We start from the raw sequence: 243,793 nt of genomic DNA on the forward strand, positions 1-243,793 counted from the left end.
AGAAGTGCAATTAATTTATTTGTTTAATTGAGAGAGAGCAAGAAGAACAAGGAGATATTTCATAAAAACCACTACAAAATTACATAAATTACAGACATTTAAGAAGCACTCTAAAATTTAGTTAGGAACTTCTCATTCAGACCTGGAAATAAACTTTTCAACCCGTGTCAAGATCCAAAATGCTTCTTTCTTTTTTCTTAGAAAAGTGACATTACCACTTCTGTGGCTGGAATTTAATCCCTCCTATGCCTAGTAAACATAGAGATGATCTTTGATGTTACTTTTCACAGAAATGCTTCGCAACAGGACTGGTTACATCTTTCATCTTAATGAAGCTCCTATGTTTAGTGACACTGTGAGGGAACAGATATATATATATATATTTTACCACATTGCCACTGTATGTATGATTCAATGTGTTTCTATGTTTTAGAAGTATGTTCTTGATTATCTTAGCTTTAGTGATGAATGTACTGTAGGCTTAGGTTTGGAGAGTTTTTTGACCTTGCAAATAAGCATCTCAGCTCTTTTAATCCACTTTGTTTTCTACACATACAGTACAAGCCTTGGTCATTTATTTCTTTTAATTTGGAGAAACATCTTTCTCAATTGTTCTGGAAGATCACAATTTCCAGATTCAATAATAATGACATCAATAATAACTATAGCAAGTATATCAATGATAATGGACTTTCTGATTTGCATATGGCTAACTTTATTAGGCGGCCACTTTATTGAGCTGCGTATTACTGCTTGCAGTCAGTGTATATCATCGCTGTCATAAACATAATGACATTGTCCTCCATAGTCGTGATAAAACAAATGTGATGGCTGGTCAAGTATCACCATCACATACATAGACCTACAGTATGGGTTTGTGGTATTGCAATAAATAGAAGACATTTTGTAAAGGTCATCATACCTGATCATTAGAGCTACTGTACTGTTATTATATAAAAGAGTAGCTCATCAAAGTAACAGAAGTGTTGACCCTAAAACTGATGGTATATACAGTAGGTGAATAGCAGCAATGAAACATGAGGATGTTCAGACAGGCCAAGTGCTTGTTGTGGTCGTTTTTATTTATCTATCTATTTTATTTATTTATTTTCTATGTGTAATTTAGATTCACTGTTCTATTTAAGAGTAGGAGAACAGACTTTAAGTGAACTTTAGGGAAAATGAGACACATCATGATGACTTGTTTGGTGTGCCTTTGGGAGGAGTTTACTGTGTGTGTGTGTGTGTGTGTGTGTGTGTGTGTATGAGCCTGCATTTGTGTGTGCACGCACAAAGAGTTATTGGGAGGTTGGGCTAAAAATGCAAGGAGACTGGTAGTGTATTACTCAAGGGAATCTGAACCAATTTCACCTTATGTAATATGACTCTGGGGAAATCAGCGCTGTCACACAGTGTTTATAAAAAAGATATCATGACGGATACATTTGCGAAAGTGAAGAGAAAAATATTGCAGAGGCAGCATACATGCCAGTTTAGGAGTGGTAGAAATCAGGAAAGGTGTCTGGGGAGTTGTGTTGAATACAAAATATAAAAAAAACAGTGAACATGGAGCCGTAAATAGGATGTCTGTTTCCCAATCCAATAAATATTGTGTAGAATATTGCCCTCTGAAGACCTCAGATGTATGAATACCCAGAGCAGCAGGTTATGGCTGTATGTATAGTAGCTGAAACTGGACCAAAGAGTCAACCTTTTTGGTTTTTACCATGCAGAAAAAAACATTTGCAGGTTTATGTCAGACAGGCTCTTCCCTCATCATGACTGATGAAAACGCTTCCGTTTGTTAAGTGTGACTTCTATTGCTGTTTGAGCTGTTCGCATTGCGTGATACATTTTGTCTATGAAAATGTACAGCTTGTTTAAAGTTAATTTCACTTTTGTTCTTTTGCATCTTGTGTTTCATAGCGATGATGATTATTAATGTGCAGCAACACAGAACAGCTGAGCAAATCACAGTGATGCATGGCGACAGCTCAGCGTCGTTGTCCCGATGATGTTAATACATTAACGATAAAAACAAATAACAATAAAAAAATTGTTTGTTGATGCAGGTTATATATTTGTATTTCACTTTGTACATGGTGACATCTCATCTTGAAATGTGACACAGCATCAATACCTTCCTAATGATTTTTTTTGTTGGACAGTAGACATATTAATTCTCAGATAAAATCAGACTGATTTACTGACATTCTGGCTTTATCCGCATCAAACGTTATTTCCTGATAGTGATTTGTGACGGCTCTGGTATGTCTGATCTCGGCACAGCATCTGAGACACACCAACAACTCTCTTTGCCTCATTAGAATGAAGCTTCCACCTGTTTGCAACGCTCCTCCCGTCATACACTCAAATTCCAAGGTCAGGAAAATAGCGCTGCCTCTGCTGGTTGTTGTGCTGCTATTAAATAGGACCCTAAAAACTACATTTCAAGCAACATTTAAAATTTGGTGAATGCTGGCTCACAAGCTGCTGGAGCTGCACACTGATAAAAGTAAGTGACTGAATAGGCAGGATGCACAGTTCCAATTTCATGGTCACATTTAATATTTATTAGGCCAGATGATTTTTAGTACAACTGTGCAGCGCTTGGAAATGGTGTGGGAGTAATCCATTATTTTTCATACCAGTGGTTTGTGTTAGAGGCTTCCGTCATTTGAGGCAAATCGCATCAGCTCCATTATCACTTCTAAAGCAGAGCCCTCCCCACCATGGTGTACTGACAACTTGGTAATGGAATCCAGTCTGGCCTCCCACACCGGGACATGCAGAGTCAAGTTAGGATGCAAATATAAGCAACCTCAAATTAACTTTAAAGGGAATGATGTCTCTTTTTAAAGCACATTTCTAGAGATAATGAATATCTGGTCGCCGTGATTTGTGTGCAGGTTTGTGTCCTACCAGTTTACCTCCATTCAGGTCACCTGTCTGGATTCATGGAGTTTATTTGCAGAATTATTTTGGAAGGTTTACATGCTTATAACCTGGTGGCGTAGGAATTCAATCACATGGGCATGTCCTCTGCAATGCAATTATCCAATTAAGGTTCTTAATGAGATTATTAATTATTTTGCCTTCACACTGAAACAATTAAGGCTCCCAGTGGAGGGTTAGCTTTTATGGCCTTTATGGCCCCACTTCTCAAACTTTACTGTTGGAAACATTCAGTCAGAGCAGTGGGCAGAGGAAGTAGTTGGCCTTTGCTTGTCTCCCATTTGGTTGCGCTCTTTACACAGATGCAGCTACCGAGAATTGCCAGCGTATCTTGTAAACTTCATATAATGTTATTGCAACATTATAGTTTCAGTAATTCCTTGATTCTTTCAATAATCAGACAGTTCTGACTGTTTCAGCATTCATTGTAAGATTAGATAGCTGGCTAGCTGCAGTATTATGCTTTAACCTTATATGGTCTGCTGCATACCATGGCATCCTTGAGCAAAAAATCTTAAAGGGCAAGCACAGCCTGCAATGAATTATGAAATAACCAATTCAATTACTTGCAAGCAACACGACTTCATACAATACATATATTAACTGAACTCAAATTACAGAATAGTATCATTATTAAGGTGACTCTGTCAGTTCTAAGGAATAAACAGGCTATTTTCAGACTGACGTCAGGTCTGTCTGAAAACAGTACATTCATTTGAATGGAGATTGTCTGTTGGCACAACAGGGATGCACAATGCAAGGTCAGCCAGGAGGGCTCTGCTTCGACCAATCAAATTAACGTAAGTGCACATTAGAATTTGTGATGTGAATGCTGCATTCATACCGTTTAAGTCATGGTCATCCAAAAGATCAAATAATTTCTGCCATGATCAGTAAAATCCTGCCTGTGACCATCACAAACCATTATTCATTGTTTTGGTCTAATAAGCCTTTAAACACATTAATCTGTTACTCTACCTGGATTTCCTGGATCATATTCATTGTCTCATCTAACCAACATGCCCCCACTACACAGCCTCCTGCATGGCTTCAGCACAGAGTGGTCGCTCATCATTTTAAATGACAATACAGTAAAGCTTGATTTGAGACTGGGACGGTGGCATTACTGACTTGGGCAGTTTCAGAATGTTAAAGCCACCTGTGCAAATTGCATGAAGACATTGTATTTAACAGGACAGGGTATAGTAGGGGGGAGTAATGCGTTTGATCACCACAGGTAGATTTTTCACCATTTTATTTAGCACCATGTCACTGGTTAATGCGGCTGCCCCTCGCAAGCAGAAGACTGAGATAGTGTTTACACCTCACTGGTCATACAGGGTGTATGATATATAATACTGCAGAGCTCCTGAGGTAAAGGCCTTAAAGCAAAAACCTGCAAATCGCCTGGGCTATAATAAACGTGGCCAAAACACTGAATTTAGTCGAGTACAGTTGTCAGCTGCAGTCGTCCCTCAATGATGCTTTTATCATTTTGTAAGAATTAACTTCAAAATACTTAGTTATATGTTATACTACTATACTATACTATAGAAACTAATAGTTATATTAGTTTCTTTGTTTTGTCCATTGTATGCTTCATGGGTAGACTTACCTTACTTACAAGGACATAGTGCTTTGCATTACTAAAATTCTATAATCAGTCTTATCTTTCCCCCAGCAATCATTTTTTAATGAGAGTGTCACTGTGGCACGAAAGGGTGGGAGTGAGTGATGCTGGAGAGGAAGGCAGAGACAATGAGCTGCCGTAGGAGCAGACAAGCGGCACCTGAGACTTGTTAACCCTCTCCAAGGTTTACTCATTTTTTTTAGCAGAGGAGACAAAGACATATGAGGGCGCTCCTTGAAAATCCACCCACCCACACAGATTGGTTTTCAGTCACCCACAGCAGTGGGATTTTCTCCTTATTATTTGTACACCAATGCTGGTTCACCTTTTAAAGTGAAGTACTAACTACCAGTCTGGATGCAGGTGTGCTGGATCACACTGTATACAGGCACTAACATACAGAACAGAGAAAAGGATTGGCAGCATCCATAAGGTCCAATTGCAGTCTGGGACAACACAGAACATAAACAGATCAGGTTCAGAAATGTGCTGCATGAATTGCTCTTAGTAATTGAATTTGCCTATGTGGGTTCATTCAGCTGATGATGTAGAATGAAATCACCAAAGCTGTCCAATCAGACCTGTCGGTCTGTAACACCTCATACTTCGAGCTCTTACTCAGTTTGTAATACGCCAACTTAAACAAGAAACAGATCAGATTTAAAAGGCAACAATAGACCATTTTCCCCTTGGTCTGGACCAAATGAACCACAGTAACGGGGTGAAAGTGACCTTAAATGCATGCTCAGCTTGCGTGATGACATTTTTCTGTTGTGCTCACCAAAAGATTTGTATTTTTTTTTCTGTAAATCTCTGCGCTCAGACATATTGTGTTCACAGTCGTGTAGATGGCTTTCTGACCATTTTCAGAGCTGGTTTTCATAATTGGAACTTCAGTGAACATTTGTAGAATACAATATGTATCCTTTCGTATTTCCCGATTCACCATGTGGCCATGTAGCAGGAAATATCCACCTAAATGTTTTTTATTTCTACTGCGCTTTATAGCTCAGGTTTAACTTCGAAATGTTTTAGAAGACAGTGACTTTAGTGATGATTCCATCCTGTGATGAATCCCAGAGTCTCTTCACCGACAGTAAATAATGAGACCACTCCTGTGACACTGTGACAGCACCCATGGTGACTTTACAGGCATATGGGCACATTCTCTGAATCACAGCTCAAAGTTTTACATAACGCAGACAAAAACTCCAGGAGCCAAAGCCACTAATTCAATGTCACTGGACTAACTAAGTCCAACAAGTGGCACGTGATTACATTAAAGCTTAGAGCATGGTCTGATTTCCAGTTTAGGGAGACACTTGTCTGTCTTTGAAGATATGACTCCCTGCTCAAAATTAGTGGAACAGCGGAGTGGAAATTCATAGTTAAGAAGTTTAATGCCATGTGTTATAGAGGTCTTTATCTCCTTGATGGAGCGATGTTTCAATTCAGTCTGATGGTTTGGAGCATCCTCTGCTCTGAACCATCTGTGTGTCAGTGGGGAGGCAGACGGCCGGGCAGGTGGGCACCAGTGCTCAGGGACCCAGGTGCCCTTGGAGCCAAGATCCTAGAGTGAGCCTGCAGATTACAGCCACTAATTAGTCAGCAGGCCAGAGTGCAAGCAAACTCCTGTGCCAAGCTCTGGTGCATTTATACACACACACACACAAACTGAGCCAGACAATTACATGAGAATGAGAAAAAGTGCATACATACCATACAACATGTGATGACTCAGTCACGAAGGGGCCAGACTGAAAATTCTACATAATCATGTCTGCCAGATGAATATATAATACCTAAAACCTCTGTATTCTGCTGAGGTCACCAGCATAATTGCTCATTTTGTTTATCCATCTCACTCATGCATAATTTTTATAAGAATTATGATTTTATCAGCTTATCACAGGCTTAAATAATGTGTTTCACAGATTGTATACATTGCATTTTAATTGGATTTTAATTGAAGGAACAGCCTGAAGCAGTTTGCAGGTAAATAAGATGAGAATCAGAAAACACATAATAGATAGTGACACATAAAAGATGTCTTCAGCACTGGTTTCATTATTTCAGTTCCGCTACATTGCAGATGATCTGATATAGATATACTGTGAACTTCCTGTTCTGTAATATGTTGTAGGAAATAAAATGATTTTTGCTATTTGAGTTTGATGGAGTTCACAAAATAGCACATGTACTTTTATTTACTTACGTTTATTTAATGCGTTGGTCACAGTGCATCATCTGAACTCTTTCTTTGGTTCGTTCTCTGGGCCCTTAGGGGGTTCCTAAATGTTTAAAGAATACTAGCTTGTTAGGAGTTTGCTAACACTTTGTGAAGTTTCTTCGTGGCTGCCTTATATGTCCTCAGGTTTCTGTTCGGTTGCTATGGTGTGAATGGGTTGTTGTTATGGTTGTCCACTTGCTTTGGCTATTATTACGACATTCAGGGGAACAGTGCCAACTTTAACTTAGGTGCTGTCCTAGGGAAGATCTGGGAGGCCAAAATATTCAGTACCCCCAATACTGATGTAGCCTATATCAGCAGTATATTAATGTGTTCTATTAATATACCAACTTTACTCAGTAATATACAGCTACTCAAATATATTGCTTTACAAATACTTTTGTATGAACTTGTAAAGTGTAAAATGGCTCATAACTGTGCAGAAAAAGCAGAGAACATCAATTATTGTTACACTGTGGTAACATGCCAGAAAAAAAATGATGCACCATACATGAACTCTTGAGACTGCAGGTGCAGCACACATATTCCTGCTTTTCATGACAACCACTGAAAAATTACGGTATAGTGTGTCATTAGTAGTAGTGGTATTAGTCATTAATAGTGTGCGCCTCAGTCAACAAGCTATGAATTTTTCTAGGTTGTCTGAGCAAATAAAAAATAAATAAAATACTTACAAATAAAAGTCCTGTCTTCAGAATCTTAATTGAATAAAAAGTACACATGTGTTGGCATGAAAACATACTTCAAAGAGCTAAAATACTCTCAGCAAAGGCCCATAACTTCTCACATGAGCTCACAGTAAATGTTTCAGAACAAAGTCATGAACTTTCTCTTCAGAGCGCAGCCTGGATGCCAAGACACACACAGCTGAGACTCAGCATGACCTCCTATATCTCGTCTGAACAGAGTAGGAGTATACAAAGTGGATACACTTTATTAAAATAGTCAGCATACACTACTATGGTGTAATTCTTTCCATCCTTTATCACCCATGTTTAGTGTGCCCCACTGTTCACATCTATCCCGTTTCACTGATCTAGAAGAATCCCAAAAAATACAAGATCATCATCCGTCCACCTTAAACCAGTCGTGCTCTCATCTGTTGACACTGGTAACCATCATTTCTATTTTATTGACGTTTCTAGGGATATTTCTCCTGCACAAAAAGTACACAGCCACGCTTCCTGGTGCCTAATGCCTTACAGAGACTCTGCACTCTTGCACCATCGACCCTTAAGTTGATCTTAAAGCGACAGCATTGACTCAACTAAAGCAGCTCCTACTGTGGCAAATTATACCACATTATCTGCACTGCTATAGTCAGGTTTATGCTCAACACAACATGGTTAGAGATTAAAAGTGGTTCAAATAAACCAGTGCTGGTGGTTGGTAGGCAGTGAACAGTAGGTGACTCAAGACATTTTGTTGAGCCTCCCAAATGCCACCGACAGCCTCATCTGCTGTGTCACAGCAAAACCACACACCGTGTGAACGCAGTGCAGATAGAAGCAAAGTGGATGGGGTGATGGTGACGTGTGGAGAGAGACACAATGACAGACTGAGTCTACATTTCTATTGAATTTAAACAACATTGATGTGTAATATTCATGCTGCAAAATGCAGCAGAAAGTACAATTAGTTTATAAATTTAAAGAAATGAAGTTCCCAAGCTTCAGAAAGAGATGGCAGTCAGGAATTAGAGGTGTCTGAACTAAAAATCTTTATTTTCTAAGTGGCACAAATTGTCTCTTGTTGTCTGTGTTTAATCAGGAAATAAGATGATGGTTTAAGAATACATACCTTACATAGCTAGGTATTGCTCACAACAGCAACAGTGGGAGAACTTGTAAACGCACCACGGTGAACCAGGCCATCTGGTGCAGAGGTAGAACAGAAAATGCTTTGGACTGAGCCGTGCACATTGTGAAGAAAACTGAAAGAAAGTAAGCTGAAAAAACCTGCAAGATACATTTAGCACAGTGGGAAATAAAGTGTGCTATCCCAGCCTGGCTTTCCCAGTGTCTCCGTTCTGCATGAGTGCCAGGCAGGAGCAGTGGCGGACTGTGTCAAATGCGGCAGACAGGTCAAACAGGATGAGGGCAGAGGATGGCGAGGCAGCCTACAGAGTGAGGAGCTTCTGGAACAGCGAGGAGTCCAGTCTCGGTTCAGTGTGCTAACATGTTTTGGCAGTTTATTTTTGTGGTGCAGATTTCCATTTCTTCATATGCATGTCAGGCTGCTGACGGTCAGCAGAGTGCAGTGTAATGAACTGACTGAACACGGACAATGTAAAACAACAGCTATAATCATGACATTGGCTTGACTTGATAGGTGATATAGTTTCAGCAGTTTTCATATCTGCAGAAGTGCAGCACTTAATGTGACCAGCATTTAATTTACAAGTGCATGAATAGCAGCTCAGATTGCTCTCCTGGAGGGAGCTCGTACTTTATATCTCTGACACAAGAGAGGGGTAACTTAATGTTAACGCTGCCCTTTAATGGCTGGAATTTGATAAGCTCCACATTTACTTTGACACAAGGACACATTGAGTACACACTTCACACAGAGCTCAGTTTGACAGTTGGATGTTTTAATATCCAACAATGTAGCAATGTGAGCCGCAGCAATTTATTTTCAATGCATAACTGTTTGAGCAGAAACAGAACACCATACATTAAGGAACAGAAGCATCTCTTGCGGAGTCAGTAGCAGCTCTGTGACCAAAATATTCAATTTGCATCATTGTGGACTTGAGGCATAACATTTATTAAATTTAGCTGGCCTCAGTTACAGAAGAAACCCCACTCCATAATTGAAAATGGCTTCTTCGTCAGAATATTAATTCCCAAACAGCAGAACCCCCCCCCCCCCCCCCCCAAAATAAGAGATGGAGAGAATAGGAGCAGGCTTGAGTTGGGGTTGTACTTTCATTTATATTCCTTTACAGTTCAGCAGGTCTGGTTAAAGTGGCTTTTAACGCCCCAAGAAGGAATGGGATGTCAATTGTGGGAGGAATTTGCAGGTGACAGCCCTTGACCACCAGTTCACTCACTGGTGGTACTAATGCCTCGAAGTGATTGTGGAGCAGCGGTATGTGCGGTTCTGCTATTTCATCATTAGAATTCTGGCAAGGGGCGACTGGAAATAACAGCTTGAAGCAAGTGAAGAATAATGGAGCACAAGAGGCTTGGGGAACTGTGCCTACATGAGCGTAATCAGTATGCAAAACATCTTCCGCAGGAGAGAAAATGCTCAAATATTTGTACACACATCAAGCTGTGAACGTGAAATACTTTATCATGTGTGTGTCCTAATATGATTACAGGCCTGCTTAATAACCAGGCTTCCAATCAGGTTTATTTCATCTCGCTTTGTTTCATTGCTATTAGATGATCTTATGGTCTTTTTCATTATTGCATCAGTGCCCACAGTCCAAGCAGAGATTTACTGCCACAGCTCTATAATTTACATCACACTGAGGTGAGTCTCTTCTTACCTTGTTCTCTTTTTTGAATTTCATTTTCAATTTCCTAAATGTCACCAGACAGACTGAATGGGACAAAGTTGAATAAAAGAAAATGAGGGGCATTATGATTACCATATGAAAAAATCTGTTAGAATATTGGATGGAAAGGTGGTATCATCTAGGTGCTAACTAAAATCCCCTAAATACTGTCAGCAAAGAAAGCAGTGGAGGACAGCTTGTGTCTATACATGTTTATACTGAATTACATGGCGTAAAATGGCAGAAAATTATATATATATATATACACATATATACAGTAGGTTTCTTAAATCTTTAAATGCTTGTGGAGCTCAGCAGAGCAGTGTTCAGGACTCACTTTAAAGTTTCATGTTAATTTCAGTGAGATCCCTAAAAAAGAAGGTATTCAGAAAGTCTACTGATTGAAAAAAAGCCGGTCTATAGGGGAGGCCTGAAGCAATTTCTTTTTTTTTTTCGCATATTGATTGGACGCTCTTATACAAGTAAGGACTTTTTTCATTGTCAGTTAATGAAACATCAATGGTGGTAGACAAGACACTTCAACCTTTGCCGGTACAAACTGCTACTAAATCCTCGTTGGCAAGTTCTAGTACTTCCAGTGAACTATGAACTGTGTAGCCAAAGCTGATAATGACTTGCAACTTGCAACTGGGCTAAAGTCAGACAGTGTAAATTGGCTTTTACTGTGGTAGTGAGGCTGTTACATGGTGGATCTGTTAGCTGTCTTGTCACAGCTAACACTTGCGTTGCTCGTAATGTTACTCTGTACTGCCTACAAGCATCGCTATTTTGTGATCTAACCACTTGTTTAGTTCTTCAATATCATCTAACTTTCCTTGCGGAAAATTAATCACCCTTTACCTCTAAAGACGTCTGTTTTGACTTAATTGTACTGTTTCTGTCTTTGATATTCCATCAACAATTTAGTACAATATACTGTAATGTATTTTAACAGCTAATTGGGCTAAATATGCTGCTGCACTGCATAATTGGAGCGTTCGCTGCCTTGTTATAATAACTAATTCAGCTACTGTAGAGCCCCTTTTATATAAGACAGAGAGTTCCTCCTAGACAGCTCTTTTTATTACGGTTTCCTACTTCTGAAGAAAAGTTTAGTTGTTAATTGTTAGTATGTCATAATCATTGACAAAGTAAAGCATAAAACTACATTCATCAGTGAATTTCACACATCAGATCTGTGAGCTGCTCTGGCAAAAACAGACCTGGGGTGTAAAGACAGCAGAGGGAGTGTGGGGGTGGGGGTGGGGGGGGGAATGAGTCGTGTGGACGGACACACGCTGGCAACCATGATGTGACTGTGATGGAGCTGCTTGGGCTGCTCTGTGTTTCTTCACTACATATTGTTGGCACTGTGAGTGTTTGTTGATAGTAAAGACAATAATGTGCAGGAAAGAAATCATGATCTTCACCTTGGCTGTAATGCTGAACAACTCTGTGATTTGTACTTTAGTAAAGCCATTTCCTCTTTTTCAATGAGAGGATCATTTCCTGTTGCTCTAGGTGTCCCGGATGTGACCAATACAACAGCGAGGTGACTCGGCCTGAGGCCTTCACACTTTGTACTACCTGCACTAGAAAATATGGACTAGTGTTGTGTCTATTTTCAGTGGATCACTTGGTGGGTCATCGGTGTAAAAGATGGACCCCCACAAGGTTTCACCTGGGATCATTACACACGGGAGAACTCGCTGGCTTTTTTCGTGAAGACCTGACATGGCCTTTCCCTGCCTGGCTCTATCTTTCAATCCAGCTCCTTGGATCATATTGACAGAAGATTTCACACCTCTTAGGCATCGACTTTTTTCAAGAAAATCTATGGACTGTTCTGTTGTCAGCCTGTGTCAGTAAAGTCACAGAGATATTCCGAAAGCTAACAAATATCCCCTCTCGAACTTTTCCAAGCATGTCGGCAGGAGTATAAATGCTCCATTTCTACGGCTCATTTCTTCTATTTTTCAGCAGTTTGATGCCGGTTGCTTCCCTGCTGGAGCTCCAAACATTCAGGCCTGGGAAAATGGCTTATAGCAAATGTGTTAGTAGTTTTGATAGGAGGTATCAACCAACGTTGTTTGACCCAATTTGATACCCGGACATTGTGTCGGCCTCCTGATGATACAGAAACAGTACTGCTGCCATGTCCTATTTTAAAGATAAGCCTGTTTGGTCAAACAAGATGTCAGTCTGTCAGGCGTGTAACTCCTGCTGTACATGATGCACGCTGGTTTACAGGAACAGAAGCACTGTGGTGTTTGCTCTGTGTATCAGAGTGCAGTCTCTCCTGTTGTTATCCTAACAGTATCAGAAACAGCTCACAAACACATGCTGCATGCTTGAGAGCAGCAATTCATCACTGCACAACAGAAGCAGGTAGACTTTACAGAATGTACTGTATGAGCTGGGGAAGTATATGAATATAATTATCTAGTTAGGTGTAGAGTGACAGTGACAGTGACAGCAATGTCAGGATCTAATTCATTTATGTTATTTAAAAGGTTATTTAAAAGACTGGCTGGAGTGTGCGTGTTCCAGTTGTTTAATGTTCGTGTAGTTTGGTTCAAGTTTAATTGCTACTCTAAACTTCCTTGAATGAGCTGGGAATCAATCCAGTCTTCACGGGTGATGTTATTTCTGTCAGGAGAAGCATAGAGTCTACAGCCACTATGTATGAAAACTTGGTTAAAAAGAAGCCACATTTCATTTTCACTTTTTGTCTCATTCATGAAGAACTTTATAGTTTTTCATGATTCTGTTGAGTCTGCATCTTGGCTCTTATCGGTGAGCAGCAGAGTCTTAAAGTTTTATTTGGGAGAATCCATCACTGCTACCTGTTTTTCTTCCAGCAATAAACACATTCAATTATCTAATAGCTGGGGGGGCAGGAGGCATTGAAAATGTGGGTGGGATACCTTCGGGGGGGGGGTGGCTGTGGGCTCCTGCCAAAGAACATTTTTTAACTGAGTAGATGTCATTTCCTGTATTCTGGTGCCTTCAAATACTAAATCTATCAGTCTATACTAGCATGAGAAAAAGAATCAGTGCATTCTGTAATTTCATCCAGAGAAAGTGGTCGGTCCCAGATCACATATTCAAAGATATTAAAAAGCTAAACATTGATTTGATTACTAATTCAGAGCCAATTTCAATAATAACCGTTCATCAAGTCAGTGAATAAAGTGGAGAGGACAATCAAAGTGCCCTAATGAATTTGCCGATAAACTCCATTTATCTTCCATCATTCCTCCAGGAGCTAATGCCTGTGTCTCAGAGCTACGTTATGTTGTTGGCCAGTTAACATAACACTGCTACCCAGAAGCACTCCACGTGTCTACTTAGACCAGGGGTGCCCAATACTTCAATCACGATCTACCGGTCGATCGCGAAGGTAGTGCGGGTAGATCGCGTGACATTAAAAAAAAAAAAAATTTTAGTCTATCATCCATCATCCCTAATTAGGACTAAGCGGTTTAGAAAATGAGTGAATGAATGTATCCTCCCTATGGCGTTTGCGACTTGATTGACGTACAGGGTGACCAGTCTCAGATCTCTTCTCTGCTACAGGTCGCGGGCAGGGACATGCACGCGGTCAAACGCGCTAGCTGCTGTAAAACTCCAGCGAGCGAAGTGAACTAGTTAGCCTTCCAATCTATATCTACTAAAGAAGGGATACTCTGGGATGGGGAACAGGATAGGAAGGGATATTCTACTCCATTCAGTGCAAGTCATCAGAGGAAGGTAGTGACCATAAATGTATTGAATGTTCCAGTTGCTCTTGTCACTTGTGTGCAGTATTGATGGTTCCATCACTGTTTGTCACCTATGTGCATTACTGCTGTCAATTTTTATGTGTAATACCAAGGGTTACATTACAGTTATGTAGTGTACGCCAACATATATTGAATATATAAAGTAAACTCAGTATATATATAAATAAATATATGTTTAGCATTTTTAATGTAGATCATTTTGACCTGGTCATTTTAAAAGTAGCTCGCAAGCAGAAAAAGTGTGGACACCCCTTTTTGTGACAAAAGGAATCAATATAACGACCATCTGCCACCTTTCATGAAAACAATCGACTTGCATTCATAAATGGCATGTTACACTCCTCAGTGTGTGTGAGCAAATCCATCAAGCTAGCTGGATAACATTATAATAGCTTTGTGCGCAGGCCCCTCATACTTTTTTGGTTAAAAATAAAAGAGAGAGGCTGCTGACGGTCAGTGTACAGACTTTGTGACAAAAACAAGAAGATTATAAGCAGCAGACGAACAAACCACAAATATCTAGTGAACATAGCAATCTCAAAGATCTCTGATTTGTTCTTTTTAGCAAATTTGCCACAACAATTTTTGATTTTTGGTAAGTTAACAATTTCCTGTTAACGGCTACCTGACATCTTGGCATCAAAACTAGTTCACTTTAGCAGTGCACTTGTGGGCACATGTGTGCATGCTATGTGAGGATCTGGCTGCATGCAATACAACAATGAAGATGTGGTGCGGAATTTCACTGCTTTGGGCGTTCAGTGAATGAGCAAGCAGGATGGATTTGAAAATGTAGCACTGACACAGTGCTCTGAAAAGAGTGAGGAGTGGACAGACCGATGCAGATTTCCAGAGGTTAAACACACTAAAAATATGGTAAAGTTGGGGGGTTTAAACTAATAGTTTTAAAAAGTGGGTGTTTTCACACCCTCATACTATTGACACTCGTCTATTGTTGTATTTTCAGTTCAGTCAAGCTGAAGCTGCAAGTTAATCTCTGTGTTGTGTAGAAATGATTCTGCTGGAAGCTATTTTCACATCATTTTATTTAACTATTTAACTAAAATATTCAAGAAACAGGAAGCACAAGTCTGTAGTTTTGTTCACCCGTTGTTGCCCCCCTATGAGCTGAAATACCATCTCAGATCCTCCGCCAGGCTACTGCTGAGGCCTTTTGCAGTCAGGGCCCCTCAGATGTGGAACTCACTGTGGAACTCAGGCGACTGACATCTTTTAAATCACCTCTTCAGCCTTCCAACATGTATGATCTGCTTTATTATTACACTTGTTGTTTTTATCTTTATTGTTGGGGACTTTATTCCATTTCATTTTATGTATTAGTTTCATTTTATTTGCCTCAGTCCTGAAATGTTTTAATACTGGTTAACTATTCCTCCAGCTGCTCCAGCTGCTCCAGCCGCTTTGCCACCTGAACATAAACACATGTTGTAGAAAGGCCTGATGCTGTGTTAGCATGGACGCCACTGATCTGTACACAGTCTGAATGCAGGTTTGTTGTTCGTGGGTGGATTCTTGTCAGACTGTGCATTTGAAATTTTAATAATAACAGTGGTAAACTTTATTTATATAGCACTTTTCTTGACAAGGTTACAAAGTGCTTTAAAAACCAAGAGCAACAATAAAAACAACAGAGGAATAAAACAACATAAAAGCATTTCGGAATAAAAATAAAGTTAAAAATGTCAAATGGCAAGAGTGGGAAGATCAAATCTAGCAACCTATTAAATATTCATGAACAACGCTTTCCCATATATAAGAAAATAAAGTTTTAGGAAAGTTTCTTTTTTGACTGGACAGTACATCATATTATCTTTTAAAACACAAAATGTCAAGGAACAACGGCGGTGAGAGGGACGATGACTCGAGGGAAAATGTATATTTAGGGAATTGAGATGCACTCTGTGTAACCATGGCAACATATAGCCAGCCCAGTAAAGAAGGAAAGAAGCAGCAAAAGATGGACAGCATGTCTTCACTTCCTCCCAGAGTGCAAGAATGAAGCTAAAATATCCCCGATCATCCTGATGATGATGTCAGGATGTCAGAGCCTGCTGATCAGTGATCAGGGGGTAGAGCCGCAGTATCAGTGTCCCACCCATGCAGCCCGACTTAATCTTGAATAATACAATCACAGCTATGGAAAGAGTTAAAGTTACAAGTACTCTTCAAGCTCTTACTCTTTGGAGCCGTCAATCATGATGCCACCCCCCTTATTTTAGCATCAAATCACTGTGAACGCTTGAACATACATCAGTGTGATGAGAATGATAAAATGACAGAAACCATCTTTGGGAAAACGTTAGTTCTTTTTTTAAGTTGGCCCATGTCCCATTTGCTAAGATAGAGAGGGTGGGTGTTACGACCTGTAATGCAGGCAACCACCAGGGGGCGATCAAGATGCTTTGGCTTCACTTTTGAGGAGCTGGCATGTCGTCCATCTTTGTATACAGTCTGTGGTCTGACAGCTTTATTTAGGGATGTATCACTGATATCAGTCATAAGGTACAGCAGCATGTTAATCTAAAATCACTGTCTACCTGTCAGGATAGCAAATACCTTCTTTAACAGGGACAACCCAATACAGAAGCACTGAGACATGATTCAGCTCTATATTCAGCTTTATCAGCTTTTGGTAAATATTCACGCTGACAAGTGGTGCTCTCTGCTTTTCTAATTACAAGGCAAATCAAGAGTCCACCAGCAATCAGAAATAATTGCTGTATAGATTTGTACTTGCTTCCGATTGCAGTTTCTCACCACAGTGGAGACGTCTCTGGGAATTTACATTTTAGAGTGCATATAGATTGCTGGAATGACTAATTTTACTTTGGGTGAAACATGCCTCCAATCAGCATCTCACAAAAAAAGCTGTTAGTTAGTACAGGTGTGTTTGTAAAAGGTAGTTTTGCTTGTGCCTGACATTGCACATGCTGGCCCCCCTGTCACTGCTCACTGTGACATTTGATGGAACCTTTTTATTTCACCCAGTGTGACGAGCCAAAATTTCTGCCATGGAATACATTCATTCTGCCCTGGGACCTGTGATAAGCTGATGAGGCTACTGTACACTGTACCCTGATAGACAAAATAGTTCCAAAGTGGTTCCATCTGTGACTGATAAGACTGCAGCTGAAACACAGTATAACATTTTAGCTACAGAATATTTTTGGATCTGCATAGAACTCGTCAAATCCTAGAATATTTTAAAGCTCTGACTCCTTTGATTTTATGTATCTCTGCTTTCAGCTTGGCCGATCATCACACTTTGCTGCCACTTAGTTTCACTTCATTCACTCAGCCACACATTGTGTTCTTTTTTGCCCATTTCACTTTGTTTTGCTTCGCAGTGGCCAGTGTTCACCGCTGATTGGCCACCATTTTCAGACCACATGGAGACTGCAGTGGCAGAGTGTTTGAAGAAATATGTCAGTTGTAGTGCCAATGCAAAGTGTAGTTTCATGCTAATGGAAATCTCTACAAAGTAATCGCAGTCAACAAGTACAAAGCAAGAAAAGCATGCTTGCATAAGTATATTCACTCCTTTTAATAGGATGCACCCAAATCATCACTGGTGCAGCCATTCACTTAACTAGTTAAATGGAGATCAGCTGTGTGTCGTCAAGGGGTTTCAGGATACACTGAACGGTTCAACTATAGGTGAGCCGGTGCTGCAAAAACAGCACAATGAGGGAATATTCCAAGCTGCTGTATACAAAAATGGATTGATCATGGTTCATTTTGTCAGCTGTTTTTACATTTTGTGTTAGTCCTGAGATCAAAGCTCCATGTGAGTTAATTATTCAACCTTTTCTGTTTTAGTTTTTGTCAGTTTTAGCCCACTAAACACTGGTCACTTTAGTCTAGTTTTAGTTCACAAAAAGACTTGATAATTTGGTCCTCAAATAAACTAGCTAATAAAAATATTGTGAGCCTTTTTAGTCAAGACCAAGATTGATAACTCACAAACAGAAGAGGCAGTGGGCTGGGGAGGTTAACAATGTCATCATTTTGGACAATAAAGATACATACTCCGACAACAATTTTAATTTTAAGATTTGAATGCATGTGGAACACTATAAAACCCTTGAAAACTAATGTGCCTGCCCTTTACCACTGAGAGGTCTTAGTGGTATTGCTGTACTAGACTGTGTTTTATATTCATAAGTGTTATTATAGTTTATACACAACCATTTACATAAATTTCGAAACCAAATATTTGTAACATTTTTGCATATAACACAAGCTAAGTATGAGACAGCTGGCTACTGCCCAGCAGGATTTATTCAAGCCCAAAACAAATGTAGTATATAAAATATTGTGTTAGATGGATAAGAAGATGATTTGTGTGGATGGAAAGATGACTGTGCAGACATCTATTGACTGATTTAGATTTACAAGACTATTTGAGAAAACAGTATGTGATGTGTTTGTCCAGAACCTGTATGTTGTCCCCTCATCTCAAACACCAGTAAAGCGGTTTCTCACTGTAACACGTAGCAAACACTTACTTTGGGTTTCATTAGTGATCCCTTGTGTTTTCTTGTTGAAACAGAGTGGGGATGATTTGTCACTGAGTGGCCATCAGATGAAGGGCACAGGGTCACACATCACTCTCATTACGTTACCTTCCTGTTGTACTTTGTAGGGGAAACCATGGAGTTCAGACACTTTGACATACAGAACATATTGAAAGGAGAATTAGAGATAGAGGTGTGTTTTTTTTAGGATCAATCCCATTCGAATGATATTAGAGTTGAGACACTTTACATTCATATTAAACGTTTATTGTGCCTGATCCTCCGCATATTGATCAAATATCTGAACCGTAGACCTGCATTAGTTGATGTCCACAAGGAATCAGAGGACTGTAATGTAAAAGGTAAATTCCTGAAAGGTTTTTATCTTATGCGCAAGATCATTTTTAAAGAAATCATTGAACTTTTATATAATCATATACGTGTTATACAAATACAGAGCATTTACCATTTATCAATCTCAATCTTTATTTATATAGTGCCAATTCATAATAGCGTTATATCAAGACGCTTTACATAAAGAGCAGGTCTAGACCAAACTCTTTAATTAAGAGAGAGACCCAAGGATTCAGGAATTCAAAATTAAGGATTCAAGAATCCCCACATGAGCAAACATTTAGCATTCTCCAGGTAGAGTATAAAGATGATTGATCTTGCAGAAGTTACAGAAGTTTTGATTTGTTTTTATTTTTTTTTACGGCCAGCGCATTTACTGTATCATCTTGGACACTCCAATCTTCCCTTGTAGTCAACCTTCTCCATCAATCAGTTCTGATACGCTGACAGTTGACCATTTAGGATCTGGACAAACAGACAGCTATGTTTTGTAGAAATTTGGTGTAGATGAAAAAAGAGCTTTAAGAGCAGTCTAGATGGGAGACGACTGCTGGCTGTCACTCTCCTGACTAACAAGGCCTGGGTCCCATGTAATGATACTCTCTAAGAACTTGTAGAACTTGTAGTTCTTAGAGAGTAGTACTTGTAGACTGTGAATCCTCAGTCAGTCTGAGGAAGCACATGTTTAGCTCTTGTGTAATAGCACTCTGTCATGCAACCAAACTGGGTGCCACTCTGCCCCTTTGAAGCAAGCTCTTTTAATGAACACCTCCTACATACGTATCACTTTCATGCCTGGGTGGTAATTACCTTCTTCTCAACCCAAAAATTAATTACGTACCCATAAATTGGCAATTTACCCACTGAGGCAGTGCTTACGCCCGTTATAATATGATTCCCTGTCGAAAGATGGATGGTACCTTGCGCATCTGCCAAACTATGTTCATTCCTCGGCTCTCCCTGAAGGTCAGGATGCCTACGGGCTGCCAGCATCGTCCGACACTGAATCTTTTGGTCATTGCTTGTTGGACTCAGGTGTTCCAAGGACCTGCAATCTGTTCTCACTTGGTTGGATGACACAAGGAAACACAACGCATGGAAACAATTTCATACATGTCATCCTTCTTCCTCTGACATTTTCTAAAGAGGAAAAGACAACGAGGTGACAGCTGCCCTACTTCACAGTCACTGTTCTTGGTTGTTAATATGTTACCTCTGGTCAGAAGTGTAAAGCGACGCTTGTCTCTTTTAGTTGGATTTCCTCTTGAGTGTGTTTCATAATCAGTTTGTTTTAAAGGGGCACTCAGATTTTACGCATCAAGAGCAGCTGTGACATCACGGGCAGTACTAACCCTGTTTAAACAGATATATATTCTATATACACTTTCTAGTTGTTGCTTATGTTTGTCTTTCAATTGAATTTGTTTACTTCAGCATTTCATTTGATTGATATCTAATTTTTTCACACATTGGAATCCACTCTGTGTCCACCAGCTAAAAGCCTGTTGGTTTATAAAGTTCAATAAAGAAAAGACAAATCAGTCCAGGTTTGGCCTTGGAGACCAAAAAGCTTTTGTTACAATCTAAGCAAGTGGAGTTTGAATGACATTGGTACAGATGGAGTCTGATGAGAAAATGTTCATTTCAGAGGTGCATTATGGGAAGTGTAGGATCTAGTGTTTTTGAAGTTTGACCCTATAGTAAGAATATCTCAGCCTTTGCTGCTCTGACTTTAACAATTCTTTTGTTTAATTTCTCTTGTGAGTCCCCCAACTTCATTGAACGACAATATTAAATAGCTGAAGTACTCCTTTTTTATCTCGTGGTGTCCGTTTGTGATTTACACTAATAAAACAAGTCTACATGAGATGTTACTGTATCATACATGGATTACTGAAGTAACTCAAATACATAAATATTTTTTATTCAGTCATTTATGGTTTTCTGTATGATAACCACAGACACACAACCAGGATCTTTCACTCTGTCCTTCCCAGAACACTGCGTAGGTGGTATGTATCTCTCTTACAGTTTCAAGGCTCAGTGTTCTCAATAACAGAGCCATATTTGGACTCCCTAATAAGATCCAGTGTTGACTCTCCTTAAGCGGAAATCCAAAATGAGTTTCTTCTTCTTGAATAATGATATTGTCGTCTACTTCAACAGGATAATGCCATTTTTATGGGATTGGCTCACTGGGAAATAAAAGCTGTTTTGTGATAAGAAAATAGATACCAAAGTCATGAATGCATTCCTGGGTTATCATTGGCCCCGATGGCTCACGCTAACACTTGATCTAACTGTATAGTATCCTGGGTAATACTGGATTCCTGTAACACTGATGCAATCTTTGCCAGGTCATTTTAAATGATATTTAAATGTGTGTTCTGATGGATGCAGCATGCACAAACAGCATCTGTTTATGATGCAAACATCATGTTTCAACATCCCTTTTGACTGAGATTATGATGAATGGTAACGGCTAGCTTTACATAGGTGCTCAGGTCTTAACTGCTGCATTTCAGTGGTGTTGACCTGTATTGTGAAGACCGTGCTGAATATTTCACCCTCCTCGTCCTGTACACATCAGCCAACAGGGGACTTGTGTGAAAGACAGGCATCAAATAGAAAAAGGCAGGGGCTCACCTGAGGGCATGGCACAAGCACAGTAAGGGAACTACATAGAAATGAAGAGTGCTGAAATATTTATAGATGTTTACTTAGAAGGATGTTATTGCTTGTGCCATTCACTGCTGCTACAGTTTTCTACATTACGCAGTGAGATTGGCTGGTTAGAAAGACGATTTCAGGCACACCATGTTGGTGAACTATGAATCAGACTACATGATAAGCTGCTAGCTAACCTGCCCTGGAAGGATATACTCTGGCTGCCAGTTCTGAAAGTATAAAAAGCCTACCATCACAGTCAGCTCTCTGGAAAAATGGCAGCACCTCTATGTAGATTCTGTAGACTGTGTTCTTAGAGAAAACTGCAGTAGTTGAGTTCAATAATAACCGAAAAACAAATATGCCTGTGGTAGGTGGTGCCCTAGCAGATCTTTAAAAGTTTTTGCATTGGGAAGAAACAAAGTGGTGCAAAAATCTGCAAAAAGGTTTTCCACTGAAAAGAGTGTAGTAAGTATTGACCACACTGGGTCACGATCATTAGCAACACCATTCAATGGCAACCAGTGTAAAATTGAATATAAAGGTTAGCAACCATTGTGCTGAGACATCTGTCTTTAACCTTTTCCACCCTTTCTAAGTGCTCCCACTCACATCTTCGCTGTCAGTCTGTTTTTTCCCACAGGCTTTAATTAATGGTTTCTGATGGTCACTATGTTTACCACTGATTTATCAGGCCACATGTGTTCTGATTCCTTTCACCTGATCCGTGATTGTGTGCAAAATTTAAATGAAATTTACATTTTAGATCTACAAGGATCAAGTAGATCATAAAGGTGAGCTTGATGCTCTATTGCACGAGACAGATTTGGTGTAATTGTTTAAGATGGGTTTTTGTTGTAAGAAAGATTGTGCGTAACAGTTTTGCAATGAATGCGGCATATTTTACATTTTGTGTTGACCCTTCTTTGATATACAGTTGTTGCATCAAATAAACCCATCCAATGCAGCTGTATTTGGAAGTGTGTGGGAGACCACACGACAAATGCTGGCAGGCCGAGCATGCTGTGAGACGCTGGTTACAGAGTTTTAGATACGAGATACAGTAAAAGTCCTAGAAACATAGAGTGAAGCCCACAGGTATGAGCAGGCTTGCTGTCAGGACCGGCTGTAGTCTATTAAAGAGAATGATGTGGTCCTATATCAACACAATATTTTCTCCCAAAGTTATGAAGTTCTGGTTATTCAGTTGGGAGATTTCTGTCTGTTCCTTTGGTCTGTGTTCTTGTCACCGGTTGGAAGTGAGCATGACACAGTTGGAAGAAAAGGTGAAGTTACATTGTTCTGAACCAGTTTCTAAATCAAAATGTAATGCTTATGGAGCTCGAGCACTGTCAGTCAATGGTGAATCATAAAATGCCCGTCTTGTGTCGGTGCATTTCTTATGATATCACCTCCACCCTCACTGCTGGCACCAACCACCTTGTGGCTTTGTTCTCCAACTTTCTGGTTGTTGCAGACGGTGATATTACAGTGAAGCCTGACAGCTGTTGCTAATACCCACAGCTCTGCTCCATAAAATCTCACCCATTATATCAGCATCCTCGCCTGTGCTGTTACAACATCATCCATTCATTTATTTCCAGACAACGCCGTTTGGAACTCATTTAGAGTCTCCCCAGAGTCTCTTCAGGAGAGTTGCCACAGTTTGCAGATGCCTTTTTCACTGCACTGATCCCTGTGCTAAATACATCAAAAGACAAATGTCATGTAGTTCAGAGGGGAAACAGTTGCCTGGTTTGCCGCTGCAGGCAAGCTGCATGAGTTGCAACCCTCGTCTGTCTTTGTGGACCTCATTACAGTCACGAGCATACACAAATGAAATCATCTCTTTTAGCTCAGTTCTTATTTCAATAACTGGGATGAATGATTCCTGCAATGATATGCCCTATTTGTACCCTTGTTCTTACTCCCCCGGCTGCTGTCCTCGTAGTCATATTGTTGGTGTAGCCTGTTTTCATATCCTAACCATTTATCACTGTCACTGTCATTTCTCTTGCATGTTTTGTTCTCTGCACATCCTCACCATGTCCCCTCTGCACTGACGTTTGTGCTGAGATCCTTTAAACTGCTCAGAGCTGAATCTAAACTTAGGGAATCAGTTCATTTGTTGACCAGACTGATGATAATACTTACATTTAAAATCATGTGAAGTTTAAATTCATAAAATGGCAAGTGGTGTCTCACAAAACAAGCTCTTTTTTTTTGTTGATTTCACACACTGTGCCTTGTCAATACATGAGGCCTTTCCTCTTGTCAAAAGCATGATATCCTACATGTCAGACGGACAAAAAGAACATGGTGATACCTAACAGAAAAGCATTGTGGCTTTCGATTTCCATGCTGACATTTGTCTTTTATCTTTAATCCAATTATAATCCCTTCATAATGTAGCCTATGACAGTGTGGATTACGGGTAGCATTTAATCACTATTCCATTCGTGGAAATAAGAGAGGAAAACACACACAAGGAAACAAGCACACTCACTGAAATTACTGTTTAGACTTATTAAATCAAACCTTGTATAATTGGCTTATCCTGCTTTGAAAACGATAGGGATCTTGAGTGTGCTACAGGCGATTGCCTCTCATGCTGCAGTTGAGCTGCTTGTTCCTTCCTCTCTTGCATCTGTACAATGTTTTCTCATCAAGTACTTGTGTACACACTCAGCATTTTGACTTTTTTTTTTTTTTAGCAAACATGTCTGCAATCTGACGGTATCCTTGCTATGGAAATGAATTTGGCAACTGAATCAAAGAAGCAATGCTGTCTTTGTTCAGCTGTACATGCAGTCAGTAAGGCTTTTTAAATAGCTTGAGTAACACTGACATCTGCTGGGACAGCATGTTGTACCTAGTCAAGAAGGGCCACAGTTTAAAACCTACAAGTTTTTGGCAAATACTGAGTTGACAATCAGTTAGTTAAATTGCCTTTGTTTTATAATTAAGATGTTAAATGAAGTATAGAACCAACTGAGTGATTAAGTGGCTGCTTAGAAATTAAATGGTGTTAATTTGAGACATGTCTGAGCTGGTTCTGTGTGGTGTGCCACAGCATGACATGACGCCCCATCAATCAGCATCAGCATCAGTCTGGGATTTATATCACCACTCTTGAGGTTGCCGCAACTGCCTCATGACAGTAATGTTGTTGAAGTTTTAGCAAGCAGCGACAGTCTGTAGAGTCTGTTTACAAGCACAACATGCACGCTGTCAGCCATTCCTCCCAAATAACTGCACTGTCTCTGTCATTCTTTGTAGTTACAGACCGTCTCCGTTGATATCCATCTTGCTAATTTAAAATTCAGTCACTCCAGCAAAAACCTCCAATTTGTCCTGACCTTAGTTGTTGCCCAGAGACCTGGATGAAATGAGTGTATATTCATGCTTGAGGTCTCAGATGGAGACATACCATTCTGTGCCTATTTGTGTGTGTGTGTGTGTGTGTGCTTGCGGTTTTGCATGTTTGTTTATGAGAATGATCAGGTGCTATTAAGACTTAATTAGGTCCAAATTGCTGTTTGTTACTTTCTGAATACTAATGTCCCCCCCTCCCTCCCCCCAAACAACTCCACAGCTCAGAAGGCGCGACGAGCTGCTCGACTGTCCGAGCCTGAGTGATCACAGCAGAAGATCGACTTCAGTGAGAGTCATCTCAGATCTGAGCTTATGGAGAATGAATAGAGCTCAGTGAGTGCGAGCTACTGACTGAATCATGCCGCCTGCACTGTCAAGTCGGCAAAGACCATGTCATACAATCTTCTTTCGAACGAGGCAATTCATTTCTTTCCCTGTCGCTCTGGCCCCTGAAATGAACAGCAGATGAATCCCACCTCCCTTTTCGTGATGGTATTTTGATTTCAGTTTCCCATTTCCAGTTTATCACAGTTTGATAAGGTCACCTCACGCTGTCACCTGCAGTATCCAACTCCATTTACTCAAGCGCCCTGAAATGCTATTATCAATATGAAATATTGTCCAGACAGACTGCAGCTCTTCCAGCGGGAAAAACATCAATGTTTACTGTTCAGAAATCAAGCCCTTGCCCCAGGTGCCAGCCACTATCTATCCTCTCTCGGGAGGAAAAAAAAATAAATAAAAAAAAAAAAAATTCTCCGACAGGGATTACTAATCCCCTGTTTGTTTGTAGTGCTGCTGCAATTTTGCAAAACAAGATTATCCCAGTCACTGCTTACAATGTGGACCTCCAGATGAAATGATAAATGCCAAGAAATATTTATTTTGTAGAATAAACTCCCTAATCCATTCCAATAGGCTGTACTTGTTTTAGTAATTGCATAGTAATGGCTTTTCTCTATGCACACCTCCCAGACTGTCAATACTTGAATGGGAGTATGACTTGCCAGCTGTGAAATATTATGATCAGGGTGACCCAGATTCCTCCCCCTGCCTCTAATGAGGTGCTCAGTCATGTTGTGGCAGAGTTCTTACATTACATTTTTTTTTATTTTATTATTATATTATATTATTTTTTCTTCTATGTATGTCTGCTGTAAGAAGACATACATAAAAAAAATAAAGTTTTGATACAGTGAAGATAAGATGCAAGCAACAGCTTAGATTAGTTTGTGGAATAGTACAATAGAACAAATGTGTTTTGAATGATTACTTTTTTGAATGTAACTCTTTTGAGATAGGTGTAACCATCCATAAGATGCAGGGTTAAGTTCTCCAAGCCTTCAGCGGAGGCCATTGAGGGATGACAATGTGAATTCACTTAGTGGAAATACTTTCCACTTTATATGCATGACAGTCTGTGAAAATTGCACATGGGGCCATGTACAAGTGTCACAGGAGGGAGTACAAGAAATCAAGCCATTTTCCTTGGAAAGAGAAGACTAACAACATGCCTAACCACTCAATATCATCTCATCTACAAACTAGCTTCAGCACATCAAGCACAAAACAGGCAACTGAATAGCTAACGTGGACAGACGGCACCAATAAATCTCTTGGGGTGATGCCTTGGCCAACATTAGTTTTGGCATTTTGGCCGATAAATAGGAGAAATGTCAGTGAAGAAATACAATATTTGTGGTCATTTACAACCAGTATCACCACATGTATTAATTTCCCCCTGGGGATTATTAAAGTAATTCTGATTCTGATGTACATACTTTATCCACCAGGGGGCACTGACAAAGATACATTTTAGTCAAATGTCCTCCTCAGTACGTATCTTGGTCACAATTCAAAAAACAATTTTAAGCAACATTTCTTACATCTTGCTATTGAATGTGGAAATATCAGCCTTAAAAGGCCTGTATTAGTGGAGTTGTGCCACAAAGCAAATAAACACGGAAAGTTCTCAGGGCGTAGACAACCTAAATGAGATGCTTGGCTTTGACAGATATTTGGACTGCATTGTATTATTTGCCCAATAAATGTTTATCAGTTGTCATCAGGAGCACAGATTTGAGGTAGTCTGGCCCTAATCTACCTCCTTATTGGCTCGATATCTATTGGCTATCATGACCTATTGGTAAGCGTAACGACCCCTATTCACATGTATAGTTAGACGGTGACTCTAGTAGCCATAGCACTTATGATGGGAGCTGAAGAACTTACAGCTCGTACTTAACTTTACTTCACTTCCCTAACTAACTTACTTATATTGACCCAAACCATTATCATTTCATAAACTTAACCTGCCTAAACCTAATCACATAGCTTGGTGCCTAAAACTGTCCAAGATGCAACCATTTCACAATGTTTTACAATGTGACAGTGATAACCATGTGTTTGTTATTGGTACCATGATCTGGATGGTCTGGTTCGCCAGTAGCTGGTACTCTCCTACAGTCATATGTCGTCTTGGGAGTGTTGATAATAATGACTAATAATAATGATATGCACCCTCTGGCCAACTGGTATTTGCAGTAGGCTCCATCTGAAGCATTTTAATGAAAGGATAATAACTAATAACAGGCCATTCAATAGGCTGATAACATGCTTGATAACCCTGACCCATGCAGTGTCCAGAGTGATTTCTTTGTATTCTTCAGATTATTGCGCATTATGATTGGTGCAGAGAGCTTTAAAGAGTTGATATCATGTTAGCGCTGACAGCAACATACTGTGTGTTCATATGAATCTCAAGATTTCCCGGCAAGATAAATGTGTGCGTGCACTGTGTGAGAACACAAACAATATCGTTTCAAATTATGAATGACTGCCCAGTGCCCAAACACACAGTGACATTCACAACACTAATACTATGTATGTACGTAGGCATGAGCTCTGAATGCATGTAGGAAGTCAAGGCCAACCCCTGCATGGTATCAGTGGCCCTGTTACAGCTGCCTACACAGTACAGATGTAACGGCTGCAAAACTAAGCTTGTGCTGAAGCTTCAGGCTGTGTGTGTCCCCTGATGCCACAGCGTCTACACGTTTGTGTGTTTCAACGAACCAATTGCATGCGTGTGGATGAGAGCTTGTGCTAGCTTGCAAGACTTGTCTCCTTCCTCTTCTTCATACCTTTTATAGATCACAAAGAGAATCAGTGTGACACACAGTACAATAGGGGACCGGATACAGCCGAATCAGCTGAGCTTTTATACCAGCACTGAGGTAAAGTTGCATGTCACAAAATATCAATGAGCGATGTTACCAATTTCCATAATACATTACCGTATGTTTGAACATAGCATGATCTTTCCAATGATTCTCTATTCATATATTCATATATTCATCAAAGAAATACCATGCTCTGCAGATCTCTAAGGCAAGTTTATGTCGTGCACCTCATAACCTCATAATTAAGACATTATTTGGAGAGTGTTGCAAGAATATAGATGATGCTATAAGTTGGCATTACAAACAGAGCCAAGCATAGTTCATGGGAATTACAACTCCAAACACCTACTATGAATTATAAAATGTGTGGGTGTGAATTTATGTATGTATGTATGTGTGTTTTTCCTGTCAGCCTGACTCCAGCATTTGTTTCAACACCCATATCCTTCCTCGGTGATGCTTCTGCAGGCTTCAGATAAAGACAGAGGTCTTGTTACTGGTAGGATTTCATATCGATGCGACAAATATCACGGCATTTCATTCACATACAGAAATAACTAATCAATTCCCATTGTCACTGAAAACAGCTGTTGAATTTTGGGGCTGAGTTGGTGGATAATTTACCACATTCAGTATTCCAGGACTAAATTGATATTTACACATCCCAGCCTGATTTCAAATGTGTAAGCTAAATAATCAATAATCGTGTTTGGTTTGACTTTAAAAAGTTTAGGTAGCGTGTGAGGATGTGACATAAAATATATGTTTTTCATTAAGATGCACTTAATAGAAATAGAGTAGGTTGAAGTGGAGCTTCTGAGCAGTGATACCAAGTGAATTTAAGAGATGAGTCATCCATCACAGCAGTTTGGAAATGACTCACCAGAGCAAAAACAGACACGATGTCAGATGAAAAATAAAAAAGCTTACCAATACAACTACAAGACTGTAGCCAGATACAAATGCACAGCATATTTTTAGCATGTCAGAGAAATTCCTCTAGAAAATTAAACCCATATATTTTAAAAGAGCATATATGCACCCTATCTATATCCCTGCTACTCTGTGGAGGAAAGTCAACAGCCTGAAGGTTATGATAATGCAACGCTACTTCTCTGCACTGAGTCTGTGAGCCACTGGGGGGCAAAGTAGCACTATCAACATTTACCAGCAGTGACCTATTTTCCAAATGTTGTGCTCGTCTCATGCATTTGTTGTTGCCCCTTTGAAATGAAAATATGTATGTGAGCATAAACATATAATGCATTACCATATCAATTGGCAGTGCTGAATGCTGTGTCACTGCAGCAAAGGCCAAGCATATCATTAACAAGTCAGGGACATCAAATGACGACACCTCATTTTTCCTCTCTTGTCATTAGCAGAGACACAGAGCCACAGAGAGAAGGGGAGATGTGGAAGGGAATACGAGCGGAGCTTTCAAAAGTGCTCGTACCCGATCATTATCCTCAGTTAACTGTCATATGTTCACCAGGGTAACATGCCACTGCTGCATACTTTTACTTATTTACCAGCCCTCCAACATTGCAGTGAGGGCTTCTTGGTAGACTAAACAGGATTTAAGACTACAGCTATGTGGCCATAAATAATCCACCTCAAGTATCCTCTTATACTTCAAAGAGATGCTGGCAGAAGATTAGTATTTTGCTCTCACTGTGGGGGCAAATAGCTAAAAATAGGTTTGTTCTGGAGGAAAAGAATTCTTCGCTTTGGAGGACTAGGTGGTTGTCCTTGTCTAGGTGTTAGTGCATCAGGGGGATGGCTGAGATTCTCCTCCCAGTCTGCTGGCGATTAATTGTATGTCCAGTAACTGTTGGTGATGAACCTCCAGCACCCCTGGGAGGCTTTGGTTATGCTATGGCACAGGTGGTACCTGTAGACGCATACTGCTGGTGGCTGAAATTACATACTAGGTATTGGAAAATGAAACATGGTTTGGATTAAGAGCAGTGAACCCAGTAAGATGAGGGCAATTACATGCAAGTGGCCTCTTAGTTTACATCAATGATGCTTGGTGCTCAAACGCAGTCAAAGTTGATGGACAGTGTTTACCAAATGTCAAACTTTCAAGTGAAGATGAAACCGTATTTTGCCACCATCTTGTTGCTGTTGTTTACATTCATCCACATGCAATTTCCAAAAAATGCGCTACTGAATCACTTCCTGGGTGTATGTACAAATGTATATAATTAACTGTATATTATACATTTTAAATTTGCGTGTGGCATGTAGGACAAACTTCCATTTCATTATACAACACTGCATCACTTAATAACAATTAAATATCTTTATATTCTCCGTGAGAGAACGTAGAGAGGAACTTTTTGCCTTGACAGACACATTCACACAAGCCTTTTTCCTCCAAATCAACCCATGCAAAATATTCATAATTTCGTGAATCCTTTTCTATTACCTACAGTACAATAGCTGCAAGTTGTTACAGCATACACACAGTGGTGATGTACCCAGCCCTTCCTGTTTCAGGGAAAGATTGCTTTGCTTATCACCATTTTCTAGGCACTCAAGGCTGCAGCATCTTTTGTTTGTTTCGAGCACTGGAAAAGGATACAAATCTGACAGAAAATATGGATGTATTTTCAGGGCCATGTGCATACAAAAACCGACAGACACACTAAAGAAAACAACAATGCAACAATACATGATAAATACATAAGTGTCAAAAAAAACATTTAAAAGCAAAGTTTGTCCTGAGAAAGATGAACTGTCTTTGCAACACATTTGAAATCCAAAGACATCATTTACAGAAGTCAGTGACCTTTTTCTTCAAATTATGACGCCGCGGGAACCCTTTTAGGGTAGAAGGGTTGCATGTGCACGGCTCTGCAGTCAGGTTAGCAATAATAAATATGCAGAGTCCGGTCTGACTTTCAAAATAAAAAATATTGAGAAATTGAGTTTATGAGTTTTGGACATGCAGGAAAGGAGAAAGTAGGTGAACATCATCATCATGGTAACAATAGTCAGTTGACCTTCATCGTCATAGTAACACCAACAAACGTGGTTAACAATGTGAAATGGTCACAGTTTAGTTAGGTTTCGGCACCAAAACTACTGGGCTGGGTCTAAGAAAATGGTCAACTGCATAAGTTAAAAAGAAGTCAGTGTTGACTGTTGGTTCCACGTGGGAAATGGTCTCCTCGGTGGAGGTGCTTCGTCTGACCCGTGTTTAACCTCCATCCACCGTAACCTCCTCCCTATGTTGACTCATTTTGTATACTATGTCGTCTGACCTCAATGGTACATCAAAGCATCACACTACAGGTTGGTGTTTGAAGACTAACAGTCTCCAGTAGGCTGTTCCACATTGTATAGAATCTGGTTAGAGGCTTCATTTACTCACATTATCTTTAAAGTTGTGATCTTATGTTGGACATAAAATATATTTTTTTGAAAATTTTTTGAAGACCAGATTATGTTATTTGGATTTGAGGAGAATATCTTCTCTTTCTTCCTCATCTAAGTAAAAACATTCAACCATTTCGTCATTTTCAACTGTTTTGCTGAGGCTGCAAAACATTGGTTTACTTTTCTTTCATTCCCATCACATTGTTAGGTATGTATGTGAAAAGTTTATCAGAGAGCTTTTCAGAAAGTTGCAGCGCTTCTCATAGAAATGTAAAACACCCTCACAGTGACTTTTATCTCACACAAGTGAAATCATAAATCAACTCTCCATCACTCAAAGAAAAAGAGAATAAGCTGTTTTTGAGTGCCATGTTGCTGACTATAGATATTTAACTTACAACGATTAATAAAGATTAACTATTCTAATTGATTACATGCATTTCTGTCATTCTATTTAACAAGTAACATTAACTTATATTGTACAGCCTTTGTAGATGATGAATACACTAACTTTTTCAGCCTTATGCAAAAGATGAACATCACACTATTGTCTGCATTTGCTCTAAATGTGTTGCTGAACTGCATAATGCATTTAGTTGCATAAGAACAGTTACAGATGGATTGGTAATAGAGCCTTTAAGCCCATTTCTGAAATTATCATCGATCATATTTTAGCATTTTAACACAATAAGAAGGAACATTTGTCCTTTTTGTTAGGGACACATCGTTTGAGGATTCTTTTCTTTTAATTTTCTTTTCCTTTAATTTCCTGATTCCATTTTATCATAAACTTTTCATACATTATTCATACTGTTTTGATTAGTATAATCTTGCAGATTGAAATAGAGAGTGAGCAACATTCACTGATGAAGTGTGCGATCTGTATTATAAGCCCCATTTCCACAGTGCAGATACGAGCCGAGAGCAGGCTTTTCTCATTGCTCTGTCACAGCACAGCTAATGAAAAGACTGTGTGAGTTAAGCAACACTTGGACGACCACATTCATATTCATTAATGCAAAATTGAATGTTAATACAAACACTGACAGTGTAAACAAAGATCATTTACAAATTGAGTATACCAGAAGTTGAACATTACACACACTCTCCCAAAAAGTATTATGGAGGTATTCAGCCTTTTAATAATATATTTCCAAACACCAGCAAGTGATTCATAATTTAGCTCAGTGGTAGGTAGGGCCTCTGCCGAAACTCAAAACCTGTGTAAGTATTCACACACGCAGCAGGTTACAAAGAACTAAACGCTATTAAAACTTGAGTCATTTGGGGGAAGCAGGAGCCTTGTGTCTATCCATACTGCTGAGATAAGTAACATGAGGGACTTCCCAAGGCCTCGGCCTACTTTGCTTCATGTCTGGGTGAAGGAAGGAGGAGAAGAAGAAGAAAGGCACAGCAGCTGCCAAGCAGGCGGCATGAGGTGGTGTCTGATTCAGGCAACAAAATCTTAGCTCGATGCACAAAGCCGATGATGTCTGGAGCTTTTTAAGGGCTGCGATCGTTCCGCCTTGTTTTTTTGAGCTTGTGTCTGCTGTAATGACACATTGCAATGTACCAACATATCCATGAGACAAAAGATGTTCCTTTTAGACAGTTTGTCTGCAAAACCTGTACTCCACCGACTTATTCAGATCTTCTAGACACCAAAAAAGGCATTTTCCTCGTTATAACCGGCTACAGACAGGCTGGCTTGGAAAAGAAAAGCACTTGTGAAATACAGGTTTTTCGATTTGAATTGTACATCAGTGATTATAAGCTGGAATATGTGCTATGTGATTCTTGCATCCCCACTGGCTTAGCAAATATTGAGTGTACCAAAGATGATGTTATCTGGCTCCCATCACAGTCAGAGACCTGACTATCTGGAGTGTGGCAGATGTACAGTATCAAGTGAGTAAAAGACTTTAAATGGAGGCTTGAGGCCTGAGGTGCCGCAACAGATAATATTATTTTATATTTTGCAGTGAACGCATTTACGAGGTACTCTTAAACAGATCTTTGAATGTTTAGGGGATGACACATACAAAGGTATGAGGCAATAATGAATGCACATTTTAATGGGCACGAGAGGTTAACTAACACCTACTGCTGCTGTCATATCTAAAGCGTCTACAATCAATATTTTATACATCAACAGTGGATCATGCAATTGTTTTTGAAAGGTGTGACTCACACACAGAGAACTATTACCCATCTCTGGTTCACTACCTGCTCAGCAAACAAACAAGTTGGTGGCCTGCTGGTGAGCATAGGGGAGCATTAAGCAGTTAAAGACCTCGATAGAAGTTGGTGGAGGTCGCAGCTGATCAAATACCACTCCTATGAAGGCACTCTTTAGCATCTGCCGTGTCAAACGCAGGACTTTCACCCAAAAGTCACCTTTGATAGTTTAACCCAAACCAGGAACTTTTCTGAAACCTAACTAAGTAGTTGTACTGCATAAACCTAACCAAACTGCAAATCACTAAGCTGACAAGCTACTGGAAAGTAATAATTATTATCTGATTCTATATTGTTATTTGAATAAAAAAAGAAAACTATCTTAATTATCTTATATACATTAGCATACATTTTTTTGACAAATTTGAAAGAAAATGAAAACGCTGTTTGCCTGTAGCTAAAGGACCTTTTCTTTTCACCTCTTTCTTTTCGCTATCGTCGAGTTCAAGGAATATTTCACAATTGCTCAAGAGATCTCTCATATTTTGACTGTAGGGTTATTACTTGTGGGAATTAAGCTGTTCTTGCTTTTGTGACATGTGTATTTATTTGTTTGACTAGATAAACAATTCCTCTCTGGTGCCAATGTGTTTTGTGGCACCAGCATACTTGAGGGAACGCATTAAATAAAGATATCTGTTTTGGTGTGTGTACTGATGAGGAACCAGCAAATAATGCCATCCGCCATCACTCACTGCCTTGAAAGCAGCATGCACGCATATTTCAGCTCTGTGGCTTTGGCTGCTCAGATTGTCAGCTCCCTTATCTCAAAATAAAGGTCCCTCACACCCTCTGTATAGAGGAAATTCAAACTGGAGGCCAAAACATGGAGCCAGTCCATAATGTGTAGCTATTAGAAAAGCTGGTTCAGGCTTGTATTCACCTGTCAAAAGTGGGCTGAGGCGTTTAAATCATCAGCCGTATGCAGAGGAAGATAATGTGGAAGTTCAGAGACTGCCGAACAAATTATTTCAGCGGATTAGCTTCCCAACTGTCATCTTTGCCTTGCTCAGGCTGGCATTCAGAGGCTTGCTGACTCCCCGGACAAACAGCAACCTCTGACTTTGAAAGAGTTAGCCATAGCTCTCTTTGCCCTTAAAACTGTTAATTTTGTCGCAGCAGACTGCATTGAAAACCAAATTTAAAAAAAGACAAAAACGTATGCATCTGCTGACTGCTGATGGAATTAATTTTCTCTTTTTTTGCATTTGCGCAGTCCCTACAATTAAAAGCCCTCATTGTTAAGAGCTGCTGAGATAGGTTGGAGCAGTAAACAAAGCATTAAGTTTACTTACTGCAGCAGGGGAAAACAGCCCCCCATGCAGAGGACAAAAGCAACAACCCCCTGAGCAAATTTGAACAAACACAGACAATAACACCAGCTCCTTCCTCCCCTTCACAATAGTGAGTACCAAGACAGCAACTACTGTGCTGGGATGTCAAAGTCTAATGTGTGTAAACATCTGTGTGTAAATATATATATAAGTGTGTGTGTGTGTGTGCAAGCAATAAGCTGTTGTGGAATCCAGATTGCTCCCTCAAGCAAAATCTCTGCTGACCTGCAGCTGACATCCTGCCATGCTGTCCCTGTATCCTGAGCTATCTGTGAAACATGTGGTGTAAGGCAAGATTAAGAGCTGAGAAGAATCATACGATCTTGGCTATTTGTTTATAATATTTTGCTACCCAGTAGTTGCTCAGGGTATTCACTTCATGCACCAATAGTAGTCCATCAAGCTCGCAGCCAGGCTCCAGCCTGCGGTAGACGTCTACGTTCTGAGGTGGAGCAGGAGATAATTCATATGAATTCAGTTGACGTAACTAATGCTGACAGATGATACGGAAATAAATGCTACCTCTGCGTTAGATGACGTGCACATTTTCCAGCACTCTGCTGGAACCAACATTTATGGCGTTGAGTAAATGCAAATGACAGTGGCACCCACAATTGCTCTTTTGAAATGGATATGTGTTGTGTTTTAGATATCGTAAGACACGACACCCAGTTTATAATCCACAGGAGGAATCAAAAGATAGAAAAGTGTAGTCCTGCAATGATTCTGCCTAATGAAAGTGAGCATGTGACACAGAGACGCCTACGTGCCCACACCTACACTCTATTAATATTTCGGCAGCTCTCACACTGCTGCGATTCGCATGCCAATCAGCCACCACTGGGCAATTAGACAGGAGGCAGAACGGCCCAGCTAAAGCTAATCTGAGGAGAGAGGAAGGAACTAGAGCCCGAAATGGAGATGGATGGAAGGAGATAGGGGGGTAGCGGCAGACCTGGATAGGGGGGAGGGGTGGGATTGTGTAGGACATACAGTGGGCAGAGATAGATAGAGAGAGAAAGAGATGGATAGTGGGAAGGAGGGAAATTGTCAGAGACAGTGCTGGATATATAGCGAGCCAAGACAATATAGACTCTTCATCGAGCTCCTGGCAGATGTTTAGAGAGCTTGCTGAGGGAAGACTGATGCTTCCATAGCGATGGGACTCACGAGTATTGTCATATTAAGCTGATTAAATCAAGGATGCCATGTTTACTCTCACTGCCGTGAAAATGTTTCTGTGGTTTGCACTTCTTCCCCTCCTCCACCTTTCTTTGTTTTCACTCCTTAATTAATTACAATCTAATGCAAAAGAGAAAAGCCACAGAAAATGTGACAAAACTGCAAATAACAGTGGAGCAAAGCTTCTCCAAGCTACTCCTTCTGGAAAAACTTTTTTCGTAAAGTGACACTAAGGTGTTTCAGATCGGAGAGGAAACGTTTATGAATCATTTTTCTGTAATAAGCAATAATGCTTGTGGGCACGGTAAACAGAGTGATCACGACTGAAATTACGTACCATCTTGGTAGAATGTGAATAAATGTAGGCCTGTTTCATTGTCCAGATTCTTTTATGTGACTCAGGGCTGTATGATCACAGAGAATAATTGTGAAAATAAATCATGCTTTGTTGCTCCTTGACCAATAAAAAAAAATATCCATAAACAACAGAGCAAGTATGCATGAGTTGCAGATAGAAAATGGCCAACGGAAAGAGGCGTAAGGTGCGTTCAGAGCGAAGCCACACTTACCAAATTATAAACTATAAATTACACAGTAGAAATGTTAGACTTCTGAGCAGGTAGTGAGAACTAATGTTCTAACCAAGAACATGAATCAAACTCTAGAAAACCTGATTAATTTCTACTTATAATATTTGCAAATTAGTTGAGTAGTTTCTGCTGCATCACGTAGCACATCCTTATATATTTACAAATTTAATCATGACATTTTATTTTCACAGTTTTGAAGAAATTAAATTCTTCCACCCTAATACAATGGACATGATCAGAATTCCATGTGCAGTACTCAGACCATTAAAAATTCCATTGAAAAAAGGAAACATTTAATTTGAAAAATCGATGGCAACACTTGTCTCTAAAACCAAACATTCTCTATTTAAAGAACCAACTGTTTCTGAAAAAAGTCTTTGGTAGAAAGTTGTTCAAATGAGAACAATTCACAGCAAAGTCCGTGGAGCAGTTTCTGGAAAGACACTAGCACGAGTGTACGGATGGTCTTCAGCCTGTTGGTCAGTCGGTGAGTCCCCCACTGAAAGATCTCAACAAGTATTGGATGGAGTGCCATTTAGTTTGCTTCAAACATTGATGTTCTAAATCACTGTGGTGATCCCTTAACCTTCCAGTGCAATCCATCCTTCCATCCATTGTCTATACTGCTTATCCTTTAGGGTCGTGGAGGGGCTAGAGACAATCCCAGCTGACATTGGGCAACAGGTGGGGTACACCCTGGACTGGTAGCCAGTCAATAACAGGGCCAACACTTAGAGACAGACAGTCATTCACACTGACATTCACACTTACAAGCAATTTAGAGTCACCAATTTAGCGAACTTGCTTTGTCTTTAGTCGGAGTACCCAGGAGAACACAGAAAGGCTCCAGGGTCAAACTGCAAACCCCATTTTACTAGCCAGCATGTTCGAACCTGGAATCTTCTTGTTGTGAGGCAAAAGTGCAAACCACCACACCGCCATGCTGCCCTAAGCAAAGCCATCTCCACTGCAAACCTTATGCTCACTGCAACTGTGCTCTCCACAGCGAATGAAGCAATGTAAATACCAGCGCATACACAGCAGTAGCCTCATATTCAGTAATGAAACAAATTGGACTCTATGTGCTCTAATAGCCGCTAATAAACACAGGTACTGTGGGGCACATAAAGCACAATACAGCCCAATCATCTATGATGCATCAGTCCATTGTTGTAGTGGTGCCTTCAGTGGGATAAAGTCAACACTGAACTATAAATCAAAACTGTAGGAATCTATGGTGAGACTCCCGTTACCCCCTTGAATCAAGTATAAATCCAATTTCAGGCCATGCACAACAGTGCCTGGAGAAGAAAACACAGCCTCTTCATTCATTTATGCCTCCAAATGTGTAAGGCTACATATTTAGAGAAGTTGAGTTTTTTGGGAAATTGTATGAACTAGTGCCCCTTAAGACAAACTCATAGTGGAGAGCTAAGAGATAATAAGAGATAGTTGGAAGGAGGGGTGCTCCTCACTTTGTCTGCCGCAGCTCTTTAGGTGCAGCACTGAGTGTGAAGCTATTTGGACAGGGCTTAAATGGAAGACTTTCATGCATTTCTGAAGTTAAATTAACTCCTCTTAGCTCACATGACATGCTCTGTTTCCTACACAACGAGCAATGACCTTCATTATCTTGAAAGCTGTAATTAGACAACTTAAAAGCCACATTAATCTATTCTAAGTTGCCCCAGTCAGATGTTTGTCCTGATTGATAACGCATTGGCTCTCCTCTCAAAGAACAGGAATATAATGTGGCACAAATTTGGTTGTATTTTTAGTTGACATGACTTATTTTTCCCACCATCACATAGTTTTTTTCCCCAGGAAATATGTTTCAGTTTTGGCTGTGTGCTTAGGAGGGTTTGCAACAGAGCCAGTGAATATTTTAAATAGACTGTGCCTCTTTGCACAGTCAGTGCAGAAGGTTTTATTTTGGCGAGCTTTTCGCTTGTTGTAGCTTTGAATAAAGATCAGCAGCCTGGTTTTGGCGTTGAGAGGGCAGTTTTGACCTCTGGGCTTTTTAGGCCCCGCAGCAGAGGGACAGGCCTTTTTTGATTAGCCCCACGACCTGGGCAGAGTCTCATCCACTTCCACTTGCAGTGAGAGAGGTTAATCGACTCACTAAAGAAAAAAGTTCCTGGTGGAGAAGTGCAGTGTGGGTAGCTGTGCTTAACCCTCATCCTGTGACTCTGTGAGATATGACCCACAGATGGGTCATACCTCACTGGTGCTTGTTCCAATTTTCATGACTTTGACATTGAATTTGTTCCTGATAACTTCATGTCATTGTTTTTCTATTTCTGTTTTAATCTGTGCTCTTTGATAATACCCGTGTATTGGGGCCCTGGGGACCACAATCAAAAGCAACCAATTCCACATCTGCAGTTTTAATAGACTGAACTATTTACTCAGTTCAAGTATTCAAGTATCACACACTGTCAGAGGGTGAACGGCACTCTGAAGGAGATGGACACACATGCAGCAAACACACATTTCCCATCCTAAAGGAAATATTTTTGCAAATGGAAATGCAAATGAAATGTATTTTTCTTTAAAAAAAAAGATGGTAAATGGAGTAGCTAGTCTTTTTGACCACTCAAAGTGCTTTAACATTACATTCACATTCACCTATTCACACATGCCAAACCTGCTATCACGAGGAAGCAACAAATCATCCTGAGTTTCTGTGTTTGAGGCCCTTTATTCTAATGTGCCAACAATGAAATAGGATTTGCTCATGCTAATGTCTTCATCATTGGACTAGCTGTACATTTCATTACTGTGAACACTATGAAGGTGCTGGATGACAGATGGTGTCCACTCCACTGAGAACCATGGGAAGTCAAAAGCAATGCAAGATGATGGTGTTTTATGTAAGATAATCACTGCAAACTGTGACTTATCTTGCGCAGAGGCTTGTGTTCCCAGTCAGGCAGTGAGTAGGGATATGGCAGCAAACCTGAGGCTTACAGGCTGTACTGAGCTGCGGATGTGTGATTTCAGCAGGCTGAGGTTTGCTCCTCTCTGCCCCTCCTTGTCAGAGCCCAATCCATGATCCAAATACAAACAAATTTGCATTTTCTCATGCAAAAGGTTATGAATAAGCTTTTGATGCAAGAGCTGGCTGTACTTGAGACCTGACATGACACAAATACATCTAATTATATCTTTCATTGTAAATTCGGGGATGTAAATAGCTTATGTTTGAATTACCTGTGCAACCTGAAGTGAAACTGACCTTTACTTCAAACTGCTACGGGACAAAGATATTATGCAAAGCTTTTCTGCTTGCATGCACTGCGTCTAAGACATATTCAAGCAGGCTCACATAGTTTACCGACTGTAAAACTTCCAGATCACAGCTTTAAAGCCTGAACTAAAGCCCCAGATTTTCCGTCAGCAAGTGGAGGGACACAGGCAATGTCACAAAAAGCAAAAGCTCCCCGCACCGTAAACCAGCCCCACCACAAAACAATGATACTGCACAGCTGGCAGAGGGTAAAGTACACTTGTTATAACTTTCTATAATGGATGCAATAAAATGAAATGCTTCGAACATCATCACTGTACAACCTTTTTGTACATGACAAATCCAGTTCAGGTTTAAACAGCAACTCCAATATCTTGACTCACGGATGCTTTGCACAGTATCTTGGCACGACTGCCTTTTCACACTGTAGCACAAGTGGTGCAGCATTCATTCAGTTTAGGTGTCATTTGCCAAGACGCTGAATTCTTTCCAGCTCCAAGGCTTCCACTCTGCAGCTGACCCTGACCTGCCTTAGTTAGCACCTTATACTAGAACTGTACAGGCACTGAAAAGATCTTCTCATACAGGGATGTGCGTTTTCCTTTCCAGTCCAAATTCAATCAGTAGCCATAGTGTATACACGCAATGTGTCTTGTATCAGAAAGTTTCCAAGTAAGCAGAGTTGATTCTGACCACCCACATGTCCTTCACTGTATGCGAACGATTTAATCAAAATCTTCCATCAGAATGCAAGGCTGATAATGAAAGAAGCCTATAATGGAGAAGTACACGAGGCTGATTCCTTGAGCCTTTGAAGCATTTGATAGCATTAGAAATCATCCATTTCATTGTATGGGCAGTCCCTGCTCCTGTATGCTTTTTGAAAGGACACAAACTCACGGACACTGTCTTGATCAAGTATTCTTTTCAAAATGGTGCAATTGTCCCTTAGACAAGACATACACAGAGACCTGTATCCCTCATGGCTCTGAGTAAATACTAAAAGGGAGGGAATATATAGTAAGTGTTCATCTAAGTAAGGAAAGTTAAAGGAACTTCGTTTACATAGTTGGACTGTCTGGTCTTGACTATGTTTGTGCTTATTTTACTTGTGAATGGTAGTAAAGCCACGCTACAGAGGTATACAGAGGCATTTACTTTAAGAAAGATATTCCTGTGATTTACACTGCACAATAATAGAAGATCGCAATACATTGTTCCTCTGAGTAATTTCAGTACTCAGAGGAACAATCCTTTTACTCTTAATATTTTCTTCTTTATTATTATTTTTTGCAGAATGTTTTGTATTTTGATTTAGTTTAAGTGGCTGACACTTTGTGAAATGGAATGAGGCAGGGAATTCATCACTCCAGACATAAACATAAGGGGCCTAGGCTTATTACAAAGGATCTTCTGGGCTTTTGGACAGGAACAAACAACCTGAACAATGAAGCCAAATGTGTATAAAGGTATTTATGGAGCATCTCAGTGAACCTGGTTTATTATATATAATTGCTTTGCATAGATGTAAAACTGTTAATTTATAAACTGGGTTTAGAAATTTAGATGAAAGATAACTATTTTAGATTATGTTGTTGCATATCTTAGAAATCATTGGTGTTATTACACTAATGAAAAAAATACACATTACAATTTAATTCTTAGGAAGTAGTCACTGTTAAATCACCCAAATAGACCATCTAGTATTTCCTTTTCTGCTTCAGCACCATAGCAATTATAACTGTCACCTGACACAAACACTTGCTAAACTAACTTTTCTTTGAGAATGACCCAGATTATACCACAGTATGAAACAGAATGATGAAGTTAAATGGGATTTCATTCTAATGTCGGATGCTAAGTAGAGCTGGACTGGACACTTGGAACAGTACATGTGAGGGTGTTCGTGTGGTAGTTCTGTGACAGACTACAAAGTGTGAAGACTTATAATCCCTAAAACAAAGCAAACAAAGAAGTTAAGTGCTATCCATGTAGCAGAGAGGTATTAGCACTGTATTATCCTCCATTAGACCTGTCAGTTAAAAGAAAACACCAGCGAACTAGCTGTCAACACTTAAAGAGAATCTTTGGTTTGTCTCCGGCAGCTTCTCATCACTTCTCTCAGGCAGGCTTGTGCACAAATAGACCCCAAGTGGTGCTCAAGACATTATTTTTCTATTTTCTTTTTTAATTGTCTGATGTGGTTTTTAGATATGGCGTGTTGTAATGCCCGGAAACTGCATTTGACTTTTCACTCTGCAAGACACATGAGCCCCAGCCCCCCCCCCCAACATCCACCACATTGAACATCCAATTCTGACCTGCCTTCACTGGTGACAGGCAGCAGGTAACGATAGTATTTGCCCTAAGCCTCGGCATTGTTCGTCACTACTGTGAAGTTAAACTTCTATGAAAACGTCGCAACACAGCCACCTAACGTAGGCAATGGCACAGAAGAGGTTCTCCTGTAAAGCAGAAGAATGATCCTGCTCCCTTCACCTGGGGAGAGAGGAGCTGTAGTTTTGTGTGCACAGCAGGTAGTATTACACTGTTTGTGTAAATCATTATGAATGGTATTCACTCCATGGAGATTTGAGGCATGTGTGTGTGTCAGAGAGAGACAGAGAGGGAGGAGAGAGAGCTTAGCAGCCATGCTCAGGGTGGATCTGAGAAATTAACAGCCTGGGGGGTGTTCCAGAAGCAGTGGTACTCTGATCCTTTACTTCAGTAAAAGTACAAACACCACACCGTGAAAATGTCACCTTGCAAGTAACAGTAGTACCTCACTTAAGTAAAAGTATGTAAGTATTATTAGCAAAATGGACTGAAAGAATTCCAAATAAAACAACTCACAATAAAATGCTCCTTGTCGGTGTTTCCTGTTACATCTGATGTTTCTAGAATAATATGAAACAATGTATGCATTCATTAATGAAAGATATACATACTTATGTACAGTACAAGAGTAAAGATATATTCCACCCCTGGCCAGAGAGACTTCTGGTGTGAGGTGTGGAGAGGAGCGGAGAATAAAGGGAGGAGGGAGGAGAACAACATGACAAGGAGCGCAGAATGCATTTAGCCTAATTAGCCTAATTAGCAACTGAACATAGGCCACCGCTGTAGTTTGGATGGTAGATTAGTGGATTTTCAGTTCTTCAGAGAACGACTTTTTTCAAGTTTGTGTACATATTTGTTAGAGTTTAAATGGTCATTTATTTGTTACACCACTGAATCTTCTTTGCTGTTACATGTGCTTGTGATAAATGTAGAAATAGTGAACGCTCAAGACCATTGTCTGTGTGTGAGCTGATATTTTTGTTGAGTATTAAACATCTGCAGGGCTGCATGGGGGTTCACATAACTGAATATGTAAGAAATGAGAGATGTGCTATTCTAACTTTAATTAAAAAAAGCAAGAGAGAGAGGGGGGAGAGGGGTGGCCTTCTTTTCATTGTAGAACTTGCCCCCTAAAATTTCTGCAGGACTATTCCTAAAACTCCAAAACTTGATATCCTGGGCTTTTTCTACTAGTTCTACTTAAATATTGACAACTTTTTCCTGTAACTATCTACAACACTGGTTTCTGAACAGACACTTGTTTAAATCAACCACTATCCATTGTTGATTTATCCAACAAGTTCACAGGGTTTCTTAGAACATCCTGCATAATTAAAAAGTAGACTGGAAAGTGCTTGTGATGATAAAAAAAAAGAAAATGCGATACATCACCTTCTGTATCACTGGGAAATGTTTCAAAGATTCAATCATTGTTTTGTATACGTTGATGAGCTTATATGAACAGTCAGTGAACTTGTAGGATATTCCTTTAACGTGTACATAATGTAAATATAATCACGTAATGCAAGTAGACACGTGAACTTTGGAAACCGGCACATCAGAAATGTAGACAGGACATACCTGTGTATCTTCCACCAAGGGATGTTTTTAAGCACCTTCTCATCTCCTGCCTGTCCAGGCCAGCAGCTAACATGACGACATGAAGATTACTGTCTGTGCAACAGGGAAAATGAGGTGGCACAAGATGAAAGGAAGAGTAGCTTAGGGAGTTTAAGGTTGTAGCCTGAGTGTGTAACAACATGGAAACATGTCTCAAGCCATCAACAAATTAACTTTAAAAATGTTTTTCTCTATTCATGGTTTTATATAAAATGCGAACATTTAGAATGATGGATTTGATAAACAGTCCCAGTCAAAAATTTGGACACGGCTTCTTATTCAATGGGTTTTCTTTATTTTCTACATGGTAGATTAATATTGAAGACAACAGATCTATGAAGGAGCACAAATGGAGTTATGTAGTAAACAAAAACGTGTTACACAGAACAGAAAATATTCTATATCTTAGATTCTTCAAAGTAGCCACCTTTTGCTTTGATGACTCTGTGAGCTTTGCACACTCTCAGTCAGCTTCGTGACGTCTCCTCATGAAAATATTAACATTGTTCTGACAGTGGCATTAAATAGAGGGCCAGGGGTCACTAAGATCATTAGGAATCAGCGCTTTGCTCTGCTGTGAATAGAATAGCCTGTGTTTTACCTGTGTAGTAGACCTGTGGGTGAAACTTCAGCACAGACACTGACGCTGACATGAAGCAGGAGGAGCAGGATGAATTCCCATACTTCATACATTGGGTGGGATATTACTCTCCGTCCCCCCGTGGTTATTAGAGAATCAAATTTCAGGGACCATGAAAATTACCAAAAAGACCAGATCTCATGGCAACCTGGGTTGCAGTTGAGCAGATATCCACCTGGGTGGTGGGCAGATATAACCACTAACTCCCTCACTATGACATCCTCCTTTGCCTTCTAGTCAGCTGTGCTCAAATATATTCACATCTTTCTAGCACTTACTGGTTTTGTGTGTTTTTGCTCACACCATTACCTGACAGACAATTTCTCTTTGATGTATGAGTTTTATGTGAATGCTAGCATCTCTGTGTTGGTAAAAACAGACTGAGGTCTCATCTCCCTGGTTTCTGTTGTGACATGGACCCGATTTACAAGTCGTACAGCCTGCACAGAGAGCTGTAGCCCTCTCTGGAAATCCCAAGAAACTTTCCAATTCCAGTAACTTGTGATAATATATCAAACACAGGGTCCAAATATTGGATCAATGTCTGAGATATGAATAGTTTGAAACCGGAGGGATCTGGCAGAGCTATGGTGCCTAAAATCACACTGTATCAAAAGAAGTTGGGGGGAAAAGAAAAAAAAAACAGACTGTCTGACCTGATTTTTAGAGCAACAAATAACAAAGGCAATATTTCCACGCTCTACTTGCTGAATCCTTCATGGTGACAGGTGGATCTGCTGTGAGTGTGTGAGTATGATTTATCGGGTTCCATACTGGCCCATCTCTAATGGTGGATGCTCCTGCCTGCAGGATGCAGAGTGATTACTGTCCACTAATTCTTCATGGCGAGTAGGGTAGAAAAATGACAGTGAAAGCTGTGTAGAATGGTTAATCAATACTGTATTTATGCCCAGTGAGGAGACAGTATTGCTCTCTTGCCAACACAACAGGGCTTCCATCGATACATCCCAGTGGATTTCAGAGGACAATAATGAACCTTTCTTTATTTAGAGCAACCAAAACAGAGCAGTCAATAGTTATAGCGGAAAAGTCAGTCTCTTGAAAAGTGCTTTTAAATAATTATCGCCTTTCAGACACTCTCTTGAGTACCACTCCCTCTGCTTTAAAGTGCCTCTTGACCAAAACAAGCCTTATTCATCAACCCTCTGTCTCTTCAAATCGTTGTTCACTTTGCACATTATGTGAATATGAACTTGACTTTCTTTAGGTCTACATTCCTTCATCCAAAATACTGTTGCTCAATTTTATATCGGGTTAGTTCATAAAGCGGAAATGTTTATATCTCTAGACCATTTACAGGACAGACAGTATGACTAAAATCTGGTGTAAGATGTGGAATCTGGAAATTGAATGTCAATTAACTTGTAACACCATTGTGTTACAAATGTGTCGGAAAAACCAGCAATGAGTCACCACCCTCTTGAAGTCATCCTTTATCCTCTTGAATCGACTCCACACTTTGGAAATCCTACCCAACACATAAACTTTCTGGAAATAACTATTAAATAACTGCCAGAGACTAGCTGTTTAAACGCTAATGTCTGTCTGCGACTGACTGAGCTCTGGCCATTGCAAATTAAATGCCTTCTAGCGTTTCATGCGTGGCCCACCCATATCGACTGACCTAGTTTTCACAAGGTGCAGCTTCCTTATACAGTTTGAGTTGTTTTTTTTCTTTTTTGCCTCGACCAACTGACCAATGAAAACTGGGTCGAATAAGACTCCTCATCAACTAACGTTTAGTTGTTTGTTAGGGGGCAGCCCTACTCATTACAGGGGAAAACTGTGTGCACACAGCCACAGAAAGTACAGATGGTCAAAACTAAAGAAGGAAATAGGGCTCTAATGGATTTTTACAATAGACATGTCCACTAATATTTTCAACTTGGCTTTCTTTGTTTCCTCCAAATAGAAATTTGTCTAAACTATCAAGGGTCTGTTTAAAAAAATGAACAGACAAGAGGTTTGTTGACAGGCAGCAAACACTGAAAGACATAACAAAATGCAAAAAGTTTGATATTGTCGCTCAGCATCACCTGTTTTGGTCATATTATTAGTCATTGCTGACACCGCCACACTGTGTCAACTGTAAACATAGGTGCACAGGTAGCATCAATAGCCCTCATCTCTGCCCCAATGCTGTGAGACTGACATTGGTTCACTTGGAGTAAAACAGAGGACTGGATGTGTTGACTCCTCAGTTGAGGAAATCCCCAACCTGCCAGCTAATTGCTAAACACTGTGATGAATGAGAGTGAATTTATAGCCAGTAAGCACGTTAAAATGAGCTGATGATGCGGATCCGCTCTTTGTGCAGAGGACTACAGTTGTGTTAGAGCTCGGACACTGTGTGTAAGGCTTCTGGTCTCTTCAATAAACACACTGGACTAATTAGATGTCGAAGTGAACAAACGTCTGCTAAAGTTGGCGCTCACAGGATACAAAAGGTTCATCGGGTTGACATCATATGACTGTAAATTTAGCGATATCAGGGGTAAAAACCTACACACAGCAACTACAACAGACCATAGGGGAGGACTACGATGTGAGATTAGTGGGTTAGTGCAGTATGTAAGTCTAAAGCCAGGTTTTTTTTTAACTTTTACAAAGTTGTGTCTCTTTTAGCTTGGCTACATCACCATGGCAACTTATGCTGCAAACAACCTGGTTCAGATCAGTGATGTTCAGAGTTTCGACTTGAAGCAGCTGTAAAATGCGCCTCCCTCTTTTCCATGAGATTTTCACTACGAGCGATGTAGACTCTCAGCTGAGGGAATACGTTATGCTGTGTCTTCAAATCATGATGCAATCTTGTTGAGCCGTATATAAGTAATGTCACCAGATGAAGCTGCGCAATTTCAGTAGCTCAAACTGTAGCATTGCGTTGTCGGCTACAGCGTTCGGTTGGTGATGCAGAAAATCAGAAACATTAACACAAAACACACTGACAAATGTTCTGCAGCAGATCATCCACACACTAACAGACTGTTGAAGGCTCAGCAGCCACAGACCACTATGGATTAGCTCCAGATTCTGTGTTACACTCCTGTAACTGCTGCTAGACCCATTAGAAAACCGATCAGTCTATTGGTATCTATCACAGATAATATTCAATCAATAAAATGAATTTTGCTTTTATTTGGCCAAAAATTGAAGTCAATCAATCAATCAATCAATCAATCAATCAGTCTTTATTTATATAGCGCCAATTCATAACAGCGTTATTAGTGATTTCTATGTGTTCTCATCATGGGTCAGTGTTAGATTAAAATGCACTTGAGTCTGTTTAAATTTGCTGTCATAAGAGGTCGAGGCTACAGTTTGCAGCTGTTACATTAGAAATAAAGAGGACGCTCTGGGAGTCAGTGAGTGGTAAAATAAATAAGTTCTGTCAGCATTCTTCTCTTGCATTGTTTGCAATAGGAGGTTCTACGGTGGTCGATCGCTTCTTTTTTCAGTCCTTATTGTGAAAACATTCAGCGATTTTTTTTTTTTGTGATAGAACATTTTGATGCATTAAATGACCCTTTTATAGGAATGTGCTCACAGCCTGAAACAGAAAGCCTAAGTTAACAAAGACAGTTGATAACCACCTTTATACCTGTTATCTCTGGTTGGGTAAGTGTGGTGCAATGGAACACATGGCATGAGAGAAATGATTTTGTTGAAACAGGTGAACAGTGCCAGATTTATTCAGTGTGCCTCACCATTCTCACATGGTTAACTTTTAAACTATGTCAGTCTCTGCAAACTATGTCAGTCAAATGTTTGGACATAATCTCTTGTTAAATGATTTTTCTTTTCTATATTGTATTATTTATTTCTAAATTTTAGATTAATATTTATATAATTTAAGATTAATTAAGATTCATATTTTTTTTTGTAGTTAAAAAAAAGTGTTAAACAAACCAGAACTGCTCAACTAAGTAAAGAGAAACGACAGTCCATCATTACTGTAAGACATGAAGGTCAGTCATTCCAGAACATTTCAGGAACTTTGAAAGTATCCTCAAGTGCAGTCGTGAAATCCATCAAACACTATGATGAAACTGGCTCTGATGAGGCACCCCCCCAAAAAGGAAGACCAAGAGTTACCTCAGCTGCAGAGGATAAGTTCATTAGAGTTACCAGCCTCAGAAACCGCAAATTAACAGCTCCTCAAATTAGAGCCCACAGAAATACTTCACAGAGTTCAAGTAGCAGACACGTCTCAACATCAACTGTTCAGAGGAGACTGTGTGGATGTGGATTTCATGGTCGAGTTGCTGCAAAGAAGCCACTACTGAGGAAGAACAAGAAGAAGAGAATTGTTTGGGCCAAGAAACACAAAGAATGGATATTACACCAGTAGAAATCTGAACTTTGATCTGATGAGTCCAAATTTGAGATTTGTGGTTCCACCCCCATGTCTTGGACCACAGAGTGTAGGAAGAGCAGCCAACAAGTGCTCAGCACCTCTGGGAACTCCTTCAAGACCGTTGGAAAACCATTCCAGGTGTGTGCAAAGCTGGCATCAGAGCAAAAGGTGGCTACTTTGAAGAATCTAAAATGTAAAACATATTCTGGTTTGTTTTTCTTCAATAATAAAAGAAAACTACTGGATGAGAGGGTGTGTCCAAACTTTTTACTGGTACTGTATTTGCTCTGCTGAAATAGATCCTTGTTTGATAGGCCCTCCCTCCCCAGTGCACTGTGTGTGTGGCTACCCCAGGGGCAATTACAGAGTTTGAGGGCATTGGGGGCTTTGCGTCATGCATGTGCATTTCAAGCAAAAATACTATTTGATAGTCACAGTGAACTATTCAAAGTTTATTTGAATACTTCACCTCCACTCACCCCCCACCCCTGCACAAGCGTGTGCTCCTTCAAACTTTGTTGCATTGTTGTTTTTCTTATCGGCCAATTTTTCACTTTAATTGCTGAAACACATATTACTATACTGTAGAATTACATAAGTGTGTGGATTAAAGCAGGCGTTGATTTGATCACTGCCCACAACATCTTCCGCCCACCTGGACCAAGCGCTGCAGTGGGAGAGAGAGCCGGGATGACAGCTAAGCTAACTCAGCTAATCACTGAAGGCTGCTTCTAGCTAACTGTTATGTGGTTGTGAAGATCGCCTGGATATAATTGGACTCAGGCTGCCTAAACAACAAAAAAATCAGAGACCATTTGTGCTCACAGCTACAGAGACCTGGCTTCATCTCATCAACCTCTGATCAATCTACTGCTTCCGACGGGTGAACTACTAGGCACCACTAAAAACAAAGGAAAATATGCTTCTTAAAACAATGCAATATAAAGTTCAGTTTTTTATAATTTATCAAATATTTGAAAATCGTCCTCTGTAGGAGGGAAATATTTCATCAGCTTGCTGTGTTTCGATGCTTTTTCATGCATACTTGGACCGACTGATTGAAACTGGGATACAGTGTCCTTGCTTGGACCTCCCCCATCTCTGAACTGAGCCTTCATTGTGATGTGATGGGAAAACACTGGGCTTCATTGTGATTTGATGGGTTCACTCTCCACATTCTCTTAGCATCATTTTCAGATGTAGCAGGCTACTGTTTTTGCAGAAAAGGCTCTAAAAACCCACTGTTGAAGACCCGCTCAGCAGTAAACGGCAGACACGGTTAGACACAAGCTGGTGAACATAGTGGAGCATTTAGCTGCTGATGAGGCAGATATTTCCCACAGGAGTCAGTAGAGACCAAAAACAAAGCTACAGAGAGTGAATAGTGGATTTTCATTCATCAGGTGGGCACAAACATAATTCCAAATGAAAAAAGGTGATGACATGTTCACAACTTGTTTCCGCTGCCCGAAGTGGCCAAATTTATCTAAAAGAATACAAAGTAAGAAACATAACCATGGGATTTGTTGTTACCATGTGTAACTTAAGGATGGACAATTGCATTTACATTTTAGGGAATGCCATATGTCTTAAGGGTGGTACAGTGTCTTAATTTTAAAGTAGAGGCTGGATGAAAGTAATGTTCCCTGAGGTACTGACATGGAACAGATAAATATTTTCTAGCTTCAGACTTGTTTAGAAACTGACCCACTGTATCTAATGACTGTCACATCGAAGTCATAAAAATGTTACTCTGCATGTAATTCATCGATTCATGGAAATGGAACATGCTGTAGGCAGTGAATCTACTACCTTTTGTCAAAAGTCATTAAAAATCCCAGATCTGTCTTCTTATTTCTTTCTTCTTACTTCTTATTCCCATTACAGACTCTCTACGGTTGTTCTGTCTCAAATCCAAGATTCACATCGAAAACAAAAGCAGGGACAATGACATTTACTGCAGAGCATAAACAGTATCACAGATAGACATCAAAAGAATGATGCTGTTTTCCTCCTCCAACCACTGACACATTTAGACACTAACATTGTACACAAATGTGATGTACCGCAGCTCCATCCTTCAGTATTCTTCCTCCCTTTCTATTGTTTCAGTACTTTTAAAAATGATCTTCTTTCTGACGCTTAACAGTGATCACTGATTCATCGCTGCCATGGTGGTTTATGAGATACATGAGATGAAGTAGTGGTACAAACACTATGCATTGTCAAAGCCGTGCGTAATGGTCATGCATTATTACAGCTGTTGGAGAACTGCGCCAATGCAACACAATCATTGAAACTGGACTTATCTGCTGTTCTTCTCATTGACAGGTGTAATGAGAGGTGGAGCGGGCTACAGTATTGATGTGCAAATGGATGTTTCAGGCCTTTTACTATGTCTATTTATGGCGAGCTGTGTGAGTGGAGAAGAGGTTGCCCATGTATGGCTAGTTCCACAGTGATCGAGATTTATAAAATAGAAGTGTGCATGTGCGTCTTCTAAATCTGGCTAAAAAAAAAAAAAGGGCTTGTGTGAATCTACACACAGTTTTATGCATCTGGCCCCAGATGTCCACCCAGTCATGTCATGTTCTTGTTGTGCTATGGCTCTGTCACATCTTTGTTGCAATTTTCTGTTCTTGCCATATTTGTTTTGCAAGGATATTGAATATTGCTGCATTACACGTTAAAGTCGAAGGCTATCTGGACCAGTTGCTGTGGGTGTCTAATATAGCTGCAGGTGGGTTAGCATTGGAGTCAAATGAAAACACGGCACGTCACTATATGTGTCCATTTTATATGGTTATAGTTACTTTACACTTGCACTCCATTTCAGACGGAGGTGTACTTTTTACTAAATACAAGATTTTACATTAGAATAAAATGTACAATCTCTAGTGGATATTGGCACACTGGCTAGGGTGCATGCAAATTAGAGCCAGAAGACCCCATCCAGTGGTATTTGATGTAAGAGATAGAAACAAGCATGTGAACAGTATTTTTGATTTCTAATGAGGTCACTGGCAGATTTAGAATTATTATTGATTATTGAAATTCTCATTGGGTTATTAAAGATAATACTGTACAGGTATACACCTTAGTCAAACTGTGACAATCAGGGTTTTGACACCAAACCCACGTCTGCTGACGATTTACTGCATGGGTGCTGAGGTGACGGTTTGCACACAATACATTCAATCAAGTAGACTAGATGAACCAGTATCAGACATATGAACATCATGGTATCTCAGTGCTGGTTGATAAGAATAACAATAGGCAGTCAAGAAAACCATCAGTTATATTGAGGTGGCAAAAAGCCCAGTTATTGCTAGGGGATGGGGGGGGGGCTGTGTGTGAATCCTATCACATGAACATAATTGAGGTGGAGAAGGGAAGCACATCACAAGGCCTACTTATAATAAAAAAGAAATGCCTAAAGACACATCTCCAGAGGCATTAAAGAAAGAAATGAGATTTTCAGGCTTTGTGGAAGGTTAGGGGGAATCTTAGGAGGGCTGTTTAACTGCGGTGACACCTCTTGGAAGAAGCTGTTGAGGTGATGGATGGTTTTAGTCATGATGGACTGGTACTGTGCCTTAAAGGAGGGTTTGTTAAAAAATAGTTGCCTGGTGTGCGTGGTTAGTAGCAGTACTTCCTGCTTTTTTCTTTCATGCTGGTGTCATGCAGGTCCATCAAGCAGGGAAACTGAGAGTCAATCACTCACCTACATAGCAGAGCACACAACACATGGGAACATTGGAAGGATGTGCAAGAGGCACATATTTGCCCTCTTTGAAAAAGAACTGAAAAACACCAACACGTTTTCTTGGTTGTAATCAAAGCTAATGTGTTAGCACACTAGCCTAACTTCACATCTAGCAGTCAGAGAAACATTTGCATGCTTTTATAGTCATGATTTTGTCCATGTGATGAATGTACATCGAGTTTCACTTACCCATTTGCTCTGTTTTGTTTTTTCCACTATGCTACCAGCTGGTCTATAATGTTGTCTGTCCGCCGTTGGTGCTGAGCAGGTAGAGTACAGAGGGTTTATCAGAGCCTTTTCACTGAAAACCACTACTGTCCCTTACACTGTGGGAAACAACATTGATGAGAGTGGAGTGTGTGTGCTGTAAAACCAAAATAATGAGCTAAAAGAGGCTAAACAGCTCCGTGGAGTTATGGGGAACTACTAAGTCAGATGATAATTTTCTGGTGGAGCTTTGAAAATAAGGTTCCAGTAGCAGCACACCCACCCAAAGCGAAAATGGCACCGTCTGCCTTGTTTCAGAAATGAATATCATGACTTCAGTAAGCTCAGTGAGGCTGTCAGAGCTGAAGTGAACGTTGCCTGCCAGGGCAGTCCAACGCCTGACCTCTCTCATCAGCACAGCCTCCTGCACCATCCTTTGTTGATAGTGTGATATGAGGAAGATGATGCCAGGTGATGGGTGAGGTGGATGGAGGGCTCAGCCTGTTCCGAACACCGGGGACGTGCACTGTCGCTCTTTGAAACTGTCCATTCTTTAATGGTGCCCCTGCGTTTTCATCCAGCTGTAAAAATTCAACACCTTATTAGGCTGGGAAACATGCAAGAGGTCCCTCTGTTAGTTACAAGAGAATAATGAAAGAATTTGAAGTGAACCAGGACACATCTATTACCGTAAACCTGTAACATATGGAGCAGGAGGGATTCTACACTTTTCATCTCCACTGCTTACAATATGAAAGGGTCCGTGCTAAAGAGCCCTTTCAGCTTGTTACAAGTTGCTACAATCAGCGCAGCCAACCATTGGTTGGAAACATTTGTAATTGTAATGGCTTATGCTTATCTGAGAGGCAGGTGAAGGCAAGTCTGAAGAACTAATTGACCGAGATGATGTGATAAATGGAATTAGGCCAGTGTACTGTTTCCAGCAACCTAGAACATGTTGAGGGTACAGATATCTCTGTCTGCTTCCCCTTAAAACCGCAGTGTACAAAGCACTGCAGTGCAGTAAATCTGTCTATACTGTGTTTTTGTCCTGTAGCTTGAAAAGTCTTGAAAAGAAATGCTTTTTTGCATGCATTAATGAGCTGAATGGATATGTGCTTCGGAGGAAGGAAGCCAAATAATCCAAAGAAGTTGCCAGTGTGATGAAAACTTCAAACTCAATAAATTGTAATCATAATGTAGACAGATGAAGTGAAGATGAAATGAATCAGAATAGCAAGCGAATTAACAACATGTGAAAACAATCCAAAACAATCCTCAGAAAGGATAAAGCAAGAGTTCATCCCTTCATTTTCAAACTCGCATTAAAGTATTAAGTAGAGTTGAATCAGCCTCATAACACCCCCCATGTGTTAGTTAGGTTTTTGAGCGTAGCAGATGATGGGTGTGTGCCAGTGTTATGTTTTTGTTATGACAGGTACAGTTGCTCTCAGAAAGAGACATCAGACTATGTAGGTGTCAGAACTATTACTCACACTTGAAAAGGCCTCACAGCCTGTCCCACTGATTCAGTGTGTGACCATGACTTTGGTCCACCCACAAGCTGTGATTCAAATAGGTTCAAACTGCCCACAGTTACTGTTTAGATTTTGAAACAACATGGACTGTTGCATGGGCGTCGTTGCTGAAGGGTATGGAGATGCCCTTTTAATTGCAGGTGTTGGCGTACATTAGGAGAACGTCACAATGTATGACCACTGGGAGACTTGCAGACTGGGTATGTCTTCTTAATTGGTTAATAAATGTTAAATGAGGACGGTTAAAATAAATTGTCACCCACTGTTTCATCATACAACAATGTTTCATATTCATTCTCAAATGAATGATGTGAGTTTTTATTAAGCTGGCATTTGGACACAAAATGTCACGGTTTGGTTAATCTTTTGGTTAAGACAAAAATAAATCACTTTTCTCTGCAACGTGTCATGAGTTCACTACTGAAGCGATGATTACAGTTGAAAGGCAAATCATCGGCCTGATTAGGATGAAGACGACAGACCCAACAAAGCTTCCCCCCTAACAGACCCTGTGATTGCCCCTGTGTGGTTTCCATTTTGTAGACAAATACTTACAGACTTCATGCTGGGCGATTGTTGGAAATCTGTATTTGTGTGAGCACAAGTTCATGATCATGATTTCAAATGAAAACTCAAGCTATTCAATGTCTCGCCCACGACCATATTTAAATTGTAAAACTGGTGATTTAAATCAGTACGCTTAATTTGTATGAAGTCAAGACCTGTGCAAAGAACTCTTACACATCTCCATGTTAATGTTATAATGTTAGGCCTAATCGCATTTTCCATCCTGGGGTCACCCCCCCCCCCCCCCCCCCCCCCCCCCCCCCCCGGCAGTCTTTTTTTTTTCGGGACAAGTGTAGTTTTAAATGGCAAGAAGAGTCTGTGTTCTTAAGCCATTACTAATTCAGCACCAAAGCCTACAAACACTCAGAAATAATCCCACTATCTTCCTATGCAGTCCAGAACCTTTGATGAAAGTCAGTGGAGATCAAGGGGATCTGTCAAGTGCTTTCCAATTTCCCCAACCTAATATAACAGAGAGACATCCTTCAAAGGAGCCCTCTCGTGGAACTATATTCTCCAAGTTCATCTTCAGTAGTTCTACTTCAGCAGCACAGATTTCTGCCATATGGTGGGGGTCTCGCCTTTGCCCCCGTGGCAGCTTTCTCCTTTGGGTAGAGATGCAGTTTGGAGGTACGCAGCACATCCACACACCGCTTTGGCAGCTCTTCACAAAAAGCCCCATGACTTTCATGTCAGTAACGTGCCAAGAAATTGTTCATGGAACAGAATTAAGTGTCATGACAGTTTATGACTGCCAACGTTGTGTGTGACAACTGAGCTGACTCTTGGGAAGTGCAAGATGGTAATCAGGAGTAATCTTGTATAAAATTGCCACATTGGCCTCTTGTAGCTTCTGTGGCCTCAATCTCCAAATTATATTTTAAGAACTTTAAGAAAAAAAAAAATTCTCATAATCCAAGAGCATTATTTCAAGTACTGTAGAGTACATTTTCCTGTTTCGCACCCTGCATTCATGCCTGTGGGTTGGTTTATCTGGTCCAGACCAAGGAAAAACACTTTGTTGTCGACCTTGTTTTCACAGTGGCTTTTAACAAACCAAGAGGAATTCACATGAAGTAATATGGACTGACAGGTAATTCTGATCGGGCAGTTTTAGTGATGTCATAGTGCGTCATCACTGCTGCATCTGGGGAACTAAAACCTGGCAGCAGGTCATGTAGCACTTTACTGAACCTTACGGATTTACTTATCTTCTCTGATTTCATTATCAGCTCATGCACAGATAACTGAATATGAGAATTATGAGTCCAGACTGAAATTCAACCTCCTATTATGAATAATAATGAAGCAGAAACAGGATGTAAATCCATTCCATAATACTACGAGGGGTGAGATAGTTATTGTAATCTCCCTCAAGTGGGAATACACATACATGTTACCATGGTTACTGAATGTGACATGTAAATCTTTATTATCACTTCTACAGATTGCTAATGAGATGGGGACAGCTGTAGCTCAGCAGGTACAGCACGTCATCCATTGATAGCAGGCTGGTGGGTCTGACCCCAGCTCTACCCGTCCACACTCAGAAGGGTCCTTGAGCAACAATGAACTCCAAACTGCTCTCGATGGTCAGGCCTGTGAATGAGAAGAACATTGGAAAATGCTTCAGATGAAAGCGCTTGACAGTTTTACATATGGTCATAAATCCTGGATGCGGCCTGCTTCGCTTTCACACCGGTTGTTTAGAGTGCACCGGAGTTTGACTGACAGCTTTCAAACCAGCCTAAACAAACCAAGCTAAATGAGCAGATGCACAAGAGTTTCTTTAATCTATATCAAACAGGTAAGGGGAGTAAGGGCCCCTGTAAGTGCTCCGTAAGAGAGAGGTGTCATTTGAATAATTAATTCAGTTTAGGTCATCTCATAACAGATCTGTTCTGTGATTGCAAATTAGAACTAAGATAGTTCTAACCATCTAATTGTCAAAGCAAGGCCTCACAGGTACACACACACACACACACACACACACACAGTAGGCAGGCATAAAGAGTGGCGATTGATGTTCGTCATTTTTCTGTATGAGTTTAGAATAAAGAACATGCTGCTGCTTCAGTCTGAGCATGGGCTCTGGTTAAGATCTGTGTGGGAAAAAAGCAGCTATGCTTGCCAGCCACACTTTGACTATGATACAACTTTAAGTGTTATCAGGCCTGATCTTGCAGATTACAATGATAGATTCAAGTGAAACACAAAGACAGCAGGCAGCAGGTGTGCCGTCTTGGCCTTCTTCTTGGCTGCCATCTCTGCAGTGTAACAAGGAACCTGTGGAACTGCAGTTCACAGAGCATCATTACATTTACCATCCTCTTCATTAGCAAAGTCAGCTCCAGCACGTTTCTGCAGAGACGCTCTCTGCGGTAAATGTGAAAGCGTTTATCATTTTCATTATATATCAACCATTAACGGAATAAAACAAAGGCAAATCTGGCTGTGCTTGAGATCCAAGAGGTGATGAAGCGCAAACAGTGTTTTTTTTTTTTCTCATCTGCCACAACTGAACATCTAGAACTACTTAAGCTTTATGATCAGAAAGAATGTGATATCTAAAGACATTTCTATTCTATTGTATGAACCACCTTGAGACACATTACCTGTAAATAAATGGTTTCCCTTATCTACACCTCCTGATACTATTTTTATGTATGTAATATATTCCCAAGGCTTTTCACCTGATTAAATGCATTTTAAATGAACAAAAACAAAACTCAACTATTCATGGAGATGTGTATATATGTATAAGAGACACTGAATAAACACTTCTAACACTGTTACCTTTTAAGTCTTAAATCTTAAGTGACTTAAATCAGCATCTGTTGGCCCTTAATCTGTTATGTATGTTAACCTAGAAAACAAAGAATGTTTTATATTACTAAATAGTAAATGCCTTTACTAATATGAATAATTTAGAAAAGAATGCCTATGTTTGAAAATGGTTAAAAGTCAGGTATGCTGCCATCATTCATTTCATCACATAATCTAAGTCTGTAGCGAGTAAAGGGACTGCATTGACCTCTGTGCTTATTAACACTTAAATGAAAGCAGCAATAATTTACAAAAAGCCCGTCTTCTCCTCAGGAGTAAACAAACCAAATCATGGGTCTGAGTGTTGTTTATCTCTCTAGACGCGCCCTGCACGTCCACATTCTCAGAGAGAAGCCTTCACAGCACTACCACCACTGACCTTGCTGTTTCTGTCCGTCTCTCAAATCATTGTTGAGGACACATTGTGCAGACACTGAGATCTCCTATATGCAAAGCTTGTTGGTGAGGAACTGTGCGCCTTAAACTACAGATTTCTGTCCAGAGTTGAGGAATGTCTCCGTGGTGGATCTTGACTTCAGTTTCATGTTTTGTTGTAAGAACAGCAGAGAAAATTTCAATTTCAATACAAACATTTTCATGTATGCATGTATTCATGTACATACCTGTGTGTGCGTGTGTGTATGTGTGTGTGTGTGGACACAGTTCCACTGCAGCAGTTTCACTACATCTCTCATTTCAAGTCATTTATTTGTCCAGTTTTAGTGTGCCAGTGTCAACCAGCAGGCTAATTTTTACCTGCAGTGCTTTGGTGAAGTGTTTTGAAACCAATAAACATAATTATAAAAAGCAGACAGAAGACAGCCAGGCGCTATGAAGACACCAACACCAACAACAACACAAGAACTCTCAGTGCACAGACCATACAGAGCGACAGCAGACAGCAAAAAAAAGAAAGCGAAAATTACTACATCAATACGGCAACAACATCCACATTCGGTCAACTGTAGCCAACAACATAAAAACACAGCCAAGCAATACTGACCACAACTGTCTTGACAGAAACAAAACACAACAATCATCGTGTTGATCCCAATAAAAGTTTAGCATTATGTTGATCTTGATAACAGATGCAGCCACGTGGTAGTAAATATACACCCAGCACACAAGCCATGCGGAATAGACTTGTAAGACATAACTATAGAACAGCATCCCAGATTGTTAATAAAGCAGCAGTAAATATTCCATTCATACCCAAGCCATGCAAAGCTGGTCATCTAGCAATGGGCAAAGGACAGGGGACATGCTAGCAGCAGGTTAGCCAGTAATAACAGCAACAACAATAAAAAACTAGCAGTGTATAAAGCATATTAAAAATGTTCCTCTCTAACTTTTCAAAAGCCAGGCCTTGAGACTCTCGTGGTGTTCCTATCTGCAAATTAAAAAGTGTGTGTGTTACAGTCCGACTGCTGTTGCAATATCCTGATTATAAGGCTTGTGAATCAGAGTGGATCCTCTGATCTAAATGATCCAGATCCTGTGGGTTTTAATTAAATAGGCTACAGTGGAATTAGTTTGGCCATCCAGTTAAATCAATACCCAGTTTAAATGACTAATTTGATAACTTCAACGTAACAAGCCAACATTAGCCCAATGGTGGGTGTAAAGCACCCATTTCCTCTCATCACAACGTTCAAATGTTTGCCTTTACATAATATATCAATGAGCTTATGAATCAAACGACAGCACAACATATGCATAAAGAAGCTACAGTTTCTTCAGCTGACAAACGGCCCTTGGACGTCAGAGGTTATCACAGCAAATGAAACACACAGCGGCAGAGCGGCCAGTTCTTACTTTTCACCAAATGCAATAAAATGTTTGATAGAAAACATGCAAATAGCCCTGGACATTGTTTTAAAAGATGCATGAGTGAATGAGAGAATACACCTCTCTTCATGCCGAGGGAGGGAGTTTCAAAGGAGCCAGACAATGTAAATAAGATATTCACTTCTGCTTGTGCAGGAGTGAAAATGCAGTGTTTCGCTGAGGAGATATTGGTCTCTGAAAAAAAAACAATATTTCCAGCAGTGGATAAGATGTAGTGGCTAGAATGGGAAAATTCAGAAGATAGGTGAGGGATAGGGAAGCATGCAGCAACAGGAAGCAGCACAAGGACAAACAAACAAAGGCAGTAAGTGCCATGTGTGGGCTAAGTGAAAAAATCATGAAAAAACATCAAATATGTGATGGATCAAGCTGATGAAGCCCAGTAGTTAATGAACTATGAGGGTGATCAAAAAAGCTAAACAGACAAGCAGTCTAGCCTTGGTTCAAGCTTGGTTTCCTTCTCTGATTAACACTGAAAGCTGAGAAGAGTATGATGGATTGTCCTTGATTTGCAGCCTTTTAAGGGGCTTAGACTGTGTTCAGCCTGCGCAGATATTCTATGCTGTACATGTAGATTCACATTATTTTCATTCAAATGTAGAACTTGCGACTAAAATGCTCGAGCTCACTGCCCCGTCACAAACTCTGCCACACACACAGATAGGACCAGGAGACACAGCACTCTTAAGTACCCATGTGTAAAACATCTGTAAGATCTGACTACTTACATCTAAATGGTTCCGTCTGCGTAAGCTGGCACAGTCACCATTAATTAAAAAGCTGTTTATAGACAACAATATTTGAACTGTTAATTTACTAATGCATTGGCCTAATGTTTTAAATAACCGTGACATTGAAAGCATCTCATCCCCATCAATTTCTAGGGGGGCATGCCTCCTCTGACCTTCAACAGTATTATTTCAATTTCTTCAGTCATTCATTTCTTTTGCTTTGCAGCTGTAGGCCCTTTCCCTATGATCCACCTCTGGGCAGTGGCTAAAGTGTGATTAGTAAAGTGGCACACCATGGACGCGTCCAAACAGCAAGGCCCAAGAGCACAACCACACTGAGCCACAGACCAATTTCACTGAAATGAATCGTTACAGTCCACTTCAACCCCTGCCTCTAGGCAAACATATTTCCTTGTATAGAGGAAATGGGGGTGTGGCACACAGAATGGTTCTGGTACACTAATACAGGCACAGTGGTAAGAAGAAAATTGGCCAATAGGCACATGTCATGACACACTGATATTTGGTGTGCAGAGTGAGAACGTTTCTACGCTGATACTAGTGAGTGAAGCTCATATGTCTGTCGGATTAAATATGCTATATAAATAAACTTGACAGTTATAACGAGATACGACGGTTAGAACCTGAACAGCTGCACCTCATGTCCAATTCAACAGCACGGGTGATATATACAGCTTTAGTAATGCAAAATGAGAAGATGGACAATAATCTTTCTAACCTGCATGATGTCAGCTGTGAAGGAAATGAAAGTTTGGCAATCTTGAGACATCAGACATTACGAATGTTATAATTTTTACTAATACACCTGATGAAAGAAGCAGACAAAATTCAAGCCCCACATTCACTCATGGGTGTCATCTACAACAGTATGGTATTAAAACAGGGATATTTCATTTTTTGCACACATACGGTATGTAAAAGGGAAAGTGTCGCTGAGGTGAGAGTGATAACTTTATTTTACAGTGTGTGTTCTGGTCTTGTACTTGGAATTTACTGTCCAGTGATTCAGTATTAACTGGTTATAAGCTTCAACATGATCTCTGTGTCATATCAGGATACAACGGACAGAGTCACATCCCTTTGGCCTCTGTTAATCTGTGGTTGATCATTATTTTATAATATACACTAAATTATAAGCAGTGAATGTGAAAGCAGGCCCCAGCTGCAGGGTTATCTGCAGTCAAGCCTCCTTCTCTTACCTCTATGTTACTGCCGCCCCCATATCAACCTATGCAGTGATACTATGCCAGGTTGCATAACGGATTGATTTCTTTTATGCAGGTCTGCTGCAAATGACATTCAAGAACTGTCACCCCTAATGTGGTTCCCTGGGACATAGTTTATTTAGGTAATAGCCTAAATAAGACTGCAGGTGCTATTTTACAAATGAAATATGCTTCACATAACCCTCATCAAGAGCTTCAGTGATAAAACTGTAATTTAGAGTGAAACACAATACCAGCAACTCCATTTAGGAATTATGGCCCATAAAAATAGCACTATACCACTAAACCTTTCCTTATCAGTAACCAGCACCATCTGCTGTTTTATAAAGCTGCTTTATTTTGTTTCACTTCTATTCTGATATATGGAAGCAAAAAAAATGTATAAAAAGATACATCTGCATTAGTGTATACATACTAAGTGGAACTTCTAAAGATAGACTACAATGAAAAGAAGGACAGGGTCAACACATTGTCAATATACTTCATTAACTCAGTAATCATTGATTTTCATCACGTATAGTATAAAGTATAATCAAGTTGATCATTTAAAATAATTGAAATAATAGACATTCAGAGCCAAACCAGGAAAGACCTTTTTTTGTTTTGCCTTATCTTGCCCCGGAGGACTTGATCCATCCCAGGCTGCATCTGGATGTGGTTCAGATCAGTAATCATCTACGAGATTTCATTTTTCCTAATAATCTTATTTCATTTTGTTTGACCACTGCAATATTCTGCGGAACCGTCCACTTTATGGATATTATGATCCAATCTGGCTTTTGTTGTATCTCACAGTGCTGCCTGCAAAGGCGTGCATATGGAAGATCAAAGACACTGCCGCACTTATAGGATGGAATAAACAGATCTATATTGAATCTTTTCATTTTCACTTTCGAGGACACAAATATGGCTTTCATGAGGGATTCACGGTAGATGACTCTAAACCTTCTTAGGCTGTACGATAGCTCACAAAGGGAACGGCAATACCTTGAACCAGGAGGAGCTGAAAAATGCAAGTGCTTGAATTTGAACAAGATGCTGATTGGATTCGACAGAATCTTTGGCAACCAGTTTAGCCTTGGCTGTATTAGCCAAGGTCATTCCACATCCCAGACTCCATCTAAAGACTGTCTTGCCTTTCCATTTGTATTTTTGCAAATCCCATGATGCTTCTATAGCATCTGCAAGCTACTATACCTGTCTGAGACTTCATTGGAATGATAGAGCATTTCAGTCTTCCACCTTAACAGCAACAATTCATCAGCATTGCCTAAACCTCTGAGTGCCATTCACTTCCTGACAAATGGGGCATAGAAATAGGTGTAGGGTTTAATTTCCTTCTCCAGTGCCATGCAATTAGGGTAATATCAGTATGATGAATGTGATCACATTTATTTATTTATCTGCTGAACTCCAGTGTTCCTCATAGGGTCACATATAGCAGGATTTGCAGTTATAATTTGCTTTGCTTTAATATCTTTTTTTTTTTTCAAACAACATATTAAAAAGTAAGTAAGTAGAGGGTGGAAAGTAATTATTAATGTCACGTGCAAGGGCATCATATGTGCATGTGTGTGTGCATTGTTTTCTGCCACTTCGGTGTCCTCAGCCAAGCATTCAGTGATGCAACTAAGAGTACTGTTATTTCATAATACTTACAACTGAATTAATTCAACCTTCGGTCTGTAACATTTCATCAGCAACACATAATCTGTAATTCAGTAGGTTTACATTCACACTAGTGTCTCTGTGTGAGTCGTCCAGGTCCAGGAGTTGGGATATGATAGGAAACACACAGTGAGAAACCTGCTTCTTCTGTTCATCTGTGCGAGAGTGTTTCTGATTGCTCTGCATCCACGACGGTCTGTGGTTGCAGTTTCTACAAGTTGCAATGGGGCAGTGGGGCATTTTTCTTCCCAGAGGAAACATCTAGCTTCATATATTTGATGTAAAATGCCTGTTTCTTAAGCCTCTGGAACAGCTCTGGACATCCCTACATTTGTTTTTCATTCATGAAAAACTGACTCAGGTTGAGGACAGGCCTGTGACAATTAGCCCAGTTTTGAGTCTATGGTGTTTGCATGAAACATAAATAAGCTGAGGCTTCATATCTTTGGATATATATATATATATATATATATATATATATATATATATATGTATATATACACATCATATGCAGCAAGCTGGGCGGATGAACTGCCGGGTCAATGAGCAGTAACCAACAGTTTTATTTAATAATATGACGAGTGTCCCACTGTAAAGTCTGCCTGCAGACTCATCATCAGGTGTTTAGTGCAGTGTACAGTAACAATGCAATGTGTGCATTGGTAGTCAGTTTGAAAGACTGTAAGTAAGTTGGGTATCAGAGATTAGTTTAAAAAAACTGAAGGGTGTAGAAGTTCTCAGAGGTAAATTATTCACCTTCATGAAGGGAGTGCTCCAGCCTGGCTCTTGTGTCTGTTAACCGCTAGCGGGAAATTGCTGTGTTTATGATCACCTTGCAGTGACATTTTAACAAATATCCAGTTTCGTGTAATGTACAGCGGGAAGGACAGACCACAGAACTCTCCAACATCAGCCACTTTCTACACAGCAGTGCTGATTAGATCAATTCCTCCACACAGCTCTGGGCATCCTTACTGTTGGTGTTGTGTTAGTATTTGTGTTGTTTATTAATGATTAAAACAGTGTTCCAACACGTGATGAATGTATAACAGGCTGTGTGATCTGATCAGAACTCTCTGACCACATTTACCATAGTAGTCATCACTTAAGAGACAAAACTGGAAACAGATTAAACAGGAAACAGGGCGAGCCAGATAAGTCAATAGTACACAGAATTCATCACATTTGGTAGAAAGGAGCACAGGGAAAAAGCCCAAGTGCAGACACAGGCACATTTCCCAAGAGTTTTATAACAAAAAACCTTTCAAAGAAAACATAGGTAGGTGAAAATCCAGATTTACACAAAAATACAACAAACAGAAGTGAAACGTATGGTGAAGTGATGACAAAAAACAGTGGGAAACACACAGGGATATATACATAGACAACAAATTACAAGAACAAGGCACTGGGCCACGGAAGGAAACACGAGTATTGGCTAACAACAAGGGTGTGATAGGCAACATCAAGGGCAGAGCAAACAAGACTAATACAAGACAGGTGTGAGAGGGAAATAGGAAATAAAGCTGAATAGGGCCACTGCAACACAAGAGGAGCTCAAGGAAACACAGAAAACACAACGAACAAAGCTCAGACAATTTTGGTGTCTTTAACCTCTCGATGGCTGATCATTAAAAAGGCACCAAATCTTGTGCTAAGTGCTATTTCCCATAAATTCTGGATGTTATACCAATCATCAAACTTCATCTTTGTTAATCAAACTCACAACTTTGATGATTTGAAACGTGTGATTGGAACAGTATGGTCATTGTTATGCTGTGTGTGTTATTTGAATAAAAGCATTACTGTACAGAGAGCTGCATGATCTGTGTGACCTCTGTGCAATCCCTGAAGAGAGCAGTCAAAAGTGAAGCTTGGCAGGGCACCACACTCTGTCCCATTCCATCTGCACCGCCGCTGTTTATGCTGTCCACGTTACCAAGCCCAGGATATGGTAGTGTAGTCCTGAGCACCAAGCAAATTACAGGCATGGTTAATGATAAAAGGCTTTAAAAAAGGGTCCGTTTAGAGAAACATGCTGCAAGGACTCACAGTGTTGCTATTAAAGTGAGTTTGGAGTGATTTTATCACATATAGACTTTTTAATGTTGACAGATTTCAACTGCGCTACTTCAGAATCACCAACCCTGTCTTCACCCAAAACATAAATCTGCATTAGAAGCATGTTGTTCTGGAAATGTGTTTGCTAGATTAAAATTCTTTGACTCGTTTTCATGCTGAGGACTAGATGTTGATCCACAAGCACCTATTACGGTAAATCAAATGACAACATGCTTGAATGGTCTGTCGCAAAAGACTGAGCTTGATTGACTCTGACCCCTAGCTTTTTTTGCATGGGGAACTTGTCAGTTTGTCCAGTGGTTGATAAGAGACAGAAAATCCCTCCTCTCTAAGAACGCCAGCATCACCCCCTATTTTCGCTGAGCCCTACAAACTGTCAGTAGATAGCGGCATTTCAAATGACAGCTGCTTATCTGAGCAAGCTCCGATGCATTTGCCAAGGGTGGAATTGGTGATACACCAACCATATCACTGCTGGAAGTTCAGCATCCTTTACTCAGTCTTAAGGCTGCTTTAACTCCAGATGTGTTTGCCTTTTCTTTTGTCCCAATGAAACGTGTGTGAACCCCACAGTGTATCCTGTTAATAGGCTTTACTGTATCCTTCACCGATAGCAAAAGATGCTGTTTGAAGATCAAACACATAAGAATTATGAGATGGGAGGGGGAGAAAGCTTTACAATGCATTTTAATTGCTAATAGGAAATAATGTTTTCTTTTATCTCACTGTCCTAGTAAGCGACTCCACTGTATCTAATTAAATTGAAATGTTCCACTGGACCGTTGATATCAATGGCACATCTATTTACATGAAATTAGCTCACATCTTAAGATACCTCTGCAAAACACTGGGGAAAAAAAGAAAAAATAATTACTACTGTGTGTAGTGCATCCAATTAATGTCAATGAGGGCTAATTTGACAACTATCCCTGACAGCCTGTTCTCTGTACCTACTCATCTGAAACACGAAGAACTAATTACAGGTGATTCAGATTGTAAATTAAATCTAAAACATTTATTCTTACCAAATGATATGCAGTAGCACCCAATTATTGGTGAACTGCAATGAATAATAATAATGCAAATATACGGGCCTTTCACCTCTCATGGAGCTGTCATGGCAAGAACAAAATTGTTTATAGATTTAATTTATGGCATATTGTGGCCAAGGATATGTCAACATTATGTCTTCTACATATGTCATATGTAGAAGACATTAAGGGATGAGACAACAGAAAAAAGAATAGAATAGGCACAAAAAGTACTTCTTAAGGGATGGTCTGAGGATGATGTTCAGGGAGCTTTACTTTGACTTTGCATGCTTATTTCTTATATTTCTTCAAATCTATAAATGCTGAACGATAAAAGGCCACAAGTCTGATCGGACCACAATAGTAAAATTCAGGGGAGTCTTGTCTGGGCGAGGCAAACTTTATGACAGTGAGTGATTGTGGCTCCACAAGTCCTTCCTCCTGTGACATTACTCATCATTGCCAGTTCAGTCGTTTCAGGGTTAGACCACACATTCATCATCAGTTGACTTGAGAAACTCTGGTTGAAAGAAGGAGGATTGGGATATTTATGGACAAAGGAAGCAAATATCCTAGCTGCCAGTAATTGGAAGCACCAGTGTTGAGTTAGATCATTGGTGGCCTTACTTATTTATTGCTGGTGGCTTTTTGCACTCACGTCAAAAGACATAATGTACTATCAAGGACTCTGAGCTGACAGAGAAATATGTCTATGAAGTTATATATGAAGAGCTGTAATACATCGTATGTCTTAAGCAAGAGACCCAACCTGCCCCGTTTTCTCCCAACCCATCCTCCAATAAAATGATATTTGGTGCTGCAGTGAGAGATACAGCACTGTCCTGTAGAAACACATATACTTTATCTATGGTTGGAATTTTAAAGCATTTTATTAAATCCAAATCACATATTTAATCTGCTAATTGAACAATTCCTTTTAAATCTACAGTGCTGAAAGTTAGTTATAGTTATATAGTTATAGTTAGTTATACACTGTTGCCCATAAAGTTGGAATAATTGTTCAATTCTTTCACTGTCCCTGTTTATATTGTTGCTGCTGTAACAAGAAAATTTCCCCCTATGGGGGATAAAATAAAGAAGTCTAAAGTCTAAAGTCTAAAGTCTAAAGTCTAAATACCCCCAATTTTGTTAAAGCCTGAATACACAGTTTGCAAAGGTTCATTGTGGTTTAAGTTTCACTGTGATATGTTTGGAAGAGTTTGATCAATAAAGTTGAGAAGATATACACTTTATTTATCAAGAATAAATCACAGTCACAATCATTTCATGAGAAGAGGTAAAAAACATTTTATTCCAACTTTATGGGCAACAGTGTAGTTATAGTTATGTAAAGGCGTTGTGTAAGTTCACTCATAGTGAAAAACCAGAAAGAATAAAGTTTTGAGTGATACTTTGGAGTAATGTTCACAACCAGCAGCTACAAACACAAAATGATTTGCATGATATATTGATAGAGAAAGGTTAAAGACTTAACAACCCCTGGAAACATGATGCAATCACCTCTCATTCACCTAGTCATACCCTCACTACTCGCTACCATACAAGGTACTTGCTAAACCATCAGGACCAAACTGAAGTTCAGAGTCTTGTTCATAAACACTTCAACATATGGACCGGACAGAATTAGCCAGCGATCAACATTTTCCCCAGCTCTGTTGGTGGGAAGCACTGGTTAGATGTGAAACAGACATGAAACTTTGAACCAGAGGGCAGTGAACACTGCTTGTCAGCATGCTGTTAGGTTATTCTGTAACTGAGAGAATCTTACTGCAGAAATTGATATGACACAAGAAGCTAGTTAATTTCACAAGATAAGACTCCTCTTTCTTCAAATACACACATACACACATTCACTTGCAATCAGAGTGGTGAGAGTGGTGCTTCATTTTCTAACAAACAATCTGTGCCTCGGTGCCATGCCATTGTTCATTTAGATGGCCCATTACTCTGAAACCCCAATAGTCCCGAAATGTCCCATCTGACCAAATACCCATTTGTCCAATAGCCCATTATCTCAGCCTCACCCTTATCCCACTGAAACTTACCTGCAGCCTGCATCTATCCATCGAGTCGTGTGACGGGGGCGTGCACCAAGTGAGGTAAAACTCTCATCATTTTATTCCGACATTGGACACGTGTCTGCAGCAGTAAACTCACTTGAAATGTCTTTTGGTGTAAGGCCAGAAAGATAGCTTATTATGGGCCAAACCCCCACTGATTCAGTACCATGGACAGGGCCGGCAGTCACTGAGCTAACAACTGCAGGGAGAGTGTGTATTTTTGGAGCAATGGGCCTTTGGAGCAAGGGGCGTTTGTTTTCTGGATAATGGACGCTTTTCTGACGATTGGGGTTCCAGAATAATGGGCTGTCAGAACAATGGGCAGTCCCCTTTTGCCTGTGTGCAGACATCAGCTTGCAGAAAACATGTCAACTAGACAAAAGCCAGGTTTTTGGGGGGGATTTTTCCAAGTTACTTGTGGCATTACAGTTGATATTATCTGCTGCTGCAGACATTTGTAATTTCTACTGTCAAAACTGATCCATCCACAGCTGAAAATTGCAAAGCCTGTAACCTAAAAAAAAGTGAGGAGAGACTGACGGTTTGAATGGAGATTTATTATCCTTGGAACTTAAAATCTAGGTATCAACCTGAAACCTGATCCAAAGTTAAATTGTATGTCTGAATCTATCCCTAAATATGCTGTATCATTTTGTATCATCCAATTCTTGGCGGAAATTTTCACGTTTTGTTCAAAATCTTTTTGTTGTGGATACTGCATAGAAATGACTCTTAACATTTAGCTAAATGGTTAAAAATGGTAAATGGTCTGTATTTGCATAGAGCCCTCCTAGTCATTTCATCTACTCAAGGCACTTTTACATTACATCTTCTTTCACCCATTCACACATCATTTATTCAGGAGGAATCTAAGTAGGAGGAGACTGTTCCTTCACACACATTCACACACTGAAGCTGTGCTTCAGGAGAAAGTTGGGGTTCAGTGTGCCACCCTAAGCTAAGAAGTCTCCAGGAAGTCTAATAGGGAGTCTGAGTATTATACTTATGAGAAGAGGGGTTAAAAGATGAAAAATTAGAAAAGACAAGCAGCATTGCAACAACGGTATGAACTAGTGAGAAGAAAAAAAAAACATGACACTTTGTTGTTATCTTAAGTCCTCAGTTGATTTAACTCTTTATGAAAAACAAAAGTCAGGATGTAACTGACAAAAACCTGTGATCGTTGGAGGCAGCCGCCACGGTGAATAAAGAGACTTTTTTTTTTTAAGTTACTTTAATTGCACAGGCTGCTGAACACTGTCATCTCTTGTGTTCACCTCAGAACTGAAATGGAGACTGCCTGCTCATCCTACCTGCCTTTGCCAAAATATTCCTTTGAAAACTTTGCTCATCTAGTTCACAGAGCATATAGGCAATTATATATATATATATATATATATATATATATATATATATATAGAGAGAGAGAGAGAGAGAGAGAGAGAGAGGTATCACAAATTACTAGTGAGATTATGTCAGACATTTCTTGTTCTTGTTCTTGTGTGAGCCTCCTTCCAGATGATGACTTTTCTAGACTTGTAACTATGGGTGTGATAATGTGAAAGAGTCACACTTTAGCTGGAGAACTCTTGTTCCTTTGCTCTGAATTCACTGGATGTGCTTCTTAGTACTCTTAAAATATGGCAAAGATATTTTTAAACACAGAACTGCAGACATTTCAAAATCACATCAAGTATCGCCAGATGACATCATAAGAATATTTGAAGTCAGTGTTATAACCTCAAATCATTGCACTCTCTGGCTGTTAAGAAGCACTGACAGCCAACTGTGTGGTCATCCATCAACTTGCATTTGGAAGTCTAACCCTTTCAAAGAGGCCTGGATGAGTTCACAAAGCCTTTGCAATCGGTTTATCCAAACTGCCTAAATATTTTACTGACATTCCGGTAGCAAAGTGTTGCTCAGAGGAGTGAGTGATGCAATTCCACGGATCTTTTAGATTGACACACAACTCATCCTGGAAATTTTGCTGAAAATAACCTTGCTCGACTCAATACTCCTTAAGGCATATTCTTGGTAAAACCACAGGGAGGAATTAAATTAGATATATAAGATTAGAAAATACTTCTCTATCAATAAATACAAGTCTTATATTTATAGCAACCGGTGTCACATCAAAGCCCTCCGGTCCACCATGCCAGTGTCACATTTTGCAATAATAAATATGCAATTACCAGTTACACTTTCAAAATAAAGCTTGTTGAGAGACATGTGACAGTAACATTTTGGTTAGGTTTAGGCACCAAAACGACATAGTTAGGTTTGGGCTAAAATAACTATGTCTGGGTTAAAATAACTACTTCCTTAACCCTTGTATGGTGTCCGTGTCTGTGGGACCCGTTTTCATTTTTTTATCAAGAGCAAAATGATACGATTAATTATTTTTTCAAACTCAGACTCATTTGCCTTGACTCATATTGATGAGTCTGAGTTTGAAAAAATGATTAATCGTACAGTTTTTCGTTTGATAAAGAAAATGAAAACCTGAACACCATACAAGGGTTAAACAATCAGCACTGATTATTGGTTTCACATGGGAAATGAACCCCAGTCTGCTGTGAAAATTCTGCATTTGACCTAACCTTCCACCCTGACTTTGTTCCTACACTGATTAACATGGATATTATCGGCCCCTGCTCCTCTTCATGTTTACATGGATACGGTATCCTAGTGGAATCCGTGGGCGTATTACACATTTTGGCATGATACTGGGCAAGTCTAATTTTTATATATTAACTATTATGTTGCCCTGCTGATCATATTATTATGGGCTTGTGTAACCCTGATGTGTTTCCATTCCACACACTTTTCAATTCCACATTTTAGCTGTCTTTGTGCCACTCCCCAATGCTTTGTGCTGAGAGGCCAAGAGCAGAAGAATGGTTTATATTTGTCTTCTCTTTGGCTTGTGATAAGGATAATAAATCCATCCTCCGAGCCTTTTCAGTCATCTTTGTTACAGACATAGCGAAAATGGAAGGCGCACTTTGGCATTCTTAACTCTATAATACCATTCAGTGCAAACACACTCGCCCTGAAATCAGACATGTGAGACTCAGGAAAGAATTTGGGCTTTCAAAAGTAATTTTTACATAAATGGAGGAATGTGTTTATTTCATGTGATTGACAGGAAGGTTAAAACTAGTTTGGTGTAGCTAAATCAACTGGGGAGAAAATATTTCACCACTGATTTACTTTTAGAATAGTTCACCCTTTTGTAGAATTAATTTAACATGAAGGCTTCGAATATAACTCTTTATGCATTTAAAGACATAAGGGAGATATCTTGATCTCGGGAAGGACCTGCTCTGCCCTGTGAGAAAATGGGACAGCGAGATAATGAATATTGAATGAGCAAATCTACTTCATGCAATCATCCCCATTGACCAAATCCCAACGGCACACAAATCATCTGTGTGGTTATGCTGAGTTAATTAAGATCTAGTGTGTGGAATTAATCAAGTCATTGCAAACCACTGCAAACGTCTTCAATCACTGGACCTTCTCCATACTTTTACTACAGCAGGAAGAGGAGTGAAGACGATCACATAACATTGGAAATTATCACCATAAAAAAGTGGATTTTTTACAGATGGCAAAATCCACCTGACTCAGAGACTGAGATGAAAATGCTTTGGTCCTCTTCAATTCAGAACAAACCCATAGGGATACCAAGAGGAGATAGTAGAGACTGTTATGTACTTCTGCGTTGATGTTTGTGCGGGTGGAATTTTGTATGGGCCATTATCTGGGGAAATACTGTATCCTCTCAGGCTTCTTGGACTTCCACAGATAAGAAAAATGAGTGAGATTAGTCCTCATTTTTCTTCTCAATGCCAACATTTTCCTTTCCATTGCCAGTTGTAATTGTGCCCTCCAGACTTTTATACAGTGAGTGTAGAAATTGGTTGGCCTAAGAAAACAGCCCTGGCTGAGTCAAAATGCCCCCAATGAGCCATTTGCTGGTGTTGTTGTGACACAAGCAAGGAAGCAATCACCTTTTATTGAGTTATGTTAATTAAATATGGAAATTTGTGAAAAGCAGAAATATGATCTCAGCTCTTAGAGGAAGTCTCTGTCTCTATGTAGTGTCTTAATCAGTGTAATTCCTGTACAGTAAGTGGTAATTTATCATTTCTAAACATCGAAAAACACAATTATGCATGTGCTGTAGGAAGCAAATATTGCTACTCAGCAGTCCTTTCTCACAGAATCCTGAGTTGAGAAATAATTTGTATGACAGGGAGAAAAGAGACAGGGATCACAAGGGATGAATCATGTCAGCATATCTCTTTACTGGTGGTGGTGTGTGTGTGTGTCTGTCTGTCTGTCTGTCTGTCTGTCTGTAGACACTAGCTTAACTCCTCAACTTCACTTCAGTCAGGGTAAACACACAATAAGGGAAAAAGAAATAGTTCAGCAACTTTGCACATCCTGTACACAATGATATTCTGCCTTAAGTCATTTCTACGAAAAGTCCAGACAGAACCAGGAACCAGTTATTGTGGACCAAATCTTTAGATTTTTTGATCACTTAAATCTCCATATGTTTCACATAGATTTTATATATATATAATGTGGGGTTTGGTGACAGTGCACATCCAAATTGGAACACTCTTCCACACACACACACACACACACACACACACACACACACACCAGACAAACAGAGGTGTTCCAGGGTTGATCCAAAGCTGTGTGAACTTGGCGTGCAAGGCCCTGACCATTGGCATGCATTAGTGCACACAGCTATTTGTAGTTCAAGGTCAGGCTTAATTGCATATGTGTGTGCTCCTCATGGCCTCTACAAGAGCATTAAGCACACTCAGCAGCACATCACTTCATTCTTTGGTGCTTTTCAAGACTCCCCAAAAAGCAAATGCTGGAATGTTGTAACAGACTAATGTCATGAACACCATAAGCAAAATGAATTATACTGCTATGCTATTACTTCCTTTTCTTTCAATGCAGCAAACTCAGTAATGAGATCTGGCAATTCAGATATTGAATGCATGTTGTTTTCGGTGGATACAATCTCATGTCCAAGTATTCTGTCTTGAGGCACTGATGAGTGCAAATAGTTTTTAATTACTTTCAACTTTAGAAAGTTTCTTGCGCCCACACAGTCAGTAGCACTCTGGCGCAAACTTGGAAGAGAAAGAGTGACCTTAACCCAGGGATCTTAGAAGCAATGAAAAAGCTGCAGTTTTGAAATGAAATGCATAGCAGCTTTTACATGCATAAGCATCCAAGTCATATATATATATATATATATTGCAGTATTTTAGGCCCGATTATCGAGTGGCACACTCAGCAAGGACCTATTGTAATTCAAAGAATTATTATCATTCTGCTAAGTTATGCAGAATGGCTGTGGCAAAATAACCCAATAGGGCCTCCTAAATTCAAGCCCTGCAACAATGTTTGATCTACATGTACCAAATTTGGCAGGCGTGTGCATCTTCTCAAAACATACAAAAAGTATCTTGTGCAATCACCTAAACCTGAAAAGAAGATGGCCCTTTTGGATTTTTACTGTATTTTTGGTCTTTTGGAGGGGTGAACTGGTGCTATATAAATAAAGACTCATTAATCTTTACAAGATTTCAATGAAGTAGTCCTCACATTAAGTTTCACATAGATGTATGACATTTGGTGGGCATATGGACCATGTCCAGGCTTAAAAGAATCTCTTAGTGCCATTTCCTAAACCCAACAGGAAGTCTGCCAGTTTGAATTATATGTGAAATTTTGGTGATTTTTTTTGGGGGGGGGGGTTAAACAAATAAACCAGTTCATGAACGTTGATCGAATCTACCTCAAACGCAGTCATTGTGTATATGACACCTGAATGATGAAAACTACTTCAGAGTTTTGCAGAATATCAAATGTCCTGATGTCCACTTCCTTGACAAGGCCTTAAATTCGATGTTTAACCTGATGTGGTTTCTGGTCTTAGGTGTAGTAAAGGGGCTCTATGTCCCCCCCAAAAAAATATTGTTAACCTTAATGTATGAAATTCAGACATGTGGACCATGTATTTTGGTGTCATGACCTAAAACTCTAATAAAACCTCAATAAAGTGTGCTCTGCACAGTATGAACTGCATATTTTAATTCAAGTATCTTACATGTTCATATAAACACTGTATACATCACAAAACAACATAAAAAACACCCGTTATCTCCGTCTGATTATGGGCATTACTGTGCACTTGAAACCGGAACAGGAACCTGTTTCTATTTCTGCAACGATTCTAATGCCAAGCTTTCTTATCTAATTGTTGCCGAGACGTTTCTTTGTCTCTTTCTATCCTTTCATGCCTACAGTTGTTAATCTGGTTGAATCATTACACAGTGTTGTGTTCGCCACGTGCAAAACAACTGCAACACACCACTACGTGCACAGAGGTACGAGGGCCCATAAATGCTCCTTGCAGCTTTAATTCAATATTATTATTCAAAGTTTTTGTATGTCTGTGTCTGCATTTTGATTTAATTGCATTAGCCAACACGATACAATCAGATCGTGGTTGACTAACCTACCATCTCAATTAACAATAAACATTTTTTAGCTTTTTGTTTTTTTTCTAATTCTATATGCTAATTTTACATAAATCAGTAATTCAGTAAGGACTGAAATATTTCAAAAGGTAAAGGTTCATATTTTTCTGGCATTTTGCCTTTATGAGATCATCGTAGATAAACAGACAAGACATGGTGAGGTATGATGTGCAACGAAGCCAGAACCAAACTGGTTGCTGTGGTCACAGTATGGAATGGTATGTATGGCTTCTGCACGTCCATGGCAAAACCCTCATTTAGAAAGATGCTAGAGGTGAAACAACATTATCACAGGCACTACTTTTAGAACAATGTGTCTCAGGCAAGTGTGCATTGTAAATAGGGGACATCATTAACATTTTGAATATGCAGAGGACTGTCATGGTGTAGTTGCCCATGGCTACCAAGGGCACCAGTCGAATACAAAGAGAAAACACTTGTTTCATACCAAGAAGACTGCATACTAAGACTTGAAATCCAGCCCTAAAACGTCTTACAGTCAAGACTTTTACAACGTAAACAAATCCTCATGGGGGCACATAAACTCCGTTACAACATTCACACCTTTAGGGCAACTGGAGAGGCACCGAAAATACTTCACCACTGATATCACTTTCTGATTGACTCCTGCTTATGTGGAAATTGGATGATTAACCATCTGAAATTGTGTGTAACCTCTCTTTAAATATCCTCTCATCATGTATATATTTTCCAAACTTTCCCAACCGCCATCCATATGTCAGTGTCAAATATGATCTGAACAGTTGATTCATTCTATTCCAAGGTATTAGTTCCATTTGACTAATATTTGAATGGAAATTGCTCAGTCAGATGCATTCACCTTGAAATGAGCAGAATCCCATCTCTGGGATGACAGTTTCTGCCTAAATAAGCATTACTGGAGCTGCTCCTCTCACTTCAGATTGGACACTGTTATTGTCACCATCTAAATTGTTTATAACCTCAGGGTTAAAGACGGCTATATTTGCATACATACAAATGAACAATTTAATGTTGATGAAACTGACATTAGGGTTGAAAGGGCAGCCATGTTGACTCTTTTGTCCTAAATAACCACAGTCTCCATCGCTGACAATTACACTGGGATTGTGTTGATAAATGCAATTACCAACTAGACTACTTACAAATGAAAGTTTTGTGTAAATGACCCATAATATTGGATTTTCAAAAAAAGAAAAAAGTTCCTCCTGTTTGTGAAGGAAATAAGTAATTGTAATAAATAATTGTTCACTGAACACGTTGTTGTGAAAATGTTTTTGTTGTAAACGTTGCTAAATACTGCCAGATCATTTCACTCTTCAATAGTCTTTTTTCCGTCTAGGACCAGGTAATGCCCTTCACAAGCTTCAATAGCAATCAACATTAGGTTTTTGGATCATTTTTCCCTTATGTTCTTCTCTTTGTTTCCCTTTTGGCACCCCTAGGCAGCCGCCTATGTCGTCTATAGGAAGCCTCCCCGGAGAAACTCACTCTAACACACACACTGAGTCCTTGTTAATGCCTTTCATATTTTCTAGGCTCTCATAAAAGCTGAAAGCCTTAATGCAGGAGGGTTTAGCTTTGACCTTCAAGCAGATTTTCTGTCCATTACTTGAATTCAGTCGATTTATTGAAGATGGTTGAAATATTGACAGATTGCATGACAAGTTTTAAACACTGTACATGCAGTAAAGACTCTTTCTAACATGTTCCATATCAATGCCATTCCTTTTATGCGCACACTCACACAGGAAAGTCAGGCAGAGGTCAGCGGCAGAGTTTCTGATAGTGTATCAGCATATCTGCTGAACAGACGCCTGCTGGGAGCGCAGAGAATATTACACCTATTGATAACACAGGATGTCTGAACATTCAAATCACTTAAAGGTACCAGCTTCTTAAATAATTCATGCCCTCACGCCATGCATTCATTGACTGACTTTGCAACACATCGCGCAGCATTAGCAGAGAGAGACACAGGGAGGGCTGGGATTGGATCAGATGTGACAAAGACCAGCACAACTCGCTGAAAGCAGAGAAAGACCAACGGTACGTCTTAAAGGCTGTCTGCAGACATAAACAGCCTTTTGTTCCACATGCTGTGACTGCAGCCAAGGTGTCTGATTAAAGCTGTCTGATAAGTCAAGACTGAGACAGATGCTGTTATCTGAGATCAAAGTTAGAATCATGTGCAGCTCTCTATGCCAGGAGAACTTAAACTCTAACACAGTATAAAGCAGACCTGAATCAAGTTGCTATTTGATTAAAAAAAAAAAAAAAAAAAAATCCCCTCAGACAACAGAGGCAATCAGCCTGTTGTCAAAGAAAGAAGCCAGCCACAGTTCTCAGTTCACAAAGCAGTCAGTTGTTTCTAATTGATTGGCAACTCTGGCCTCCAAATTTCTTCCCCATGATGTCCTACAATCATAATCCGACGAGTTGTCAGAAGTAATTTCTGGGAGACTTGAGGAAAGTTGGGGGGACTGCTGACGGACAACCTAACAAGCACTGTAGTCGTCCTGTTCTCTAAGATGAACGCAGGCAATTACCCCAAGTTGTGATTTGATGATATGGATTCTTTTCTTTTAAATGAGACATAATTGGTAAGCAATAGGAAGAGCGAAGAACTAAAACACAGTTTCATTTCAAGCTCGGAATTTGCACACTCTACTGTGGATTGATAATTGTAATTGCTAACCTTATAAGCCTCAACAAGGACATACTGTCTGTTGAAGCTCACAGAGGGACTTTCATAACAAAAAGACATTTAGTTTGTGTGATCGTTTGTATTTGACGCCTCATATTCAGCTGCACTTTGGAATGATTTTTACACAGAACAAAAGCTGTGGGTTTTGTCCCCCCCATCATCCATCATCCATCCGTTCACTGCGGCCAGTGCTGTGGACAGCAGGAACTATTGCAGTGACCAAGCAAACTTGTACATACAGACATTTGAGTACTGTATTAAGATACTCCAGAAAAACTGTCAACCTTTCCTTTAGTGTGTTTCTTTTCATCACTTTTTTTCACTTATTATACCACTCAGTGATCATACTGTAGTCCAGACAACCAGACCAATGTTCTCTTCTTCCTGAGTCACTGGACTTGCTGTGGCTGACCTCCATTACTTACTGTAGCCTGGAAAGTTCTCTCCTGACACAAAGAGTGAATACTTTAGTTGTTAAATGGCTGCAGGACATTTTGCTTGTAGCAGGAAATAGTGTTCTTTGCTGGGAATTTAAGTTTCATGACAGTGGAGGTGTGCGAATGACTGAATGTTCATTTGACAGTTAAAATGATATGTGGTAGTTTAATAAGTCACTTATTTTACCTGAAGATTTCTTTAGTAGATTCCGTTGTTTCACTCATGTTGGAATGGTTGATATGATCTGATTTATAGTAATAATATTTTATTTTACAGTTCAAAATGTCCACATTTGTGTTTAGATGAGGATCAACACTGTACCAGCAACTGTTTACAGTGGTTAGAACCAAGTACACTCACTCAAGGACTGACCTTCAGTACAATTTTGAGCTACTTTACTTTACTTGAAGTTTCTTTTCATCACTTTTTATATGTCTACCCCACTACATTTATCTGACCCCTTTAGTTACTTTCCAGATTGAGAATTTGAATAAAAAACATATATATAAAACAAATAAATTCTGATATATTATCCTGGGTAAAGCTTCCCTGCAGTATAAATCATTAAAATCACCTCCACCTTCAAAAGCTCGAACACTAACATTAAATGTGATGAACACATTAATGCATCACTAATGTCAGTCAGTGATATAAAAAATATGATTCTGAAATGGACCATTCTGCATAATGACTATTCTCACTATTCTTTTGGTACTTTGAGTATATTTTGATGCTTATGATTCCTTAAGTCTTTGAATGCAGGGCATTTACTTGTCGCAGAGTATTTCTACCCTGTAGTGTTGCTACTTTTACTGAAGTAAAGATCTGGATTGAAGTAGTCTTGAAGTGGATGTCTCACTTTTACTTTCAGACATCTTAACAGTTTGGGCTGTCGTTCAAAGAGACTGAGCTGTACTGAAGAGGCTCCCCGCGCTTTCACTTTAAACACAGAATAAAGTTGTCTAGTTAACAGTCAGTGCTAAGAGAGACACTAGGGTTACACTATCATAGTGGAGAATAAGGACATGATGTTGGTGTTGGACTGATATCAGATTTTAATTCTCTATGGTTGTCATTTCATTCTCTAACTTATACTAAGCATACCTAACCCAGACACAACCCTGACCTTAGTTTACCTTAAATACTCTACATGTAACCATTAGCCAGCAAAAGTGAACATTATGCGTCTGACGTGTCCTGATATCACAACATGCAAGTTCATCCTCATTTCAAAACATTTTGGAGAACTCTGCTGGACTGACCTCAGAATGTCGGCCGCTCATGAATACGTTGCGTAACAGTGGTGTTTTCAGTGAAATCTGAGCTTCTGCAGATGACTGAAACTACTGAGAAAGAGCTCTTTATTCAGTCTAGCCATGTTTTTGCTTGGATATTAGCTTGCTTTGGTCACAGGCCGGTCCATTGTCTGCTAGCTCTGCCTACCCTTGCATGATATGAATGAAGATTAGCATGGATTGTTTTAATAAACCTCCCAGGGTCCGGTGTTAATGTGTCACAGCAGGAAATTATGTGAATGTCACTGCATGTATAAGTGAAATAAATGTGAAGAGTAATGTGCTAGGAAGATCTGGACTGTGTACGACTGCAACCAGTCAAAAAGATGTTAGTTTAGGGGAAATGGCTGTGTTCATTTCAGCATGTTAAAATCAAAACATATACCTACGTGTATTTTAAAGCATGGATAGTTGATCTAGGCCACGTAGTTTAGCTTTTGTCTTTAGTTCTCTGCCTATACTTGTTTGTGTGGTACATCAAGAGTGATTCATGTGGGCTGTGCTACAAACAATGCCATTCTAATTTGTCATTTCTGCATGCTTGGCACCCTCGCTCGTGGTGCAGCTTTGGCAAGGTCATCGGATGTGCATGACCCGCTGTAAGGCAGAACAATGAGGGTCAAAACCGTAACGCACATGACATGGATTGAAATGGATTGCAGCCTTATTCTCCAAACACCACTGCACACACCTGATTGCTGAAAACCCTGCACATATCTGGGACTCTTCCCTCTTCCCTGTTATTTAACCCTCTAAATTCTCATAGTGAATTGATAGCAGATGCCACCAAGGTGTTAAGAGGGCATCATGTGACAAATGTTGCAGCCTTAATTAACGAAGGGGAGGGGTGTTTGTGAGCAAGAGCCTCAGTCCACCCCCACCCCCCCCACCCCCCACCCGTACCCTTGACTCTAATTAAGACCACGTATCTTAGATTTTGCTGAGGTCAGGGAGGGGTTTTTAATTTAAAAACCATTAAGACATGGCCATCGTCAGGACTTGCGTTGCATCCTAGGCAGATATAATTTTAATTACGCCTTATCTTTGCTCAATTTCCCCAGCACAAGACATCATCATAATTCCTCAAAAACAACCTTCTAATACACCGAACAACAGTTTACAACAGTAAATGTGATGCGCTGCTCACATGTTCCAATAAGCACTGTTTGGGAGTGCCATTTTATTGTAAATGGCACTTCCATTATCTTCTCCTGTTGAGACCACCAGAAAGTGGGCAATTAAATCTTTACAAAGCCTTAAACATGCTTGGCATTGTATCGCGTGGTGCGTTTATGGTAAAGAGAAAAAACGCTACTGAGATGTCAACTGTATGTGAGACAAGATTAACGAACACACAACACAATACAACTGTAGCCTGCAAATACAAGCTGTCAATGCCTTCACACTTCCGCAAACATCTTTCCCAATGATGGCATCCAAAGCTGTCAGCGCATTGTCATGTGTTGCCTTCCATCCAATAGCTCAACAGCGTGCCAAATTGATGTTAAGAAAAAGAAATTATCTTGTTCAGTCTTCTCATGGGACTCGAGAGCTGTCATAGTAATTCTGTGTGCTGCTGTTAGATGCACAGCAAAGTGCCACTCTCATCCCTAGTGGCCAGCACCCACTCCATGCATACAGATGAACGGGGAGAAACAGTGCAGGAGCACATTAGTACACAAAGTCAATGTGGTTTGGTGAAGTTCAGACTCTCATTAACTTTAATTCTTTCCCTGAAAGTTACTCTCCTTCTCACTCAGACCATCGAACTAACACATGAACTGAATATTTCACATTAAATTACCCATCCTCCATAAGTTTGTTTAAAACACCTCGGAGAAGAAAGGTCTTACGACTCCCAGCAATCTGTACAAAGGGTAAGAAATTGTCTAGAAAATGAACCAAGCACAATGACAGGATGCACAAAAATGTCATCTCTGGTCATAACTCTCCAGCTTCTGCCCTCTTTTAAAGACTGCAGAATGGTTGTATAGCTGTTAATTAAAGAGATCAATACGGATCTTTCCAGGCGGAGGTCAATGGGACAACTTTTCATTCAAATAAATTCATTTTGAGGGTTCTTGACTTGATAAAAAGACCTTGTGGCAGGATTTTTCTAAATGACTGGATTTCATTTCAGACATTTCTCTCATGAGACATACAGGTGATGATCTGTAAGCTGAGCATTTGCTTACAACTCACTGGATAAAATGGGCTGTGATGGCTGCTCATCACATAGCCTATAAGCTGTTCATGTGATTTACTACTTTAGGTGATGTGGTAATGTGACAGAGTGACAGAGTGACAGAGTTGTACTGGAAGGCTGGATTAACTGGTAAACCCCCCTGTTCCTCCCCAGTGTGCAATGTCTGCTCTGTTCCTATCCTGACCCCAGATCTGCTGTGTTGCCACTGGATCAAACACGTACATTTAGGGATTTGTAACATGTAAGCGCTCATTTAATGCCGTAAAAAATAAAAAATCACTTCTGGGCCGTTGGGGCAGGGGCCTGCATTGCCTGGTTGGTAACCCAGCCTAGGTTGTTGGTGTCGGCCATGTTAAGGACAACGGAATAGATGCACATGAGGCCACAGACCTCCACTAAAAACTGATCTACTACATGGAGCTACAAAGCATTCTGTATCATACAATGAGCACAAAACTTAAGGAGCAAGATGAATATTTTCCTTACAATTCATGACTGATCATTTGCAGTGATGGAAGATCTATTCTGATCTTTTACTACAGTAAATTAACTGTACATACAGAGTTATAAGTGAAGGTCCTGCATTGAAAATGTTACTACAGTAGAAGTATGCCAGCACAATGTGGAAAATATACTTAGTATTAAAAGTAAAAGTAGTCACCCCCTGTGACTGTTGCTCTCAACATCATTAAAAACACATTTAAATTATTCAAATCATTCAAAGTTAAACAGCAAATCTTCACATCTGACAAGCTGCAACCTGGAAATGTTTTACAGGGAAAATGAATTCAACTATTATCTAACAGTTCCAATTCATTTTCTGTCAGTTGATTGATTAACTGTACTTTTGTACATTTCCATGTGTTTGGTGTGTATAAATCTTAACTGAAGCTGTCAGATGAATGTGGTGAAGTAACATAAGCAATATTTCCCTGTCAGATGTCACCGAGTGGAAGGAGAAAGTGGCATGAGCAAAAAAAGTACAAGTACCTCCAATGTGTAGTTGGTTCAAAGTACAAGTACTTAGTTACCTTCCACCACTAAATATTTGTCATGCTGATGAATAGCAGTATGCTGCAGACTCCTTCAGGGGCCCAAAGGAAGTCCCTGGACCCCAGTCTGAGAGCATGAGGGACCCCTGTGAATATGAGAGGGCTGCAGGCTGCAGACCATATGGTCCTCATGGTACGATGCTACCTGGCGACTGAAGGAGGGAGGGAGAGAGAGGAAGAGAGAGAGAGAGAGAGAGAGAGAGAGAGAGAGAGAGAGAGAGAGAGATTACTTCAGGAGCTGTAGCCTACTTAACGAAAAGAGACACAGTGGTAGTGAACGCAGCCTCTTGCTCTGAGAGCCCACAGCTTTACACAGTCTCACCGAGACGACAAAAGAAAAGAGAACACCGAGGGAGGGAGAAAAACACACAGAGGGGACTTGGCTGATGCATCTCTCCGAGAGCATCCATTTCACGGCGATTACAGTTTGAGACGGTGTTGAGGAGACGGTGCGCATTTCCCTGAGAACCACGGCGCTGCGCTCCGCTCCGCTCTGCTCGCAACTCAGTTTCCTAGAGGCTGGCGGGCGGACACACACACTTTTTTTTTTTTTCCCTCCTTCGTCTGTCGACACGGACAGTATTTCATAACAAGCCTGTTTACTTGGAGCAAAAGCAGGTCGTCCGCAGCTCCAGCAGGCGGTGTTACATCTCTGCTCTGTCTGAGGAGCGGAATTTGCGATCCGCAGCTTCAAGACGCAAAAAAAAAAGAGAAAAGAAAAAGGAATAACCGACGGTTTAAGTTTCCGTGGAAGTTGCGCAGTGACAGAAAAACATGGGAATTTGTGGCTATTTGGCGGTGCCTGGGAAATGCCTTGTCGTCCTCGGACTTAAATTGTTATTCCTTGTACCTGCAGGAGTTCCAGCCAGAAGCGGGGACTCAGTGTTAAAGGACAACATCACCGTCAGACAGGGGGACAGCGCCGTCTTAAAGTAAGTCTTTAACTGTGTTTCACCATCGCATCACTGGTGTGATCTCCTGTGCGCCATGGTGGGGGGGTGAGAGGGTGGTGGTGGTGGTGGTGGTGACTCCTCATCCACACCGTGTTTTGGTTCCAAACAGCGAGAATGCAAAGAGCAGTGGTTCAGGAGTTACTAAAGGTCAACACATCCGGAGGAGAATCGCACAGATCGTTGTCATAATGTGAATTTGGAACTAGTGACGCCTCACGCGTGTCACCTGCAAGTTATGGTGGAACGTGCGAACTCGGCGCGCAGCCCTCTCCTGCTCATTGCCCTTGAATGTTATTGATTCGGCTGGTTAATGTCTTGTTGAGGATGCACACAGCTGAGATACTCAAATTCGGCACTGGGAGGGGTTGTGTACCTATTGATTTGAGTGTGTGATACAAATGCAATTATGGCTTTAATTTCCAGGGCTTTGTTGTTTTCGTTCCACTTCAGGAGATGTTTTGGAAGACTGGATGGAGTCTATTTCTGGCGTTTTTTGTGAAAATATTATTCCCATCATACTCTGTTGAGGACGTGTCATGGTTTTACAGTGGCCGCAAGCCTCTATATGTGTTCTAATCTCCAGAACTACCACAATATCCCTGCACAGGCTTTTTCCTGTGTGTCCTTATCACATTTTTTAAATCTTCTCTGTCACTGCGATGCTCCTGTTTATTAGTGCCTATAAACTGTGTTTGCTGTACGTCTTTGTATGACAGGAGACCAGGTGTGGTGTGAGAGAGTCTGAATCCCTGTGAAAGGATGCGAGATAGGGTCAACCCACACACCCACCCACACACACACACACACACACACACACACATCCATACTGCACATTCACACACAGCCTTACAGTGTACAATGATTCCCTTATCATATACTGAACAGACATAAACTATCATTTCATTGGACTGTAATATACCTGGAGAAGGTTTGAATGATGCAGTATGTTAACACAACAGTCCATCCAGTCTCCAGCTGTACCTGCTCATCCTTGAGACACAACCTGTATTAATCAGCAACAACAAGGGTAATGAGAATGAACAAAACAGACACAAAAAAAACAATATGTGGCCTTCATCGAATGAAAAATAAGAAACAAAGGGAGCAAAGAAAGAATGAAAACAATTGAAGTAATTAACAAAAAAGCACGACTGTGAGGCTGCATGAACACGTGAGGCCATGATTTTCATCATATGTTCTAGAGTCTTACACTCGGTCTGCTGTCACAGATGTTAATAACAGTCTTGATTGCTTATTTAATTTTACAGTGATGAGCTGTGAGAGTAGATGTGAATTTATACTACTAATGTGACTGAGTAGTCCTATTACCGAGCCTATAAAAGGCTGTACATTCAGTACCTCGAGCTGTCAGTGCAGGGCAGTGCAGTTCAGCTGGCTCCGAGCTGGCTGAGATATGAGGGATTTGGACACGAGATATATACAGTGTGATGATTGTTGACACAGACGAGCAGCTGAACGGCTCGCTGTTGCACTTTGGGCGGACGAGGTGGAAGGTGACCGTGTGGCGTAGCTACAGCAGCTCACCGCACAGCGGGTGGGATGTGTTGTGAAAGATGGAGTTCAGTTAAGTCCTCATCTTCTCTCCTCTGCTCTGAGCAGCCTCTGAGAATAAAGCCAGTCTTCCTCACCAGTTTGTTAATCCTGTCCTCATTCCTAGCCGTTAGAAATGTGCGCTGGCCTCCACTGATTAGTAGAACTTGTTAAGTAGTCTGTTGGATCCACTGAAACAAAGTCTTTCCCTCTCCTCGCCCTGGATGGTGACTGGGCGAAATCCACTTCTTGCTCCTTTGTCGCGCCGCTGTTGAGCTGCAAATGGTTGCCCCGGTAGCAGGCGACAGCACTCTTTTGGCAGACTCGTCTTCTCCTTTTCTTGCCCTAATCTATGCACCCCTCAATAGAGGAGTCATCAAATAAGTGGTGGAGCTGACATGACCCTGAGTTGAATCTTAAAATGAGAGGTGGAGAGTGTGAACTCAAAAGCTGACAATACAGTTACCCGGGGCATTCCTGTGCTTCTCCACAGTGTATCCAATACACTGCCCCGGAGGAAGATGAACTGCAGCCTGTCTGTGAGCTAGTCAGTCCATAATCCAGGAAGCCATGCTATCCACCTGCATCGCTTTCAGCTGCTCCCCAAGCAGGACGGGCTGGATGGTGTTGAAAGCAGCAGAGAAATCAAAGGACATCATTCTCATCCTGCTTCCCAGTTTCTGCGGGTGGGAATAAGGCCTGTGGAGCTGGTGTATGATAGCATTGTCTGCCCATTTGACATCTAACTGGTCCGTGCCCAGAGCACCCTGAGGCTGGTGCTTTGAGGACCCACTGCCCTGCTTGTGAGGAATCTCTCTAGCTCCCTGATCACCTAAGTGGCGGTAATGCAGAGGCTTGGACGGGCAGCTGGGTGGTGGGGCTGGGACTCGGGGAGGTGGGCCAGCAGCACGAAGCCTCAGAGAGGAGGGCGGCTGTGGTGTTGACCTCTGAGTTGATCTGCATAATGGGAAGACTGAAATGGGTAGATGCTGCTGTGTTTTTATTCGAACATTTAATGTATGAAAATGCAGCATTGATTGAAGTCATTTCTACAGGCATGCTCCCATTATTTCTACATAAATTACAGTGTTTGGAACCTGCATTTTTCTATATAAATAAGGCTCAATGCTATTTGGAAGTCAGTATGCTGCATTACCTTGTTTGTAACATTACTCTGAGGATAAAATGACTTCCTGTACCTGCATAAACGTTGTCTCACTAAGGGAGATTGAAGCAGTGATACACAGGTTTCATTCCAGCCGGGGACAGAAAGCTCTATCTCAGATCAGTAGCGCACAAATGGTGCTCTGAGCCAATTCACAGACACTTGTCAAGGGTTAAATGTTTTTAGGAGAGGGAAATGACAACAGTTGTGTGATCCTGGAAATATGTTTAAATGAGGAACTGCTGCATTTGAGTGATTTCCTGTAGCTGGCAATGTTCCCAGGGTGCTGTTTTACTTCAACAGGGTTGTATTATTAAGACAGTCAAAGGCAACAGAAATAGGTGTGATTCTCATGTAAAGAAAACCACTGCCAACAGGAACTTCAGCAGATGTTAGCGGCAGAATTATTAGCATCATGCAACATAGCTTTAGTAGCAATATTACTCTTTTTTTTTTAGAAATGAGATCACTGAGGAAAATAAAATGCCTGAGGGAGGTGTTAGAGGAACAAGTTTAGAGTGTCATTTTCTCTTCTTTCATACCTTGACCATCCGTGATTGTTTGTGAATGATTGATTCTAATTGATTCTAATAATTAGCTGGAAGGTGGGAGGTTGGGTGACATACCTCACAGACATACCTGCCATTCAGGCAGTGGTAACTAAATTCAGCCACAGCCAAAGAAAAAAAAAAAGCAGTGTCAATTAAACAGCAAGCTAAGTGGTGCAATGTCTGCAAAGATGTCAGAACCCCACCAGTATTAGTAGTGTTAGTTATTATGAGTATGCGTCATTGCCATTGGCTCTATAGGTGGGAGAGGGCATATAGAGCGAAATGTGAAATGAAATGAGTCAACATACAGGTGCACAAGCCTGCACAGTTAGCATTCACACTTCACTGTGGGCATGCAGCATTTTGTCTTGCTTTAGCTCGAACACATTGAGGTTCTTTTCTACAGTAGCACGAACACTAGCATGAGTACCATTAGTCATCCTGTTTTCCTCCGAATGTAGCCACTATGGCTTTAAATAAGCAATCTATAATAAAAAATAAAAAAAATACTACCAAGTACATGAGCAGCTGTCATTCTCAACTGGTCAAATAATATCTCATGCAATGTATTTGATACATTGAAATAGAAAGCACACTAGTCAGGTTTGTTGTTGATCAACCTCCACGTTTTATGCCCAGTGCCGCAGTTTGAATTAACTTCCAGTTAAACATCCTACATCTTACTTTTGTAAATGAGGAAGAATTGATGTGAAGAAAATGTGATTACAGCCAAAGCAACCTTCTTAAATAGGTCATTTTGTTAATTTTATTTTGTTTTTCCAAAAAATTGCATTTTTCATCCATTTTCTCCAGTTTGGAATGCCCAGCTTCTTCTACATTGCTGTGCTTGTCTTTGCCTACTCTGTGGTCGGCCTGCGTGGGTCTGTAACGTTCCTGTGACACCTGCAAGAGACGAGTTCCACTGGTGGGACTAAACACACGGGTGTTTCATGTTATCTCCCTCCAGGTGGTCGGTGCTCAGCCACTTCAACTGTATGGGAGCTGTTTACATGTATGTGTAAGGGTTTGTGGTCATAGCACCTCTCTAGCTGTGACAGTGGATGATAGTCATGAATAGATCCCCTCAGACTGACCTGGGTGACCACAGCCAGCCATGCCTTTATTCCTCTGTATTTAACAAGCCTGTGCTATCATCCAGGAGAGTGGTACAGGAACTAGACAAACATCTCTTCATTCAGCAGCAGCGATCTAGCATGCATCCTGTGTGGCAATGATCAGAGACAGAGCTGAACCCAAGTTGGAGAGCAGGTGGTGAATCCTGTTTTTTCCTATAACCATTGCCCTTGAGGAGAGCAAGACCTACCACTCAGACTTAATGACAGCAAGGCTGTCTTATAGCTACACCCCCGCTTTCAATGAGGAGTAGTACACAAGGCTGTGTCCCTGCTGCTCTACTGTTGATGTGTTTTAGGACAGGTCTGAAAATATCAAGTGAGAACCTTTTCTTTCACTCAGTGTCACCGGCTCCACTGCTGTGTCACTGACAGGCCCTTTATAATTTGGCTCCCGGTGGCCCCTCTCCCAGGTGGACACATTAGCACCGGAGATGGCTGGTGTGACTGACCTTTGACAGTCCCTGTCTTAGCCTTGTAAGCGTGGAGAGCCAAACGGTAACAGATCACAGGCCTGTCCAAGTAAAGGTGCAGTCACACCGAAATTGACGACCCTCTCTTGTAGAAAGATGTGAATAAATTTGTGCCATCAGAATATCTTCTTCGTCTTCGTCTTCGCAGCTGTAGCACTTCTCATCACGTGACCCTTCAGCTCTGTGCGGAGTGACTTTAGCAGGCCAGCATGTCTGAGGAAAGGCTGATGCTGCAAATTCAGGGTCAGCACCTTCTCTTATTGTGTGCTTTACACTGAAGTGGAGATTGGATGTGTTGGGGGGTGCCTCATAAAAGTTGAATTGTGGCCCAAATGGCATTCATTGGCCATGTATGTATGAGCAGCCTTTGGTTCCAGTCTGTCTTACTGACTCAGATTGGGATTCTGTTGCTCCATTAAGTAGTAAGTAGTAGTGAGATTTTGGCCCAAGGACAACATCATCTGTTGCCTCATTGTCTTTGAGTTTGAGGGTGAGACTCATTTTTGAATGACAAAGGAAAAGCAAGTAGCAGTCATCAAATTAAACAACACATAGTTACAGTTTTTAGGGCTGAAATGATTAGTGATCTAATCAGTTAGCTGATAGGGAGGAAGGATAATGCAAATCGAAGTTATATATTTTAATATCTGATATTTTTTTAAAGAAGAAATTGACTTTTTAATTTTATTTATTTGGTTCAGGTTTCTCCATTATGAGTATTTGCTACATTTCTCTCTTTAAAATCATTGAATATCTTCTATTTTTTGTTCTCTGAGAAACTGATGGACATTTGGTACAATTGTCTGAGATTTAATACGCTACAAGATTGATGGTTCACTAATAACAAAATAACTGACAGATTGATTGATGAAGCTAATCCTGAGTTGCAGCTCCAACAGTCCTCTGTAGGCCTCAGTAGATCTGATTCTTCAGTTCACACTATATGATGTAGCTCATATTCTCAGTGCACAAAATGATCTGATAGCTCTGCGCCTGATGAAAGCCTGAGTCGCTGTACATGTAATTTGTAAATGTAATTTAGTTAAACATTTTTAAAGGGAGCATTTTTACAGCATTGGGAGCTGTTGGGAAGCAGACACTCAGAGTCAGCACCTGGAGAAGAAAGATACTGTGTGTTCTGATTATTGCAGTTGTACGCCAGTGAGAGGCCAAGTGATAATTAGCTAATTAGTCTTGTTCTACTTGTATCTTTTAATGTAGAACTGATAAAGACCGTTCATTGTATACAGCATCAAGTCCAAAGAAAGGCAACAACAAAACTGGACTTTCTAAACACGCTATTTGCTCCAAAACCTGCAAAGTCAGTGTTTATCATTTGTGTTTCTGATTAAGCATTTTCTCCGTGAACATTTCTTATTAACTGCCAAGAGGATGTGAGTATCACATGAAAAATACAGTTTTTATTTCCTAACAAAATGCTCTTCATCAGAACTACCTTTAGACCGACAGATACACACAGACGTGAGGACAATTCAGCATGATACCATGAAGGAAAGGAATTATTTCCATCCCTGTAGTTTGCTTTTATTCTTGTAGTGAGACCTTTTGAGCTCCTAATATGCATTGGTAAAGAGTATGTTATTTTATTTTGAAATACCTAAAACTATTCATATTTGAGGCGACTGAAACCTTAAAAGCCCATGTCACTTTGATTTATGTCTTGGCAATTCCCAGTCTAGTGATTTTCATATCTCACTCACAAGTGATGAGAAGTGCTTGCCTCTAATGAGCAGGTGGGTATTATTTCCAGCTCGGATTTTATTGTCATCATCAGTGAGCGCTTGCAACACTGGGTGGAGGTATGTGGGGTGTTCTGATTGAATGGCTGTTTTCAAGTCAGAAGAAAAGAAGCAAAGGCCCACCCTTAATTGTAGCCTTGTAGTCTGTTGTTCAATACGGAATGCCATTAAAACAGGGTTCTTTCACCGATTCAAAACAAACCAAGGATAAGACTTTCATTTTGCTCTTAGCACATACTGTACAGCCTTTGTTCATAACTGATGTTTGGAAGCAATGAGCCTGAAGCTAGAAATGCGTGAATAAGCTACATATATTAAAATACTAAGTAACTGTAGGACCATGCGCTTTCTGTGCTTCCCTTCTCTCAGAACAGCACTCTCACATAAAACCAGGGGTTTTGTTGAAAAGATGAAGGTTTTAGAGAATATGAGCAACATTAAATAATTCAGTGACAAAGCAAGCATGCACTTTCACTGACTAGGCTTCCACAGGTCTGTATATCTAGACTGCAGACTTTCAGAGTTTTGAGTAGTCTGTATCAAACGGGCAGGGCTTCTCTGCAACAGTGAATAGACATTTCAAAAACATCAGCTAAATTGTGCAGAATGACTGGAAGCTGGGTCAAAAAAGATTCTCTGTATGTTCCATACGATACTGCCTTGATCTATCTGCATTCTTGACATAAGGGATCCACTGGCATTCTGTATTATTGTACACATGTTTCCTTTCTGGCTCAGGTAGACATAATGACTGCAGGATGCAGGTAACTACCTCCTGCCTGTATAATCGTGCTTCAGACCTTGACCCAAAACACTCCAATGCACAGCGACTGCAATAATATATAGTTAGTTACAACTAAGAATTATACAGACGGACAAGGGCATCTTGAAAAGGGAAGCCTGAGGGGGGGGATCTTGGGAACTGGAGACTGTGAGTTTAGTTTCTTTGTTCGTGATCGTGCAATGATGTATCATTTTAACCAATACTTTTCAGAAACCCACCCAGTTGTGACAACACAAGTCTAGATTTTTCCTTTCTGCTCAAGGCAGTTTTTCTACAGCCAGATAAAAACAAAATAAAAATATCCCAAGGATAAAAAAAATAGAAAATCTGAAAACAAAGAGAATCTATGGTTATGTTTTTTAGCACTTGTGTTACTTTCTTTTGTGAGAGGGAAAAAACACAACTTTGTCATATTGAGTGTTATCCTCATAATATTTCCATATATTTATCCCTCTGAAACATTCTTCTGAGTTAACATCATTTTTAATGAAGGGAAGGGTTTTTGGCCCAGTTGTGACATATTGGGTACCTGCCAACTACTAAGTTTGGCCACAAGCTACTTGATCAAAAATAGTGAAGACCCTAATTCAGAAGTATAGAGTTGATTGGTTATATGACACGAATGGGCGAGAGAATGTGACTCCTGAAACTGACTTGACAGGATTAGCTGATCGATTTAGTGGACCGGACCTATCACTCTGTTAATGAAGCCATAAATCACTCAGTCTTCTGGCGGTTGCACAGTGGTTGTGCAGAGTGGAGCTTCTTCCCTCACAAACAATCTTTGGCCAAGTGCAGACACACAAACCAAACAACCCAACAGCCAAGATTCATGCTGCTCTGCTGAGGGAGGTTGGTCATTTTAACTGGTAGAAGCCACATAAAAATGAAATGCAGCTACCTTGAAATTCTGTACACTGCACTTTGTTAATGAAAGAAAGGACTGGAATTTACTCAATTTTCTTTTTTGAGCTGATAGTGATCTATTAAAATATGCCTGGATTGGCGCCAATACTGATTGTAAGGATTTGCTTGGGACATCACTACTGAAAGAGCTTTGGATGTTTTCCTGACACCCCATGGAAATCCTTAAATAGCCCTATATCATTCATTTATTTATTTTACTCTGAAGTGACCTGTTTTTCATCCAGCTCTGCTTCCTCAATAATAATACATCAGATTTCTGGGACCTAAAGCAGACACAATAAGTATGAGTATTCAGCAAGAGTGGAGTGCATGTGGAGGGCCTTTTGCTGTCACCTTCTAGTGCCCTAGCATTGAGTGCATGCAATATAAGATAGAAGTGATGGTTATTTAACACAGTGAGGCTGTTGTCAAACTTTCTGAAGAGTCCATCACTTCTGTCCAGCATAACGATCACAGTACATTCAGATGACTTATGAATCTCAATAACACTCAAGCAGTAATGTAGCAATACATCAGCTGGTACTGGATATACCTGAGGATGGGGGTTGGGTTCCCTTGTCCCGTTCTCCGTTAGTCCACCAGGGTTGCATCAGTCTTTTTCTAGCATTCCCAAGACATCCATCTTACACAGGTTGGGTTTCAGCATCTTTGTGTTGTCGTAAATCACTGAGATAGTCATTAATTTTTAATATCCAGGAACCTATGCGCTGTGCTGCAGTCCAACAAGATCCTCCACTTCTGAGAGTCAGCCACATCCATTACAGCCTGTCTTTGCTATCCCCTCCCTGTGCATGTTTGGCTGCACTTTTCTGATATCATTAATACTCATCAGCAACGCCTTCCATTCATGCCACATTCTGCCAGGCAAGTTTCGCTCTACTACTTTCACTCTCCCCTACGTTTCTCCTTCCTCTTTTTAGCACATTCTCATCCCTCTTACTCATCTGCATCTACGTCCCAGCACAAACTCTGTGAGGACGAATAGTAGCCTTAAAGGTTTCCTGAAGCCCAGAGCGCACATTATGATGGTTGAGCAGATTTATAGTTATGATTTGGTGCGCTGTTTCCCCTATCGTTCCACACCGCTTCTGTGTTTGTACAACAACAAGCAAACATTCTCACAGGATTTTGGGGTTTGCCTTGTGATGTGACTAATTATTCTTTCCATTGTGTATCCAGTCCTGATGAACATCAGTTAGCAAACAAGTCAAGTAATACATTAAAAAGAATGACAGATATTCAGCATGGAATAAAGTTATGTGGAGGGTGTCTAGTTCCTGGACTGAAGGAATATTTGACCCAAGTAGTGCATGGTTAGATTTCTTCTCAAAGTTAGATCAATGGAAATACAGCGGTGGCATTTGCCATTATTTTTGTTTGTTATGTGCTTGATAGCAACCAAAGTCTTATCTCAGGCATCTCTGGCATCCAAATATCCCAATGACCTTATTAGGCCTGGCCTTTTGGAACAATGTAGAGTTGATATCAGTATTACAGTTCCTGGCAGAACAGCACTGATACATTTGACCTCCAAAACCTTGAATCGATGATGATTGCTACAGTAGAACTATGTCTCAGAGCTTAAAGGGTTAGTTTGAATTTTTTGAAGTGGGGCTGTGTGAAGTACTAATCTATAGTCAGTGTATCTACTGTAGTGTGGTGTGTGTCCTGCTGCCCTAGTACTCTGCTGTGTACATTGCTGTGCTTCCGTGCCGAGACTCCTGCCTGCTTCTCCAACCTGGGGGCGTGCCGACATCTAGTGTCAGTAATACACCGACTGTGGAGAAGTACCTCATACAAACCCCACTTCAAAAAATCCAAACTAAGCCTTTGAGGATGCATTGATGTCGCTTGCAATGTCATTTTTCTCAAAGAGGACTCTCCCTACCTGCTTGTCTGTCACATGAACATAAAACCCATATTTCATGGAAACATCATACTCATGCCAGGGGTTGCCACCTAATAGAAAAGAAGGTCTGGTTAGACTTTGGAGCAATGAGCTGAATATATTTGCAAAATAATGAGTGAAAAAGTGATTTTCTTTAATTTCTACTTCCTTCAGGCTGTGAGACTGGAAGTTAATTTTAATATTTCCCATGTGTTATGTGAAGATAAGTATGTTGAGATCTGTTAATTAATGAGTAACTTAGCTTAATTGCTGACCTCTCCAGCATAAATGTTATGTTTAATATATCACGGTGATTATGGGGGACATTAGGGAGCTCGTGTGTTATTTGTCCATTTCACTGGCACGGTTGTTTCTTGTTTGAAGATCTCGACTACCATTATGCTGGAAAAGTAGGGCATTTTATCCAGAGGTGCTTGAGCTACTCCTGCAAAGGTTGCACATTTTGTGTCAGCACTCTCTCTTTGCTTGCTACCATGAGGGGTCATGAGCTTTACATTTCAAGAATCAGTCTGCAGCACAGCTAGAGACCTTTGGGTCAGAGAAGTCAGGGGTACATCACAGTCAATGCTGAAGAGGAAACAAAATAGTGAAAATTGCTAGTTACTGGAGTCACTGGGGTATTGCAGTTTTCCTCTCATTTTAAGGCACTGTTACTTGTTGCAGAACCTTGGCAGTGAGGGAGTAACACTTTCATCCCCACAGGCCTCCACATTTAAGTACTGCCATGTGAGTTGATGCACTATTGGTGGGCATTAAAGCAGCTCTCAAGATCTCATATGCTATGCTCTTCGTCCGTTCCACTCGAGATTTCCCTCATTACAGAAATGAGATGTCTCCGACCATCTGTCAACACAAAGTACTGGCCTCCCGCGACCAGACAAATCATTCCTAATTCTCCCGCCTCTGCTCGGGTCCTGGATCCCAGCCGTCGGTTCTCTAACGAAACAGATCCCTCTAATGAAGGAATATGGCAGAGGAAAGTGCCTCCCATTGATTCTGTTCCCTGGCCAATGCCGCCTCAAGGATAGTGCAGCTGAGCTATACTTAGAATCAAGGATGTAGTTGACGTAATATTTTTGCTCCTTTGTTGTGTTCAAAATGCTCTTTAGGGGTAGTGCAGTGATGAGACTTAACTAATCCTGATGGAGCAATTTCAGCATAATCCAAACAGCTACAGTAGTCAATTGGTTGCAGAATGCAGTAAATATGGCTGTTAAACAGGACTTGGCTGCCAGCCTTAGCTGACAGGCTGATCACAATGTGAAAGCCTTCCCATGAACATGTCTATCATGTGGCACACAGTGCATTACAGTGATTATGTTAAGATTAGAAACTTGTTTATTGCTCTCTCAGATCATTTGTGGCGCCTCATCAGTATTAACCAGAGAACTATGGAAGCTGCATGAAACCGGCTCTTCCTTCTTAAAAGATATTGACAGGCATGCCGAGACAAGCTGAGTCCACTTTCTTTGCATGTAACTTGTAAAAGACATTTTGATTAGTCTTTAAATACTGACAGGAGCCTGACAGTCTGATGTCTGTCATGTCAAAACCTACAACGTCCATCTTAACATGAATGGATGCCATTTAAAAATCAAAGCCATCCATCTTGGGAAATACGGCACGCTGGTGGAACTTTGCTCCACACTCCCTGCCTCTCTGACTGATATCACATTTTAATGCACTTAGTTTTGGTGTGGCTGGTTTGGGCATGTTGAAATCAATAAGTGCCTTTGATTTATTATTGCAACCTGATTTCACTGTCTGAGAACAATGAAGGAAAGAGGGAATTCGTCTCAGTCCCCAGCTGATGGTGCTCATTAATATGGATAAAACTGATTGGGAGTCAGCTGGGAAGCATGTCATACTACATTAGACAAATAAGTGGCTGAAACCACTGGCTGTAATGAATTGATTTGCTTCACATTGATCCCCGCCTCCCCTTCTCCTCTGTTAATCACATTTGGGAATCATGTTCATGTTCTGAATCTGTGCAATTAGGATATTAAATATTGTAAGTGAACGAGGCTTAATTCCATGTTTTACTTTTGCATCATCCGTTATGTTTGTTTTAGATTCAAACAAAAGAGCATCTCATCTGTTTTGTAAATGATGCGCTCTCGGGCAGCTGAATCAAGACTTATTTTAGAGTTTGAGTTTGAGGTGTTTGCATCTCTATAAAAACTGAGAATGTTCTCATTTTTCCAAGAGTGCAACTTTTGCAACAGCCTGCTTGTGCTTCACATTCACTCAGTTAAACACATTCTCACTCAGGAGCCCGTCTGCAGAATTCTTCTGCTACTGAGCAGCTCCTGTGGAGCAGTCGCAAGTTCACTTCCTTGGTCAAGGACATATTGACAGCGATTGTTAGGGGAGAGGAAAGTGTTAGGCAGCTTTTATATGAGCTTTTGTGTTACATCAAAATCATGTACAATATCTCAAGTATTTCAAGGAGACCAATGTGAGAAAAGATGAATGAACAGACTGCGGTGCAAAGACAACATCACAAAGCAGTCCTTCAGAAAAGCTTTGAGTTGAATGCCAGGCCTCTGACTTAATCAGCCAGTTAGAAGTGTGCATAGTGCAGCAAGAGAGACATATCTAAGACAGTGTGACTCAGTAAGTAATATGTCTGTTAAAGTGACAGCTGCTGAATGATCCATATTCCATATCCAACACTCCCATATTGTTTTTCCACTCAGTGTTCGACCGTCTATTCATAAGGCCGCTTTCCTAACCTGTGGAGTATCGCCACTTTGTCACCTACAATTCTGTGGAGTTATTGCTTAGATAATAAATAGAGGTCCGACAGGAGGAAAAACCGAGAAACTATTGTAAAACATTTCTGACATACACTATTTAACTTTGAAAAATCAATAAAGCCAATTTAACACAAGGCTTTTCTTGTTTATCACAAATGGTCCACCTGAGCCAGACCTGTTTTCTTCTCTCTCTTTTTTTGAAGAATATTATCCCACAATAGTAAGAGCTATGACCTTTCTCTGTCTATCTGTGTCCAAATAAACAACTTCCTATGACTGGCACACTGGGAAGTTGTTTCACAGTCTAAGAGATCAGAGGCACCATAAGCCGTGAAGCAGTTACTCATCTTTACCAACTACATAATCGGATTAATGAAGCCTTATCAAATGTCTTTCAGTGGGCTCACAGTGTAATAAGTTAGTGTACTGGTTTTGTTTTCAGGTGAAGCAGTGACATCATGTCACATCACATTTTCAGTAATGCTGTAATAAAGGTTAATGTAATAACTAAAGCTATTCTATTGTTTGATATTCAATTGTATCGCAGGATTAAAATGGTAAAATTGAATTGTTGTGGATGCATGGCCATAGTCCCAGTGGCTCTGGTGATCCTCTGAATTTTCATCTAACACAACCAGCAGACATTTTTGTTTTAGTGAAATATCTCCACATCTGCTCATTATATTCCAACTGATTTTGGCTGATCAATTTTGTTTATGCAACTAATAATACAAGTAAACACTTTTGATGAGGTTTTTGTAGGTTATTTAGGACCAAGAAATGAAGTGGACAGGACATTTTACAGTTGAGAAATAAATTCCATTGTTTCAGAACATTTCTTTGGTATTTCTCTACATCAAATTCTTTTCGAATGTTAGCATGCTGTCGTGCTAAAACAAGCACATTAAAAATGATACCTGCTAAAAATCAGCAATCCACCAATCTAAATGCGCACTTGAACATAAAATCTATATTTGGTGATGCCCAGACTGATGTTGTCAGCATTACTGGTTTCACAATAAAAGTTCATTGACGTTAGCATCATTAACATCATAATATACGTATTGTATTGCAGATGCAAAAAGCAATGAGTTATTATCTTGCTTGAATATTTTGTTATAGTATTTTTTTAATACTTAATACAAATATGTCTAATACAACTAATACAAAATGTCTCAACGCTGTCATTGGACTGTAAAAGCGAACACGGTTTTACGTATTACATGCCCATGCATGTGCAGAACAGAACTTCTACAGCGAGTTTAACCTAGAAACTTTTCTCAGTGTAGCAGTTGTTGTCTATCAGCTGTAGCATGTGAGTCGGTGTAATAGAGATCACCTGGTGGATATATGAATGCACTTTTCTAGTTTTTTGTGGAAATATGATAAATATTCTATTGCACTGTGAGATTTTACAACCCAACTTAATTGTTATTAAGTGTGGTTCTGTGGTAAGCTCTGGCATCCTGTAAACATTTTGTGCCCACGTACAGCAGATTAGGCTACATGCACCATATTTGGTATAATGCCATCAAATTGGACAGGGTCAGCTTTGCAACAGCAGTTACTTTTCCAAATGCCCCACATAAAACAGCTTTGAGTTTATATATTCAACAGTATACAATGTGTAATAGTGTGCTAACAGCTTGTAATCACTGTTAATTCAATGACTACCAGTTACTGTGCATATCTACAGATTACTACATTATTCATCAGTGCAGGACAGAACATTGCCTGCAAGGCAGTTATTACAAACTGATGTGTGAGCTTTCATTACCCTGTGCACTACTGCTACATGTTCATTCTGTTCACTGAGAGTGTTGTGTGAGAGATAAGCTGAAGCACCAGCTCCACACTACTCAAGAGAAAAAATGATGTATAATTTAGGAGGTCAGGGTTGGAGTTTGACCCACTTATTTGGTTCCTGTCTTTGGACTGCTTTGTAGAGGGCAAATCAGTAAGAAATTGACTTTCCAGAATACATTTTATGGAGCTATGTGATTCACAACAGTAGTAAGGGCCAATAATAACCTGTTTTATCACTCGCTGTACAACCAAACAGGAGTGTCTTCACAAGGATACATCAGTTATTTATTTTTTATGTTTAGTAAAGAATCAGGGTGGAATAGTGGGAGTTGGTGTTACTGTAAAACTCTTTACAGGGTCAAGATACCTCTACAGATTTGCCCGTTGTTTGTGTCAGCAGGCTTTTCTCTTGCCAATAGTCACTGTTGTAATACAACATCTTTTGTAATACTGTTCTGAGAGTGAAGAAAAAGGTCTTAGAGAATACATTTGAGGCTGTCAAAATTTAATCTTGAACAAAATCTGAATTGTGTTCAACATTAAAAAGATGATTAAAACAGTGTGTTGTAACTACAATTTTGCTGTGAATTTTGAACTGACCTTTAGTGAACCATGTTATCTAACAAGTGGTTCGCCCTTGAGTTGAGCTACTTTTCAGCAGGATGCTGATACCCCTGGTTCTTATCCTGCTTGCTGTTATTTTCCTCTGCCTACTAACACACCCTAACGCATCTATGTGATTAACCTTTTGTGGTGTTTCAGCGAGTGGGAGGACGATAACCTGGTCTAAATAATATGCACATACGCCTGACAGGATCTAATTAATTTCTCTGTGTAGGCTACTTCATAACCTTTACCATTCACACTCTTACTGTCTTGGCAGTCAAACCAAAGCCTAATGGTTGGCTTGAAGTGCAGTGAGCCATAAGGAAGATGTAGACAATAATGATCACTCAGTAAGAAGTGCTAGAAAATATGAAATTGAGGGTTGAAGATAAGGTATAAAAAGCCCACTTTTCAACGCAATGTAATAAAAGGCAGAAAGGTTACATTGATCAAGAGTCAAAAAAAGATATTTTAATGTCTGGAATCTTAGAAAGAAAAAATAAAGAAGAAATGGCAGAAACACAACCTTTTTCCTCAGGTTTTATTCACTTATGAAATATAATTTAATAATATAAGTCTATTACAAGATTACAGATGCGTGTTATTTGGGGGGGGGGGGGGTACTGCATGACCTTGTCGCCAGTTGGTAACAGTTGTATATTTTAAGCTTTGTGTGCCCACAGAGAAAGCATACAGATAAAATCAAAGAAATCCATCTACATATGTACTTATTTTTTCTCACATGTACAGGGGTTTATAGTGTCATGTTTCTTCAGCGTAAATGTTTCACATGCATCTGTCATCTAGCTTTCTGTCTGTCCTTCAATTGTCTGGTCAACCGCCCCTGTGAACGACGTCACATTTGGCAAGTGTGCTGCAGATGAAGTGCGGTGGTGAGTGTATGCTCTCCTCTGTGGGACATTTTTATTAGTAGAGCATTACAACCACCCAAAGTACACAATATGTAGTGTACTGAAAGGGGACTATTGCCAAACGGCATGCTGGGAACAGCCCAGCACTTCCTTCGGTACTTTCAAGAACGGATGAAGACAGAGAGACCAGAGATGTTACAGTGTAGCAAACTCAAATGTAACTGAAGGCTTGTTCTCCCAGAAATAGCCTGGTCCCAAATAGCTTGCTGTTAGCATTAACTGGGTATATAGTGGCAACGTATAAAGGATGAATTAAAGTTTATTTGGACGAGAAAGCTGCAAGAGGCCCAGCAATCGGCCCATTCCCAGCAGGCACGTCTTGAACAGGACTAGTTTACAAAAGTAATGGAGGAAACAGCCAAAACTCCCTCCTTCCCTGAAGTGTATGAATTGTTGCACATGAAATCAGGATACCAAAGCAACAAACGCCTCTCTGATGTGTGCGTACTTTCCAGCTTATCAGCCTCTTGCTGAGGACTCCAGGGGACATGTCTAAAGCCTGATCTTTTTTTAATCAAATGCCTCGCACTGTTCAGCAGTTCTTTCAATATTGTCTGTCATTCAAGTGCTTTTTTTCTTTTAAGAAAGCCCTTATATGACCTTTTCTCTGTGCATCAATTCTAATCAGTCGATTCAGTTCCAGGTTTTGCAGTGGGTCTTACATTGACTGTTAAAATAAGTTGTCTCAGGACTGGGAGAAAATCAGCCCCCCTTGTCGGGACTGTCTAAGGTCACTCAGGAGGGAATCCCTTCTCCGTTGATAGACACTCTGAAGCTTCTCATGGCTTGTTTCAGTCAGGTGTACAGTAGTTGGGCCAGAGGAATTACACACACTAAACCACAGGCAGCTGTGGCTCAGAGGTAGAGTGGGTCGTCCATCAATCGGAGGGCCGGCTCCTTTGAGTCAGCATGTTGAAGTGTCCTTGGGCAAGACACTGAACCCCAACTTGCTCCTGAAGCACAGCTTCAGTGTGTGAATGCGTGTTGTGTGTGAAAGAATAGTCTCCTCCGACTTACATTCCTCCTGGATGAATGAAGTGTGAATGAGGAATGGATGAATGAGGATGTAATGTAAAAGCGCTTTGAGTAGTCGAAATGTTTCATAAATCTTAATCATCGTGGAACCATGTGCACATGCAAGAGCCTCGCTGACACTCCCACAGTCAGCCAGTCAGACAGACGGCTTTATACATCTGTTTGCATATTGATACACCACTCATTAGACCTCAATGTGAAGAACTGCTTAGAGGAAAAAGCAGTTTAGCTCATTGCGCCACATTGGAGAGGTTCTTCAACCGTGACAATTTATACACTAATTCAACACATGTACAGCTTTTAAACATCATGGTGGTGATATCTCCATCACCACTGTTAAATGACAGAAGCATGATGTCTGACAGCAATGTAAAGCATTGGAAATATTCTAAACTCAGCGTATACTATTTTTTAGGTAGGCCTTTTCTTAAGTAGCTAAAATCTGTTTTCCTGCTGCCCCCGTCCACAGTAGTAAATTACTGAGCCAGGACTCCTGCCATCTACTTTAGGTAATAAACTGACTGTGGAGAAGGAATGCATTCAACCCCACTTCAAAAAATGTGAACTACCCCTTTAACATGAAAATGATGCCTGTAAACACCATATACATGGTATGACTGTATATACAAAAAATGCTGAAATTAGATTAAGAAAAGTGTCTTTGAGTGCAAAGTAATGACACAGTCAAGGAAATTGGCAACATGTTGCATGTCCTCCTTTCCATTATAATCATTATCACTAGGTCAGCTAGGTCTGAATGCCTGGCTTGAGATATACGTAAGGTGCAGACATCCTCACTGCACATTACTCCTTTATAAATACCAGTGTTTGTGCACCCATGGCTTTTGTGTGTACCCGTTGCTTATACTGATTCTACACTTGGGCTGTCCTTTTCACCTTCCCAGAAGCGATCTTTAACAAAGCCTCCAAACATACCCAGTGTCTGCTTTTCAGAGATTCTTTGAGGCTACTTATCCCCCAAGCAGGCATCTCTTAAACTAACTGAGACAAAAATTCTACAGTGCCTCGAAACCAAACACATGAAAAAGATACCAGATGCTGCCTCAGAATCAGCTGAAGGTCATTTAATGACTTCACCTAGATGAAACCTCCGAGACGCATGCAGAGGGGAGCTCACTGATGCTGTTAAGAATAGCAGAAATATAACAGAAATGTGGCTTGTAATGGAGTCTGCAACAGCAGGACTATTTTTTTGTAGTTGGTGGAATGTTCTCAGCTATCCTTGAAATAAAGACTTACAAAGAAATGTGGTCTATCATGATGGCCACAACAAGTGGCCCACCTGACAAGCACAGGTGTGTGACCTTCAAGGCAGAGGCGTGAAGAGAGCACAGAGGTTCAAACCTAATATAAAGAACAGCTTGAGGAAGACGAGTCCAGACTGTCAGGATCACTGGTCAAAACCCCAACAGAGGAAAAGAAGAAGCTCCATGAGGCAGGCATACCTCTGCGTGTGTGAAGAGGAGCGATACCTATTAGGGCTACTTTTGACCCATTAAATGCACCAAGTGAGCCATGCCCGTTTTTCAGTTTATTCCAAATGAGTTTTTCATTCACTTGATAAATGGGAAGAAGAGAATCTGAATAGGTGTGGCAGGTGACAGATGATACTAAGTGACTAAATCTGAGCACAATTTACAGGAAATATACTCTTCAAATTGTAATTGGCAGGTGTGGAAGTGGGGCAAATAATATTGGATATGGGAAAATATCTCACTCTAGCCAGACAATTAAGGGTGGCTCCTGAAGTGATTTACTGTTGCCAGGTGGCTCCCAAGCAGAAATTACCCCCGAGTATAATTAGTTTAAGTTCAATCTTCAGTCTAATTCCAGAGTGTCCTGTTTTTTTCTTACAGCACAGATTTTGTACACTTCCATGTCTTGACTTGTCCACAGGCGTGTAGCATAGCAAGGGTGTGGCAGCCATGTCCTTTTCTTTCAAGCCACAATTTTACCCATTTTCCAAATTTGATTTAGATCCAGGTTTGGCCCACTGAAAAAGGTCACGCAGACATTTACATGGTCTAATAAATGTTAAACCCAAGTGCAGGTTATCACTTTTCTGCCTACATATTGCACCATGCCTTTCCAAAGCTAGGCCTCCTTCTTCAGTGTCCATCTGTCTGCATGCAAATCTATTTATAACCACAGTGGGTATATGTGAGCTGCATTAATTATCTAATCAGCACCTGTCTGTATTTGATTAAGACGGCAGATGAAAGAATGATGAAGCTTACAGAACTAAGCTGAGAGAAAGTGAATAGATATATAGGTTTGCCAAGTCATAATTTATAATAGGAAAAAACATTGGTTTTGTTTTGCCACAATGATTCCAGGGTAGTTCTCCATATTTATGTACTGGTTAACCCCTTGTTGCCTGTTGTCGCAAATTTGCCTCAAACCTCTTCCGGTCTTGTTGCCTCTGTATCCCACTAATGCCGGTTGATGCATCTTCTATGTATACATTATATATACATAGATGCATACACATATATATATATTCTATGCGTATGTACATATATATTTTATTATACTATTATTATATTGTACTAATCTATGCTACGCTATATTCAAATGAACAATCTCCACTTCATTTAGCATCTGCTTGAATGCAAAAACACAAATAATTTTTTTTTTTTTTATATAATTGTAAATGAATTCAGGCAGTAAGGGGTTAATATCTGTGTCAAACAGTGTAAAAGTGTCAGAGATAAGTGTTACCAGAAAACCCTAATAGTTACAGCTGCACCTTGAATTGTCAGGACTTCATTGTGTCATTGTGTTAGTGTCCCCAGAACCACAGGATAAAAGTCAGCCAATCATGTATTAAAGGACAGTATGAAAACCTGTTTGACTCATCACAGTGAGCAGCATGTACTCTCTTATTTCTGTTGTTTGGTAATATGGTTGATCAATAACTCTTTTAGACATTTTTCCTTACTCTCCCATGAGCACACCACCAGCAAACCCTCTGGCCTGCTTTGGATGGCATCTTTGCTAGTTTAACATATTCAAAGCCAGTATCTACTTCCTATTAGGTATCCATGGTAACAACTGAGCCACCATGCTGCAAATGTTGGTAATTGGCCAATCAATATTGTTCACTGCCAATGTGATCCTGTCAGTTTATCTCTTCACACAGGGACCTAAGAAGTCTGTAAACCTGAATACTAATACATTTTCTTCCTGAATTGAATCGTTTATCTGTGCTGTGCTTATCTATCTGTGTGAGTATACCTAGTATTGAAAACCAAGAAATGCAGAAGGTATTTACGAGGGTATATACGTGGTGTTTTGCGTGGTACATACGTGTTATTTTTATCTTATCATTTACATTCTAATCACCCACTTAGTTTAAGTGTCCCATATGAACAGCGTGTATGTATTTGGATGCATCTGCGAAGTTCTGCATGCAGCTTGGTTTTTAGATTTTTGAAATCCAGCAGTAAAGAATCAGAGATGAAAGTGCAGTAATTAGCAATTTCCATCTGTCACATCACCTGAGCAAACAGCCCTTCTGTACATGTTTAAAGAGGCAAGGATGAATCAAACAAACATCTTGGCTTGGATACAAATGTTTAAGGAAAACTAAGCAAGCCCCGCTTTTAACCTAGCTTTTCATCTGAGAAATAGGCCGATCCGCCCAGCACTTAATGGGCCTCCAGACTTTTGGAAAGACTGAATAAAATTAAGCATTGAACTTCAATATCATTATTCCATCATTATTATTTGTTCCTTTCAGGAGAAAAACCAACGCGTACGCCTCTAATAGTATACCCACCGGGAGGGGATAATTATGACACATGGCCCACTTATCTCAGACAACGCTGTGTTAAACATTCAAAATGAAACTGCAGCATATTCCTATAGCCGCGGCTGAATGGCACTCTCCTCAATCTTGCAAAAATAAAGCAGCGTGGCTCATACAGGAGGAGTCCAATCTTAATATCCGGACATCGTGACATGAATATTGAGGTTATAGACATTTAACCTTCTACTGGCTGTCCAGTGTCCCTTACTTGGCATTGAGAATAATGAGAACCATGAAAAGCAGACTGTTGACAGTGACCCCTTTGACTCAGCACTAAATTTATAGCAGTCAAGTGGAGACAGCACTGTCAGCCTCTGTGGGGGTCAAAGCTATCATGGCCGTAAAGCTTTAATTACAGGACTGAAAACTGGCAAGTGCACACCATAGTGCACGGTCATATGTGGGGTTGTGGTCCACTACATCTGCAGTACATGGCGATTTGCAAAACGGTGCCTTTTGTAGTATTTAACACGGAGTAAGTATGCAGTTTTAATGGCATATAATACCGACAGCAGTGGAGTACATAATTGATCTTGTCTTCAGCGAGGTGAAGGCTTGCCAACATGGGTGTTTGGGCCAGGAAGCTCCTATGTGCCTGTAATTTACCTCAATTCCTGAATTTCTTTTGTCTTTTTGATTTCACTGAGCTCAGCATACTTCCCCTCTGCTAATGAAGTCATGTCACCAGCCAGAATGAATGCTGCCAAAAACAGGTGTCTCGTGATGCTTCACCGGTGAATGGCCCCCAGTTTTGCATAAAAAAAAATAAATCATTAAAAAGTGTTTTGCACTGAAACAGCAGTTGTACTGCATAAAATGATGAAAACATTTCAGAGCTACTGTTGCTTCATCTGCTGGGTCAAAACATTTTCTACCATCTACAACATCGTGGACCCTAGATTTATTTGCTGTAACATATTTATGTGCATATGCATGCATTTAGAATCACTAAAACGGGTCTGGGAATACGTGGCAATTGTGTTTAATAACAGACATTTGAGAGAAGGTTTGATAAGGCTGTGAAAAACACTGAGCTAGTGTCAGGGAAAAAATGATTAAGAGGTTCATGGCTGCATGTCAGGCTTTTAGTAAACATCTTTGTCGTTTTATAGAAGAACAAGCGACGTGGGGCCAAAGCAAGGTTACCTTGTGGTTTGTACAACATGATGTGCTTCTTGCTGTGTGATTCTGTTTATTGCTTTAAGATATTTCTAACCTGGATGAATCATTACAAAGCACTCATTAGTATTTAGTCAGTCCTCAAGTTTTGGTACGTTGTGTACCAAAGAGAGAGCCTTGGCATCTGCAGAGCAGTGTGTGTAGTGGTTTTAAATAAGATCAAGTCATCAACTTAAAAACTAGAAACACTGAACAGAAAATGTTCAATTTCCTTTAAGGCAGAATGTAAAGGATTTGTCAGTTGCGGTCTGTGAACACAACATTCAGAGCTGGCCCTTCCTCCCTGTCTCGCCATTTCTGTAGCTTCCTCTCGGATGCTTTTGATCTGGTATCTGGTTTCTAAGTTTTTCTAGAGTCCTGGCCTCACACTCTGTTATTGTCTGGGAGCTACACACTGACTGCCCAAAGCTTGACAACCAGAAATGTCCTGAATACAGCAAAATACAGTCAGCAGCAGGATCTCTGCAGGTACACATACCGCCACACACTTACAGTGGGTCATAAGTGATGACTAAGAGTGATTTTGTATCCTTGTCATTCTCTTTAAATATATTTCATTCATTCTTCTGTTTTATCATATTGTCTACATTTCTATTGTTACGTGTCGTATCATATCATGTAGGGGAAATGATCACATTGGAGAAACTAGAGGTAAGTGTTTGGCATTTTACTACCATATTATGCTCATTTTCAGGTTCATTCTTGTATGTAGGGGTCCTTCTAAGATAGATTTACATGTTTTATGTTCATCAAACACATTCTTTTTTTTTTTAGGACTATCATGTTTCATAATAACTATGATCTTATCACTTGAAGTTTTTACATGTCAGACATTTCCATACTTACACTGCTTTGTCAAAGCTGCAGATTATCTATTATCTATTCTTTCACAGTACAGTGCGTGAATGAATGTTTGCCTCCAACTTATATTTCTTGTGCATGAATGATGTGTGAATGTGGATGTGTGTAAACACGCTGGTCAAAAGTGGTCGAGATGACCAGAAAGGCGCTGATGAGGGTTACACAAGGAAAAAAAGAACCAAAACCAAAGATTTGATGAAAACACATTCTGGATTCTGCGTACATGGTGGTCACACTGTGCTTGAGGAATAATGCAGGTTTATACACAGCAGGCAGCGGCACATACAGACTGAGACTCATCTCCTCCTACTGTAGCAAACAGTATTGTTTGCTTTTATCTTTTTATTTGGCCGGTTGTGGCTCAGTGGTAGAGTGGGTCGTCCCTCAATCAGAAGGTCGGAGGTTCGATCCCCAGCTCCTATGGGTCAAAATGTCAAAGTGTCCTTGGGCAAGACACTGAACCCCAACTTGCTCCTGAAGCATGGCATCAGTGTGTGAATGAGTATGAAAGAATAGTCTCCTCCAAATGACATTCCTCCTGTCCTGTCCTCATGTAAAGCGCTTTGAGTAGTTGAAATAACTAGAAAGGCACTATACAAGTACAGACCATTTACCATTTCATTTCTTATTCTTTAGTTGTTTCATTCAATTTTGCCTATATACACTGTTGCCCATAAAGTTGGAATCAAATGTTTTTTACCTCTTCTCATGAAATGATTGTGACAATGTGATTTATTCTTGATAAATAAAGTTTATATCTTCTCAACTTGATTGATCAAACTCTTCCAAACATATCACAGTGAAACTTCAACCACAATGAACCTTTGCAAAGCTTTAACAAAATTGGGGGTATTGAACAATTATTCCAACTTTATGGGCAACAGTGTAGTTTGCTGTTGTTTTAGTAGTAGTCTACTAGCTTTCCAGTGTTTGCTCTCTAATTTCATCTGTTTGTTCTTTTTCATTAGGCTTTGGAGCATTTGAACAATGAAAAGTGCTATACTAATAGAACTGTTAGCATCATTGTTGTAATCGTTATCATACCACAATAAGCTCAGCAGACAGCTACGGTCTGTGCGTGTATCAAGCTTGTCGGTTTAGCGTCGGTGTATTCCAGTAAAATAAAACTAAACTCATCAGTCCAGTCAGATTTGAACTGTTGATTGTCTCGGTTGACATTGCGTATGCAGGCCATTTTCTTGGTTTAGGAGAGTAATTCATCATCTGTAACTCACGTTAGGTTACATTACATAGTAGCTCACACACTTGCTACGGCGTCAAGTGTACAGTGTGTGATGAGGTCAAAATAAATATAGAACAGTGAGCACTTAGTTCGTTATGTTGCTGTCTTTGTGTTGTGCACTTCATGTAACATGTTATGACAGGTGTCTGTGCAGCTCAGACATTTGGCTCTAGAGCTGTTCGGTGCAGCAACATGCTAACACCAGTGTCAAAAGAATAACGTACATCAGGAGGGGAGTCAAATCTAAACAGAGCATTGTCACGCACATTAACTGAAAGATGCAGCGGATGAAAAAGAGAGAGGATGATCTTTTCTCATGGTTTGAGGGTCTCTAGATACACAGGAGATACGTATTTAGCTTGATAAGACATTGAACAGTGCATTTAACATAACGTAAGACCCGTGAAAAGTGACTGCAATTTCTCAAAATCGTTCCCAACTATTTTTATGTCAATGGACTGACTAATGGCTTCAGCTCTAGTGTCATATAGTATCATATCACGTAACATGTACCATAGCACACCATATCCTCATGCATTCTGAATGTTGCATCATGTATATGGAACAAGCCCTGCACTACATGCTTACTGTAGCCTGCATGATTCTGGGGCAAAGAAACCATGTATTTCTTTCTAGCAGTATTATTGAACCTGAGAACAGAAATGAGCCACTTCACAACCGAGTAACCCAACATCATTTTTTATAAACCTGCCACAGGGCTGAACCTTTAAGTGACCATCCCCTGCTTGTGTGTGTCAGCATGGACCATTATTGCTGCCTGCCCCTCTGTGTGCTACCTTTACATTACACAGTGTAGCTTGTGCGTTTTATTTCTTCGCCTGATGGTGTTCCTGTCTAGCACAAATCCATCCCAGAGACATAGTGCAAGAACACTCACAACAGAGAGAAAGCAGATTTTGTACAGACATATTTTTGTCTGGCACACAGTAACCCCACAGGAAAAAACACTCCCGGATGTTATAAATAATAGATAATGTCTCAATTTTGGAAGGAGGCACAACTAGTATGGTAATTTACTGACATATGAAATACTCTGGCAAGGTGCCCCAATAGATTAATACCTAAACAGGTACAAAAGTGCTTGAATTAATCATTGGCTAGGCCTCGTTCGTGCCCTGGTGGATATGGAGCTTGCATTGGAGGAAAATCTATAGCTGTGAGGGAACTAAGGGTCAATGATGTTGTTCTTCACAAAGTGCATTGCACTCATTTGTCTGCCTCACGGGTGGCACATTTGCCCGGCAAATAAAATAGAATGCTTCCTGACCATGGTAGTACATCTGATAAAATTAGCTCTGGAACAAGGGCAGTGCCACCTTCGTAAGCCTTGATAGTGGTCTGTCTTTCAGGCGGACTTTCAAACTTTTTGGGAGTCTCGGCGCCCTGCTCTAAATCCATATGCTTGTCTTGAGTGAAATGAGCCGTACCACTTTGGATCAGTGCACCACCATCAGCCACACACCCATTCAGGAATTTTGCAGAGCTTCACAACCCTGATGTTTCATCTGAAGACTAATTTGTAATTTTCTGCTTACACTATTTTGGAAAGAGAAACAATTTGTCTCACAAGGTAATGAGATGGTAAGTAATCATATTTCCTTGAACAACAGACAACAGTTTTGAATATGATGAAAAATAAAACTGGTAGACATAATGGATGAATTCAGCGTAGCTGAAGAAACCATAATTTACTTATTATTCTCTCTGTGCCATTCTTTTAATATCCCTGTAGTTAAATTCAGACTGCATTCACAGCTTACAGAAAGGTCACTGTACTTGAAGCATGTGGCCTCTGCAGCTCCAAGGGAGTGATGCATACTCAAAACACTGGGAGATGTACAGAGATATTCAGTCTACGGAGGGACCGGAGTGGAGGCTTCAAGAGATTACTTTTTGTTTGAGTGTCAGAAAATCTGGTTCTGTATCTGAATCTCTTTATCAAGAGGATGGATTTCATCCATCAGAGAAGGGGTCAGTTTCACCTTAGATCGGTTCAGAACTCTCAAGGTGGAGCAGTCTGAGGTAGGATCTAATCCATTTACACACACAACATATTAATGCTGCACTTAAACACTTAAAATGTTTTTATTAAGATATCATTATTTATCATATCATAGTGAAATATCATCATTTATTATATTATCCAAAAGGATATCTGCTGTTGGTGTGTAACTGCAGGATTTCACCTATTGCTCTCTGGTAAAATTGCCAACTCAAAAGTGCTAACTTCGGATGAGGTTGAGATGTAGTGTTCTCAATCTCTAATTTTCAGCTGAGGTGGAAGATTATTCTCTATGTGTACACCAACAAATTGATGTCTGTTTGGTATCATCCAATCTTTTAATTAAAAACAATTTGGTACATGTGCAAAACAATTTCCAATCAGAGCATCCGTTCAGATATCTGAAGATAACATTTGTGAGGAGGAAAGTGCAGTCTGGATTGCTTTGGTTTGTCCTCTGTAGTCAATTTATAGTAGCACTAACACAGTAGCAGCATCCTGAGCAAATGTAATTAATTAGTGCATTAATGGTAGTTTATAAAAGGCAAGGAGATAAAGATAGATAAAGATTTTGATAAATAAGAAAGATTAAAGCAACGGATAAGGACAAGATTTATCGTGTGTATATTTTGAGAAGTGTGGTTCTTATCTAAGCAGTGCAGGGTTTTAAAGTAATCAACAGATTCAACGTAAGTAAAATTAAGGAGCTTTATCTGCTTGAAATGGATCAGATTTAATGGGAATAAATGGTGTGCAGATGAGGGGAGAACAGTTTAGTAAGTGATTAGAATAAGTGTAAAGAAATTGAAATTCATGATGAAAGTTCAGTCAGTGTGTTTGCAGTATAGGTTTGTGCCAAACTTCACCAGCTAGAAGTATTCCCGAAACCACTGCGCCGGTTGTTGATACCTTCTGTGACCACAATTAAGTTGCTGGGTATTGAAACCACATGTGAAATCCTCCTTATTTATTTATTTTGAATGTCCCTGCAGTTGGGCTAGTTCATTTTCAGCAAACTTATTGGTTTGTTTGAAACCCATTTCCACACTTGGAATGGGTGTGCTCGGTAGCAGATGCCTCAATTTCAGACCATATCAGAAGTGCACACACAAACACACACACAGACATACACACACACACAATCACACACACACACACACATGTTGGACTGAAATCATGCCTCCATCAGCTTTGCCTTGTCTGTCGTACAGATATCGATTTACAGGCCAGTTATGAGTTGGCTCTGAAGCCACCTCTGGAGTTTTATAGAAACATGATAAACATCATCAATCTCTTTGTACAGCTTTCAAAAGGTGGCAGATGGTTCATAGCTCTTTAATCAATTGGGATTCAGTGGCCCAGTATACCTCATGTAATGGTGCTTATGCTATTTTGGCCCACTGTGGTGTGAGTTCATGCTGTGAATGTTCAGTTAAAGTCATTTCCATGAACCAGTTAGTTTTAATATCATCCAAAAACACTTTTTATTCATGTAGCAGTAAATCAGTTTGCAGAATGTGTTTCATACTTTTGGTTATCAGCATGTCTCCTAAATTAAAATTATGAATGTGAAATATATGATTGATCTCTAAAGGCTACTCCTTATCATTTAAAACCCAGCTCTATAAGTCATTTGTCAAAAGGAAACGTTTACAGGATTGTTAGGGATTGGACCCATTGCCAATAGAATAATCTAACTTTTTCAGACAAAATGTTACATTATTGTGCGCTTACCCACAAGCATGGGATGCATGGTTATTAGATAAGAGGCCTGTTTGGGGAGGAACGGACACAAAGGATTCTGGAGGGTTTAAAGAATAAAAAAAAGTTCTTACAAAAAAAATTATTTTTAAGTTGCGGTTGGCGATATGTATGGTTTAAAAAGCTAAATTAAAATAAAAAAAAGTTTCAGTGAGAAGCATCTGGCAGAGGAAAAGCCAAAACAAAACTGGCTTTGTATTCTCCTGACAGTGTGTGCAGGTTGTGATAAAGGCCATGAAGATAGTTTAAAAGGATTTATACCTAATTTTACTTTTTTTGCAGACTTTATCTGGCAGTGGTGGCCACTGCTCAAACAGGCAGGCATGCTAAGAAGATGATGGGTTTCTGATACTTAGCCTGCCCTCACCGATGTGAAAGGACTGGACAAAAAAGTGAAACGCCTCGCTGGATAATGCATTTCAGTTCAGCAGCACCACAGATTCCATCCTCCAAAAACTAACCTTTATGAAGGGAGAATTTATTGCAGGGTTGCTGTATCAGACTGCATCAGTTTAAGCTATAGGTGGTTCTAATAAACTGGCAAATGAGAGTATTTCACTTTATAAGATATAAGAGGATCCGGATAGCTGAGTCAGGGGACTGCAAAAGTCATCAGGATTTATCTTCTGGACACCATGAATGTCTGAACAACACAATTTCATGGCAATCCATTTAGTATTTGTTGAGATATAGTCTTGACCAGAGTTGGAGAGCGACGGTTGGACTGACTTTTACGTGTCTGGATAATTAAATTGAACTTAGATGGAACATCTTTAATGTTTCTGTGTTAAAGGTTTTGATGTGGTGCTTAATGTTGAATTACTTGCTGAGATTTGACTCAAATAATTTCTATACTCAGTGTGCTTCCTCCTGAACCACCCCTGAGCTAAAGTTGTGCTTGTGTTAATCATGTTTTCAGGATGTTATGACAGTTCTATACAGTAAAGGTATTATTTTTTATTAAACGAATGACATAATTATTGTATGAAAAAAAGCTATGATGTAAAGTTAAAAACACATATAGTTACTACAGGACACCTTCAAAACATCCTCCTGATAAACTGACCACTGTTGTTGTTTTCAGAATGAGAATAGGCTGGCATTTTAGATTTATCATCTATATTAAAACAGTTCAGTCGTATATTGAGCATATTGTAGCTCAGATCACCGGGAAGGATGTAAATGGGAAAAAAAAGTAACTTCCTCATCTTTCTTTTTTGCAAGGGATAAAAGAGAAGTCCACTGTCAGATGGCCTGAGGGGTCTTTAAAATCTTGCTCTAGGCCTTTAAATTTAAAATGGTTTTCATTTTATCATCCTCTGATCGCATACTTAAATGGGGACACCTTAAAATGTCATGACCATCTCTTAAAAACGAGTATTTTCAAGAGGTTATTTTAGGTTAAAACTGCCAAATTGAGGAGTCAGGCATGAATCAAAGATTTATTTCACACTGCAAAGTAAGAGATCAAGTAATGTTCCTTAGTGTGTATTCATATTTTTTTTCCCTTTCATATTAGAGAATGGTGTGGCCTGTCATCCAGTTTTCGTAGCTGCCGCAGTAGTATTTTTGGAATGGTAAACTTGTATGGCATTTAAATGGGACTGAAAACTGAAGGCTGCCTTGAGACACACTTTTAGCACTCACATTGACACTTACACACAATAGTTGTTTGCATGATGTTGGAATCAGCCCAAAAAGATTTTTTTTTTTTCTCGGGCAGAAATCTTTTGTGTCTGTACATGCCACTGGATTGGGGATGTAGAGCTCTGAGAGCTCTTCCTCCCACTCACAGTAGATCTTCTGGATTAATAGCCAGAATGATTTAAAAAGCTACTTACTGGGAGGCAGTCGGCTCTTAGTTCTCCTCATTAAAGAAGCCCTAGGGTAGCTGGCCAGTGTGGCCGCAGCAGGTCTGGCAACAAAGTCACAGTGAAGAGTTGCACTGAGTGACGCCACTGCAGCACGTGCAGACATCAAGGTAGGGAACGATAAAAGACAGAAAGACACAATCTCAGAGTCTGTGCTGTCACACGGCCTTAAAACACGAGTAACAACACAGTACACAGATTTCCAGTGATTCCCAGATCGTTTTCAGCATTCTGTACACTGAGTACAGTGTTTTCAGTGCCCTATGTAAGACAGATGGGAATCAGCCACAAGCGAGCAAATAAGTTATATTTTGTAATGTTGTGAACAGGTTGTAGTTCAAGCACCAAGTCTACGTGGTTAGTTTTAGGAAAGGAGCAGGGGAGAAGGCAGTTGGTTGTCCCATGGGTGCAGTGCTTATTACAGCCAAACTAAAGGAGCGTCGTCGTGCTCATTCCTATCTGGCCATTTTGTGTAAGCCGTACTAAAGTTTGAGGAGAGGAGACATTTTGTATCGAGTCAGAGTCGAGTCAAGCGTAAAACTTTTTTCAGGGCCTCAGGTGGGGCTGGTTCTCACACTAAAATGGTTGCTGGGGTTCACACCTGTGACGTTCACTCCATGTTACATTCATCACGAGTTATGAAACTGTGCCTTTCATAAAAGCTAGAATTTTTTAACACTATAATTCCTTTCATTTTACTTCCCATTACAGATTATGATGCACATTCATGGTCTGCATGCATGATGACATGAGGTTGATTTTCACAGTATGTAAGAGTGTCTTTGATTAGTAATAACTTTTTGTTAAACTAAGTTACAGGAATGAAAGGGACACTCATTTCATCCAAGACCGTAAGCCTCCCTCTTATACAGTTTACTTAGTAAAGAGCGTGAAACTTTAGTTTGTGGTGTGGTTGTTGTTCTTCTTCTAACATTGGGGTCGTGAAACATAAACAGCAAATATGGAAAAGAATCACATGAATGTTTTCTGTTTTCCTTTTGTTTTATTCTCACTTGTCCACCTGGGGACAGACAAAACTTTGGCATACACAGTTATAAAAGATTTCCACACACACACACACACACACACTGAAACTTCATGGACTGCTTTTATGCTGTTTTTATTCTGATTTATTCACTTCATGTCTAAAATTGTCTGAAGATTTAAGCTGAATAACATAAGAAATGTGTAAACATGGAAATACATAAGAAATAAAAGTCAATATTGGGACAAGTAAGCGTTTTCCACGCTTTTAATGTCCTCACCATGATAATGAGATAATGAGAAAAAAAGCAAAGCCTCCCTAAATTTAGGTTTTCGTGTTCCTGTGATTATTAATAATTGGTTATTTACTGGATAAGCAGACGTACCCCCACAGTGACATGATGACCTTCACATGTTCAGTGATAAAGAACAAATATCCATCTGGACTAGTGTGTCACATCACTATGTCACGTCTCTAATGTGCTGATCACCTCTGTTTTACTCTCACCATGTGTGCTGTGACACCCGTCTGAGTAAAATCTGTGAGGCATCAGCTATGACACCGGAGAGTCTTCATGCTTCCATCTGTTGCAGTGACGTACCTGAACATTATGTAAACAGAGACCTTTTACTGTCCATCTTTATGTCGGTTAAAAAAAGAAACTCAAAGTGGCCGATTATATTTAGAGCAACAGAATCCTCTTTTTTCCCCTTAATTGTTTCGGGGTTGTTTTAATGGAAAGCATTCATTGTTGAAGTATTTTTGCAGATTTCACTCCTTTATTTTTAAACACTGTTCAGCTCTTTTCATTTTAAAATAGATATCTGACCTGTTTTTATTGGAAATTTCTATTTCATATCTATCATTCTTTACTTTTGCCCCCATGTTTTTTTCTTTTCTCTTACTGTATTCAGTGTTATGGACCAAACAACTAAGGAAAATTCTATTCTAGTTCTGATTGTGGTATATTTGTACAGCTATTCCCAGAAATGACAAAAACAGTTTCTAACTTGATCTTCAGTTAATGAAGGATGAGTCTCTACAGAATAGCTGGTCTTCCTGATGTCTATCAGTGCTCGTGCTAGTGATGCTGTTCTACTCTTTAATCCAAGCAAACACAGAAGTAATATAGCAAAGACCTGTTGAGACATCAGCTGGTTAGAGCAGCATTATAGCACACTACTTTTCCCAAACGGGATAAAAATCTTCCTTTGGAAATCCTTGGTGGGATTTAAAGAAAACGGTCGTAAGGAAACCGAAGAATATTAGTAAGGTGGAAGCTTTTACTCATGAGGACTGGGCTAAAATTCCAAAAGAGAGGTCTCAGAGGCTTGTAAGAAACTACCAGAAACCTTAATTATGTATCTTCTCAACTATTAGTATATAGTATATAGTACGATTAAGTACACATTGTCAAAAATAACTTCAGTAAATATTATTTAACTTTTACTCTGACTTTTTATTAAGGACTTAATTTTCATTTAATTTTTGATTAACATCACAAGGACGTCTTGCAGGATAATTTTAATTGCAACTGTAGGTTGAATCACAGTGCTATATCAACTGGATATAGAGAGCAAAATACTGTAGATGTTAATCTATATGTAAATCCTGTAAAGGATTATTAATAATTCATTTAAGTGTTCATTTGCAATGGAAATATTTCAATATGTAGCCATTCATTTAATGGAATCATTGTGTACTTAACTGTGACTCCAGGATATTTACAGCTAAATAGTATTATTCTGTCGCCGCTTTACCACGAATCCTCTGTTTATATACTGGAGGTCTGATTTTTCTTTGATATGTTCAACAAGTTTCTGTCTAACTTGTTATTTATCATTTTGACATTTCACCACCCACTTATCTTCATAGTCATTAATACATCTAATTAGTTCTAAAGTTGTAAATGTTTTAATGGCTTAGCTCAGTCATGAATGCATTTATTTTTCACATCTGTCTTTAAATCTTAATTAAAATACATTCCAGCTTAAAATCCCCTCTCTAGTATCTGAACAAAACAGTAACCACACTTCCATCAGCTAACCCCTCAGAGTAGTTTTTAACTCAATTAACAGTGTTGCTGCTGACAGTCAAAGTGCTGATTTGGTAAAGGGATCGCTTATGACGCCAAAGTCTGAGAGTCTACTAATGAATCCAAGGGGAGTATGTTGTTATTGTAATGCAGTATTTGTCAGCTTTCTGAGTTGAAGCTCACTTGTGTTCAGCACGATGGCAAGTTGATGCATGACCCACTTCAAACCATCCATTTATCTAATATTACTTCCCTAGTGCCACAGATAAGCATGTCTGCAGGATGCTGTAATAAACTACAAACACTCAATTGGTGGATAATCACATTTGATGGTGAAAAGTCAAATTTACCAAAAAATTGAGTTTAATAGAGAGTCTTAGACAGCAGCGATCAAGTGGTTGTGTCTGTTAGAATTATATCTCAGGCCGACCAGCAATAAAACAGGAAATAAAGAGGAAAATATCTTCTATTAGACGAAGCAAATGTCAGAATTCTCCTCTGGCTGTACTATGTTGATAAAATGTCTAATGGTGTAAAAGGTGCAAAAATCTGTTCTTTTCATGTCTTTATCTATAAAGACCATGCACACACATGGATATGTGAATGTGACAGTGTTAACCAGCAGGAAGATTTTAACTGCAGTCCTCTGGCAAGAGGCTGTAGCTCTTAAAGGCCAGGTTAAGTCCAAAAATGGACGCTGTCTGCATGCAGCTTTGTTTAGCCTATATTTGGTGTCTGCGTACAAGGACGTGTTCACACATTTATCAGCATAAATGAGTAGATGATGAAATTCCTACCACGTGACCAGCCACACAGACTGCAGAAAGTATAATTTATGCTTATGGGTGTGATATTGTGTTGGATTTAACAGGTATTGTTATATTTGAGCATCATCATTATCATAACACAATGAAATCAGAAAAATAATCTAATTATGTAATTACTCAAGAAGGTGTAGAGGGACTTTGTTGGTCTGGCAGTGGACCTGGCCTGGTCAAACCACCAGGCCTGTGGAGTTGTAAGATAACTCACATCTGTTCACACCTGTCTGTCCAGCCCTGGAACAGTGCAGCACAACTTGGGTGCTGCACTGGATTTACAACTGGATCAATTCAGCCTCCACACTGTAACACTCAGACACAACACACCTCTGACAATACCCCACAGCCAGATAAACAAGCGCTCTTGTTATATGAGTGAGCGTGACGACTTGCAGCATAAAAAGAGGCTTTGAGTTTCAGTGACGCACATGAAGAAGAAGTGAAGCGTTAGCCACTGCACAGCCTGCGCAGACATCTGTACTGATTAAAACTGAAAGTTATCTGATCTGTCAGATGCAAATGAAACACTTAAACATTTAAGGTGAAGACGGGCCGACAGAAGGAGATTGAAATAATGTGACGAATAGTAACTGCAACAACTTGGAAATAAAAGTTTAAAAATAAATATAATTTAAGGGTGAAGATGGCAGAGAGGGTGTACGTACCTGCACTAAGCATTAGAGGAATGAAGTAATCTGCTTTTTTTCGTGATAACGAGCCAAGTTAACCCTGATATCTGAAATGTTCAGATATGTTCAGCACCATTGTCCATCACTGAGCAAATGAGAATGAAAGCAGGCGATGATAGTGCTTGTAAAGACAAGTGGAAGAGGAGGTTTTGTTCAGACTGGAAAGTGAGTACTTTCCAGTCAAGCAATGGTTATTCATTGGAACTGATGAACGTCACAATCGACTCTACGCAAATAATGTACATGGCAGTAAAGCTAAGTTTACATATACTATTTACTTATTACTGCTTTACAGCACATTTCTGCCATTTACACATCAAATCTAATTGACAATATTTTCAAAATTACAATAGAAAACATATCCGACATTATGCTAAAATGTGATTTAATTCATGAAGATATCAATTACGTCTGAGTCTACAATAGCAGGATGTCATTGCAGCGATGGAATACAAGCGTGCATAATTAATTCTAGGTTACATTGAATGGTTACACAAATTCACTTGAATGAATGTGTACGGTCTGATGGAAATTCATTCTGTCATTTAATCTGCTGTTGCTGATCCTCCAGTGGAATGAGAGAAAATGATGTGTACATACAGGCCGACACAAAAGCTCGCCTGTATTGCCCTCCCTCTGCCAGGCTTCCCCTCATCAATCTTGCAGTGGACGGCTCGTGGGGAACCAGCTGGGCCTGTTTTGAGGCTGTGATGCTTGACAGCTTAAATAGACCAGCAGGCATGATGTCCACTCAGTGACAGAATAAGCAGCGTTTTCAGACAAGCCTCAGTCGTACCTGCATGATTGCAGAAAGCTGAAGTGCCAGGCCTGGTATAAACTTATACTCCGAGGTTGAAAGGGTCTTTGATTGAGCAGAGGTCAGGGAGGTAGCAGTGGAGACACGAGCGGGGGGAATGATGGCCTTTTGCCTTCAGCCTCACTGCCTCGCCACATTTTTGCGGTTTCTTTGTTCTCCTCTGTTGCTTTTCTTTGACGCTGTTTTGCTTCGGATGTGTTGACAGTTTACAAGTCTGTGTATCTAAGAACTGTTTCACTATTCCCTGTGTCTGTTTCCGATCAAGGGTTGGGGTCAGCAGTTCATCAGTAGTCTAATTCTTCAAATGCAGTAACAGCCTTTCATAGTGGTAACGTTTGAATCATTTAACTACTTAATATACTGTAGGATTGCTGAAATAGCTGTTTCATGGAGCATGGCATGCAGGGATATTGACATGTCATGGTAATCTGCTGTTGGAAATAAATTAAATTGTTGCTTTTTTTCCCTCAGCAAAGGCAAATGGGTATAAAAATTGTGACGGTCAAGTCTCCAGCCAGATGCTCAGCAGACTGAGGCTCACACATGGTGAACTCAGCAGCAGCCCTTAATCCAAACCTTAACCGAGCCCAGAGGAGGAGCTGCTCCCGAAATCCCACAGCAGAGCTGAATAGACTTTGTTGAGAAGCGAATGGCTGTTGCAGATTTCTTTTTATTCCATTTAAAGACGGGTTAAGCATATCCTTTTATCAAGCCACCATTGTACATGTCAATGTAGAATTTTAGGCCATGAGTAACATTTTCTGGCTAGGACGAGGCTCACACCACAGCCATCCATCCAGGTATTTACCTTTTCTCTTAGACAGAGAGCATAACATGATGATAGATAACAAGAATCTTGGGGGAGGTGGGCTGAGCGTCAGGTGCACTGTTTTCTCTGACATTGTTATTGCACAATGATAAGCTGTTATACAGGGCAGAGGGGAATACGACTGCAGGCGGAATCTAGGACATGTTTAGGAATCATCTTCAATTTGTAGCCTCACAGATTGTCCACAGGGAACAGGAAATAGCGGCTCCATCCCTCTATTATGGCCTGGCTTGTAATTAAAGGCACACAGGATGCCGGTTTGCAGACTCAGACTGGCTGAAATCCTCCTAAATGTTCTTTTGCAGGTGCGGTCAGTGTCTGTGTGTGTGTGTGTGTATGTGTGTGTGTGTGTGTGTGTGTGTGTGTGTGTGAGACAGACAGGCAAAGCACAAAAGCAAAGGGGAGACTGATGAATCCATATGTGTGTGTGTCTGCAATGTATTTATGACTACAGTTTAAAGGATTTCTGTGTGTGCACATGTTCACGTCCAGTCTGTGGGGAGGAAACCATTGTGTGCTGGGTGAGCTCGCCTGTGCCAGGGTGTATTCAAAAGTTGATTATATTTTTGGCTCCATTTTGCTGACAATTACAAAGTCATTCTGCTTTGGAGAAAATTCCACTAGAAAGCCAATGTGTTTGCTTTCACTGTGCAGAGATTCTGCCAGTTTTACTCCAATAACTGAACAGAGAAAAGCTTTTTTTCTGTGGGGCTGGGAAACACTGCAAACAGACATGACATGCAGACAGGCGCTCACAAAAACACATTAGGAATACATTCTCCATTGTGCATATCTTCTCACAACAGTTTTTCTCAGACAGCAGCATTGAGCATTTTAGCCTTGGTTGATGGCCCTGGAGCTTCGAGTTGTCAGGATCAAACACACCAAACGTTCCGCTTATATAAACAAGAATGGTGGAACAAAAGGGAAGACGGGACTTTTCAATTCAGAACAGCTCTGTGTTTTTCGGCAGTCTGAAAATCAGCAACAATGAAATCAAAACATTTGATTTCAAATTCCAAATATGAAATTGACTCCATCGTGCATGTGATGCCTGCTTAAGTCTTGAACAGGGTCCTTGTCTTAAGTCAGAACCAGTAACTAGTAACACGTTTGGAATCACAGCGGACTGTCTCATGTGAAGCAAATATGTTAAAGATATTAAAGAATGTGATTGTAGTATCATGCTGGTGAAGTATCTGTAATACTAATTGAGACTGTTCACGCTGTGGTTGACTAACATTGCATTGCATCACTATTGAAAGGTCAACATTCAGTCATCAGCGTGCTCGGTGTTCCACATCTTCCTTTAATGTCATTTGGTTTACTCACTGCTTTGCCCTTTAGAGCCCTGGCACACCGAGCCCACTTCAAACAGCCTGCGCCGTCAAAACCCGACAGCTGCATGGCCTCACCTCTTCTGTTATGAGCTGCACCTGAGCACATCACAAGGACAGTGGTCTGCAGTCAGCTGGCCACTGACATGCATGTGCATCGTGCACCTGCATGAGAGGAAATAAATGGTTAGTGATTGGTATTTTTACTGGAACAAAACAAAATAGGAAACTATTTTAATGACAGCACTCTGCACTGTTAATGGGGCCAATGTGGCCCGAACAAAAAGTGGGAGTAAAACAGATTGAATTAGTAAAAACAAAGGGCAGGTGTGAAAAATACAAGAAACTGTGCTAATTGTTGTGAAATCTCAAATGTAAGTGGTGGAGGAGTCTCTCTCTGATGCAGATTCTGATGCTGAATGACTGATTTAGACTCAAATCAGATGGTCAGTCACACCCACTGTCAGCTTGGTGTGTCAGTGCCCTTAGAATACTAAAATGAATTTAATTACTGTTATATTTGAAGAAAATGTGATTTGAAAATCATTTAGAAATGTACTTCTATGTATAACAAATGATTTATTATTGTATAACAAATGCACAGTAGGGAGGTGCTCCTTGATTCATTTCTTCAGAGTAATCCTGCTGATTGTTGTCTGCAGTTTCCTTGTCTTACCAAAGTAACAGGACTTTTCCTGATTATCATCACAGGCCTGCTCTTTATGAAACGTGTCTTTTGAGTAAATATAGAAATAAAGATTGATTGGTTGATGATGTTGATGTGCCAGAATGTGAACAAAGAGGCTTTTGACTGAAATGATGGAGGTGTTGATGAATAGATATAGTTTTAAATTCAATATTCAGTGAGATTGATGGACTTTCTTTCTTTTCTGAAGGAGAAGGTCAATTACAAATCACGGTATTATCACTAATTAAGGTTCATAATTAAAATGTGTTATTTTGGATATTTTTGAGCAGCTATAATTATACTGGACATAGACAAATTGTATGAACAATTCCCCCCTCCTGAAGACTGTCTGCAGCTATCCATAAGTTGCTATAAAACCCCAGTTTGCCACATACCTGGCTTTATCAGGTATGCGGCAAATCTCCAAATCTCCCCTCTGTTAGTGTTAGAATGCATAAATAGATACAATTAGATTGATAGATAGATAGATAGATAGATAGATAGATAGATAGATAGATAGATAGATAGATAGATAGATAGCCGTCTCACATCTTTATGAATATTGCTTTAATTGCATAGAACCTTCTGTCACTCTGCTCTCTCCTCCTTGCCTTCTATATGCTTAAATAAGTGCTACCTTGTCTGAAGTATATAACAGCATCTTTAATTGAGCTCTGGCTTCATGGAGGGCAACTTCACCTTGTTAGCTAGTGAGGAGATGTCTAGCAAGCTGTGACAAAAATGTGTGATTTCCATTTTTGTAATCATGTCTTCTCTAAATCTCCCCCTGAACCCAGTGTCTAGAAGTCCTCCTAAGAAAGCGCCCATTGACTGTTCTTTACTTTTGTTCACTGAGTGATTCACATTGCCGGTCCACACCTGGAAAGTCTGCATTGCACAGAGGTGTCCTGAATTCAGGAAGTGTTTGCTCGGTAGCATGTGGAGAGGGCTGCTTACACTTAGGCTGCATGTGGGTATATGTGTAGATATGGACAATGAAAAGGCACTTTGACAGCGAGCTCGTCCAACACAGGGGTATGCAGCTGTCTTGTACTTATTTGTTTTACACAATAAAACAGACCATTGTCAAGTTCCTGCCATGATTTAGAAACTGCTGACATCTATGAGCTTAATTCTCAATGCTTGGAAACTTTTAAAGGCAATGAAACATCATCTGTTCAGGCCTGATTATTGAATGGACACTGGGCCAACAGTAACTTTACAACATGTTTCCAACCATTGTCAAGTTTGCTTGAAATGTTCTTAAATGACGTGAGATTTGTTGGTTATTGACACCAGGAACTATTTTACTTTCCCTGCAAAGTCCTAATCTTAACCGAAACTTGATCAAACCATTTTAGTCCAGTATTATTAGAGCAAAGACATTTACTGAACCCCCTGGTCAACCAGACCATTAAAGTAAGTTTTGACATTGGAGTTTGGTCATTTGGACTTGCTGTCCTTAACTAAGACTGAACACACAAAACTGCAGCTTCACATAATGAGACTTGGAAACATCACTCATCTGAAAACCAACTTGTTTGTGTGAAGTCCTCAATTAGGGTGTGATGTTTGGCCAGCAAATAGTAAAACTACTGTACAAATCTATGTGCAATACGGTAGCACCACCAATTAAAGATACAAGTAATTTTATTTTATTTTGCAAAACCCAAACCCTTCCACATCCACATCATTGGCTTGTCATGCCACTGCATGTGTGTGTGTGGGTGGAACGGGGGGCCTAATGGGTCACGCTGTGAGTTTCCTGGCAATTAGCCCGTCGTTCATAGATTGATTTGTCTGTAAAATAGAGGTCATGTTGTGAGGCATCAGGACGTCTCGGCCTAGAGCCTGTAGGCCGGCGCACATGCCGTGGTCTGTGCTTTGGCAGTCACAGTTATTCTTTTGATGGGTTATTAGCTGTCTGCCTCTCATCCCCTGGTGCGTATGTGTCTGCATATGCATGTCTGATACATCTTGTTACTTCCCTTCTCCCGTAGTTACACCTGAACACGGATGTAGCTGCTTTGATGTACTGTAGAAAAAATGGATGCTTTCTTGATACAAAAGAAAATGTTTCTTAAATCACCATCACAACTCTAACATAATGATCATATCACGATGGCAAGACATCTATCATAATGATCCCTAGCTAACCATCTTGATATTCTTGAAATACAGCACATTCCTTCTTTGACAGAGAAGCACTGATCATTATTCCTTATTCCTAAAATAGAATTAAAATATATCATTTGAAAACATTTTTTGGGAAAGAAAAGATGCTTTTAGCAAACTCTGAAGTGTTAGATTTACCGTTATACCATTGTGATGCCTTTTCAGTGCCCTCCTGATTCCCCTCTTAAAGACAAATGCCACATTGGATAAAGGGGCAAAGCAAGCTATTTTTTGTTGTTTGTTGTGTCTTCAGACGGATAGCTGATAAATTAGCGAGGTGGTAACATCCTGATTGGCAGCAGCCGCTGTTTCTTTATGAAACAAGCATCTGGTGAGACGTCGGACTTGAAACGGCACAAGAAAACAGATGAATCAGACAAGAAACCATCCAACTGAGCAGAGGCTGCCAACACCTAACCAGTGCACAGACATTCTTCAAATCCCTGCCCGCACTACTCCGTCTCCTGTTAATTCCAAATTAATTACTCATGCTCATGGCATATGGTAATAGAGTGTTTTTTCATTATCACCTCTGAAGGTGCACTTGCCACTGTTTAGGTGAGGCGTCTAGGTATATCGGTCCTCACCTGATTAATGTTCAGGGCTGCTGCAGTATGCAGATAGCGGCGCCTGTGTTGGAGAGAGAAATACCTGCATACTGGATCTGGTTTACAGTCCGAGATACAACAAGATGGACAGACCAACTTTCACATGATGGATCACGGCTGGTGCTGCAGTAAGGCGGATCTACCTGCAGAACATATCACGCCTGCCCTCACTTTCTCCCAGTGATTGTGGAAATGAAAACAGTGGCAGCCTGGGCCCCTGGGCTGGGATTTGCCACAAGTTATCAGACGCTGTCCGTTATAATTCAGATTGATGAAAGATAAGGAAAACTGATTGTATGGGATGATGGACAGCTGTATCACAGATAAATCTGGCTATCTCCAACCCAGCCGAATTGACAATTGTGAGCGCAGAGCAACTTCTATTTCAGACTCTGGTAGTTATTCTGCCTCCGTCACGCATGTTAGTGAGATGTCAACTGAGAGCTGAAACTCCCAGTGCTCCGCCATGCAAGCGGGGATGTGTGTGAAATGATGTGAAAATTTCCAGACCAAATAACAAAATTGATATAAGTCTGAACAACATAGAGGTCTGCTCCATTTTATGAATATGTCTGCAAAACCACTGCTCTGGTTCTAAAGAAGAATCCTACAAGGATACTCCACAGATCAGATCAAAGACGAGCAGTGCAGAACTTGATTATTTCCAAATATTTGTAGTCTTCCAGTCTTATTTTGATTTACAAGTATTTTTTATTCCCAGAGCCCAATTTTTGAGGCAGTTCAAATTTTGACCTCAGTGTGCTTTATTTCTTACATAAATAGTGAACATAATCAGACAGACTGTCTGATGAATTGATATTATCTTCATGCAAGGACATGCCGAATTATCTGGTCTTTCAAAACCACAGATGTTTCATTCACATGTATATTTATTTACAATACAGTTACAACATAATTACAAACCTGAAGAACAGCAAAGTTGAATTCATATTCAAATCTTTTGCGTGTGTGCAGCACATTTAAGGTAGTAATTGTAACACATGCATGTACACACACACGCAAATGCAAACTGTAGCAGCCTGACCTGGTTCCAATGGTTCCAACTTCTTTTCCCATAAAGAAAGCAACTGCTGTTAATGTTCTGCCCACAATTATTGGTTTAGACTGTGACCAGCTTGGATATTTGTGATGGAATATACATGTTTTATACATATTTTAAAGTAAATATAATATACTCTATACACGCTCATCTTACCTGGTAAATGGCTGCATTTATATCAGGCTTTTCTTTAAAGCGCTACAAGGTGGCAGAATAACTACCAGAGTGAAATAGATGCCGCTCCTGGATGGGTCAGCAATAATGTGCAAGGGCTGATGGGAGCAATTTGGGGTTCAGTGTCAGTGCCAAGGACACCAACCCTTTGATTAGAGCACAGCCTACTACCTCTAGACACACCTTGATGCTGGTCTATCAATTTTCCAGCAGCACCAGAGCACTTAAGACCAGCAAAGACCAGCAATCCCAATTCCAACCAGCTCAAACCATGAATCAGCTGGAACTGGTCTGGGCTGTTTTCACGAGGAGGGAAGTATAAAGGAAACAGTTGAGCTGTACTGCATTATACAGAAAGGTGTTAACATTACTCAGCCTCCCCTCATTGAAATGAAATGGGTGGACAAAATAAGAAACAAAATAAAAGACACAATAAAACATAACATTGCATTATACATACAGATATACAAAGCCAGTCTTATCTCTTAGATTGCATGTGGAACCATGTAGTACCAGGAGTAGTAGTTGTACACATTTATTGGTACATTTCCAAGGCATGAGCAAATGCTCCTTTACTACTCTATTCTATTCTTCGCCGTCTATTGTATCACTGAAGTATTGTCGTCTCTGTATACGCACTAAATGAAGACGTGTTTGCTTGATGAGCAAATGCCCTGTTGTATGCCTAAGAGCTTCTGCTCGTACACTATATGACCATTCAAGCAGTTGGCTGCAAGGGAATGAATGAATAGCTGCTACACATATGTGCACAATGTTATTATCAATGTGATACTGAGGTGGAAAAGTTTGGATTCACTTCATTAGACACACACATACTATTCATGAGACAGTTATCACAAACAAAGTATGGCCAGGCTTTGTATTTGCCTTCACATGCCTGCGACATGGTGTTATACAGTTCATGCCAGCAAATCCTCCTCACAACTGAATGTCCAGTATATTTTGTATGTTTGATATGACAGGTGATGAGAATGAACACTCCTGCAGCACACTATCACAGTTAAAAGAAATACAAAGCCGTGTGAGTTCTTTCCCCCTACAGTATTTGGTGCACTAGATTCAGATTCAGTTTGGGTAAGCTGCGGTGGTGAATGATGATGCTCAGACCCTTTGCCCTCTTTTCCCTTGCACCTTAGCGAGGCTTGAGGTCGAGTTAAACCTTGCTAAGGAGGCCTCCGGGGTGATTCAGATTACACTTGCATGTACTGTGTGTGGCAGATTATATTCTAGAAACGTGCCCTGTGGTGTGCAGTCGTATCTCTGCTCCCCCATCTCATCTTCTCCACCTTCCTGAGGAATGTGTTATTAGGTATGATGCACCAAGGCCAAACTATCAGCAGCTTGTTTTAAAGCCCATTCAATCTTAAAGTTTGAGTCAGAAGCAGTTAGACAGTTGGCCTTAAAGGGAAAGTTTGCCACTTTCTATGTGGATGTCCATTCCGTTTTGATAGTGAATGCAGTCCATGGAGGCAATAAATAGCTCAGTGTAAGCTATACTGACATTGAAAGAAAGACAGGATGCAGGCTCCTGATACCCAACGCTCAACGCCCCATATCCCTCTGCTCCGTGTTAGCAACATGATTCAGAATACTCAACGCTAACGGTGTGTAACATAAATGAGAATGAGAATATTTGACTCCCATTTTTAGAGACCCACATGCTAAAAGAAATATTCAGCGGCTGTCCCTGTGGTCCGAGGTAACATTCCGTAAGGTTCCGCCGATGTCTGCACGTCCACTCACTGCCGTGTTTGGAGGCTCGCGCAGCTTTTACAAGAATGCATCCACTTCTGTTGCCTTTGGAGGGCAGTGTTAGCAAAGGCACCACCAGTCTGTTTGCTCTCAGCTACATCCTCGTGCACCGCTAATGCAGCCTCGGCCTCAGCTTCTCTTCGCTGCTTTTCTTCTGGCTTGAATAAAAACGGCTGGAATAGCCGAGCCAGCCAGAACAATGTAAAATGTACCCTCATCCCTAACATACTCTGTACTAGCTGGGATGCTGTTTTCGCTGCGGGAAGTGTAGCTAGTTTGTGATCCAGGTAGACAACAGGTTTTGTTTTGTTTGTCCCCTGATGACTCAGACTGGACATTGCCTGTAGTTCCAGTGGGCGGCTGTGACTCAGTGGTAGAGTGGGTCGTCCTTCAATCAGAAGGTCGGGGGTCTGATCCCCAGCTCCTACGGGTCAACATGTCGAAGTGGCCTTGGGCATGGCTTCAGTGTGTGAATGAGTATGAAAGAATAGTCTCCTCCAAAATGACATTCCTCCTGTATGAATGATGTGTGAATGGGTGAATGAGGATGTCATTTAAAGCGCTTTGAGTAGTTGAAAGAACTAGAAAGGCGCTATACAAATACAGACCATTTACCATTTACCATTCCTTTGGGCCGCCAACAATGTCAAATAATGGTGCTGGTGACCAGAATAACTCAGCTTTCTCTGTCAGAACAGCTGGAGGTATTTATTTCTTCAATTGACTGCATTTACCATCAACACCGATTAAACGTCCACACAAAGAGTGGCAAACTTTCTTCTTACAACATGTTCCAGAACTCTTTATTCATTGATGCTGATGATATTTTATCAAAATCAATATGCAGTTTAATAGTCCAGTTGGTGCCTCGTATTCTGTGGGCTACCAATAGCACTTTGTCTCACAAATCATAACCTGAGTAGTCAGTCATATCGCTGAGCTGGAGCTTACTGAAGAACACTGTCTATACTTAATGCCACAGTATTCTCTTTAATCTGATATGCATGTCTGTGGATATAACATTTTCCGTATGTAGACAGGCAGTAAGTGTTGCTCTGGCTCGATGGATGCCTCCAGGGGATAGTTACAAAATGCTGCTGAATTATTAACAATGTTCCATCACCAAACCAACAAGCTAGATAATAACCTAAAACCATATTTAAACTAAATGCAGCATAGAGGAACACTCTGTACAAGTGATCAGCCAAATGAATACAAAGGCTTTTGTCTGCTCTGTGAAATTGGATCAGAGGCACATGTGCTGAATTCAGTTTGGGCCTGATCTCCCAGGATGCGAACAGTAAGAATCACGGCAGGATCAGCAATGCAGGCTTCAGTTGTGAAAGTGACAATGACCTCCAAAATATGAAAGAGAAAAATATAAAAATGAAGTGGTGAGTTGCAGTACACAACACTTAAGAATAACAAATACAAACTGCTTGACAGACATGGAAAAAAACGAAAGAGGGAGAAATGTAGTTTGGTTCTATGTAAGGAGAAAATATTGAAATTCTACATAATGATTTTTTCTGAATACATTATGCAAAAGTTTTCTTCCAAGTTTCTTGGGCTAAAACATGATTTGAGCTTCTCTGATGCCCTGTATTCCCAGCAGACCACAATTTTTCAATATGCCATTGTCATATGCATTTCAAACGGCTGTGCCGAGGTGCTGAAAAGGACACAGTTTTCTTTTTCTTCAGAACACATCATCATCCACACACTGAGATAGTGCACATACTTCCATGCGCTTTAGAATAAGGGACCAGCTGTTTCACATTCCTACCCACCTGCGATTTCCCTCTGAGCTGTTTTGACTGGCAGGTATTTGTGAGCTGTACAGACATCAAGTATCTTGCGGAGGTCTCTATCAAAATGCTAGATGTTCTATGATGTGGCAAATCATCCCATTTCACAAAGGAAGCATTATAATCATTTGTCGACACATGCACGTTCTCAGTGAAAGGCTCTTTCATGTTCTCATCATTGACAGGATGAGCGAAAGGAAGATGTGGTAGTTTATCTCTATCCTTCACCCACCCTACGAGTCAATCATTCTCTTGTGTGCTGTCATACTGGGCCGGGAGATTCAGCAGAATCTACTGAGTCAAGCAAAGTGGGATAAATATAGTACGTTGTTGATAGAGCACTTACACCTTTTCTAAATTGCTTGCTGCAAACAAACATTAAGGCAAAGCACAGTCAAAATGCATTATGAAACATCACTTATAGTGCGGCATTTATCAGAAACAAATATGCAAAGCAGGCTGCTCCAACGTGTAAAAGCAAAAACTGCAATGTCCGCCATAAAGAAGCATTAAGAACAAAATAAATAGAAAGTATTTATACATACGTGCATATTTAACATACATATAACATGTGTGTGCTTGTGTTAAAGCTATATTAAGCTATATATAAAGGCTTAATTCTTACCTATTTACTGAGAATAATATTTAAGACTCAATTTCCAAGTAGAACTGAGCATGTGTTGGCCCTCTTGATGACAAGACAAGACTGTTGTTACAATATTTAAGAGAAAAAAAAGGTGGGATAAAGGGATAAAAACAGATGATCCAATAAGTCATCTGTAAATCTCAAGATATTGATACTGAAATGAAGGGAAATAAAACCAGGAGTATGAATAAACTGGCTATTTTCATGTGTTTGGGCATGTTCTAAGTAAGTGGCCTTGGATACATCCACGTGCATGACAGCTTACACATAAATGCATATATGATTATTCATGTTTAAAATAAATGAATTACTGACATGGTATCACAGTTTCTATAGTGCCTGCATGGAAATAATATTCTTTGCTGTGAGTGCAGCTTAGGGGCTACAGTTTTTAAAATAGAAGATTTGAGAAGTCAGTGATCTCTTCATTTAGTCCTTATGCTCCTGCGTGGCTCAGTGGGTGGAGCGTAACAGCTACAGTACGCTGCCATATTCAGAGCTTTTAATTGTCACTGGTGCCAGCAGTGCTAAAAATAGAAACATGGTACTGGAGGGTGATCATGCAGCTGAGTATGGTATTTTATGAGCATGAAAATAACAGCTTTTGTATGATGACGTGCTATTAAATCTGTGTCCATGCGAGAGCAGTACCTGGTGAATGAGACTGACATGATTTGGTGAACTATTTCACTTTAGTGAAATAAAAGAGATTGTCCTTTGAGAAATGTCATTTTCTGTTCAGTCATTCAGCCTGTAAGCACATGTCATTCACATTCATAATTGCTAAAACCTATGCGGCCAGTGAGCTGATGACAGCTTAAGTGTGTATCAATGACCTTTTTGAGCGATTTGTGTGGCGTAACATCCAGGGTACAGGTAGTCGACTTTGTACAAGATATAATCTCCTCCGAAATACGTGGTGAAGTGGCTACAGAACAGCTTAAATCAGCAGAAATCCAAGAGATAACAGTACGGTCCCAGGCTATTTTTATGAAACTTGCCAGAAAACTCTGCACTTCTCCTGGGAGGCTTAGCTATGATTGCTGGCAGGACTAACAACGGACTGCTGCAATGATAGAACCGTGAGAGATGACAAATTTCTCAAAATGATGTCAGGTTAAATTGAACCCTTGATCTGGGGAGGCTTTCGGTTCACGCCGCATGACGAGCATGAGGTTCCAGGGCCAAATCTGGCACCTGTAAACTTTCAGCCAACTCACAGATGAGTTTTATGAGCTGTCAATTCCTTTTGATCCGCTGCTTCTCCACAACTTCTGTCCACAACACAAATTAAACATGCTTCCCACTCGCTGCTCTGTGCTAGTGCTCTGCGCATCAGTGAGCAAGTACTCACAGCGATAAGTCTCCCTTGCAGGTATCACTTTTGAAAAAGAGGTGCATCATCAAATATCGTCATGGACGACTGCAGAAGTGAGTGTTTATCCAACAGTGGCTTTAATTGTAGCCTGGTCTTCTGGTGATTAACACTTCAAATTTATGACTGGAGCATCTGTGTTTACTGCTGTATGTATGAAGAGAGAAGATGCAGGTGGATGCTCTCATGGTGCTGATTAAACCACACAATTATAAAATGTGGAACTATGTTAACTCTCAAATATCCGAATCCCAGTGGGCATTCAAATGCACATCTCACATGCTGATGAGTTTGTGTACAATTGAGCTCAGCCTGTGAAAGTTTTACTTAGAAGTTCTGCTTGTTTAAGAACCAGAGTGCACCTATGGAGCATGCATACGTGTGCACGCACTTTTAAGATGTGGCTCTTTTAGAAGGTAGCAAATTAACCGCCTGTAACTGACCACATGATCGAATGTTGGATCGAATGCGTCCCCATCTACTGCTCTTCCTGTCTCTCCGGGCTCATCTGTCTGCCACTACATGTCCTCCTCTTCTCTCTCTCCTTCATTGACGTGGCAGAGAAACACCTGAATTAGTAGCCAGTCTTCAGAGGCTGAATGTCATAGCCAGAAATAATCTTATATTTTCATGTGAATTAATGAGTAAGCAGCAACATTAATGTTTCATCATCGTCATCAATGCTAGTTTGATAGCTAGCATTGGAAGAATTCAACCCATTAGCCGGAGGTGGGCTCAGGCCTGGTGCCAATTAAGTTTTTATCGTTTAACTACCTACATTGTAAACTTTTACCTGTCAGCTGTTCCAGAAAATGACAGCATGTTTTGTTGCCTTTTCATCTTTACTAGCTTCATAGCTATAGACTGGAGAATAATTGTGATTCACAAAGGATACTGGCAGCTACCAACAACTGTTAAAGAGCAATGTTTTCTTGCATGTCCATCCATGAGTTGATGTTGTGAATCATTCAACAGCCTTTAAATGTCAATATGACAAGGCAGAGCCTTATTCTCGTGTACTCTGTGGATTTTACTCCAGCAAAAGTAATCACACAAATGTAACCGTTATTTTCTTTGCCTTGTAGACAAAATATACAAAAAATCTATTCACACTATATCATATTAGTAGATCTCCTCACAGATGTAACATTTCTCACACGCATGGAGGCACCAAACAGAATCAAACACACACTGGTGGTATCCAAAGGGGATCCGGAGTTCTGGACTATATGGAAAGATATTTACCATGTCCGATTGTCCACAGATCCCCTGAACGCACCAAAACCAAAGCTGAATTTATCCTATACTAATAAGTAGGGCTGCAACCAACACATACTTTCATCAATTAATCTGCTGGTTATTTATTTATTTATACGCTGAAAATAGTCTCCAACAATGGCATTGTTTTGTCTTGTTTGAGGAGCATTGTCTACAAACTTTAGTATCCAGCTGATTTAGCAGAATGAAGCAATTTATCAGCGTGGTATCTTAAAGATTTACATCTTCAGTAGGAGCAAGTTGTCTTCGGGGTGAGTCACAGACTGAGCAGGGACCTCATAAAATAAAGAGGTTGCAGGTTTTGGGCTTTTGCATGGAATGTTAAGACAGATATAGAATATCACCAGCCTAATCCTTTAAACTTACACTACTCACAAAAAGTTAGGGATATTCGGCTTTCAGGTGAAATTTCAGGATGAACCACCACCAATACATTTCCTGCTTCAGTTAGAATTGGTATTTAAACAGTCCTCCTCATCATGCTGTTCACATTCTGACATCATGAGACCAAGACGACACCTAACAGTTGATCAGCAGCACCTCAACACAGGAGGCTTCAAACAGGAAGTCCTCAGACGGAGGTGTTCACTGAGCTTAGAGGGTCACAGAGTGTCATTAGGAGGTTGGAACAGTGATACAGAGACTGGAAGAGTCACAGAAAGGAGAGGAGTGGACGTCCTTTGGCCACATCCCAATTTTAGGTTTACCCTCGTTTACCCTCCACTGTTGTTAGATTTTCTTTCAATAAATTGTTTAAGATGAAGAAACTACCATTGCATGCTGATACTAAAATGTCCTACTTTCATGATATAATATCACTGTAGCATTAACTTTTTACATTTTCCATAAATTTCACCTGAAAGTCGAATATCCCTAACCTTTTGTGAACCCTGTACTTTGTAATCCATACAGTTCTAACTACCTCACGTTTCATGCTTATGTTTTGTTCAATTTCCCACAATACAGTAGAAGCTACTACATAGGGATGTCTTTTCCATAATAAAATAATTAAATGTGCATTTTAAAATTAACCTGTCACTGAATTCAAATTTTGCATTTTAGAATCAGTATGTCATGACCACTGTAACACTGTAACATGACAGTAACACTGCTTCATGTTGTGACAGCTTGGCCGTATATTCAAACAGGTTTCTAGCTGATAATCATGTGCTATGTTTGTCACTGTTTTTCAAACATATGTCATATGTCAATATTTAATTGTTGCACATCAAGTTACACTTTCTAGTGCTGCGACAAATTCAGGGCTAATCATGGAAACTTTTGTTAATATGCTTCAGGCATTGTTGGGAGGATTATTATAAATCCCTCTGATGTGCCAATTCACGTTCAAGCTGTTTGCAACAAGCTTCAAGTACCAAGAATGCCTTAAAAGGGTTAAACCTGTGGGCATGCAAAGTCTAATAACACCTCAGTAAAAACATGTTAACTAACTTATTACAACTCTGCGAAACAGGTTGAGGCCAAATTCAGCATGGTCCTCCTACGCATGCACTACAATGCAGAAACACTGTAAGCCTAAGTGGCAGAGAGTCACTTAAAGCTGTCCTTTATAAGCATCACTGAGGCTGATTGATAATGAGGAGCAGCTTGGCAAACAGATGATCGGCTCAGGCAACCCTAGACTTTTATTCATATTTATCTGTCCAACTGTTGAAACTTGAAGGGCTGTCTCTGACACTTTTTACAACTTTCAGCAAACCAGAAAACCTTTTGGGTCAGGCAGCTAAAACACCAGGTGAAGGTTGGGGTCTGGTTAAAGTGCAATAACTGGTCAGGTTTAGGTTATGTTCGTGTCCCCTCTGTGTATGGGTATCTTATATGATATATGTGTGTGTCCTCTCTGTTGATGTTTAGGTAAAAGAACCAAATAGGAGGTATGTGTTGATATAGAGACATGAAGGTGTAGGATGAACTCCCAAGAGAGATATTAACATAGAAAGACATGGAGCTGTTGGGTGAAGTCCTAAGAGAGACATAAACTATGCATTTCCTCTGTATTTGGTAAAAAAAAAGGGTGTTTTGAACTGATGGAAACCATAGGGTGAGATAAGCTGTCTTTAAGGTATAAAAAGGTGGTCAGAAGAATAGTTCGGGGAAGACACATATTCGGCTGGGGGTTATGCTGTCTGCACGAGACATAGAATTGGCTTCATGTCTTCCCAGGCAACCATGGTGCCTGTTAGACAACTGATCTTTTTGTAATAAACCTATTTTTATGCAGCAAGTCGTTGTCAGCGGACGTTTCCTTTCATCATCTGCACATCATCGGTACCTGAGGAGTCACAACATGGGTAAGAACTGCAGCTTTGTTAAGGTTAGGGCACCGTGCTTATTACTGTATCATATTAGATCCAATAATAAGCATGTGGTTATGGTTATGGAAATGAAAAAAAGGAATCTCTGGTAATAAAACTCAGTATTTTGTGTTTGAACTGGGACTTTTAGAAGCAGTTTGGGCCAATCAAGGTCCAGTGATTTTACTTTAATGCATTTGAATATATGCTTCATACTTTGTTTATGGCTGAACATTACATACTAAGTGTGATTGTGTCATTAGTGACTTCTGTGATTTCTTGGGCGCCGTAAAATATTTTTTTCTTTAAATGTGCCTGAGCAGTTTTATTTAATTTCCAAATGAGATATTCTGGAAGTTGTGTATTATTATCACAATCAAATATTCAAAGTCCATCCATCCATCCATCCATTTTCTATACCGCTTATCCGTCAGGGTCGCGGGGGGGGAGCTGGAGCCTATCCCAGCTGACTTCGGGTGAGAGGCGGGGTACAGACAGACAACCTTTCACTCTCACACTCACACTTACGGGCAATTTAGAGTTACCAATTAACCTAATGTGCATGTCTTTGGATTGTGGGAGGAAGCCGGAGTACCCAGAGAGAACCCACGCTAGCGGGTGGAGAAAATGCAAACTCCACACAGAAACACCCCAGGTTCAAACCGGGATTAGAACCCGGGACCTTCTTGCTGTGAGGCAACAGTGCTAACCACAGCACCACCATGCTGCCCTAAAATTCAAAGTCATTCGATTTATATGATTCAGTTTTGACAAATTGTTTCAAAATCAGTTTTGACAAAAAAATTGTGGAAATAATCTGTAAAAAGAAAGGAGGAAAGAAAAAAAGTGAATTTCTTCACTGAACACTGTTTTCATGTGGTGTGTATAGCACTTATATTACGAACTGAAGCGGGGTGTCTACAAACCAAAACAGAATATATAAATATTATAATTTCCCTCAAAAGTTTGGCACAGTATTAAAAAGAGGGCAAGTGAAGATTGCAAGTTGATTCAGCCTCTGAATATTATTGATTCATAATCCAAAACCGCTTTTTTCCTTTAGAGACTATTTAGAGAGAGAAAACCTTTGTTAAAGATGTGCTTATTCCACCACAAACCAGTTATGATAATTTAGATGAACATTCAAAAGCTGTAAACTGAACTGAGAGCAGAAATGGATCATTTGCCACAGTTTCTGTAAGTGCCGTCTGAATGCTCAGATTTTCTGTCATATTCAAAGTAATACATAATATTTGTTCTAAGACAAATATTACTCTCACTGACTCATATCCACAAAGGAAATCCATGAGACAAATTGAGCACATTATTTCAAAGACAAAGAGAATATTAGGAAAAGACAAGAAATATTTAATACCATTACACACTAAGATTAGGATTTTGTCTCTATTTACTTTCTTGCAAATCCTCAGATGTTTATGTCTTTATTGGTCTAAAGTGGCGTTTTTCTGAAATATTTATTACTCTTACGTCATATATATTCTCTAGATTGTATGAATGAGACAATTTATTCCTTAAAGATATAAAAAAAAAACTGTGGAAAAATTGAAACTTAACAATATATTTTACAGTGATGGTGGTTTGTTCCTCAGCCATGTGAATAACATGCAAGATACTGAAAACAGCAACAACATCACAGCATTTCACACAGCAGGATATTCTACCCCAATCAGACAACATGCAAACCCCACAATGTGTGCTTGTGGTTGGAAAGTGTGTGTTTTCCAACAAGTGACACACCGGTTTACCCTCACCTTGACAGGCCAGCTGCCCTGAAACGCATGACTGGAGCACACTTAAAGTAAAGTGGCTGTTTAATATTGCAACAGTGTGCTATTGTTTTATGTTCCTGGGCTGGCCGGTAATGGAAAACAAAGCCTCACTTTGATTTTGTTGCTCCGGGTTGTGATGCTAGGCATTGTGCTTTCTAATGATCAATGTTCTGAAAAGAAAATTGATTCCATAAAAGTGATTTCAGAAGGATATTGTCACTCTGCCTCTGACTATGCTATCATCAGCCCTCAAACACAATATTATTATTTTTAGCGATGTATCAGCTCTGTGGATGTTTGGATGAAATTTAACCTTTATGACATATGAGGTATTGCAGTTTTAGACATATGAGGAATACGTCGTGGTTACACCAGGAAATGTTAGAAATATGGTGCAGTTTAACGCCGGAGGAGGCAGATCTCGAGAAAATGCATCAAAAAGAAAGAATTAAACGGAGAAATACAGCTCTCCTCCTCCTAAGCCACTCCCACCAGACGAGCTGAGGCCAGCAGCAGGGGCATTCGCTTGTGCTTCATGTGCAGGTTAGCAGCTTCAAACCGATCGTGTTTGTTTAGATACTTAGTGGTTTTTTTTTTTTTTTTTGCTTTTATTGTTGACCTCTCTGTTAGACTCTGTTTGATGAGTCGTTCATTGTTTCAGTTGCTTTCCAATGTACACAGTTGTTTCAGTGCTGAATAGGAACTTTAATGGCAGGACTTCCCTCCACTGAATTAGGTTTTCGCCCAACATCTGAGGGGACATGCTGGTGCATCTCCATTAGTAGAAAAGCCAATAAGAATAACAAGAATCTTGGCTTAGATTTTCTAAAGGCTGAAAACAGAGCCAAGAAGAGGTGCAGGAGTCTAGTTTTCTCTCAGACGATTTGAATTGCAACATGCTGTGGATTTTTTGCCCAATTACTCCAAAAATGAACTGCGTAGCCCAGCTTTAAGGGAGTAATGACAATATAACAATATATACTGACATTTTAAAAGTTGTATCATTCTGTGTCAATGAAAAGACAACTGTGAGAGACAATGGCTGGTTTACTTTTTGACTGATTTGCTCGATGCGGTGTGGGTTTATCATGAAATTTATTCTGCAACCTCAAAAATCTACCTAATGCTATCAATCTAATGTTTAACAGGTAATGTTCTCCATCTTCACTGTGTTAAACCACCCAGTTTCCACCCAAATTAACCAGAATTGTATCCAGAACAGTCTTTTTTTAAGGAACTAAAAGGTTCCTTCAGCTAACTGCTGTTTGCGTTTCCATTGTGCTCTACAGACCTGCAAAGATTAGGCAAATGAGTCCACTGACTTATGAAGAGAGGAGCGTGGTAAAGGAAACACAATAATGAATGGAGAGGGGATGGCCTTAACAAGAATAAAGTAGTAAATCAGAGAAATAAAATGTTATTTTCTTATTGTTTCATGGCGGTTACATTCTAAAGCACAAAGAAATACATGTACACATATGAACAACCCTGCGTGAGTGTGTCGAATTGGGAAAGTGTTGGACGAAGCAAAGCTCCATCCTTTCTGCTGTCGCATCTCTACGCTGTGTGGGAGTGAAGCTCAGACCTGCAGCTTGCCACAGACAGTGGCAACGCAGCTTTAGTTTGGCATGTTAGCACAGTAATATTTGATAATTAGATGAGCAGGTATTTGGTGAAGTATAAACTAAATTATTGGATACATTTGACCTGATGATGGTGCTAGAATAAAGGTAAAAAGAATCACTAAAGTAATTAATCTCAATTCATACTGAGATTTGTCACTCATTCTTAAATTCATCCTGAGTAGGACATTAATGTACCAAATTTCATGGCAGTCCATCCATCAGTTGTTGTGATGCTTCAGTCTGAAACAAAGTGACCAACTGACTGAAGCATTGCCATCAATAGAGCCACACATATAGAAGCCAAGCATAAAAGGCATAGATAATAAAGGGCTAAAAATGAACATAGGGGTACAGCAGCTCTCTTTAGTCTGATATCTTGAGGTGAGTTTTGTGCAGCAGGGTCTTTAACACCTTGGCCCATCTGCTGGGTGTGTCTTTCTCTCCAGTGGAAGACATGTAGCTATGGTAGATGCAGTTTGTGCCTCCCTCCAGCAAAGCAGGAATAGTGGGTCAGGTGCAGAAGTTTGTCTAAAACTAGCTCCAGGTTTGTGCTTAGCACACCAAGGTGACCCTGGTCAGGCCCCGTCTCCCCTGCCTCCTTCAGTGTCTCCACTGCAGGGTGGTGACTGGCCTCTGCTCAGCACTAACACGAGGCCAGTTGGGGTAAGTGGCCCACTGTGTTGCTGTCTACTAACTTTTCTGTTTAGTTTACTTTTACATGGTTTCCTGCTTCAAGGAACCTACAAGCACTGAGGTGGTGTTCTATCACACTGTGATGAGCCACTGTATTGATGGTTTATGTGGCCAATTAATTTGTAGACCACAGGGCCTAAAGCTTTGTTGTGAGTAATGACTGAGCTCCCCATTGGTGGGTTGGAGGTGTAGTTACCCCCTTGGTGTGCAGAGCCTGTCGGAGGACCAGACACTGACTGCTCATTGTAACTCTAGTTCTATGAGAATCAGTGTATAGTTGATTCCTCTAGTGTCCATAGCACTAGTTTTGAAATTATTACATTATATTTCAAATAAATATATTAAAACATATGACCTAAAAGATGGATAATTGAAGATAATTTGTGAGCAACTGTATTTGCTCAGTGTATTAGTAACATTAGGTGTGGCCTTTTTCGACAGAATGTCAGTTTGAGCTTGAATAATACTGGCTGCATATCTACCTTTAATAACAGGGAGTGCTGCTGCTTCAGTGTGCCCTTATTTAATTTATAATCTGATATCACAAATTGATACAGAACAAATTACCATTCTGTTTTCTCATTTTGTTCCTATCTGTGTCATTTTATTTTTCCCACCAGAGTAATCAAGCACTGCTGGCACACAAGATTTGTAAAGGTTACAGTGGCATATGGCTCAGGGAACATGTCTAAAACTGGCAAGGTGTAATCTATTTAAAGATGACCAAATCGGTTTAAATGACTTTCTCGTCACTATGATGAGTCAAATGAACAGAAATTGATGCCTCTGTCACTCCTGCTTAGCATTTTAATGCAGATACAATAATGATGCTGGGATAGGAAAGCAACTGGGTTTTAGGATCTCTTCTTTTCAGTGTAAGAACAGTATGAGCAAGTGAATTGTGGCGACAGCCTGAGATGTGAATCATGAAATGGAATTATTCCAGACTCTGTGTGTTTGCAGAGAGTTTTAAGTGAGGGACACATGGTGGGACAAAAATACAACAACTGAGTATAAAGTCAACATGCTCCACAGGTACAGTAGGTAACGTTGTGGAGGCTGAACTCACCTTTATTCACCCTTCCTTTGCATCATATTTGAAATGACTGTCCATGATGTATTTTATCATACTACTGAATAACTTAAAAATTATTCAAATGAAAAATTAAATAAATCATTGTTTTTCTAAACTTGACGAGTTAAATTAAGATCAGTGATCATCTAAAAGCACCGAAGCTTCCAGTTAAGAAATGTAGATATGAATGGCTAAGCACCAGCTGTAACATTACTCATGGAGTTTGACCAAATTTAAAAATACCCCAAATGTTGGAGAGCACTTGGAAATCCACTGTGTTGTAAAATAAAAGCAGCCAATCAGACTCAGACACTGAACACTGACAGTTACATACTGAATCAGCAACACTGATTTTCTAAAGAAAAGAAAGAAAAAGAAAGTTTAGTGATCCTCTGATAAGGCTGTTTTATCCCTTCGTTAAAAGCAGCACAATGCAAATCAGCTACGCCCAGAAGTCCTACATGCTTCAGGCATCAGTTGCATTTTATTCAAATGTACCAACGTCTACATGGATCATCCCTGTCAAAGAAATGAAAAAATAAAATAAAAATGCATGCCACTTGAAGTGGAACGGTCTACACACCAGTCACCCGTTACGCGCTACACCACTGCTTAGTTGTTTGTTTGCCGCCACGGAACTGCGTACGCATGCACATGCATTATCTACTGTAGGTAAGCCTGGCTAACAGTCTGATTACAGCCACAGGAACAATGCCCTTAAGCTGTTCAGTCCAGTATCAAGCAGCATCAAAGCAGGAAAATCAAACACATTGTAATTATTATACAACAGGGGCATGGTTCATAAATAAGTTCATGAATTTATTCTGGCAAAAGGGTGCTCAGGCATTATTGCAATGCATATTACAGTAATGGCAAATTGTAGTGTGAGGGTCAGTGTTGGGGGTGTTTGTTATAAATGAAATAACACTAAATGCTGCAAAACACGACAATACGTTCATTTGAATGGCCAAGACAGGTCATATCTAACAGCTATTAACATGACAAGAACTCTGGGGATTCAGGCATGTGGAAAGACAAAGAGAGTGTGTGTGTTAGAGTGATGGAGGCCATGACCGGGACGTCACAGAGACTCCACCTGATCTCATTAGACTATAATCGGTATAATTTGGACCTGGTCTGACTGCGGTCCTGTGTCGGGCCTCTGTTCCAGAAATAAGCAGACCTGTAAAGACCTGTTCTGTGATTGTCATCAGTGTAGTTCCACATTACCCAGAATGACATAATATATGACTGAATCAAGTCTTGGATTCACATCTCCACTCCGGTGCATATATACTGTACATGCCTGGCCCCCTTTCTATCACTACACCACAAATTCACTCTCTTCTGTTCTATATAAAATAAAACTAGAATACAAATGCTTAAAATATAAATTGACACTCTAACAACCCTCCATACTGTAGAGCAACCTGTAGATATGTTTTACACTTAAGACTTCCAAAAAAAAAAAGTCAGTTCAAATAGCTAATAGACTTCATAGTGCTAGTAATTAGCTATAGAATTGAACTCTCTCCATTCCCTGACAGGGTCATCAGTGTCCCAACTTCTTTGGCTGACTCAATGAAACACTCAGAAACCTCCTCTGTGAGCCTTGCTCACATAAAAACTAACATGACAACTCATATCCTGTCACAAACACCAGTGTATTACTCATGAACATGGCAGTCGAAAAGGAGAAAAATATATGAATTTATAATTATTTATTAATTCAATATTAATTTAAATGTATAATTCCTGATTGATGCTGGAAGTGAGGGTTCTCTAACATCTTCAACTCGGCATCCTTGGCTCAATCGAAATTACATAATATATACATTACACCCCTCTTAGCCTGTGACCCGCTCCGGCGTCAGAATTAGAATGATTATGAATCGGAATCTGCAAATTTATGAGCAGCTGTTTTATCAAGCTCCCCGATGTATGAAACCGCTCCACTTTCTTATAATTGTAAAGTGACATCCCATCAATTTCCCTCATGGGATCATTAAAATTTCATCTAATCTAATCAATGCACTGGGGGGTACTTAATGAGAATAAAAACCTGTTGAATGCTGTGGTCTTTTGACCTTTCTGGCATGGTGGACTGATGAAAGACTATCCAATGCAAACGCAAGCAGCTCATGCAGCTCAGGAAGTCATTAGGATCAGCTGCATGTGTCTTTCACAACATTTTATTTAGTCAAATAGAAAAAGCTCAACCCCTAAAACTGGACAAAATAGGTGGCTTTACGTGTAAAACATGATCATTTCTACATAATTGTACATATGATCTATTAAACTATGCATGAATATTGTAGTAAACACGAAAGGTCACACGCAGGACTGTAAATCCATTTGAACAAAGTCTGGGCCACCACCTTTGTGTTGTAGAAACACATGCAGCTAACTGGAAGTCAAGACAAGGAAAGACACCGAGCATTCACTGGGAGTACTTTTAGGCATTTCAAAAGAATGAAAGAAAACAAGATGAAAGATACAAAACATGAAAATCATAAAACGAGGTAAAGGGCAAAGGGCAATTTTAAGTAGTCTGAAATCTTAATAACGCACAGAGGAAGAACATATACGCTCTTAGACTAATTCAAAAGCAGTCAGACATGGGGCGAGTCTTAGATCGTCCTGAGGGTTCTTCTGACTGTAGAAGCAGCATGAAACTAAACCCTGCTTCAGTCTTGTTTCCTTTTAAGCCTCTAACAGTGAGCAGACTGCTCACTCAGAGAGGTCTGCAGGGTTTTTATTGTGAGCGCCAGTCAGAGATGTAGTCTGGCTCCAGACTGTAGAGTCATTTATAAACAAGAAAGAGAGGTCCTTCAGAATCAATCTGACGGCACACCGGACACACACACACACGTAACAACTGCTTTAATATTTGCGTGTTTGTATTTTATTTTGTTCTACCTTTATTAGTCTGCCTGCCTCTTTAACTTCTGCTTCAGTCCTTATGTTTCTGCATTTATAGGAACGTCTCTCAGCAACATGAACAGAATTAATAGGCTGATATATAGAACAAAAGGGTCTCCATTCAGTCGTCTCTCGTACTTTAGATATCTGAAATATTTTCTCTCTTAAATCTCCTTTATTGATGCCACATAAAAACCTCAACATGTAGTCATACACAAAATATATAATAAAGTTTTTGCCCCCTTTGGATCACTGACTTTGTGTTTTTGAAATGCTCCCTGTGGTCCACGGTGCCCTTGAAGCCGACCTTTCATGCAATTTCTTAGCTGACAAAGAGAGTGTAGAGTGAGAAAAGCATCTGTCGTTTAGGCCACAAACGTACATTATTTATGCCTTTTTATGCACTCGGTACAGTAAACTATGCAGTAGCTGCCATATTGTACAGGGACTGGAAATAAAAACTGCTGAACAGCATCAATAATAAAATAATAAAGCATCAATGAAAAAATGATGAAGTGGATCTTTGAAGGCCAGCTGCTGGTCCAGTTTAATATGACAGCATTTCCAGAAGAAACATGTTAATGACATGGTAATCATCACTGCGTAACTGTTACAAGATGTTACTGGACAAACCAGCTGTTCTTTGACTATTATGAATTAGCTTGACTTGGACTTCAAACTGTAGATGGAGTGATGAGAGCCAGATCCTGTTTGAATTCTGAGGCATGGGCCTTTTTATAATGTGTAAAATATGCACATTTCCACAGCGACTGTCCACTGGCCCCCGGGTCACCTTTACACCAAACATATCATAAATTCAACCGAAGTGGCACATTATTAAAAACGATTGATGAATCTATGAATAATAATATTTTTGTCGCAGAACGTTGTGATGTATTACAGTGAGAATAAATCAGCCTCCTACATTATTTTTCCAAAATCCCCAATCAAATAATCTGCAAAACTGAAAAATCTGTAAAAAAAAATAAATAAATAGTTGATAAGCCAATAAAACATTTTAAGAGAAATGAGAGAATCTCCTTCCATTATGACATTTTGAAGATTTGAAATTGGTCCAGTAGTTTGGATTTTAACTGACCCTTTAAAACACCAAGTCACAGAAAGTCCTGTGTGCTCCGAGGTAATATTACTGTTTTTGTCAATGGAGTCTGGTGGCTTTTGAAGAGAGCAACATAACAACTGTTTGTGGTTAAACAAGATGTTACAGGTCTGTCTCTCAATACTCAACAATCTGAGCCTACAAGCATGTAAAAATAGCAGCAAGGTCTTTTAGAATCTGAACACATGTGACTTGGATACCTTGTATGTGTTATTTTTCATGATATTTGTGGGGGAAAAAATGCTACAGAGAAAAGTGCCTGAGCTGAAATGTACAGTGCCATGTAGTCTTTGTTTTCATTCAGTTCATCCAGTGGCATGTGACATCTGGTTAATTTGTTTGTTTTGTTCACATTCATGTTGCATATTTGATTAATTTGGCACTCAGATGAGCTTCAGATTTAGGCATTTTTTTCCCACCAGTGCACCGTTTTGTCTCACTGTTAACATCCTGTGAATGCTAAATATCTCAAGAAAAGGGTTTTACGGTTTTATGAATTTGTGTAAACGCTGCTAACCGTGTATTGTTAGATCTCATGCCTGACTTTCAGGTGTCATTCTCATTCTGACTCTGGCTGATGTTACCACTTCCTGTTACTGTTCACTAACAGTGCAGCTGTTCTCCATTGGCTGATTTTACAACAGTAATGAAGGAGTCATTCCCTCCTACTTAAATGGACACCATTTCCTGTTCTGAGTTGTTTGTGCGTGAATTGGCTCACATTCATTTGAGGCTGGAGACTCGTTGATAGAAAGGCCTTGTTAGTATAAGACACAGAGCGTCTGTGCCATCTGACCACAGTACTCTTGCTATGTGTGGAAAGTGTTTGTTTTTCAAACTGACATCACTTATAGCCTAGAATAGTTCTTTTTTTCTTTTTTTTGGCACCTCAAGCTGTTTTTCTGAAGAAAAGACACTAATGGTGTAATGATTGCATATGCAGGCCATTATCAAACTGCCACTGTGCACTTAAAGCTGTCTGTGCTCACACCCACCATTGTAATGATGAAGAATCCTTGACATGAGCTTCGAGGCTGCCCACCAGTTATCTGTTTCTTATGATTAATTGTGACAAGGCAGTAGCATCCATTTAGTGTACATACCAGCCAGTGCCCATGACCTTGAATAGATGAATACTGAGTGAATAATTATGAATAATTTATGGTAATAATTTGTTGTATTATTGAATGAATTGGGATCACAAAGCATTAGCACTTTAAGTGTTTCCACCATATGCAGCCGTCCTGGTGGTTCTAATCAAACAAAGTTTTCTAGGAAGAGGAAGGAAGTTTAATAAGGTCAGCTAAAATCTATGCAAATATGCATGACCTGACAGTGGTTCAGTTGTTTCAACTAATTCAAAATATTTTGTCATGTCATGAGTGTAGCCCTGGAAAAGTGTAGTATTACTGCAGAAGCATGTGTGTGACGGGTGCAAGAAGACACACTTTTATGTATTTATTTATTTTATTACACTCGTAAAAGTCCCCGATAGACAATGTGACTTCAGTAAAAATCTGAATATTATTAGTAAAGTGTACTTATAGTGAATATGTGCGAAAGAGTGTTAAATATTATATTATTATATTATTGTATATTAGTGTTAATACAATATGATGAATCCTAATTCATCATTCACAGTATTTTATACATAACATTACCCAGTTTGTTCATTCAGTGGCTGCTGATAACACTTTATATATTAATTCTGGCTTTTTAAAATATCAACATGATTAATTATTACTCGTTGACTTAACTGTTCCATAAGGCACACCAACTGAAGGGTTTCAGTGAAACAACATGGCTGAGACTCATTCAATGGTTTCAGGGCTCAGAGGCAGAGTGGGTCGTCCATCAATGGGAAGGTCGTTGTTCGATCCCAAGCTCCTATGAGTCAGCATGTCGAAGTGTCCTTGGGCAAGACACTGAACCTCAACTTGCTCCTGAATCATTACTTCAGTGTGTGAAAGAAAAGTTTCCTCCAACTTACGTTCCTCCTGAATGAATGATGTGTGAATGGGTGAATGAGGATGTGATGTAAAAGCGCTGTGAGTAGTCGAAATGACAAGAAAGGCTCCATACAAATACAGACCATTTAGCATTATCACTGACCTAAGACCCCACCCCTGAATGTAGATAAGTACAAGTACTTCAATTTTGATACTTAGAGTATCCGAGTAATTGTACTTAGTTACTTAACATTCCACCAATGTTAGAGCATATTGCTGCACATAGAGAGACTGGCACTTTAACATGTACAGTAAGATCACCAGTTAAACCAGGCTTACCACAGTAAGTCAGGCTTGTTTTCAGGATTTTCTGTTTCAAAAAGGAGGTTTAAATAAGTCTGACCTAAGTTACCATGGAAACTGATCCGTCCAGCATGTCAGGCTAGTTTTTCGGAATCAGCTTCACATCAGACTGCACACGGACTGAAATACCTTGTTTCCTTCACAGTCCCTCCCTGAAGGTTCCTCTTCACTGCTGCTCTGTGAAAGTGAGTCACTCTCCGTCTCTCTAATATGTCTCCACAGTGCTCCAGTCAACATATGTGCTTTTAAATGTGCTGCAATTAGCTGATAAACAACAGTGACCTGTGGCTGCACAGCGGTAGAAGAACTATTCAGTTCCTTCACTTAAGTAAAAGTGCCAATACAACAGTACAGAAGTGCATAAGATCAAAGTCCTGCATCTAAAAACAGACCTAAGTAAACATTTGTTTTTATTATTTGTTATGAAGACAATGAAAGTATCAGTAGATTTACTTGCTCTGGAGCAAAATGTCCTCTGTGGCTAATATTATTATGACAAATGACATTATAGATTGTGGCAGTATTTCACTGCTGTCGCTGTTTGAGGTGGAGCTACTTTAAGCTACTTTCATTACGTCAGGAACTACTGGGTTAATGTTTAGCAATGCATTGATTGTTATGAGCCCATGTTGTGCTTGTGTTAAATCTGCATCTGAACAGTAATCGTGAAGTAAGATACGTTAGGGGCAAGCAGACAGCCTGAAGGCATTTTAACAATATTTATGATGGGGGCTGTTGTGTTACTACAAACAAAGCAGCAAAATCCAACTGATGTGTTTGTCCAAAATGCTCAATATTTTATTCTTTGCTTTATAAAATAACTTCTCTGGCTGCAGCTCATTCAGGACATGGTTTCCACTGTAAGCCCTGAAATGTCAGAAATATCTCAGTGTAGTTTTATATTTTTGTCAATTCTAAGCTTATTCTTTCACACAGTGTAAGTCATGTACATGAATCATATGATTCAGGGGAAGCACCCTACCCTACGGAGTAAACCACATCTGATCCGAAAAAACAAAAATGCCTTGTGAAAAACAAAGTGTGTTCTGTTTTAATAACTTTATAGTCAACCAGGATGTTGATATGGGTGTTGTGTTTAGGTGTATTCAGCTGCTAAACCTACCTTAATAAACCTTTTCGTCAGTGAGTCACAGCCATTTATTGGACACTGTCCTCGGCTGTTATTAGTAGACATGTGACAACATAGAAATGGTTGGTGCTGTCTTTATGTTTAGGACGATGTCACCTCTGAGTGTAAATATCAAAGCGTTATATATCACTAGAAAACAACCTAATCTGTCAACATTATGGAAGACTCCAGTTGTTTGCTTTTTCAAAACTAAACTTTTATTCCTCACTCCAAACACGTAAAACACACACACATTCCAAACTTTAAGACCGGGAAGGCAGCAGAGGGAAGAGATGGAGTGGAGGGTGGGCTGCGTGATGGCAGGGAGGGGGGGCGTGGAACGCAGATGGTCCAGTCTCCTCATATGAGATAAAAACAAAAAATTAGAGATTAGATAGGAATATTTGTTGGATTGTAGGTTTGAGGGGGCTGATCACAGTACAGCCCCAGCCAAATTTAACTCAAGGGCACAGTGGCTGAGGCTGTTCTCATGTAATGTGAGACATGACAAACATCTTACCTGTCTGTTTCATTACTTTACATTCATGTGATACATGTACAAATGTCAATTAAAAGGTAATCTGCAAGATAATAAACAAAGATAAAGAAAAAATGTTAGGTTAGTGATCAGTGTGACCCGGGCAGACATGATCACTATAAGCAGTTTCCTCCATAAAGGAAATAATTTTACACGCTGCAATAATCATTTATCGTGGGGAATCCAACAGTTATTTATATGTATACGAACTTACATCTATTGTTTTAAAATAGATATTTAAAAAAAATGTGTTTAGCTGTCTAAGCGATTTTTTTGTGTAATACCTACCCAAAATAATTAGCCGTGAGTAAAGCCCCAAGCTCAAGGGTGGCTCAGCAGTGAGAAACATATTCTTTATTCAAAATGTCTGTCACATTTGTCCTGTGGGAAGTATTTCTCCACTAGTTCTGAGCCACGTCTGGACTTTGATGGAGCATTGTGATAGAACTGGATTCCCATACGGCTGTCTCCTCTGACCCTGCAGTGGCAGTAGAAAATGACAGCATGAGTAATGCTATTCATCCAGTGTGGTCCGTTGGATTGAAGGCCAGCCATTGTGCGGTGAAAAAACAATAATCTGTCTTTAATATGAATCCTTTGTCAGCCGTTCTGTCCCAGAGACGTCGGGGTGAGAGCCTGTCGTATCGTAACCTTCTCTTCTCAGACACATTTTCCAAACTGCTTTCCAGAGAATGCTGAAAATATGCAAATTTGGGACTTGGCGTAGATTCCTGGTAAATGGACATTTTCACAAGTGCTGACATTTTGGGCAGTGTAGCGTGATGATCATTAAGGAGCACATTCACTTTTGTTTAGCAGTTGTTGGCACTTATATTGTTGTTAAGCATCATTTTGAATACTGCAGAGTGGAATGTTCTATTTAATCCTTGTATCTCACGAACACATAGCACTTCACAGAACAATACATCTCACTTTCTTGCGAGCACTTTTTGGGTCTGCATGGGCCATGTGTGCCAAGAACCATACCAGCTGTATTCGGTCAGTTTATCCATTTAACTAAACAAAGAGTCTTGCGTTAAAAGATAACTTTGGTATCTTTAAACCTGAAATGACTGGTAGGAACAAAAACTTTTTGGAATTGGTCCAGTAGATCGCCTCAGCTTACAGCAGCAACGGCTGCAACGCAACAGGCAATATTAGTGTTTTAAAGGGCTAGATCAGACAAAATATGTTAAAAAAAAAAAAGAAAGGGGGGCCCTGGTTTAAGAATACCAAAGTTACCCCTTAAGCTATATCTGCAGGCCCAAATGGAGGGAACTGACTTGTGGCCCTACAGATGATTTGATATGTCTATTTTCAATGTCTTAGTACACAGTCCTCATAGCAGCATTGGGCATATACTGTAGAGATGTATTATTTTATGATTTATCAAATGCTTTTGACATAGCAGCTGCTTCTGTGTACTGTTTCTGTATCTGGCACCATAAATATTAATGCAACAGCGGTGTGCCACATATCAAATAAAAAAAAGATTGTAGGTTTGGAAAATAATAATAGAAAGCACAGTACCTGTTAGGAGGGTGAGCAGAATGTTGACAGTGTTCATGTGATTGTCATTCTGGGATTTTGCTGCATATCAAGAGCACACAGTTGATAGTTGCATTATTTTGGAGAACATGCTCCTAAAAGTCTGGCTGAGAAAATGCGGTTTTCAAAACATAACCACATGAGGTGAGTGTCCTCTATTATCTTTTGTCATTTTTACCCTACTTTCCAGTAGTCATTTCCAATTCCCATTGTGCACTATGGTTTGTGTTGCTGCTGACAACAGTGTTGGACTGGTGAAGATATAAACCAGCATTTGACTCCTCCACTCACTGGTCGCTGCTCCTTCTAACCCGACAAGAAGGACTTTGACTGTGAGATTGTAAACCCACCTGCGAACGCTGGCAATTGAATTCAGTGGAGTGCAAACACATTTCAATAAATGTGTTTGGACACGCTGACACGTCAATGTACAACAGAATAATATGAAATAGAACAAACAAATGAAGGTTTTAGGAGAACAGAAGCAAACTGGAGAAAGCCTGAGTGCACCCTGAGGGACAGACTGGCTTACATTTGGGTGTGACATAAAAATAGATAGGATATTGAATACACACTGGATTTAACTGTAAATTAATGGATCCCTGACATAGAAGAGGCTTATGTCAAGTTACTTTATGTAAGGAATACGTATTTTAACCCAGGCTGCTGCTGTTAAAGCTTTGCTCAAAACATCACATTCAAAAGACTTTCTTTTATTTTTATCCACAGTTTATGAAATCGCCTGCATAGTGTATTATTAGAATACAAAGTCAGAGCAGAGAACATCAGCCACTGAGTTAAAAATATTTTTGCAGGGGAAAACGTGGGAATCTGGTATGTAGTGATGCTGAAGCAGTGTGTTAGTCTGCAAGCTGAAAGTGGAAAATAGAGATACTTATTTAATGTTTCTGAGAACACACATTTCAGGGGAACTGTGAAAAGATTTTTTGAAGATGTAAAAGTCTAAGTGAATAATGTTTATTGATGAAGGAAGTCTGAGAATTTGGTCTTTGGAACTACATAGAAGTTATCACAATAGCTGCACTGCTAAATGGGTGTGTATGGTGTAATGGAAGACATATCATGACTGGAGCTGAAACAGGTGCTAATAGATGTTCGCTCAAAATCTCATGTTAGTGTGTGTAGACTGTGAGATGGATCATGTTCTTGTTGTTGAAGGTTGAATGTTACTTAGATTGCGCAGGATGGATGGGAACGATTGACTGAAACTAGGGTGATCCATGACTTACAACCAATGTGGGCCAAAGGTGTAAAGTGGGGGGTTAATGGACTCCATACTTTCTCTCCCCCTACGTCCGGTGCCCTTGGACGGACCAAACTCATCTCCAAACTCTGCCTTTACTGTCACCTCAACTGCACACCTGTAGAGTTTTGTAACTGTATCTTGCATAGTTGTGATGCTATTGTGTTAACAAAATCTGATGAGACATTTCATTTAAAACCACAATTTGGAAGGAATTGTAAAGGGAGCTGTAGAAACTGCCACGACAATCCATTCAATAGTTTGAGGTATTTCAGACTAGACCATAGATGGATGGACCCATATTGCTATTCCCAGGGCCACACTGTTAGCATGGCTAGTAACAAAAAAAACAAACATGAGAATGATCCTTTAAACAGCTACAACTTAATTGCCACTTTGATGGAGCTGAGCTCTAAAGAGAGCACGGAGGATTTCATTTGAAACACAACTTGAAGTGTCATTACAGCAGGCACCAGGCACAAGCCATTTTGGCATGAAATGCATTTGAGAAAAGTATACTGACAGTCAGCTGAGTATTTTGCCAGCGCAGTTTTGACAGTGCCACCAATTGTTGGCCTGTCTCCAAGTACTGGAATTTCACAAGTGCAGCCAATTTGAAAGCTGTCTGTTGTCGGATGTTAAGGTTTGAGACCTAATGTGCCATCTTGTCAGCAAGGTGTCGTTGGGAAGTTGGGAGAGTTGGGAGAGTTGGGGGAAACCCTGTCAAATTTATGACCTAAATTCCTCAAGTGGAGGTGCTTGTTAAGAACAGCACTCAGTAGTGGTTTTCTGTACAGCTCTGCAACAGTAGATAAAGGTAACAGCCACTTTTGATTGTAATGATTATCAAAGCTTTTCATATTTTCTAGTTCAACACTGTAATTCACATCTTTGTTTGTTTGTTTGTTTTTTTGATCTCCATTTCCCAGAATTCCTTTGGAGAATGTGAGTGGACTTTTTTTCCCAACAAATTATTTATGTACATATAAAAGCAGAGTGATGGCATTAGCAACAGAAGCTGACCAGCTTTCCTGCCAAGTGTTGTGTCTGCATTACATTCATCTACTGAATCTACTGCCTGAGTCTCCTGCTGGTAGAGAAGTTGGTATCTCTTTTGTATCTGCGATTGATTTCTCACTGTATCCCTGTTGTGCGGCATTGTTATTGTGTTTGGGCAGGAAATATGTGAATGCGGCTCGATCTAAGTTTATTTTAGCAAATAAAAATACCCAACAAGACAAACAACTAAATAGATACAGGAGTATAGAGTGCTTTAGAACAGTGCATGTGCTCTTCGCATAAGTAACATGAACAGTAAAAGCTCTCAATGTAATTTACTAAGGTCTACAGTTGAACCCAACACATGGTTACTCACCGTGATCTACAAACCTTGATGTGAACAGTTTTACAGAGAACTTCACTTTTCTACCAAAGGAAGAAGAAAGCAAGTGACATAACCATGTTACAGACTACAGGAATGTTACCTTGTTGAGTTTTCACATGTGTTTTTGTTGCTTGTGAGCTCCATCGTTGGGGTTAACGGGGGACATCCACTAACTTTGCCAAATAACATGGCCCGGTGAATGGGGGCACTGGCATGATGCATCACATAGGCTGAGCTGAGCTGGGCGTTTTATCTGCTACACACACTCTTTGTATGTGTTTGTGTGTGAAAACTGGACATTAATTAACAGGATAGTTTTAACTACAGGGTCATGGATAGATATTGATTTGAGTGACTTATTTTTATGTGCCATGTAAACGCAGCCATTTGTGATTTGAAATCATTTCTAAACAGATTGTCCTTGACACTTCTATGTAGATTTTACCTGTTGGAGTTACAGGAGAAGAAATACAAAAGCCGTGTGAGAATAGAGATGAGTAACGTGATGCCTGTGCAGCCTCTGTGGTCAGTGCAGCATCTTCAGCTGATTGTAATAGATGCGCTCTGCTTCGGGCATGCTACGGCAGGCTTTATTTCATCCATAAAGCTATCTGGACAAAAATACATCCATCCAGGTTAGTGGCCAAGATCCCTTTCAACAGTCGAAGACACAGACTTTAAGGTCAGTGGTTTGCATGCCAGTTCCAGCTGGGAATACCAGTCTTAAAACAGAAAACAAGGATTACTAATGCTCTTCTTTCAGGAGTAGCTGCTGACAAGGTGCCCTTGAGCGCTTAACCTCTGGCAGATCCACAGGAGTGACTCAGTAGCCAGCAGAGGAGAACTGGATTGAACAGCTCCCAGTGTGATTGCGTGCACCATTATGAATATGAAGCAGGACAATGCTAAACACAGCATGGACTCAACAAAACTTTCCCTCATGGTGTTCACAGGGTAGCTACAGAGGAAGACTAATAAAGTGAATAGAAAAAGCTTCCTCCTGTTGCACCTGCAGCCTTTTCTCCTTTGCAGTGACTTGGCTTTCTGTCAGCTTAATCCTCCAGTACCAAAACAGCACCAGCCAAGGGAAGGAGCGGGAGAGGGAGATAACCTTTTATATTTACATTTTATGACCTATTTTATTTATATACTGTGGAAATACTCAAGTGTGTGCTTTTTCAGCTTTTTCAGTGTGTGCAGGGCTTTCCAAGTATGTCGTGCTATCCTTAATATTAACTTAATATTTTTATCGGTTTGTTGCCAGGATTTACCAGAGCAGCATCTCTCTCCAAAATGAATAACCCCTGGGGAAATTGGTTCCTATGTACTTCTTCAAGGAAAAGTGTAGACAGACATAAATAATATAGTAACATCCTGTGTAAGGGCGAAGGGCTGGTTTTAATATTGCTAGGGACATTGGTGTGTGTGCACTAGCCCTCTCTTTCTTTCTCTTTCCCATGGCATGCCTGCTGTAGACATGTGCATACATACATACACAAACACACACATAAAGATATCATCCCAAAAAACATTAGCTTTATTCAGTAGGCAAAGCTTTTTGCCCAAAGCAGGACTTGGATCAGATGGATATATTCTCTGATTTTAAACATTTAAAGTCATATTTAATATTTACTTACAATACCATTTTAAAATAAATACAGAAAATGTGCATTTAAAACATAACCAGTAAGTAATTTGTTACTCTGTTCGGACCTTAGCTTTTTTATAACCTCACCTGTCATTCAGATGACATTCTGTAAAGTCTGTCTACATAATGTGATGTACATAACTATAGTACATTGACCACAAGAGTGATTGTTTAGACTGTTCACCTTCAAATGAGCGGAAAATGAAAAATACAGTGATAAACTATAGTCCAACAACAAAAAGGCATTTTCTACCCGTGCTGGAGGTGTGCTGGTTCTCACAGGGAGTCTGCAGTTCCGCCTGCAGTTCATCTGACCACAACATTGCTTCTTCTACTTGTGAAATAAGCTCTTGTTGTATACACAAAGCGCACAACTAACTTAGGTTTCCTGCAGTTGTGAAGCAACAGACACTTAGACAGAAATGTCTAAATGTAATTTAGACCAAATATTTTTATATGAAACTAGAGCAACAGGAAAAGCTCACTTTAAATTAGCAGTAACACAAGCCCAGATGTGCGCAGAGGTGCGAAATCATCGCTGCTATTATGTTTAGATTCTTCACTTTTTATATGTAATTTAATGCTTTTACATTGTATTTCATATATATTTACCTTTTATATCTACACACATAATGATCGATGTTTTTAAATACACTAACTCCTAATTGCTGATTTTTTTACTGTTTTGTCTTCATACAATCTAATATCATTCATTGTTATTGCACCATTGGTTTGGGCCTTGGTGCCCTACATTTTGGCCATGATGGCCCAATAGATTTATTTTATCAAAGGCCAAATTGGCCTTGCCTTGAAAATAACTTCATGCAAGGCCTGCAAATTAGTGAACACCTGAAGCTTTTGTTAAATGTTAAATGTTAAATCAACTGAGTGACAATGATATACAGAGCAAAAGTTACTTCTGTAATTCTGTGATGTCCAGTCTGGGATTTGGATCATCAGGTAAGGTATCCCTGCAACATGGGAACCCCCAATCTTGGGGTCAAGTGCCAATGTTTCATATATATCTGGGCCAAGATTTTTCCTCAAATGGAAATCAGAACGCTTGGTGGGAAAATTCAGCAGCACGTTGACATGCACCTATACAAATATCTATGCCTATGATCCTCCATATTATTCTATATGTACATCTAATGCCAAGCATGTATATAAACAGAAGCCATGGTGGACATACTTTTAACAGTCTGAGCTCTGATTGGCCTCAAAGGTTTTCTAAAATGTGCATCGTTCTCTGGCTTAAGGAAGAAGGCCACAGTTAATGAGCATTACTGAACTTTAGACCTCTGATGTTTTACTTCCCCCTTTAAGACCATTAGGGCTCATCAAATATGTTTGTGCTCACTTACTTTTGGGAGCTCTGAGCAAAAGTTTTAATTTCCTTCCAAGCTTTGCTATTATTGATAATCCTCTTTAAGTTGAAGGAACCTTTTGGAGAGTGTACTTCTCAGAACACAGATATGAAGCAAACATACTGTTCTTTTTGAAAATAAATGCTTTGTCTCATGTTTGTTGTACGACAATGGAAAATGGAACCATTGGACAGTGTGAGGCTCCATAATGAGGCTCCTCAATGACTGGCTGTGGACTTGCTGGATTCTCTGCTCTGTATTGTCTTGTCTTTCATGTCCATCTTTTCATCAAATTTAACTGATAGTCCCACAATGTTTGAGCCAAAAGGTTTTAAGAATCAACATGAAGACAAGAACATTGTGTTTTCCTGTGTAGGTTGGTTACATGACACATAGCCAGCACAATATCTAACTAGAAAAAACAAAGCTCAAAATAATGTGTGTTCTAATTTACATGGTAGCGTTGCAACTGAATGAAACATTGTCAAATACTAAAAACACGCAACACACAACACACAACACACAACTGAAATTTACACGATACAACATTACACAATAACAAGAAATAAAGAGTGTTCATCTGAAGCAGTTACACGAATCAAAAAAGATTTTAAATTCTTTTTAACCTTTAACATGTTTTCTCCTTTGTGGTATCTGTGTGATGTGTAACCTCTCATGTTTGACTCAGCTGGCTTCACATACAGGCTTCCTTTAGCTCCCTTTATTGCCCCTGTGGTTGCTGATAGTGAGTTTCCATTTCTTTTACAGCCTTGTTCCCTCAAATTCCCCTCACACCTTAATTTCCCCAGAATTCAGCACCACACACAGACTGCACACATCAGTTTTGGCTGGGAAGTGTAAATCAGTGGGCCTGTTTTGCTCCATTTACTATGAATGCTGAGTGTGTGACTCTGGGGTTAGTGAACACTGCTGGGTGTGTGAAGCTCCCAGGTTGATGTGCTACATATGTATATGGACTGTGTGATAACTTGTGCTGAGACCTGCAGACTAATCAGGCACTGACACTTTCTGCAGACATCTGTGAGCTTTCTTAAACTTAAGGGTATTTTGGATTTAAAAACGTATTTTCATAGTTTGTGCAAACTCATGCCAAATTTATAACATCCATTAATTAAAAAAAAAAAAAAAAGAACTGGCACACAAAGCTTGGTTTTTTCAAATGTTCTGTCAAGTCTTGGTTTTATATTCTATTATACTCCTGTTGTGTATTATATTCCCCTGCAGAGAAAGAATTTAACATCTATTTGGACTGATATTTTTAGCCTGGCTGAATGAATAAGAGAAGTCTTCATGCAGTAATTGAAGTGCACAGTACCTCTATGATGTTCCTGATATCAGAAGAACATCATTGTAGGCACATAACCAGCACGAGACAATGACATTTTTTAATTGTTGTAAATACTTTTGTATTAAATACCTTTGTAGTAAATACCTTTGCAATATTCTATTACTATTTCATATGCCACATATTAGATCCCTGCATGGGACAGTTCTTCTAATCTTGGTCTTGGATTTCTGACCATCACCACCCACATCTCCAATGTCTGTGTTCCACTCCCGCTCACTCCTGCAATGTGTGTGTTCTAGCCTGCCTGCTCCCACCTGCAGCAAAGTTTAAACCACCTACGACCATTACATTTGTGTTGGGTCTCCTGGGACCCGCGGGATCCCAGTCCAGTGCAGTCCAGAGGTTATTCAAGTGTCTAACATGTCTCTTAACCAGCTTTTTATTTCGCCTTGCTCTTTTCATTGGCAAAGAGCAATGTAGACGTCATTTAGGCAGCAGACTTCTCAGTCTATGCCGGCACTGACTGTAGCTTTTGCTGGTTGAAATGACAAACATCACCAGTGGCAGATTATATCAGCTGTAGCTAATTAATCTAATTCCATAATGGCTAACAGGAATCTTTTAGCAGTTGTCTGGTTAAAGTGCTGGCTGCAAGCTGATGTCTGGGATGTTTGAGAAGGGAAGACATCACTCTATGAATGTAAGTGAACTGTGTATTCGTAGGTCAAAAGACCAACAGAGTGGTGACTCTTCTCTAGAGAAATGAAGTAGCTGTGAGAGGTCAATCTCCTATGGCAACAGTTTTTTTCATCATAGCGATATTTAGCTTGTCAGTCTTGGTAGTTCTGGATTAGGATATCTAGTATTAGGAGCAAATAGATGTTCATCTCATTAAGTAGGTTATTACCAGCTTCACAGCTAACCCAAGGTGATTGCAGATCTTTGAGTTTCAGTTATGTATACTTTTAGTTCATTGCAAATATTGCAAGCTTTACTTCTGATGAGGGATTTTAAACTGATTTGGATTGGATAAAATGCTGTTAAATGCCAACCCTTCTGTTCTGAAATGTCCTCCTCACAAGTCCAACACTCCTACAGACGTAGTTTCACATTTTCACAAAGCAAGGCTTGTTCAGAACATACTGAGCATATGGACCACTGGGGTATATGTAAAAAAAAAAAAAAAAAAAGTGTTCACAAACAGTATGATCAACTGAGTTCATTTGCACTTGCAGAAATAGAGAACAGCAAGCACATTATCTGTGTTTGGATTACTAGTCCTGCATGTCACATCCTGACATGTAGCTACATGTAGTTCTACAGTCAATACGCCCAATAAAATAGGTCTAAAAGCCTGCTGTTCTTCACATGCTCAGCTCCTCAGACGCAGTTAGAGACTAGCTGGTGAACTCAGTGGAACATTTAGCAGCTAAAGAGATAGATATTTCCCTCAGGAGTTGAGACCAGAAACAGAACTAAAAGCAGGCTGAATATTGGACATTTATCATGTGGACACAGACACCATTCCAAAAATCAGTTATTACAGTTTGCCTTTGAGCAGGTGAATTATAAAGTGGCCTGTTACAAGTGGGCAGCTGAGCCGATCTTCTGGAGACCTAAACCACATGATGAGGGTCAGGGGTGGGAAAAGAAGGATTGGAGGGATTTTGGAGTCTGTTTGGTCTTGCGGACAAATTCTGTCCCCATATTCCATTGAGCTGTGCTGATGAGGCAGTGATGATGACGAGGGGAAAGAGGATGAGGTGGAGATTTATGATGAGATTTCAGTCAGCTAGTATTATCTGATTGCCAGTCTATGCCAGTTAGAGTGACTGATATCCATTTAATAATTTCAAAATTGATATAAAATAAGAAACCAGTTTCATTTGGCTATTGCAGGAAACTGTTGTGAAACAAAAATAGCAAAAGTTATATTGTTATTTATTGTATTATTCATTTTCATTTTCAGTGGTTGTACCTTGTTACTGGCCGTTTGATTCCTGGTGACAAAATGATATGATAAAAAAAAGCTCATTTGCTCATTTGAGTTTTTCACCACTCACGTGGACATCATTTCATAATGGCAGCCAAACAAATTCCATGGATAATTAGTTGACCTTGGCTTGGCAATAACACCCACAACCACAATCACAATTGTACCTTCTAGAAAGCTGTTTTACCTCTGATATCTCATCAGGCACCCTGTAGCTGGATGTCACAATGCCCCCTATTTGTAAATGTTCTTTGAGAGGAGTTTTTGTCAGGGGTTTCTTGGAGCTTGAAAGAGACAAAGCATTATGCCAAAGGCCTAAATATCTAAAGTGTTTTTTTTCTGTCTTTCTGTCTTTCTTCCTACCAGATGCAATGTGGACAGCAAAGTATCACGAGTGGCATGGCTCAATCGCACCACCATTCTATTTGCAGGAAGTGAGAAGTGGTCCCTGGACCCTCGTGTCATCCTGATGGAAAACACAGCAGTCACAGAATACAGCATCAAGATCCAAAATGTAGACGTCCACGATGAAGGGCCCTATGTCTGCTCAATCCTCACAAACAAGAAACCAAAATCCACAAAAGTGCATCTCATCGTTCAAGGTAAGACCTCCCCAGCCCTGTCAGTAATTGTATTCAGCCACAACAAATAACCAAAGGTGTCCAATAACTTCTGTGCCGAAACAGTGTTGTGTGTTTGGGGTTATTTTTACAGGTGGTTAGTGTAAACACAAGTTGCTCTCGTCTGATTTGACCGGTGCAGGTCTTCAGTCAAACCAAATAAAAATTCTTCTCTCCTCTGTTTTAGGATGGTGTGATTAGATGGAATTCAGCAAGCATTAGACCTGGTGATGAAACTGGGATTCAATCTCGATTTAATTCTAGATTGCTGATAGATATTGATTTAAGGCAGAGTACGCTGAAAAATGTCCCGACTCAGTTTCAATGCAAAGTCCTACTGAATCAACTGTCAGTGCTGAGACTTGTGTTATTTCGAATGTTGAAATCTGTTTCCTTCATGTGGAGTTTACACAAACAATCACAATCACATGCCCTGAGTCTGCATGTGACGTTCAGATCATGCAGCTGGACTAATTGACATATAATTAAAACTGAGATGAAGCAGTAGTATCAGATATATCATGTACAATCTCAAAGAGCAAACGTTACATCAAAGAAAGGCTGCTGGCAACCTCTGCATGGACACACATCACAGCATCTGAAATTTTAATATGGGACAAAAAAGAATAATTTGGTTTCTTTGCGAATAAAATCAGATTTCTTCTGACATTGCAACTAGCTCTTTTTACAAAAAATAATTGACATGATCTTCACAAACTTCAACTTGATGATATTCACTTTGATGAAATCATAATTAACATTGAGTATTTCTCACTCTGTATAATTCATGGTGATATCTCATTACCTCTTAACTGACGTCAAAAAGCATCAGGCCACGGTTTTAATCAAACAATAGACAAGCATATCCTCGCTCAACAATGACGTACATCTCCAATTATACTTTCCCATGGATTTTTATCTGTCCTTTTTCCATGACTTTGAAGAACCCAACCATCTGGATGCTGCAAGCTCACACTTAAAACTAAAAGAAACCACAAGACCCACAGAACAGGCGAAGCTGGGCTTTGATACACCAACAAAACACTGGTGATGATGCTTCGTGTTGTTACACCAAAGGAGGGATGCACCTGCTCCCACAGTCAGTGTCATGTGAGAGCAAATGTCAGTAATATTTTCTAATACAAACCAGATACTTAGTAATGCTTAAAGAAGAAGAATTAAATGCATGAATTAATGCAGGATATATCATGAATTCCTGTTGCTCACCATTAACAAACGATCGAGTCTCTTTGACTTTATGTGATTAGTTCACACTCAAATAGGTCAAATGGTATCAAAAAGTGTGAACCAATCACATAGAGTCAGAGTACATGATCATTAGTTAAAAGTGAGCAACAGGAATCCGTGATGCATCCTAGATTCATTTAAACATAAAGTGATCATGAGTCATGTATTTGTAAAGGATTAAAATGTAAAGCAGAAAAGTGGACTTTGAACAAAGAGACTTTCACAGCAGGTGGGAGGCAGAGTTTCACCTGTTTGAGGTAAACCTGTGTGTCTTGTTTGTGGAGCTAATGTAGCCGTAATTAAAGAATAGAACATAAGACGACACTGTGAGACAAAACGTACAAAAAAGTAACAAATAATTTTAAATTGTATTTCTTTTATTGAGGAAAAGTTGTTGAAGTTTGGCTGTTTAAAGTCATATTTCTGAATTAAACTTAGTCACTTTTAGACTAAAATGAGGTAAATGTTGAGCCCGTTTTGCCCGCGACTTAGACTGTGTTTTAAATTTTGGCGCCTTCTCTGATTGAGTTTGACGCCCGTGTTAACAAGTGTTAGCACAGTGTCAGCGGTACAGTACAAGCAAACCACAAGGCAGCTCCTGCCACAACTATCCATGTAGTAGGAAGGCAAATTTCATTGTACAGTGCTTTCAGCTAACTCTTAACTCCCTGGTCTGCGCTGGCTGATCCAGTGTTATATTGTTCTGTTGAAGCTGAAGGCTCTGACCCCAAATTTATATTATATCCCACTTTACTTTACTTTACTTTACTTCTACTTTATATCCCACTGGAAGCGTTTCAGAAGCAGAGCATTTTGCCTGGCCGATTAGTTGACTTCCTCAGATTTTATTGATTTATTTTCCATGATTTTCATCCTTCTAACATAACCGAACAGGGCTTAGTTTCTTACTTTGTCAAGTTTCTTGTATGTATTGACTACATTGTTGTGCTGTAGCCTACAGACAGCAGCTAAAATGAAATAAATAAAGTGTTTCTTCACTTCCAAGACAAACCTCTCATCGCCCATGGTGTTAAAAATCCCTCTGACTGGTTGACGTCTGGCCTGGTGCCACTGATTATAAAATATTGCTGATGTAGTTGATGGAATATACGATTTCAAGTCTGCATGGGGTGTTTTAACGTGCCGCAGCGTTCTGGCTGAATTTGAAGCATTAATTGGAATGGCCGGCGGACGCTTGAATGAAACACAGATGCTCCTGGTGAGATTTAGCCATAACAGTTTATGCCACATGACCGTCGTCTTCTATGTTGTCTGCTGTGTTTAACGATCGACAGATAATCGTTTAATCCTTGACATAATTCATAATTACATAGACTTAGACATAGTAGTTATGCTCGGCTGAAGCAGAGGACATAAACATATCAAGGATTTTGTCTTACATCAATATAAATACCATAATATTTATTTGTTATGTGCTGGACAACTAAAAATGACAATAAAAGAATGGATGTTCGTGAAGATTTGTATGAACGCCAGCTGTAAAATGTGTTTCTCAGCTCTCTTATGTTTTGGATTAAAATCTCCTTCAGACAGGGTTCAAGATTGAGTGTCCTCGAGCAGGAAAAACATAGAGTCTTCCATTTGAAGAGATACAAGAGTGTTTTTTTTACAATACAAGTGAAGCCTTTGTCACTGATCTCCACATGAATCCTCATCACACACTTTTTCTGATACAGTGGAGAGAGGAGGAGGGGTGAAGGGTGAGAGGCCAAGTATAATAATTCTTTCATAGTGCGTTTTGTCCTGTATTTCTGTATCTCTTCTGTATAGTGTGTTGCATAATGATAGTTGGCATCCTGTATAGTAGATACTGTGATGTTTATGTAGGCATTCCTCTGTTTATTTGGGTAGAGGCACACACATGCAGTGGAATAACATGGCCCAGTATCTCTGCCATGCTGGCACAGGTTTTAGGCCCAACAATGGTGTAATGCTGCTTTGGCCTGATTACACACATGCCAGAGCCCGACATGATGAATACAGAGTTAGCATACAACTGCTACCACTTGTTAAACTTTGTGAGAGTTCTTTCTTGTGAGAACACGAGAAGGAAGGGGGCACAGATTTATGTCACAGCCTGGAGTTCTGAATGAATGACTAGAGTACATACTGCCACCTCTATGGCAAAGACAGATCAGGAAGTCCATGGGGGATGTCAGTGGTGCCTTTTGTCCCCACAGGCGCTCTTCTCTCTAGCACCTCAGAAATGGAGATTGGTGTTGAACCTGTACAGAGAAGGACTCTGGAGGCTAACATCAATCAGCCCAGTGACCTTGTCATCTGATACCCTCAGGAATATAGGGCATCTGCTTCTATGGTGACTGCACGCGGGGAGTGCACTGACTGCAGTTAAGCCACACTGAAAGAAAGAACATTATCTTAGAGTGCTTTGCAATGCACAGCGTATGCAAGGGACCAAGGACTAGAAGTGGCAGAGAAGGACCCAAGGACTCTGAGTCAGCATCAAGTGCTCCTTAAACTCTGATCTCAACTGTAAGGACTTCAGTTCTGTTTCTTCAACAAGCAAAAACCCTATTTCACTATTTCGCTTTTCTTAGTAGCAGTCCTGCTTTGGTCTATATGGCTGTTGACTGCAGGCAACTTTTGTGTCACTTTTATACAAAGAAACAACAGTGTACCTCTTGCAAAGGAAAATATGAACTCATAAACAATAGAATGTTCCATTCCATTATCTATACTGCTGATTCATCAGGGTCGTGGGGGAGCTGTAACAATAGAATATATCATTCCAAAATATTCTGGTGTTTTTAATGCGTCATTATTCTGTAATTGTCACATTTGGCGACAGTGGCTGCTATTCACTAAACATCACCATGTCTCACTTTAAATACATGTTTTGAATTAGGTGTTACTGTTTTGCTATTATTAGATAAAATAGCTCCAACATACAGTAAATAGTTAATAGAAGCAAATACTAAAGAGTATAAATAAACGTGCTTAACAGTAAGTTGATTCTGGCTTGCTATTGCTATGACACCATTGTAGAAGTAAATCATTGTCACAATCATCATTAGAAATAACTTGAAATCCATCAAGATGTCAACAGCTCAAGTCGACATCTTCAGTCAGTAGGCAAACTCGTTTTGCCCCTGCCTTTTTTTGCCTCAGCTAACCTGTAACAGCTGAACTTGTTTCCGTCCCTTCACAGCTTTCTTATTCAAACTCTCAGCACATTCGGAACACGCGGCGTTCATCCCCATGCAGTCTACTCTGTCACAGCACCACACTGGAGGAGGACCCAGTATTTTGCCTTCACTTGTAGATTTTCCCCAACTTTAGTTTGTTTGTATGAAACTAGTTACTATTCAAGACAGCTTTTCTTTGACCACTCCTCTGACATTAAGTGAACTTCAGGCAGAGATAAGAGTAGCTCAGTGGTTTGCACTCTCGCCTCAAAGCAGCAAAGGGCTGTTCCTGTGTCTGATCCCTTACAATCTAAACACATGTAGGGAAGGTAGTGAGGAGATTTTTAGCACCTCATTGGCCCGTTAAAGCTGTAAAAAGGTGGCTTCTGAGCACATGCAGGTATAAGCTCCAGCTCACCATGACCTGATAAGAAGATAATGCTGGTGAGGAAATGACTAAATGAAAAATTACCTTCAGATTTAGTTTAGGGATGCACCAATTTGGTTAGCTGGGCTCTGGATACCAATACCAAGTCCTCATCAGATCCCGGTGTTAAATTAATAAACTGTATGCCTCACTGTGTGGAAGAGACAAGGACCACCAGGCAACATCAGGCTTGATTTAAACATTAGTTTTGTAACTTTGTAAAACACAATATGATAGATAAATACATAGGTATACATTAACTGACTAGTAATTTATTTGAATAATAAATACCCAGTAATTGGTTAAAAATTAACATGAATTACAATTCAAGGATAAACCTTATAAACATAATGTTTGTCTGACTTTCGATTTTCATTTTGCTGGTTGCTTGTCTGTTCAACTGTGTTGTTCCTTTGTTTAACACATTTATTTTTGGAACGGTGGCTTGTGGATCCCTTGTGCACCCCTAATGTAGTTTTGCTTCCTTCCCCAGTATATTAGACATTCTAGGACTTCTGTCTTTCAAAACAGTTTCCACACTGTATCAGAGACGGCTGGGCCCTTGAGTCTACATACCTAGGCATGCTTGCTTCAAAATGTTTAAGTCCCAATGTATTTGACCCTTAAGACTATAAAGGGTGCCATGCCTACAGCATTATTTTCAAACTCTGTCTTTTTAGTTCTTACTGCTTTTGTGCTAGTTAAGCCTAAACACAGGCTGCTTAAAACTGAGGAACTTCAGTTGAACTGTAAAACCTTCCTTAAATAGATTTATGCTCATAATCAAATATGCGGTCTGTAAACTTATTTGATAAGTCGTCGGTCCCCATAATGAATTACTAATTATTATAGTATCTTGTTTGTAAATCCAGTAAACAGTCTCTTTCTGTGGCAGCCCCTGACCAGTAATAGCACTATATGTTGGTAGTTCTTGCCATTTAAATATGCATTGCCTGTTTTTTCTATGATTATAACCAAATCCAAGAAACTGCAATTATGATTTTATTTTTAAATGTTGAAGCTAATGCAGGAATCACACCATATAACAGGTAGCAGATGGCTGTCAAGCAAAGTACAAGTGTGATGCTGAGATACTGGAAGTCCAGCTGCAGATTTGTTAATGCTGGTTATTGCACATTGCAAATCTGAAACTAGGAGAAAACAATATTGTTTTCCTTCTTAGAGAAGTTGTTTTGGTCCCTGCCATTGTCATTATGCACTCTTTTTTTAAAAAATATATACAGATATATCAGATATTGTTGGTTGCTGAAAGGAACATGATAAATCGCCTTAGTCCTCCAACCAGTATTTCAGTTTTTCTATATTTTTCACAACTAGCTTACAACAAAAACCCTGACCTTATGGTAGCTTCCACAGAAACTAATGCAAATGTAACAAATGCATGTATTGTGTACATATTTCTATTGAGTAGTCAGCACTGGAAAAATAGTATACTGTATAGTAATTCCTGAACTCAGTACTTTGTAATGTTGCATTTAAGTTGATGCTTTTTAACACACCGGGAAAGTAATTATCCTCCATAACTACTCTAGTGGGGCAATTTGATCCATGTGAGTCTGGTTTGAACATTGGGTCGCTGTTAGAAGCTGGATCATTAACTCAGTGCGATTCGTTAAGCAAAGTTATCAATATGGCTTACTTTTTCTCTCAGTTGTAATACAGCAGAAAATCAATTAACTTTTTTGTCCTTTCCTCATTTAGCGGAGCCTCTGTCAGTGTCTGGAAAATGAGACCTGCCGTTTCAGTGTAATAGGAAGGAGTTGCTGCGTTTTTTATGAATAGTAATGACAGACAAAGTGGTGATGATGATGAAGATATGGATACATTTCATAACCTTCCCTCAGATTCAACACATGATCCACACTTTATATGTAAGGGATCACTCTCTGTCCCACATTAGCTGCTCTGTGAAAAGTGGTCACGGATGCCAATCTTGATTGTGTTCTTTCAATATCAATCAGTGGAGACGGGTGAAATTAGTTGTTGTGCTATTTGGCCCTGGACACCAACTGGGGTTTTACCAGGGTGTCGTTTGCAGCATTTGTGTACCATAGACTGTTATTTCTTTAAAACAAAGGCAGTTTGGTGTTTGTAGCAACTGTTCCTGCAGAATAGGTCGTGGTCCATTCATGAACTGGTGAACTTATTGTAAGTATACTGTACGTAATCAGAGGTGTCAACAGTCTGACTCACATGAAGTAGGCTGTGGGTATAAGCCATTGGCTGACTATTTCAGTTGTTTTTCTTTTTTGTCAAAAAGACAAACTTAACTTGATAATGTGATTAAATCTTAAATATTAATATCACAGAATATTGTGGGATATGGAGCTGATCAGTCACTGGTCAAATCAATGACAGTAGTGCATGCTGCCGAGAGTTACAAGATGTGCCAAATCAACACCGACTGACGATGGACCGTTGGATCAACATCGGGCATGAGTGTCTTGCCAGACAGCGTCTAGGCTTTTCCAGGGTGCATTCACAAGTCGCTGTTGTGTATTCCATTTCATACACGATTCTTTAATATCAGTTTAATAACATTCTGAAAGAGCTACATACAGCTATTAAACCATCTGTGGTGTTAACTTAGACTTGACCTAGCACCCCTAGAGCAACACTGTTGGCAGACTTCACTTCTAGGGCACTGATGATCAAGTTATGTTGGTCTTTTTTTATCAGTAAAAGCTGCATCACATGGTCGACATGCCTTCACTGTTTCATTTGGCCCTTTCTCCTGCAGGGATTTAGTCATTTTAATGCCAGGGCTTTCCTCCTCACATGCAGATGCTCCACCAAAACAGGTTCCCCCCTGACACTATTTTGCAAAGGCACCATCAGTGCATCCTGGGCTTAGCACTGCCCAAGGAGATTGTGATTGGTTTAAAGAAATACAAACAAGCTTGAGCATTTTGATCCCCTATACAAGAATGATAATGGGTTCAGCCAGACCTTTTCCCAGAAACGAAGTGTGGAGATAGAACTGGCTATGCGAGACTAAGACCTGAAAGACCGAGTGTGGTTGTTGAGTAAATTGTTGTGGAATCAATTCTTTAATTTAGCAGCCAGCTGCTTGAGAAGGGGCTAAGTCATGGGTCCATTTTAATCCTTTATTCTTTCTCACAACACGGTTGAGCTCAGCAGCACTGAGGATACAGACTATACAGACCTATGAAATTCTCCACTTAGCTGGAATATTTTCGAAAGCTCTGCAGTGGTGATAAGAGGGTCTGTTAATGAGCTTCATCTCAAATACCGTTCAAGTTTGGAAAGCTAGACTTGGGAGTTGCTGCATGCTCATAAAGCGTTTAGGAAAGGCATTTGCTGCACAAATCCCCAAAAATCTGTGACTACAGCTTCTGTAACAGTTTATGTTCATTTATCTCTTGTCTGCTCTCATCAACACATTAAGTGTTTCCTAATGCACACCTGGTAGACAGGTGTGAAAACTTGCAAGGAAGTGTGGCATTAAGTCACCCCATCTATAAACAGTACATCACCTTTATAAATAGTTTATTACACACTATTATGTAATTATTAACAGATAAAAGGGCAGTTTTTGTCAATTATAACATCTCAGAGGAAGACATATTTTATATTTTGATACAATTGTGCGGTGCTATGTGGTTTATATGCTATATCGTACTGTGGCATATTGTTGTTCATTATCTGTTTATATATCAGCTTCCACTTGTTATTCCTTGAGGTTAAAAAACTCCAGTCTTGTGCCTTCACCCTTGGTCAAAATGATGTTTATAGGTGGTAACTCTTTATAGCAGGAATACTGTGCTTAAGTCCGTAAGATTAAGTCACTGAACCAATTTCCCCAGGTCCTCTGTGCAATGTATGAGTTATAAATGCCATTTCATAAATAAATTACCTGGAAAATATTAGTTTGGCCAACAGGTGGATTGTCCATATCGCCAGCCCATGTCCAGAGGAGTACACCATTTATAGTGGTTTAGATAACACAGCTCCGAACAAAATTCAGAATGTTTTATTTATTTATACGACCTTAAGGCAAAATAGGCAGTATAAAATTCAAGAAAAAATTATTATATGTTAATAATGACACACAGATCTATAGCTGTTTAACAGGTTGCACACAGTCTCTAAGAATTTCTAATGAAACAATCATGAATGAATATTTATTTTGAAATTGTTCCTGTGAAATCTGCTGCATTCATCTAATATTGAGAATATATTATGTGTTGTATATTCCACTGTAGTTGTGTTTTTCTTGTATTAATCACTTAATATAAGACAATGCAGGCAGAATTACATGACATTAAGGTCTTGTTGTAACTACAGCGAAGGTTAAAGCAGACCAAAAAAAAACATAGCAGGCTTCTTCAGCTGGAATTTGAATTGGCCACACAACACAAGAAACTGAGTTTCATTCAAAGATATTTATTCACATGAATTATGAGATGAAGACTTTGAATTGTTGAATTGAAAGAAATGTCAGTCAATGAGGAGTCTATCTATGGATGAGCAATGCATCAACTGGAATGTTATTTCAGATGGAGGCCATGAACTCAATCAGGAAACTAAGCTCGTTCCTCATAAAAGATGTGTTATATTTTGATGAATTTACATCTAACATTAGTTTTGTGGAAGTGAAAAAAAATGGACTGTCTGAAGATATAACCTGGGTCCCATACCACACCTGTAAAACTAGATATGTATGCTTTTTGTACAAATCATTGCACATTCATTCAAATATCAATTTATGGGGCCCAAGTTGATTCTAATTAGTATTAATAGTTAGAGACAAATAGAGACAAATCTCTCTCCATTGATGTCCAGGGAAAACGCTGTCCTTCTGTGCTTGTCTTTCATGTGCTTCTGAGTTTAAAGTCTTCACAATGACACTGTCAGAGTAAATTTACGGTATGATATAAATATGTTTGACACCAACTATTTGTTGACAAGGAGCTCAATCAAACACATTTCACTCAAATCAGATTTACCTCAAGTCTAGACAGACAAGCTGTCATCAACACCAGCTGAGTTGGCTAGGGTCTATTCACAAAGCATATTTACAATTAAAACATTAAGAAACAAAGAATGGAAACCTGTTTATACACTACACTGGAATGCCTTGTCAGCGAAACAAAGGTAAAAAGTAATGCATGCATATACAGTTAACCACAGCAACTAGATCCCTGTCTGTGTATTTCTTTCTAAAAGCTTATCCATTACTTGACTTTAAAAAACGTTTACTCTTACAGCAACATTCTTCAGTTGTGATTTCACTCCGTGACGTTTATTGAATGCATTTTTTCACACACACTTGATTCACTCTTCATTTTCTTGATAGTTGCCATATCTAAGAACATACAGTAACACATTAAATGACTGACAGTTTGCTAGATTGATGTGCAGCATTCATACATACACAATAGGTTCATTAATCCTTCTTCGACTCTTGTCTCCTTTCCTCTCATCTTCTCACACACTGTCTTTTCTGATGTGGTTCCCCTGCATCGGTTTGTCAGGAAGCAGTTTGAATATTCTAAGCAACACTTCATTTCTGGGATGAACATACAGCCCAGGGCCAGACTGGGTCAATATTTCAGGTGGGGAATGTAACATCAGCCCAGGGCGATCTCTACACATTCCCAACAGACCACGCAAAATGTAACCATTTATGGTTTGTGCTAGAGATGTGCATTTCAAGCAAAAATAATATTCAGTAGTCACGGTGAACTATGCCAAAATTCTTTGAATCTCAGGCTGCCTACGCAAAGGCAAACCAGAGCCTATCTGTGCCCGCAACTTTACAGACCTGGTTTCATCTCAGCACTCCAGATCAAGCCAAAGCTCCCGACAGACCAACTACCAGGCACCAGTACAAACAAGAAAAAAATTATTTTGGAAACAAGATAATAGTCGTGTAAACTATTCATGTTTAATGACTATTTGAATATTGGAAAATCATGACGCATTCCTAGTTGATGTCACCAACTTGTTGAACGTCACGAAGCTCAGGTGGAGTAACTGGAGCTACTTCCACCTCACAGAAAAGAGTATGCAGCTCTTTATTTCCTATATTATTTCCATGCTTAGCCACCACGTCACATGTGACAGGGATTATGCACATGTGCACAATAGAACATGTCCAACTCTACGCCAGTGTCCAGTATGGTCCTTGGGCTCATATTTAACCCATGACAGTTCTATGAATTCTCTGTGAAAGCAGAGGACTGTTGGCACACCGGCCATCAGTAGCAGTGACAGAGGTGTGTGAGGTCTGGTTTCCAGCAGCTTACAAGGGAAGAATTGCTTTGGTGAAAGGTAGACTCAAATACTTTTTTTGGGCTCAGAATCTTTTGATGCTTTAGCTGTAGGGAAAATATGTCATCAGGCTTAGCACAGTCAACAGCTACTTCCACAAGAAATGCCATTATAGGGTGGACTGTTAAGAAGTGGTGACAGAGCACAAGTCTGTGGTGAAGGCAGCTTTGCATGTAACACACTGAGACACACCAGGGAGGCATCCTTTGTATCCATCTCTGCAGAGCTTAAATACTTGGAATATTTGCCAGTGGGTAGTCTCGCAAGATCCACCAAATTTCCCGAGGGAAGTCCCAGTAATAGACCAGTCAGTAAATCCTTCCTTTCGATTATTCCACTAGAAAATTCAGCTCCAACAACTGGTAAGAACTTAGCTAATACCTGCTGTTTTAATGCTTAGATTGAAACTTGTCTGTAGGGGTTTAAAGGCATTTCCCACTTTTGGAATATAACTGCCTGTAACACGGAGCTCCCAAGAACTTAAACTTGCATGAACCCACCCGTAAGCTTTTGGCTCGAGGTTCTGTTTTATAAACCATTCGCACACCATTCATGCAGTGATGGCAGGGGCTACCAACCTGTTCATCAGGGTGGATTAATCATCCACACACACTCACATGTGAGGTTCAGCATGCATACTGGAGCAGATCAAACCACCAATCTTTTGGATTCATTGGCATGCAGACTGGAGGGGATCGAACCTCTGATCTTGATTGGTGGACAACCCTCTCTACCTCTGAGCCACAACCAGTAAGAGGCATTAATGTTGATTATAGCTTGGATTGCATGTAATAAATTTTAAGTATCATCACATTCAAGGAGGGGCCCGATCTACAGCAGGAGGTGCACAGTGCCTAGCTAAACACAAGCCCAGGTTTGTGATTATTAATGCTGTGTTGCCTCTGTAAATCAGCTGTTGCAATGCATCCCCCTGAGAGTCGTGGGAACTTCGAGTTAGTATTGCCTCCTGAGCAGGTCCCAAATGTAATTTCAGATACACATTCCCACAACACGTAGACTACAGTGGAAAATGAAGGAACCTGTGACAATGGGACAACTGGTTTTCTAACATACAGTACATACCACACATTGCTCTGTAATGGCAAATCTCCATCTGGCCAGGGCCATATATTGCACATCATCTCTCTCTTCCTCCACCCTTTTGCTTTTTGCCAACAATGACAATTAAAATATAATTTGTAAAAATTCTGTCTGCTGGTCTTACAGAAAAATCAAATCAATGTATACGACTACTATCACATCATTAATACTACTAGATCAGCCTTCATGTGTGTCTTTGTGTCTAGTCTTTCCACAAGTTGAACAACAGAATAACACCAGGTGCTGCTCCTTAGTTGGTGAATAATGGATCAACACCCACGGTGATTTTATATGGGGACATTTCATAATTCACAGCTGGAAAGGCAACTCAAACTAATTTGGATGAATATTTTCAATCAAAGCAGGTCAAACTCACAGAGTCACTAATTGATTGTCAATGGGCCGACTCTAACAAGTGTCACACAATGTCATTAATAAATTATAGCCTCTGCTCTGATTTCCATTACGTATTAGAATCCTACTGCTGTATGTGAGTTTGTGGAATCTGGCCTGGGGTCTGGTTTCAAATGATTCAAACTGAAATAGAAGAAACGTTTCCTTTATTTCTTTATTCCTTTGCCTCTCAGGGAGGGCTATGGCCATGTGTAAACGTTGTAAAAACTAGACTATTTCAGTGGATTATTTCTTGGCCAGGCACAGTGACCTCCTGGAGTCCCGTTGCCTGGCTCATGGTGGCAAAACCATGACAAAACAAACAAGATACAATTTGGGTGGAAGGTGGTATTTGGGTAATTTCCCTGATCAACACCTGTTGCCAAAGAAAAAACTGCAAAACTAAGACAAAAGATCACTAAACCAAACACGCACGCTTCTCAAAGAGAGTAGGAGAAACAGTTTTCACATTCAAAGATTGTTACACCATGTGTGGAATCCTAATGCGTTCAGATTGTAACATTTAAGCTGCAGTTTCAGTGTCAGGACTTTGGCCTTGTTCATGTAAAGTTTGAGTGCAAAGAGACGAGGCCTTGCAATATATTATGCATGGCACACACTGTACATTGGTTGTACCGTTTAATGGCCTGTTAGCTCCCCAGTGCTCTGAATCTGAATCAGAACTGACAGGATGAACTATTTCTACAGTTGGATAGAATGCTCAAACAAGCAAGGTCGTGTGCTTGAGGAACTTGTCATAACTTTGGATTAAGGAAGGGTTGTTTTCGTAGATATTCTTACAAATTCCTCCACACATTTGACAGTTATTCTAGATTTTTTGATAAAACTAATACTGCATATGGATTCCACTGCAAGTTAAGCTTAAGGATGTAGTGACGGGAGACTGCGTTAATCTGTTTAGCCTTCTCAGCAGTGCTGCCACACATCACCAAAATGGGTCCAGGCCATGGGGAGCCTCTGCATGGCCAATGCATCACACCTTTGCTCCAGTGGGGAGCTCTTTGATACATGTGTCCATTTGAGGGCATCCAAAACTTTGACAACATATGGCAGCTCCTGAAGAGAATGCCCGTGCACCATGATATGTTAGAATGCAAGAATAATTTAATTCAATTATAAAATACCCTAAACGGACTACAGGATTATCCTCTTTAGTCTCGTCAAGTGTAATGATGTGGCTCTGTGTTTTTCTGATTAGAGCCCAAGCCTTTCTCCACCATAAAGAGAAGGAGGAAAGAAAAAGCATCCGTCCTTTCAATTCAATGCACACTGGTCTAATAAGCTTCAGGGCTCATTATAGAGCAGAGAGAGGCTTCTCCCTTTTTCACAAAATGCAAGTAATGAGGCATTTGAAATATTCCACAACATTGGGATAACTCAAATTGGAGAGTAAGCCCTATAAGATTTGCTAGTGTGACACATTTAAAAGTGCTTGTTCGTTCCTGAGCCTGGTGGGGATTTCAGTTTCTGTGTCTCACCTACCGTGCTTGATGGCTATTTGGCCCAGGCTGAATTGTTTTCATTTTCCTGTTATGTGCAATGGTTGCGTTCACATGAAGGACACACGCAGAGATATTAAACCAGCTTCCTTGGTTTTCATTCAAATGAATTATTTGATGTTTTATATTCAACGGCACTGTGTGTACTATTAATGATTTGCTCTGAGACAGTTTTACATCCCATCCTGCACTTTGTAATACCCTGAGGCCTAATTCTGGAATGCGTAAGCATCCTAATCACTCCACCTGATTTTACTGAGATGTTTTCATTAGATGAAAGAGTGTTAAAACTGAACAATGACACTCATCTAGTGGTTAGTCATTCTGTTTCATCTTAAAAGTAAGCCCTGTTTGAGCTGATGGGGCCCATTGCAAAGGAGATTATCTCCTGTTTTTCAGGCGTGAAGCAGCTTAGCCATACACCCCTCTGGACAGGAAGCCAGTCCTTTGCAGGGGCTCAACCCACATTTATGTTTTAAACAGAAACTGCTGGGCATGGAAGCAATGGCTCCACTTTTATTTTTCTTCTTCAGTATGACTTAACCCAAAATATCTGACCATTGGCACAGACAGAGTTCTGGTTTTGGCGATGAAGGAGTCATCTGTTAACACACCAGGCCATGTGCCAAAACTTTCTGTTTTTGGTTTGAAATTGCTGTTTCTAATACAGACTACATGGCTCCCTTTCCCCGAGCATGTATTCAAATAGATAAGTGACTTAATAATAACTGGCAGGAATATTACCTCATGTCAGACTATTCCTTTATATTTGGAAGGAGCTGGATATGAATTTGTTACACTAAAGTTTACATCTAATTATTAGGAAAGTAAGAAAAGCATTTGACTGAACTTTATCAGTGTTTGCAACTTATGGTCTATTGCAGTGCTAAAATGTCCTTACTTTCCTTGACCATGCAGTGTACAGTAGTTATTGTACCTGCTGCACTCCTGCAGGCAGCAGACATTGTGCACTGAGGGCACACAAGGTCAGATCCAGAATATATTTTTCTACTGACTGACCAAAATTTGGTTCATACAGCTGTCAGCCTGCAGTATATACTTCACTTTGTGGCACAGACTTTAAAATAGTGAGCTATCACATACACATATACATTACATACATGCACATTAATGTACATAACCGTTAACTGTGTTCATCTTTGTCCTCTTTTACATTAAATCTTGCTTAAATATACTTCTACTTCATTTCTAGCTGTGTATGTCTAATAATCAATTATATTGTTTCTATTATTTTATGTTTTGAATGCCTATACAATTAAAGGTTATTATCATTCTCATTCTCATTATTATTATTATTATTAATAATAATAATAATAATAATAATAATAATAATAATAATAATAATAATAATAATAATAATAATAATAATAATAATAATTCAATTATCTATACTGCGCTTGGATGTACATTTCAAGTGTTTGATTATGATAAAGAGAAAAAAGTGGTAGTGCTCAGATCCCAACACAAATGACCTTATATTACACATGTATACCCTAAAAAGATGCTTTGGGTTGTAGTTAGGTGCCTAAACATCAGGTAAAAAATCTATACTAACATAGAGGCATACGTACCAGAAATCGTTGGCCCCAACCGATTATACCTTTCTTCACATCGCATTAAATGCAATGGCCTACAAAGGTGCTACTACTATCTGATCAATATGGTGTACATTTAAACCAACTGAAACAGAGGAAGGCACTTTAACTCATATAAAATGCATCCAGAAGAATCCTAAGCATGCTAAGGTAAAAAGAAATGACAGGTGGAAAGAGCTTTATTACTGAGATAAAATGAAATAATTCATATTCATCATAGTGATTAGTAGAAAGATACCTATCTGTGTGGTCAAGTATTTAACTCGAAGCATCCTCTAGACTGTAGATGATGCCTGGTGTCAGAGTTTGGATTGGTCGCTCTGTAAAAGTTAACTTTTGAACCATCACTAAGTAGTCCATCCATAAAGCCCATTAGAAACCTGATAACACATACACATGACAGGAAAAGAAATCAACAGGAAAAATCTACCTGAGGAAGTCAGATTTCCCAGATCCCCTGTAGCTGACTGTAACCCAGTTACTCAACTGTATGTAAACGCAGCGTGGGTACATGCAGATGCTAAAATGCAAATTTTGTGTAGTCACTTCCCCAGATTTTGCAGCTTCTCTCTGATACTCCTTAAACTCCTTTATAATGAGGCTGGGAATATCTAAATCTAATGCACTATAGCAAACTAGTTTCCACACCCAAAATGGATAGATTTAATGAGAGATTAGCGTCAGTTGTTTTTAACCATTCTGATGCATTAGCACAAGTCTGGGAGGACTGCCAATTCTCCAAACATCAGTGGTGTTCATACTGTCTCTTCAATTAAATATCAACAGTCCACATCAGACAGAAAGTTATGTTTGACTAAAATCCTCAATGGCAAGTACCAAAGTGTCTGTGGATTCAGAGTAAAGTAGTGCCATGGTACAGATCATCAGATCAAACCAAACACGATGGAACTTGTCTTACCCTGCTGTGAAATCAGTGATGCACTTACAGGATACAGGGAATGGCAGCAAAGAAGATGTTCACCAGATTCAAAGGGAGAATCCACCAATTTTTACCAGAGTGACTTTATTATGTCACGCATATCTTGCTGTACACGTGGACACATGGATACCAAGGCAGATGGTCTCCAACTAACTTTTTTTTACCTTTGACCAATTACTGTGGAATGGTGTCTGCAGTCCTGGTCAGTCTTTGCAGTCTTGCAAACATGTAGTAGTTTTAAACCCAAGATCATGGCTAATCTTTGTCTTCTACTTATTTTCCCTCTATAATCATGGTCTTGTAACTTCCTGTCAGCATTCAAACACATCATTTACATTGCTTTGGGCAGAAAAAGAAAACAACAGTTGCATATCTTTACATACGTAAGTGACACCACAGGAGGGCTCGTAAAATACTCAGAAACCCTTCTTTTCATCAACACACTGTATTTTTGGGATCTGCACCCAAAATGGATGCTTTGAAAATGAGTAGAGTTGTAAGCTGAAGCTGGGAGCCACATTACACTGTTTTGACACATTACTTAACGCCTTAAGTTTGCCTGTTGCCATCGAGAAGAATGCTCGCTGAAGCCAGAACCTGACACTTTCTATCAGCCCAGGGCTTAACATTACGGCCTTGGCGTTTAAAAAATCGTACTTTTTGGCTACTTGGGATGTTGATCCATTGTAGAAATTACTCAGTGAAAATCTGTGGTTGTACATGATTGACTGTAAGCCTCTCTAGATAAGAGCATAGCATGTAAAAGTATTATCATATTATATATCCCATTGATCCCATTTTTGGGCCCTCTGTTGGACTTAGTATGCCAAGACCGAAGCATCTATTACACTCAGAAAAGTGTGTATTTTTAAAATTGGAGGCTTGAATTACATGAGGGATCATTTGCATGACCTTTATGAGATGTAACAAGAGCAAACAACTCATCAGTAAATCCAGACTCATCCCTTGTCCCAGATTAAACCTGATACTCTGCACACGTCTCTGGAATGCTCTGATGTTCTCCCGTTGTTTTGGAGGAGTTTATGATCCTGCTCTTCCTTCTTCTGTGACCTGTCAGTGACATCCGCATTGTGGGAGATTATAGAAGGTCTTCCTGGTGCCCTTTTGGCTCTTAAGATCAGAGGAACAGGAAGTGAACAAAATAAGGGCATCACCTTACACTCTGATAATATCAATACCTAACAAGGTGAATAGCCTCCTTGTCTTTAGACACTCACTTTATTAGGTACACAACACTAAAACTACAGCAGTCTAATGCAACAACCCAACAATAAATCCTGCCTTCATGAAGTTGTAATTTTCAGGTTGTGCTGCTATTGTTTTAGAGAGCTGATGATTCAACTGTATGGTCATTCTGTGGTGCTGTTGAACAGTAGTACATTATACAGAGAGGTGTCTGCTATTTACCCTACTCTCATTGATATGAATGGGGTTGACAAAATAACACAACACCTGCCAGTATAACACAGTACAGTTTAACAGCACCACCAACTAAATCCTCCAAAAAGGCCACACAGTTGAATTTACACCGCTTTGGAACAGTTTGGAACAAAAACTGAACATTATGACCTTCATGAAGGAGGATTTATAGCATATCTATTGTATTAGACTGTCTTAATTTTAGCTAGATGTACCTAATAAACTGGCAACTAAGTTTATTTGCTTCAGATATCCTTCTTATGCTATTGAACAAGTTGTGAATAGTAGGTATTATTCTTTTCCAAGAAACCTCCAGTTCTTTAAAGGTGGGAAGGAGGTGGGTGTCTCAATTTGAAAGTTTCAAGGTCTTTTATTCATAATTAGAGAGGCCAGAAGGGCAGAATGACTGAAGTTTGTTAAAAAGGTATGCCCTGACTTTAGCTGCCTGTTATAGCCACACATTGTGGCCTAATTATGGCTGTACTCAATGCCATGAAGTTGGTTGCCCAGGTCATCACAGATACAACACCCCTGCAAGTAGCAGACATTGTGCACTGAGGGCACATAAGGTCAGATCCAGAATATATTTTCTACTGACTAACCAAAATTTGGTTCTCAAAAATATACAACTGTCAGCCTACAGTATATACTTCACACAGACTTTAAAATGGTGAGCTAGCTCATACACAATAATGTACACAATTGTTAACTCAATCATTCATACATACTGCCAAAGTAAATTTGGTTATAATACAGAATAAAGATATTTTTCAGTTTGAATTGCACCTGCTTGAAGGAAATGCAGAATACATTTAAAAGTGTTGTCCAAGATAGTCTCTTGGTGCACTGCAGGATGCATTACATTTTAATTTGGCACAAACCTCGAAGTCTGTTGTGTGAAAACATGACTGCAGGCATGAAGAGACAGCAGATGAGGATGTGGAGTGGAAGAGACTGTGGACACAGAAAGGAGGAGGAAGCAGGAGAAAATGAGAGAAAATCCTATCTGGAAATGGTTACCCTGCCTCTTTCCATTTCTAAAGTGCACATTCATATTACAGTGCCAGTCATTCAATTTGTAGGCTGACTGGGCATGTTGTGAATGTAAGCCATGCTGCGTGAGAATCAAATGATGTACTCCTCTTCATGTTAAGTCAACCTGATATTACTTTTACCAGTCACCAGTTACAAGTCATGATTAGTTTGTGGGCATTAAGTTGCAGACTGACAAACACACCATATGGAAATATCCACATTTTCTTCCAATCCATCCAGCAACGCACTGCAGTATTCCTCTCAAACAGATATTCTACTGAAGTCCTAGTTGTATTTTTGGAGTTTATCTCTCAAACTATGGGACCAATCAGCCTAATGTTTTTTGTGTACATTTCTGCCTGCATGCTGATGAACTGCTGGTGAGTTTATTGGTTTTATCTTTCTCTGGTTTAGTTTATAGCTTCCAACATTTATTTTCCTTTTCATGACCAGAAACTTGCTTCTTTTGAACTTGTCCTACAACAAGAGGGAAACAGTGATGACAGTCTACAGTTTTCTAAATATGAGTATCCACTATTTTAGTAGGATTTAACGATCAATGATCAGTTGATCATAATTAATTAAAAAAATCTCTTGATGAGTGTCACTCAATTCAGATTATAATCTGTGTTTTAGATACACATACTGTATGTACACTGTATATCTTTACTAAAATAACCTGTAGAATGATACATGAAACACAGTGTTCTATAATCATTACATATTTATAATTGCATGCATATGGTGTTTACACATCAGATTCTATGGTGATTTAAAACTAGTTTGTGAAGTTCTGAGGTGGATGAAATATCAGAAACGCATTTTCATTTATACAGTGCACTGCAACAAAGTGATGAGTCCACACTCTAGCATCTAAAGTGGTATCAAAAACATATGAATGTGAAATGGACTGAGTTTGAAATGGAACAAGTATTTTCTGCCATTCCATTTGTATTGCAGTAAACTGTACAGGCAAAAGTGTTTTTCACATTCATTTCTCTCTATGTTGACTGTCCCACAAGGGAAAGCAAGACACTTGATCTGCTGTATTCAAATGCCAAGGAGGCATACAGTCTACCACTTGGCAGATCAGATCACAACCTGGTCTACAAACTCTGTATACTGAGGCAGGCTGTAACCACCCGCACATTGAGGAAGTGGAGACCAGAGGCCAGCGAATCTCTTAGGACCTGCTTTTAGTGCACATATTGGGGTATACTGCTGGGGTCACAGGAAAATAACAGTAGCTCCAACACTGACATTGACAAAATGGTTAACTGCACTACGGACTACATTAACTTTTCTAGAGAAGTGGTCATACCAGCAAGGATTATGCACTGTTTTCCCAATAATAAACCCTGGATCACCAGTGCCATCAAGATAACCTTCAACCAGAAAAAGTAAGCTTTTAGGGATGGAAGCAAAGGCACAAGCAACTGCAACAAGACCTCAAGAGGAGTCTAAAGCGGGGCAAAGTGGAGAGAAATCTGCAGCACATCAACACCAGAGAGGTGTGGAGGGTTATGAGGACTGGCTACAACCAGAAGAACGCTCATTATTGTTGAACACTCATGGGCATGGCAGACACTGGCTGTGCAGCACTAATGGCAGAGCCTGAGCCTACAGACAGGGAGGGTTCCAGTTCTGTGGAAAACATCATGTCTCGTTCTGGTATCCAAGTAGTAAACGACTAGGAAAACCAAGAAAACATGGCAGTAGAAGATGCTCTCCTCTACAGCCTCCACCGGGCTGATTATCACTTGTTGGATGAGCCAGGTTGGTTATATGAGGATTATGCTCTTCGAGGGCTTTTAACACCATCCAACGTTCTACGCTTAGAGACAAGCTCCAAAAGATGGAGATGGATCCCTTCTTGACTTCCTGGATCACAGATTACCTGTCAGGAAATGTGCTGTTGGGACGGCGGTGAGCAGCACATGGGCTCTACAGGGTACTTTTCTATCTCAATTCCTGTTCAACCTGTACACATCGGACTTTAAATATAACTCTGAGTCCTGATACATTCAGAAATATTCTGACGATATGGCTATTGTGGCATGTGTGAAGAAGGGACAGGAAGGGGGGTACAGGGACCTGGTGAGAGCCTTTAGAGACTGGAGTGAGAAGAATGGCTTCCAACTGATCATCTTCAAGACAGAAGATGGTCATGGACTTTTGCAGGTCTCAGCCCCCACTCCACTGCAATCCTACAAATACCGAGACGTGCACCTGGACAAGAAACTGGACTGGTCCAGAGCTGGCTATTTTTCCTCAGGTGGCTTAGTAGGTCATTTTTTCTACCAGTCAGTAGTGGCAAGTGGACTGTTTTATGCTGCAGTCTGCTTGGGAGGTAACATGACAGCTGAGAACACCAGGCGGCTGAACAAGCTGTTTGAAAAGGCTGGACCAGTGCTGGGTGGGAGCCTGGATTCACTGGGGATGGTGGTAGAGAGTAAGCTGCAGGCCATCATGGACAACATCAGCCACCCTCTTCACCACACCATGGCAGGACAGACGAGGAGCCGCAGTGGACGGCTCTCTGTCTCCAAGTGACCCCCTGGACAATGTGCAACACCTGCCTTTTCATTTATACTCTACTTCAACTCACTGACTGTCACACTGACTTTATGACTCAGTTATTATTTATCATTTCTCCATTTTATTGTTTGTCAATTGACTGTGTGAGCTACTAGATATCTTAATTTCCCCTTGGGAATGAATAAAGTATCTATGTAGCTAGTTAGCTAGCTATCTTTTTCTTTCTTCATTTGATTCTTTTGTAAGAGAGTTCTGGAATGTCTGAGCTAATCACACATACACAATCGGCATCTTACAAGTTCTTGTGAATCCAGAGGAAAAAAAACTCATCAAAAGAACACTGTCCTCCTGCTCACTATACCTAGACTAGCTTACAACAAGCTCAGCTATGAAACCTTTGCTGGTGTCTTCACTGGAATCACTGCTCTATGGTTCTGAATCCAGTCTGCTTACTATCCCCTCTGTCTGTTGTCTCCACCGCTTCTGCAGCTAAATGCATCGAGAAGAATTTGGAGGCCCATCAGGATTTTCACTTTTCTCTTCAGTCCGTCTTTGTGTTGTTTTGGCTTTTTGTTTGTGTAAAACTATGTTAAAACCTCATTTTAATATTCTTTGGAACATTAATACTAAAGAGGCAGTAAAGGAGCGGGGGAGGGATGACAGCCACCCAGAACCACAGTGAGCCACAGTCTGCTCGCGCAACTAGGCCACAGCACATCTCTCTCCCTCTCTCGTGTTTTTTTTTCTTTCATAGCATCAGCCCAATTTATGCAGCCGTCTACTGGGAAACCTCCTGGTACTCTAGAGGGGACTCTGCCCTTGTATATATTCAGTTTGTTTCAGTATTTTGATATTTTCATTTGGTTCTTTAGGTTTATGATCTTGATGGAAGATTGATGTGCTTTGTTTTGTAGCCTTACATAATCAGGAACAGATGTTGCTTGACAGACACAAAGAACACATATGAACCGCAAGCTGTAGTTCTGACATTCAAGACCTATTTCCAGGAGCTGTTTTAATGTTTTTCAATAGAATGTGATCCTTTGGGTTATGTTTTTGTAAATGAGTGGCACACACAGCATGGTGTCTATCTGTTAGTAACTTTGTGACAAACATATGTAATGTATTATAATGAATGCTTTCTCAATGGAAGTGGTCGGGTGTGACTAATGGAATCTCCTCTTCCTCTCATTTTAAACAGTGTAATCTCTGTGGCATAGTGTTCTGACAGTTGTGTGCTGGAGAATACAGCCGACTATTAATTTACACAAAAAGCTCTTCAAAAGCAAACTGATGTCCTAACGGTACAGATTTGCTTAAAGTGAATAAGGTTCCTGACATGGAGTAACATATTAGCTTCCAGTGTGGTTCTGGTCGAAAGAGCTCTGCTCTGCACTCAGCACTGAGCAATGATGTGATTCATTTGTTAATGATGAACATGTGACAAAAATAATTGACACATAGAAAGTTGTAATGTGAGGGGCTTTTATTCAAATTAATTAGGACTTTGAAAGAAGCATCCTTCTTATCACTTTGGAAGTGTTGTTTAAATGCTTCAGGTAGAAACTCTTTTACTTTTAAACCAATATAGGAAATAATTACTGAGAGCAGCACAGGATGGACAATACAAGAGTTACTGGAATAATTAAGACAGGACCAGGCAAATTCATTTATCTTTAAATCACAGATTAGCTCTTTTCAACTGGTGTGAACCCTTACTAGAACCATCATTACAGTACCATCGCCCTTAATCTCACTTTACGACCCAACAAAAGTAGTCACAATGAATGTAGTATAACACAATAACCGCAATATTGCAATGCCACACTATTGATAAGCTAACCGGGGTGGTTGTCAAGCAACTGCCACAACCGTAAACCACAATTTTTCTCCAAATACTGGTGCTACTGATGTGTGTGCTGACGATAATGCGGCTTCTGCGGCCCCTTCGGCGGCTGCACAGCGCTTCAGTATAGGACTGGTGCCTCTAATGTGTGTACTGTCCTGCCCCTGCTGGGAGAGCTGGCACTTGGCTGCAACAGGTTGACGGTTGTTGTCGGCAGGGATGCGCAGCAGGACTTCAGGCAGATATTAGTAAATGTGAAACACGCGGAGCAAAGCCGGAGTCACAGTGCGAAAACGAAAGCCCCAGTTACATTAACATCAAGGGTGAGATAGGAGGAGCTCCTACTTACGACAAGGAAATGTTGGAGTAGGCCTGTCTGTTTCAAACTATGTCATCTCTGCCATTTAAAGAGCAACAATGTCAATATATATTGATATATATATATATATATATATATATATTGAGTTCCCTTTTCGCAAAAAGGTAATAAAAGTAATAAATCTCAACAACACTGTGGCTCAAAGACATGTCTATAGAAAATTTTGTACTAATTGTTGATCAGAGCATCTGCAGGTCAGTTCCATATTCTACATGTTATGATCCACTGAGGCTACATGTATAAAAAAAAAAAAAAAAAAAAAAGGCTTAAAAAAAGGTTACAACCGGTATTACTATATAACGCATTATTGAGCCACACTTAATTACTGTGGTGAATATTCCCTTACTACGACAGCTCCATATGCATGTTTAGTTTTCAGCACACTCATTCAGCTGGCACACACAATGACAGGCTACAGAGGCATTTTCAAATGCTTTCAGACCCTTGAGTGTGTGAGCTGGGTTAGCATGAGTGCTGTATGAGGAGGGAGACAGACAGAGAATATGCTGAAGGACTCTGCTGCAATGGTGTCCCACTCTTATACTCTGCATCGGAAAAATAGAATATGTGGCCTTTCTATGGTCAATTTAATATCAGCTGTTTTTTTAAGAGAAAATAACTAGTATACATGCTGTATACACGCAGGTTGAAAATACACAGCACTGCTATTAATCACTTGTCAGCTCATCAATAAAATGAACACATGGCCGAAAGTCTGGACATGGAAGCACAAGGAATTAAAGACCCAGCTATCTCAGCCAGCATGAGTGTGCTGCTTTTCTCATGCTGATCACAAGGTAACATGTTTACGCTGTGGATCATACTATTGCCATTTGGTTTCACTTCAGTGCATCTGTCATTACTTTGGACTGCATCCTGGAACATAAGATGCAATGGGTCCCATATGAAAAGCTGCCTTTGAACTGAGAAAGCTTGGAAGTTTGAAGGCAGGTGTCACCACTTGTGCATTCCACCAGCCAGTGGGAAAACTAACCTAGTTTATTTCCATCTCAGCAAAGCATGAGCACCCCCCCCCCCCCCCAAGTGCTTTATCACACTTCTCAGGCTAGAATGTTTGGATCTCTTTCTTGTTCATTCTCTAGGAGCTGGGCGTGCCTCTGAATTAACAATAACCACTGACAAGAACACTGAATGTTTCTGAGATATCTGTCATGGATGTCTGCTGTTCCAAGATGAGATGGCAGATTGAAAAACTCACTGACAGTGATTCCTTTGATGTTTCAGACGCATAGTAATTTGTTATGAAAGAAGAGTTAGCATCTATTATGGATTTGGTGAATGTTGGCACAGGAGCTGAGGCTTTGATGTTGGGAGATGTCAAAGGTTCGGGCTCCTTCTAAAACAATCCTGAGCAAAGCTTCTTTTCTTCATATTCTTCCTATTCATATCTAGTGCAAATCACATTTGGTTTAATTGACTCTTTTTATGGGATTTGTTCTTTTTTAATTGTATTTTTATGTAGCCTTTTCATGGTTTCGTAAAAGCAACAACCACACTGCCGTTAGGCAAAGATATATATATATATATATATATATATATATATATATATATATATATATATATATATATATATATATATATACACTGTTGCCCATAAAGTTGGAATCAAATGTTTTTTACCTCTTCTCATGAAATGATTGTGACAATGTGATTTATTCTTGATAAATAAAGTTTATATCTTCTCAACTTTATTGATCAAACTCTTTCAAACATATCACAGTGAAACTTAAACCACAATTAACCTTTGCAAACTGTGTATTCAGGCTTTAACAAAATTGGGGGTGTTGAACAATTATTCCAACTTTATGGGCAACAGTGTGTATATATATATATATATTAGATTAGATAGATTAGATTAGATGTACTTTATTGATGGGGAAATTTACAGCAGCAGCAGAGATAAGCAGTAATAGAGGGAAAAGAAATAAAAATACAATAAATAACAGTAGAAAAATAAGCAACAGTAAATAAATACAGTGCTGTGAAAAAGTATTTGCCCCCTCACAGATTTCTTCTGTTTTTGCTTTTTTGTCACACTTACATGTTTCAGATCATCAAACACATTTTAATATCACACAAAGATAACCTGAGTAAATACAAAAAGCAGTTTTTAAATGATGATTTTATTTATTAAGGGAAAAAAGCTATCCAAACCAACCTGGTTTTTTTTAGCTATTCGGAGGTGGACTTGCTGGTGTGCTTCGGATCATTGTCCTGCTGCATAACCCAAGTGCGCTTGAGCTTAAGGTCACGAACTGATGGCCGGACATTCTCCTTCAGGATTTTCTGGTAGAGAGCAGAATTCATGGTTCCATCAATTACGGCAAGTTGTCCAGGTCCTGAAGCAGCAAAGCAGTCCCAGACCATCACACTACCACCACCATGTTTGACTGTCGGTATGATGTTCTTTTCCTGAAATGCTGTGTTAGTTTTACGCCAGATGTAACGGGACACACACCTTCCAAAAAGTTCCGCTTTTGTCCCATCAGTCCACAGAATATTTCCCCAAAAGTGTGGGGGATCATCAAGATGTTTTTTGGCAAATGTGAGATGTGCCCTTGTGTTCCTTTTGGTCAGCAGTGGTTTTCACCTTGGAACTCTCCCATGGAGGCCATTTTTGCCCAGTGTCTTTCTTATTGTTGAATCATGAACACTGACCTTAACTGAGGCAAGTGAGGTGTGCAGTGCTTAAGATGTTGTTTGGGGTTCTTTTGTGACCTCCTGGATGAGTCGTCGATGCACTCTTGGAGTCATTTTGGTAGGCCGGCCACCCCTGGGAAGGTTCACCACTGTTCCATCTTTTCTCCATTCGGGGATAATGGCTCTCACTGTTGGTCGCTGGAGTCCCAAAGCCTTAGAAATGGCTTTTTAACCCTTTCCAGACGGATAGATGTCAATAACTTTGTTTCTTGTCTGTTCTTGAATTGCTTTAGATCGGGGCATGATGTGTTGCATTTTGAGATCTTTCAGCCTACTTCATGTTGTCTATTTAAGTGATTTCTTGATTCTACAGCTCTGGCAGTAATCAGGCCTGGGTGTGGCTAGTGAAATTGAACTCAGCTTTCAAACATGTGGTTAATCACAGTTCATTCATGATTTAACAAGGAGGGGCAATTACTTTTTCACAAAGGGCCAGGTTGGATTGGATAGCTTTTTTCCCTTAATAAATGAAATCATCATTTAAAAACAGCTTTTTGTATTTACTCAGGTTATCTTTGTGTGATAAAACAATTTGTTTGATGATCTGAAACATGTAAGTGTGACAATAAAGCAAAAACAGAAGAAATCTGTAAGGGGGCAAATACTTTTTCACAGCACTGTATAAATTGTAATGAGAATAAATAAATATTTACATTATGAACATAACTGTACAATATGGAGATGTATATGAGATGATATGAGTGAAAAACAATGCCAATCATCTACATGTAGCGACTATGGACTGTTTCTCAGTGTATTAACATCAGCCAGTGATGCTGATGTTAAAGAGTCTGATGGCTGATGGGAGAAATGACCTGCGGTAGTGTTCCTTCTTGCAGGGTGGGTGCCTTAGCCTGTTGCTGAAGGAGCTGCTGAGAGCCCCCATAGTCTTGTGCAGAGGGTCCATGATGGACTTGAGTTTTGTTAGAGTCCTCTCACCCACCTCCTCTATGGAGTCCAGGGAGCAGTCCAGGACAGAACCGGCCCTCCTGACCAGTCTGTTCAGTCTCTTTCTGTCCCTTTCCGTGCTCCCTCCTCCCCAGCAGACCACTGCATAAAATACTGCAGACGCCACCACAGTGTCATAAAAAGTCCTGAGCAGAGTCCTGCACACTCCAAAGGACCTCAGTCTCCTCAGCAGGTGGAGACGACTTTGGCCCTTCTTGTACAGGACATCTGTCTCCGCCCTCTCAATGTCCAGTCCCTGGATGTTCACCGGTGCAGTCTGGGGTGTCTTCCTGCGGAAATCAATCACCATCTCCTTTGTCTTGCTGGTGTTGAGCTGAAGATGGTTTAGCTCACACCAGTCAACAAAGTTGGTGACAACCTCCCGGTACTCCTGTTCACACACCCTACGATGGCTGTGTCATCAGAGAACATATATATATATATATATATATATATATACATCCACAGAGAGGCGTTACACCACCTTTGCTGACCTCTTTCAAAATGCCTCTGGGGACGAGCCCAGCTACCTTGCAAAGGAAACTCATTACAGCTGCTTATCTGTGATCTTTTTCTTTTAGTCATTACCCAAAGCATATGACCACAGTTGAGAGGTGGCACATAGACTGACCAGTAAATCAAGAGGTTTGCCATCAGGATCGGCCAAGATAGTTGACTCGCCACTCTTCAGCAGGATATTTGTATCCATTGTTTTTAAGCCATGCTAGCAACATGGAGTGGAATGGCAATGTTGATCCAACCACCCTGTTGATCTGTTCGGAGATATCTCAACAAACATTGATTAGTGGAGATCACAATGGGTCCAGATGCAACCTTTTCCTCCAGACCCTCTGTCCAAACCAGATATGCCTATTATTTCCTTTTCTACATAAAAGGCACTTTGCAGGCTGAGCAATCACAACGCAATCAATTACATGTAACCACTCAATCAGAATATATCACATACAAAAACACACACAAATCAACAAAAATTGCCAGCAATAAATAGATGCTTTGCCAAGTGCAACACAAAGAAATACATTAATCAAACAGCCAAATGCTTTTTAAAAAATCAACAGCAGAATGGAGCATCACCAAGGCAGTCAACACTTAGATGTTTGATCAATATAAACACCATGGTGGGTGCAAACACACATTTTAAAGCAAAGAGAGCCGTGTGTTCCACAAAGCCTTCACCCAGGGTACCACTGCTTTTCTTGATCATTTTCACGGTATAATACAACCAGTCCATTTAGCCTCTCTTTTCCTTGCAGTCTTCAAATAGCACATTTTCACAACCATCGATTTGACAGATAGCTACTTTGCCGATAATGAGTTGTAATACATATGATCAGCATATGCATGTAATGCTGTGCACACGCTAATCCAACAATGGAATATTTATAATCATATAACTCTCAGAAAGGGGCCATGTAATGAGTACTTGTTATTTTATGGCTATGCGCATTTTGCTGTTAATACATACTGTACTTTTACTTCCTAATGTTGAAAGCAGAATTTCTGTGAGTAAGGGGGGGCTCCCAGGAGAACAGCAGAATGTTGTTGCTCAGCCTACTTTGAAAACTTCTTGTTTTGAATTGTCCTGACCCCTCACACCCAATTTCTTGAAATGTTTTTCTCATTCTCATGAGGAAAAGTTGGAGCTAAAAGAGTCTCCAGATATGACACCTCTGAATTGTCTGACTGGAGAAATGCTATAAATGTAAAATTTATATTTGGACAGACAACACTGTATAGTATGTTGTGTTTCTGCACCCTGTAGATAACAACACATTGTTGCACTTGTATCTCCTCCTAAAAATACATTATTATTATGAAGAAATACAATCACATCAGTTGAAACCCAATGTTACACCCACAGAAAGCATCCTTTCCCTCTTTGGGCAGCCTCTTAATTCCATTTTCTAATTAATTACTGGTTGCAACACCTTGGCGGTGCCGACATGAAGAGTGACGTGTCCCCAGGCCCCAAGTCACATCCACCAGCAGCCCTGGTGGCAGGGGAGCTGTGTTTTTAATCACCTGGCCACTGGCATTATCAAGCTGGAGGACCCGTCACCTGCTCTGCACACAGCTGCTTGTTCATTCATCTCTTTCGGAGGTCAGTGTGTCTGAGAAAGTGGTACCTGCTGCGTCCTCAAACTGCCACGTTTTACCCCTCCCTTTTTATAGCCTCTTAAAGTCGCCACATGTTGCATTTTACCCTCAATGAATCATTACCACTTTAGTTCTGTGGTGTTTGTCTAATTGCTATAAACAGGCAACAATTGCAGCGAAGCCACCTGACTGCTTTTTGCCACCATGCGGGAAAACTATTAGTTCAATTCAAAGCCGTCCTTATGGGGTCAGTATATGGAACATGAAACTGCTTCACCTTAATACACGACATTACGCCTGTTACAGTATTCAAAGCTTCTAGTTTGCTCCAGCTGACCTTTTGGATGTTAAAGAATTGCGTTTTGCTCTTTACTCTGTCAACTACAAAGCAGTTTTCTTAGCAGCAGTACCCGAAAAGACTGAGCTTCTTTTGCAAGAATGCTGCCATTCTAAACATGGAACATGGACATGGAAAACTATCCTCTGTATCCTGATACCTCACCACCTCTCTCTATTGTTGTCAGAGATCCTACAGCCTGTGATTCCTCATTGTTGTCCAGAAGAGGTCCTGGATGCCTCCAAAATCAGAAGTCCTTGCACTATCCAAGTGGTGTTAGCCAATATAGCATGGTTGATATAGACCTATACACACCAACACATCAATATGACTAAAGCAAAACATCTATCATTTTATATTATGCTCTATTGTTTATTTTGGTTTATCCCAAATCCCAGGGAGGAGCTGAGTGGAAGAGGTACAATCCATCCTAACAGTCATAACCATTAGCATAGCTGCCTCTGGCAATGAGCTAAAAACTCAAAATAGTCAGCTTCTTAGAGAGACATCTCTTGGTTTGGTTTTGTCAGCCAAGTTTTGTAGAAAAAAAAAGGGGGTGTTAATTTATATATATGAATATGACATGAACTATATCTGGATTAGATTTCGGTAGTATGGCACAGCCCAATATATCAGGATAAAAAGATAGATGCCATGTTTAACATACTGACTTGAATGTGTTTATTATGGAAGCGACAAACTGAGGAAATTATATGTTTGAAATAGACAAGAAAAGTATTTCCTTTTTAGATGGGTTCCTCTGCATTTTTTCATTTTCTTAAGCTGATCGAAACAGCTCACCAAGGTTTTTTTCTATTCTCTGATTGTCTGTTGTAACAGTTTTCATACTGCTCTAGAAATGTACATCAGATAATTTTTCTTAAAACATAATATGGTAAATGGACTGTACTTGTCTAGCACATTTCTAGGCTTTTCAACCCCTGAAACCATGAAACGCTACATTCACCCATAGAGATACTGTTGGAAGCATGGTTTGCAAGTTCAAAGCTAAAGGAACACTGGCTACACTACCTGAATGTGGCAGAGAGAGGAAGCTATCAACAGCTGCCAGGCAGGTGGCCAAAAACCCTCAAAAGACCTGCAGCAAGACTTAGTGGCAGCATACTAAATACTGAAGGCCCGAACTCCAAGACATACACCACTACTGACCCAAAAGCACGAAACATTAATGGCATTAATGTGCTCAAAACCATATAGATAAACAACAGAAGTTTTGGGATTCTGTTCTGTAGTGCGATGAAACAAAACTGGAGCTTTTCAGGTTTATGGATCAGCGTTATGTCTGAAGGAGGAACAATGAGGCATACGCTGAAAAGAACAACTGGGGCTGCTTTACATCTTCTAGCACTGGAAACCTGCATAGTTTTGAGGGCAAGATGGATTCAATCATATATCAGGAAATCCTAGGAGAAAACATCATGTCGTCTGTGAGGAAGCTGAAGCTTGGGCGTCACTGGACCTTCCAACAGGACAATGATGCCAAACCTACCTCAAAGTCCACCAAGGCTTGGCTTGAAAAAAAGTCCTGGAAGAGGCTAGAGTGGCCGTCACAGTCGCCTGACTTGAATCCCAGAGAAAATCTCTGGTGGGATTTGAAGGAGGCGGTTGCAGCACACAAACCCAAGAATATTACAGAGCTGGAGGGTATTGCCCATGAGGAATGATTCCTCAGGAAAGCTGTCAGAACCTGGTGTCTAGATATGCATCACATTTGCAATAACAGCAAAGGGATGCTCTACTAAGTACTAAAGATGCTTGTCAAGAGGGGGTTGAATAATTTTGAGACTGCATTAGTCATTAAAAGTGGCATTTCGTGTTGAATTTGTAGAAACCACCAGTAATATTAGTTGTGTTGAGCTATTTCAATTGTTCTTGTCTTCTTGTATTCTTGTGTTTATTGAACACAGCTGAAAATTTGTAAATTTTTGCCAGTACACCTAATTTGCAATGGGTGTTGAATAATTTTGCAGCTGTATGTTAGGACAATATTTTACAGTGCAAGTTAATTTATTTCATCAGAACATTTAAAAACCCAGAACCAGTCCACAGTTTGGTCACTCATGTAGCTGTGTGTAGTGAGCAGTTGTATTTGTTGTGTGGCTGAACTCAGCAGTGATCTTTGTAATTTTATGGAAGAAGTGTAATTGTCCTTCTCATAATACAATTCATTTTGTCATCAGCTCTGTTTGTGCAATCCAGTTCTGTGAACCGGTGCAGCTTCAATGTGCAAGTGCCTGAAGATAAATGCTGGATAAATTATTCTTACAAATAATTACCTAAAAGGAGACAACATAGTTTATTTAATTTGAGCTAAAAAGGAAATACAGTTATGCTGCTACTATGGATAGCAAATCCAAAAGTGTGTGAATTGTGGGATAGTGATTCCTTTGTTCGCCTGAATCACATTAAGGAGTCATGTGATACTGATTATTAGTATACTATATATTAGGTTCCATGTCAGCAGTAGGTTTTTGGGTGGCATTTAGAGAACCAATTGTTGGTCTGGTTTTAGCAATGCATGCTAATTGATTCAGTAAATTCAAAGGTCAATGGAATGTAGAGAAGCATACTACTCCAGCTCTGATGCCTTGGTACAGACCACATATTATGACCTTGTTATTCATGACTTTTTATTCATATTGGAAATGTGATATGTTTCCTAATCATAATTCATAATATTGGCTCCATTTCACAGAATATATTTCTGTTACTGTTATGTTTTAAATCATTTCCAAGCAGATTAATGAGGTAATGAGCAATCTTAACCACACTGAGTGGAATCTAATTTAAAGATAAAACTTAAATATTAGAATTACAGAGCTATGTGACCAATTGACTGCGATAGCTTATTACTCTTGTAATAATCTAAAAGTTCCAGAGTAATAAAATCAAGTCCTGATTATGACTCAAATTAAACCCAATGTAACATTTATTTATCCATCCATCCATCCATCTGTCTGTTGTCTTCTGCTTATTAGGGGTGTGCAATACTGCAAAATTTGGTATTGATCTGATACCAAGTAAATACAAGGCCAGTATTGCCAATATCGATACCGATACGATTACTACCAACTTTTGTGTAGGGGAGAGCAATGCTTCATAATTTATGAAGTGAATGCATTATATTTAATCAGTCTGCTAAAATTACAATTATGATGACCAATTACTCATTGAAAAATGACATTAACTAATGCTGGAGATGACTAAATCTTACTTTCACTTCTATAAATCTGCTGAAAGGCCTCTGCCAGCGACCTCTGTCTCAGTGCGGGGGGTCTGGTTCTGGTTTGGGGATCACTCTGCACTGCTGAGTGCTGGGGGGGGGCAAAGTGAGCATGATCGAAGTGAGAGGAGCGGTGTTTGCACATGCACAATCACTACGATATAACAGGAGTTGTGTACAGAAGAGAAACTGAAACTTAAGTATCGATCTCATCACGCAAGTATCGATCACTACCGATACCAATGCTGGTATCGATCTATCGATATTTTAGATCGATCCGCCCACCACTACTGCTTATCTGGGGTAGTGTCGTGGTGGTATCAGGTCAAGCAGGGCACTCCAGACACCCTTCTCCCAAGCAACGCTTTCCACCTCCTCCTGGGGGACCCCGAGGCGTTCTTAGGCCAGATGAGATATGTAATCCCTGCAGCGAGTTCTGGGTCTGCCCTGGGGCCTCCTCCCTGTGGGACGTGCCTATTTTGTGCATAAAGCAGTGGAGGCCAGTACCTAACCTTATGCAACAAAAGGTTCTGACCGTTGATTTTGAGGCTACACTTATCCAAGAACCCAGACACATACACACACACAGATAAAGCAGGTCCAGTCAGAGAGGTGAAATTATGTCTTACTCCAAATCAGTCTGATGCTTGTCTAATGAGTAGTCTGGCAAAGACACATGATGAAGAAAATCAATCATGTACAACACCGCAGCTAGACAGAGAATTGTCAAATTTGTCAGCTAATTTCATGCTAATTGAGTCCCTATCCCGGGGTTATTTTTAACCTCATCACTGTTGTGATCACATGGAATAGCGAGTCCTTTTCTCACGTGTCATTAATTAAGCTAAAAACATCAATCATGATTTTCTCTCTCCCCCTCAGTACCCGCCAGGATCACTAACATATCGAAGGACATCACAGTGAACGAGGGCAGCAACGTCAATCTTATGTGTCTGGGAGTCGGTCGCCCTGAGGCCAACATCATATGGAAGCATCATTCACCAAGAGGTATGCCATAAGCTTTTTTGATTTTATTCATTTATTTATTGGTCCTCAAGTTGTCTTTTATGTCTAATTCCTGCAATAGAGAAGAGAGTCCACTCCAGATTTTCACTTTTTTGGTTCACAAGAGTAGAAAATGATGATGAGGAGAAAAATACAGTGAATTTGAAAACTGGGAATTTCCGTGTGCAGTGAGCTACAAGAAACAGGAATACTGGGCATAGCAAAAAAAAATAAAATTCATCTGTCGATAAAATCCTTGCACCAACTCTGTCCGATTTTTCATCATTTTCTCTTCCAACTGTCAAAAGTAATTTAGAAATTTTACAAAACAAACATGTCAGGAAAAGCTGCAGCAACATTACCTCAGTGTAAAGGTGGCTGAACCACCCCTCCTACGCACACGGCCTGATGTCGACATTCCCACACAACACACACCTCCAACACTTGCTTCACATGAATATTCACCCACATGCACAACAACCGTTTACCACCAGCTGGATATGAAACTGTAGCTTTTGTGTTAACATATCCACTAGAGAACTTAAGATGAATAATGCTAGGCTTTAATCTATTGACTAAGGCCTTGTTTTCCTTTAAACTTGGTGTATTGGAGGGGTTGAAGCTGCCAAACCTGTCGTCTGACAGAATCAACCATGATTTGGCTGGAAGCCACAGCTGGTCTGGTCAGTTCTGTTGTGCTGGCACCTCACAGCCGGAGGGAGAGGAACGAAGCTCTGTATGCTTGCGCATGCATGTGTGTTCTGTGTTCTAATTGTGTCGGCTCTGCGCTTCCCACTGAGCATTCAGCAGTGTGAGTCATGCACCGCTTCTCTATAGGATCAGATGTTCAGCCTCCAACACGACATGAATGCTTACATCCCAGCTGTTCCGCTCTCCCTCCCCATTATCTAGAGGCGCCAGAATCTGGTTTTCACAGCCCTGTGTGGCCTTCCACCACCTCAGTTATCCTCTGCATTCCCATCCCTCCATTTACTGTAGATATCATGATCTCCCAAAAAACCATTAGTTTGAAGTGTGAATTGTAATCACACAAAGGGACAACTTTAATGACTGACACAAACCCACCAGCCAGATGGCGCAATTGACACTGACTGTATATTTAGAAACACTCCTCTGGGGTTCAATTTCATGTGTCGGATATACATAAATTTTGGCTTGTTTAGCACTTTAAAGAGCAACTTGCAGGTTGGAGACTCCAATCAATGTGTGGGAAAATGATCTTGGAACTAGATTTTCATAAAAATATGAAAGTGTTTATTCATACAGCTATGAGTTTGTGTTCACATCACAACATTGTTCAGTTTGCTATCATGTGTCCGGCTTTACCAAAATTTGCATTGGTTGTCTAATACCAGCCAGTAGTGTTGGTACTTACCCGTAACAGAAAGTGAGGCGCAAGTATCAGCTTGTATCATGTCTTGCGCTGTGTGATATAACTCCATACGTTATGTTTTATGGTGCTGTACCTTTACAGTGGGAGGGGGGAGATAGAGAGAGACGGAGAGAGAGAACGAGGAGAGAGATCGCTGCCTGACTACAATTACTACATGTCCCACGTTGCTTCTCGTTACTGAAATTATTGTGCTTGACAAATTTGGAAGAAAACAAGACTGACGGTGCACAGAGCACGTTTTTGTTGAACTGAGTGTCCTCTGTTCTAAAAGAAGCACCACAAACGGCAGTGTTTTTTGGTAACGGATGAACCAGTGAAGTCCCCCCTCTGCACAAAACACACCCAGGCACAAAAGCTAGCAGCTTTCCTTTTCCTGCTACACCGTGGACTGCATTTCCTGAGGTTAGAGCTTGTGCAACCTGCACACACACCAATAATTTGCCACTGTAACACGACTGCTCACACTCACCACAACCCACTACCGCACACTGAGCTGCAGCAGAGCCGAGGACAGCGACTCCCTGTGTGTTTTTAGGAGCTTTGAGGAAAACAGCCAATTTCTGCCCTCATGTCTCGTAAAATATATTAAATCCTACATTACCTTTTAAAATGGTCATTTTCAGATAATGTTAAGTATAAATGTAAACAGATAAATAAATAACCTGCAAGTTGCTTGACAGATTTGTGTGCAATTAGTGTGTCACCAATACAGGCTGACAAGTCATATTATGCAAATCAAATTTTGTAGTTCCTATGAGTGGGGTAAATGGAGACATTCATTCATGAACACAAAAAAAACAACAAAAAACTGGTATATATATACATTATAAAAATAGAAAATAACATGTAGTGCTAATGGGCAGCACGATACTGCGTTAACTGTGTGGAGTTTGCATGTTCTACCCGTGCTTGCATGGGTTTTCTCTGGGTACTCCGGCTTCCTCCCGCAGTCCAAAGACATGCAGGTTAGGTGGTGCTCCTGTAGCTGTGAGTTTGAGTGTGAATGGTTGTACCTGGACTGGTACACCTGGACTAAATGTCTCACCTAAACTCAGCTGGGATTGGCTCCAGCCCCCACGACCCTTAAGGATAAGCGGTGTAGACAGTGGATGGATGAATGTAGAGTTCATGTTAAAATGAGGAAAAAAAGAAATGAAATTTCTAGGTACTTCTTAATATAGAACATGTCTGCTGTTAATTGTAACCTTGCAGCTATGTTTTCCATCCTTAACCTCATGTGTGACTGTGGGGGGGCTGCAGACTATGATTATCTTCTTAGCAATTAGAAGAAGGACTCTGAATAGTGATATCTGATTGTTATCTTGAACATCTTCTGGTAATATTCCAAAAATAAAGCAAGATGGGTCTATAGCTAAATATTTTTTAATTGATTTCTTCCCAAAATGTGGGGTCCCCCACCAGGCCACAGCCACTCTAACACTGATTGGAGGCACCACTGCATATAATAAGTGTTTTAATGATGATACCCTCTTGACAGAGTAAAGTCAGCCTCTGAATGTGTTCACAAAGTCACAAAGCAAAGAAGAAGAGAAACTAGAGGATAGGTATTTCAAATGCTCAAATGTTTTTTTCTGTTTTACAAAATGAAAATCATGGAGAATTTGTCAAGAAGGCTGTCATGTGGTTTGAAATCGCCCTGTTAGTAGAAAGACAGGCCTTCTCACTACCAACCCCATGTTGATGCACAACAGCAACAGCAGTGGCAAATGAAGCAATGGAATCACACTTGAAAAGTAATATACAGGCGTCCGTAGCTAGAGAACTTGGTATGCTGTGTTTTGTGTGTGTGTGTGTGTGTGTTATTGTCAACACGGAAGATAATGGGTTATCTTACTTGACATTTCTCTGAGTTGCACTAATGAAAAGAGAGACTATGTGTGGAGATGTTTGGGCAGCCAAAGAAATTCTCGCTAGCAGTCAGAATCTTAAATGTTTTTCCTGCAGAGTGGCATTTTCTCGACTAGCTCCTCACCGTTTGCTTTTCATGTTTGTCACCAGCGATAATGGACTGTTCCCTCAGAGGATAGTGTTTGTGTCTGTTAGTATAACACTAAAGTGAGCAGCCTTCTCCCTGAGTTAAGCCACATTTCTAGGAAGACAGAAATCTGCAGTGTGGCTGCCTTGCTATTTGATAGATGTTTTTCCACAGCAATAACATTTAAAATTTTCACACTCGCATGGTGTCAGTAACATGATTCAATTTACTGTAGCAGCTGATGATGCAGGAAGATGCCTCACCTTTCACTGTGAAAATGACAAGTGACATGTGGCAAACATGGAAGAAGTATGGAAATACTGAACAATATTAAAGCTGCACTGCCTGATTTGAGTTTGTTAATTAAATATAAACTGAGTTATTGTCAGATTCCCTGTCAGCGTTTGATATAAATTCTGTTTCTATTGTTGAATGAAGGCAGATGCTGAAGCCTCTAAACTATGTGTCAATACATCCTCCAAATCAGACAATGCCACTAGTAAAGAGTTTTGTGGAGAGTAGCACCCCGTAAATGCACAGCCTCTATGGCCGTTTTCTTAATGTTAATTTAAGTCACAGTCGCACTGCAAAGCTCAGTCCCCATTTCAACTTAGTGGACACCACATAAATTATTCAGCAGTGTCCACTGAATCTCTGGCTGCTGGCCACTAACAGGATTAGAGGATATATGGTCGGGGGGGAAACAGTTTATTCAGGGGACAATACAGTATGGATCCCTGCGACCCATTAAGACTCATTAAAGAGGATAGGTTGTGAATGTAAAGTCTCTCGTAAGCGTCTATGCCTTCTTTTCTTTCAAATTACTTGAAAGATGATTGTAATGTCATGTTATTGGCTATCAGCTACTTCTCTTGTATAACAACAGAAACAACCACACAGCTCCAGTTTTTGTGATTTTTATGGTTTTATGGTTCGTATACTACTAATTTGCAACATCAGATTTATTTTGCAAGAAACACAGTGGTATCAAAAAGGTGGTTTTTAGCTGTGCTTGCTGTGTGGCACTAGGGATAGCAACATCGCCCTACCAAGCTGAAATGTGTTTACGATGTCATTAAATTTGGTACACGCATCCATGTTCCACTCCCGAGGAATTGTATGAAGTGATCCCTTAACAGTCCAAGTACTGCCTTCATCAGGTCAACATTTCCATTTATACATCTCTCTTTGGTTTATGAATACATTCCTGCAAAACTGATGACTTTCCCATCAGCCTCAGCATTTAACTTAAAGCAACGCTGTGCGGCACAGAGCTATGTGATGTTGTGTTGATATCACAAAATGTTTTAATCCGGAATGAATTTGCAGAAGTTGTTCTCCCCACGATATCCACTTGTACAAATATTTGAAAACATTTTCTTTCTTCATCATTATTAGTATTTTTCATGGTCATGTTTAGCCACTCCCACTTTGGGTGAACTTAGGTAAAGGTCAGTGTCTTGGTCCAGTTTTGCAAAGGTCACTGCATGTGTTTTTTAACATTTAACCGAAACCCATGATCTTTCCCTTTAGTGCACTAAAGTGCTTTTTTACATAGACGTCCACTTCCTCCCTTCAGTCTGGAAAAGAAGGCAGCAGTTCAGGCAAAACATGTTTGGAAAAACAACATGACTGCTCCTTGCTAGCTTTCAAGCTGATGGGACACTTAGCAATGTTTTGGTCATTTATTAATATAAAGTTTAAATCTAAGTTTTTGCTTCCTACAGAAATGGCTTTTTTATTCTTTATTTATACTGTTTCAGAGTTTCAGATTTTGAGTCCTGACAAGTAAATTGAGAGGCAAAAATCTCACCTGACATCTAAAGGCCAATTGTTTGAAAAATTGGCAGTGTTAAGCTTGATTGACAGAACCACCGTAGCACAGACAGATGCTGTCAACTTGTGATTAGTCTCCTGATGAGTGCCATTCACAGACTTAGACAGCAGAAATAAATGGCACACTATTCGCAGTGATGTTGCCTTCTAAAACGAACAATATTCCAGCATTTCCAGCTGACACTGGTGAAGTGCTTACCATGAGTAAAAGAAAAAGCAAGTGTGCAGGTGTTTCTCACAAAAAAATGGAGGAGAAACGATCTTTGAAAAAATTACATTTCATGGCACTTCACAACGTTCCTCCCACACTGGGAAGAAATGTATTCTATCTTTTTAGATGGGGAATAGACGACACAGGAACGTTTGATTGTGAGCTCCAATATTCATCAAAATTGAAGGAGTAGTGAATTCTTGCCTGTTTCAAACAGACAGCTTCAATATCTCAGTGTCAATGCATAAATATAAGCTCCTAATAACAGGGTTGGAGCTCGCAAAATCAGGTTTTAGATGAAAATAGGCTCATCTCCCTGCATGGTTTACCTACAAAACAGTTCATTACAATGACAAGACCTATCACACATAAATAAAGAGTTGGATAAAATAACAAGTGTATTCCTCACAGTGCACAGGAAATAATGGTTGTCTAACTTGAGGACACGCACAAGCAAGGGGTTGTGTGCAGGTTTAAATGTGATATTGTTGCCTTAGTTTAATGCTTACAGGTAGGAATGTATATGGCTGTATATGTATATGTATATATGAATGTAATGGATTATAATGCAATCTGTTGGAGACATCAACACATACAGTTATACATATACAGTTTATTATGGTGCCGATGCTTAGCCCCATATTCTCAGTTTGATTAGCCTGTGAGGTACAGAGTGTACTCTCTGCTCTCTGATGGGCAAGTGAAGGCTTTACTTTGAAAGACAACATGGAGATTTGGTACTACTGACACATCATGTAGGCTGTAGGTTGATGGCAAGGATGGGGATCCTGGAGATTTGGGCTTTTGCTTGGCTAAGTATTAAAGGAGAGCAAAGGACAACTAAGGCGACTTGTTCTCACTGCCAATCCAAGTTCTGCCTTGGAAGGTGGCCTCAGCCAGTGGCTGACTCGGTGTCAGTGCAAACATGTGCAGCTGAAAGGCATTACCACGAATACAACATTGACTTTCATTGACAATTCTAAATTGACTGTTGACACTGTGCACGATCTTTGACCAAAAAAAACCAACAAACAAACGAAAAACTATGATATGTCATGGTTTGCAAGCAGTATGGGGTGCTTTTCAAACATCTTTCAGCCATCTAACATCATCTTTGCAACAACTGTAACCTGCTCTGCAGATCCCTGCTCATAACTGCTCCAACCACTTTTTTTTTTACCCTCTCCCACCCTTGCTTGTGACTGCTGTAGCGCTTCACAGACAAACAGCATTCAACATTCAAGGACAATCAAGAAGGAGAGATGGCCTCCACTCTGTTCTGTCTGTCAACATAAATAAGATTACAACACCTCTGTTAAGTGCTGACATTGACGCTGAAGGCAGACCGAGTAGAAAATTAGCCTAATTTCAACAGCTTTTGCTCAGTTGGCTGTAGCAGTCCACAGATACATCTAACCATGTATAGAGCCCCAAGGCTGTTAGCCTGCTGTTCATCAGTCTGAAGCAGATGATGGACCAGGCAGCACCATGAGAACGGAAATGCAGTGAAAAAAATAACCATTCAAGCAAAAACATTGCTGTCTCTCTTGATTTTGTTGTCAAACAAGCTGCCCTCCTGCTCACCAAGGAATCAGCAAGGAGGTTTCCTGTATGGCAGCTGGCTGCACTGTTATGCACTAACCAATGGGAGGAAAGCAGTGGCTATTAAAACTAACCAGATACCCACTGATGCCTGGGGATGCCTGCATGGGGAAGAGCAGAACAAAGACTCCGCTGAGTATATATGAGTATTGTAAGGGTTACAGCACAAGCAGTAATCAAAAATAATTGAGTGTGGAAAGGCTAATTCCTTGCAGCTGAAGGCTCAGTAAACAATATGTGATCCAATGTACCAGATCAGTATCAGCCCTTATACTGACTATATCACACACATTGGGTATACCTCATGATGAATATTGTCTTGTTTATCTCAGTGAGGGTCAGCTGTAGTAGCTTCAGTACAGGCGTTACTTTTTGGATGGATGGTAGCAGATACCTGGGTAATGTATAAGAATCTGAAAAAATCTAATTGAAGCAACCGACAGTACAGTCCAGCAAAAAAATAACTACTTAAATTATTATTATTGTAACTTTTATTTTATTTTGTTAATGTATTTAAATATACAGTCAGTTTAAGTGTAACTTAAAGCATACTTTAAACTTATGTTGGGCCTCCATGCCTCCTCTATCTTTAGAACAAAGGGCTCCCTTTCTGAACTCAGTTTCCCAGAGTCCTTAAGTTTCACACCTATGTGGTAAATGCACACGCCATTGGTCAATACGTATGGCACATGACCCTGATATCCTCAGGTTAATAAACTGGTTGATATGGTTGACTTTGCTATGGTTTTATAAATATTTTAATACATATGCTGCCCTTTTTAATGTTATACAAGAGTGAATACCGATACAATATAGTAATGTTTGGTTGTAGTTATTAATTAATTAATAATATATATATAAAATTTTTTAAAAATTATTTTACATTTCATGTGTTAATCACTTTAACCATGCAGCTGGTAAAAGTGGAGCTTATTTGATTTATTTATACACATTTTATAATATGAACTTTACACACTGCTGAGTATTATTTTGTATTGTTAATCTGTTTCAGCTAAAATCTAAAGTAACTAAATGCACAATATTTGCCCCTGAGATGTAGTGGACCCTGGAGTCAAAGTATAGGCTAGTAACTAACAGTAACTAGTAACTATCATGACATTGTGCAGAGGATCAACAAATGTAAAAGGAACATGCACTGCCTATAAAAAACATTTTCTCACAAACCAGAGCCATGTATGTTGCTTTGCTTTTGTACAGCAACCATGATGTCAGCAGCTACAAAGATCAAATGCCAGCTATCGTATGAAATGTCACCAAAGACAAACCCTCAGTTCTCAGAGAGCAGTTTCTGGGCTCTCGTAGTCCCTCAGTCAGGGTCTGAGCTGCCCACCATTATCCATAAGAGCCTGGGAGGCTGAGCTCGATGTACCCTTTCAGGACAATCATAAGATAAGAGAACAAAGATGAAAGGCATGCCAGCCAGAGTACTGGAGGAAAACACTCATGTTTGTTTCCTGTGGAGAACACATTCAATCTCGTGATGGCCGACTTCGCCAAAGAGTCAACTCATAACAAAAGCCTCTGTGGAGTTGTTCTGAAACTCTACGGCTTGTTTTCATTGGTTTAGTGGCACTGGGCTGTTGAGAGATGCAAGAGAAAAGAACAAAAGATAAAGATATACACCGTATACACCTCTTTATTCAATGCTAGAGTGAGACAAGGTGAGGACAGCGTCAGCCAGACTGAAACATTATACTACCTGAATAATAAAGCCTGGTAGAGGATGAAGGGTGCTATAGTACACACCGACAGCCAACAAAACAAATCTGAATTGTGCTTCAGTGTGTGAGTGTGAATGGTTAATCCTCCCTGACAAGCAGGTTGGCACCTTACATGGTAGCCCCTGCCATTAGTGTGTGAATGGGTGAATGTAAGAGTATTGTGAAAGCGCTTTGAGTGGTTGGAGGACTAGAAAGGTGCTACACAAGTACAGTCTATGTTCTACAACGTATTATACAAAATCTTGAATGACACTTGCAAAACACCTTTGGTAGTAATACTGTAACATTAGTCTCAAAGCATTAAGACGTCTTTCCAGTGACACTTCCACTTTTAGAACTGAAAAGTGTGATCTTTACCACGACCGAGTGGACCTGTATAAGAGTCCTGAGCTTGAAAATCTATTACTGAAGGGCAAGGCCGATGAGCACCTAAAACTAGAACCCTGCTGTTAATATTTTGGTATGTTATTGTTGTTTCACAAATTGGACTTGGGCAATCGGTATGCCAAGTCACCGCAACATTGCCAAGAGCTCATTCTCATTATTTGCAGGACTTACAAGAGCACACTGTTTTAGTTGTTTTTTTTTTGGTTTGAGGTTGTGCCTGCGTTCAGTAATGTTACGGTGCTGTGAGTTTCTATTTAACCCAATTTTGACAAAACTGTTGAGTACAATTAAACCACTGATCAAGACAATATGGCACTGAGATGCAAACAGGAAGCACAAGTATGGATCTATGTAACACAATGCATTGGAAGTCAAATCGAATAACTGTGAAAAAAGAAAATGCAGCCATTCTTGCGTCTCTCATATAAAACTGGGTCAGACTAATTGGTGCCTGATTGCCACTCAATAAAGAATTCACTGGCATAGAAACTGTGCTTCACACAACATAGCTATATCATTCTTGTAATGATTAAAACATTTCTCTGCCTCATGCATATTCATAACTCTTTTTTTTTTTACTTTAAAAGAGGGATTTGGGGAGCCCTCGTAGCATTTAAAATGGTTTAATGCTTTTAACAAGGTGATGTTGAAGAATGCTCTAAATAATAATTAGAAACTTAAATTGTGTAGCATTTTCCATATCCAGCATGGTGTTATACAGTAGACCTTGAGTAAATCGAACATACCTTTTAAAGGTCCCATATTATGCAAAATGCACTTGTTAATATCTTTTCAACATAAATATGTGTCCCCAGTGGGTTTAGAGAAACTAAGAGAAAAGACTGCTCTCTCTCTTTCTCCTGCTCCATGGAGCAAAGCAGCGGGTGGTCAGCTTGCATTCATGACAGTTGCAATGGATTCCAAAATGAATCTTTTTAACAGTGAGATAAAGTGAAAAATACCAAAATATAATGCACATCCTCTTTCTCAATTCTTGTGAAAAACCTAAGGCCTTAAAAAGATTAAAAAGAAGTCATTCATTGTGCCATTGATCATAGAAATAGTTGCTTCCTTTACATTTGTCAGTTTAAAGACAAATCCTCATGCAGATAACATTTAAGAATGTATTACTAACACGGCTGATCAATAGTGCAGTGTTGGTTATGTATGCAGTCTTGTTCTTGTTCCCTGGTGATGGTTCCTGAGACTACTTCATCCTTCTCTAACCCTCCACTCAGTGGGTGAGCAGAGTAATGAATGCACATCAGAATGAATGTTTGGCAGGATTTTAGGAACCACTTTATTAATAAAACACAACTTGTGATGAACATAACCTAACACAAATGTGATGTTGTATGTGTATATGATGAATATGATCTCGTGGCTAAGTGCTAAAGTTGGTTGTCCACTAATTGGAAGATCAGTGGTTTGATCCCTGGCTCCTCCATGGCGCACGTCAAAGTGTCCTTGGGCAAGACACTGAACCCCAAGTTGCTCCTGAAGCACGGCTTCTGTGTGTGTGAGTGTGTGTGAGTATGGTTAGTTTCTTCCCGATGGAAGACATCATGTAGTAAAATGTAGTGTTAAAGGGCTTTGAGTGGCTGAAAAGATGAGCTATATAAGAACAGTCCATTTACCATTTAATGGATTTCAGACCCCAGGACGACTAGCTGATGCCATCAGTAAAAGCTAATGGGGATCCTTTTTAAAAAGTAATCACATAATAATAAATAAATCCTCAAACATGACCCAAGATGGACGCACATGTTAAACTGCCAGTTATTCCAATGATCAGAATCACTCTTTCCCATCTCAGTCATTGCTTAGCCTTATGAAGACACTTGCTTAGCTCTGTGGTCTCAGTGGTTCCTGTTATATTCTGCTGACTTACTACTTAAGATTGGCCAGGGAGCCACATAGTTAACAACAGATCTGTGTAGAGCACAGATGCACTTGTGCAGATGTGAAAATACGTGTATTTTTGTGTATGTTGTGTGTTTTGCCTTATTCTTGAGAAAACGTGAGTGGAACATGGTAGTCAGTGAAGAGATCATATTTAGTTGTATATCAAGTTTTACAGTGGTAAAGCCAAAGTCAATTAAATCATACAGTGATTCCTTTTTTTGCTTTTGAACTGAGATATAGCCTGACCTTCAAAATCTCTTCAAGTGATAGAAAGCTGTATTAGGAGTGTTGTAAATGTGTGCTTTCAAAGTAAAATCCCCTCTGCACAGTAACGTATGAAATGAAGTGCTCCGTCCTTTGAAAGAACAATGAATGAAGCCATCCGTTCACTGACATCTGAACAGGATCTGAACAGGATACAGAGTGATAAAAGGACTGTGCTAATGTACTGTTAGACAATCATTTTTGTACGACATTAGGTATAGCTTGTCAAATATGTATACTGGAACATTGGAAAGGCAATCAGCAATAGACCAGCAACTCCTGTGTTCTGCAATGTGAAATTACCGTTTTTCAATGGAGTCTGGGTGCAATTTACCGCACCCTCTCCAAACCTTTTTGTACCTACCAAGGGCTCCAGACTCTGGGCAGAGCTTATACCATGGCCAAACATGTGGCTGTAGTGCCCCCCTTCTAAAACCAGTACCCACACAGCCTGTTTGGCACACCTTGTTATCAATTGGCCATTGTGCCTTTAAAGAAAGTTGCGGATTTCCACAAATAAACGTTTCCCAGAGTCTCCGTTGTCACACTGGATGTAACATTAACATAATTGTTAACAGCTAGCAGCAAACATGCTATCTAACAACAATGAATGCTATTTGATAAGCAGAAGCAGCTAAACAGTGTACAGTGTAAGTATTGATACCCTTGTGTTTGAAGTTCACCAGGATGTTGCTTATCCCTCGGCTGTTAGGGTTCTGTTTTATTGTGGCGTTCAACTTTTCCCACTTGTTTCAGGCCCCTTGACTTCCTGCCCTTGTGTGTTTCCCTCTCCTGTGATTGTCTGCCCCACCCTGATTGTTCCCTCCTGTGCCCCCCTCCCTGGTGTATATATTGTCTGCATCTTCCACTGTCCTGTGCCAGATCGTCTTGTGCCCTTGTGTCGAGCGTTCCAGCATCATAGTCAGCGTTAGTATCTTGTTGAGAGTGTTAGAGTCTAGTCAATTTGTAATTGTCAGAAAGTATTTTTCGGATTGTGTCAGTTTTTGGTGCCTTGTCTTTGCTGATCGTGTTCAACAATAAACTGCAGTTTTAACTATCTGTCTGCGTTGCGTCAAGCATTTGAGTTCATTTTCTTGATTGAGCTTCTGGTCCTAACATTTGGAAATCCAAGGAGCCTGGCCTCCATCACAGTAAATAAACTAACTTTAGTGTGTGCTGTTATCATTAAAGCAGGCAGAAGAATAGCTAAACATGAGGCACTCTGAGCAAGAGCGAGAAGAAGAGGAAACTGCTGCTAACTAATGGATAGCCTGTAAACAACTATGGAATTAGCCTGGAAGTCGCTAATAGGAGGAGAGAGCCGTGAGTGCTTGAGCAGAACTAGCTTAAATGCACAGCGGGTAATTAGCTGCTGTAATGAAGAATATAACAAAATGAACATGGTTGAGAGCAGCAAACCAGTGACAGAAACACTAGGCTCGGGATGATCCAATGTTAATAATGCAGCACATCAGATTACAACTTCATCAAGGCAGACTTTGTATTGTATTTTATTATGATTTTTAAAATTGTATTCACAAATATTTTCCAAATGTCTTTCATTGTCAGCTAAATGTTTGCATATCTATATCCATATTATTCAGTGTTTTTAAATACACTAACTCCTAATTGTTGTTAGTACACTGTTTTGTCTTCATACACATAATATCACTTGTTGTTATTGTACTATTGGTTTCGGCCTTGGTGCTCTACCCTACATTTTGGCTACGGCCAATGAATTTTTATTTATCAAAGGAGAAAGCAACCTTGCCCTTAAAATGACTTCATTCCAGGCCCACAGACTGGAACCAATCCCAGCTGGCATTGGGCGAGAGGCGGGGTACACCCTGGACTGGTCGCCAGTCAGTCACTGGGCAAACATTTAGAGGCAGACAACCACTCACACTCACATCTACTGTAAATGCAATTTAGAATCACCAATTAACCTAACTTGCATTACTTTGGACTGTAGGAGGAAGCCGGAGTACCCGGAGAGAACCCACACAAACACAGGGACAACATGCAAACTCCATACAGAAAGGTTTGAGGTTCAAACCGCCTTCATGCTGTGAGGCATGAAGCAGCTAAACACTGGACAGTGTAGGTATTAATACACCCGAGTACCTGCAACCAACACCTGCAACCAAATTGTGTGTTGCTGCGACCAACTGTGAATGTTGGTAGCTTCAGTGATAGTCTGGAGCCCTGCTACCAGTCCAATGTGTAACAACAGGGCCCAGTTTTATCCTTTCATCCTTTGATGGAGAGTGACCATTGGACTGACATTCATCAGGTGGACAAGTTAAATGACTAATTAAATGACAAAATCCATTGTTTATCCGTCTTCTATGACACACATAGGCATTTTCTGACCACATTGTCAGAGCCTAACCATGGGCATATGGGGAAGCCTTATAGCAAGCACTGGACCCTCATTTAAATGTAAAAATGCCCCTGAATTATATTAGTATTACTAAAGCCAATACGTTTTTTTAAATTTTGATTGGCTTGGCAGCTGTTCACTGAGGTCAGATTGTAGGATCATCAGCGGTCACAATCAGGTTCCCCATTTTAAAGAAATGTCCTTCTTATCTCAACACCAACCCAAACATACACACAGGAGGACAAATGCATAATGTATGACATACCTGATGGACACTTTATTCCCAATAGAAAGTTTGTGACCAGAGTCAAATACTTTTTTTTTTCAGTTCTTCACTTTGGTGTGGGATCAGAGTGTGTGTTGCTATCCCTCAGCACCAGGGATTAGATGTTCAAAAACAAGGGAAAATACAATATGTTTTGTGACCCATTTTAAGTGCTGAGGGAAGGCTTTTTTTTTCCAATTTCAGCCTTTAGTTCAGACAGCAGTGGCTCTGTGGCAGACAGCATCCCGGGCATTAATATGTATACAGCATGTCTTAGAGGCCAAGAGGAGTGAACACTCCAGCCTTGTGGAAGTGAGTTTCCCCTTGAAACCTATTTTAGTACAATTGGCAGTAACATTAAAAAGTGATTGTTAGTCATTTTCAGTCTCCACAGTTAACCCCGTAGTAGCAATCAGTTACCAAAGGACGTCATGTCTGTAGAGAGACCGCTTTGGTACTGCACGCCAATTACTATAAATCAGACAGGGTCTAGAGATGCTGATTGTTAGCCAGCTAGGCCAAAACACAGTACTGACTAGAGAAAATAAAGCATATAACATTAGACGAAAACATTTTCCAATAACCTGCTCTGTGGCCTGTGTACTTTTGGGAAGTCTCCAAGCAAAATTTCTTTTCAAATTTATTGGCCAAATGCACTTCTAAAATCACAGCGTGGGAGTGTGGGGTGTTGTTTGTCTGTTAGAGGTGGCAAAAGTAGAACATAGTTGTGTTAGTACAGCATGCTGATGTAGGTGTGTGTGTGTGTGTGTGTGTGTGTGTGTGTGTGTGTGTGTTTTGCAGGGGACCTGGAGGGCTGGCTCAAACTTTTTTGTTTCGCCCCACCACCCACACAAGGCGCAAAAGGCTGTGAGAAAGGGGTGCATTCAGTAAAACTAGGCTATGGACGAGGGTTAGTGAGAAGGGAGAGGGAGAGGGTCTGAGTGCAGCGAGTCAGAGAGTGAGACAGAGATGGAGAGAAGAAAGGAAACGCAGAGGAGGAACAGAGGGGCACAGGGGGCTAAAGGAAAGATTAGTGCACCAAGGAGCTCCCAATTTGCTCTTAGAGATGTCTAATACGGAGTATTTTGCAGGTAAAAACCATCAGAAAGTCTCAGACAGGTGCAGACTGTTCCGAGTGAATGGCTCCTGTTCTCCTGTCCCCCATCATTAATCATGAAACCAATGCGAGTATCAACCCCCTCCAAACTAAATCATTAATAACACGTAGTAGGTGGACATTTGCACTCACACCTGTTTTCCCTTTTCTAGAGTGGTAGAGGGGAGGGGTTGGTTCACACCATCTTATCTTGTCACTGAGGGTTAGGAGGAATAATGTTTCGTAATTAATTGCTATATATCAACGTAATGAGTTGTTGAAATACCTGTATCGCAGAGGGTTTTTATGCAGAGGGAGGAATGAAAGGCTTGGGTGTCTGAAGACCTTTTCATGCTCATCAATAACAGCTTTGCTGTTTTCTTATTAATGCTCACATATCAGCAATGAAATTTAATTTGCATTTTTATGCTCTCATGCACAATAGACCATCAAAGAGGTAACGGATCTTGACAAAGACACCGTGAGAGTGATGCTGCTGTAATGAGACATTTTTTCATTTGGTCTGTGAAACAAGGACAGTGATAGAACTACATTTTAATTATTTTACATTGAAAAGTAACAAAAGCTGCTGGCTATTTTGCCCCACCAGATTTCCAGGGACGCAACTTCACAGTAGTGACCTGCCAATATTTTAATCCTCAATTGGGAACTCTCCCACCAATGATACGCACCCAGAATCATTGAAGGTTTTCCGCTCCTGCTCACTGAACCGCAGGCATTTGAGAAGTAAGAAAACCCAGGCAGAGATAACAAGTAATATAGGCATGAAGGACACAAAATTCTTTATGAAACCCAAACCTGTTACAGTGTCTGAGGTGTATTTTTAATCAAACATTGCTGCTCTGCATACTCATAGGATTCTCTGCTGCTTTAGAATTCCGAGGATACCCTGCCCTTTGTGCCTTGCTTTCCCCTCTACAACAGCTTGTTTCACTTCACCAATGCTTTGTCTCTCTCTGGTGAGGCATGTACAAATCAAAGTGAATCTTTTTTCCCACAGAATGCATCAACAATTCTAAAGTTACTGAGTGTGTTTTTGTACTTCTCCTAAAGTTTGTGTCAGAATAGTTTGGTCTTTATCTGCTAATGTTCTCTTTTATGACTCCAAGGCTGTAATTCAGCTGAAATATAAAATATTTTTCATGTAAACCGACAAACGAGAGAATAGAAGCTTGTTTTGAAAAGAACTAAATAGATTGCTGTTATCATTTTATAATCTAACATTACTGATATTCAGCTTTTAACCTTGAGCATGAAAACCTTGCAGCAGTTGACTTGTTAGTCATTCATGAATGTTTGAAGGTTGACGGTTTATCATCTTTAGAAGAGATGATGGATTGTTGAGGATGTGAAGTGACCAAAATCACTTAGAAACATGATGCATTCTTCAAATCAAACATCTTATTAAAATAGTAGTTTTTAAGACCAACTTGAATTAAACTTGAATTGAAGATGCATTATGGGGAAAACACCACATTAACTCTGTCAACTTCATTTTAAACATTCTTCTTTTATTTAATCTGTCTCCGGTAACAACTATCAAGTCTGATGTCACTGTCAATCTTTGAATCAATGCAAAACTAGTGCATGCACCCCACACTATTACAATGTATATGATAGGTCACAGTATAGTTAGTATAGCTTGTTTTCTTCACCTTGCACATGTGGAGAACCCTTAATGCAACAGTGGCTCAGTCTAGATATGTGCAAACCAGCACAATGTGAGAGTAAAGATTACAACCTATCATGATCTTTTCTTCCTAATAGCTCAGAAATCCAACATTCCAAAAGTTAAAATACAACAATCACAGTGGAGATGTCTGTGATCCGAACAAATGCAATCAATCATCTGATCATGTTTGTTAGTACCGCAGCGTTCACCTCCTTTAGTCCATCTCGTAGCCGTTAACTAGCTTTGAGTTCATCTAACTACTTTATATACTGTTGGGTAGTTTCATCTACAGCAATGCATCATGGTCTATAGGGTCATTTATAGCATTGCTGTCCTGTGAGAACTGCGCATCTGTAAGAAGTCTACTTTCATGAGAATGTAGCCTGTTTTCAGCTTTGTGACGATTCCCTTTCCAGATAATCCAAGAAGGTTTGAAGTCATCTATGTAGCTTAAGGAACACTTCATCCTTCAGTTTATAATAAACCTTCACAATAATAAAATGGAAATACTCAATTAAAGTACTCATACGTGAGTAAATGTACTTAGTTACATTGCACCAGTGGTGCTGACCTAGTTTGCTGTATAGTTGCTACTGCCATGGAAAAATACAATGATATAACTAAATGATCTAAATGAAATAACTATTTTAATTAAGATAGTTAGTGTTTTATTTACCTTTAAGGTAAGAAAATGTGAGTATCAAGATATATGTTGTATATCATGGCCTGAGAATAAAGAGATATTGTTTAGAAGCCATATCCTTCACCCCTGTCTGTAATAAACTTGTGTTTGTTAAAAAAAACGTTTTTCACTACGCTCCTGAATTACTTTGCATGCGTAAAGTAAGTAAAGTAAGTAAAGTAAGTAAAGTGGAGTTTCAAAGTTCTGAAACTGGATAATCTGGCAAGATACGTGTTTACACATATTGTTTTGGTGATCAACTACAGATTGCCTACCTGACTGCAGAAGGTAAGGCTGAGCAGTTAGAAGGCTTTAGCCACACCCTGGAAGAACTTTAACGGGTCCCAGCTGCAGAAGCAGGTGTTTTTAACAGACCTAATCAATAATGCAGCAGTTCCTCAGAGGATCCTCTCCAAGCCCAGCTGGAAGATGTCTCACACTGTCTGCCAGTAAATGTTAGTTTGGGGAAAATGATGGATACTACCACAATATGCTGATCGAATCTTTAGAAATCCTCTACTACACTACAAGGCTGCGTTTGTCCGGACATACACCAGCTCACCTACAGCCTAGAATGTGCAATCAATGCTTATGAATTATTTCAAATCAGTTTGAATCCTCGGAGCAAAAAAATCCACTATAAAATCCTCTGATGATTGCCCTTTTTCCTCGCCTGAGTTACAGCACTTGCACTTCATAAGTTCAGCTCGGAAAGGCACTTCATTCACTCAGTGGTTTTAATTTGAAAGGGCTTGATGAGGGAAAACACCTATTGATTGATCATTGTTCTCAGGAAAGGTCATGCATTAGAAATGAATGACACAAACGAGGGGGGGGGGGGTGGAATGGGAGAACGCTGTGCAATTAGATTATGATGCAGCGGAAGGCGGGGTTGGAGAGGCTTCCAGTGGAATGAACAGCACGTTCGGGGAAGTTAACGTGACCTATCATCTAAGGCGCATAAAAGAAAAGGAAAAAAATGATTTGGCTGTCAGAGGAGCCAGAGCGGTGGGGAGGGAGGAGGGGAGGGCATCCTGTCTCCGGGCTGCTGTTGTGCTTCGCTTAATAGCACAGATAGAGAAGAGAGACAAACAAACACACACACAGAGCTCATAGAACAAATAAAAGCCTGAACACAAAGGTACACAAAGAGGTTCACTGGGGCCCTAATGACGTCCCACAATTTGTATAGAGCATGCTGGTGCTCACACTGACACGAGGAGGACTTCTACTCTTCAAGCAACTTATTGGATGCGTCAGGACAGTTAAACAGGGAGAGAATGGTTAGCTATAAATGGATATTATGTTGTTGCAGACCAGTGACAGCATGGCAACCTTTTATTCAAATGAGAAATGGGGGGAGGCTGTGAGACACTGGTATTTATTGCAATCCTGTTCTTTGAAATATGGTATTCTCTATTATATGAAGACGTACTGTGGTCACTCATAAGTATGGTAATGATAGTGTTCATTAGGCTGCCTCCTGTCAGTCAGATATTGATTTACAGGTAAATGCTTTCAGCAGTATGAGCCACACAGGCTGCAAATCTAAACCCGTCTTTGCCGTTTGTCAGAGCACAGGAATTTTGAATTGGATTTTGCACATATCCTGAGCAGCCACACATTTATTACATACATAATCTCAATGAGACTAGGACTGAAGCTGTGGGAACTTCATTTTCATCTTGGCTGTGTGTGTTGTTTAGACAGAAAAACAGTTCAGTGGGTTGCTGAGTCATATGGAACACATATTAGCCATATGTTCAATAATATGGTAAATTCAGCACTGCAACGTGGCAAAAAAAACTACAAAGCCTCTTTATTGCTTTGCAAGTTTGCCAGTGTATTTATGGGGCTTGGGCCGCCTTCCCCTTAACTTTTGTTTCTCTGTTTATTATTTGTCAGACATTTAAACAACTTGCATGCTGGCAAAGAGAAGACATTTTTTCCCTGTAATTAAGCCATCATCTTGCCATAATTAGGGCATTGTGCAATAAAGTGTAACCATTTTTCAATATATAATTTGTAATGCTCTGCTGAGAAAGCAAAATTTTTTATCGCCATATATCAAATTAGACTGTCCTCATTCTGTCAAGCTGTGAGAAACCCAGCCAAGAAAGTGGAAGTTCTTTCTTGGCTGTGAATGGATTTTTTTTTCTTTCTTTTGCTTGGGGAGAATGTGGGTCACAAGCAAGTGAGAGACTATCCACAGAACTTTAAATTAGAGGCATCACAATGAATGGATACTGTGTGATTAATGTCTTTCACTTGTTCTAGTATTGGCCATTCTTGATACATTCCAATCGAAGCCACCTGAGTGGTATTTTGGGCTTCTGGTGAGTGATGCCTGTATATTTGAAACTGTGAATTTTTTGACAAATGGCTGTCCTATAGGTGCGCTGACAATGGTGTAAGGTCACTTCTCTTTACTACACGCCCCAGCAATTCTCTGCAGGAAATGATTATTTTATGCAGGCAGCTGAGTGTGGGAAGTAGGAAGCTCCTGATGGAACATACAGAAATTGTAATGAGCATATGACTTTGTCAGGCTTATGTGTTGCAAAGTAAAACCATGCATGTTGATCTGAAGCTGTCTCTAAGGAATGATTATACTTAAAATGTCCCACAGTCGATGGGAGTCTGTATGCCAGAGCCATGTCAGTCTTGTGATAGAGATTAATGCCACACTGTCACTGTGATGATACTGATTAATCTGCTCCTACATGAGGAAAACTACAGCACAAGATGAAAGCAGTATCTGGTGGCTTTGCTTTCAAAGTACTGACAATCAAAGCAGAAAAAAAAAAAACAAAAGACACGCCTGCACTCATCTATTGTTGTTATTAATAAACATTTCAACTTGCTTTAAAAGCTTATGCTTTAATTACATCACTAGATAAATTACATAAGTAAATTATGAATTCATTTCTAATTAATTACTCTTTTCTTCCTCCTGTGTCTGGACTGGGCAGATAGCAACTCACATTTGACCTGAATTACATACAATTACATCACACATTACATACATAATGAAAGTAATCAGTGGATGTAGTATTAGGGGCACAGTAAGTCTAAACCGTCATTCGTGCTGATGTTATCGACACTGGCATCAGCTGAAGTAGAACTACTGTGATTATTTATTTCACAAATTCAAACCTGTCTCTCAGAAATATTTGCACACTATTGATCATACATACTAATCATACATATCTCCAGAATATTCACTAAGAAGTCATTTCATATGTTTCCCTATATCCACTCACTGCAACTGCATCATGATGAACGATTCTATGGTTCTGTTTAGGCACCAGCTATTTTTGTTGTAGGGGAAGTATCTCAGTTTAACAGTGACTTGAAACAGAAGACAAAGCATGTTCACTTTATTAATATTTCCCTTATTATAACCATTTTTTTGTTTGTCCTAGACGTGACATAACATACATACAGAAGTCGTGTGGTGCACATGTGCTTTTTTGTGTGGCTGACATAGATTTTCTTTTACGTAAAGGAAAACATGTATAATACCAATAAACATCCATCCATCCATTGTCTAATCCACTTATCCTTAAAGGTCGTGGTCGTGGAGCCAATCCCTCCTGACATTGGGCAAGAGGCATAGGGCACATTCTGGACTGGTAGCCAGTCAATCACACACAGACAACCAGTCACACTCACACCTACAGGCAATTTAGAGTCTGCATGTCTTTGGGCTACCTTTAGAGAACCACTGCGCCACTGTACTGTCACCAAGAAATATAAAAAAGCAGAAAGAAACAAGTGGAAAAGTTAATGTTATCAGTACTTTATTATCATTATTATTAGTATAGATACAAATGTTTTACAATACAAATGTTTTAGTAGTAACACATGTGGGAGATCAGATGTGAAGTGCAGTCTCAAAGTCCTGAGCTCTGTCTGCCCCTCACTCACCCTCACCGCCTCCATAAGACTAGTGTGAGGTCTAAAAAGGTGTTATCTCCTTGACTGAAAACATAGTGTCACTTGGAATTACACGTTCCTCTAACTGTATTTGGCAAAACAAATGTGTGGTATGGTATACATATGGAACATAAAGTAGGTTTAGCTCCCCACCAACATCATTTAAAAACTGTAGAAACAAAAACATAGATACAAAGCCAAATCATCACTTACCCAACAGTTCATTGACATTGCCATGGCAACACAGAGGTCAGCTGTAAGTGTATGAATGTCTGTAAGCCAATGGCTTCCTTTTTGCAGTTGAACGTGTATTTGTCCTGATAGACTTTGGATGATTTGAAAGCATTAAATCAGTCTTAAGAGCCATTAGCAATTTTCCACAGAGAGGCCTTTGCTTTTTTTAAAGTCAATTATATACTAGAACTCTGTCAGTGGGGTCCCTAGTTCTTGATAAAGTGGCTAATTCTGTGTTTTAATGCAGGATTTCTGTCACTGCTCTGCTGAAGCCTTTATGACAGACCCTCTGACAGGTATTGCTGTTCTAACCCCACAGGGATGACAGGGCATCTGTAGAGAGGTGAGAAATGCTACATGCTAAGTGGCTGTCACACGTTGGGTTACAAGAGAACAGATGACAGTCACTTATCCACGTAGGTGGACATGGCTGTCAGAAGCTCAGCTCAGAGGCTAAGTTGTGATTAAGCGTGGCTGTTCCTCCACAGGCCTTTGGAGTACGATCCTCCTGCCTTTTGGCATCAGGATGACTTTTTGTCCAAATCATTTCTGTTCAATTAAGCTCTGTTTAATTAAGCCATAACGGTTATCACAGAGCAAACAGTCTATGTCCAGGTAAGCATAATTGAAAGCGGGGCGAAGGAAGCCAAGAGTTGCCTATCATCATTAAAACTGTGTGACATCAATACCTTGACAAAGAGGTTAATCTTTGGTTCAGAGTGAACATAATGGTGCCGTGTCCTGAGAGCAATTCATCATCCAATCTGCAGTGGCTTGCATAAATACATAGATATCTAAAGTAATGGATGCTTGCCCTCCATCTTGCTGCCTCCTCCCTTGTCTCGCTCGATTTTAGCCTAAATGTCCTTTGTTCTAATCCTACACACCTGAATAGTAATGCCCCTGGGCATGTTTCCGCTACTCTTCCTGTAGGTTTCAAAGGAGTAAAAACATTAATGAACTGTTCAATAGACTCAGGCTCTTTGGTCCCTAAAGCAACGGCTAATGGCTGGGGATCTCTCCCGAGAGCTCCCAAAACCTTCTCATGTAAAGCTCCTATATCAATCAGATCATTATCGAGCCACCCTAGCTGCATTTTGAACAGGCCTTTTTTTTATTATTTTTTTTTTTACATATTATAAAGTCAGTCGCACACCTGATGAAGCTTGAATGCAATGTGTATTCCCAGTTCACGTCATGTTTCCTTTCATCTCACACGTGTAACTGCTGTCTTCACACTAGCTTTGTCAAATGCCACAGGGGTGCGACTGAGATGGTGTGCATGAATGCCTCACTGGTGGATCGTTATTAATTATCATCAGGTAGAATTATCAAGCTGATGCAACACAGGCTTGGGAATTTCACACTCTATCGTCACACTAAATTTCTTGAGATTTTAGCGCACTGTGGTAGCTGGTGATAAGAACAGGCAGATTTTTGACGCTCTAAAACAGTAGTATGTGACAAAGTAACACCGTACCTCCTTAAATATAGTAGGTCAGCTCAAAAGTGTCTCTGCACTCAAAGAAGCTTTGTAATTTTCTTGACAGGGGCCTCTTTCCCAGCGTTTCTCCTGATTCTGTCATTCAGTGGATGCAACACGTTCACTGTTGAGTATTTGAGGCAGATGTGTGCTGTAATCACATCCTTTTCAGTTGTACACTTGTTTCACGTTTTGCCACCACATACATAAAGAGGTGAGATATGAGTATAAGTAAATAAGACAGTCTCACTCGTGTCAAAGCGTGCACTATGCTGGGCAATGAACAAAATGAATAGATAAATAAGGCAAATCAACAGTGGGTAAATTTTACCTGCTATCAGAATGCATTGATTTTCTCATTATTTCTGCTAAACGTTGCTCAAACATACTTTGTGTGTGTGCCTTAATGAATCAGAGGGAAACTGTAAAGCGTTTTGGATAAAAGCACTGGAGATTCACATGCCCTCTAATGCTTCAAGTCAGTGTCTACTGTTTCAGGATTGTTTGATTTTTGTTTTGGTAAAATTTCAATGAACAATCCAGACAAGAACAATTGAAATAGCTCAAGACAACTAATAGTACAGGTGGTTTCAAAAAATCCAACACAATATGCCACTTTTAATGACTAATGCAGTCTCAAAAATTGTTTATTCAACCCTTTCTTGACAAGCATCTTTAGTACTTTTGCTGTTATGACCTGATGCAAATGTGATGCATAGCCAGACACCAGGTTCTGACAGCGTTCCTGAGGAATCTTAGCCCATTCTTCATGGGCAACAGCCTCCAGCTCTCTAATATTCTTTGGTTTGCGTGCTGCAAACCTTCTTCAGCCTTCTTCAAATCCCACCGGAGATTTTCTCTGGGATTCAAGTCAGGCGACTCTTACGGCCACTCTAGTTTCTTCCAGGACTTTTTCTGAAGTGCTCTTTTCAGCGTTTGCCATATTGTTCCTCCTCAAAGAAATGCTGCTGATCCATTGACCAGAAAAGATCCACTTTTGTTTCATCACTCCACAGAACAGAATTCCAAAACTCCTGTTGCTTATTTACATGTGGAGCTCTTCAGCGTTTGATAATAGTAATGATAATAACTTGGATTCATATATAGAAAGCAAGAGCAGGAGCAGAGTCAGGAGAGGTTGTTGACTGTGGTGAACAAGTGGTGTTTGAGGAGACTTTTAAATATGGCCAAAGATGGAGCATTGCGGATGTCAGCAGGGAGAGCGTTCCACAGGGTAAGAACCTGCTGCCTCCAAGTCTTGCTGCAGGTCTTTTGCAGTTACTCGAGTGTATTTGGCCACCTGCCTCCTCAGAAATCTGGTGGCAGCCATTGATAGCTTCCTCTCTCTGACACGTAGTGTAGCCAGTGCACCTTGTGCATGTTTCCAAAAGTATCATTCAGTGCTTTTGCTATGTTTTTGTATCCTTTTCCTTGTTTGTAGAAGGCAATGCACCATTTTCTTAACATTTTGGACAGTTCTCTTGCCTATATTTCTAACACTGTGAACAAACCCACAGCCAGTCCAGGTATTTGATGGTGGTGGAGACCACACCTGATTTACAAATGAGCGCTCTTATGAGGGATTCTATTCAGGGGGTTGAATAACTGACTGCAGTAGTCATTAAAAGTGCCATATTGTGTTGAATTTGGAGAAACCACCTGTAATATTAGTTGTGTTGAGCTATTTCAATTGTTGTTGTCTGAGTTGTTCATTGAACACAGCTGGAAGCTGTGATGTAAATTTTGCTAATACTCTTAATTTGTAATGGGGGTTGAATCCTTTTTGGTGCAACTGTAAATGCGTCTGAGATGGAGGTCATAAAAGGTCTTATTGTCGTACTGTAAAAACACTGTCATCTCACTGAATCCATGCCCTGTGTTGTAGACTGTGCTTATTAATGGCTCCCTGGCTACTGCTAACTAGCAGGTCAAGTAACCGAATGGCACTGTTTTCTTTAGGCAGTGTTTGGTGAGTCACAGCGCTGAGCTCATACACACAGATATATATATATATATATATATAAAAACTGATCAGAGGGATATATGTGGCTGCCACAAATGTGTAGTGGGATTATACAGACTCTGTATTAGCATTTGCCCTGCACACAGGCACATCCCCTGATGAAAGCATACAGGCTGCTGTTGGGGCTGTGGTGTTGGCCTGAATGAGCCAGATAAAGTCACTACTCTTTAAAGGGTTACTCATGGCACTTGTAATGAATCTTTGCCCCCTGGTTGTTCAGAAAATCAATTGCAAAACTGCTCTTTTATGTTCTATTTGATGTTCGGTGCTGCTGGTGCTAGGTTACTAATGCTCTAATGCTTTCAAATAATGATTTACAAACTGCTCTTTTTGTAGGGAAAGTGGGAAGTCCTCTGTTTTCTCTGTTGGCATTTTTTTTATCATGATGTCTAGAACTGTTCAGTACAATCACTTTCCATGAATTGATTCACTCAGCAATGTTACTTCTTACTTCATTACAGCTGCATATATATATTCATATATCGTGTGTGCTGTAGAAACGTCATATTCACAAAGTATGATGTCAGTAGATATTGCAACATCTCTACATTAATATATAAAACCTAGTTTATTATAACAGGATGAGAATAGCAGAAGGATCAATACTGCCTAGATGTACATGTTATGACTTGCAGGCATGGCAAGAACAGAAGTTGTAATATTGCGATGCATAAATCCTCATTTTGGAATTATGCATAATTAACCTCTTTAAATTCTAATTTAAAGAATGATGCGTCATCCATAATACTCATATTATTCAACATTCTGACAAATCATATCTTGATGGTCATTCTGAAAAGGAGGTTTGCAACGTTCAAGGATTATTAATACATTTGTATTTAGCTTCTATGCAGCGATGTTTACTTCCTCTTCTACATTCCCATTATTTTCACTATAGATAGAATCTCATCAAATGTCAGCTCTTAATGTCTCTTAATCAGTCTGCATACAGAGTCACAACTGTCTGAGCAAGCCTATCTGGGCATCTCATACAGGGATGATTTCATATCGCAATTAGTGGTGTTGCCAACAATGATGGTCAGTGGTTTATTATGATATCCTTTGCACAGGGAATGTAATAATTGCAAATGTTACCCTGTAGCATGTCAGCATTAATTAACAATAAACTGTGGGGCTGTCTGAGAGAGACAATAAACACAATCCTGACTATCTGAATAAAACAGAGCAAACTGGAACAGAAGCAGAGGACAGTGATGAAGGCAGAACGTCACATTCAAGCACAGCATGACCTCAGAACATAGAACAGTCCTTAACAGTCTTTTTCTGTTTTTTTACAATTTCATTTTTTTATACTGATAATCACTAATAGTCAATTGTAAATCAACACTTCATAAAATATGAATTAACATGAATATAAAAGAGATTAGATGTAAGGTTATGCAGACATTAGAAATTAAGTAATGTCTTTAATATCCCATAAGCCTGCAAATAATAGCAAAGTTCTCTTCACTACCTTCACAATTTGGCAGAAATCATCATAAGATATTATAAGTTTCACCTCAAGGCAAATGAAGACTATGATAGAATATGGCAGATGCACCATGCATCAAAACTTTCTGATCCACACGATGTTATCATCATTTATTTTAACCATTCTAGTTCCTTTTTGTATCTTTTTTTTATCTCCCTTACCAGAATGGGAAATTCCCCATGGTTCTTATCTTGGCTGACTTGTCACTAGGTCAGAGGAGGCTGGAGCCAATCCCTGCAGTCTTTGGGCGAGAGGCAGGGTGCACCCTGGACTGGTCACCTGTCAATCGCAGGGCTGACATATAGAAACAGACATCCATTTACAATCACACCTGCAGGCAATTTATGGGAGGAAATTGGTGTACCTGGAAGAACATGCAAACTCCACACAGAAAGAGATATTGAACCTGGAACCTTCTTGCTGTGAGGCAATCAATCATTCAGTCAATCTTTATTTATATAGTGTCAATTCATAGCAGTGTTATCTCAAGACACTTTCCACAAAGAGCAGGTCTAGACCAAACTCTTTAATTAGAGAGAGACCCAACGATTCAAGAATTAAAAATTCAAGAATGAAGAATGAGCAACCTTCAGGTATCAGGCGAAAGTGGCAAGGAAAACTCCCCATTAACGAGAAGAAACAGAAGGTGGGCATCTTTCTGTCAGGGTCTATGTTGGGTGTGGCCAGAGAGAGAGAGAGAGAGAGAGAGGTGGGGGATGGGGTGTGTGTGTGTGAGGGGAGATGCACAGCACACAACCATGGTAGCTATACTACTGATAACAGGAATATGACTAATAATGAGCAATGTGGTAACAGTGAACAACATGACAATAATTGAATATGAATAATAATAACATGACTTATAATAGTAAAAAGTGTCAGTAGCCGACGATCCGTGGCAGTGATTCATGGAAGTCAGAGAACCACAGCCAGGAGAGCCAGGACCAGGATCCACAACCTGAGAGAGGAGAAAAGCTGAGGAGCTCATGGTGAGAGTGGTTAAGTGCCATAGATTTGTCAATTCATTCACCACCAGTTTCCTCACTGAGTGCAATCTGGGCAAGGTGAGGCCATGGTGGCACCTTCTGAGACTAAAACTAAACACCAGTCAGGGTCAGCAGTATAGAAACCCTCTTCCATTATTGTTCATCCATCCATTCATCATAAATCCATCCATTCTTCAATCCACCCATCCTTCCAACCGTCCATCCACTCTGGGCACAACAGGGGTTGAGATGTTTATTCTGAGAAGATATGAAAAGCTGCCTCATCTGCAGCAGCAAATTACTGATGTCTGCTGATCTGAATCCACTTTGTTAGACTTGAAGAGAGACGTTGTGCTCCGTCTGCAAATGTGTTCACAAAGTTGGTGGTGGTCGGGTATGTGGTGAACTGGGGTTTTATAGCAACTTATGAATAGCTGCAGACAGTCTTCAGGAGGGGGAGATTACTCATACAATATGTCTATGTCCAGTATAATTATAGCTGCTCAAAAAATATGTAAAATAACACAAGATTTCAATCACATATCTCCATTAATAATAATGTTGTGATTTGTGCTTTGTATTTGGCCTCCACTTCCAAACTGAGCCTCAATAAAAACTGTTAATGATTCAGCCGAAAAGCATTTAAACAACTCAAGTCTGAATTTCATCGGGTCACATTGCACAATTTGTCTATTATAAATAAATTTCTCTCCCAAACATTTTGATGAGTACCATTACAATTTCAAAATCTGCAATTAGACTTTGTGTAACTAACAAAAACAGTTTTGATAGTCTATAGTGTATCCACAGGGCCTGTGTCTGTTTCTCTTCACTCTGGAGGGAAGCACTGTGGCGCTTTTCAATGACTTTAAGTCTACAAAAAGCTCATTTTGAGTTAATTAAATGGATTAAACTTGCAATTAAGGAAGATGCTTTTAATGATTCATATTTATTACTTTTCATTTTCATTGACTAATTGAATTCAGTGTTAGAATTAATTGTTCATTTGTGTTTCTCTGCATGCATTTTCCTTTATTATTTATCCATATAAAAATCATTAGCATAACTGACGGAAAAAAACCTGCCTACAATTTAATGCATTTCATTGTGATCTAATTTGCATCTATGGATGCCTGCGATCCTTCTGTCAAACATGCAAAGACTAAAGTGTTGTTTACATTTATGAATCTTTTTGTTGACACTGAAAGGTGTTTGAATAACAGCCTCGACCATCCATCATACAACTTTTTGTTTCCAAAGTCAGGTGAAACTGAGCCGGTCCCTTTCTACACAGACAGATGGTAATTGAGTGAAGCCGTGCTGGTTAATATTTAGGGTGCATGCTAACGACCACTCGAGCTTTAAAGGGCATATGGCACAAGTCATACAGGAATTAAATGGCTAGCGGGAACAGAAGGCTGATATCTTCTTCACCTTTTAGCTGACAAAACAGCCTTTGCATAATATATTACAATGCACATTGTTCTGGTGGAAAGGTGACAACTTTGCTGAATATTGGTTTGCCCAGTGGGAGCTTCTCAAGCTAGTTAATGCCTGCAGTTACACATTTCAATCTTGTAATTACAATGGATGTCAAAGAGGATTAGATTGTTTTAAATGACATGCTCATGTATTGCTTATGTACAAGGTCTGCACACATTATGCTGCTGCCTGTTAAATGTGACATAAGCACCCTGATATAAATATTCTCATACCAGCTGCTGCTCAGTATGAAATTGAAATAAACTATACAGAGCTCAGGATATGACAGAGCAAAAGATTGGAGGGCTCAGATTCAATCTGTGGCTCGGAGAGCAGGATAAAATAGACAAAACAACCTTCAGGCTGATGTCTTTGAGGAGCAATATGAACTTTGTTGACTGCTGATTAAAGGAAACGTGTGGTATTTTTTTTTTAGCCTCAGTCTTTTTCTGCTAATTGTGGCCATTCTGAATTTGGCTCAAGATGACTTTGCACATGGAAAGAATTTCAAGTTTTGCTCCTTCTTCTCTCAGGAGGCTTCTTGTCTCCATTGCTTTTTTGCTACTCCTACTGATTTAGGTCGGTGTAAAAACTAAGTAATAAGTAATAAAAAAGAATATTATGACCTTATGGCCTTAACATCAAAAACGCTTTAATAGATTCTATAGTTATAGCTATGATAGATATTTTATTGATGATATAAGAGAAGTGTACTACATTGCTCCTAACCATAGATGGCCCAGCCCTAATAGGTCCCATATTATCTAAAACAAACTTTTTAATGTCTTTTCAACAGAAATATCTGTCTCCAGTGTGCCTACGGACTGACAAACAATGAGAGAAGACAGTATTCTCTCTTTTTCTCACGCTCCATCTTTGATCAAATGTGTGTGAAAACACATCGTTTAGATTTTGCTCCCTTTACGATGTCAAAAGCAGATTTGCTGAAGACGTGACCTCCTCCAGCTCTTCAGCAAGCTGACTGGCCCTATCTGCTGAAAACCTCACTGTCCACCATTGTTTTTTTCCTCAGTTATGAGAGCTCATGGCAACATGAAAATGCTGGGGGCAAGAGCAAAGCATGCATATGGTTCTATTCAATCCAAGAACAGCTGTAAGAGCCACCTCTGGCATGTTTTTAACATTAAAACATGTAAACCTGTTTTGGTAGGACCTCCAAACACAAGTATGAACTTGAAAAGGAGCATAACATGGGACCTTTAAGCAACATCCTGGTAGAACTTTAAAACACGTAAAGCTGTACAGTGTTTCGCTGCTTGTGCTTCTAACATTAACGTTAAATGTTGTTAGCTGGTGAGTTAGCTGTTAATATTTCTGTTAATATAAATGTTACACCCATATTTGTGGTACTGGAGGAACTGGGAGACATGAGTTTGTGTATTTGCTGCGTCACCATGGCCACGTGTTTTTTAAATGGAGAAATTAGGTCACAGAAGCCAGTTGAAAAAAAGGCATGCCAAACTGGCCATATGGATAGATAATTTTAGAAGGGGCATTACAGCCATACTCTGGGGCAATCCCGGCACTGGCCGCTAGGGCGTGTTACAATTGCTGCCATGCATGTTCATATTATACAGTGCAATACTTCATACATAAATGTGTTTGTTTATTTTAATGTGTTCACCCTTTTCTTTACTGTAAATGTTGGACCTTTAAGACAATGAACTGATTATGATTTCATTTATAATGTGTGTGTGTGTGTACGAACAAATACTGTTTTTTCCTTTGTGTATGAAGAAGAGCTGTGCATCATGTTGCATGCATCAGACAATTTCTTCATTATCAAGGGCATGTTTATTGTTGAAAATATCTGCTGAGCATAACAGGTAGGACCAGAGGTGACTGCTCCATTTTGTCAATATTTGGACCATAGTTGTACCATAATACACTCTACATATTTTATTTCATTTGCATAAAACTCTGAGCTGCCTTTTATTATCTAGCTGTAGATGTGATATTACTGCACATTTAGCAGTGATGGTTTGACAGCTATTATTATACTGTATTCTTCCTGTCCAAGCTTTGGTTGCTGGTGGTTTCTAAGACAACTAGAGAGCTTTATTATACTTCTTGTCGAGGCATTTTACAGCAAAAATATTTGTGGTTTTGTTTCCAAATAAGATTGGCAAAAATTAGAGCAGACCACAAGGGAGAAAAACTCCTTCTGCCTCGTGATCTCATGAAAGTATGTTATCAAAATTTGTAAATACACAGTGATGGTCTTTATCTTTCTCACAGTGCTCACAACATGTCGTTTTTTTTAATTGGCACTACTGTTAAATTGTACTGGGCTCAAGGATTTTTATGTATGATGGGTATAGAAATGATACGTGTCCTGTATCTGTGCCCAGATGGGCGCACAGAGGAAAGAGGGGGTCATGTCCCATGTTGAGTGCTATGTGAGTGATGGCTCTGTTGTTAAATCTGAGACTACAGGGGTTTGAAGGCAATGTTTTTAGATTCACTGAGTGTAGTAAAGGACAACTGGCATTCCGCACATTAAATATGTGTTACAAAAATCCATACAAATTTCCCTGTTACATTCTACAAGACTGTTTAGCATCTCACCCTAAAATGAGAAAAAAGTAAAATAATAAGAAAATCTCAATAGAGATAAAAAAAAAAAGCTTAGTCAACATTGCATGATTATAACAATTCTGCAAGTCATGTCTTGCTAGTGTAGAATAATAGAATATCTTTCAAAGTAAATTCCATTTAATGAGTACTGATATAATTAGTTTACAGTCAGTTAATATGTATAGTAGGGGAGTAAACATTTACCAGTAGGGACCAGAAATCGATTTTAATTTCAAATTTACGACTACATTGATTTGCAGACTTCTGTATCAATCTAAAGGTAACATAAACTGTTCGGTTGCTGGCTGTAAAGTGACAAACTGGTTGACTGTGTCTTTGCTGCTAAACATGGCCATTCCAATCTCGCGAGACTCTCACAGTGACGTTTATGAGACTAATGTTGGTGTAACGTCATCTTGGAGGCTTCAACAACAACATGAACAAAGTTTACAGTGCACCATCAAATCAAAAATGTAAAGTTCAGAAGACATTTCGATTTTTGAAGAAGGAAAATTGGACAAAAGTCTGGCCATTTGTAAAGTGTACATCGAGCACGACAAATTTGAGAACTCAACTGCTGAGACGGGATGGTGACTCTCTGGATGCTAGTGCTATAGCCTGTTTTATTGTTAGGGACTTCAGACCTTAATAGTTAGAGCCGAAGAATAAGATGTCAAGTGTTGCTTCTTGCACTTGTCTCTCCAACTTGTTTCTTCAAACGTTACTTTCTCAAAAACACTTTCATTCGTTCATTCTTGGTGTTAATTGTTTAACATGACTCAGCTGTTTGAATGTAACATTGTGGCAACTGAACCACAAGTTTTTGTTTTTCTTTTGGCTGGTTGAAAAATATGATTTGGACTACTTTCACTTTGACTGATTTCTTTGTTTATTTGTTTTTTGTTGTTAATGTTTTATATCCAGTGCCAACACTTTGAAAAGTCTTGTTTTATACAATATCTGCACATAGCAACTACATATGGTTAGGCGTAGGGAAAATGAAGTGGTTATCTTTAATAAAAGCTCATGTTTGGTTTCACAAAGACATTTTAGACTGGTCTGTAGTGTTAGTTCAGTCTTCTATAGGCCTTAGATTAGTCTAAGGTATGTAAAAAGGACTAAGACTAGAACATCCTAAAAAGTTATTTCCCATGCTAATCAGGAACACATAAGCAGAACTTGGAGCAAACAATGAGAAGAAAACAGTAATTTTGTAATCTCTAATTTTCATTTGCCCAAAGAAAATCTCCTGAGCTGGACTTTGTTCCACCTGCAACACACCAGCTTCTTTTGTGTGTGTGTGTGTGTTTTTTTCATTGTTCACTGAAATGTCCTTGTTAACTGTTGAATTCTACCACAATGTCGGCTTGCTGCTAGATTAAATGAAGCCAAACATTCTGACATGGTGGCACGGTCAGCCGCATTTTACGGTTTGAAAAAAGCTTTGCTTTGTGTTTTACTGTCCTTGCTGGTTTAACCTCTGAACACAACCAGCATCATTAATGGGTGAGGGTGGGAGTGGTCAGGAATGTGCTTTGTGCATCTGTAACCACACCCACCAGTGATGTCACCATTGTCTGTATGTAACTGTAACAGCAAGAAATTAAATCACTGGAGGTTGATTAAAAACATGATTATTTGGGGGCGCTGAGTTACTCTAAGATCTGAGCCATAGTCAAAGTCTATCTTAGTAAAACCAGCCCCTGAAGGTCAGACTTGCTACACACCCATCCACCAACCCAACCTCCACACCCTTGCTTTCAAGGACGCTGGGCGAAGCTGACAGGGGACAGGTCTGGAACAGTACGGAATTCCCCAAAGCACACCTCCTTAGCAGCTAAAACCACAGCCCTTGTTGATCTGAACAATTCCTCCCATTTACCAAAGGCCTCATCCAGTATTCTGTCTGGAATCTCCATAAAACATTTGGAGTGGGTAAACGTTTAAGCCCCTAATAAATCACAAGGGGCAAGAAAAGTACTTTTGTGAGTTTGACTAAAAGATTGATTTACACAAGAATGCAGGCTTGCAGTAATATTCACTCGCAGCAACTGCATCAAACAATTAAAGAGTGGAAAAGTGGCTGCAGCAGTAATACACTCAACCCCCAATGGACTGGTGCTATCACAGCAGCTCTGCAGCAGTGTACTAATTGTTAGAATCTCATGGGACATGGGCGGGGATGTTGTGCCTGGTCCTGTTGTCCACACACGTTGTTAGTCACGTTGGAGTGCTACGTGCAGAGGAGAGGAAAAAGGGAGAGGAGAGACTCCCCAGAAACACAAGTAAACATGGCTTCCAGTTAATGGACAAGCTTCATACATTATGTACAGATTGAGCCATCCAGTAAGGTGCCTCCTCCTGGACTAATGACGTCAACACAAGCCGCTCTTCTATATCAATATTGCCAATTATGTGGCTCCGTCAGTGGTCAAGAAAAGTTCATCTCTTAGAACATAAAAAAAATCCACTGAAGTTATTTTGAGCTGTTTTTGAACAGTTTTGTTGCTGAAGGTCTTCAGCACCCAAAATTCCATAATTTGTAAAAGCAATGAGCCCAGGGACACACTGCCTACCTGTACGGCGTGGGTGGGGGTTTTCTGTGTCTATGTTAACAGCTTATCGCATATTTTTTCCACGACACGCACGGTTCACAGCCGAAACACAGTGAAAACTGTTGCTTTTGACGTCAAACCAGCAAGATTACAACTTTTTCACAGTTTCACACTTCATATCTATACATGGAAAAGATAAATGTAAATGTTTTTAAATAAACACTTCCTGTTTCCCTTTAAAAGTAAAAGCCCTGTAGCGTTTCTGTGGACAGAATTCCTTCATTTACTCTTATTGTTATCTGTTTGCGTGACATTTATAATGAAATGAAGTGAACTATTTTGACCATTTATTTATGACCGTTATCAAAGTCAAACTCAGTGCAGAAAGATAGGTCGGCTAGCAGACACGCTGTCTGTGTGGACAACACACACATGCGAGCTGCAGCAGTTCAACGAGGTAGCCTCCACACAGACATGTGAGGCTCTGATAAGCTTTTTCTCTTGACAATCACATCTGCGACTGTGATTTCTAGTCTTGTGCATTATCTCTACATTTTGTGTGGGAAATGGCAATGCAATGCTCTGCACATTGCTAGGAAAGAAAATAATGACATACCTTATGTGTGAACTGGGGAAAGGACTTCCAGTAGAGGTGCAGGAGGAAGTGGCTGTAAGAGGATTGCCTGTACCCAGCTGCCTCCTTTGAGACCAAACAGTGCCTGAGGATATGGCCACAGTGGCCTCCATATTGGTGCAGTGTGTTCACTCCCAGAGGAAGCAGTGAAAGGAGAATGAAGGTGGTCCAAGAAGGTCATCAAAAAAAGATAAAGACGATGGCTGATGCAACTAAACAATGGGATGCCCTTCAACACTGAGACTGATGCCTCAGGCACAGGTATTGGTGGAACGTGACGGCAAGGTGATGGAGAAAAAAAGCCAGTAGCCTATGTCAGCAGGAAGACAATCCTGGGGGACACAACACGCTCGACGGGGCAGCTGGATTGTCCAGCAATCAAATGGACCATAGAGCGTTTCAACTACCGTCTGCTGGGTAAAGAATTACGCTTAGAGAATGACCACAGAGCTCTGAAATGGTTAGAAACCATAAAACTCTAGAATTACCTTCTGGCTGCTGTCAGCACGGACACACTGCTTCACATCAAGTGTCCTCCAGTGTCTTTTTCCGGCAAGTGACTTAGAGACCCAGAGATCCCAGTTCTCTGGAAAGGACCACACCACTCTGCCTCAACACACACACACACAGACACAGTCTGTTCTCAGCTGTTTGTTATTCTGAAATAGGTGCAGAAATGATCCCATGACAAATGGAACACTGAATCTAAGCTTTGCTGATACAGAATTTCCATACTGTGCACTTGGTGATGACTCGTGCAGCCCAAATGCTCATTTAAACTCTGGCAGTCCCTGACTAAATACTGTCTGGTATGTCTCACTTCTCTCCGGGTACTCCAGCTTCCTCCTACAATCCAAAGACATGCACATTAGGTTAATTGGTGACTCTAAATTGCCCGTAGGTGTGAGCGTGAGAGTGAGTGTTTATCTGTCTCTACATGTTGGCCCTGTGTATAGACAATGGATGGATGGATGGATGGATGTCTCTCACTGACTACTGGATGATTCCGACTATTTTTTAAGAGCATCTTTCTAATTTTACATACATATTCTCTCCTGTGAGCAAAAGATTTCCAAATAAAACCATCAAGGCTTGAAGACCGTCAGCCTGAAAGGCAGATCTCTTCTGTCCACATTAGAAATAAAACAGAAATACGGTATACAGAAACGGAAATAAATACTAACACTATCACTATCAAGGCCATTAAAAATAGATATTAGCTTAGAAAACATAATTTCTTATGCTCTATAAAAAGGCAACACCTCCGCAGCATGTGGCGTCTGATGTGCCAGGACAGAGACAAACCACTGTAGATCTGCAGGGCTGCAATTCCGTCTACTATCTTTAATTCCACAGTCATCTGAGTGAACACGTCACATGTATAGGCTGAATGGATGGGGCGCCACACCCACTTCAAACACACACACACACACACACACACACACACACACACACACAGAAACAAACAGGGAGACACAAAGGGGAACCAACACAAGAAACACAAAGAGAAACTGAAGGCACGGCTGTGACTGTGACAACAGGTTTCATGTGTCAGTGATAACTTATTTGTTCAAAGGAAGCGCCTCTTAATTTTTTTAATGCTTTAAATATTTCAAAATTATTCAAATTAAAGTGTTATTGATGACAGCATTAATTTATACTATATTTTCATTTTGAAGAAATTTTCTTGAAATCTTGCTGTCAAAATCAACTGTCTGTTCACATCTATTACTCTATCTGCGGTTTCCAGCTCTGCAGCTCCGGACCGTATTTGAAGACCTTCCGTTAACTGCTTCAATTGACTTTTGCCTGATTTGTAGCTGCTAACTAACATTAGCTTTAAACAGTCCAGACCAACGCTGCTGGACAGAGTACAAGGCGCCACTGATGTAACTTTACATTAACAGGGACTCTTTATTACTTTTCTGTGGCAGCAAACACAACACACCTAGTAGCTATTATACTGCAACCAGAGCTCATCTAAGTCACGTAACTACCCCTTTTAGCATGAACTTTTGTATGGCTGCAGCAGTGTACTTCTCTCACACACCAGACAGACTGCTATAGTCCATCAGACACGCACACAGTGATTCTTATTATATCTAATGTGTCTGGATTAGTATTATTGCTGTACTATTGTGAATGTTGCATTTTACCATTGTAGATGATCAAATTGTTTGGAGCGTTGCTGTCCTGTATGAACCACGTGTCTAAAAGCTTTTCATGAGCTCAAAAAAACGGCCAGTTTGAAATTGCCTATTTAGCGTCAGAAGAGGGAGAATTTTCTGAGCCCATAAAAGAACACTTCATCCTTCAGTTGATCACAGACATTCAAAATCAACACATCTGGAGACACGTGGTTTTCACTGGACAGGAAGGGTAGGAAAAACTGTAATCTGAAAAATAACTAAAGCTGTCAGACAAATAGTGCAGTAAAAAAAGTGCAAGATTTCCCTCTGAGATGTGGTGGAGTGGAGGTATGAAGAAATAGTAATCCGTTTGTAATCCATAAGCACATTAGTAAATACAGTTAGTTACATAGTTCACTGCGTAGTTACTACTTCTGCTGAAAAATACAACTAAATTAATGTAACTATTTTCTTTAATAGAACCTTTTACAGTTGCTAACAAGTGGCTGAATGAGGCTACAGAGGTTGTGAGGGACATTCCTTTTTCAGACTGTAGTGCAGCTAAGTGGCGGTGACAATGAAGTCGTGCGACGGTTGCCTTTCAAAAATCATAATCTTGGTATTCATTTGTGAAAATGATCTTGGCAAACAAAGAGTCCAAGTAACACGAACTTTAGTTTCCCTTATAACTCATTTTCTATGATAATCTAAATTACAATGGAAGAATTCCATCATTGTTTCGTCGAGGTAACCAGGGGTTGGCCTACAGAAATACATCATCCCTTCAGTAGTCTATTAATCCAAGTCCTTGAATGACAACTGGCACAAAAGTGTAAAAATAGAGGCCAGTTCAGTATTATTCGTAAGTTCACAGTGATTTCAGGCTGTTTTTTTTTTTTGCTTTTTTTCCCAGTACATCCATTCTAAGTCTATCCACATGTAAGCGTGCTAATGTAGTGTTTGATAGGTTAGCATACACAGATAAAATGCCATGTAATGTCAGTCCCTGATAACATCCAACATCTCTGTGTTAGAGTCTGTCATGTTCTGCTTTCTCTTTTCCTGCTTGTACCAGCAAAACGTGCCCACTGAACTGCACTGGGGTGTGCAGCATATGCAGCGCCACATTTACAGAGGCTTTTGCACCTGTTTTTCAGATTTGATAAATTCTGCCTCAAACACATGTGGCACACTTATCAAATAGACACAGCAGGCTGGAGTCACAGTGTTTCATTCAAGTGTGTGATCAAGGTGCATCTCTTTTACTGCATATACATTGAAGGGAGGATTGTGTAAATAATAGATGTGGAGACATGTAAACAGTTTTGATTATATATTCTGATATGTAACTAACAGTTCTAATTCTGACAAAACATGTAAAATGAAATTTACATGAGGTAGAAGTGAGGCTGTGGTAGGAGAGATACACTGTGTTAGCTGTTGTGTTGACAGCCTTGCTAGAGGCTCCGTGAGGCTGTACTTGCTAAATGCTAACATGCTAATGGATATCAAGTAATATTTACTATGTTTATCATTTTAATTAGCCTGTTGGCATGCTAAGATTTGCTAATTAGCACTAAACAAAAACATCCGAGGTTGATGTCATTAGTTTGGCAAGTATTTGGTCATAAATCAAAATACTGACAAAATAACATTTTTTACCTCTTGGCAGAATAAAACGTCAGAGAACTTTAGAGTTCTTTAGAGTCTTTAGAGTTCATCATTTGAGATCCAACAAGGTCCAAAAATCCCAGTTCATCTAAGCTTTCGTGAGATATTCAGTTGGAACCAAAGTGGTGAACCGACCAACTGATTGACTAACATACTCACAGACCAAGACTGTGATCTTTAGAGCCATGGGGCTAAAAATACATACCTCAACATAACTACGAATCTATTCTTAGAAATCCTAAAATAGCTCAATAATTAGAAATGAGCACAATATCAGATTCTTTTGTAACAGACAAACAGGAGACACTATAGGTCTTCTTTATGAAACCAGGTCACCTGTAGTGACCCACACAGACATGTTGACAGCATACATCTCCACACAGAAAGGCCAGTTCAGTGGATCAGAATCAAAGCCTTTCTGTGGCGTGCCTGTAACCACATGAATATTGATATGGGCTTAATTTTGTTTTGTTTTTTTGGTCTTTGCTTGACCATGCATGTACATTGCTGGGGACCATTTTATTAAAAGTCTTTAGTTAGTAATTGGTAAAAGGAGCCCCTGGTTATAGAATCAGGTACAGTTCCAATAGCATGAAATCATATCTCAGTGGTCACTGCACTGTTGTTTGAGCTTAGAAGCCAAACATGGAGCACTTACTTTTCCACTGAAGGGTACATTTTGGCAAAACCTATCAATGACTAAAATAAAAAGCTGTTAAAGGGGTTCGTAAAGCTTTTTAGAGTACAATTCAAGCACTTTGCAAGCACTTCCTAGGAACTCAAACCAAAAATGTCCCAACTCTTTAAGCCATTAACATCTCATCTGAATCATTACTATAACTGCAGTTGCAAACAATGAGAAATTCACAAAATTCCTTTATACCAACAGAGAGTCCCATTGTGGATTCTACCAGCTGTCCATATTTACTCTGATTATATGTTTTTAGATGATAATTATTATCTGGTGTTGAGACGCCAGGAGGCAACAAACAAATATGATGATGGGACAGTTTCATTTCAACAGTAAAAAAAATGTTGGTTTACATGAGTGAACGTGCAGATGAACCACCAGATTATGCTGAAAATATATTCTTAAAGGCATTTTCAAAGTATTTTCAAATTCAAGCACATTATTAACTTTGAAAACATAACTGCTAAAATTCAACATTTTCCAATTTTCCAAATATTTCCTTTTGATTTTGAACCAATACTGCACATACTTCATCTGTGAAGTTCAAATTGGTGCGTGTCATTCTCTGCCAGGTTGAGGTCACGTTTTTCAATTTTCTAACGAATTGCCCTTGTTTGGTTTATAAACAGATTTTTTACAATCTTTTCTAAAGCGAACCTGTTGCTTCTCTGATGGTACTGAATCGTTTCCTCATCTTTGTTCTTTACTACTGTAACACTTGTAATTGCACTGCAGTAATCTTTCTACAAAATCAGCAGAGTGACGTCTGGGCAGCAGAGCTCCTTAGACTAATGGCTAATATTGCTCATATGGCTAATAGTGCTCCGCTGAGTGCTTTTAGACGCTCATTTGTGCCGGCTGCCAACCGGTACTTTAGTGGCTCTCGTATTAGTCATCCAGTCAAACTATAGTGACACTGATGTTGTGCTGAATTTATGGCCATTGCTGCAGACCACTGATGTGGGTGTTGATGATGATGGTGATTGTTTTTATATTCATTCATGCAGAGTTACACAGTATGTGATGATTATGACTTCTTTATTTTCAGTCATTTGGGTAATTTAGATTGACATTTATATTGCAGTACTTAGATTGTACCCATGTCTGGTCATTATCTTCCACTTTTTGGGAGCTACATTTTGTCCTCTCTGCTGCATATTCTGCACTGGCTGTGAGATTATCAAGTTTCACTACTGGAACCAATAGTATCAATATATATTTATTGAACTCTATTCATTGCTGCTTTATTCTCAAATTGTTGCTTGAATGTGAACATGTTACTGTTAATAGTGTCATCATGACATACATACACACACGTTACAGCAGTGGGTTGATAAAAAAAAACAAAAAACACACAGGTACTTATATAATAAGAGACAGTTGTTTATGACAAAAACAGGCATTTGAACCAGGAAGGAGAAAGTAGAGAATCAGATGCTTTGGGATCCACCCTTTTGACCCAGGCTGGAAGTTTAAGAATGTTTAAATGAGGTATCATATTCTTTTTTTTGAAGCGTCTGTTGGCTTTCGGCTGGACAAATTCCAAAATATCAATATCAATAATTTGAGAAAGTCTGAATGTTTGTATCAATTAAGCATCAAAGGTGGATCCCCAAAATAGTATGGTAGTCTACATTTAATACAATATTTGCATGTTATTTTGTTATTTAACCAACCACTTAGATGAGGAGCAGAATTTTCCTTATAATTGTCGGTTTTCGGGGCTTTTTAGTGTAAAAGAAACAAAACAATGCTGCGATTTGTAATCTAGAAAGTAGTTATCCAATAAACTACAAAGCTAATGAGGTATTTTGATTATAATTTGACAGAAAACTTCCTTCCACCCCTGGCCATCATTAGAACAGTCTCACAGTACCAGCTAGTAACTCAACAGCATTTAGTCACCCACAGTCTGCCTAACATAGTTATCTATAATGAAAATGTTCAATTACCTGTGCTAGCAGTTCTCTGGTTATGTGCAACAAGCTGATTATCCCTAGCCCACAACCTTTTCAGAGAATCCCCAGCCAGCTGCAGCAGTGTCTGCAGCTGAGGATTTGGAAAACATAATGATATTATGCTAATGTAGAGATATTGCTGGATTGACATTTCTACTGATTGGGATTAGTGCTCCTATCCATTTTCCCACCCACGCAGCAATAGCTTAAGGTCTCTCTGTAACCAGAACATGCTTTTAACATTGCTGGTGTCAGGGGTAATTTGTGGTGTTACTCAAGTGGGCTTGTTTCGATGTAATTAGTTATTTTCTTTGTGTAATGAGTGACTGCCCTGAGCTGTCATAGCCCTATTCAGACATTTGGAAACGGAGCAAATCCCACATTCATGGATGGACTGCTGCTGTGGTCTGTTGGCATGAATTTCTTTTTCTTTTTAAATGAAGATATTTTACAAGGACATTCCCAAGGCTTTCCTCCTTATCTGTTATATTTACACATCATCATATAAAAAGAAGGGGTATTTAGCAACTAGTGTACAACCACTGTGTAACTAGTTTATTCAAAATGTCTTATTCAATCCGCCAGTTTCTACTCTACCACTATAGATACATCTTGCAGGCCTCTTTTTAAATTATCCAATTAAGTAATTAATTCTACACTATCTGCAGAGGATAAAAGGTGCAGTCTTTTGTTTTATTTTCTATTTAAACTTAATGAACAAGCATGCACTAAATGGAACAACCCACTGCTTTTACGCCAATAGCTGTTCTAATAATGGGAATAATAGTTCAGTAAGTCTAAAAATGCCTCATGCAATCATCTTAATCGGAAGACGCTGGCCAATTCTAGCTCAGTCGGAAGTCATTGGACTGAGAGAGGTGGCTAATAATCATGGAAACACTTAATAAGATCGTTTCTCTCCCGTTGGAATAAACGTATTCTCCCCGCGGATGTTTGCTTTATAGGGTTCAATGGTGATGTCTTCTTCTGTTTTATTTCCATCAGATTAGATCAAGCCCCCAGGACGCATGCAGGCCTTTAAAGCCAGCTTGATATGGTAGTAATTTCAACTTGGGCCTAAAAAGCATTTTGTCCCCAACTCATAATCATGGAAAAAGAGGTGGCTATGAAAAGGTGGACAGTTTTTTTGATCGTTACAAACCTCATGAAATGACTCTTTTGCATCCATGAATTAGACGCGTCAGAGTGGGCCAAGTCATTCTGAGTCCATGCTTTGGGGCATGTAAAGGCACATCAGATCACTTTATTTGTGTCAGTTGAGTTAGTATCTCTAACCAGAATGATTTCAATCAGACTTAAGAAATATTGTCCATGTAACTGAAACTATAGTTGATAGTAGTAGTCGTGGGGATTACTACTTAGCCTATTTAAAACTGTTGTATAATCTATTCTGTAAATAATTTCCCTTGTATTTAATTCAAAGCACAGCAGGCTGGATAAACCAATTGAGGGTGATGACCTGTCAACATACTGTATGTGATAATGTGTTTTCACTCTGCTGCTGTAATTCAATACAATATCTGCACCAGTGATGTGTAGCCCTCATTTAGGAAGTGAAAATTCTATCAAGGTCAGGACTGGGCATGTGTCTACCAATAGTAGGACTTATTTTCTCATGCATTTCTTCCTCTGTTTCTTTTCCTCCCCACAGGAACTCATAAATTTGTGACGGAGGGGGAACATCTGGAACTGACAGCCATCACCAAAGAGCAGTCAGGATCATACGAATGCATTGCTTCTAATGACATCTTGAGCCCTGATGTCAGGACAGTGCAAGTCACTGTCAATTGTAAGTGGCACAACTATCACATTCATGATGGAGTTATATGGGGGGGTCATGATTACAGGAGGCATACTGTGTAAAAACTATTTTCTTAAAAATCTTCAAATGATGCCTGATGGAGTTTTTTTACCATTCAATTTTCTTTTAATTTGACTGCTTTATCTTATAAAACTGTTGTCGCAGTTAAACTAGGATTATTGAATGGTTTACACAGACAGAGTCATGGGGCTTTGTGTCTTCAGACGATGTAAAGTTCGTCAAGGTTGAGTGAGGATTCAACTGGATGCGGACCCAAAGAACCTCACAATGCCTCTCAAAGTCTGTAGGCTGCTGCTAGCTCACCGTTGTGTCAGTTCACGTTTAAAAACAAAACAACAGTATGAAGCAACGCAAAACACCAAGCAGTGTACTTATGTTCCCTATATGACACCAGTGTGAAACTCATTTCACTTTGTTTCATAGATCCTCCCTTCATTTCTAAAGCAAGGAGTACGGGTACTCCAGTTGGACAAAAAGGAATCCTGCAATGTGAAGCCTCTGCTGTCCCGAGGGCAGATTTTGAGTGGTACAAAGAAGACCGCAGGCAAGTTTTTCCTTACAGTATTACAAAGACACAAAGACACCTACTCTGCTGTAGGTTTATTCGAAATAAGCCAGACTGCATCATCTGTATTGATAACTGATGGCGTTATACACATAACCTTGTTTAAAACACAACTGTGGTATATGTAATGAGGTAATCCTTCATCCCCTTCATTTTCTTTCACTCTATAGAAAAGCTATCCTGTTTTAATCACATTCTAAGAATTCATAATTTGTATTAGACAAATCTTCAGTCAAATCGTTTGCCTAACAGGCATGGACACCAAAGGCAAATATTGTAACTATTTTTACACTGTAATTAGTTTAAGTCAGTGGAGTGTGGGGCTGGGAGCTTCAGTAAGGGTGTAACACAGTCTTTTCCGACTGAAGGCCAGAAAACTGGAAACGTGTTTATGAGCAGCCAGAGTCTGTGAGCTGTTGTAAACTTGTAGCAATGCTAAATGGTCCCTGATGATGACAACATTGCTCATCAGTCCTCAAAACACAAAATCAGTCCTCAAGAACAAAAAATAGAGGATGCTGATAAACTAAATGACTGGCGTCTCTAAACATTGAATAAGGCAGTGAGGCAGTGGCAGAGGAATAGGAGTAAAACAAAAGAAGTGCGACGTGCACTGAAGAATGAAGTGTACACTTACTTCAATAAAGTAGTCAGCAGTCTTCAGAGTTTTGGCTCTAGTATGAAAAATGTTGGCTTCACAGCCCACAAGGTCTTTTTTTTTAACTTCTACACACACACACACACACACACACACACACACATTTAACAAAGACTGAGAAAGGCAAAGAAGAGGGGAAGGAGGGGAGGGGGGCTTCAGGAAGGAGACCCTATACCAGGTCCATTGCAAGAGCCACCTTCCTCAATATATCCGAGGGCAGGGAGTGCAGAGCAAACCTTGTTACAAGTGACAGGTCTAAATGAGATGTGGTGTATTTAAGAATGGCCTAAATGAAGTCTGAGGACCTTCAAGTCCAATGTCTAACTTGTGTTGGGTGGCCACTTATTCCGTCTAGACCATGTCCTCGTATTCCTTGAGCCAGCCCTTGAAATTGTAAAAGCCAGGTTTCCTCACTTAATTGTCCTCTTCACTGGTCCACTAGTCCAATTATTAGTAGTCTAACATCATTTGAGAACTGATTCCAGCTACCCTATTAACCAGTAGACACGCTACAAGTCATACTGGAATATTTACTCATAAAGTAGAATCTATGATTTCACCCCAAAAACCTAACGCTATTGTTTTTTTACTGCTGGGCAGTGCTATAATCGATGATTATTTGATATAAACTTAACCTACATACGGTACGGATTTGACTAAAGGCCTAAGCAAACAGACACCTGGCCTCTCAAAGGACTGAAGATAAGCAGTTTCTTGTTGTTACTACTGAAGAGCAGGAGCCTTGACAGCTGCTCCCCTCTTTCTCACAGGCTCTTCAACGGACTGAACGGGGTTAAGATAGAGAATCAAGGAAGACAGTCCCTGCTCGTCTTTTTCAACGTCTCAGAAGAGGACTATGGAAACTACACTTGTGTCGCCATGAACACCATGGGAATCACTAATGCCAGCATAATACTTTATGGTAAGGATATGAATGCTGAGTTAAAAAAAAGTGAACTGGTGTGAATGAAACTAATTATGCCTAAATGATTGGACTAATGTAGTAGCTATAACTTTGCATGCTGGCAGCTGTGCACATACAGTGGGGCAAAAAAGTATTTAGTCAGCCACCAATTGTGCAAGTTCTCCCACTTAAAAAGATGAGAGAGGCCTGTAATTTTCATCATAGGTACACTTCAACTATGAGAGACAGAATGGGGAAAGAATCCAGGAAATCACATTGTAATATTTTTAATGAATTAACTGGTAAATTCCTCGGTAAAATAAGTATTTGGTCACCTACAAACAAGCAAGATTTCTGGCTCTCACAGACCTGTAACTTCTTCTTTAAGAGGCTCCTCTGTCCTCCACTCGTTACCTGTATAAAAGACACCTGTCCACAACCTCAAACAGTCACACTCCAAACTCCACTATGGCCAAGACGAAAGAGCTGTCAAAGGACACCAGAAACAAAATTGTAGACCTGCACCAGGCTGGGAAGACTGAATCTGCAATAGGTAAGCAGCTTGGTGTGAAGAAATCAACTGTGGGAGCAATTATTAGAAAATGGAAGACATACAAGACCACTGATAATCTCCCTCCATCTGGGGCTCCACGCAAGATCTCACCCCGTGGGGTCAAAATGATCACAAGAACGGTGAGCAAAAATCCCAGAACCACACGGGGGGACCTAGTGAATGACCTGCTGAGAGCTGGGACCAAAGTAACAAAGGCTACCATCAGTAACACACTACGCCGCCAGGGACTCAAATCCTGCAGTGCCAGACGTGTCCCCCTGCTTAAGCCAGTACATGTCCAGGTCCATCTGAAGTTTGCTAGAGAGCATTTGGATGATCCAGAAGAGGATTGGGAGAATGTCATATGGTCAGATGAAACCAAAATAGAACTTTTTGGTAAAAACTCAACTTGTCGTGTTTGGAGGAGAAAGAATGCTGAGTTGCATCCAAAGAACACCATACCTACTGTGAAGCATGGGGATGGAAACATCATGCTTTGGGGCTGTTTTTCTGCAAAGGGACCAGGACGACTGATCCGTGTAAAGGAAAGAATGAATGGGGCCATGTATCGTGAGATTTTGAGTGAAAACCTCCTTCCATCAGCAAGGGCATTGAAGATGAAACGTGGCTGGGTCTTTCAGCATGACAATGATCCTCCCGCGCAACGAAGGAGTGGCTTCCGTGTTGCCCAGCGACAGCCCCAAAACCTCACTGCTCTAGAGGAGATCTGCATGGAGGAATGGGCCAAAATACCAGCAACAGTGTGTGAAAACCTTGTGAAGACTTACAGAAAACGTTTGACCTCTGTCATTGCCAATAAAGGGTATATAACAAAGTATAGAGATGAACTTTTGTTATTGACCAAATACTTATTTTCCACCATAATTTGCAAATAAATTCTTTAAAAATCAGACAATGTGATTTTCTGGATTTTTTTTTTCTCATTTTGTCTCTCATAGTTGAAGTGTACCTATGATGAAAATTACAGGCCTCTCATCTTTTTAAGTGGGAGAACTTGCACAATTGGTGGCTGACTAAATACTATTTTGCCCCACTGTAAAAGGAAAATCAGTCCTGACACGAAGGCTACCCACTGTGTGCTATTCACTGATTAACCATTTCACAGCTACCATTTACTAGTTTCCATGGCAATAACTACACCAATGTAAAGCTCCTATTTGGCCAAGGAAATAAGCCACATGAACGTTTGCATGAAAGTTGATCATAGTTCAGAGTGAAGCAAACCGCTGATTTGATCTGTGAGACATGCTGACCCTGATGATGGAGTCAGGTTTGTGTCTTCCTCCTGCAGGTCCTGGAGCTATGCATGATGTGAATGGGGCCGCCGTGTTGCCCCGTTGCTCCATATGCCTCCTGCTGACTGTAACCTTACTCTACCTACTGAAGTTCTGATGTGAAATGTGATGACCTTCAAGCTTCTCTCAGCATTGAACAGCAAGAACAGACTATTAGTCCTATAAGACGAATGGAAACCCAAGAGTGCCAGTGGTTCACCCTTAGTTTTTCTTTCTGTTTCTTTCCGGCTTTGCATCGGAGTCTGTTCTCTGTTGGTTCGCCAAGAGTGAGAGGCATCAATCCAAGGAAAGAAAAAATTTGAATCATGCACTAATTTGATGATGGTAGAACTACTGAGTTTGTGTCTCCCCAAACCTTTTTGTATGTGAAAAGGGAAAAAGAAAAAAATACATGTAACTGTTGATAGTTGACTGTTTATTGCCCAATATTGAAGTGTACATTCAGATTATTATTATTGTGTCATGTCCTGTTCAATATCTGTACAATACCATTAAGTTTTTTTAAGTAAATGACAAAAAAGGAAAAAATGCAATGTGATTGTTGAAATTTACTGTATTTTTACAGTTGTATGCAAAACAGAGTAACAGATCCTTCATGATAAACAGTTCAGAAAAATAAATAGTACACCATAATTTCTCAGGCGAAGTCCTACAGCATAGTGCATCCAAATTTTTATTTCCATTGTAGTGTGTGTAGAAAATGTACAAATGTGTACAGACAATTCCTGCACTGTTTTTCAAAATGCATACACTTATCAAATGGCATTTTTGAAACACCTAATCACAGTGTCATAGCAGCTTCACGGCATATTCATACTGACTCCTGGAAAATTTGAAATGAGACTGTCAGACATTTATGTGAAATGTCATTTAGGACAGAGGTGTCAGTCAGTGTGCAGCTTTGTTCGCTAAAGTGACAAACTCAATTAAATGTTAAGAGCTGAAACTCAGTACTGTTGACCTGCGTGTAGTACTGAAGGCATCGTTGAAGCTTCAGGTTAGTGATCTAATTAGCAACATGGCACTGAACTGACTTCTCGCTAAATGCTGCTGTTAATTGGGCAAGCTAAATTTAATTTCTAATAATTTAAACATTTCCCACAAAGACCTGATGACATTTTATGCATTTAAGTCGTGTGTTAAGTCTCTAATATTAAGTTATCATGTTGTCCCAGAAATTTGTAAAAACAGAAAGATAATTAATAAACAGCCTTTAAGTTTCTCAGGCAGCCGTGGTGGTCCTCAGGTTCCCTGGTTGACCAGTAGACATTTATGCAACTGAGGCTTTTTTATTTGGATTCAGGTTGCAGCTTCTAACAAATCATACCAGTGTTTGTGCCAGTTTTCTCTCATTTACTAAAGGCTTCAGAGTTTCAGATTTTTAAACTTGTGTTTTTTACTGTTTCTTACTCCAGGCAGTATTATTATGTTTCTAATTCACATCTATATGATATTAAAAGCCAGTGTATTGACTGACAATTTGCTTTATTCATTACAGTAAACTCCAAATCAAAGTATGCACAGTACCGCTGTACAGTGGCATTAGTTTGACAACAATATAAACAGACATTGTGTTGACTGGCATGCATCATTTACTTGTAATTCAAGCATTAGTCAATAAGTTGGTTGAAGTGTAGTACTATGAAAACAGTGGCACGTTCCTTTAATGAGCTTTTTTTTTTTTTTTTTTTTACATGTTTAATGTATAAACTGACATTACGCCCATGTTTATGCCTAAACAGGTTTCTCTATATTTATTATCGAAGTGTTTTAGGCAGAGAAGCTGGATTTAAAACACTTGGGGAGGTCAGGGGTGTTTTTGACACATTCAACAACAAAGCTGGCACACTCCAGTCCACATCCGAGCCACTAGATGACACAAGCTAGAATATTTCATGAACAGAATAGTAAAGTCAGTTGGAGGGAATGCTCCGTGTAAGCTGCTATGAAGCTTTTTTCAGGTGTTATGGATGTGTGCTTTGAACCTGTTTTACCGTGAGATGGACGGCAGACACTGCTCTTAAGACTGCAGAGGTGATTGTTGTGTTCTGTGGTCAGTGGATGCATTTTCAAGGGATATTTTTTAGTCTGCCTCGGACAGAACTTTCCAGTGAGGAGAATGCACTTAAAGCACAAGTGATTGATAATGTGATGTTCTGCTATTGTCCAGTTCACTCCTTTGCATACCTATGAGTAAGAAGTGTGTTGAAGACAAAACAACAGGAAGGAGATTAATGTATGTGGGAATGCTTTTGTTGTACTCACATGTTAAGTGATGTGCTTGTAATGATGGTGAAAAAGTCAGCTACAGACTATG

General features: G+C 39.9%; 1 protein-coding gene across 1 annotated transcript; it reads left to right on the forward strand.

Moving 5' to 3' along the window:
• Window positions 1-83,852: 83,852 nt before the first annotated feature.
• opcml (opioid binding protein/cell adhesion molecule-like) lies at window positions 83,853-241,703 on the forward strand. Its single transcript, XM_070843396.1, has 7 exons — window positions 83,853-84,010; window positions 159,692-159,927; window positions 194,164-194,289; window positions 237,310-237,447; window positions 237,904-238,024; window positions 239,474-239,625; window positions 241,473-241,703. The coding sequence occupies exons 1-7, from the start codon at window positions 83,853-83,855 to the stop codon at window positions 241,571-241,573; spliced, it is 1,032 nt and encodes a 343-aa protein (XP_070699497.1). The 3' UTR covers window positions 241,574-241,703.
• Window positions 241,704-243,793: the final 2,090 nt, after the last annotated feature.

The sequence above is a fragment of the Pempheris klunzingeri genome, chromosome 14 (genome assembly GCF_042242105.1).
Source record: "Pempheris klunzingeri isolate RE-2024b chromosome 14, fPemKlu1.hap1, whole genome shotgun sequence".
Classification (NCBI taxonomy): domain Eukaryota; kingdom Metazoa; phylum Chordata; class Actinopteri; order Acropomatiformes; family Pempheridae; genus Pempheris; species Pempheris klunzingeri.

What these genes read in the sequence shown, in the direction of transcription:
- opcml (XM_070843396.1), top strand. Translation starts at nt 83,853, where the DNA reads ATGGGAATTTGTGGCTATTTGGCGGTGCCTGGGAAATGCCTTGTCGTC. An exon ending in GAAGCATCATTCACCAAGAG is followed by an intron (nt 194,290 to 237,309) that starts GTATGCCATAAG and finishes TCCTCCCCACAG; the next exon opens with GAACTCATAAATTTGTGACG. An exon ending in TGCCAGCATAATACTTTATG is followed by an intron (nt 239,626 to 241,472) that starts GTAAGGATATGA and finishes TTCCTCCTGCAG; the next exon opens with GTCCTGGAGCTATGCATGAT.